Raw genomic sequence first — 288,358 nt, forward strand, 5'->3', positions numbered from 1 at the left:
AGGCACAGAGAGGTTAATTTTTATTTACTTATTTTTTTATTTTTTTGAGACGGAGTCTCGCTCTGTCGCCCAGGCTGGAGTGCAGTGGCACAATCTCGGCTCACTGTAAGCTCCGCCTCCTGGGTTCACGCCATTCTCCTGCCTCAGCCTCCCGAGTAGCTGGGACTACAGGCGCCCGCCACCACGCCCGGCTAACTTTTGTATTTTTAGTAGAGACAGGGTTTCACCATGTTAGCCAGGATGGTCTCGATCTCCTGACCTCATGATCCTCCTGCCTCGACCTCCCAAAGTGCTGGGATTACAAGTGTGAGCCACCGTGCCCGGCCCAAGGTTAAGTAATTTACCTAAAGTTATACAACCAGTAAGTAGAAACACTAGGCTTCAACGCCTATGATCTCTCCACTACATAGCATTGCCTCTCAATCACTATTCTCTTCAATGATGATAGCACAGTATAATAACAGACAAGTGCGAGTCTAGAGGAGTTCAGGGTATGATTGCTTCTTTCCTAAAACTTCAACTCAGTACCCTAGGAGACTTCTTTGGAAAATTAAATTCTGAATTCATTGATAGAAATTCATTTTACATTAGATCTTTTGGGAAAACCTGTTTTATAAATTTAGGATTGCCACAAGGCAGGTAGGTAGAAAGTCGATACGGAATTTGAAAGTACAGCTGCATAATACCAAGACAACTCTGAAGTCGAAGGAAAATGCTATTTAGTCTTACATTCCTGTTTTAAACATGTATTTATACTTAAGAATGAACATATCCTTTATTCTAGTCTTACAATTTCATTAAAGTTGAACTGATGTAGGCTTTGTAAATCTCAAAAAAGTTTGCCTGAAATGATATGTATAAATGATCTCTGATATTTCTACCTGTTGGGACTTTGAATATAGTCAGTAAATTAGCTAAAAATGGGAACAAGTCTTTTGATGGAAAAAAGGAAATAAAAGAACTTGCAATGAAAGAATATGTTGACTGGACTACATAAAAAAAAATTTCTTTCTCGGAAACTGCTCTCTTTCTTTGTAATTTTACTAACTGCTGGGTCATACCAATAAGGTCAATCAGAAAAAGAGATTTCAAATTCTTTTAAGACGTAAAGAAGAAGAACTCACCCATCAAATACAAATATACTATTTTATTCTAAGGGAATATTTCTGTGGTTTCTGCAAGGGGAAAACCTAAAAGTGGTTAAAAACTGAAAAAGAACAAAAAGGATGATTTAGATGTTTTTGTTTGATGTTTTTTTCTCCCCTGGAAAAAAAAATGTAATTTTACACAATTTTCATAAAATTAAAAAAGCAATAATCAGACGCACATATCAACAGCTACACTTATGAGGAATGACCAATAATTAATATTTTCTCTTATGAATAAATTTAGGGTTCTGGGCAACTCTGTGGACTAACATGCAAATGAAATCCTGATACAGTCATTTATCTGGGTATTGGGTGTTCTCAGTAAAAGATACAGATTTTTTTTTCTGGTATTTCATAACAATTTATCTACTATGCTAACAATATTTGCTTTTTCATACAACTACAGAAGGGGAAAATGTTAGTGTTTATACAAACCATAAAATTCGTATAGTGGGGACTATTACACTTGCTATTTCTGGATAGTTTATTGGCAGACTTATCAGACAATCCAATTATTTGTCCTCCATATCGAACAAGGTATGGAGTAAGAAGTTTTCCAGTCAGAAATGACAAACACAGATGGAATTAATCATACAGAATCGGGGTGGATTTACTTCTTTCATACAGTTCTTGGTAACAAAAATGAGATTTGTTACAGGCAGAGGGACAGAACCACCAAGTACACAATGTCAGAAGGCCTACTTTTTTCATTTTAGTTTTACTTAAATGCCTTTTATTTGTTAAAAAAGAAATACAACTGCCACCCCCACCTAAAAAAATGAGATACCCTGAAAAGTCTTTCAAGATTAAAATTTCTAAGAGGCTTTTTGACATCTCTCAGTTTTATCATAGCGTCAAATTAACCTTAGCTAAAGAAGTTCTGCAATTGGCAAACGTCATAAAAGCTTTGATTCCAAATTTTGTGGGGAAGAAACTGAGAATGGAGATGAGGGAGATGGACTGATAGGCCACACACACCTATGACTTGCAATCCTCATAGAACTACTGAAACAGCTAGAGTTTGGAATAATGCTCTAAGACCTGCTTATGGATATGCAAGACAATGTCTTTGTATCCTCACCCCAGAATCCCTATTTTCAAGTTTCAAGGGCAACAAGGTCATCTTCCAAATGCTTTATATAGGAACCTAACTAGGACCTTTTCTATCATAATTCAGATAGCTAAGTAATACTGTATCTTTGTGGAATCACTCACAGGTTTGCCAGAGTAAGAAAAGAGACTATCCTTTTTGAAATGACAAGGGCCTCCAGAAACTGGTGCAAAAGACAAAATAAGAGGAACTGTTTGGGAAATAGGAAGGTAAAACAACGGGAGAAAAGCTGCCATTGGGGAAAAAAAATGAAAATAAAAGGAGAACCCCCATTTCTCTGTACCACAGCTCAGGCTGTGAGACAGCAGCAATAAGGGCCCACACCCAGAGAAGGGGCATTTTAGTGGGTTTCTACAAACATTTCAAGACACTTGGGGTCTGATAGGCTCCACAGATTTTCTGTGTGCATAATTAGTTTGTGGAATATCATCCCCTTTACCTTAGTTTACCCACATCCAGACCCACCGCTGAGAAGGCTTGATCCAGAAAATGAAAGGGACACATTACTGTTAACAGCAGTGAAGGTCATTTTCCCTGATGTGAGGGGCCCAAGGCAAAAGCTTCTGTCCTTCACATGATTGGCTTGGCAGTGAAAATCAAAATCAATCAAGACCACTTCACTATCTTTTTTAAAAAGTTGAGTATTTTTATTGGGTCTTCAAATCTGGGTCCCACAGTCCTCATTTGATGTCACTCTTAACTCTGTACTGATCTCTCCTCTGACTTTTACGGAGGGCTTGCCAAAGTAGCCTATTGCAGCCAAAGTTTCACTCCAAAGCTACCTCTCTAAGGTCTAAGGTTACTATGGTAAAGTTTTATACAACAGTTTTCCTTAAAAATATTCCATGATTTGTTACTCCCAAACAAAATAAGATTATGCACCACTCGGAGAAATTAGTCATTCTGAAGATGTCTAAGAACTATATCACTGCCAAAGAACATTTCTCGGTTCATATTCTTTCCTTCAATTTTCATTTGCACATCCACACTGTGGGGTTCACAAGTCATCTGTTTTCCATGATCTTATGGTCAAGTCAAGAGGACTTAGACTTATACATCATTTTCCAACAGCTGGATGCATTCACAGTTTGGTGCATACCAATATGTATGAAAATAAGAACCTTACTTCCGTTTTAATCTGATAATTCAACATCAGAGTCTTCAGATTTGGCTTTGGCAAGTTCTTCATGTACCTCCCTCACCATGAGAATACGTGTTAACATGGTGTCCAGGGTTCCAGGGTCTATCGGGAATGTGGAGTACCACATGGGGCTATTCGGGACACAGGAGCGCTCAGGCTGAAGGTAAAACACATCATTCCTTTGCTTCACACTTTCAGAACTATCCACAGGGGGGAAAAAAAAAAAGAGAAAAAAGAAAATTAGAAATCAGAGAGTATAGGAAATATGTACTATTCTTAAGTAAACTGAGGTTTTTGCCATTAAAAGTAAGGGCAAAAACTGCAATTATTTTTGCACCAACCTAATATGGCTGTCAACCTTTCTCCACTGTGACTCACAATGGGGAAAGCAATGTACCCACAGAGATAAATAGTTTACAGGGATATTTCCTCCCAGGAATCAACTGAAATCACAATGGATCGGAAGTGAGTATAAAGTTAATATAAGACAAAGTGTAAATCATAAACTTTAGTACTTCAAACATTATTAAGAGCAACAAAAAAGTCAACTCACATGTGACACTATGGCCAAGCACCACATATTGGAAGTGCCCAATATCCTGGAATGAACTCCAAGGGCACTCGATACACATTATCAAAGGGCAAATGCAGCTATTACATTTCTTTCAGGAAAAAAACGTGTTACAACTCTAAAATCATAAAGTTCCTCTAAGAAAAGGACTACTTAGAAAATTTCAATTCCTTAAAAATTGTTTTTCTATTATAGCTTTAGCAAAACAAAATTTCTTTTCTATACAAATAACAGAATAACTACAGATTAGATATCACATAAAGGTTGTACAACAGTTGTAAAGATCAAACAATAGCAGTGATTCTTGCTTTTGAAGACATTTTCATAAAATAATTATAAAGACAAGGTAATTTGTTTTGTGGTTCAAAATCCACATAGATACGACAATGGGGAAAAAATTCATGGTAAATCCTTGTCTAAAGCCACGGGCAAGCTACTTTTCTGATGTTCAAGCATCTGAAATCCAAAATATGTTAACTGCCTTCTGAGTGCACTACATTCAGTTCAGAGAAAGATTACCATTTTGACAGGTAAAACTCATAAAGTCGGACTGGGCATCTTAGTGGATTGTCAGTATTCTCTGCCATCTCCACCCCCACTGGAACCTCATCATCTTCATTTCGTTTCCTCTTGCCAACAGTCAGTTTATCTTGAGACAGGAAATAATAATCAAAGGATTATATTAGAAAAGTCTATTCTTTGAGTCTCAAGACGCCAATGAGCTTTGCTTCGCAGCCAGAACTTTGTCATTTCCTCCCTTTCACTCACTCACACTCATTCAACAAATACTGAGTGCCTATGAAGGTGCCAGACATTATTTTAAGTGCTGGATTCTATGGCATTAAACAAAGTCCCTATCCCATGAATTTTATGCTCCCCTGCTCACCAAAGTGGGGGCACCATGACAAAAAGTACGGCACTGGCACTGGAAAACGTCTCTATTCTGAGCCTGACTTTATTAATAAACTTCATTAGGCACAGGGTTCCTGAGACATATCAAGATAAAGCAGAAAGAAGGGTTCCACATGTTTTTCTCCTACAGTAGAGATCAAGACAGAAGTTGCCATCTCTTTTTTTTTTTTTTGAGACGGAACTTTGCTCTTCTTGCCCAGGACGGAGTGCAATGGCGCAATCTCCGCTCACTGCAGCCTCCACCCAGGTTCAAGGATTCTCCTGCCTCAGCCTCCCAAGTAGCTGGGATTACAGGCGCCTGCCACCATGCCTAGCTAATTTTTTTGTATTTTTAGTAGAGACAGGTTTTCACCATGTTGGCCAGTCTGGTCTCAAACTCCTGACCTCAGGTGATCAGCCCACCTCGGCCTCCCAAAGTGCTGGGATTACAGGCATGAACCACCGTGCCCGGTCGCCATCTCTCTTTTAAGAGACAGGGTCTCACTCTGTTGCCCAGCCTGGAGCATGATGGTATGATCACAGCAGCCTTGAATCTCCACAGCCTTGAACTCCTGGGTTCAAGTGATCCTCTCGCCACAGTCTTTGGAGTAGCTGGGACTACAGGTACAAGCCACCGAACTCAGCAGAAGCTGTCATCTCTATGAGAATATTTCTACTGTGGGGCACTAGTACTGGGCATCTGCTCAAGTTTATTTGTTCGAATATTGTGAGAAATGGCATCTTTGTTGGGAAGAGAAATTATCAGCAGAGTTACTATTTGGTAAGAAAAGAACAAACCATTTTTCCCCAACAGTATTTTGCAGAGGCCAAGCATTATATAAGGAAGTCAGGGTGAAGATATGAAAAGTGGGCTATTTCTTTCCCACTTTTTCCATTCACTCCTCAAGAGAACACTAGATGGACCTAAGGAAAAAAGGTTTTCTTTTTTTTTTTTTTTTTTTTTTGGGAGACAGGGTCTCACTCTGTTGCCCAGGCTAGAGTGCAGTGACTCCATCACAGCTCACTACAGCCTCAAACTCCTGGGGTCAAGCAATCCTCCCGCATGAGCCTCCCAAAATATTGGGATTACAAGCATGAGCCATTGCACTCAGCCTATATCTGCTCTTAACAACTGGTATAGGACTTTCCCCAGCTTCCTGCATTATTACTTTAACAAAACTCACCCATTTTCCATTTAGCAGCTAGCTAAATAGAAAGACTTTGCTAGTTACTCACTTAGAAAGCAAGCTGAATTCATTACTAATCATATCAAGCACCCAATCAGCAAACAGGGAAACATTATCCATCTGCCTTTCCCTCCCCCAGTTAATACCAACTGAGGCCAGGCATGGTGGCTCACGCCTGTAATCCCAGCACTTTGAGAGGCCGAGGCGGGTGGATCACCTGAGGTCAGGAGTTCGAGACCAGCTTGCCCAATATGGTGAAACCCCGTCTCTATTAAAAATACAAAAATTAGCCAGGCGTGGTAGCACATGCCTGTAGTCCCAGCTACTCGGGAGGCTGAGGCAGAAGAATTGCTTGAACCTGGGAGGCGAAGTCTGCAGTGAGCTGAGATCACACCACTGCACTCCAGCCTGGGTGACAGAGTGAGACTTCATCTCAAAATAAATAAATAAAAAAAAATCAATTGAGAGCACAAAGTGGGTTACATATATATAAAACTAAGCAAGCAGGACATAGACATTAGGTGAAAAAGATAATCTTAGTAAATGAACAATTCAGAAAAAAGTTTATACAAAGTTGAACATCACAAATACAGATTTTAGTTTCAGTGATTTAAATTCTCACATTCAAAAAATGTATTTCACTCTTAGAAACTGATTTTGGGAAGTTCAGGACTTATGATTCTGTTCAAAAATAATAAATTTAATTTCTAATCCTATAATACCAAGATTAAGTTTTTGAACATTAAAAACAAACTTATTTAATAGGCTGTTTTTGAAATGCAAGACAATAAACCTTCTAATAAAATTGTCACTGCTATTATTCTATTGTGTACAAAAGCAGTATATTGTAGGTCAGCTTTTAAGTTCCTTCAGAATTTCACAATGTTAACTAAAAAGAGGGGCTCTGGTCAAAAAAAGATTTAGAAACAATGGACTAAAAGTTCTGCAGGTTTCGTTTAACTAGTGATTGACTCATCTGGTGCTAGTAAATCAGTGATTCTCAACCCTGTTTGTATTTTTTAGTTTCCTGAGAAGTTTTAAAATGCAGGCTATTTGAGCTCTTCCCAATTAAATCAAAATTTCTAATTTAAAAGCCAATGAAAGTATATTGAAGCACGTGATTCCTCTCACTTTGAGGCCAGCCTTTGACCACTCTCTGACAACAGAGAAAAATACTCGAATGTTAAAGGTACACTCTTCCACGTCTAGCATTTATAATTACCTTTCTGCAGTAACTCTCTATTTTAGTACTACTACTAAGACTTCAAAGAGAAATCTGACAAACAGTATCCCATACCTGGTTCTGACTCCTGCTTCTGTAAAGGTGGGAAGAACCTCAGATATGTCATCTTGGTACTGTACTTCAGAGTCCTGGTCCGTCTCATCACGTGGGCAAAGGAAAGCTTCAAGTGCTCAGTAACATTCTTTAGTTGGAAGTATTTGGTATTGAAGAAAAGGAGGGTGTTTAAAAGGACGATTGGTGAGTAAGCGCCCAGCTGTTTGCACTCCCACAAATGCTCTTCCTCAATGCGAGAGAACATGTAACCTAGACAGAAGAAGGGGTACAAGAAACAGTACTGAGCTCCTGCTAAAGTAGACTAAGTAATCTCTCAAATTCTAGGACAGGGAGATATAAAGAGAAAAACTGACTATTCCTCTTTCCCCTCTTCCTTATGCAGAAAACCAGAAAACGCACCACAAAGAAAAAGGCAGATGATTCCACTCAAGTAGACACCGTTCGTGGAGTCTCCTGAAACCGTTTTAATCTATTGATATTTTAGATTAGGGGTTAAGCTGTCTTTATGAAGGGCCAGAAAGTAAATATTTTGGGATGTGTAGGCCATATAGGCTCTGAACAACGCTGTTGCTGTAGAAACTAAGGAGCTGTAGAGAACACATAAACAGGCAGAGCTATATGCCAGTAAAATTTATTTATAGTCATATAATTTTCTTTTCTTTTCTTTTCTTTTTTTTTTTTGAGACAGGGTCTTACTCTGTCGCCCAGGCTGGAGTGCAGTGGCACGATCAGGGCTCACTGCAGCCTCAAACTCCTGGGCTCAGGTGCTTCTCCCACCTCATCCTCCTGAGTAGCTGGGACTACAGGCACCACCGCCATGCCCAGCTAATTTTTTGTGTTTTTTGTAGAGACAGAGTTTCACCTTGTTGCCCAGGCTGATCTTGAACCCCTGGGCTCAAGTGATCCTCCTGCCTCAGCCTTCCAAAGTCACACCTGGGACTACAGGTGTGAGCCACCACACCCAGCCATGAATTTAATATAATTTTCACATGATGAAATAGGAATTCTTAAAAAAATTTCCCCAACTATTTAAAAATGTAAAAACAATTTTTAGCTCACAGACTGCAAAACAGGGAACAGGCCAGATTTGGCCCATGGACCATAGTTTGCAAACTCCTGTTGGAGATCATTAAGCTTACTGTTAAAGGTGCTCTGCAGCCCAACAGAAAGGTGCATATATTACTAAGCATAACATTGAACCTCTTCATTCACCTCAGCCTGAGACCTGGAGTGAATTATGGACTTGTCTGATGACATCTGGTCAAAGATAATTCAAGGACGAGGACTTAACTCTCTTAACAACAGTTCAGTATACATACAAACTACCAAAAAAGGTCCACTGTTAGCAGATATGATATGTGAAAGCTACACCAATGCTACCAGATCAAAAATGGTTTCTAAAAAGGTAAATGTAACTTCAAATTAGTTTATATTTTCTGCAATCAGTATCTATACATGTGCTATATGACTTGTACAGTTTTCCTAAAACAATCAACAATAAACCAAAGACCGTCTCCTCAGAAGTCCAAATATGGTATAAATCTGGACAGAAATAAAAATGAACAATTTTTTTAAAGATAACCAAAAAACTTAAGCAATTTAAGAAAGCACATCATGAAAACAATAAAAAAAAAAATCACCCTACCATTAGGAAGTATTGTAGGTTCCCATATTTTCAAGAGTTTGGTAAGTTCAATCATAAATCTGGAATAGGGCTCAGTAAAAATGTTATCTATTCTACCATTTTCAAACAGGTACTACAAGAAAAAAAAGAAAATATACATGTTGATAAAAAGAAAACATGACTTCTTAAAAAATTATTGTAAGAAATACAGTTTACCCTTAATTTTTGCCCTTACAATTTTATAAACCATGTTCAACCTCTCAGTACTTTAGAGATAGTTGTTAAAACACTAGAATTCAAGCTAAAGCTCCTTTTCGTGTTAACACATTATCTTCAGCACTGACCTTGCAAGGTAAAGTTTTTGTACTTCGTTTTCAAACACGGATGGTACAGAAGAAGTATTATGAAGAACCCTTTACTTAGTTCCTAAAACTGACATACTAAAACTTGGTTCCAATGCACACATTCCAAATCATGTTTTTCCTGATTCATAATGTGTATCTGCAGATGTGCTCTTTTGTTTTTTACCCTAGATACAAGATCATTTCTTGCAATCACACAGTTAGCTAATGTCAGTTGACCTGAGGAAACCCAAATTTAAAAACTATTTATTTGGAGCCTTCTAACTACAGCTCTCAACTCTGCCCCACAACCTAGCCCTCAAAAAAGTTCAAGTCTAATTATAGGACATTGAACTATGTTAATTATAACCATTAACAACCATATCATAGGCTAGAACAAAAAGAATACCTACAGTTTAAAAATGTATTGAGCCAGGAATGGTAATCCCAGTGCTTTGGGAGGCCAAGGTGAGAGGATCACTTGAGGTCAATAGTGCAAGACTAACCTGGGCAACACAGTGAGACCCATCTCTACAAAAAATTTAAAAACAAATAGCCAGGGGTGGTGGTGCATGCCTGTAGTTCTAACTGCTTGGGAGTCTGAGGCAGGAGGGTTGTTTGAACCTGGAAGTTTGAGACTGCAGCGAGCTATGATCATATCACTGCACTTCAGCCTGGGTAACAGAGCAAGACCCTGTCTCTTTTAAAAAGTACTGACGGCGCAGGTCAGATAAAATCAATTGAGACAGGGACACACCATGAGTAGTAACGGAATCCAAGGCAGCATGTAATTACGTGATAAAAGTATTTTGGTGTTTTTAAGGTTTAGTATTTTTAATTTATATTTCTGTGGCTATCTTGGTTTCTTGCATTTCTATGTATGATTTGGAGAAAATTATTTCCGTTTAAATTCATTCTGGCTAACAAAAATTACCACTTCAATAGGCATTTTTATGAGGCCTCCTCAAATGCAATTTATGAACTTATTGGCAGATTACAGTTTGTTGTTCAACAGTATTCTTCTTTTTCTTCTTTTAATATAGTCACTTTCAAGCTTAAAAATATATCTTCGTTATTGAAAAAGTTCAAAATAAAGAAAAAGTAGACTATTCAAACTCATTCAAACTCATCACACAAAGTCAACTACTATTCATATGCAAAAATATTTCCAATCTTTAAGAAATTCCATTATGCAGAAGTGAGTTTTGTACAGTTACAGAAATATATCAGTACTTATAACGCAACATACATGTTTAAAAAAAGTCTCTTCCCCCTTAACCAGGAACAAGACAAGAATGCCTATCCTTGCCATTCTTCGTCAACACTGTATCGCGAATCCTAGCAGAGCAGCCAGGCAAGAAAAATAAAGATAACGCATTCAAATAGGAAAGGAAGAAGTAAAATTATCTCTAGTTGCAGGTGACAGAATCCTATATATAGAAAATCCTAGAGAATACACAGAAAAATGAATTATTAGAGCTAATAAGTGAATCCAGCCAAGTTGCAGCATATAAGCAATACACAAAAATCAGTTGTATTTCAAGCTAGCAATGAACAATCCAAACAGGAAATTAAGAAAGTCCCGCCGGGTGCGGTGGCTCATGCCTGTAATCCCAGCACTTTGGGAGGCTAAGGCGGGCGGATCACGAGGTCAGGAGATCGAGACCATGGTGAAACCCTGTCTCTACTAAAAATACAAAAAAAAAAAAAAAAAAATTAGCTGGACGCGGTGGCGGGCGCCTGTAGTCCCAGCTACTTCGGAGGCTGAGGCAGGAGAATGGCGTGAACCCAGGAGGCGGAGCTTGCAGTGAGCCGAGATTGTGCCACTGCACTCCAGCCTGGGCGACAGAGTGAGACTCCGTCTCAAAAAAACAAACAAACAAAAAAAAGTCCCATGTTTACCAAAGCATCAAAAAGAATAAAATACTTGAGAAGAAATGTAACCAAAATGTTGTAAGACTTACACACTTAAAACCACAAAAAACTGCTGAAAGCAAAAATTAAAGAACAACTAAATAAACGGAAAGACATCCTGTAGTCACAGATCAGAAGATTTAATGATGTTAAAATGGCAATATTCTCCAAATCAATTTATAGATTCACTGCAATCATACCAAAATCCAATGACCTTTTTCTGCAGAAATGGAAAAACCCATTCTAAAATTGACATAGAATTTCAAAGGACCTTGAAGAGCCAAAAGAATTTTGAGGAACCACACTTCCTGATTTCAAAACTTACTACAAAGCTATAGTGTAAGTTGCAAAACTGTGTACTGCCCTAAAAATAGCCATCTATAGAAAAATGGATTAGGGCCGGGCGCAGTGGCTCACGCCTGTAATCCCAGCACTTTGGGAGGCCGAGGCAGGCGGATCACAAGGTCATGAGATCGAGACCATCCTGGCTAACACAGTGTAACCCTATCTCTACTAAAAATACAAAAAAAATTAGCCGGGCATAGTGGCGGGCGCCTGTAGTCCCAGCTACTCGGGAGGCTGAGGCAGGAGAACGGTGTGAACCCGGGAGGCGGAGCTTGCAGTGAGCCAAGATCAAGACTCCATCTCAAAAAAAAAAAAAAAAAGAAAAAAGAAAAATGGATTAGAACTGAGAGTCCAAATTAAACCCATCTATATTTGGTCAAAAGATTTTCTACAACGGTATCAAGCCCATACAATGGGTAAAGAACAGTCTCTTCAACAAATGGTGCTGAGAGAACTGGATAACCACATACAAAAGAATGAAGGTAGACCTAGCTCATACCAGATACAAAAATTAACTCAAAATAAATGAACGACCTAAATATAAGAGCTAAAATCATAAAACTCTCTGAAGAAAAGAGGATTAAATCTTCATGCCCTTGAATGTGGCAGTAGATTCCTAGATGTAACACCAGGAGCACAGGCAATAAAAAGAAAAGAGACAGGAAAAGAAAAGGAAGAACAAAAAAGAAACTGAACTTCATTAAAATAAAAAAAATTTGGCCGGGCACAGTGGCTCATGCCAGTAAAGCCAGCACATTGGGAGGCCGAGGTGGGCGGATCACGAGGTCAGGAGATCCAAACCGTCCTGGCTAATATGGTGAAACCCCGTCTCTACTGGAAAAAAAAAAAAAAAAAATGAGCCAGGTGTGGTGGCAGGCGCCTGTAGTCCCAGCTACTCGGGAGGCTGAGGCAGGAAAATGGCGTGAACCTGGGATGCGGAGCTTGCAGTGAGCCCAGATGGCGTCACTGCACTCCAGCCTGGGCGACAGAGCGAGACTCCATCTCAAAATAAATAAATTAATTAATAAACAGATAAATAAATAAATAAATATATATTTGTCATTCAAAGTACACTACATCAAGAGAGTCAAAAGAAAATCCAGAGAATGGGAGAAGATATTTGCAAATCACATATCTGATAAAAGTTTAATATCTAGAATATATATAGTTTCTACAACACAATGACAAAAAGACAATTCAATTAAAAATTAGGCAAAGGACTTGATATAGTTTAGATACTTGTGCCTTCCAAACCTCATGTGGAGATTTGATCCTTAATGTTGGCAGTGGGGCCCTGATCTCTCATGACTGGCTTGATGCTATTCTCCTAGTAATGAAGTTCTCCCTCTACTAGTTACTGAGAGATCTGATTGTTAAAAAGAGCCTGGCACCTCGTCCTCACTCTCTTGCCATGAGACGCCTGCTCCCCCTTCACCTTCTGCCATGATCATATGATGCCATGATTGGAAGCTGCCTGAAGCGCTCACCAGAAGCAGATGCTGGAGCCATGTTTCTTGTACTGCAGAACCATAAGCCATGATTCTGCATGAGAATTTTTTTTTTTTTTTTTATGAGACAGAGTCTTGTTCTGTCACCCAGGCTGAAGTGCAGCGGTGCGATCTTGGCTCACTGCAACCTCTGCCTCCTGGGTTCAAGCGATTCTCCTGCCTTAGCCTTCCGAGTAGCTGGGACTACAGGCATGTGCCACCACGCCCAGCTAATTTTTGTATTCTTAGTAGAGACAGGGTTTCACCATGTTGGCCAGGCTGGTCTCGAACTCCTGACCTCATGATCTGCCTGCCTCGGCCTCCCAAAGTGCTGGGATTACAGGTGTGAGCCACCGCACCCGGCCAAGAATTTCTTTATAAATTACCCAGCCTCAGGTACTCCCCTATGGCAATACAGACTAAGACAGGACTTAAATAGACATTTCTCCAAAGAAGGTATACACATGGTCAAAAAGTACACGAAAAGATTCCCAATGTCATTAGGAAAATGCAAATTAAAAACACAATGAGATATCATTTCATACCCACCAGGATGGTTGCTTAAAAAAAAAAAAGACAGAAATTAACAAATGTTAGCAAGAATGTGGAGATACTGGAATCTTCATACACTGCTGCTGGAAATGTAAAATGGTGCTGCCACTTTGGAAAACAGTTCAGTAGTTCCTCAACAACTCAGTCATAGTTACAAGACTCAGCAATTCCACTCCTAAGCATATATGGCAAAAGAATTGAAAATAGGTGTTCAAACAAAAACCTATACGTGAATGTTCACAGCAGCGTATTCACAATCACCAAAAGGTGGAACCTCAAATGTCCATCAGTGGATGAATGGATAAACAACATGTGGTATATCCATATGATAGAATATTATTCAGCCATAAAAATGAATGCTATATTGATTCAGGCTAAAACATGGATAAACCTTGAAAACATAATGCTAAGGGAAAGAAACCAGACACAAAAGGCCACATAGTGTGTGAATCCACTGATACAAAATATCCAGAATAGGCAAGTCCAGAGAGACAGAAAGCAGATTTATAGTTGCCAGGGATGGGTGGAGGGAGTAATGGGGAGTGACTACTAAATGGGTTTGAGGTTTCCCTTTGGAGTCATAAAGTTACAGAATAGACAGTGGTGATGACTGCACATTAAGAATGTACTTATTAGTCCTACTGAATTGCAAACTTTAAAATGGTAAATTTTATGTTATGCATATTTTCCCATAACAATCACACTATATATATAATTCTGCAAGTTACTTTTTTTTTGTTTTTGCTCAGACAGGTTCTCACTCTGCCACCTAGGCTGGAGCTCCAATGGCTTACTGCAGCCTTAAACTCCTGGGCTCAGGTGATCCTCCTGCCTCCGTCTCCTGAGTAGCTGGGAGTGGAGGCATACACCACCATACCTGGCTAATTTTTTATTTTTTGTAGAGACAGTGTCTCCCTATGTTGTCCAGGCTGGTCTTGCATCACTGGCCTCAAGTGATACTCCCATCTCAGCCTCCCAAAGTGCTAGGAATACAGGCGTGAGCCACCACACCTGGCCCTGCAGGTTACTTTTTAAAATATATGCCTCTAAGAATTTCCTAGGTCAATAAATACAGAAGCAAGCCATTCCTTTGTAAATATTTTACAGTATTCCACAGTATGGACATATTATAGTTGACTGATCCACAAAGCTTGATTAACACTTGAGCGGTTTCCAATTCGTTGTTGTTAAAAACAATGTTCCAGTGAAAATACCAGTATATATCTGGGTGTGTACATGTGCATGTAATTTCTGTGGGGACATATTCTAGTCAATGGATTTGCTAGGTTGAAGAATCCATATGTTTAACTTGATACCTGTTGAATTCCAAGGCACAAGTATAAGATACTGTCTGGATCATATTTTTCACCATTTGGTCTCCGCACCTCTTGGATAAACTGGCATAAGCCCAAACTCAACTCAGCAAAAGTGCAGGACAGAATGTCTTCCTTCAGCTTGATAGAGCGGACTGTGGAAAGGTAGAAAACATCTGAAACATTAACTTTTAACAAACATAGTAGCATTGATTAACTGAATAAACACTGAACACTACTGTGCTCCAGGCACTGCGGTGCAGACTAGTGGGTATATGGATTAAAGACAGATTCTGATCTCAAGTCTACTTCAGTTAGGGAAATAAAGACCAGTGCATATGGTGCAATACGTGCTATGATAGAGGCTTTCTTTAAATGGCATTCTGTGAAAGCAAATGAGGGCTATCCAACAGGGAAGAGTCAGGTTAGATTCTGGGAAACGTGATACTGGAGCTAGACCTTAAAAGGTGAGGAAGAGTTAAACAGGTAGATAGGTAAAGAATTCCAATCTGAGGATACACAAAAAGGCTTCCCAAAGTAGAGTCCACAAAATACTAGTCTTATGTGAGAGCTGGAGAACACTGGGTTTCTAAGATTTGATATTCAGAAAACACAAGATACTATATTTGTCTCTGAAGAATTCACAGTGCTTAATGGTACATTAAAGGCTCTGAGCATATTTGCAAAAAAGAAAGCTATTCAACTTTCTTTTTCTTTTCTTTCTTTCTTTTTTTTTTTTTTTTTGAGATGGAATTTCGCTTTTATTGCCCAGGCTGGAGTGCAATGGCACAATCTCGGCTCACTGCAGCCTCCACCGGGTTCAAGCGATTCTCCTATCTCAGCCTCCTGAGTAGCTGGGAGTCAGCCGTGCACCACCATGCCCAGCTAATTTTGTATTTTTAGTAGAGACAGGGTTTCTCCATGTTGGTCAGGCTGGTCTCGAACTCCCAACCTCTGGTGATCCGCCCGCCTCGGCCTCCCAAAGTGCTGGGATTACAAGTATAAGCCACTACACCCGACCAGCTGTTTAACTTTCTTTAGCTGATATTTATTTGAATACAGAACACCTCAAATAATGAATAACACCCTCTTGCCTTGGAAATGCTAGAATACAGTATTCCCTTTGCTAGGTCACAGGTTGCAAAGGTTCAGGGGACTTGGGTGTATAGGACAAGGCAATAAGGGCAGGTGGGGGCAGATCATGATCAGCCTCATTTCTCATATTAAGATTTTGCAGACAATGAGCTGAATTAATTTTGAGCAGGGGAGTTATCCAATTTGATTTGTAGAGGTCCTACTACAACATGTTGATCCACATTGTGGGGCCAAGATTAAAACACCCTTTCTAGTCATTGCTCTTCTGCACTGAGATAAGATTACATACACATGGGCTCCTGTGAGTTGGTTTTAGTTAAAGCAAGCCGTATCTCATGAGAGCACAGACCATGTTTGACTTTTTCACCCTAGTACCTAGCTTCATACCTGGTATATAAGAGATATTCAGTAAGTATTTTCTCAATGAAAGAGTGGTAGAAATGGGTTGCCATCCCTGTAACAGCTGCATTTAGGCTTAGTAGTCTAAAGCAGTATTACCTCTCCATTTGCACTATTACCCTTCCCCGGCTTTTTTTTGTTTTATTTTTATTTTTTTAGAGACGGGGTCTCGCTCTGATGCTCAGGCTGGAGTGCAGTGGTGCAATCATAGCTCACTGCAGCCTCAGAACTCTTGGGCTTAGGAGATCCTCCTGATTCAGCCTTCTACAGTGCTGGGATTACAAGTATGAGCCACTGCACCCAGCAGGTTGCTCTTTTAACTTAAAACATGCTACTAGGCAGTTAATGGCCTAGTAAATCTCCACAACAGGAGTGTATTTACATAGCTTTGAAGCAGACAGATTACACTTGATCTATAGGAACTCAATGAGTTAGTCACTGCCCACAGCATCAACTAAGTGCTCCAATAAGGACAGTTACATGTGCCCCAAAACCAACAGGGTAGACTGGAGTGAAGCCAAGAGTGCATACAATCACCTAGGTTTAAGACAGAAAGAAGATATAGTTGGAAAGTGGAATAAAATCAAGTTACATGGATATACTCATCCATTCTGCCCCATCTCATTCCATAAAGATTGTGTAAGTATTTTACATAAAACACAAATTAAAAGCAAAAGATAAAGTGAAACAAAAATTTAGAATAGGGTGTCAAAAGTAGTGAAAAATGAAAACTCATGTGGGCCTTAAAATTATACACTGTTGCTTTATTTGAAATGTTCATGTAATACCAAATTTCCTGGCAGCTGAAGTGAAACCCACAAACATTGTCAGTTACATAGATCTCACTGTAAGGAAAAATTCCTACATTAGAAGCAAGGCTTTTCCAGGTATTTTTCTTTAAAAAAAAAAAAAAAATACTGGGCTCCACATGGATTACTATACAGACGCAGGGCTCAAGAAGACGTATTTTGAGGCACTTGCACAGTGTCAAAAATAAAACAAAATTCTGTATATTTGCATAATAAACTCAAGAGCAGAAGACATAACCTTACCCTTATAACAACCTCCTTAAAACGGGATAAGATTAATTTCTCTTTCTAACCTTAATGCTCTAAATTTTAAATAATTTTAAATATTCAATTTACAATTTTAAATCCGCAATAATAATATAAATAATTCATACCAACTGGAGAGAAACAAATTTTACCTCTACAGCCTGGCTCTGAGGATTCTTGAGAGAGTGCATGGTCTTGAGTACTTCCTAAGGGGTCAGAACGTGGGCTAGATGAGGCCTGTTCAACCCCTGACAAGGAGAGAAACATAAAAGAAAAGTTTAAATAAAATAAAAGTGCGGAAAAAATTAAGTAAAGCCCAAACCAAAGTTTTATGGGGTTTTTGACCTAAAATGTATCCCTTTTCAGTAGATTATCTGTATATTTCCCCCTACCTAAATCAAGATACAATTCATGCTGTGCACTTACCTCCACATTTTAGATCCCCCTGCTCTTCCTTGGCATTTTTCCACTGAACCCAGTTCTTCCAAGCATTTACCCCATACATGTATTTCAGTGTCATCCCGGACACTGAGCAGCCTTGAAAGGCTCCTTGAATAAGACTCCTGGGCTCCACAGCCACTATAGACTTCTTCCGTCCCTGTAAGAATTCCAAAATTTAACAGAACATAAAATTTAGTTTTGGATTTTTAAGAGTCAGGGTTCTCAAAGCTGGAAAGGGTATACATTTGTAGAATAAAGAATTTAGTTTTATATCCTAAAGATTCAGAGTTCTTAGAGCGAGAAAGGGCTTTAGAGATTATTTAATCCAATCCATATGAGGAAGGAAGAAAGAAAAAGTTTAAATGCAGAAGAGCACACTGTAATAATCACTAACATTTGGGTATTTACTATGTTCCAGATATAGACTCACCTGATGAGGTATGAATAACTATTATTACCACTCAGGTCTATTTAATGAAACATGTAAACAGATCATATTCTGTGCTATAAAACAAGCCTCAACAAATTATCTAACTACAATGAAATTAAAATAGAAACCAATGATGCATAGATGTCCAAAAAAATCCTCCAAAATCATAAATTAAACAGCTCTATGGGTCAAAGAAGAAAGGACACATGCAATCACAAAACATTTTGAACTTAAAGGAAAATGAAAATAAAATTTACCAAAATTTCTGTGATGGAACTAAAGCAGTACTTAAAGGGACATTTGTAGTATTAAAATGTTTCAATAAGAAAATTTTTAAAAAGTCTATAATCTATAACCTAAGCTTCTATATTAAGAAACTAGAAAAGGAAGGCCAAGTGCAATGGCCCATACCTGTAATGCCAGCACTCTGGGAGGCCTAAGTGGGCAGACTGAGCCCAGGAGTTCGAGATAAGCCTGGGCAACATGGCAAGACCCCGTCTCTACAAAAAATTAAAAAATTAGCCAGGCATGGTGGCATACATCTGTAGTCCCAGCTACTTGGGAGACTGAGGTTTAAGGATCACCTGAGCCCAGGAGGTTGAGGTTGCAGTGAGCCATGATTACGCCACTGCACTCCAGCCTGGGTGACTGAGTGGAGACCCTGTCTAAAAACAAACAAGCAAAAAACCAGAAAAGGAAATCCAAATTAAAACCCAGGCTGGGTGCAGTGGCTCACGCCTGTAATCCCAACACTTTGGGAGGCTGAGGCAGGTGGATCACTTGTGACTCTCATGCCAATAAATTAAACAACTTAGATGAAATGGACAAACTTCTTGAAAGATTAATTAAGCTTACTCTAGAAGAAACAGATAACCTAAACAGCCATAGAAACAGCATTTATAGCTTAAAACCCTCCCACAAAAACTCTATTCCCAGATGGATTAAATTCCATCATAGTTAAATTCTATCATAGTTAAAGAAATTATACAAATTCTATCATAGTTAAAGAAATTATACAAATAGAAGAAAAAGAAATATTAACTAATTTTATAATGTCACCATTACCCTGATACCAAAACCAGTCACAAAGTACAGATAAATATGTCTTGAACAGGGACACTCAAAACCTTCATAGGACCGGCCATGGCAGCTCACGCCTGTAATCCCAGCACTTTGGGAGGGCGAGGTGGGTGGATCACTTGAGGCCAGGAGTTCAAGACCAGCCTGGCCAACATGGTGACACCCCATCTCTACTAAAAATACAAAAATTAGCCAAGCATGGTGGTGGGCACCTGTAATCCCAGCTACTTGGGAGGCTGAGGCAGGAGAACTGCTTGAACCTGGGAGGTGGAGGTTACAGTGAGCCGAGATCGCGCCATTGCACTCGAGCCTGGGCAACAGAGTGAGACTGTCTCAAAACAGAACAACAACAAAAAACCTTCGCAGAATATTAGCAAAACAAATCCAGCAACACAAAAAAATAATAAATACAGAAAAAAGTAGGGTTTATCCCAGGAATGGAAGGTTAATCATTTGAAAAAATTAATGTATTTCACCATTTTAACAGACTTAAAAAAAGGAAAACCAGATAATCACCTCAAAAGATGCAAGAAATCCACCTGAGGAAGTTCAATACCCAATCATGATTTAAAAAACTTTCAGCAAATTAAAAGGAGAAGGGGAACTTCTTCAACCTGATAGAAACCACCTATGAGAAACCTACAGGTAACATCATACTTACTGTTGCAAGACTTTTTTCACCGTAAGGTTAGGAATAAGGCAAAAAGGTCTGCTCTCACTACTAATATTCAACATTGTACTGAAGATACTAGCTAGTTCAATAAAACAAGAAAAAGAAGGAAAGAAAATGCATTCAGATTACAAAGGAAAAAGTAAAACTGTCTTTATTCACAGATAATATGATTGTCTAGGTAGAAAATCCTAAGGATTTTAGTTGAGCAAAGTCACAGGACACAAAGTAAATACATGAAAATTACCTATATATTTTTTATTTCTAAGATAAATATCATAGAAGAAAAAATTATCTATATTTCTATATACTAGTAAGGAACACAAAAAATGAAATTGTTTTTCTTTTTTTTTGAGACAGGGTCTCGCTCTGTCGCCCAGACTAGAGTGCAGTGGCATGATCAGGGCTTACTGCAGCCTCGACGCCCCCTAGGCTCAAGCAATTCTCCCAGCTCAGCCCTCCAAGTAGCTGGGACCACCAGCATGCGTCACCATGACCAGCTAATTTTTAAAATTTTTAGTAGAGATGGGGTCTCACTACATTGCCCAGGCTGGTCTCAAACTCCTGGGCTCAAGCAATCCTTCTGCCTTAGCCTCCCAAAGTACTAGGATTATAGGTGTGAGTCATTGTGCTCAGTGAAAAATGAAATTTAAAAATAATACAATTTACAACAGCATCAAAATATCTTAAATACTTATGAATTAAACTTAACAGAATATAATGAGGCTTGTAATGCAGACTATTCCATGTTTCCAAATTAGAAGACTCAACATTCCTAAAATGTCAATTCTCTCTCTCTGGATTCAGGACAGCCCCAACTGAAATTCTAGCAGCCTTATTATTATTTTTTTTTTTTAAAGAAATTGACAAGTTGATTCCAAAATGTATACAGACGTGCAAATGACAAGTTTAAGAAGAACAAAGCTGGAAGATTTACACTCTTAATTTCCAGGCTCACTGTAAAATCACAGTAATCAGGACAGTTGGTACTGGTATAAAAATAGACATATAAGTCAATAGAACAGAATAGAGAGTTTCAGAAACAGACCGATAGATACATATATGACTGACTTTTAACAGAGTTGCCAGTGTAATTCAATGGGGAATGAATAGTCTTTTTCAAGGGCAGTGCTGGAACAACTGGATGTCCATATGCAAAAAATGAACCTTGACCCTTGCCTCAACTCATATATAAAAATTACCTCAAAATAGATCACAAACATAAAAGTTAAAACTATAAAACTTCTAGAAGAAAATGTAAGAGAATGTCTTAGTTACTATGAGTTAGGCAAAAATTTTTAGATGAGGTATTAAAAAGCACAATCCATAAAATAATAAATTGATAAAAGGGACTTCCTCAAAATCAAAATCTGCTATTCATCATTAAGAAAATAAAAAGGAAGTAACAAAATAGGACCAAACGTTGATTTGATAAAGAAATTATGTCCACAGTAAAGAATACTTACAACTCAGCAAGATGACAACCAACCCAATAAAAAAATGAAAAAAATGTGCGAAAACTGTGAATAAACACTTTACCAAAGAAGACACATGAATGGCAAATACGTATATGAAAAGATGCTCAACATCATTAATCACTAGGGAAAAACAAATTAAAACCATAATGAGGTACCACTACACATTGACTAGAATGGCTAAAATTAAAAATCAACAATACCAAGTGTTAGCAAAGTCATGGAGCAGATGGAACTCTCATACATTGCTGGTGGGACTGCAAAATGGTACATCTCCTTTGGAAAACAGTCTGGCAGCTTTCTTACAAAGTTAAAAATACACATAAGCATGAAACCTAGCAATCTCATTCCTAGATCTTTTTCCTCAAGAGAAATGAAAACATATGTTCACACAAAGATTGATACTAAGATGTTCATAACATTTTGAGTAAGTTTTATTCAAAATAGCCTCAATCTGGAAACAACCCAAATTTTTATCACCTGTTAAACAGCTGAACAAATTGTAGTTTGTCCATGTAATGAAATACTACTCAGAAATAAAAAGGAATCAACTACTGGGACATGAAATAACATGGATGAATCTCAAAAACATTATGCCAAGTAAAAGAACTTAAACACAGAAGACTACATATTATAGGATTCCATTCATGTGAAATTTCAGAAAAGGCAAAGCAGTGGCATTCTGCATCAATCTGTACAGTAGATCAGTGGTTGTCAGCAGCCAGAGGGGCTGACTGCAAAAGGTCATAGTGGAACTTCTTGCTAAGTGGAATTGTTCATGATTGTGGTGGTAATTACATAACATATACATTAGTTGAAGGCCATCAAAATGTACACTCAGAACTTAAAAATGTTTTAATATAATTATACAATAGGGCTAATTTTAAAAATAAAGCTATTATTCTTTCAACTTTGTATAGGAAAGCCCTGTCAATGTGAAAAACAGCCATGTGAACTTCACTATTTTACTATACTATAAAAATAGGGAACTGGCCGGGCGCAGTGGCTCACGCCTGTAATCCCAGCACTTTGGGAGGCCGAGGCGGGTGGACCACGAGGTCAGGAGATCGAGACCATCCTGGCTAACATGGTGAAACCCTGTCTCTACTAAAAAATACCAAAAAAAATTAGCCGAGCGTGGTGGCGGGCACCTGTAGTCCCAGCTACTTGGGAGGCTGAGGCAGGAGAATGGCGTGAACCCAGGAGGTGGAGCTTGCAGTGAGCCGAGATCACGCCACTGCACTCCAGCCTGGGCGACAGAGCGAAACTCCATCTCAAAAAATAAAAAATAAAAAATAGTGAACTACTCAGTATTTTTTATTTTTATTTATTATTACTTTTTTTTTTTTTTTGAGACAGTCTTGCTCTGTTACCCAGGCTGGAGTGTAGTGGCCTGATCTCAGCTCACTGCAAGCTCCACCTCCTGGGTTCAGGCCACTCTCCTGCCTCAGCCTCCCGAGTAGCTGGGACTACAGGCGCCCACCACCACACCTGGCTAATTTTGTTATATTTTTAGTAGAGACGGGGTTTCACCATGTTAGCCAGGATGGTCTCGATCTCCTGACCTTGTGATCCGCCTGCCTCGGCCTCCCAAAGTACTCAGTATTATAACATGTAAAAAGAGCTAAATTTAGAGGCTGTTCAAAAAGATAAAAGCATAAAAAATAACTATAAAAAGTTTTTTAAAGTAAACAAAGCAATATAAAAGAAAACCCTTAACTATAGAAACAAAAAAAGTTCCTACTGAAAGAAATGTAAATAAAATATATGGTTCTTGAATTCAAAAAACAAAAGTTGCAAAATAACATGTGGAACTACCTGACTCTGGCTGTTACAGAGTTTTGAAAGCAGCAGGAACTAAATAATGCTTGTAGAATGAAGGAAAGAAAAGTCTAGAAAAGTTAAGCTGCAGCTTACTCTTCGTCTGGGTTGGGGGAAGCCATCTCTGTGTCGTCGTCTTGTTCGGGAACGTGCCTGGATTCCCTGTCCTTTATTAAGTGGGTCAAAGGATTCTATAATAATCAGCAGAAAGGACAACATGAGGTAAATAACTCACAAATTTAAATAAAGACTTAGACTAGGAAAGAAATATCAGGTAATCATCACTATATTCATTAGTTTGTTTGTGATAAAATAAGGATTCCACTTATAGACTTAAACCAAGGATATAGTGCATAAATGAAAACTTCATTAACAATCAGGAAAACCTCTTATATAGCTACTACGGGAAAGGTTAAAAAAATTTTAACCAAATTAACCACTTATAAGAACAATATGGTACGAATTAACACCTACAAAGCCAGGGTCTATTTGTGCTCTAGATTATGACCTCTAACACATTACACTGTTATTATCAATAACAATTGGCACTGCTTAATAGTGTCAATTCAGAGTTGTACCGATCTTTTAAAATAAAAAGCTTTCAGTGGACAGGTTGCTGTACACAAACCTGATGGAAAATCTGCTTCCAGGTCCTGTTCAGTTTCCCCTTTTGAGAACTGCTTCAATTCTGAATCAGCCTCTTGCACAGCATTTGACTTTAAAGCATAGTGATTCAGCTCTTCCTCCCAGCTATGTGGAGTAGATACTGCCTCTGATTCAAGATCACCACTGTATGTACTTCCTTGGTCTGAAATATATAGATAACAATTAAGCCCTCAAAATAAAATAGCCTCATCTTGACATGCTCGGAAAACTTCCTGAACCCCTAAATACCAAAAAATGAGATACGGTTGATGGACAATTACCTAGGTACACTCAAGAATGAGGTAACTTGTTCATCAGTCTCAAAGAACTGGATTCATATTTTTGGTAGGCACTTGAAAGCATTATCTCAATTAATTTTTAAAACAAACATTTGAGTGGCTTTTATTATTCTCACTACAAATTAGTACACTTCATATACATCTGATACCCCTTACAAATAGTTAAAATTACAAATATGAAATCCAAGGGTACTAATATTTTATAGGTTTCTATCACTAACAGAGGGTAGTATTTCTAAAAATCAAAACATATTTTCAACTACAAACCTTTTTCAAATATCTTGGTGTCTAGAAAGAGTTCCTGTTCAGAAGTTTGGGACTCTAAAGAAAAAGAAAAGCACATAAATAATTTATGTTTAGACAACAAATTATATCTCAAATGAAATGACTGCACTATATACATCAATCATACTACAAAGTTCTAAGTAAATAGATTTCATATGCAGAAAGAATGATTCATTAACAAAATTAGACATTAGGGAAAAATGCAGTTACACAGATTACCACTGTTAATGGGGATTCTGGTTAGTATCATGTGCTTTAGAGTCAGATGTATCTGGATTCAAGTTCTGGTTCCGCCACTTCTGGACTGCATAACCAAGGCAAGTCTAACATCCTACTTTCCAGATCAGACATTTGAGATACATAGTACCCCCTCCCCACCCCATAAGGCTGTCATGAAGATTGAATCAGGCAAGGCACACAATGCACTGAGCATAATGCCTAGAGTATGGCAAGCACACAAAACGTTAACTATTGTTTTTATCATGATTCCACACTAGTAGTATGAGATCTATCTATCAGTTATTTTGAGCCAAATGGTTTTCCATCCTAAGGTTCTATTTACCCTCTACCAGCATGCTGGTTATTATATAACAGGAATTCTTATGTGGGGACCATGGCTTTGATTACAGAGATGGAATTGGAAAATGATCATGAAATCTTGATTTCTAAGTTATTTTTCTGGAATCATAACTAAAAACTATTGAATACCAATACTTGGTTTTCCTTCATACAAACAATAAGAGCTTTCAGAAGCACTAAAAAGTGTAATCAACCCCACAGGCTTGGTATTCACAGACAATAAAGGTTTTAGAAACACCCTGTCTTATACTTAAAATTACTTGAGTCACCTGAAAATGTGTAAAATGTGTTTTTTCTTTCTTTACTTTTAAAGATTATACCAACCTCCCTGAGATAGAGTCTTCTCCTTCTCTTCATCTTCTGCAATCATTTCTGCCATCTCAAGGAGATCAGCTTCAAATGGATGTGTGGGAAGCTTTTCTTTAATGTCTTCAATACTCTCTGTGACTTTATCTTCACTATCCATTGAAGATGGAATAAGCATAGGGACAGGCATCTGAAAGACCAAGGATAGACTGAAGGCTTTCTTCGGCAACAGGTTTGTAGCCAAAAGTATGATTTGTGAGATGATTTAGGTATTAAAATAGTAAACAAATTTAAGGTATATTCATTGCTGATGATTAAAATAGTCTTGCTAGTTTGTTTTTATAAGACTAGAGCCATTTAAATAAAATTTCAATAAGTGCTTTGGACACTCAACCAATTATGTCTCTGAATCCTCTAAAAGAATAATTCTATAATACACTTGCATTTTGTTTTTGTTGTTTTTGCTTGTATTTCTCACAATTTTCTCATAACTGTTTCCTTTAAGGACTCAGTACCTGGGAAAAATAAATTTGTAATTAAAAAATACATTTTTCTTTAATCAGAAATGAGAATTATATAAATCACAGTACTCTTTTCACCCTTGCTAGAATCCAGGATTTCAACATACACCATTTCTGATCTTTTTCTATTTGAGTGGTCTTATTGTGCATGTAACTTTTTTAAAAAGCTACATCATAACCTTTTCTGAGAAGGAAGGGTACAAATAAAAGCAGTCATTTATATAATCCATGTTAAGTAATAATGGGAATATGATAACAGCCAATCAGAAGCAGGTATATTTTACCAACAAATGAAAACTTTCTTCACAGAACTATACAATTTTAATTGAGGAAAATGCATGCTATATTAGCTTTAATCTCTAAATGATTACTCACTGGAACTGGAATTCCAAATGGGACTGGAGCATATTGAGTATAAAGATGAAGAGGTACGGGAACAAACACTGGTACGGGAACTGGCACCACAATAATCTGGGGCTGACTTGGAGTGTCTTCTAACAATAACAACAACAAAATCACAAAAAGCAAAGAGGGTTAGAAATGCTTTCATAAGATTTCAAAATAAAAAAGCTTATGGAGGTTTATAGTTCAAAATAAGAGTAACCTACGACACTACAGGACTTCTTACAAAAGAGAAATAACTAAAGTAGCCAAAAAAAAAAATCTTGAGTATAGCACTGACAAAAAGTGGGTAACAAATATCAGTGATGTGAGGAGAAAATGAATGCAGGATATAATTTAGATGGATAAATCGAAAGGATTGAAACAGGGAACCTAGAAGACAGGCATGGAAAACCGCTTGCTAAAGAGGAGGCTGAATAGGGAGGGGCCATTTCCATCATGCTATAATGCACATTTCAAAATCATTTGTAGCTACTGAAGATTTTCTTAACACAAAGTAGTGATGAAAATGACATCAAAAAAGATTAATTTGGCAACAATTTCAGCACTGAATAAAAAATATATCAACTGTTAAAATAGGAGGCAATTATAATATGTAGAGCTAAGATGATGGGAGACTACTCTAGGTTATGATACCTACAAAAAAGAATAAATATATATAGCAGATGTTCTAAGTATTAAAAGGATGAAACAGAACTTGGAAAAAAACTTGGAGAAAGTAGCAAGATGGATGATTTATTCCATTATTTAACCAGACGGTCCCCAACTTAACAATGGTTCAATACAGGATTTTTCAACTTTATGATGGTGCAAAAACAAGTATATACCATACTTCTGAATAGCACTCAATGAATTACATGGTATTCAAAACTTTATTATAAAATAAACTTTGTGTTAGATGACTTTGCCCAACTGTAGGCTAATGTAAATGTTCTGGGCATGTTTAAAATAGCCTAGGCCCAGTTATGATGATGTTCTGGAGGTTGGGCATATTAAATGCATTTCTGACTCATGATTTTTTTAACATATGATGGATACAACATTATAAGTCAAGGAGCATACAGAGTCCTTTCTATGTGTCAGAGAATATGCTAGATAAGTGTAAAATCATTAATCTAGGAGAAAGGTAATACTAGGGACAGAAAGAGAAGAGCTAACAATTTGACTAGAGTTAGAAGTGGGAAAATAATATGGCATAAATTTTTTTTTTTTAACAGATGGGGGTCCCACCCACCATGTTGCCCAGGCTGGTCTTGAACTCCTGGGCTCAAGTGATCCTCCCGCCTCAGCTGTCCAAAGTGCTGGGAGTATAGGCATGAGGCACCACACTTGGCCAATAAACTTTACATAATACAGCGGACATTAAAAAATTGTTACTTGATTTAGAAACATCTGATAACCAAACTACATAATACTAAATAAACTGCTATTGATTAAAAAAAAAAAAAAAAAAGAACTAAATCATTTAGAGCCTTGCTATTTTGGTGTGGTCCCTGGACCAGAAGCACTGACTTTACCTGGGAGTTTATAAGAAACGCAAAATCTCAGGCCTCACTGAATAAGAATCTACTTAGTAAAATTCCTGGATAATTCATGTGCATATTAATCTTTGAGAAGCAATGGATGACAGGATAGCCTTGCAGCTCTAGAAATCAAGAATTTCCTTCTAGTTTAAAAATTCTGGGACTTTTAAAATTTTTTTAGTAGAGATGGTCTCGCTATGTTGCCCGTGCTGGTCTTGAACTCTTGGGCTCAAGTGATCCTCCCGCCTCAGCCTCCCAAACTGCTGGGATTACAGGTGTGAGCCACCGCAATCGGCCAAAATTCTAGGACTTTTGGATGGCAGCATGAGGAGCTACAAAGATCTATTCCTTAGTGAAACAAGCAAAGAAAGTGAAAACTATTTAAAAACAGCCATTTAAATTCTTGGGAAATTGTCCTAAAGGCATATACCAAATGAAGAAACATTTATTCAAGACAATCTGTTCAAATTTGGTAAGAACAGTGAAAGTCTGTGACATTTCAGCCATCACAGGCTTTATCCCCCCAGCTCAATTCAGCTCAGCTTGACAGAAACTCCACTATGGGTAGCTGTGGCCAATAAAAATGGGCTTCCCTCCACTCAGCTCCCAATCAAGTGTTACCGTATCTCATCAAGAAAGGGAGGCCACAAGCATTTCTCATCCGCTCCAACTGAAAGCTGAAGAGGCTAAATTCCTGGTGAGTACGGGCAAGAGGTCAGGGGCTTCCCTTCACCCAGTTTCCATCCACTGGATGGAGGCTCTACCCTAGGAAAAGCAGGCCAAGAACACTGGGATCCTGATCACCCTCACCCCAGCTCACTTGTAGGGCAGAAGTTCCATGCCAGGAGAGGCAAGCCAAGAAGGCCAGAGACTACCACCCTGCCCAGCATCCATACAGGTGGCTCAGAGATTCTGCCTAGGGGGAGAGGCAGTTCACACAAAAAAAAAAAAAAAAAAAGAAAGCTCTGAAGCTCTCCTCAAAGGAACTGACTTCATTTGAAACAGTGTGGAGTAGCCAAGAGACTGTGGAGTAGTTCAAACCTAAGGTCACACTGGAAAACAATAGCACCTCCTAGAAGCCTGTCCATGTAATTCCAAACTTTATGCTTATTCTATAATATTACATTGTCATTAATAAGAGAATTAAATGACTTGCTCACAGTATGGTATCACTGATTAACTTCCTTCTCTTTGACCCAACTTGTTAAGCCTCAGATGCGGAAAATACCTAACTCACGGGGATGCTGTGAGAACTAAATTGGGCAATGTATACAAACAACCAAACACATCACCTAGGAAATAGCAGGTACTCAATGTAAGTAGATCCTACATTTCTTTCCCTTAAAAAATTAAGAAAGAAAGAAAGACCAAGGAACATACCTGTCTGGCATTCTTTGTTTTGGGTATGTGGTTTGCAAGAGGTGGCTTTAGTCTGTGTGATGGGTTTGCATAATAAAGCTTTGTTCTTCAAAAGCCTTGGAGGTTGGGAAGGTGGCAGTTTCAGGGCATCTGTTTGAGTACTTGCCTAGTAAAAAAACAAATTAGAAACCAAAAACATTTTTTAAAATCTCATCGTAATTATAAGAAATATTATAATATTAAAAGAAATGTCATATTGGAATTACATGGAGGACATAGCAAGTAAATATTCAACCAAATGTATAAGAAATACAATACTCCTAAAATATTAATAGTAATCAAGGAATGTTTTAATAACTATATATTACTCTGCATGTCTCTAATCACAATTTCTATTTACCAAGAAAAATGCTATTTCTATTGTAACACACTGCTGATCAATAACAATGCTGGCTAAGTTTAAAACGAGAATTCTTACTTCCTGATTAAGACACAGAGGACTTGAAAGATTCAAGATAACTAGGAATAACAGAATCACTTATGATCATTTAAGTAACTTGAATAAAGACAACGTGAAAGTTATCCCAGAAACCTGGAGAAACACCTTAGAAATGCCACTGTTCCAGTCAGAAGTTTTTCTCATTATTTATTTTCTTCTTTTAAGAGACAAAGCAGAAAATATTAATGGGTTAAAAAAAGAATTTTTTTTTTTACAGTATAATCTGTAATGGGTCAGAGGGAGGATAAGCTACATTTTATAAATATTTTATTTACAATCTGAGTACATCACAAAACATCCAAAAGTCTTTCAGGCCTAAATCCTGTACAATTTACTTCAATTTTGTGTAATTAAAGAAAAACTTTCAGTAACTACATAGCCAGCATTCAAAGATATTAAAGTACATAAAAGACCTATTTAAATAGCCAGAAAATCCTATTCCTGAACAAAGATTAAATGAGCTAATGAAATCTATTTCATATAATAAATAAAGGAGGGCAAATTAGCTCACACATATTTATACTGTACGAAAATGAAAAATAAATACAGTGACAATACCAATAAAAGTAATAAAACTTACATCACCGATGATTTTCGCTGTTACTGTTGGAACTGCACCTTGATATAAATTAAAACATAAATTTAGGATCTTTACAATTATTTTAACATTAGCATTAAAAGCTGATTATCAGTACATAAACACAAACCCTCATACTAAGAACATGTGTTTTTTTAATTCAACGGAAGAAACTAGCAATTCTAAAGTATGAGATATGAAACTTGTGCAGCGAGCCACTATTCCTAATATGAATGTGTCAAATGTATGAAAATAATCCCTGATGAAAGGAAGTTAGAGGACCACTGCATTCAACCTAAATAGGCTAGATAAATGCTTTCCAATCAAGCCATACCTTGTAAGACACTGTTAGAATTCACTGTAGGCTGAGCAGCAGGGGCACTTGCCAATGATACTACATTGGCTATAACTGGAGTCGAATCTTTTCTCAGAGATGGGGGTCCTGCTGAAGCAGCTTGAACCATGGAAATATTTGCTGATTAAAATAAACAAAAATAAGGAAACCTCACGTGATTTATATGTACTTACACAGAAACCATTTCAAGGAAGTTAAACAATGTTTTCAGGTTTGAGTAATTTCTGTTGGAGCAAAAAGTCACTTTAGGATTAACTGGGTTTTGGTTTTCTTTTTTTTTTTTTTTTTTTTTTTGAGACAGAGTCTCACTCTGCTGCCCAGGCTGGAGTGCAGTGGCACAATCTCAGCTCACAGCGACCTCCACCTCCCGGGTTCAACCGATTCCCCTGCCTCAGCCTCCCAAGTAGCTGGGACTACAGGTGCGCAGCACCACACCCTGCTAATTTTTTGTATTTTAGTAGAGACGGGGTTCCACCATGTTGGCCAGGATGGTCTCAAACTCCTGACCTCGTGATCCGCCTGCCTCAGCCTCCCAAAGTGCTGGGATTACAGGCATGAGCCACCATACCCTGGTTTTCTACTTTTTAATTAGTAAAACTTGAAAGTTTTCTATTAACTTTATCTTTACATAAAGAGGCAACAAATAGTCTAACTTAAAAACCAACTTGAAAACCAACAATGCAAATCCTCAAACACACAATACCAATGAAGATCACAGGTTAGATTTAATGGACAATTCAGCCTAATGTTTTTCTTAAATCTTGCCTTTATATAGAAATAATTTTTTTTTAAGTTTTGGAGTAGGCTCTTGTAGATTTTGCTTTTATTTGTAAGGAGACTATACTTAAATTCTTTTAGCTTTCAGGATGATACTAGTGTTGTTTGTTTTTAAATAATAAATTTTCTGAGATAAAGTGGCCTAACTCTGCACATAGTGTGTAGTCCTGATAAGATAAGTAAGTCCTGACAAGGTAAGTAAGCAACAAAGAGGAAGGGGCACCAGGTGGGGGAGAACAATGAGTAATTACTCTGAGAGATGACCTCCTACAGGTAGCCCCAGGAGCACGGCTACATTCTGCAAGCAGCCCCCTCCAGCAGGACCACGTAAAACTTCCCTCAAGCCGCTGCGTCTTTGCAGACTTCCCCTTCTCTGCTGTGCTGCTCACTGCAACCTTGCAACATATTTTCACACTTTCTCCAATAAATCTGCCTTTACCTATGACTGTCTTGGTAAATTCCTTTACAGCCCGTGACACTGGCCCCAACTAGTCACGCCCACAACATATAGTTTTATTTTATTTTAATTTTTTAGAGGCAGGGTCTCACTATATCATCCAGCTGGGATTGCTGTGCTGTGGTCACCGCTCACTCCACCCCTGAACTCCTGGCCTGAAGCCGTCCTCCCACCTCAGCATTCCAAAGGCGGTGGGATTACAGGCATGAACCATCACATCTGGCCTGCACATGGTATATTTAAAAGGCCATGTGATTTCGACTTTATGTCTTTTGTTATAAGTAGTCTCAAAGGATTTTTTAAGGAAGCCAATTATACTCAATTACATACCATTAACTGTTATCCTTTCCCATAAATTTAAGTTCTTACAGAGTTTGATTCAATATTCTCAAAGAAATCTATTTAATCAAAAACTCATTTTCACTCAGCTTTAATCTAAGGTGTCAGGCCTCTGAGCCCAAGCTAAGCCATCATATCCCCTCTGACCTGCAGGTACACATCCAGATGGCCGGTTCCTGCCTTAACTGATGACATTCCAACACAAAAGAGGTGAAAATGGCCTGTTCCTGCCTTAACTGATGACATTACCTTGTGAAATTCCTTTTCCTGGCTCATCCTGGCTCAAAAAGCTCCCCCACTGAGCACTTTGTGACCCCCACTCCTGCTCGCCAGAGAACAACCCCCCTTTTTCCTTTACCTACCCAAATCTTATAAAACAGCCCCAACCCATCTCCCTTCACTGACTCTTTTCAGACTCAGCCCGCCTGCACCCAGGTGAAATAAACAGCCTTGTTGCTCACACAAAGCTTGTTTGGTGGTCTCTTCACACGGACGACAGTGAAATAAGGTGTTCAACAAAAAAAAAACTAAATGTTAATGATACAGAATACAAGGAAACTGAGGTTTCATGAAATTAATGACAACTGTTTACACAGTTCCTGATCTGTAAAAGAACAGTAGTTCCTAGTATTGACCAAAGACTCCATTCAGTACCTAAGGTTAATTTTACCTGCATTATTTTGTGAAGGCGGGTCACATACACTTTGCTGATTACAGAACATCAAGATACAAAGCAGGTTACAGAAATGTTTCATTTCCCCTCGCCATTTCAAGGACTCACTGAGTTTACCCTGTCGCTTACAAGCATCACATTTGGCCATCTAAAAAGAAGAAGGTAGTCAAGGAGTAAGAAACAAATTATCTGCGGTCTGACAAAATAAAAATAAGACACACATAACAAGTGACGAAATTAACTTAGAATTTAGATCACAAAATTAAAGTTTGTCTTTATCAATGATTATACACACACACACACACACACACACACACACATATATATATATATATTTTTTTTTTGAGACAGAGCCTTGCTCTATCGCCCAGGCTGGAGTGCAGTGGCGCGATCTCAGCTCACTGCAAGCTCCACCTCCTGGGTTCATGCAATTCTCCTGCCTCAGCCTCCCGAGTAGCTGGGACTACAGGCGCCCGCCACCACACCCGGCTAATTTTTTTGTATTTTTAGTAGAGACGGGGTTTCACCATGTTAGCCAGGATGGTCTCGATCTCCTGACCTCATGATCCACCCGCCTCGGCCTCCCAAAGTGCTGGGATTACAGGCGTGAGCCACAGCGCCCAGCTGATTTTATACTAATTTTTTTTTAAAAACACATGTAACATACAGACTTCACTCTATAGCAATTAAAAAACAAAGTGAAATAAAAATAAGGCCTATCTTCCTCAGACTTCAAAAGACAAATTCACTTTATTTAAATAATAAGTGAATAAAATTATAAGTTTAAATATTTTAATGTCTTAAGACTGATATGTCTCCTACAGGAAATTAAAAACAAAAGAAAACTTCAATAACATTAAAGTCTTTCTAAATCTTGCTAGAAGGCATAAAACATTTAATACTTAAAAGTTTTAAATAATTAAATTGTCCCTTATGTGACATGAAATTTTAAAAGGGAATAATTTATGCCCTAGAATGAAAAACCCAGGAATGCGAATTCTATTTACCTGATAGAACAAAACTGTATATTTGGACATGCATTCTTCACAACAGAACTCTTCCACTTTCCCTCCTAAATTATTCTGTACCAATTTGGGAGATGTCTGTAAACAATAACTGCACATTTTACAGTGATTTCCCCAGCGTTTTGCCAAGTCATGTTTATAAAGCAATTTGCAACCTAAAAATCAGGAAAGATAAAATTAACATTAGGTAGAAGTATTAGTTTTCTGCAACTTTAAATGGCCTAGGACAGGCCCGGTGCAGTGGCTCACACCTGTAATCCCAACACTTTGGGAGGCTGGCAGGAGGAGTGCTTGAGCCCAGGAGTTTGAGACCAGCCTGGGCAACATGGCAAGACCCCATGTCATATAAAAACAAAAACAAAAAAAAAAAGAAAAATAAGTGGTCTAGGACAAAGTTTTCACACTTGGGTCCTGACCAGTTCATAGAGTATCTTGATTTTTTAGAGTATCTATACTAGTTTTTGTTTTGCTTTGTTTTTGTTTTTGTTTTAAATGATATAAGACAGGATAGGACAGAAGAGAAAATATTAAACTGCATCAATTTTATTTCATGAAACTTTTGGGGCTGGGCGTAGTGGCTCACACCTGTAATCCCAGCACTCTGGGAGGCCAAAGTGGGTGGATCACCTGAGGTCAGGAGTTGGAGACCAGCCTGGCCAACATGGTGAAGCCCTGTCTCTACTAAAAATACAAAAATTAGCCAGGTGTGGTGGCGGGTGTCTGTAGTCCCAGCTACTCGGGAGGTTGAGGCAGGAGAATCGCTTGAACCCAGGAGGCAGAGGTTGCAGTGAGCCAAGATCGCTCCATGGCATTCCAGCCTGGGTGACAGAGCAAGACTCTGTCTCAAAAAACAAAAACAAAAAAAACTTTTATTTAGGTATGTGAAAATATACTGGGTCACAGTGTAAATGTATTTCTTCTTTTGTGCTATCAAAAGGTTTGAAAGCCCTTGCTCTAGAAGGCTAATTAATACAGCTTTAGAGTAAAATAAAACATTATAAACATATAGAATAGTTATCTAAGGAAAACAATCCTCCACATATTAATTTGCATATTCAAGCCATTTATATTCGGAAATATAATGGCTGTTTAAGACAATAAAAGTATAAACTTAGAATGTTACCATAATTTAAGGCATCCCATTTAGAAATAAGTACACGAACTAGAAGCTCTTTGAGGTCCCGATCAACCTAATAATGGGGAACCTAAGGATGTTAAATGTTTTTCACATCATCTTCTTCTGCATTATACTTTGCAAATCTTTCACTTCATTTTAACAGCTACATAATATAAGAAAACTAGATCAAAAACGAATGAACTAAGTGTAAATGAATCGAAAAGGCATTTACGTTATACATAAACAATAAAACAGATTAACTTAGACAGTGAAAGCTTAAATCATCATCAACTGCTTTAAAACAACCAACATGCTCAGTAGGTAAGATAATCTTCTGTCTTTACCTTCACTACAGAATGACTTGTCAGCACCTGAGAACCGAACAGTCTCCTTTACAATTTTCTCAATTTTACAATATTCACACATTGCCATTACATTATTTATTTTCTTATATTCATCAGAACAATTCTTGCCACAGAACTGAAACATTTTGCCCTGCAAAGAAATAATCATTAAGTACTAATTAAACATTTGGTTTGTCTTATGGAACTCCTTATCTCCCTTACTTTCAAAACAAATGGTATGATTTTGAGAGATGCAAAGTTAAAAATAATTTTACAAATAGACCCACGTATACTCAAAATCTTATCATGAACATGCTATACTTTACCTTATAGTCAAGAAGTTCTGGTTTTGTGGCAAAAAGACGGTTACAGTGTTGACATTTGAGTTTCACAACACTTCGTGCAAACCCAACATGCTGGGACTGGGCAGCGAGACGCTGGAGACCAGCTGCAGCAGAGCTACTGATGGAGGTGGGAGAAACAGCAGATGTGCTACCTCCTCCGGCTGACACTGTGGAACCTGTGGGGATGCTTACAATGACTTGGCCCTGAGACAAGGGCACTACTGAAGAATTCATTCCAGTTGGTTTGTTGAATAAATTCTGGAAAAACAAAACAACAAAAAGTATCAATTTAATCTTTGTTAAAACAAAGAAGTATTGTGTGCCTACATATGCCAAGCACAGTTCTAGGCATGTAAGGTACATCTGTTAACAGGCAATGTTCCTGCCTCTGAGCAGCTTATAACAGAATGGGGGGAGTCTCACTTATGATGAAAAAATAAAATAACTTAACTAATAATCTTCCTCAAAAATAATATCCTCCCAATAGATAATATGGGTGATAAAAGTACCATTCAATTTTATAGAAGGCAGTTAAATTAAATTCCAAATACAGAATGAACTACAAATCCAAGTTTAAGAGGAATGATATAGAAACTTACACAACCCAGGCCCTAGCAAACACCTAATAAATGTGCATTACTATAGTAGGTGATAGGTTTGAATTTGTGTCCCTGCCCAAATCTCATGTCCAGTCGTAATCCCCAATGTTGGGGGAGGAGCCTGGCAGGAAGTGACTGGATCATGGGGGTGGATTTCTCCCCTGCTGTTCTGGTGATAGTGAGTTCTCACTATCTGGTTGTTTAAAAGTGTAGCACCTCCCGCTTCTCTCTCCTCCTCTTGAGCCCATCATGTAAGACGTGCCGGCTTCCCCTTCGCCTTCCCCCATAATTGAAAGTTTCCTGAGGCCTCTCCAGCCATGCTACCTGTATAGCCTGTGGAACTGTGAGCCAATAAAACCTCTTTCTTTATAAATTACCCAGTCTAGGGTATTTCTTTAGAGGAGTGCAAGAACAGACTCATACAGTAGGTGACTCACTGACTGAAGAAGAGGAAGGTTCCTGAAGCCATACCTGGAAAGCTACCACACAGCTGTAGCTGCAGAAGTTGCGTATACTTCCATCTGACATGGCTAGGTGATACTGAGGAATTGCTGAGGTTTTACAACTGTTACACTGAACTTGTACACCTTAGCAAACCAAAATAAAAACCAATGAGTAATATGTACAAATGTACACAAAAGTATGAGAAACTAAATAATATTATACAATATAAGAAAATTCAAGAGCCAGGGTAAGTTGTAGGAACTGAAACTAAATCATGTTACATATAGACAAAAACTAACATAATACTGAAAATGTTTCTTTCCAATTTAAATTGGTCAAAGTCTACCCTGAAACTACCAGATAAATGAAACTTCAAAGAAATTAGGTGGGGAAAAAGAAAATATATTAAAGAAGCCATATGAAATTCTTTTGGTAAGGGGGAAATGCATAAATAGGTATGCAAGTAAATAAATAAGCAATCAAGGTAACAGGTGATATTTTACAACAAATATCTGAAATATGTTAAATGTGCCTTTAAAATCAACCAAAAAAAAACCATTAAAAACAAAGCAATAACCATTATTTTTCAACCATTACATTTCATAGTTTATGAAACCAATATTACCTGCAGAAGTAACCATTTTAACTCTGTAAGCAGATAAGCAATTAACAGAACAGAAAAGCTCTGTCTTCCCCAAGCTATTGGTATTTTCAATCATTTCTGCTGAGGATCTCAATGATTTGCAAAGCGCACACGGTGTAATTTTGGCTGATTTCTATTAAGAGAATAAAACAACATTCATTTTTAACAAATTCCTAGTAAAAGCATAATTCTTCGAAACGTTTATACTCAACACTTTTGAAATATTTGAAATCAGTGATTTTCAAACTTTTATGATTGTAATCCTCAATAGGAAGTTTCATGGTACACATGTACTTCTGAGATTTTGCATTTGTGTATGATGCATGTATGTAATAAAACTAAAAAGTTTTATAGAGGAATAAATATCATGATAACATGTAATGCACTTTGATATTTTCCAATCTATTCTATTTCATTGAAAAAGTAATGCGGCCAGGCGTAGTGGCTCACCCCTGTAATCCCAGCACATCGGGAGGCCGAGGTGGGTGGATCACCTGAGGTCAGGAGTTCAAGACCAGCAAGGTCAACATGGTGAAACCCTGCCTCTACAAAAATACAAAAAAAATTAGCCAGGCATAGTGGCAGGCGCCTGTAGTCCCAGCTATTCGGGAGGCTGAGGCAGGAGAATGGCGTGAACCAGGAGGCAGAGCTTGCAGCGAGCTGAGATCGTGCCACTGCACTCCAGCCTGGCGACAGAATGAGAAGATTCCACCTCAAAAAAAAAAAAAAAAAAGAAAAAGAAAAAGAAAAAAATAATAATGCTGGTTATAACCTAGTAATTAATTTCAGGGTCTATTAATAGGTCATAACCATAGTTTTAAAAACATTAAATAACAGCAAGTTCATGCTTTTATACTATATCATCCTATAAATTGAAATAACCCCCTCCAAAGGTGCTTATAAATATGAATTTAAGGAAATTAGTAAACTTATTAGGCAACTTATTGGCAAATATTCTACCACTAATAATAAAAAAAATACTCCATAAGCGTAAAGTAAGAGCAAACCTGGGATATCATCACAGGTGTCCAAATACAAACAACCAGAGTCCGTTATCTTAAGTCTTCACCCAATTAGGGATTCAGCAGCAAATAATGCTAAGTATTATTAACATGTCACACATTCAGGATAATTTATAAAGTATGTCCAGCACCAATTAGGAGATTTTAAGAGCAATCTTCCTTCTTAAAGAATCAATTTGTAAAACTTGATATTAAAATAAATACACAGTAAAGTGAATATATGCCTGAATTTTGGAATGTCTTCTAAATCTCTAACCCCATTTCCCTCTCCTCCCTAATGAGGACTGTAAAAGCAAACCTCATTTGTAAGACCCAGATCAAGAGTTACCTCTGTGAAGCTTCTGCTGATAGTCTCATCTTTCCCTATCAAGCAGAGCTCACTATGCTACCTCTGTGGCCCACTGTACCCATAATACTTCCATCATAGCATCTCTATTTACTCATTTATACGTCTTGTCTTTCTCAGGAGACAGGCAGCCCCTCAAAACAGAAATTAATGTTTGTTGAATGAATTATATATAAGGAAGAAAGGAAGGTAGCAGAAATGACCATCTACAATGCCTCAGTTACATACTAGGCATTCTTTCATTCTTACTTTCTATAATCCTAAAAACATCCCAGTGACATAGGTGGTATCATAGTTATTTACAGACAGAAAAACTGGGACTCAGGGAGCTTAACCGCTTTCCCCAAGGTAAAATTGTATTTGAACATAAGGTCTAGAATTAAATCTAGATCTGCCTTACTTCTAAATTCCAGTTCTTTCTCTACCACAGCAGATATAATACATGAAAAATTTAATAGGTTTTGACTAAATTAAAAGTAAAGAATAAATTTAAAATTAAGATGTTTCATCCTATTTCTCCCTCTCTTGTGGACTATCACTCATCTTTCAATGGACTGAATCCAGGTAACTTTTAGTACCTGATACAGTATCAGGAAAAGAACAGTCTTTTGGAAAATGACAAAACAATGAAGATGTGGGGATTTTTTTTTCCTTTGAGAACAAAAATAAGGAATGAATAGTAAAACTTAGCCATTATAGTGTGTTTTCACATTAACAGGAAATAAATTGAAACATGCTTAAATTCCAAAATTACTACAAAGTTTTAAGAACAATTAACAAGAAAGTTCCTAATCAACACTATTAAATTCACCAATTTTGATAAACTGTACAAAAACTTACTATTCTAAGGAAAAGAATGATTAGCAAATGCACTTACATAAAAGACATTATAAAATTAAAAATATTAAAAGTACTTACCCCATAAATATATACACCTACTATGGACCCACAAAAATTAAAAATTAGAACTATATATATATACATAGCATTTACTATTCCTTTAGGTTTATCAATTTTAAAACTAATATTTGATCAAAATTCACTAATAAAATACAATCTAATACACACAAAACTACATAAAAGACATTTGTTATAGAGTTCATCCAGTTCATCCCGTGCACACCTCATCAATTCACAAATACATAATCCACATCTATTTCTTCCTATTTCATAAAGATAAGAAAAATCCTTTACTGTAACAATTAATGATATAATTTTGATTATCTGGTTTGCAATTTTAATTCTGTGAATCAGATTTCAACACTACATATGCAACTTGAACCTTTCCTTGTCAAATAAGAAGTATATATGCAAATCTCACATGCTGGAAAGATTAGAAGGCTATACACCAAAATGACAGGATTTGTTATCTGTGAGAGATACACTGCATTTCTTCGTGTTTTTTTTTAACTTTCAAAATATTGTTAAAGAATACAAATCACTTTTGAAATAAAAAAGCCATACTGGCCGGGCGTGGTGGCTCGCACCTGTAATCCCAGCACAGGGATTGGGAGGCGGAGGCGGGTGGATCACTTGAGGTCAGGAGTTTGATACCAGCCTGGCCAGTATAGTGAAATCCCATCTCTACTAAAAATACAAAAAAATTAGCCAGGCCTGGTGGTGGGCGCCTGTAATCCTAGCTACTTGGGAGGCTGAGGCAGGAGAATCGCTTGAACCAGGGAGGTGGAGGTTGCAGTGAGCCGGGATCACACTCCAGCCTGGGAGACAGTGCAAGGCTCCATCTCAAAAAAAAAAAAAAGCCACACTCTAAAAACATGTATTTCAAATGCATAAACGTGTATAAACAAATGCATGAACAAAACTGCTACTTATAGAACTCTGTATGAATATTTAATGCACATTTATTCAACAAATACTATTTATGTATAAAGAATACCAGTTAAACAAATAGTAAACTCTCTCTATATGTATATATACATACATACATATTTACATATACATACATATATACATATATACGTATATATACGTGTGTGTGTGTGTGTGTATGTGTGTATATATACATTTTTGTTTTTTTTTTTTTTGAGACGGAGTTTCACTCTTGTTGCCCAGGCTGCAGTGCAATGGCACGATCTTGGCTCACTGCAACCTCCACCTCCCGAGTTCAAGCAATTCTCCTGCCTCAGCCTCCCGAGTAGCTGGGATTACAGGGATGTGCCACCACACCTGGCTAATTTTTATATTTTTAGTAGAGATGGGGTTTCTCCATGTTGGTCAGGCTGGTCTCGAATTCCCAACCTCAGGTGATCTGCCCGCCTCAGCCTCCCAAAGTGCTGGGATTACAGGTGTGAGCCATGGCACTTGGCCAGTAAACCCAATATTGCAAAACAACATTTTCATAAATAATTCTGACTAAAAATACAGATTACCTGAACTGAACAAAGACATCAAGATTAAATATGGTCATGTACCTGCTTGTATGCCGTGATACACGATGAACTACAAAACTTCTTAGACTGTCCCTCTATCTGAAGCATGTGGCATTGTCCCGACCCACTGTAACAGTAACCCCCACAGTTCTCACAACAGTTCATGGTGAGGTTGTTAGCAGAACGAAACTTAGAGAAGCAGGCATCACTGCAAAGTTTATGGACCACATTCTGGTAATTAACTTCATGTCGAATCTAGAAATTAAATAACAGCAACACAAAAACAAGGAGCAGAGAGCATCAAAAGCTGTTCTTTAAGCACAAACATATTAGACTCCTGACCCAATAAAGGAAAATGGTAACTTACAACAGCATTCTTCTGACACATGCTGCATTTGGTTGAAATACTATTTGTATTTATGGTAACAATAGGTTTTTTTTTCAGTTCATATGTTGACAAACATGACTGACTGCAAAAATCTTTACTAGTGGTGGTGTTTTCAAACTGGGCACTGATCACATCCTTTGGATTTAAAATGTCTCTAAAAATAAGAAAAAAATAACATAAGCCATGGTATAATTCATTTCTTTTTCCTTTCTGTGAGCTAAAATAACTAAATAAAACAGAGGCAATTATACTGTAGGGAAATAACACTGGAATTTAAGTTTAAAAACTTTAATTTTCTGGGAGACACTTAAAAATTGCTTTGATCCTTAAATTCTTTTCTATGAAGTGGAATTAACAGCACCTACTTCATAGAACTGTTATGAGAATTAGTATGTTTCAAAGACTAAAAGGAAAACATCAAATGATTAGCATTCATTATCTCTACAGGAGGGATTATACGAGATTTTTCTTTTCTTTTCTAGAATTATCTGTATTTTCAAAATATTCTTTAAAAAATACTGTATTACATTTAACATTGTCAAAAATTAGTATCTTTTAAAAGTAAACATACATTTTACACTACACAGTGCATATTCTAGCACAGTTATATAAAATATAACATTACCATATCTAAATAATTTAATTTCTAAGCACTAGTAACAAAGGCATTGAAGATTAAAACCCTAATGATTAAGGCTCCTTACCACTCCAACCCTAATCCCACCAAACCACTCACTCTATAGTAGTTTACCAGATAGTTCAAGTGGAAACCATATTAAAAACCAATTTTTCGGCCAGGCACAGTGGCTCATGCCTGTAATCCCAACGCTTTGGGAGGCTGAGGCCGGTGGATCACAAGGTCAGGAGATCGAGAGCATCCTGGCTAACACGGTGAAACCCCGTCTCTCTAAAAATACAAAAAATTAGCCAGGCGTGGCGGTATGCGCCTGTAGTCCCAGCTACTCAGGAGGTTGAGGCAGGAGGATGGCATGAACCCGGGAAGCGGAGCTTGCAGTAAGCCAAGATTGTGCCACTGCACTCCAGCATGGGCGACAGAGCGAGACTATGTCTCAAAAAAATAAATAAATAAATAAATAAATAAAATAATAAAAACCAATTTTTCAAACTGGTGAAATTTTCTAATCAATGTCTCTCTCCCATGAGTATACATCCATATAATAGTTAATAAACTGCTTTATACTCATGTTTGTATCTTAAAGAGATTACACTAGTAGGATACTTTTAAAGAAAAGATTATAGGCATACCTTGTTTTATTGTGCTTCACAGATACTGCACTTTTTAACAAATAGAAGGCTTGTAGCAACCCTGCCTCACACAAGTCTATCAGTGCCATTTCTTAACAGCATTTGCCCACGTCATGTCTCTGTATTATATTTTGGTAGTTCTCCCAATATTTCAAACGTTTTTGCTATTATAATATCTGATTAGTGAACACTGATGTTACTATTGTAATTGTTTTGGGGAGTAACCACAAACCACGTCAATGTAAGATAGCAAACTTAATTGAAAATTGTGTGTGTTCTGACTGCTCCATTGACCAGCCACTTCTGTATCTCTCCCACTCCTCAGGCTTTCCTATTCCCTGAGGCATAATAATATCGAAAGCAGGCCAATGAATAACCTCACAATGGCCTCTAAGTGCTCAACAAAAGTAAGAGTCCCACGTTTCTCACTATAAATCAAAAGCTAGAAATGATTACTCTTAGTGAGGAAGGCATGTGGAAAGCTAGGCCTCTTGCGCCAAACATTTAACCACATAGTAAATGCAAAGGAAAAGTTCTTGAAAGACTAAGAGGGCTACTCCAGTGAAGACATGAATGATAAGAAAGTGCAACAGTTGGCCGAGCGTGGCGGCTCACGCCTGTAATACCAGCACTTTGGAAGGCCGAGGCGGGCGGATCAACTGGGGTCAGGAGTTGGAGACGAGTCTAGTCAACATGGTGAAACCACGACTCTACTAAAAAATGCAAAACTTAGGCAGGGAGCAGTGGCTCATGCTTGTAATCCCAGCACTTTGGGAGGCCGAGGTGGGTGGGTCACAAGGTCAAGAGATCCAGACCATTCTGGCCAACATGGTGAAATCCCATCTCTATTAAAAATACAAAAATTAGCTGGGAGTGGTGGCGCGTGACTGTAGTCCGAGCTACTTGGGAGGCTGAGGCAGGAGAATTGCTTGAACCCGGGAGGCAGAGGCTGCAGTGACCTGAGATTACGCCACTGCACTCAAGCCTGGGTGATAGAGAGACACTCCGTCTCAAAACAACAACAGAAAAGAAAGCGCAAGTCTTACTGCTGATGTGGAGAGAAGTTACAGTGGTCTAGATAGAAGATCAAACCAGCCACAGCATTCCCTTAAGCCAAAGCCTAATCCAGAGCAAGGCCCTAATTCTCTTGAATTCTAGGAAGACTCAGGTAAAGAAGCTGCAGAAGTTTAGAGCTAGCAGAGGTTAGCTCATACGGTTTAACGAAAGAAGCTATCTCTGGAACATCAAAGTACAAGGTGAAGCAGCAAGTGCTGATGGAGAAGCAGTAGCAAGTTATCACGAACATCTAGCTAAGACAATTTATGATGGTGGCTACACTAAATAAAATTCTCAATGTAGAAGAAACAGTCTTCTATTGAAAAACGATGCCATCTAGGACTTTCACAGCCAGAGAGAAGTCAATGCCTGGCTTCAAAGCTTCAAAGGACAGGCTGACTGTCTTGTTAGGGGCTAACATAGCTGGTGACTTCAAGTAGAAGCCACCAGCTTCTACTTTTAACTTTCAAAAATCCCAGGACACTTAAAAGATTCCTTTCAAAATATTACTGCTCATTGACATCTAGTCACTGAAGAGTTCTGATGGAGATGTACAAGAGGTTAATGTTACTTTCATACCTGCTTACCCAATATCTATTCTGCAGCCTGTGGATCAAGGAGTAATTTCAACTTTTGCAACTCATTATTTAAGAAATACATTTCCTAAGGCTACAGCTGCCATAGATAGTGATTCCTATAACGGATCCGGCCAAAGGAAATTAAAAAGCTTCTGGAAAGGATTCACCATTCCAGAACATTCATGATTAATGAGAGGAAATCCAAATATCATCAATAGGAGCTTGGAAGTAGGTAACTTCAATCCTCACAGATGACTCTGAGGAGTTTGAGACTTCTGTGGAGGAAATAACTACAAATGTGGGAGAAATAGTAAGAGAACTAGAAGTGGAGCCTGAAGATGCGACTGAATTGCTGCAATCTCATGATAAAACTTGAACAGATAAGGAGTTGCTTCCAATGGATGAGCAAGGAAACTAATTTCTTGTCATGGAATTTACTCCTGGTGCAGATGCTGTGAACTTTGGTGAAATGACACCAAAGGATTTAAAGTATTACATAAACTTAGTTGATAAAGCAATGGTGGAGTCTGAGAGTACTGATTCCAATTTGGAAAGTTCTTCTCTGGGTAAAATGCTATCAAATATTATTGCATGCCACAAAGAAATATTTTGTGAAAGTAAGAGTCAACTGATGTGACAAACTTCATTGTTATCTTAAGAAATTGCCACAGCCACCAAAACCTTCAGCAATCATCACCCTGAATCAGCAGCCATCAACATTGAAACAAGACTGTCTATTAGTAATAAGATTATGACTCACTGAAGGCTCACATGATTGTTAGCATTTGTTAGCAATGCAGTATTTTTAATTTAAAAATGTACATTGGTTTTTAAAGATTTAATGCTATTGCACACAGACTACAGTATAAACACAACTTCAATATGAACTGGGAAGCCAAAAAATTAATATCACTCACTTTATTGAGATAATTGCTTTATTGAGCTATTTGCTTTATTGAGGTGGTCTGGAACCAAATCCTGAATATCTCTGAAGTATGGCTATACAAATCTCTCTGCTTCAGTAAAATAGTAGATATAATGGGAAATCATCATTAGGAGCACCTAATATTTTACTATAATACATAACTCCATACCTTGCCATCTTCCATACTTAGCATCTCTAGACTGCTTTGCTTTTTGCACTTCCTGTTATTTTCAAAATTAGGTTTTAATGTATTTCATAGAGGGATATTTAGTGAGAAGGATATTTAGTGAGAAGTTACATTGAGCCAGACATTAACGAAACCCTGAGTCAAAATATGGTCCACATATGGGCCAGGCGCAGTGGCTCACACCTCTAATCCCAGCACTTTGGGAGGCTGAGGCGGGCAGATCACTTGAGGTCAGGAGTTTGAGACCAGCCTGGCCAACATGGCAAAACCCCGTCTCTACTATAAATACAAAAATTAGCCGGGCATGGTGGCATGCACCTGTAGTCCCAGCTACTCGGGAGGCTGAGGCAAGAGAATCGCTTGAACCTAGGAGGCGGAAGTTGCAGTGAGCCCAGATCGCACCACTGTACTTCAGCCTGGGCAACAGGGCAAGACTCCATCTCAAAAAAGAGACGTATGTACTTAAGGAGCTCAGAGTTATTGTGACAAATAGACAAATATTTTATAAAATACTGTAACAGAAGCATTCTTAAAATACTATAGGCCGGGTGTGATGGCTCACGCCTGTAATCCCAGCACTTTGGGAGGCCGAGGTGGGCAGATCACCTGAGGTCAAGAGATCAAGACCATCCTGGCCAATACGGTGAAACCCCATCTCTACTAAAAATACAAAAAAACTAGCTGGGCATGGTGGCGTGTGCCTGTAGTCCCAGCTACTCGAGAGGCTGAGGCAGGAGAATCACTTCAACCTGGGAGGCAGAGGTTGCAGTGAGCCAAGATCACGCCACTGCATTCCAGCCTGGCAACAAAGTGAGACTCAGTCTCAAAAAAAAAAAAAAAAGTATAAATAATTTTTGGAGAAGACACGAATAACGTGCCATAAAAATATAAATGAAGAAACAATTATTTCAGACTACATGTAACATGAAAGGCAACCCAAAGGGTGATATTTTAGCTGGACCTTAAATAGGAGTTTTCCAGAAAGTTAAGGAGATAAGAATTGGGAGCAGCATGGATCAAGGAAATGGAAGTATAAAATTAGGTATTTTTTCACTGCTCTCACTATGCTTAGAGTCCAATTAGATTACATCTTATTGTGGTAGTGGATTATATCTTATGACAGAATGAGAAGAAACAATCTCATTCAAGTTAGTGAAAATTCAGAAATGGTACAGACAATCTGGGTGTTACTTCTTTGAATATCATTATAACAAGAATCTGATCTAACAGTATTAACAAAATTATCCTCCAAATTACCTCTTTTCTGCAAAATATGAGATTTTTTTTTTTTCAAAGATAGTGTCCTGCTGTGTCACCTAGGCTGAAGAGCAGGAGTGTGATCATAGCTCACTGCAGCCTCAAACTCCTGGACTCAAGAAATCCTCTCACCTCATCCTCCCAAGCAGCTGGGATTACAGGCATTTGGCACCACAGTTGGTTAATTTTTTAACTTTTTGTAGAGATGAGGTTTCACTGTGTTGCCCAGGCTGGTCTCGAAATCCTGGGCTCATGCAATCCTCCAATGTTGGCTTCCTAAAGTGCTGGGATTACAGGCATGAGCCACTGCTCCCAGCCAAGACAGATTTTTTAAAACAAATTATTAGGTCCCTATCATTACGGAAACCTAAAAATTAAATGGCAACCAAAATTTTTTCAGAGTTTAAGTTAAATTCAACAGGCTAAGAGATATGATTACCAAAAATTAAGAAAAATAAAATTTATTCTGAATAGCTAATGAGCTTCTTCTAACCTAAGTGCTGCTGTTATATTTCTACTGGTATACAACAGTAGCAGTAGTTATCAGAGAGGAAATTTTTTCCATCTCTGCCTGTTCAAATCAAATTGAAACCCTTCTTATAGGGAATGATTTCTAAATGAAACCTGTTTGACTACATAGACTATGTAGAGAAACAATGCATACGCCAAAATTAACCAGCTAGGTGACACAAGCAAATCTTTTACCTTCTTTGAATTTAGCTTCCTTATATTTTTGGTACATCCAACTCATCAATTTTACAATCAGATAAATCAGACTATACCAAACTGTTGTAATCACCGTGTAAATAAGAGGGGATAAAAAGGAAGGAAAGGTAGTGTTGAACAGGAGATTAAAGAGTAGTTCAGAAAGTAAAATGGAATATAAGGAAAAACAAGGTTGACAATGGTTGAAGACTGAAGCAAAAAGTAAGTATTATGTAAAATGAGAAGTAGGAGAAAAGTAAGAAAGAAAATGAAGAAGAAAAGGCTAAGGAGATAAGTAAGGAGTACCTGAAAGAACAAAAAGGGGTGAATGAATAAAAAAAGGAATAAAAAAAGGGTAAAAGACTAAGTGAATAAAAAGGTAGAACTATAAAGAGTCAAGGGATAACAGGTTGAAGAAATGGAAAATTTGGATAATGGATAAACCAAACATGAGAAGAGAACATAATCTTAAAGAGCAATTGAATTACATAAGATCAAGACATAGATAAAATGACACATAGGTAGAAATGACCTGTCTCTAATAAAGCTTAGGCAAACACCAGAGACTGGAGGTCAAAGAAACATGATAAATCTAGATGAAAAGAGTAACATGTATGGACAATAGTAATAATTTTTTAAAACGAGAAAGAGGGCATATTTTAAAACTTACGTGTTTTCCATAGCCATTTTGAAAATAACTGATAAATCTTTAAAAAAAAAAAAATCTATGACTAACTTTTTTTTTTTTTTGAGACGGAGATGTGGCTGACTTTTTTTAGGAGCTGGGGGGGACTAGGTCTCACTATGTTGCCCAGGCTGAGTCTCAGACTCCTGAGCTCAAGCAATCCTCCCACCTCAGCCTCCTGAGTAGGTGGGACTACAAGTGCATGCCACCATGCCCAGCCTATAGCTATGATTATAAAAGGATAAATATCACTGAAATTTTAAAGACTGTTGATCCCTAGAGTAAGAATTAAATAAAGAAACATGAATTTATTATATGAAATGATTTCATGGCAAAATAAACAGAAAAAAAACTATAAAAATTAAAATCTTCAAACTGATTTAAGTCTTACAATCCCATGATGAGTGCCGGGCACGGTGGCTCATGCCTGTAATCCCAGCACTTTGGGAGGCCAAGGCGGGTGGGTCATCTGAGGTCGGGAGTTTGAGACCAGCCTGACCAACATGGAGAAACCCCATCTCTACTAAAAATACAAAAAAATTAGCTGGGCATAGTGGTGCATGCCTGTAATCCCAGCTACTCGGGAGGCTGAGGCAAGAGAATCACTTGAACCCCGGAGGTAGAGGTTGCAGTGAGCCAAGATCGTGCCATTGCACTCCAGCCTGGGCAACAAGAGCAAAACTCTTGTCTCAAAAAAAAAAAAAAAAAAGAATCCCATGATGAACATACTGGAATACAGAAATTAGAGACAGGATATATACCTAAGTACTCATTTTTAAAAGTACATTCTACAATTCAAGCAGTATAAAGTCTCTTTTTACTAAATAATTTTACTACATAAGTTATAACTATAAAGTAGTAAGTATAGCTTTTTTAGAAGTTAGGATCATTGGGCTGGGCGCGGTGGCTCACACCTGTAATCCTAGCACTTTGGGAGACTGAGGCAGGTGGATCACAAGGTCAGGAGATCGAGACCAACCTGGCTAACACAGTGAAACTCTGCCTCTACTAAACATATAAAAAAATTAGCCGTGCAGGGCCGGACGCGGTGGCTCACGCCTGTAATCCCAGCACTTTGGGAGGCTGAGGCGGGTGGATCAGGAGGTCAGGAGTTTGAGACCAGCCTGACCAACATGGTGAAACCCCATCTCTACTGAAAATACAAAAAAAAAAAAAAAATTAGCTGTGCATGGTGGCGGATGCCTGTAGTCCCAGCTACTCAGGAGGCTGAGGCAGGAGAATGGCGTTAACCTGGGAGGCAGAGCTTGCAGTGAGCCGAGACTGCGCCACTGCACTCCAGCCTGGGCGACAGAGCGGCGAGACTCAGTCTCAAAAAAAAAAAAGAAAAAAAAAAGTTAAGATCATTAATTCTCCCATTCAACAAATATTTATTAAGCATTTACTGTGCTGGGTATATTGAAGTAGATACACAAAGTTCCTACCCTTGTGGGGGGTGTGGGTGTGTGTGTGTATATATATATATATATATATATATATATGCATATATATATTTATTTATACTGACATAAATTATATGTATTTACTATGTGTACAACATAATTTTCTTTCTTTTTTTTTTGAGATAGAGTCTCACTCTGTCATCCAGGCTGGAGGGCATTGGTGCAATCTTGGCTCACTGCAACCTCTACCTCCCAGGGTCAAGTGATTCTTGTGCCTCAGCCATCTGAGTAGCTGGGATTATGGGCATGTGCCACCAAGCCCAGCTAATTTTTGTATTTTTACCAGAGATGGAGGTTTCACCATGTTGGCCAGGCTGGTCTTGAACTCCTGGCCTCTAGTGATCCACCTGCCTTAGCCTCCCAAAGTGCTGGGATTACAGGCGCAAGCCACCACGCCCAGCCACAACATCATATTTTAAAGAACAGGCTGAGTATCCCTAATCCAGAAATCCAAAATGCTCCCAGTATCTGAAACTTTTTGAGCGCCAACATGATGTTTAAAGGAAATGCTCATTGGAGCATTAAATTTCAGATTTTCAGATTAGAAATGCTCAATCAGTTAGTAGATATAATGCAAATATCCCAAAACCTTTTTAAAAATCCAAAATCTGAAACACCTCTGGTCCCAAGCATTTAAGGTAAGAGACACTCAACCTGTGTGTGTCTGTGTGTCTGTGTGTGTATACACATACACACTGTGCGATGCCTAAATCTAGCTAATATATGCTTTCCTTGGTTACCATTTTTGTGGTGAGAACATTTTATATCTATTCTCACCATTTTTCAAGAATACAATGTATCATTAACTACAGTCACCATATTGTACAATAGATCTTCAATTCTTTCTAACTAAAAAATTTTGTATCCTTTAACCAACATTCCCTGACACCTTTCCCAACTACTTCCTCATGGTTTATGTTCTAATGAAATAAATTTTTAAAGAAATAAGCCAAAATCTATCACTCAAAATAGCCCTGGTATAATTATTATTCTAACAATGACAACATAACTCAAAGATATATTTTTTAAATTCCCTTTTATAAATTCCTTCACAAAAGGCATTGAAAGTCACAAAAGCACCAATCTTATATAATCAAATTTCATTTTTGAACAAAAATTGATATAAAATATCTTAATCTGCACTTTAATCAATATACATGGTTCTAAATGGCTTTTAGCCACATGTGAACAGTAAATAAGCACTCAGGAGATAAAAATTTGATAGCACAGAAGCTATTCAAAAGAATGTGTAATTAGCTTAAAAGATAGTCCCAAAACAAAAAGTTGCAGAAGTTTCTATTCTTCTTTTAAATAGCGGCAATTTTACAATAAAAATAGAAATTCCAAAGAAAACTGAAGTCTAATCTACATTTGTATATATAAGTTACAGTATATATTTAAGCTGCCTCAAATATAACCAAAATTTACCCTGTCGGTCATTTCAAAAAAATGAAGCATAAACGATGTGCATATCAGTAACTTCCAGAAAAACTTCTAACCATATTTAAATTTCTTTTAAACATCTCTCATCTAACTGAACTAGGAGGAGGAGTATCTTTTTCTCCTCTCCGGGCAAACAAAGTGCAGCATCTGTGTGAGGAACTATAAACATTATCGCCTAAAGTAATAAATGAATCATGGTTTGAGTAGCCTGATTATAGAGTGTTTCAGAACAAGAGCATTATTCCTCTTTTTCTGACTTAAACTGTTTCTAACAATCATAAAATTAGTCAAAGTTATTGTGTATTCCTCAAATATATCAGGATGACCTTATTACAGTCATAAGATCATACCCCTTTTTTGTTATTAAACATTCCAATGGACACAATGTGGTAGTTCAGAGACATTGAGAAAATAAAAATATAGGCCAGGCGCGGTAGCTCACACCCGTAATCCCAGCACTTTGGGAGGCTGAGGCAGGTAGATCACGAGGTCAGGAGATCGAGACCATGCTGGCTAACACAGAGAAAGCCCGTCTCTACTAAAAAATAGAAAAAATTAGCTGGGCATGGTGGCGGGCACCTGTAGTCCCAGCTACTCAGGAGGCTGAGGCAGGAGAATGGCATGAACCCGGGAGGCGGAGCTTGCAGTGAGCCGAGATCACACCAATGCACTCCAGCCTGGGCAACAGAGCAAGACTCCGTCTCAAAATAAATAAATAAATAAATGTGTATACACACACACACACACACACACAGGAAGCCATTTAAGGTTAAGAAGAAAAGTATTAAAGAAATTCAAATTACATAACAGGAAATATAACTTAAAATATTTGTTGGATTTAAATATCTATTGCCTATAGTTATAAAATACTGCTGTAATACAATATCCCTAAATGTACACTTTTTGTTATATCAGGCACTTCAACTAACAAGGATGGGAGAGCTGGTTTCAAAAACAATACATAAAAGTAACATTATTGAAAGCTAAAAAACAAGCTGAGCACCTAGCACCTGGAAGACTGAAAAGCAACAACTGAAAGCAGACAGAAAATAATGTGGTATTTCTCAAAAAAAAAAAAAAAGGAATAAATGTAGAATATCAAATGTAATACATGAGCTAAGAACAAAGTATGTTAAGAGAAAGGAAAGAAACAAAAAAGATAATTTAGAATTCTGCTATACTTTGAGCAACTTGAACAAGTTTTCTTGGTGAGAGGAGGCGGTGGGCGGGCAGGTGGAACTGTATATCCAGTGAGGCACAGTGTGGAGCAGAATAGCTGAGTAGACCCTTTCCTCTGATAAGCAGTTTGCCCCTTCTGGAGGATTTTTTTACAACCAGAACAGGAAACTCGAACAGCTGTGGCTGGAACTGAAGGAAGCATTTTATTCATGCCAGATGACGCCAGTGAGGGCTGAAAGCCAGTAGTCAACTGTGGAGCTTAAAAAAAAAAAAAATTGAAAGAAAAAAATGTTTTACTTTTTACCATGAATTTTAAGTAGACATTCTTTCTTTCTCTTCTAGAACTAGTCTTGAAACCCAACAGTAATTATGCAATATACAATTTAAAGGCATCCTAAGTGGGTAGAGAGAGCTGCCTGGTTTATTAATACAAGCAGAATTTCTTCTCATTCATATTGGTCAGAACATACACAATCCATTTATTCAGGTCTGTTTCTTACCAAGAGGGCTGCCACTGACTGAAAACACAGCACTAATTTTCAGTTCCCCCTCTTGAGTTTTTTGCTGTTGGCCATGACTATACTCCTTTAAAGAAGAAAAAAATAAATAAATACATAGAGAAAAGAATAAATACCTAAAGACATCCAGACATTCAAGACATTTTACTACCACTATATAGAGGTGGAAAATGTTTAAAACATTAATAAGAAATAATAAAGTACAAAACAGCAAGCAAACTATAATTAAATATAGGTAAAATACGTATATGCTAGGAGTGTAAGACAGAAAAAAATGAAAGTATCTACTTAGTCTGTGACACTAAGTATTTATTATTTTTGAAAAATCTTTAATTTTATTTTTATTAAAGTATTATAAGTTACTGTTTATTATAAAAGTAATACACAATCACTATAGAAAATTTAGATAAATAAAAATAAGAAAAAAATCATATTTTAATCACCCCAAAACAATCACTGTTATTCTTTGGGTATATTTCTTTCCAGTCTTTTCCCCTCCTCAATGCAGAGGTTTTATTTCTTAATAAGTTGTAATTATATTAAATATACCATTCTTATAAACTGATTTTTTGCTCATTTGAATCATTTGAACGTTTGTATATTAGTATATATTACTCCAAAATTACTTCTAATGGCTAAATATACCAGTGTTTCTAAAACTGAAATCCAAGAATCCCTGAGGTCTACATAGTCTGAAAATTCTAAAAGAACGCTGTTTAAATTTTGTTTTTATTTCAATGATTTTTATGTGCATGTACACGTATTTTAAGTCATGAGTAACCACCATATAACTGAGTTCTACTACAACCTTTCAGTGCTGTTTGCTTTTTACAATTATACAATTGCATTCTAAAATCATAATAGATTTAACTTTTATTTTAATATATTGTTTATCATATTGAAACATGCAAAAACTCTGCAAGATCACTTATTCTTGGAATTCTGGAGTATCTCAGATATATCTCCTTTTTTGTGATGGGGAGGTGTCGGCACATTACTCAAGTTTGAAAATACAAATATGTATTATTTAAGAAACATAACACATTACACAGAGATGTGACTGGGATGAGGTGAGTGAGGCACATGCCTCAGGTACAAAATTAAGGGGGCACCAAAAACCTCAGTAATGAAGATAATATTTTAACACAGTATTTTTAAAAATCAAATTTATGCAAGGTCCATGAAGAGCAAAATATCAAATTTTTAAATAAATGCCAAATCAGTATTACTGATTTTTTCCTTCTGCCTCTGGCTCCAATGGCCCCACATGGCACCAAGATTTTATAACCACAACACAATGTTGGTTCATTTAATGTTTCCGCATATTCAGCACAATCAGTAATGCCACGATGAATATCTCTGTGAATATTCATACTCCCATATTTAGGATTATCTCCTAAGAAAAGAATTCCTGAAGTGGAACTACTAGGTAAAAAGGTACATAGTAAAGGTTCTTGATACATAATGACAGGTTGTTTTCCTCCCCAAAAAATGTTCTTAATTATATTTACTCCAGTAATTTATGAAAAAAACACCATTTAAAAGTATTTTCCCACTTTGTTTCAATTTGCAGCTATTTTTAATGTTCATTTACAAAAAGTGCATTATAATGGAACAGTATTAACTCTCAGTAGCATTTGTTATCAACATTTCCTCAATATGTACGTTAAGTTAAAATTTTATATATTTGTTTCCATTTTTGTGCCAAAAAAATCTGACAGTCTTTACCTTTGTGATTTCTTCTATCTCTTACAAAGTTTTATTTCCACATTAAAAGAATAAGAAAATAGTTTCATTTTTATAATAATACATTCATTTACTCCAGGGATCAGCAAACTTTATCTGTAAGGGACCAGATAGCAAATATTTTTGACTTTGCAGGCCATATGGTCTCTGTCCCAACTACTCAACTCTGCTCTGGTGGAGCAAAAGCACCCACATAATATGTAAATGAATGAATGTGGCAATGTTCAAATAAAACTTTATTTATGAAAGCAGTGGGTGGAAAAACAAAAAAAATGGGCGGGGCGGGGGGGGGCTGGATTTGGCCCACCACTGATAATTTGCCAACCCCTGCCTTAGTCCATTTGGAATTTACTCATTTTGATGTATAATGAACATTTTTCTTTTTTGAGACAGAGTTTCACTCTGTCACCCAGGCTAGCTCAACCTCGGCTCACTGCAACCTCTGCCTCCTGCGTTCAAGTGATTCTCCTGCCTCAGCCTCCCCAGTAGCTGAGATTACAGGTGCCTGCCACCACACCCGGCTAATTTTTGTATTTTTAGTAGAGACGGGGTTTCAACATGTTGGCCAGGCTGGTCTTGAACTCCTGACCTCAAGTATCTACCTGCCTCAACCTCCCAAAGTGCTGGGATTACAGGCATAAGCCACCATGCCCACCTCTTTTTCTTTCTCTAAATAGTGAATTCCTTTCATTTGCCATTGATAAATATATCTAATTCTTAAAAAATAATGTCTGTTTTTGGGCTATCTCTTCTATATCATTTTCAGTCTGACTAATCTTATGATATCATGCTATCCTAACGAAATTAACTGTAGGATACTTATGGCCAGACGTGGTGGCTCACACCTGTAATCCAATCACTTTGGGAGGCCGAGGTGGGCGGATCACCTGAGGTTAGGAGTCTGAGACCAGCCTGGCCAACATGGTGAAACCCTGTCTCTACTAAAATTACAGAAATTAGTGGGGCGTGGTGGTGCACGCCTGTAATCCCAGCTACTCAGGAGGCTGAGGCAGGAGAATCACTTGAACCCAGGGCGGTGGGAGGGCAGAGGTTGCAGCGAGCCAATATTGCACCATTGCACTCCAGCCTGGGCAACAAGAGTGAAACTCTGTCTTTAAAAAAAAAAAAAAAAAAAGAAATTAATTGTATGATGTTCAACCATTTAACAGCATTTGCCACATTCAACCTCTCCATCCATTTTTTAGAATATACGTGTAATAAGTGTGTGTATGTGCATGCCTATTATTCTTCTACAAAACTTCATAACCTAACCATTGATATTTTCATCAGAATTGCATCAAATCTAAATCTCAACTTTTTTTTTTTTTTTTGAGATGGAGTTTCACTCTTATCCCATAAGCTGGGGCACGATGGTGCGATCTTGGCTCACTGCAACCTCCATCCACCTCCCAGGCTCGAGTGATCCTCCTGTCTCAGTCTCCCGAGTAGCTGTGATTACAGGCATGCACCACCACGCCCGGCTAATTTCTGTAATTTTTGTATTTTTTAGTAGAGACAGGGTTTCACCATGTTGGCCAGGCTGGTCTTGAACTCCTGACCTCAAGTGATTCGCCCCCCCTTGGCCTCCCAAAGTGTTAGGATTACAGGCGTGAGCCACCGCACCTGGCCTTAAATCTTAATTTAAAAATAACTGACATCTTCATATTTCTTATATTTAAAAAGATGGTCTCTTCATTATTTCAAGTTGTATTTGATATAAGTACTTTTTAGTTGCTGCTGGGAATAGTGTATCTTTTTCATTATATCATCTAACTGGGAAGTTTATTTATAGAAGTATTGGTATAATTCAACTAGGTACTCCACTAAATTTTCATGAATTCTATTAATTCTTTCATAAATATTCTTAATAGCAAGTGATAATTTTATTTCCCTTTTTCCATTATTTTTTCTTCTAATTTCTTTAACATGGATTGAAGTAAAAATCCAACAAGAGTTAAATAATAACGATGACATCCGCAACTTGTATTCTTTTAGTAATATTAACAGAAGATTTCCATCATTTTACTTCAACTTCAATAACTGTTACTGATCTGAAGTAGTAGTTCCTTACTATGATCAAGAAAAAATCTATTCTAAGAAATGTCTGAATTACATGAGATGTCTTTTGGCATCTAATAAAGTGACTATTACAGATACCCTTATTTGACCTGCTGATGAAATATATGTATTAAAAGATTTTCTAACATCGACTAATCATGACATTCCTTCATTATATAGTGTATTAAAGAAAATTTCCTTAAATATTTTTATTTTAATCTCAGAAAACTCCAGAAACAACCAATACTCATTGGCATACATTAACGGTCTCCAGTCAGCTCTCTTAGTCTCTGTGATGGCTATTGCAAACTTCTGCTGGATTCCTTTAGCCTTGAGTACATATTATTTATGTAATATAGTAAAATAGTATACATCTTAAGTACTGTTTGTATGGTCCACAATGCCTTCAAGGCACAATCATGTTTGGTTTATGTTTGTATCCTCCCATGATCACTAATTTTACAAGTATTTGATAAACAAATCAATGAGTAGCCAAATACTAATAAATATTTTCTGAGAAGTAAATATCTAATTGGTAACCCAAAAGCTTTCAGAAGCAGAAAAACACATGCCAAAACACAAAAAAATTCCTTTACCAATACCTTTAGCTTCTTAGTTTACTACAAATGAAGATCAATATTAATATCCCATGAAAGTATTTTAGAAATGAATAACACAGTTTCTATTGCCAAATTAACTCAATATGGCTAAAACAGCCCCAACATTTGAATTACTACATTTTCTTTCCAAAACTGTGTGAATCACTATTATGACGACAATTAGTTCATTTGCTTTCCCATTTTAATTGAGTTCTTTCAATGAGAGACTACACATTAGCTCGTCCTCTATTATTATGAACAAGAAGAAAAAGAAATCATGACTTTAATGTAGTATTTACTGAATGTACAGTTTTTAGACCCTATGGAAAAGGCAAAAGAGGAAAATGAGGTCTCTGGCTCTCTTTAAAGTATCTATTTTGAAACCTTCCCTAGGTATTTTTTAAATTAAACAACTTTTATTTACAGAAAGATTGGTAGACTAAAAAAAAAAAAAAAAAAAAAAAGACTTTGATTATGACCCCAGATTGGCTCCTTCCTGGCCATGAGGGCTTGAGTAACTAAATCTCTATATCTCTCAGCTCTCTCACCTATAAATGTTAACATCCTCTACTCTGGCCATCTTATACAGGGTTGTTAGGCGAATTAAGCAACACAGTACGTGTAAAAGCATCTGTAACTGTAAAAATACTACAGAAAACATTATAGAAACATGCAATAGAATTAGAATGAAGAAATGAAACTGTGAGACCCAATGACATTATGCCAGTAATAGAGGCAGGAGGACAGACAATGACTGGCAAATCCAGAATATCATAACTGAAGAAATAACCAAGAGCAAATGGGTAGAGGAAGTTAAATACATACATACACATTTCAGCACCTTGTTTATATAGTAAAGTAAAGAAATAAGGACCAAGATGAATTGTGTAAAAAAGAGAATTAGGAAGTGAGCTAAAAGCAAAACTACCTAAATTAAGCACAAAGAAAAGCCAAAGGAAGTTTTGAAAAGGTGCCATAGACTAAAGCTATGATTTTATTGAACCATGAAAGAAGTTACTGGTAACTGATGGTCGAAAGTAAACACTGACCACAACTGTAAAATCTATCAGTATTTTATGAGAGGCTAATAGTACTTTTTTGAGACTAATAACATAATACACTAGAGTTCTCTTTTCCAGTCCATGGGAAATGAATAAAAGTAATAAATTATGCAATATTGAAAGGCAATACTCTTCTAAAAGAAGGAGGGAAGGTGGAGATGGGTGTGGAAAAGACAAGAAAAAGAAAAGAAGGAAAGAATCACATATCTAGTTTATAACATGAGAGCTGCTCTGGGGGATTTCTAGAAGAATTATCAAAGGTCTGATCCTATAGGACTGGTATTGCTGACAACAAAAAGGACTCCTCAGGGAAAACCTAGCTCTATCCACTCACATACTACAAGTCCCTTATTGTGGGGTCAGGGTAAAGAATGCTTTTGGATCTTATGCCCAGGAACTACTCACATTACTGCTTAATTCTCAAGTCCAATCAATCAGGGAGTAAGCCTTTGGGGAAGTTCTTCCCATAATCATGATGAAACTTCATATTCATATTCAGTATTTGATAACACATTTTATAATTCTGAATAAGTATATAAAAATTTAAGTGTTTCTATCTGTTCCATCCTATTTATATTCTCCAGCCACTGGAACCTCTGATTGTTCTGAAAACAACAATACTAATAACCTTCTCAGTGTTCTCTACCCCTATTGTATTTGGTTTATGCTCTAAGTGCCTTTTTGTCCCAAGGAAGTGTCACATGGTTCAAATACAAAAGAAAGAGATGATTTTGGTACCCTGCCAGCATGCCCACATTGGGGCAGGAGAAGAGATACAAGATCTGCCCTTCATATAGACATGGCTGTAGTCTTCTGAAGCATGTACTGCCACATGAACTTTCCCCAGGTGTTGGGACATCTATTTATCCCTAATTCAGATATCTAAGATCCCCATTACCTGCTTCTATAAACATGCTTTTATTTACCTTCTATTTAAATAGAATAGAAAAATCTATTTATATTCCTTCTACTTTCTTCTTTGTAGCAAGTATACTCATATCCATCCAACTCCTATAGCTTTATCACTACCCTAACACATCCAACTTCCACTGAACGTCATGGAATTCATGCTAACTGGGCATCAATTTGACTCAATGACTCACATGAATCACCAACCTCTGCAATCTCCTATTCTTCCATCTGCTTACTCTAATACAATGGTTCTCAATAGATCATTTTTTGTTAAAATTGGCAAGGGAGGAGGCTGCTACTGGCATGTAGTAGGTAGAGGCCACAAATGCTTACTAAATGTCCTGCAATGCACAGGACATTTCTTCACAACAAAGAATTATCTGGTCCAAAATGTCAATGCTGTGGAGTTTGAGAAATCCTGTCCAAAAACATCTAAATGAAAAATGCACTTGACCAGGCACGGTGGCTCATGTCTGTAAACCCAACACTTTGGAAGGCCATAGCAGGAGGATCGCTTGAGCACAGAAGTTAGAGACAAGCTTGTGCAAGTTACTTTACCAAAAAAAAAGTCTCACTCTGTCATCCAAGCCGGAGGGCAGCGGCGCAATCTCAGCTCACTGCAACCTCCACCTCCTGGTTCAAGTGATTCTCCTTCCTCAGCCTCCGAAGTAGCTGGAATTACAGGCACCCGCCACCATGCCTGGCTAATTTTTTGTATTTTTAGTAGAGATGGGATTTCACCAGGTTGGCCAGGGTGGTCTGGAACTCCTGACCTCAAGTGATCTGCTGGCTTCAGCCTGCAAAGTGCTGGGATGACAGGCGTGAGCCATCACGTCTGGCCCCTCTACAAATATTTTTTTTAATTCGCCAGTGTGGTGGTACACGCCTGTGGTCCCAGCTACTCAAGAGGCTGAGCTGGGAGGTTCACTTGAGCCTGGGAGGTTGAGGCTGCAGTGAGCAGTGATTGCACCACTGCATTCCAGCCTGGGCAAGAGAGCAAGACCTTGTCTCAAAAAAAAAAAAGAGAAAAAACAAAAAGAAAAGAAAAAGAAAGCACTTCCACAGAAGTCTGACAGTCTCAAACCTTCTAATATAAACAGAAAGATAGGAAAATATAAGCTTCCCCCAGATTAAATGTCATTTCAGAAAAAGAGCCAATTCATTCATACCATCTTTACAAAACACAGATACCCTCAAATAATTGCTGCTATTGCATATTTGTCCCTTGGACCCCTTCTTGCACTTCAAAATGATTGCAGCATCTGATATAACTTTTTTCTTCTATTCCAACAACAGCAACATCATTAAGTGCATGGATAGCTTAGCTGACTTCAGGACCTCACAGTTTTAAGATCTCTATGATTTTATCTCCAGAGCAACCCTGAAATAGCAGAGCTCTACCTTCACTCTTATTACTCACAGATCTCAAACTTGGAATCATGTATCATTCATCAAAGCCTCCTTTACCTTCTATCCACTAATCCAATGAACTGGTTCTTCAATCAATTAACCCTTCCAAAGATGATCTGTCCATTAACCCCTCCTGAAAAATATTTAAATCCATATATAGCCTGTACTTCATTAGCATTAACTGCAAAAGGCTTACTATCCTACATAAACTTGCTTGCACCACAAACTTATAAACTACCATAAATCTTCAACCATATCTGCTGTATAGTTCTCAAAGCCTTGCGCTAAAATGCATTGCAAAAATCACAGTGGTATTAAGAAACAAAGATGATTAAAAGCCTTAATTACTACTCAGGAAAAGTTTCATATAGCTCGTTAATGCCTTATATGGTAATTCAAATCGCCTCAACCTTCTTTAAGAGTTTCCTTTCACCCTGTCAACAAACTATTTCACTTCTTAAGCACTTCCTCTCTCAAATGAATAATTCAATGTGTGGAACAAAAAGAAGGGGGGAAAAAAGGTGAAATGTTTACTTGAGCATTGTCAGGTTCATCTTTTATTTTGTCTAGTAGTCCCTGCTGTGGTGCCATTGCTTTGTCATACTCATCATCCAAAGGTTCTTCTTTAATTCTAATATTTGATGCAAAGGAATTCCCCAGTTCCGAACCAATGGATTCTTTATTGGCAAATGGGTAGCTGGAATCCTAAAACACAATATAAAGGATTAATAAATATTCAGATTTTAAAATGATTCCTCTTCAGGTTTAACACCCAAAGAAAAGCTCATTGGAAATGAAGAACTCTATGGACATTCATTAGCTTTTGGATCTTATGCCTACGCCTAAAAGTAATTGTGTTATATGTCCAAATACCAAATACAAATAAAGACCCTAAGATTTGAGGCTTTTTAGAATGTCTCCGATGATGACCTTAAACAAATATTAAGCAAATTAAAAAAAAAATCAGTGCTCTACCTAATACATTGTTAGAATTTAGAAAGTGACATAAAGAAAACTTTGACACTTGTCACAGTTACAGCAATCTACATACACACTGAAAACTTACCCTAAAGTTTGTTTCTGGGGTTTGTGGTAAATGGGTATGTAATGTTTCTTCAACTTGATTAGCTATTGAAAGGAAAAAACAAACAAACAAACACATGTATATGAATAACAAATCTTACAAAGAGTGACCTAAAAAGCTATCATTTGATAATCACCTCTCTTTTCCAACAAAGATGCTCGTTAGAGTGAACTGGGTCCCAAAAACACCCAAAAGGTATTTTCACTCAAAGTTCTGCACAATCTGGCCCCACCTAGCTTTTAGCCTTACCCTACATTTTTTCCTTGCTCAAACCTAAAAAAAAAAAAAAAAAAAAAATTATTTTTGCTCTGAAAATTGCTTGCCTTTGTTCTCCCCCATTTCTACTTATTCTATTCCAAGTCCCCTCTGTCTATCCTAATCTTTATACAGTTTTCCAGACTCAGCTCAGTTAAAAATTCACCTCTCCTCTATAAAACCTTCCCTGTTCACTAAGTTAAAAATCATCTCTCTTCTAAGAATCCCTAAAACACAGTTTCAGTTATTTGAAAGACATCTTTTTGAACTGCCTTATGACAAACTCTTCTACCACTGTCTTTAACTGTAAATTAAATCTTACGCTATTCAGCTGGACACTGGCACTTCTACGGCCTGACTTGTCTTGTCCATTCTACTACTAGACATTATGTTCCTTGAGAAACATGACTCTCATACCCCAAGAAGGGATATTGGAAATATATACTGAATTATAGAGAAAAATATAGTATATCCTTGCACAGACTTGTACATACTCAAAAGCTGTCTTTTTAACAATACTGGTTTGTTCTTTCTACCATACATTTCCTAGCATTGTTAGAAGAAATACAAGGACTGGTATAGAATACTTGCTTTCCTTCACAGCTATTGAACATTTATTGAAGAATTACTATTTTACTACACCAGGTTAGGCCCCAAGAATACAAAGATGAGTAAGATACAATCTGGCCCTCAACTCCTACACTAGTAGGTAAGGTAAAACAAATATAGAACTATAATACTGTGTGATAAGTACTATAAATAATGAGGCATGAAAATGCTGTGGAAATACAGATAAGGAAACCATTCTTGATGTAGAGCAGTTAGAATGATGACAGAGTAGAAGAGGTTTATGAGTTAGGCATTGTTGGATAAGAAGTACTTTCACAAGCAAATATACAGAGAGAAAATGACATGCAGGCAAATGGAATAGCAGGAGGAAAGGAAGGCATAGAAGGAAATATGTGATATATTCAAGAATGTTAACTAAAGCTAAAGTATAGGGTACACTGGGCAAAGAGGCTCAGGAGGAACCTCAAGAAACTTCTAAAACATAAATTAGAAATGTTTGGGTTTTTTTATTAAAAAAAACTCCCTTTCAGATAGAGGTGAGAGTTAATAAACAAAAAATTAAATTAAAATTAAAAAAATAAAATAACTCCCTAATTTGGACTAAGTGGTGAGACAGCAGTTTGAATTAGTGCTTACAGCACAAAGAAGTTAAATCCAACTTCAGGTTCCAATGTTCAACCAAAGAAAATGAACAGGTGATTCAAGTATCTTGCCTTTCTCATCAAAACATTGCAACCAGGGGAGGGAGAAATGAGGTTTAGAGCTATTTTCAACCATTTATACCATTACCAAAAGTTACTGGGAGAAATTCAGTCACTCTGCAAAGAACAAGGACAAAAGAAAAATGACAAGCTTACAATGAATTTAACCGTTCATACTTCACTTAACATCAAAAGTAATAAAAGCTATATATTATGATCGGTAATTTTTAATTGTGTTTTATGGTTCTAAGTCCAACAATTATTACCTGCTTTATCAAAAAAACTGCTTTTCAACCTTGAATCCAAATCTTTATGGGGTTTATCCAACCGTTTTTCACGTTCATAAGTTAGGTCTCTATTTTTCTCCTTTCCAGAAAATGTCTCTTTGCTGTTTTCTCTTACTAGACTAAAATCTTTCCGTATTGATTTAAAGACAGAAACCTGATCAAATTGTTTAGGAAAGTCTTTTTTTAACTTATTTTGAATTTGTATTTCATTCTCATTGTCTGATTCATGCTGTGTGACTCTTCTCTCTACTTCCAAGCTATCATCAGTATGAATTGAAGAAACAAGATTGTCCTTTGAACTAAAATCCTGTTCATCCTCATTGTCACTACCAACGACTGGAATTCCTGCAAGATCCCCAGAGTTCAAAAAATAATCATCTTCATCCAGCAATGAATTTTCAGATCCTGTTTGATTCGGCATTCCATAAGACATGCTGTCAAGGGTAGGAGTTAAGTTGTGGTCTATATCTTCAGACATTTCTGTATCCATGATACCACCACCTTAAAAAGTAAAATACTGTTTAGACAAATGATAGTGCTAAAGATGACCACAATGATAAGGTCAGTCTGGTATTTAACCAAATAAATATTTTTTCAAACAAAATACAGATATTACCATAGTATTCATTTAACACTTTGATATAGGTGTGACAGATACAACTATTCCTATCTGACAGTTAAGGAAACAAGGAGCCAAAACTTGAGAAACTACTTTAGGTTAGAAAAGAAAGCTACGTGATATAGAGAAAAGAGCACCAACTTCAGAATCAGACATATCTGTGTTGAAATCAAAGCATGATCCTGAAAATCTATGTAATCCTAAAAAGTAAACTCTCAGAGTCTATCTATACAACAGCATAATACTCACCTTGGAGATAAATTTGTGGTGAGGATTAGTGATAGTATGTACAAAAGACCTACTAACACAATGACTGACAAATAGAAGGGAATATAAAATGGTAATTATAATTATTATGGCGATTATTCAGGGAAAACTGAGATTAGCACTCAGGTCTTTGGTCTGAGTCCCATTTTCTCTGCACTAACACTAATAAACACTGACGGCAGTTAATACTTACACATAAAAATAAATTTTATCCAACCTAGAATAAAAGACTATTTACTGTTTAAAACTACTAATATATACTAATCTCTCCCATTCCAAAACAAAACAAAGCAATGCCCTCATTCATGCCCTAACCCTACAATGCCCTCATTCATCTTCCCTTCACAAACTTGTAGGAAAAAAATTCTACCTAGTTTGCTTCTACTTCATCTCTATCATTAACCCTTTGAGCTTAATACAATCAGCTCCCAACTTTCCACTGGAACTTTTCTCATTAACATCATCAATGATCTCCTAATGGTCAAAGCAAATTGACTTTTTTCAATTCCTAAATGGCATATCCCTCATGGATAAAATTCCTTTGGATTCTTTGGTACTCTTATTTCTTACTTTCCTTAATTGCCTTATAATTTATTTTATACTCCTCTTCTTCTGTTCACATGGCTTCAATGTTAGTTTTTCTGCAAGATTCCCGTTCTCTTTACTTTTACACTCAGACTGAGCTATTTTGTTCACCTCCATAACACTTACCTTTGCTACTGACTTCCTAAGCACTTAAGCTTAGACCTTTCTTATAAGATTTCGGATGTCTATATTCAACTAGCTCCTACATGTTCTCCAACTTAGCATCTCTAAAATCAAAACTCATCATGTTCCCTCCCATTCCAAGCATATGCTTCTTATATTTCCCTCAGATGGTTAACAGATTCACCAAACCAGCAGTTGCTCAAGATTTCCCCCTGGACAAATTCTGTCAACTTTATTACTTATCTCTCTCAAATCCATCTTTTCCACTCAGCACCTAGTTCTAATACTCCACGTCTCCTCCTGGATTCTACAATACCTTCAAAGGTATACTAATTCAGTCCACATGGATACTCAGGAAGCAACCATACCCTTATAAACTCTATGCCCAAACCACATTTAATTGATACATCAGCAAACAAACTGGAACTGATAAAAATAGAGTGAGGTGAAGACTAAAAATATTAGTGGCACTGGCATCCTTGCTCTTATTTGTTCCTGAAGCCCAGTTACATCCTTCATGTGGCTGGTTCTTCAACCCTTCTCTGGATTATGGAATCCAATAAATTCCTTTTGTTAAGTTGATTTGAGTTGGATTATCTGTAATCAGGTCCCAACTGATACAGAACCCAAAGGAAAGCTTTCCTGGGCCAGGCACAGTGGCTCACACCTATAATCTTAGCACTTTGGGAGGCTGAGGCCAGAGGATTGTTTGAGGCCAGGAGTTCAAGACCAGCCTGGGCAACATAGCAAGAGCCCATCTCTACAAAAAAAAATTTTGTTTTAATCAGCCAGGTGTAGTGGTACACACATGCAGTCCTAGCTACTCAGGAGGCTGAGGAAGGAGGATCACTTGAACTCAAGAGTTTGAGGCTGCAGCAAGCTATAATTGTGCTACTGCACTCCAGCCTGGGTGATGTGACAGGGCAACCCCGTTTCTTTCTTTTTTTTTTTTCTGAGCTTTGCTCAAGTTGCTCTCTTCCATAATGACACCAGAATTACCTTTCCAAAATGTAAATCATTTCACATTACATCCTCCCTTGAGATTCTTCAATAGCTCCCCACTGCTTGAAGTATTCATTCATTCAGTACATATTTATTAGGAAACCACTCTGTGGTAGGTATTGCACTAGGTTCTAGGGATAAAATGATGAAAGAGATAGCTATGACTCTTCCTCCTCACAGAGCTAGAAAAAATAAACAGAAAATTAGAAACAGTATGAGGGTAAATAATGATTTGAGTCCATAATGTCAAAGGGAAGGAGAGAAAAGCTTGTTTCTATCATAAGAACATTTGCTAATAAACGTAGAGGCAATAATATAATTGGAAAAATTGTCTATACTTTCTAAAATAATCAATTGAGACAACAGATAGTAAAACAGATGCTAAAATCTTAGGAGATGTATGCTGAAGAACTTACAGGTGAGCCATCTCAACGTTTCATCATTAGTAGCTGACCACATAGCATGTGCTCTGTAATTTTTCATAAATGAAAAATTAGGCGTTTTATGTAGTCAGAACAATGAGTTCTATAGTGCATGAGAAGTCAATACTAAGAAGTAATATTGTAAGCAACTTTCCATATCACTACATTTACTTATTTATTTAGTTAGTTGGTTCATTTTTTGAGACAGGATCTGGCTCTGTCACCCAGGCTGGCGTGCAGTGGCATGATCTCAGCTTATTACAACCTCCGCCTCCAGGACTCAAGCAATCCTCCTACCTCAGCCTCTCAAGTGGCTGAGATTACAGGCGCATGCCGCCACATCTGGCTAATCTTTGTATTTTTTGTAGAGACCCAGTTTGGTCTTGAACTCCTGAGCTCAAGCAATCCGCCCACCTCAGCCTGCCAAACTGCTGGGATTACAGGCATGAGCCACTGCACCCAGCCCCTTATCATTACATTTAAATCCAGGATATAGTATTTGAAGAAAAGGGTAGTCATATGGAAAAATGAGATCCCTAACTCACATCAAAAAATTTTACAGATGTATCTAAGTTTTAGGCATAAAGAAATAAAACAGTAATATTAAATAAACTATGGAAGAATTATTTTAGTAATATTAAAGAAACTATGGAAGAATTATTTTTGAGTCGCAGAGACAAGCCTTTCTAATAATGACCAAAAAAATCCAGAATAAAAGATCAATTATAAATAAAAATATAACAGATCAAATGTGACTTTAAAAATGGCTAGAGATGAGAAAACACAAACCAAATCAAAAAGATAAAAAGATAAACTGATTTAAAAGGTTTTATTTCATATCACAAAGGGTAATTTCCTTAAAAGATAAAGATAGGACCTATAGTTCAGTAAAGATACAGACAAATAACCAAATACACATATAAAAGCAAAGGGCTCAAACAAATATTTCAGAGAGAGCAAAATACTAAGGTTCAACAAGAGAAATGCAAACTAATAAAACGAGATATCACATTCACACAGCAGGTTGGTAATGACAAAAAGTTTTGATAAAAGTCTTGCAGATGGCTGGGTGCGGTGGCTCACGCCTGTAATCCCAGCACTTTGGGAGGCCAAGGTGGGTGGATCACGAGGTCAGGAGATTGAGACCATCCTGGCTAACACGGTGAAACCCTGTCTCTACTTAAAAAAAAAAAAAAAAAAGAAGCCAGGCGTGGTGACGGGCACCTGTAGTCCCAGCTACTCGGGAGGCTGACGCAGGAGAACAGCACGAACCTGGAAGGTGGAGCTTGCAGTGAGCTGAGATTGCGCCACTGCACTCCAGCCTGGGCGACAGTTAGACTCTGTCTCAAAAATAAAAAATAAATAAAAATAAAAAATAAAGTCTTGCAGCTATATTATAGGCCAAAATTGGGAAACTATGGCCCAAGACTAAAATATATACAAAGAAAAGTTTTTGAAAGAGACCATATGTAGGCTGCAAAGTCCAAAATATTTACCATCTGGCCCTTAACAGAAAAACGTTTGCCAACCCCTGCAGTCAAATACTGCTGGTAGGAATGCAAACTGGTATAAAACTAATAAAGAGCAATTAGGCAATGTTTTTGATACTTTGAATACACAGAACTCTTGACTCAACAATTCAACTTTTTTTTTTTTTTTTTTTAAAGACAAAGTTTCACTCTGTCGCCCAGGCTGGAATGCAGTGGTGCCATCCTGGCTCACTGCAACCTCTGCCTCCCAGGTTCAAGCGATTCTCCTGCCTCAGCCTCCTGAGTAGCTGGGATTACAGGCACCTGCCACCACACCCGGCTAATTTTTGTATTTTTAGTAGAGACAAGGTTTCACCATGTTGGCCAGGCTGGTCTCAAAACTCCTGACCTCAGGTGATCCACCCGCCTTGGCCTCCCAAAGTGCTGGGATTACAGGCGTTTGACACCACGCCCAGCCCAACAATTCAACTTTTACAAATTCATCCTGCAGATATAATCTCACAAGAGAGTGATGAAAAAGAACATTTATAGCAGAAAAAGACTGAAAACAGCATATGTGTTCATCAGTGAGGCTAACTTAATTATAATACATACCTCTAATGGAATATTATATAGCTGTTAAAGAGAATGAGGCAGCTTTATGAATTCCCAAGATCTGTTAAGTGAAAAAAATTTTTTAAATCTTTGAAATGCACTGGAGATTTACAGTTTTCTCAGAGATGCCAATTTCTTTTTTTTTCTTTCTTTCTTTTTTTGAGACAGAATCTTGCTGTCACCCAGACTGGAGTGCAGTGGCATGACCATGGCTCATTGCAGTCTCAGCCTCCTGGGCTCAGGTGATCCTCCCATCTCAGCCTCCCAAATAGCTGAGACCACAGATGTATGTCACCACATCCAGCTAATTTTTTTTAAATTTTTTGTGGAGATGGGAGTTTCACCACATTGCCCAGGCTGGTCTCAAACTCCTGGGCTCAAGCACTCTTCCTGTCTTGGCCTCCCAAAGTTCTGGGACTGCATGAGCCACTGCACCTGGCCTCAGAGATGTCAATTTCTAACAAAGCAACTGATGTGAATTAGCAATTTTGGTACTTACACAATAAATCTGTAGGCTGCATAAAATCTTATGCAATTAAAATGTAAGTACTAGTTACATTACTTAACTGAATCAGAATTCTTCTCATCCTTGTGATCCATATAACCAAATAAAAGAAAGTTTCTGTTTCTCAGAGCTTATAACAAGAGAACAAAACAGAACACTACGATCTCAGCAGCTGAAACACCTGAAAGCACAAATTTCTCATGGAAGATTTCTGGCTTTTAGACACTGTGAGTATGTTTGGCGTATGTGAGGAAAAGCAAGGATGGTATGGCTGGAATTGCATGTATGAGAGGAAGAGTGATTAAAAAATGAGAAAAGAGAAATAAACAGAATGGATCTATTAGGAAATTGCAAGCAACAGGAAAAAACTGCAATGTATGTAAGTGTAAAAGGAAGTCGTTAGAAGACTCTACAGACAAATTAACATAATTTATGTTTTACAAGGATCATACATTCTACATATAGCTTCTGTGTACTATGAAGTGTTCAATGTTATACGGAGCAGAAGAAGAATGGAAGCAGGAAGACCACTTAGGACCACTTAGGAAGCTACAATAACCCAAGGAAAAACTGGTAGTTAAACCCAAGGTAATAATAATGGTGGATGTGAAGAACAGTAGTCAGGTGTGGATATATTTTGAAGGTAGAGGCATTGCCTGATACGTATATGAGATGCTGGGTATGAAAGGAGTCAAGAATAACACAACAGGGTGTCATTTCTTGAGATAGGAACACTAAGGGAGGACCACACTGAAAGAGGGAGAATGAATAATCTGGTTTTGGGATGGTAGATTTTGAAATCCTTCTTAAATCTTCAAATGGAAATATCAAGAAGACAGTTGGATATATTAGCCTGTAGTTAAGAGAAGACTGGCCAAGAAATGAGACATAAATTTGGGACTCATCAATGAAGAGATGGTACTTAAAATTCATGAAACTAGGTAAGATCACCTAGTGAGTTTATTTACTACAGATGGAAGACAGCTGAGAGTCCTGACATACTTCAGTATTTAGAAATCTGGTCAAAATGAAGGAGTCAGAAAAAGACACTAAGAAGGAACAGCTAATAGAGTAGGAGAAAAATGAGGAGACTGGTGTCATAGAAGCTAAAGAAGAAAATAGGAGGGAGTGCCTTAACCATAATGAATGCTGCTGAGATGACTGATAAAATGAAGACTGAGAACTTAACTTCTAACTTCACAACAGCTACATCAGTGGGAAAATGAGTGTACAAGTCAGAGTGGAGTGATCCCAATAGAGATTGAGAGGAGATAACTTGAGAATCCTAGTATAAAATAATTCTTCAGAGGAACTGAAGGAACAGAGATAACTATTCAGAGGCCCTTAATAGAGGTTTTTGTTTTTTGGACTTCGGCTGTGTGTGTGTGTGTGTGTGTGTGTGTGTGTGTGTGTGTGTGTGTGTGTGTGCGCGCGCGCGCGCGCATGCGCTAATTTTTAAATTATTAGTAGAGACAAGGTCTTGCTCTGTTGCCCAGTCTGGTCTTGAACTCCTGGACTCAAGCGATCCTCCCACCTCAGCCTCCCAAAATGCTGGAATTATAGGTGCAAGTCACTGTACCCAGCCTATTTACTTGTGGTTTTTTATAAGATTTTTTTTTAAGATTGAGAATATTACAGCTTTGTAGTATGCTTACAAGAAAGCTCTAATAAAGAGCAGTGAGTTCAGGAGGAAAATCTTTGTGTAATAGAGACTGTGATCAGTAAAATGCAAATAGACTTAGATTTTGCACAAGGAGAATAAAGTTATTTTAAGTAATTTAAGAACAATATTTGTTTTATAATGAAAGCAAATTTCATACTTCGAGGTAAAGTCAACCGCCATTCTTTGTCCCTCTTAGTCACTGCTTTAGCAGTATACTGATAATTCTATGCTATATCCAAGAATCATTTCAAGGTATAACCACCAACTAAGGAATTCAACTATCATATAAATAAATATTGTGAAATATTCTAACATATTCCTCCTGCACATTTTTGTTTTTTGTTTTTTTGGTTTTTGTTTTTTGTTGTTGTTGTTGCTATCCATCAGTTTATTGTCTTTATCTGAAAAATCCTCATAGAAAATTGTTTGGTTTAGCTCTCAGCAGCCTGCTCCTGAGCTCTGAGGGAGTTTGCCTTCTTTTGAGTTACCCGATCTTTCTTCTGAGCAAGGGATATTTTGGGATGGTTCCACCTCTTCTTTTTTGTTTCTTGGGCTTCTTTTCATAGACTGGATTCTCTCGTATAGCAGCATGAGCTTTCTTATACATCTCCTCCATCATGTCTGGAGTTACGCTGTTCTTTATGTATTGAGAGAACTGTTTCTTGTAAGCATCTTCATCTTCTTTCATTAAATAGTGCATGTAATCTGCAACTTTCTGGCCCATGATGTGCTTCCGGTGTACTTCTGCATTAAATTCCTTGCTTTCAGAATCATAACCAGGGAATCGTTTGGTACTGTGAGGGACAGACAAGCCTCCATCCACAGCGCCCTTCAGGGTACCCAAAACTTTATTGCCAGTGGTAGTTCTGGCAAGGTCTGCTTCCAAATAGCAGGTAAAGGCACGTGGCTGACCATGATTGCCTTCCACATTGTATTCACCACCAGTCACCTCCACTTGGCATTCACAGATCTTGTCCATGCCAAACCTATTGAGAAGGCTGCAGGCCAGCAGCAGGCCAGTACAATGCGCTGCAGCATAATTTGTCAGGCCAACCTTCAAACCATATTTTGGCAGTTCATATGCATATGCTGCGCAGACTATCATATCCCCCTCTATAAGGGCATAAGCAATCTGACAAATGATATCTCTGTTTGTTACACGAATTATCATCCTGTATTTGTGTGTTTTGTATTTATTTTTATCCTGTATCACCAAGCGTTTCCAAGCATAGTAATCAGTTTTACCCTCTCGTCATCTTCTAAATTTCACTTGGTATCTCTTAAAGCAGGCCTTATTCTTAACAACTTTAACAAACCCCATCCTGCAGAAGAGAGATCTTTGCAGCTGGACAGAGACCTACAGGCCCAGCAGTGCTGGGAGTGGGAAGGGCACATTTTTGTTTTTAATCAAAGCATAATTTTCAGAAATAAACTAGTATTAATAGTAATTTCGGCCAGGTGTGGTGGCTCACGCCTGTAATCTCAGCATCTTGGGAGGGTGGGGTGGGCGGATTACCTGAGGTCAGGAGTTCGAGACCAGCCTAGCCAACATGGCAAAACCCCACTTACTAAAAATAGAAAAATTAGCTGGGCGTGGTGGCACATGCCTTTAATCCCAGCTACTAGGGAGGCTGAGGTAGGAGAATCACTTGAACCTGGGAGGTAGAGGTTGCAGTGAGCCGAGATTGTGCCATTGCACTCCAGCCTGGGCAACAGAGCAAGACTCCGTCTCAAAAAAAAAAAAGTAATTTCAACTTTAGAAATCATGGTTCTCTAACAATTCCCTGAGATTGCTACTTTTTTTTTTTTTTTTTTTCAAGATGGAGTCAGGAAGATCACTTGAGCCCAGGAGTTTCAGATCAGCTTGGGCAACACAGCAAGACCTCGTCTCTACAAATAAAATTAAAAAACAAGCCAGGCATGGTGGCACACACCTGTAGTCCCAGCTACTCAAGAGGCTGAGGCAGGAGGATCACTTGAGCCTAGGAGTTGAAGGCTGCAGTGAGTTATGACTGTGCCACTGAACCCAGCCTGGGTGACAGAGAGAGACTCTGTCTTTAAAATATATATATATATATATATATAAAAAATGAAAAACAAACAAAAATTAAATTATATAAATTAAAAAATGAAAAACAAAAACAAGGTGATTGTGATTTGTTTTAAATAAAAGCTTAAGTTAGCACTTTGTTTTGTCACAGAAACTTTTTTTTTTTTTTTTAAAGACAGAGTCTGGCTCTGTCTCCCAGGCTGGAGTGCAGTGGTATGATCTCAGCTCACTGCAACTTCCACTGCCCGGGTTCAAGCAATTCTCCTGCCTCAGCCTCCCAAGCAGCTGGGATTACAGGTGCCCACCACCACGCCTGGCTGGTTTTTTTGTATTTTTAGTAGAGACGAGGTTTCACCATGTTGGCCAGGCTGGTTTCAAACTCCTGACCTTAAGTGACCCACCTGCCTCAGCCTCCCAAAGTGCTAGGATTACAGGCATGAGCCACCGCGCTCGGCCGCTGTCACATAAACATTTCTCTGACTATTACTGCTATTCAATAAAATATAATTTCCTAAATAATAAAAACCCCTTTATAAGATCACAATGTAATTCAACAGTCAAAGCCAAAAATCATTAAAAATGAAACACAATTGCCTTAAACATTTATTTTTACTTGAGACATACAAAAGCACATTTACCAATCATTTAATATCAGCCAAGATTTTGATAATGGCTATACTAATATGTCTTTCTTAACTAAACCACAGGCCGGACACCATAGCTCACGCCTGTAATCCCAGCACTTAGGGAGGCTGAAGCAGGCAGATCACTTGAGGTCAGGAGTTCGAGATGAGCCTGGCCAACAGGGCAAAACCCCATCTCTACTAAAAATACAAAAATTTGCCAGGTGCATGCCTGTAATCCCAGCCACTCAGGAAGCTGAGGCATGAGAATCGCTTGAACCCAGGAGGTGGAGGTTGCAGTGAGCTAAGATCACATCACTGAACTCCAGCCCAGGTGACAGAGGGAGACTCCATCTCAAAAAAAAATGAAATAAAAATAAATAAATCACAACCATATAGGCCATCTTCATGATTGCAATCTGAGTTTCTTTAAAATGGAGGGAGAAAGTAAAGACACTTGCACATCCATGTTTTTACTGACTTGCTTAGTTTTTCTAAAGCACTCAAATTTTCACAGAAACAAGTTTACTTTTCAAAGTAACATTTCACTAGTGTAAAAAAATGTACATGTTAACTCATATAATTACAATGGCAAGTATTAATAAAGTTTGGGAACAAACACAATAAATCTTGGTAAGCATGCTGAACTGTGTGGCTGTGTGGCTCCTCAACAGCCACTCTAGTTTTCTCCTTTAGTGACAGACTGTGATTCTTATCAGAGCACATTTACAATAGAAAAATGGTTAATTCTTATGTATGATCCTAAACTGAAAAAGAATCATAGTTATCAATATGGCAATAGCCAAAAGAAAACTCTGCATGAGAACGAGATAATAACTACAATGTAATAATTTAGTCTTCTTTCAAGTTGCAGGGATGGGCACATTAAGGAACCAGTATTTTTTTAATGGGCTAGAACAGAAAGCGAAGTGTATCATATAGAATGACAATAAGTAATGCTACAAGAAATGTTTGTGTACACACAGAAATACACATGTATATGTCTCAATGTAAAATATATTTCTAACAGTGTTTCAAAATTTTTTTTAAAGTTTGAAACCAGTGGAATATTTAGATCAATCTGATTTTATAGCTTACCAAAAGGTGATAAATATTTACACTTGATACATTTCTGATAGAAATGAGTTTGATTTTTACCAATTTTAATAGTTAACTTACGCACTAAGGCTTTAAAAATTATGACTTTGAAGTACAGTATAAACCATTTTATAAAACAAATCATTGTTTTTCAATATGAGAACAAGTACAACAGACTTTACTTTTTAGAATGATCCCTGTTATTTCTAGTGTTCTGGCAACAATGATCAAGAAGATTAGAGGTAAACTGATAAAACATTCAGCAATTACCTAAAAACTGTCAAAAGTCTATTAAAACTGAAGCACATCACTGTAATAAACTATCATCTCACTGAGTAAAATTTTCATATCTTATTACATGTCAGTATTTCAAAGAGCATATTACTTTTTTAAGCAGAATAACATAATAAGCAAAATAATAAATACAAAAGTCATTTTTGCCAATAATTGCAGAAGCACAATACCACAGAGATATGGGGAGACGGTACCAATGACCCAACTATACCCCAATCTTTAGGCCCATAAGCATTCCTACTATTCTTCCTTCTAATTCCAAAATTTCTGTAACATAGTTCTGTTACTTATAAAACAAAAATCTGTATTTTCATCTTCTCTCTTCACTTGTCACAGCAGATTTAGCTGATATCCCTTTCCATTCAGATAAACAAGAATCTGTTCAAGCCCCAAACCTAATTTTTAACGCTACCCCTTATAATCCAGGGAAAAAAAAGAAAGCAATGTTAAAATAATCCTTTATTAAGGGCTTTATAACTGTAGAGACAGAGTAACTTGTACTTTTTTTCCCTCAATGGCATCAGTAAATTTATAACAACTTCATTTTTTTACTCTCATAAGTTCATTAACAGAATAAACCACTTCTACTAGAGCTCATACTATCTGCAAAAATGGTCAATGGAGATTTTTTTGAAAATAAAAATAGAAGGCTGGGTGCAGTGGCTCACGCCTGTAATCTCAGCACTTTGGGAGGCCGAGGCCGGTGGATCACCTGAGGTCAGGAGTTCGAGACCAGCTTGGCCAACATGGTGAAACCCTGTCTCTACTAAAAATACAAGTAATTAGCCAGGTGTGGTGGCGTGCGCCTGTAATCCCAGCTACTCGGGAGGCTGAGGCAGGAGAACTGCCTGAACCCGGGAGGTAGAGGTTGCAGTGAGCCAAGACAGTGCCATTGCACTCCAGCCTGGGTGACAAGAGCCAAAACTCCATCTCAAAATAAATACATATATATAGAAGAAGTCCTACTTAAACAATTTTATCCAGGGCCTATTTCTGGATGGCTCTAAGCTAAGAATGATTTTACATTTTTAAAAGGTTGTAAAAAGAAGAATAGGGAGAATGCAAAAAGTCGTATTTGTTGACCACAGCCAAGAAAGCTTAAATATTTACTGTTTGGCCCTCTAGGAAAAAGGTTTGCTAACACTACATCTATAGAAATGTTGCTATGTGTAGTTCACACAGTACAACTGGCATTATGGTAGAGAAATAATATTGAGTTAAATAGGCTTAGAAAGCTACTTAGGGAAATTATCTATAGAACTATTTCTTTCTCTTTTTTTTTCCTTTTTTTTTTTTTTTGAGATGGAGTCTCGCTTTGTGACCCAGGCTGGAGTACAGTGGCATGATCTTGGCTCACTACAACCTCCGCCTCCTAGGTTCAAGTGATTCTCCTGCCTCAGCTCCCTCAGTAGCTGGGATTACAGGCGTACGCCATCACTCCCAGCTAATTTTTGTGTTTGTAGTACAGGCAGGGTTTCACCATATTGGCCAAGCTGGTCTCGAACTCCTGACCTCAGGTGATCTACCCGCCTCAGCCTCCCAAAGTGCTGGGATTACAGGTGTGAGCCACAACATCTCACCTCTATAGAACTATTTCTGAGTTAAGTTCAAAATCATACAGAAATTGTAAGTTAGGCACTAGTTAAAATATTGATCATAAAACATTCCACTTCCAGCCACCATGGTGCAGTACTGGTTCCAAAATAACCCTCCTGCATAGCAGCCTCATCCACAATAGCTAAAAGGTAGAAGAAACCCAAGTGTCCAACTATAGATAAACAGATAAAATGTGGTATATACATACAATGGAATAGTATTCAGCCTTAAAAAGAAAGCAATTCTGACACATACTACAAAATGGATGAACTTTGCAGACATTATGCTAAGTAAAATCAGTCCAAATAAAGATAAACACTGCATGATTCCACTCACATAACATACAGAATAACTGAATTCATAAAGACAAAGTAGAAGGGTGACTGCCACAGGCTGAAAGAAGAGAGAAATTTCGAGTTGGGAAATTGGGTGTACAGTTTCAGTTTCGCAAAATTAAAAGCATTCTACAGACTGATTGCACAACAATGTAAACAGTTAATGCTACTGAACTGTACACTTAAAAATGGTGAAGATGGTAAATTTCATTTTATGTATATTTTACTACAATTAAAGTTTTTAAAGATATTTTTAAAGAAGTAATATGGGAGGCTGGGTACAGTGGCTCACGGTTGTAATCCCAGCACTTTGGGAGGCCAAGGCAGGCGGACTGATTGAGCCTAGGAATTCAAGGCCAGCCTGGGCAGCATGGTGAAACCCCATCTCTACAAAACATAGAAAAATTAGCCGGTGAAGTGGCATGCACCAGTAATCCTCAGGAAGCTGAGGCCGGAGAATTGCTTGAGCCCGGGAGACGGAGATGGCAGTGAGTCGAGATCGCACCATTGCCCTCTAGAGCCTGGGCAACAGGAGTAAAACCCTGTCTTTAAAAAAAAAAGTAATACGGGGAGTGGTGGAGGATACACATTACCAATATCAGGAATGAAATAAGGGACTACAGATTTTATAGAAATTAAAAATAAACTAAGAAAATATTATAAACAACTGGAGGTCCATACAGTTTAAAATATTATTAACTTGATGGCAATACATAAGAATGATTAACAACTTTACAAAAATAAATGGCAGTTTAGCTTTGTGATATGCAATACAGTAGCCACTTGACACTTGTGACTATTTAAACTTAATTCTAATTAAATTACACTTGATCTTAGCCAAGAGGCCCAGAAGCAATAAATTTAGTCAAACTAAAACTTCAGTTCTGCACCCATCACATTTCAAGTGCTCAACAGTCACAGATGCCAGTGGCTACCATACTTTAACTGTGTACAAGAACATTTCCATGATGATGCAGATTCTGACTGTGCAGATAGAGAAATGGCTCAAAAGGTGAAAATTACCAAAACTGACATGGAAGAAATAGAAAATCTGAATAGCCCCAGGCCCAGATGTCTCCACTAGTGAATTGAGTAAATAAAACACTTAAGAAATAATAACCCATCTTATATGAACTCTTTAAGCAAATATGAGAAAGGAACATTTCCTAATTTTATATGGCCAATATTGCCCTGGGACCAAAACCAGGAAAACACATTACATGAAAAATACATGCCAGTATCTTTCACAAACATAGCTGCTTAAAATATTAGCATAAATACTTAAAATATTGGCAAATTGAATATAGAAACATATAAAACAAATAATATATCATAAGTAAGATTTATCCCATAAATACAAAGTGAGTTTAATATTTTAAAATTCATCTTCATATTAACACATTAAAGGAAAAAATAACATGGTCATCTAAGTAGAGAAAAAGCAACTGACAAAATTTAATACTCATTCATGAAAATATCTTTCAGTAAACTGAAAAGAGAAAAGAAGGTCTTTGATCTGAGAGAGGGCATCTATAAAAAAAAAATCAACATCTCATGACCTACTTAACAGTTTAAGACTGAATACTTTCCCCCTAAGTTGAAAAAAACAGTTAAAAATCTCTCCTCTCACCACTTCTACTCAATACTGTAATAAAGATCCTAGCGGCTGGGCGCAGGGGCTTACACCTGTAATCCCAGCACTTAGGGAGGTCGAGGCAGGTGGATCACTTGAGGCCAGGAGTTCAAGATCAGCCTGGCCAACATGGAGAAACCCCATCTCTACTAAAAATATAAAAATCAGTCAGGCATGGTGGCACACACCTGTAATTCCAGCTACTCAGGAGGCTGAGGCACGAGAATCGCTTGAACCCAGGAGGTAGAGGTTGCAAGTGAGCCCAGATAGCGCCACTGCACTCCAGCCTGGGCAACAGAGCAAGAATGTCTCAAAAAAAAAAGGAAAAAAGAAATATTCCACGCTTATGAAAAGACTATATATACTTAAGGTGTTAATTTTCCCCCAAATTAATCTAGAGATTTAATGTAACTCCAAAGTCTCTGTGGATTATTCTAGAAATTTACACATTGACTCTAAAATGTATGTGTAACTACAAGAGACATGAAAAGCCAAAACAATTTTTCTTTTTTTTTTTTGAGACAGAGTCTCGCTCTGTCGCCCAGGCTGGAGTGCAGTGGCGTGATCTCAGCTCACTGCAACCTCCGCCTCCCGGGTGCAAGCAATTGTCTGCCTCAGCCTCCCAAGTAGCTGGGATTACAGGTGCCCGTCACCGTGCAAAGCTAATTTTTGTATTTTTAGTAGAGACGGGGTTTCACCATGCTGGCCAGGCTGGTCTTGAACTCCTGACTTTGTGATCCACCCGCCTTGGCCTCCCAAAATGCTGGGATTACAGGCGTGAGCCACCGCGCCTGGCCATGCCAAAACAATTAAAAAAAAAAAAAAAACAGAACTGGATGACTTATACTAATATTTAAAGTCTGAAATTATTTCAAAGTGAAAAGTTCAAGTTCAAATGCTTTTAAAATATAATAAATTTTATTATCTAGAAGTTATAACTCAACAAAATACATTTAATTTTTTAAAAACTTCATTTATAATTGCCTAATTTGAAATATCTATGGATATAACAAAATAGGTGCAAGATCTACACTTGGAAAACAACAAAACATTGTTAAGTAAAATTAAAGAAGACCTAAATAAACTAAAAGACACATCATGCTCATGAACTGAAAGATTTATTACTATTTAGATGTCAATTCTCCCTAAACTGATCTACAGACCCAAGACAACCCCAATAGCAACTCCAGTAAGCTTTTTGGTAGAAACTGACAATCTGCTTCTAAAATGTATATGGAAATGTAGAAGATCTACGGTAGCAAAACAACTTTGAAAAATAATGACTTAGAACATCTGATTATTTATTTATTTACTTATTTATATATTTATTTTTGAGACGGAGTCTCACTCTGTCACCCAGCCTGGAGTGCAGTGGCGCAATCTCGATTCACTGCAACCTCCGCCTCCTGGGTTCAAGTGATTCTCCGGCCTCAGTCTCCCAGGTAGTTGGGACTACAGGTGCGTGCCACCACACCCGGCTAATTTTTTTGTATTTTTAGTAGAGACGGGGTTTCACTGTATTAGCCAGGATGGTCTTGATCTCCCGACCTTGTGATCTGCCCGCCTCGGCTTCCCAAAGTGCTGGGATTACAGGCATGTGCCACCACGCTCGGCCTATTTATTTTTTTTGAAACGGAGTTTTGCTCTTGTTGCCCAGGCTGGAGTGCAATGGCCCGGTCTCGACTCACTGCAACCTCCGCCTCCTGGGTTCAAGCTATTCTCCTGTCTCAGCCTCCCAAATAGCTGGGATTTCAGGTGTCTGCCACCACGCCTGGCTAATTTTTGTATTTTTAGTAGAGATGGGGTTTCACCATGTTGGCCAGGCTGGTCTCAAACTCCTGACCTCAGGCAATCCGCCCGCCTTGGCCTCCCAAAGTGCTGGGATTACAGGTGTCAGCCACTGTGCCCAGCCAAACTTCTGATTTAATATAAAGCTAAATTAACCAAGACAGTGTGATATTGGCCTAAGGATAAACATACGGATTTGTGGAATAGAAAAGTCCAAAAATAGACTCAAAAACATTGGTCAAATGACTTCCCACAAAAGTGCCAAGGTAAATCAATCCAAAAAAAAAAATCTTCAATAAATGTTACTGATACAACTGGACATCCATATACAAAAAGATTTATTTTACACTACATACAGAAACTTGAAATGGATCATCAACTTAAGCATAAAAGCTAAGCCTAAACTATAAGGTTTCTAGAAAAAAAGCAAGTACAAATTTTCATGATCTTATGATGGATTTCTTAGAACACAGCATAGACCATAAAAATATAATAAAATTGGGCTTCATCAATATTAAAAATTTGTGCTTTTCAAAGGACACCAACAATACGACAAAAGGCAATCCAAAGAACAGATGAATGCATAGATGGATGGATGGATGGATATGGAGAGAGAAATACAGATGTAGACTGATGGAGACAGACACAGAGATAGCCCCATCTGTTTCTATCAGTCTATCTATTGAGACTTGTATCCAAACTAGTATACATAAAGAATCCTGGGCCAGGCTCAGGATTCTCATGCCTGTAGTCCCAGTGATTTGGGAGGCTGAGGCAGGCAGGTCGCTTGAGGCCTGGAGTTTGCTACCAGCCTGGGCAGCATGGTGAAACCCCATCTCTACGAAAGAGTACAAAAAGAAAAAAAAAGTAGCTGGGCATGGTGGCATGTGCCTATGGTCCCAGCTACTTAGGAGGCTGAGGTGGGAGGATCACCTGAGCCCAGAAAATTGAGGTTGCAGTGAGCCATGATCACACCACTGCACTCCATCCTGGGCAACTGACTGAGACCCTGTCTCAACAAAAACAACAACAACAAAAAGGATCCTTACAACTTCATAAAAAGAAGACAAACAAATTTTAAGATGGACAAAAATTCAAACACACACTTCACAAAACAACATTTAGGAAAGGCCAATAAGTACTCTGAAAAATGCTCAACACCATTGCTTACCAGGGAAATGCATTGAGATGCTACTTTCCATCCCCTACAAAACGCTTACAGTTCAAAAGACAGGGACGACTTAAATGAAATGGAGGCCAAGAGCAGTGTAATCCCAGAACTTTGGGAGGCCAAGGCAGGAGGATTGCTTGAACCCAGGAGTTCGAGACCAGCCTAGGCAACAGAGAAAGACCTTCTCTCTACAAAAAATAAAAATAAAAAAAATTGCCAGGAATGGTGGCACATGCCTGTGGTCCCAGCTACAGGGGAGGGTGAGGTGGGAGGCTCACTTAAGCATGAGAGGTGGGGGCTGCGGTGAGCTGAGGTCGCACCACTGCACTCCTGAAACAGAGCGAGACCCTGTCTAAAAATAACAACAACAAAAATGAAATGAACAAATGCCTTGAAAAATACAACCTACCAAAAACAGACACAAGATGAAACATAAAATTCTTTAAATGCTGTATCTATTAAAGAAAGTGAATTCAGAATTTTAAACCATCACACCAAGAAATATCTAGGTCCAGATGATTTCAGTGATTAATTGTATAAAAATTTAATGAAGCTATAACTCCAATCTTAACACAAACTCTGTCAGGAAAATATTAGCAAACTGAATCTAGCAATATATAAATACGAATATTATTCAGCCATTCCTCAAGGTAGAATGGGAATATATATTTTTTAATGTAATAAAGCCTAAGCCTATTTGACAGAAACCAACTACAATCAGCCCCCAATGACAAAATACTACAAATTAACTACTTTACTTAGAATCAAGAATTAGTCAAAAGTCACTACTACTTTAATATTTAATGAAGTCCTATAAATTTTAGCAAAACACCAAAATTATATAATGTGAAGAAGCTGGAAAAAAGGAATAAAATAGTTTTAGATGATATGGCTTTATGAATGCATAACTACAGACTCAAATTTATTTTAAAAGCCTACTAGATTTAACAAGGGAATTAAGTAACACCCTGACTATTCTTGCAATAAGAATCTAGAAATGAAAAAAGTTTTTCAATATAAAAAATAAAAATTTTTACATTTGTCAAAGTACTAAAGAACAACTCATACAAGAAAAAGCACAATAAATATTACTTGAAAATAAAATGTTAGTGAATGGCATAAAATAAGATCTGTAGGCTAAGATTTGGGCTTATTGTTCTTATTGTATGTAAGAACAAATACATAATAAAAATATTGATTCTGCCCAAAAGTAATATATGTACATGTATGCATTTTCAATTAGAAGTCCAACAAAATATTTTTGGAAAGTATATAAAATCATGTTAAAATTTAGTGGCTTAATGGAAAGCAAAAATTACAAAAAATAAAACTGAGACAGTGGCTTGACCCAGCAGATAAATGTCTATACCACAAAGCCAATAAATACACAGTAATTTAAAAATACTCCTTCAAATAAATATACAAATAATAAAAATCAATATGGCATCAATATAAAAATAAATATATTAATAGAATGTAATAGAAATTCCAAAAATAGATCCCAATATACATAGAACTTTAAATATACCTCAGTGGTGCTAATTCAGTTCAGTGATAAAAAGATTATGGTGGCACAATAGGCTACTCATCTAAGGAATAAAAGTGGACCCCAACCTTGCCCTACATCCAATTAAATAAAACTTAAATGCTAAAATATAAAATAAAGAGCTTGCATGATAATCCCTTATAGCAGGGGTACCCAAACTCCAGGCCACAGACCAGTACCAGTCCATGGCCTGTTAGGAACTGGGCCTCACAGCAGGAGGTCAGCATCCCACAAGCAAGCAAAGCTTCATCTGTATTTACAGCCACTCCCCATCGCTTGAATTACCGCCTGAGCTGTGCCTCCTGTCAGATCAGCAGCAGCATTAAATTCTCATAGGAGAGCAGCATTAAATTCTCATAGGAGCGCAAACCCTATTGTGAACTATGCATGTGAGGGATCTAGGTTGCCTGCCCATTATGAGAATCTAATGTCTGATGATCTGTCACTTATCTCCCATCACTCCCAGATAGGACCATCTAGTTGCAGGAAAACAAGACCAGGGTTCCCACTGATTCTACAGTATAATGTGCTGTATAATTATTTTCGTTATATATCACAATCTAATAATAATAGAAATAAAGTGCACAATAAATGTAATGTGCTTGAATCATCCCAAAACCATCCTGCCTCTCCCCCTGACGCCTGGGTCCATGGAAAAGCTATCTTCCACAAAACTGGTCCCTGGTGCCAAAACAGGTTGGGGACTGCTACTTTACAGAGTAAATTATAAAACTGTATTCAAAGACATTGAAGATTTAAACAAATACAAAGACATACCAAGTTCATGGATAGAAAGACACAATGCCACTTCTCTCTCAGTTGATCTACACATTCATGATAATTCAATAAAATTCCCAAAAAATTTTTGTTATTTGATTTTGTTCTGTCAGAAACTTCCCAAGATATTTCTAATGTAAACAGGGGCAAGAATAGGCAAAACATTCCTGAAGAAAAATTTTCAGGGACGTGTCCCATCAGATTATTAAGAATTATTACACAGCTCATTCATTAGAACACCTTGGTACTGTCACAGGAATAAACAAACAAACAGTCCAAGAAAACATTAACTGAGAATGTGGGGAAATGCCTACAGATGTAGTTATAGAGTAACTTTGCAGCTTACTGGAGAAAGGAGGTAGTATTTGATAGATGCTGGTGAGTAAGGTAATTTATTAGCCTTATAATAGTAAATAAAATTAGTTCCCTACTCCACACCATATAAAAAATTAGTGTAGGGTAATTCAAAAGCTACATGTGAAAGGCAAAATCAATAAAGATTTTAGGAAATAATATACAGTCATCCCTCCATATCCATGGGGCACTAGTTCTAAGACACCCCTCCCAACCATGCTCAAAACCCACAGATGCTCAAGTCTCTTATATAAAATGGAATAGTATTTGCACATAATCTATACACATCCTCCCATATACTTTAATTCATCTCTAGGTTACTTATAGAACTTAGTATTATGGGCTCATGCCTGTAATCCCAGCACTTTGGGAGGCCGAGGCAGGTGGATCACCTGAGGTCAGGAGTTTTGAGACCATCCTGGCCAGTGTGGTGAAACCCCATCTCTACTGAAAATACAAAAATCAACTGGGTGTTGTGGCAGGTGCCTATAATCCCAGCTACTCAGGAGGCTGAGGCAGGAGAACTGCTTGAACCCAGGAGGCGGAGGTAGCAGTGAGCAAAGATCGCACCACTGCACTCCAGCTTGGGTGACAAGAGTGAAACGCCATCTTAAAAAAAAAAAGAATATAATGTTAATGCTATGTAAATAGTTGTTATATTGTATTGTTTAGGGAATAATGACAAGAAAAAGAAGCCTTTATATGTTCAGAACAAATGCAATCATCAATATTTTTTTCCAAATATTTTTGATCCATGATTGGTTGAATCTGCAGATGCAGAACCCATGGATACAGAGGGCAAACTGTAATTGCTCTTCCTGATCTCAGCCCAGGAAATTTTTCCTAAATAAAATGGGGGTTAAAATATAAACCATAAAGGAAAAGACTGATAAATTTATTATCGTTCAACTACATTAAAATCAATTAACTTCTGCATATGCAAAGATTTTATGAAGACATAAGAGATGAATGAGAAGTTTATTCGCACCATCTATAACTGGTAAGTTTATTGTTCAGAACATTTAGAGAATGCCTACAATTCAATAAGAAAAAAACTAATAGCAAGTGGGTAATAGATTTAATGTAACAGGCATTTCACAAAAAAAATTAAAAATACCCAATAAACGTGAAAAAATGTTCAACTAATCATTAACAAGGAAATGCAAATTAAAGACAAAATGAAGTTCATGTTATATCCCCCTTACTGACAAAGATTAAAAGTCTAATAAATCCAGTGTTGGCCAGATGTGAGGTGACCACAACTTTAATTAACCAGTAACAGAAATGTAAATGGATAAAACTAGTCTTTCCTTGGTATTACTGGGGCTTTGGTTCCAGGACATTCCCCTACCCCACAGATACCAAAACCTGAGCATATTCAAGGCCTACAGCTGGCATGAGACTGCTGATATGAAAAAAAGTCAGCCCTCTGTATAAGCAGGTTTCACATCCCTCACATACTGCATTTTCTATCCATGCTTGGTTGCAGGATCCACTGATACAGAGGGCCAACTGTATTTACTAAATAAAATCCAAAATCCATGCATAAGTGGACCCGTACAGTTCAAGCCCATGTTGTTCAAGGATCAACTGCACAAAAGAAACTAAGTTTTGCGTTTCTAGCAAAGTTGAGAATGTACACCCGCCTAGGCCTGAGCAATCACCTCCTCAAATATACCCTACAGCAGGGGTAGGTAAACTATGCCTGCATGTCAAATCCAAGAGACCTACCTTCTGTTTCTGTACAGCCCAAGAGCTAAGAATGATTTTCACATGTTTTAATAGTTTAAAAAACAATCAAAAGAACATTCCCTGACACATGAAAAATTACATTAAATTCAAATTTCAGAGTCCCTAAAGTTTTGTCAGAAACACAATAATCCATTTATGTACTATCTATATTGTTTTTATTTTATTTTATTTTTGAGATGGAGTCTCGCTCTGTCACCCAGGCTGGAGTGCAGTTGTGCAATCCTGGCTCACTGCAACCTCCACCTCCTGGGTTCAAAGGATTCTCCTGCCTCAGCCTCCCAAGTAGCTGGGATTGCAGGTGCCTGCCACCACGCCCAGCTGATTTCTGTATTTTTAGTAGAGATGGGGTTTCGCCACGTTAGCCAGGCTGGTCTCCTGACCTCAGGTGATCCACCCGCCTCAGCCTCCCAAAGTGCTGGGATTACAGGTGTGAGCCACCACACCCGGCCTTATCTGTATTGTTTTTATGCTACAAAGGCAGAGCTGAACTGCTGCAACAGAGACAGTATGACCTACAAAGTCTAAAATGTTTACTATCTGGCCCTTTAGAGAAAAAGTTTGCCGATCTCTGCCCTAGAGACCTACCATAAGAAACACATCTTATACTGAATTGCATACATATTAATTTCTTATATGTTATCAAGAAACAATGCAAGAATAATCATAAAGGATAAATTTGCAATAGAAAAACTAGAAACATCAAGAAATCTATAGACAACACGATGGATTTACTATATACATATATATATGAGTTGGAGTCTTGCTCTGTTGCTCAGGCTAGAATGCAGTGGTGCAATCTTGGCTCACTGTAACCTCCATCTCCCAGGTTCAAGCGATTCCCCTGCCTCAGTTTCCCAAGTAGCTGGGACTACAGGTGTGCAACATCACATCCAGCTAATTTTGTATTTTTTTTAGGGGAGATGGAGTTTCACCATGTTGGCCAGGCTGGTCTCGAACTCCTGACCTCAAGTGATCTGCCCATCTCAGCTTCCCGAAGTGCTGGGATTACAGGTGTGAGCCACCGTGCCCGGCCCAGAAAGAGGTTTAATTGACTCATAGTTCAGCATGGCTGGGGAGGCCTCAGTAAACTTACAATTATGACAGAAGGGGAAGCTGGCATGTCTTACATGGTAGCAGGCAAGAGCACGAAGAGCACATGAAAACTACCATTTATAAAACCATAATACCTCATGAGAATTCACTCGCTGTCACAAGAACAACATGGGGGGAACTGCCCCTATAATCCAATCACTTCCCTTTTGTAGAGACATGAGGACTACAGGTCACTCCCTTGAATGTGGGGATTACAATTCGAGATGAGATTTGGGTGGGAACACAGAGCCAAACCATATCATGTATTATATAAACAACTGAATATGATTCAGCCTTAAAAATGAAGGTAATTGGCTGCGCGTGGTGGCTCATGCCTGTAATCCTGGCATTTTGGAAGGCTGGGGTGGGCAGATCACCTGAGGTCAGGAGTTTGAGACCAGCCTGACCAATGTGGTACAGTCCTGTCTCTACTAAAAATACAAAATTATACCAAAAATACAAAATTAGCCAGGGATGGTGGCACACGCCTGTAATCCTAGATACTCGGGAGGCTGAGGCAGGAGAATCGCTTGAACCTGGGAGGTGGAGGTTGCAGTGAGCCAAGATCCCACCACTGCACTGGAGCCTGGGCAACAAGAGTGAAACTCTGTATCAAAAAAAAAAAAAGGTAATTGTGACTCATGTTACAACATGTGTCAGAATGTTCAACATGGTACCACAAGGTTCAACATGATGAACCTTGAGGATACACTAAAGTATCATTTTTACCTTAAAAATGAATGCAATTCTAACACATGCTACAACATGTATCAGAATGTTCAACATGGTACAAGAAGGTTCAACATGGTTCCACAAGGTACAACATGATGAACCTTGAGGATATGCTAACGTACACACAGTTACTACCATAGTCAAACTCTTAGAAGATAAAACTTCTAAGGTTGCCAGGGGATGAAGAGGGGGTGATGAGGACTTATTGATCAATGGGTACAGAGTTTCAGTTTTGCAGGATGAAAAAGTTCCAGAGATCTGTTGCACAACAATGTGAATATACTTAACACTACTGAACTGCACACTTAAAAATGGCTTAGGTGGTAAATTTTATGGTTTTTTTTTTTGTTTTCTTTTTTGAGACGGAATCTCACTCTCTCGCCCAGGCTCACTGCAAGCTCCGCCTCCCAGGTTCACGCCATTCTCCTGCCTCAGCCTCCCGAGTAGCTGGGACTACAGGTGCCTGCCATCACGTCCGGCTAATTTTTTATATTTTTAGTAGAGACAAAGTTTCACCGTGTTAGCCAGGATGGTCTCGATCTCCTGACCTCGTGATCCGCCCACCTTGACCTCCCAAAGTGCTGGGATTACTGCACCCCGCCCAGAATTTTATGTTTTTTCCACAATTTAAAATAGTTATATATTTATATAATGAATTATCATGCATTGGTGACAAACAAACAAACAAGAACCGCATACAACAATGCAGTAAAATCTCAGAAATACACAATGAGGGCCAGGCATGGTGGCTCACACCCGTGATCCCAGCATTTGCGAGGCAGAGGCGGACGGATCAAGAGTCCTGGTCAGGAGTTTGAGATCAGCCTTGCCAGCATGGTGAAACCTCGTCTCTACTAAAAATATAAAAATTAGCTAAGTATGGTGGTGGGTGCCTATAGTCCCAGCTACTCGGGATGCTGAGGCAGGAGAATCACTTGAACCCGGGAAGTAGAGATCGCAGTGAGCCGAGATCGCGTCACTGCACTCCAGCCTGGGTGACACAGCGAGACTCTGTCTGGGAAAAAAAAAAAAATGCAATAGGGAATAAAAGCAAGTGGTAACACACAGCATGATTCAAAAACAATACAAAGCTCAAAACCAAGCAAAACTACAAATATTCAATAATTGTGGTAAAGGAAAAGCAAGAAAATAAACACAAAATTCAGGATGATGGCTACCTTTTTGGAGAGGTGGCTACTTGTATGAGACTGGGAAATTGGCATCAAGAGCACGAAAATATACATTTTAAAAAGCTAAGTGGTTAAGAGTTTTCATAAAATATATCTTACATTGTAAGTGTATTTTGTGTTTAATAATTTATAAAAAGTTTTCGAAGTATTCCGAGAAATAACCAAGGAGTGAGAAAAACTTTCTTAAACAAGACTGAAAACCCAGATGTCATAAACGATACCAAAATGTTTAAGTGTCAAAAACATTTATTTAGCTCAAGATGACACAAAAAGGGAGTCAAATGAGGGAAATCAGAACTCCTGCCCCCATCAAAAGAACTTTACATTATGCATTCTCAAAGTTAAAAATCCTGAATGAATACAGTGATTGTCTATTATGTATATCTGAATCTTCTTTCAGATGTATGCTTTACTGTGCTTACTGTGACTCACCATAACAGCTATTATTAAAATATAAAACAAGCTTACAACTTGCTATGAAGAAAAAGTAAACTTTTTTTAAAGGGCGAAAGATATTCATTCTTCAACAAATATTTATTACTAGACAATACAGAGAAAGCCAGTCTAAATGTTAAACTTATTAAAAGCTGCTCAAATTCTACAGGAGTTGAGAACATGCAAATTAAAGTTAAGGCTGTGATATTTTACATCCATCAGACTGGGAAATATTAAGAAGAGCTATAATATATACTAATGGATGGGGGAAGGTGTTCTTACTACACTGCTGGTGGAAATGCGAGGTATTAAAGTGCTTTTTTATTTTTTAGAAAGAAGGTCTCTTTCTGTCACCCAGGCTGGCGTGCAGTGGCATAATCATAGTTCACTGTAGCCTTGAACTCCCGGGCTCAAGCAATTTTCCCACCTCAGCCTCTCAAGTAGCTGGGACTACAGGCATGCGCCCCCAGGCCCAACTAATTTTTTCTGTATTTTCTGTAGAGATAGAGTTTCGCCATGTTGCCCAGGCTGGTCTCGAACTCCTGGGTTCAAGCGATCCGCCCACCTCAGTCTCCCGAAGTGGTGGGATTACAGCATGCTTTTTTTTTTTTTAAATCACAGAATCCTTACTCTTTGGAATCTAACCACATATATAAAATGACCAACTTACAAAAACATACATTAAAGGACTTTTAATGTATCATTGTTCATTGTGGCAGGAAAAAACCTTAAACGACATAAATGCCTAAAAACAAAGCAGAAGGTGACTTATTGTGCATTAAAATCACAGAATAGAGAGCTATTCCAGTTGAGGTGAAGGGGTTTTATGAAGTACTCAAGACAGAGAGAAGTGAGGAGGAGAAAAGTGTGTATATGATCCCATTTTTGTTAAATAAGAAAAACTCAAAATCCTGACATACATATATTTGTGTATGTTTATGTATATAATGATGTTATGAGCACTGAAAAACATGGAAGGCTACCTACAAAGCTGTTGACACAAGTTATGAGAGGGGATAGGAACAATGATATGGGAAGGTGAGGCCAAGCCAACAGAAAAGCCAAAATGTTACTCTTAAAAAATCATATATGGGCCAGGCGCAGTAGCTGACACTTGTAATCCCAGACCTTTGGGAGGCCAAGATAGGCAGATCAACTTGAGACCAGGAGCTTGAGACCAGCTTGGCCAACATGGTGAAACCCCGTCTCTATTAAAAATACAAAAAATTAGCCAGGCGTGGTGGCGCACCTGTAGTCCCAGCTACCTGGGAGGCTGAGGAACAGGAATTGCTTGAGCCCAGGAGGCGGAAGCTACAGTGAGCTTAGATCGCACCACTGCACTCCAACCTGGGCAACAGAGCAAGACTCTGTCTCAAAAAAAAAAAAAAAAATCATGTATGATCAGATTCATGCAATTTACATATATGTATTACTGGAAATAGTTAATGCCATGAAGATCCGAACACAGACCTATAGGATAAAATTTTTAAAGCTATTTTATGGCTTAGAATATTTTTTAACAGGGTATTTTATATGCTGTGACAGCAGATTTTATTTTACAAAAATGGCTGCAACAGTATCTTCCATCCATGTGCTTTTCTATAACGTGACCTTCACCCTCCCTCCTCCTATTAAGATGTGGGGTCTATAGCTTCTGAATCCGGGCAAGCTTGTGAACTGCCTGGTGGAAGGGATGCCAAATAACTTTTGAAGCTAGGTCAGAAAAGATGATGCACCAGCATGGGCAACATAGCCAAGACCCATTTCTACAAAAAAAATATACAAATCAGGCGAGTGCAGAGGTGCAGGCCTATAGTTCTAGCTACCTGGGAGGTTGAGGCAGGAGGATCACTTGAGCCCAGGAGTTCGAGGTCAGAGTGAATTATGATAGTCACTACACTACAGCCTGGGTAACAGGATGAGAGCCTGTCTGGAGAAAAATAATAATAATAATATAACTTATGCCTTATTCGCTGAATTATTATTTTGCTTGGATCCCTGAGCCACCATAAAAGTGAGAAGACCTTAAGGCTGCCACACTATGAGGAAGGCAAGGTAACAGACTACGTACAGGTGCTCAAGTCAGCAGTCACAGTCTTTGAGTCCTGTTAGGCAAGGCACCAAACATGAGTGAACAAACTTTCAGATTATTCCAACATCAAGCCATTCAGTCAACTTCAGCCTCCAAATCTTCTCAGTCAAGACCAAAGACATTGTGAGAAAAAAAAAAAAAAACATCCCCAGTATACCCTTTCTGAACACCTGAGCCATTGAATCCTTGAGCTTAATAAAAGTGTTTTACACCATTAATTATGGGGTGATTTGTTAAGTAGCACATACCAGCAATCAGAATGCAAATTCAGAATATATCTTACATAATTTAGAAGGCTCTGGAAAACTACATTAACTGACTTAAAAAGTGACACTAGTGATTAACAATGTCAAATTTCTAGAGTCTGCATAAAATTCACAAAACAACTATAAGAAAACCAGTATTTTCTAAATCAATACTATTTAACATAAGGAGATTTTAAATATGTATATAATTTAATAAATGATTAATAGACATCTATTTCACCCACATGGCTATTAGTAAATGTATTCTAGATAACAAAACTCTATTTTTTTCTCTTATCTTTTCACTGGGAAATGGGTCAGAACCCTGTATTTGGAATCATCTTATATTCAAACATTTACAACATACTTTTACCACCCTCTTATCCTACTGATCAACCTAAACTAAAATTCACATAGAACTTATATCTCCTTTTTAGTGTCAGAGTTTCCTTGATACCACAATTTTATTTATTTATTTATTTTTGAGATGGAGTCTTTTTCTGTTTCTCAGGATGCCAGAGTATGGTGGCACGATCTTGGCTCACTGCAACCTCCGCTTCCAGGGTTCAAGTGATTCTCCTGCCTCAGCCTCCTAAATAGCTGGGATTACAGGTGCCCGCCACCACATCCAGTGAATTTTTTGTATTTTTAGTAGCAACAGGGTTTCACCATGTTGGCTAGGATGGTCTCGAACTCCTGACCTCAAGCGATCCACCCACCTCGGCCTCCCAAAGTGCTGGGATTACAGGCGTGAGCCACTGCGCCTGACTGACACCACAATTTTACTGATAACAATGCTGAAACTGCTGTAAGTTATTGGCAAAAACATAAACCTTTTACCAATACAGAGATAAAACAAAAATCAGTTTAGTTCAGTTTATTCATTTGAAAATTGTATACTAATCACTGATCAGTTTGTTTAATTCAAGAAGAACCTATACCTTTATTTAAGGAGAACTAAAAAATTATTGAGAACTGTGAGGTGTTTTTCAATTAACACCATCTCAATTCTCTACCCATGTTTATATCCCTAAAGAAGACTTTTAGGCTTTGATTTCAACATTTTCATAAAGAAAGTATTCCTTTACAATGTTTGAAGGATCCAAATAATACTTAGCAAAAGACCATGTAAACAAAAATTTTTAAGTAGTTTTTTTTTAAAAAAAGACTCAAATTATCAGTTTTATTTTTTGTTTGTTCCATTTAGAAAAATTTTAATTATATCAGTTCTTTTAAAAATTGAACTGCATTGATAAGGCAGATACATTATAATTCAGACACAAACTGATGCTGATGCTCCACAAGCAGCCACAAAAACTTCAGTCATGGTTAATATACCTAAAACTGTTTCTGAATTACTTTATAAATTACTCCACTATTTCATCGAATAATAATTATTCTTCAAAACCTGTGATACAAGTGAACTAGGGTGAGGTACAGAAACAGGTAATGAAAGATTTGAAAGCAGGGTCTTAGTAGCTAGGTAAATCATTCAAATCCTGATTCCATCACTTAAAAGTGAAATGATGTCTCTAAGCCTTAGTTTGCTCCTTAGTGAAACAGAAACAGTTGTAGTACCTTTGAAAAAAGGTTGTTGCAGCAGACACTATGTACACAATAACAATTCTCTCCCTTTTCCTTACTAAGAGAGCCTCAATTTTATTCTTGACAACAATGGGCTCAGGTAAAGGATTACTATTCCCAGCTTTCTTTGAAGGTAGGATGGCGAATGAGATATAAACCTAAGTACACAGGTAGAGTTTCCAGGAAAGTTCTTCAAGAAGCTGATTCTGTTCAGAAGTGTGCCTTTTGCTCTCCTTCCTCCCTACTCCAGGCTCAAGATACAGCAGCCATCCTAGAACACCACGCTACCTTGAAAATGGAAGTCACACACTAGGGATAAAATCCAGATAGCTGGAAGAGCTTTCTTAATAACCACAGAGTCATATTATCATCTGGGCTTCTTTTATATGAGAAATAAACTCCTTTTCTTTCCTCATTCCTTCCTTATCGTTCCTCCCTCCCTCCCTTCTTCCCTTCCTTCCTTTTATATTTTGAGACAGGGTCTTTCTCTGCAGCTCAGGCTGGAGTGCAATGGCACCATCAGCTCACCGTAACCTCAAATTCTTGGACTCAATCAATCCTCCTGACTCAATCTCCCAAGCAGCTGGGACTACAGGCATGCACCACCACATTCAACTATTTTATGTATTTTTTGCAGAGACAGGGTCTTGCTATGTGCCCAGGCTGGTTTTGAACTCCTGGGTTCATGCAATCCTCTTGCTTCAGCCTCCCAAAGTACTGGAATTACAGGTGTGAGCCACCATGCCCGGCCAAGAAATAAAGTTCTATTGTGTTTCTATTATATATAGTTAAACCTAATATCCTAATTAATATAATTATTATTGGGATTTTTAAAGGGTAGGGCATGGTGACTCATGCTGGTAATCCTAGCAGTTTGGGAGGCAGTGGGAGAAGGACTGCTTGAACCCAGGAGTTTGAAGCCAGTCTCAGCAACATAGCAAGACCCTGCCTCAGTTAAACCAGAAAAAGGGAGAATTTTTAAAAGATAATACATGCAAACTTTTTCACAAGTAAACTAGTACACTGAAAGTAGTCAAAATAATAAGAATAATTTTTAGAATCCAAATAACTGTACTTCATGAACAAATCGGCAATGCTCTTACTTTTCCCCTAAAACTGTCAAGTCTGTTATGTTCAATAAACTTATTCTATCAATAAGAAAAGTAACCATTGCTGAGTGACCAGTTGGTTATCTTAGAGCCATTTAATGAATAAAAATCCTTGACTTAAGGAAGCAACTATCTGAATATATTAAATAAAAACAATCTCCCTATTTTATTTCAACTTCTTTAAAACTTCACATAAACTAGTAATGGTTGAGGGAACATGAATTAAGATCATCTACAGAATCAGTCATTTCCTCTAACACACCATGTATCTTTAAAAATCCACATCACAAATTCTCCTGACACAGGAGAACAAACTTGAAGAACCGTACCTTCTCTTCTCACTTGCATAAAATGTTGAAGTCTTCTTTTAAATCCCTTTCACTGAAGATATTGTACTTTGGAAAGTCAATTCAGATTTTTCATGTTTAAACTAGATTTCTCAATGTCTTCACAAACGGGGTTAGCCTCTGCTAATTTATGTGTGCCAATAATTAGTAAATACTATATTTTGCTGACAGTGATAGGATTATACCACAGTAGGGCAGAATTTGATCTACAAAACAAATATTTGAGGTCCCATATCCCGGTGGTCTTGGGCAATGAGTAGATGGTAGATCTAGCAGGGTAGGTCTGGTAGGTCTAGTGCTACACCAGACATTTTGAGACACTTCCCTGAGATACAGTTAATCTTTTTTTCTAGACATGAATCCCAAGACAAAATGGGAGGGCTAGGATGATCATCTTTGGTATCGGAGCTTTCCAGAATATCATCTGTGTAGCTGTCTGCCCTTATCTCTCCTGGATAGGGGTCTATGTTCCTGAATTCCCCTCACAGAGAGAGGCCAGTATTCCTTCCAAACTAGTCACTTCTCTGCCTCCAGGGCTTTCAACATCCTTTTAATTTAAACTACCAGAAAAGGGGAGATAAAGGGTAACCTTTATTGCACCATTTGCAACTAACATTTGGTATAAAACTTTCTGGTTGGCTGGGTGTGGTGGCTCACTCCTGTAATCCCAGCACTTTGGGAGGCCAAGGCAGGAGGATTGTTTGAGGCCAGGTGTTTAAGACCTGATTGGAAAACATAATAAGACCTAATCTCTACCAAAAAATAAAAAATTAAAAAATTAGCCAGGCATGGTGATCACATCTATAGTCCCAGCTACTCAGATGCTGAGATGGGAGGATCACTTGACCCCAGGAGTTCAAGGTTGTAGTGAGCTATGATCATGCCACTGCATTCCAGCCTAGGCAACTGCAAGACCCTGTCTCTAAAATAAAAACTAAAATACAGAATAAAACATTCTGCTTGTAAATCTAGAGCCTAATAATGTTTAAGGAAGGAGAGCAGAGAAACACCATGTACCAGAAACATAAACCCCAAATGTTGGGTGTAGAACTCCAAGTACAGTAGCCCGGCTACAGGTTTAATACAGATTCCTATTGCCTCTTTAAGAATGTTTTTACTGCAACAACTTTAACAATCCATCAGATTAAAACCTTCATTAGAAAGGTATATGATTCATTTCTAATACCAATATACACACTTGAGCAAAGGCATATCATCCAAAATAGGTATTCGAACATTATTTGGCAAAAGTGAGTAGTGACAGAGGCATGCCTTCCAAGAGGTATGTTTTACTGTCTGGCCTGGTTTCCCTGACCACAGATAATTGGTTCAAAGATGAACATGAGATTCAAGCTGGCCCAATCATAATCTTTCTCCAAACAACTTGAAATTTAGAATGGATATACAGAAAGACTAAAAATCGTGGGAATATAACTGCTTTCTGGCAGCACTTGTAGAGAACAGACATGATCTCCTTTTGCTGAGTACCCTGCAGGAAATTCATTTTATCTTATATTTTATGAAATATCCTAGTATATATCTAAAATGATTCTTCTGGATAAGCTAGCTAAATTCTATTTTTGATTGCCTAAAACAAAAAAGACACACAATAACTAAATCCACTGAAGATCAGGAGATATAGTTACCTCTCAATATCAAATAACATAAAGTCAGATGGTAGTCTAAAAATATTATCATTCTAAAATATTAAACTAATTACAAAGAGAAAGAAAGTACAGATCCTACTGGTAGAAGTAAATTTTTTTTTTAAAAGTACATTCCCTTAATTCAAGAACTCTAGTTGACAAAATTTATCTTTCATAAAAAAGCACAAAAATATCCTTTGATAATTAATCAATTCTATTCTTGGAATTTATTCTACAGAATGCTTCAACAAGTATACAAAGATGTGTATGGGAATACATATTCAATGTTCTTAATAATAATGCAAAATTGAAAATAAATTACACATGTATAAAAGAAGCTAGTTAAATTATAGTACAGCAGGTCCTCTAATAACATTTCATTCAATGTTATTTTGCTGTAGCACTGAAGAGAGAAACAAAGGCCAGGCGCTGTGGCTCACGCCTGTAATCCCAGGACTTTGGGAGGCCAAGGCAGGTGGATCACTTGAGGTCAGGAGTTTGAGAACAGCCTGGCCAACATGGTAAAACCCCATCTCTACCAAAAATATAAAAAATTAGCTAGGAGTGGTGACGTGTGCCTGTAGTCCCAGTGACTCAGGAGGCTGACACAGGAGAATCACTTGAACCTGTGAGGCAGAGGTTGCAGTGAGCCTAGATCATGCCACTTCACTCAAGCCTGGGTGACAAAGCAAGGCTCCATCTCAAAAAAAGAGAGAAAAAAAATGACTCCAAGCCAGGGCTATTATTTATGTGGAGTTTGTATATTCTCTCCATGTCTGCCTGAGTTTTCTCCAGATGTTCTAGACTCCTCCCACATCCCAAAGATGTGCACATTAGGTTAATTAGCGTGTCTAAATTGTCCCAGTCTGAGTGAGCATGGGTGTGTGTGTGTGAAGCACGCTGTGATGGGATGGCATCCTGTCCAGGACTGGTTCCTGCCTTGTGCCCTGAGGCTGCCAGGATAGGCTTCGGCCACCCATGACCCTGAATTGGAATAAGGGGATTGGAAAATGAACGAATGAATACAAATTATTGTAATAAAATTCATAAAATATATAATCAGCACAGAAAAGTACATAAATGATGCACTCAGTGAGCCCATCATGTTTATTATTGTTTGTTTCTGAACTGCATGGTGGTAGGAGGTGCTCTTGACAATGTTTGCTTTGCAAACATTTATTCCTTAAGTTAACCAACCACCACTACAAGCACCATCACTCGCTGATTCACCAAAAACTGGGTAAATAATTATCTTACTTGTTTTTATTAATCTTTCTTGTATGCATGTATAGCTCACATTTATTTCAATGTTTAATATTAGAAGTGTTTCAGATCTTTATTTAGAAGTTTGATGGTGTTTTTGTGACTAAAAATATGCCACAGGAACTTAACTCTTACTTCTATCAATTTAAACTTATAGTAAAATTGGTTTCATTATATGTCATTTCACCTAAAGTCACAATTTCCAAGAACATATCAACAACATTTAGTGAGAACTTATTATACAGCCATACAATAAAATACTGAGTAGCCATTAAAAAGGGTGCAACAGATCTATATCCATTGACACAGAAAGATGTCTACGCAGTTGAATGAAAAAAAGCAAGAACGGTATCTATGATTCCTACACACATATATAAATCTCCATACACCATGTATAGATATATACACTCATAGAAAAAAGTCTGGAAAGATATATATGTTAAACTTTTAAAACTGGTTATCTTTGGAGAATGGTAATGACAAAGGCTTTTACTTTCTATTTTATTCATTTCTGTATTGTAAAATTGAATGTATTACTTTTATAATCATAAAAAACAAATTATTTCTAAAAATACGATAACACAAAAAGAATTTTAAAAGAAAATAAAAGACCTTAAACCAAGTAGAAACCCTTAATAGTGGTAAGTATAATCTTCCATATAGATATGAAGTATGGCTATATTTTAATATGATAACTACGAGAATAAAATATTTATTGAAAAAAAGAATAAGATTCTTACAATTCAGATTAACCTGCTAAAAGAACAGTATGTGATGAGATCTAGACTAAATCAGATTGAACCATCACATAAATCAGCCGTAACTAAACACTGTAATAGTTAAATACCACATCTAGATTAACATTCATTTTCTATCTAAAGACATGATTGTTTTTTCTCAAATGGTACTTACAGTTCTCTACAATTTCATCAAAAACTGCACCACTTTTTTGTTCAAACTGGAAAAGCAAAAAAGGAAAGAGAAAAGTAACATTACCATCATATCTTCTATCATACATTCGTTTGGTATCCCTCCGTATTCCCCAAGGAGCTGTAATTTTCAACCCAAATGACAAGTGCACAATATAAACAAAAACATTGCCAAATAGAGTAAAATAAAATTTAGGATGAACCAAAGTAGTTCTCAGACCAAAGCCCCAAACCAAAAACTAAGAGATAAATCACATCCTCTCACTATAAACAACTACTTATTTTTTAATCATTCATGTCACAAAAGAGATGATCATATATATTTTAATAACAGTAAACACAGCTAACACTTCATAAGAACTTACTAACACCAAGAACTGACTATGTAAAACTTCCCATCAAAACTGAATAGAAAAATTAACAGCTTTTGCTCTTAAGCTAAAGCCAGAAACATGCTGCTCTTAAATTGAAAGTGAGGCCTGTTATAGGGATGGTTCCTACTGAGTACGTTAGTGCCTAAGACAGAAGTAGAGCCATGTCAGAGGTAATTTCAGATCTTTAAACACACAGGGAAAAGAAAGCAAAGCACCGGTAACTCCACCAAAGAACTAAAGAAAATGGCACACTTCACTCTGAGTCTCTGAAGGCCTCCTTACTTTGGAGGTTCCTGCTTCCCTGCCTGTTACTCATCAATGAGACAAGAACACAAGAAATGCTGCTTCTTGATAAACCTTGCCTACTGTAAGAAGCCAGAATCAGCCACCCCATTCAAGGGAGAGACTTTTAAGGAAAAAAGAACTACCTAGCTACCTACATAACTGTAGAGGAAACACAACAGCTAGCTATAGTAATCAGTAGTATCTGATATTCATAAATATGAAGAGAAAATAAAAGATCCCAGGTTTCCAAAAGAAACCTATGTGGAAGAGAAAGTTCAAGGTAAACAAACAGAACCACTACTCCAGAAGGAAACAAGTAACTTATAAAAAAGCAACTTCTTGGCTGGGCCCAGTGGCTCACACCTGTAATCCCAGCACTTTGGGAGGCTGAGGTGGGCGGATCACAAGGTCAGGAGATCGAGACCATCCTGGCCAACATGGTGAAACCTCATCTCTAGACAAAAAGTTGGAAAAGATAATTTATGTGACATGGAGGATTGAAGCACTAAGTCTAACAGCAATATCAAAGGTACCCCCAAAGAAGAAAATAATGGTGAAAGGGATAACAGAAAAAAATTTCCCTGAACTGAAGATATAAATACCATATCTGAGATTGAATGGGCCCACTAAATACCAAAGAAATAACAAAAAAAAAGGATACATCCTGGTAAAATATATCAGAATTCCAAAGAAAACAAAAGGAGCAATTTTTTTAAATGATAGTGCAGGTAATTTATAAACACATTTAACTTGAAATTCAACTATGTAAACATTGGAAAGTAAAGGAAAGCAAACAAATAGTGAAGGTCACTCCACCTACCATTCCAGTCAATGAGCTAGGCTCTAGAATGAAAGGGAAATGGGAAATGAAAAATGTCACTCTGGGCCAGGTGTGGTGACTCACGCCTGTAATCCCAGCACTTTGGGAGGCCGAGACGGGTGGATCATGAGGTCAGGAAATCGAGACCATCCTGGCTAATTATGGTGAAACCCCGTCTCTACTAAAAATACAAAAAAATTAGCCGGACATGGTGGTGGGCGCCTGTAGTCCCAGCTACTCAGGAGGCTGAGGCAGGAGAATGAGGAGAATGGCGTGAACCTGGGAGACGGAGCTTGCAGTGAGCCAAGATCGTGCCACTGCACTCCAGCCTGGGCAACAGAGCGAGACTCCGTCTCAAAACAAACAAACAAACAAACAAAAAAAACAAAGAAAAATGTCACTCTGTAAGCCAAAGAATCAAAGCATCTGCCTACACTGAGAGGAATCCCATTGTTTAATAACAGTTTGTTTTTGAACAATACTGTCCCAAGGCCCGATGCTATTATTCCTTCTCATCTTATACAATATTTCTCATGATTCTCTATCCCCCTAGAGCTACTGCTCATTCTTCTCTTCCCCTTGACAGCAGAACTCTTCAAAGGAGTCGTCTAGCCAGGTGCAGTGGCTCACACCTGTAATCCCAGCACTCTGGGAGGCCGAGGTGGGCGGATCACCTGAGGTCAGGAGTTCAAGACCAGCCTGGCCAACATGGCAAAAACCCATCTCTACTGAAAATACAAAAATTAGCTGGGCGTGGTGGCGGGCACCTGTAATCCCAGCTACTTGGGAGGCTGTGAGGCAGGAGAATCACTTGAACTCAGGAGGTGGAGGTTGCAGTGAGCCGAGATTGTCCCACTGCACTCCAGCCTAGGGGACAAAGCATGATTCCGTCTCAAAAACAAAAACAAAAACAAAACAAAAAAGCCAGGCGTGGTGACTCATGCCTGTAATCCTAGCACTTTGGGAGGCCGAGGCAGGTGGATCGCAAGGTCAGGAGTTCAAGACCAGCCTGGCCAACATGGTGAAACCCCATCTCTACTAAAGATACAAAAAAATTAGCCGGGCATGGTGGCACACACCTGTAATCCCAGCTACTTGGGAGGCTGAGGCAGGAGAATCGCTTGAACCTGGGAGGCGGAGGTTACAGTGAGCCGAGATCACGCCATTGCACTCCAGCCTGGGCAACAGGGCAAGACTACATCTAAAAACCAAAACCAAAACAAAAACAAAGTTGTCTATACATGCTGCCTACGACACCTGTCTCTTGAACCCACTTCAGTAAGGCTTCTGCCTGCACTATTTCTACTGAAACTTTTCTCGTCAAGGTCATAAGCGACCTCCACACTGCTAAACCCAATGATCTATTCTCACTCCTAAAGGAAAAAAGAGAACTAGAAGATGACAACCATTTAAGGTGAAAAAATTTGGATCACAATCACTACTTCACATCAACATTAATCCCAGATAAGTTAAAAATAAACTGAAAAAAAAAAAGCCCTAGAAGATAGAAAAGTCTTTTAACCAGAAAAAGAAATCTTCATGAAAAAGATTTTAAAGTTTGACTATATTTCTAAAAAATTGTTTGGAAAAGCTTAAAGGTAATATGAATGAAAAAGTTGTAGTAGTAGTATAATAATGGTTAATATTCTATGTATAAAGCAATCTTGAACTCAATTAAAGAGTACTATCCCAATAGAAAGTGATCAAAGAACATAAATAAGCACTAAACATTCAATCTTACCCAAAATCAAAATTGAGATACCATTTTCTCTCAGACTGGTAAAGATACAAAATGAAGAGAGACATAGAAATGTCCCTGTTTTTAAAAAACCCAATAGTATATCTTGGAAAATTATACAGAGATCTACTTCATTCTTTCCAGTGGCTGCATAGTCTCTTATTATATTACACTGATGAACATTTTAAGGTTGCCTCCTGCTTTTTTTTTTTTTTTAAATGTAATATTGCAGTTGTCATCTGTATACATACTATATGGCTTAGGTATGTGAGTATATCTGTAGGATCAATTTCTAGAAGTGGGATCACTAGGTTAAAAAAGATCACTAGGTTAAAAAAATTAAATATTTAATTTTTTTTAATTTAATTCCTTCCAACTAAGCTTCATGAGTTGCTGGGATTACAGGAACACACCACCATGCCCAGTTTATGACACTTTTTTTCCAAGTACTTTATATGATTTAATCCAATTTAATCTCCCAAAAATCTCATAAGGTAGGTACTGTTAACACCTCTATTTTATAGGTGAAGAAATGGAGGTACTGAGAGGTTAAGGGGAAGGACACACACACACAAACACACACACACACACACACACACACACACAGCTCTGAAAGTCTCCCAAGAAAAATGTCCAAACTTCTGTGGATATATAAGACTCTCCAAAATCTAGCCCTAATTTCCTCTACAGCTTTATCTTTTCCTGCCTTCACATTCCCATTACATCCCCATCCTGTAAGCAAATGCTCCAGCCATTATAAATAACCTATAGCTGCTCACCCAACCTTTCAGGTAGTTTCAAGCATCTGGGCCATTGTGCACAGTGCTTAAGCTTTTCCAGTCTTAATTCAATAGTAAACATATACTCAGCTTCAAGCTAAAGCTGCAACTCCTCTATGGTACGATAATCTCACACACAACCCACACACACCCAACTTCCCGAACAAAGTAGAATTCACAGCTCTTTCCTAGTGATACTACGACCAATGTGACTATGTAACAACTATAATAACTTTACTCCCAAGTTGGGAATGCTATAAAGAATCAAGTACCCATACAGGTTTCTGAAGCTGTATGAGGTCATATCCCATTCTTTTTGTAGACCAACCTGCTGACAGATAACAGGGGTTATACAAACCTTGAGTTTTAATCCAACTTTGGAGACTAAACACAAAATCAATAAAAAGGAGCGCTTTATATAAAGACCTTTAGAATAATGTTAAAAATTAAAAACAAAAAACAATCTAGTTAGTTTCTTTCAATAGAACCTAAATGAAATCAAGATTATATAAAGGATTAGAAATCCTACACTTCTCAAAGCCAGGGCAGGCAAAAGTGCACCCTGAAGAAAAAAACAAACAAAAGATTATTTTTCTCCTATAACGGTCTCGCAACACAGAACATTTCAGTGACCAGATATGTGGGACTTTTTCATCACACACCAAATATCTAGCAGACACCAACTGTGTGTCCTATAATTCACTTCAATTCTGACACTATCTACCTGGAATTAAGAGTAAGGTCCCACAGTTTGAAGGCTCAGTCCAACAAGGCTGCCTCCCACTTCAGATACCAATCACAAGCCCCAGGCTGTGACCTGACCTTGTAACTGGCCAGCTATATAACTTGGGGTGTGCACAACCCCCACCTCAGGTTCAATTAATTTGCTAAAGCAGCTCATGTATCTCAGGGGAACACATTTACTGGTTTATTATAAAGGATACTACAAAGGATACAGGTGAACAACCTGATGAAAGAGATGCATAGGATGATACATGCTGGGGAGAGGCATGGAGTTCCCGCATCTTCTCTGGGCATGCCACCTTTCCAGCACCTCTGTGTGGTTCAGCAATCCGGAAGTTTTCTGAACCTTGCCTTTGGGGTTTTTATGGAGGCTTCATTATGCAGCCATGATTGAGTAAATCATTGGCACTGCTGCTCAACTCGATGTTTAGCCCTCTAGTCATGTCTTGGTATTTTTGGTGACCAGCCCCATGCTGAAGCTATGGAAAGGCCTGGCCCTAAGCCCAAGTCACTCATTAGTACACAATCCACACTTATCACTTCAGAGATTCCAACAGTTTTACGAGCTGTGTGCCAGAAACCTGGGGCAGAAACCAAATATGTATTTCCTATTATATCACAGTATCACACTAGCCCAAAGAGATTTTTATTTGTTCTGTATTTAGTAGCCTAGCACCTACAACACTGCCTAAAATATAACAAAAACTCAGTCTTTGCTAAATAAAAGAATCATTTCTATTAGTTAATAAGCAGTTTGAAACTTGTTTATTTAAAAAACTTAACCATAGAGTGTACTTTAAATTTTCCAAAACTCCCAAAGTTTCCACCGAAGTTTCAAATAATCTGTATACTTTCAACAGACCACTCCAAATCAAATGTCCAATCCTATTCCTATTCCTTCAACCGCCACAATGAGTAATGTTAGTCTTTCCCTGTTGCTACTCTGATTTGGATGTCCCTTAGTTTTTCAAATGTATTAATCCTGATGATTTTTACAATCATTTTTTTCAAGTTTCTCAATGTGAGAAATTTGTTTTGGAAAAATTTTTTTGAGACGGGTCTTGCTCTGTTGCCCAGGCTGGAATGCAGTAACATGATCATGGCTCACTGCAGCCTCAAACTCCTGAGCTCAAGGGATCCTCCCACCTCAACTCCCAAGTAGCTGGAACTAGAGGTGTGCACAACCACGCCCAGCTAATTTTTTAAAATTTTCTGTAGAGACTGGGTATTGCTATATTGCCCAGGCTGGTCTTGAACTCCTGGCCTCGTGATCTTCTCACCTCAGCCTCCCAAAGTGCTGGGAATGCAAGCATGAGCCACCACACCCAGCGATATTATATTTTTTATACAGGCAGCTACCACGCAGAAATATAAAAACGACTATGCAAGCTGAAACCATGCAAAGCAATCTTAATGATCAAAGAGAAAAATTAAAATTGTTCCATGATCTTTTTTTGTCAAAACACTTGAAACGTTAAAAACTCTGTCAGTTTGGCCAGGCACGGTGGCTCACACCTGTAATCCCAGCATTTTGGGAGGCCGAGGCGGGCTGATCACCTGAGGTCGGGAGTTCGAGACCAGCCTGACCAACATGGAGAAACCCCGTCTCTACTAAAAATACAAAATTAGCTGGCCATGGTGGCCCATGCCTGTAATTCCAGCTACTCAGGAGGCAGGAGAATCACTTGAACCCGGGAGGCGGAGGTTGTGGTGAGCCAACATCATGCCACTGCACTCCACCCTGGGCAACAAGAGCGAAACTCCGTCTCAAAAACAAAAACAAAAACACTGTGTCAGTTTAAATGTGTAGGGAAATGAAAAAATATTGTATAACTAATATTTGCTTACTACGTTATAATTTAAAATGTGAGAATCAAAGGGTTTTATTTATTTGTAAAAAATCTACCAGGAGTATGGCTGGGCACAGTGGTACATGCCTGTAATCCCAGCACTTTGGTATGCCAAGGCAGGTGGATGACTTGAGGTCAGGAGTTCAAGACCGGCCAGGCCAAGATGGTAAAACCCTGTCTCTACTAAAAATACAAAAATTAGCCAGGTGTGGTGGCACATGCCTGTAATCCCAGCTATTTGGGAGGCTGAGGCAGAAGAATCACTTGAACCTGGGAGACGGAGGTTGCAGTGAGCCGAGATTATGCCACTGTACTCCAGCCTGGGTGACAGAGCGAGACTTCGCCTCAAATTAAAAAACAAAAAAACAAAAAACCCTACCAGGAGTAGACAGTGCCTGCCTTTGTCTTTTCCTATGTAACTTGTGATACAGAATAAGCAACTTTTCCATGCCTTAACAAATTGTCAGCCGGGCACAGTGGCTCACCCCTATAATCCCAGCATTTTGGGAGGCCAAGGTGGGTGGATCACCTGAGGTCAAGAGTTCAAGACTAGCCTGGCCAACATGGTGAAACCCTGTCTCTACTAAAAATACAAAAATTAGCCAGGCATGGTGGCACGTGCCTGTAGTCACAGCTACTCGGGAGGCTGAGGCAGGAGAATCACTTGAACCCGGGAGGCAGAGGTTGCAGTGAGCCAAGGTAGCGCAACCGTACTCCAGCCTGGGCGATAGAGTGAGACTCCGTCTCAAATAAAAAAAAAAAAAAAAAATTGCCATAATCCCTTCTAAATTTGAATTGGCTTCCAAAATTATACCCTTTGCTCTTTCAATCTTTTGAGTATCTCAACGAGTTGTGTTACTGTGAAATTTGTGCCAGTATTACTTCCACTACGACATTCGTCTTTTTGTTACAACATTTTCCTCATTTATGTCTTAAGTTTGTCTTCACTGAATTCTTCAGGTGACATATCTACACACTCCCCTTTATGGCCACTTGGAGATCCTATGTCTTTCATTGCATAGGTTAATGATGGGCTGCATTCCAAAAAAGACCTATCCCATCAACATGTTAAATAGCTGATGATCACAATTACCTGCCTTAAGTAATCTCTGAAATCTGGGCACAAATTTCACAGCAGCATCCCTATCTGTTCTAGCATCTTTACCAGAAAACTTATCAACAATCCATGACCATTCTGAAATGATCAAACCAGCCTTTACTGGCAACAAGAAGTCCTTCGGTTGGCTTGTAATTAGTTTTCTTTCAGTGCAACAACTAACTTCAATGATTCAGCCTGAATGCTAGCCAAATTGACTAGGGTCTGTTCTTAATACAATTTATTTAAATTACGTGATAAAGCTATCTATCTATCTATCTATCTATCTATCTATTTATTTATTTATTTTTTGAGACAGAGTTTCGCTCTTGTTGCCCAGGCTGGAGGGCAATGGCGCAATCTCAGCTTACTGCAGCCTCCACCTCCCGGGTTCAAGGGATTCTCTTGGCTCGGCCTCCTGAGTAGTTGGGATTACAGGTTCCGCCTTCACACCTGGCTAATTTTTTGTGTTTTTAGCAGAGACAGGGTTTCACCATGTTGGTCAAGCTGGTCTCGAACTCCAGACCTCAGGCGATCCACCTGCCTCGGGCCTCCCAAAGTGCTGGGATTACAGGCGTGAGCCACCACGCCTGGCTGAAGCACTGTAACTTTTTTTTTTTTTTTTGAGATGAAGTCTCGCTCTTGTCCCCCAGGCTGGAGTGCAATGGCATGATCTCGGCTCACTGCAACCTCCACCTCCCAGGTTCAAGTGATTCTCCTGCCTCAGCCTCCCAAGTAGCTGGGATTACAGGCGCCTGCCACCATGCCCGGCTAATTTTTGTATTTTCAGTAGAGACAGGGTTTCACCATGTTGGCCAGGCTGGTCACAAACTCCTGACCTCAGGTGATCCGCCCGCCTCAGCCTCCCAAAGTGCTGGGATTACAGGCGTGAGCCACCGATTGAATTTTTTCAATATAGTTCATACTGTAACTACATGCAGGCCTAGCTCTTGTCCTATCTTCACTTGCCTGTCACCGTTTTTGAATCATCTAATCACATCTAATTTTTCAGTTCCTGTGTTATCACTTTTGATTCCTTTTCTGAACTTTCATCTTTTTTTGCAAATTCTCTCCTCTTGAGTATCCATTTTCATAAAATGTCACATAGGTTTATAATTGGGAGACAAGGATGCAACACAACTACACACTTTGCTGTCTGTGTATAAACTAAATAATAGATGCAGAGTGAAAAACTCCAACACAGACTCTGAAAGAAGTGATGTGATTAGTCACTGTTCGTGACAGACATCTGCTAATTACATAGTGATTTGTTAACACAAGAGCTAGCACTGAAGTTTATACTTTATGCAATTGCTCACAGTTAACACACTATGGTAAATGAAATATGAACTGTGTTGTTAGAGAACTGGCATTTAAACCTTGGCAACTGAAATTCAAGCATATCAGAACAAAATAAAAGTGAGGACTAACTTACTATTACACATTTGCTACCAAATACACAGTAGGTCTTGAGAAAGACCACTAATTTCAATACTGTAATATTCTAGTCACTGTTCTGCTACTAACAAACAAAGCTTAAGGGAGAAACTTCACCCCTCTGGGACTCGATTTCTTCAACCCATATAATGAATATATAATAAAGTTGGGCTACATAATCCTAAAAAACTCTTTCCAAACGTTCAAATTTAATGCTCACAATTCACTCTCAAGCTAGGCGTAAACTAAAAACTCGAATTAGTATTATATAATGGACACTGAATACTTGTTAAGAAAACTATAAAAAGTAGGTCTAATTCTCTCTACATAAAGTATTTCTTTTTAATTAAATGACTTTTAAAAAATAATAATAATAATTTTTTCTTTTCCCCCAGACAGGGACTCACTCTGTCACCCAGGCCAGGGTGCAGTGGCATGATCTTTGCTCACCACAGCCTTGAACTCCTGGGCACCAGCAATCCTTCCGTCTCAGCCTCCTGAGTAGTTGGAATTACAGGTACATCCAGTGAATTTTTTTCTTTATTTTTTTGTAGAGACAGGGTCTCACTGTTGCCAATTCTGGTCCCAAACCCCCAGGCTAAAGCGATCCTCCCAACTCAGCCTCCCAAAGTGCTAGGGTTACAGGGGTGAGCCTGACTTTTTAAGACATTAACAATTCTTCCTTTAAAAAAGAAGCAAATACATCTTCTTTTTGCATTTTTATTCATTTCAAAATTTATGTAAAGTTACTTAAACAAAATGATTAGTTCCCAGAAATTACACTGACATAAACTAAAAACAGGCTTGGTTTCTCCATCAAAAAAAGACTGGCTAACTGTCAACTTGCTGTAGGTACACTTATTGTCTGTAATACACATTTCATGTGCTGGTAGTAATTTTTTTTAGTAGAACTTTTTTTAAAGGTTATATAAAATAAAAACCAAAGTTCTACGTAGAAGCAATGGAGTTAAGTTGCATTTTACAACTCAAATTGTATAAAATAAAGCAACTGAATTACTTTCAAGTTCAGAAAAAAACTTAACAAGCCAGCTACTAAAAATGTTCTATTGAAGTTTTGCAAAACGTATCTTTTGAGTGTTAAATTTACATTATATATTTTAATGAAAAAACTTCTGTTTGAATAGCTACAATAACCTGATAAACATAAAATAGTCAAAATGTATCACTGAATATAGAGAATAGAGCCCATTACTGAGAAAATAGCTTTAAAAAAAAAGGCCATCACCTTAAAATTACTTTTGGTTTTTTTGTTTTTGTTTTTTTGTTTTTTTGAGATGGAGTCTTGCTCTTGTCACCCATGGAGTACAATGGCGTGATCTCGGCTCACTGCAACCTCTGCCTCCTGGGTTAAAGCAATTCTCCTGCCTCAGCCTCCCAAGTAGCTGGGATTACAGATGCGCACCACCACATCTGTAATCTATTTTTTTTTGAGGGAAAAGAAAAATAAACTATAGTTTTTGTCATTAAGTTTACTAGTCCAAAATAATGTATAGAATTGGTTACCAAGTTGGAAGAATCAGGAATATTTATGATAAAATCATGGCATTCCTCAAAGAAACTATTTTCAGTGCTTCCTAAAGTCTATAGCAAACATGATGTAAATCATAAAACTTATAACTAAAACAACAAATAAAAGTTTTCTCAATCATTTAAGGTAAAAATAAAAACCTTGGACTGCTTCTCTTCAATCAGTGATACCTAAAGTTAAACAGAGGTGTGAGTTTTCAGGAACTAAGAGTATGTGAATGACCTCTAGTCAGCAAATGGTTGCTAGGCTCTATTTTAAATTTAGGCCCAGTTAGCCACTTGGGATCCAACTTGAAAGACTAGCCCTTTCAGGCTCACATTTTTTCACATAGATCATATTATATACACCTTTAAAATATAATATACATTTTTAACATAAATTTTTAAAATAAAAATTCCAATAATAAAGGCTTCATTTTAGCCAATACACACAACCTTTACAATCTCCCAACCTCTAAGACTGTCACTGCAAATAAAAGTGACAGAGGCCAGGTGAGGTGGCTCACACCTGTAATCTCAGCACTTTGGGAGGCCGAGCTGGGTGGATCACCTGAGCTCAGGAGTTCGAGACCAACCTGGGCAACCTGGTGAAAACCCACCTTTACTAAAATACAAAAAATTAGCCGGGTGTGGGGGCGCCCGCCTGCAGTCCCAGCTACTCGGGAGGCTGAGGCACAAGAATCATTTGAGCCCAGGAGGTGGAGGTTGCAGTGGGCTGAGATCGTGCTACTACACTCCAGCTTGGGCTACAGAGTGAGACTCTGTCTCAAAAAAAAAAAAAAAAAAAAAGAAAAAGAAAAAGTGACAGATAAAAGTTTACCTTTAAAATACTTAAGATAGGCTGGGTGCAATGGCTCACGCCTGTAATCCCAACACTTTAGGAGGCCAAGGCAGGGAGATCACTTGAGGTCAGGAGTTTGAGACCTGCCTGGCCAACATGGTGAAACCCTGTATCTAATAATAATAAAAATGTTAGCCGGGGCCGGTCACAGTGGCTCATGCCTGTAATCCCAGCACTTTGGGAGGCTGAGGCGGGTGGATCACCTGAGGTCAGGAGTTCCAGACCAGTCTGGGCAACATGGTGATACCCTGCCTCTACTAAAAACACAAAAATTAGCCAGCTGTGGTGGCACTCGCCTCTAGTTCCAGCTACTCGGGAGGCTGGGGCAGGAGAATCACTTGAACTCGGGAGGCAGACGTTACAGTGAGCTAAGATCGTGCCACTGCACTCCAATCCGGGTGACAGAGCGAGACTCCGTCTCCAAAAACAATAATAATAATAAAAGAAATTAGCCAGGTATGGTGGCAAACACCTGTAATCCCAGCTACTTGGAAAGCTGAGGCACAAGAATCACTTGAACCCGGGAGGCGGAGGTTGCAGTCAGCCAAGATTGTGCCACTGCATTCCAGCCTGGGCAACAGAGTGAGACTCTGTCTCAAAAAAGGAAGGAAGGGAGGGAGGGTGGGAAAGAAGGGAAAGAAAGAAAGAAAAGAAAGAAGGGAAAGAAGAGAAAGAAAGAAGGAAAGAAAAAGAAAAGAAAGAAAAAAAGACATTTGCTTGCCACATAATTTAAACAATAAAAAAAGTACTTTAAAATCCCACTGCAGGGAAATGGTTAATTTATTAAGACAGATTATACACGAAATTCTACGCAGACTTTAAAAAGAATAAGGTAGAGGGTTCTGGAGACGGATGGTGTTAATAGTAGCACAACAATGCGAATGTACTTAATGCCACTGATACACCTAAAAATGGTTAAATGGAAGATTTTATGTTATGTATATTTTATCAAAATAAAGATATAAAAAGGTATATTATTTATGGCATCAGAGTTCCAGAAGCAGAGGAGAAAGACTGCAGAGCAGAAAAAAATATCTGAAGAAATAATGGCTGGAAACTTCCCAAATTTGATGAAAGACAGATAGATATCTGCAGATTCAAGAAGCTAAGCAAACGTCAAACAGGAAAACCCAAAGATATATACACCAAGACACTCATAATCAAACTGCCAAAACCTAAACAACAACAACAACAACAAAAATCTTTGAACAGTCAGAAACAAACAACACATTACTTATAACTACAGACTTTCCATCAGAAACCATGGATGCCAAAAGAAAGAAAAACAGGCAGGGTATGGTGGCTCATGACTGTAATGCCAGCACTTTGGGAGGCCAAGATGGGAGGATCGCTTGAGCCCAAAGTTTGAGGCTGCAGTGAGCTAGGATCACCACTGCACTCCAGCCTGGGTGACAGAGCGAGACCTCGTCTCAAAAAAAAAAGGAAAAAGAAAAAGAAAGGCTCTTCATACAAAAGTGAAATATCAGAAGAAAATGTAGAAAATTGAGAATGAAGAGCAACAGAAATAATAAATATCTGAATAAATATAACTATTTCTATATATAGACTATTGCTTTATTTTTCACTTATTTAACCTATGTTTAACAGTGGAGCGTAAAAAATATTATACGGTTTTCAATATATACATATATGGAAACTACAACATAAAAGGGAGAGTAAAACAGCCCTCCAAATTCATTGTCTAGATCTCACTTGAAGTGACTTTTTTTTTGAGACACAGTCTCCCTCTGTCACCCAGACTGTACCCTAGTACAGTGGTACGCTCATGGCTCAGTGCTGGGATTACAGAATGAGCCACCACGCCAGGTCTGAAATGATAAAATACTGATTCTATGAAGCCAGTCCCAAAACATTATATACTACAGTAGTTCATTTATGACTTTTTTTTTTTTTTTTGAGACAGAGTTTTGCTCTTGTTGCCGAGGCTGAAGTGCAATGGCATGATATCGGCTCACTGAAACCTCCGCCTCCTGAGTTCAAGCGATTCTCATGCCTCAGCCTCTTGAGTAGCTGGGATTACAGGTGCATGCCACCATGCCTAGCTAATTTTTTTGTGTTTTTAGTAGAGACGGGGTTTCACCACGTTGTCCAGGCTGGTTTCAAACTCCTGACCTCAGGTGATCTGCCTGCCTCAGTCTCCCAAAGTGCTGGGATTACAGGCGTGAGCCACAATGCCTGGCCTTCTCACTTACGACATTCTCAAAAACACAAAACTATAGCAACAGATAACACTACAGTGGCAGCCAGTGGCTAAAGGTGAATAGAGGCTATGACTATAAAAGAAAGCACCCCAAAAATGGGGTGATAGAAGCGTATCCTGTTTGCGGTGGTGTTTATAAGAATCTATGTGTGTGTTTAAAATTCAATCAACTATGCACCAAATGTCAAAAAAGGAATTTTATAGATTTTCATACTCGTGTGAATTAGAAAAAGAAAAAAGAGGCCGAACGCGGTGGCTCACACCTGTAATCCTAGCACTTTGGGAGGCCGAGGCAGACAGATCACCTGAGGTCAGGAGCTCGAGACCAACCTGGCCAACATGGTAAAACCTTGTCTCTACTAAAAATACAAAATTAGCTGCGCGTGATGGTGCATGCCTGTAATCCCAGCTACTCGGGAGGCTGAAGCAGGAGAATCACTTGAATCTGGGAGGTAGAGGTTGCAGTGAGCTGAGATTGTGACACTGTACTCCAGCCTGGGCAATAAGAGCAAAACTCCATCTCAAAAAAAAAAAAGAAAGAAAAGAAAAAAGGAATTTTAGCATACATTCATTTAAAAAATAAAATACATATGTATGCAACATAAATTTATGTATAATTGTAAATAAATAGTGAGTAGTAAAATTACAAGAGATTTTTATCTTTTCTGTATACCTTTTTATTTTTATTTACTTATTTTCACTTGTATCAAAAATTACTATCAAACTCCATTCACTGGATCAGAGACCCTTGTAATATTAGTGAAAAACTTGCCCCTCATGTAGCACACTACCTACACTTGTGAGCTTATACCTTTTAAAATCTTTCAAATCATCTACAACAATGCTGCCTTTATAATAAAAGTAAGACATTCAAAGATAACCACAAAATGGTTGGACAAGGTGGTTCACGCCTGTAATCCCAACACTTTGGGAGGCCGAGGCAGGTAGATCACTTGAAGTCAGGAATTCGAGACCAGCCTGGCCAACATGGTGAAACCCCATCTCTACTAAAAAAAATAAACAAACATTAGCCAGGCATGGTGGTGGGTGCCTTAATCTCAGCTACTGGGGAGGCCTGAGGCAGGAGAATCGCTTGAACCTGGGAGGCGGAGGTAGCAGTGAGCCGAGATCGCGCCATTGCACTCTAGACCTTGGGCGACAAGAGTGAAACTCCATCTCAAAAAAAAAAAAACACAACACAAAAAAACCCCACAAAATACTTAAGTTTCTTTAAGAAGATGTCCCTTAAATATAGTTCTGTCATAGAATTATTTGAAAAATAAATAAATCAGAATACTCTAAAGTAGTTTTTTTTGTGGTTTTTTTTTTTAAGACAGAGTCTTACTCTGTCGGCCAGGCTGGACTACAATGGTGCGATCATAGCTCACTGTAGCCTCAAGCTCCTGGGCTCAAGCAATCACCATAAAGTATTTTGAGATTGCAAATATAAAGTGTAATTACAAAGGCAGACAACTGCCTTCCCCAACCTATCCCTAAAAATTTACTAACAAAACAATTACAAGGTTTTTAAAGAGAGAGATGAGACAGGATAACCTAGTTTCTTATGTGTAATCTCCCCTTTCAGAATATATAATCATTATACACATATAAATGATCAGTACAAAGCCAAATATTAGACCAAATTATTCTGACTAAATTCTTTATTGCTCAATTACCTAAAACTATTTTATCCTTTCCTTACAAGTCTAAGGAACAAATCTAAGGCAATGCCCAGCACAATTTAAAGGACAAATATGTGGTTGTTGAATACATAATGCAAACATAAAGCTATTCTTAAAATTTAAGAAAAACATTTCGGTCTATGTCAAAGAAATAAGCTAAATTTACAAAAATGCATTCAAAGAATAAAGTTTATTTAAATAACTCATTTTCATAAAGATCCCCAAACTTGTACCATGTATAACCAAAATTATAAAATTAATATTATAAAATGTCAACAATTAAGTCATCTTGTTTCATTTCTCAGATTCAATGAGGTTGGCATCCATATTTAGTCCGGAAGGCATCTGTGCTATAGAACCTCTCTCAAACCCATCCACCATTTCTCCCCAAATTCACATACCATTCTAACATGTCTTCCATTTTCTGTCATTCACACCACTTTTCCTCCTTCAAACAAGGCTGTCTGCTCTAATCGTTCAACTTGCTATGTCAATTATTTGGTATTATTGTTTTGCATGAATCTTCCAAAAGCAAAAAATTTCCTTTTATCATCCACTTTCTTTTGTTTTCTGAGACAGGGTCTCACTCTGTCACCCAGGCTGGAGTGCAGTGGCATGATCTCGGCTCACTGCAACCCCCACCCCCCAGGTTCAAGCAAACCTCCACCTCAGCCTCCTGAGTAGCTGGGACTACAGGCATGCGCCACCATGCCCAGCTAATTTTTGTATTTTTGGTAGAGACAGGGTTTCGCCATGTTGCCCAGGATGGTCTCGAACTGCTGAGCTCAAGTGATTTCATCCCTCTTGGCCTCCGAAAGAGCTGGGATTACAGGCATGAACCACCACACCCATCTTATCATCCACTCTTAACTACGAAAACTCACTTTGATTCTAGTACTTCAAGCGGAACACTAAAGTAGACTAGTTCAGGCGACTAGGGTTCTAGACCAGCTCAACCACCAAATTATGAGAGATTGGCCCTAAAAGTCTGAAATTTCTCAATGAATGAACTCCTATTTCTCAAGCACCTAGCACGGGATAGACAGTTTGTATATACCATTGTATTTCATTTGTGTGGGACACAGTAGGTGTACTCTGTACATATTATTAAGTGAATAAACTACCTTAAAATTAAGTACTATGGTCAGGTGCAGTGGCTCATGCCTGTAATCCCAGCACTTTGGGAGGCTGAGGCAGGTGGATCACTTGAGGTCAGGAGTACAAGACCAGCCTGGCCAACATGGCAAAACCCCATTTCTACTAAAAATACAAAAATTAGCCAGGTGTGATGACACATGCCTGTAATCCCAGCTACACAGGAGGCTGAGGCAGGATAATTGCTTGAACCCAGGAGGTGGAGGTTGCAGTGAGCTGAGATTGAGCCACTGCACTCCAGCCTGGGTGATATCGAGATTCCATCTCAAAAAAATTAAAAAATTAGCCGGGTGTGGTGGCAGGCGCCTGTAATCCCAGCTACTTGGGAGGCTGAGGCAGATGAATCACTTGAACCCGGGAGGTGGAGGTTGCAGTGAGCCGAGATTGCACCATTGCACTCCAGCCTGGGGGACAGAAGCAAGACTTCGTCTCAAAAAATAGTAATAGCCAGGTACGGTGGCTCACGCCTGTAATCCCAGCACTTTGGGAGGCCGAGACAGGCGGATCACGAGGTCAGGAGATCGAGACCGTCCTGGCGAACACGGTGAAACCCTGTCTCTACTAAAAACATAAAAAATTAGCCGGGCGTGGTGGCGGGCACCTGTAGTCCCAGCTACTTGGGAGGCTGAGGCAGGAGAATGGCGTGAACCCGGGAGGCAGAGCTTGCAGTGAGCCGAGATCGTGCCACTGCACTCCAGCCTGGGCGACAGAGCAAGACTCTGTCTCAAAAAAAAAAAATAATAAATAATAATAATAATAATAATAATAATTTAAAAATTTTTTTAAACGAAATTTTTTTTAAAGTACTGCATGTGTTTGCAGATACACAGAAAAACATCATTTACCTTCTAAGGGCATTGTTTGTCCAAGGGTACCCATGTGATGTCACAGCCAGACACTGTACCAAGGTACAGGGGTTTTTGCACTGCATTCATACCCTGAAAGCTTTCTAAACTGCACAGCACTAAAACCTAAACCTACCAAGTTTTCACTACCAATGCAGTGTTTTCTCCCCTTACTCTAATGTGGACTTTTATGTTCAAATTCAGTTAGTCTCTCTATCATGCCTACTAAATGATACTACTAAGAATTCAAAAGATGAAAGTAATTTTAAAGATAATTTAGTATTAACAGAGATCTCTCATTTTAGAGATGAGGAAAAAGAAATCACCCAAGGACATTCAGAAAGTTAACATGCCCAGTTCAGTCAGTTAGCCAACGGTAATTTATTGCATATTTGTCTACTACAAATCAGGCACAAACAGTGCTGGTCTGCATTAAAACTATGTTAAAACAGATCTGAAAATGAAGCATTTCTGTACTTTTCACAGTTTATCAGGAAATGTAGATATTACACAAACAATTACATAGTTAGATGAATGGTATCATGGGGAAGAAGAAAATGCTATGAAATGTATTTAGCAGTGACTTAACCTAGTCTACAAATTTAAAAGGCATCCATTAGATTAGAAGGATGAAAAAGCATTTGCTATAGGAAAAGGTAAGAAAGTTTTAGTGGAGGAGGTCCACAACAGAAGAAATGGAGTATAGGTGTAAAAGAAACAAGACATAAAACTAAATATATAATCACAACCATATATGCCCAACCTTGAATGATTTTGAACTTTATCATATGGTTACTGGAAAGCCACTGAAAAATTTTAAGTAGAGCCATAATGTGATTAAAGAATTTAAAAGATCACTCTGGAACATCTTATTGTGTTAAAAAGTAAGTAAAGACCAAAAAACTAATGGATATTTTTAAAAAATAAAATGAAACAAAACAAAAAGAAGGTAGGTTAGAGGGGCTCCCACAGGCTGAATATGGGATAATTTGAGTATCAAAATGAATACTGGTAACAATGGATCATGACACACTGATTAAAGAATTCATGAGACCTTACTGATACTTAAAAATAAACAAGCATTCATAGAAGGAAAATATAACACAAGGCCCTAAAATATGGTGGAGAAAAAGGAAGGGAGAGAGATAAATGAAATATACTATTCTACAGGTTCTATAAATGATATAATTTTTAAAGATAATAACTTAAAAGATGCATGCTGTAATCTTTACAATAACCTCTAAATACAAAGGAATACATCTAAATACTCAAAATAGAACAGTGAAAAAATGCAATCTACCTACAATAAGGCAAGAATAAAGAACAAATGGCATCAATAAGACACAAATAAGAAGACAGAAGACTTAAATCCAACTATGTAATTACTACATTAAGTCTAAAAGGAATAAACACAACAATTACAAACTGTCGGACTGCAGAAAAAGGCAAAACCCACATATAGACACAGACTGAAAGTCAAAGGGTGGGGAGGGTAACACATGTCAATCCAAACACTAAGCATAAAAAAAACCTGATATTAAATATAACCACATTAATCTCAGATATAGGAGGCCTAAAGAGAAAGTATGCACCCAGCACAATGGCTCACACCTGTAATCCCAACACTTTGGGAGGCAAAGGAAGGAGGATCACTTGAGGCCTGGAGTTGGAGACCAGCCTGGGCAACAAAGCAAGAAAAATCCCATCTCCACAAAAAATAAGAAAACTCAGCTAGGCACAGTGGTGTGTACCTGTAGTTCCAGCTACTTGGGAGGCTGAGATGGGAGGACTGCTGGAGCCCAGGAGTTCGAGGCGGCAGTAAGTTATGATTATGCCACTGCACTCCAGCCTGGGTGATGAGCAAGACACTGTCTCTAAAAAAAAAGAAGAGAAAACATGACAAGAATAGAGTCACTCAGCCAAGCATGGTGGCCCAAGTCTGTAATCCCAACACTTTGGGAGGCTGAGAGATCACTTGAGAAAAAAAATCTTAAAAAAAACAGAAAGAAAAAAGAATAGAGTCACTAAATATGATCATCAACAAGATGATCACACACTCTATATGTGAAGCAACTAACAATACAACTTCAAAATACATGAAGCAAAAAACAGAACTAAAGGGATAAGTAAAATCTCCAACTGTGGCTGCAGATTTATAGTTCTGTCAGTTAGAACAAGACAAAAAAACAAGTAAGACACAGAAGATTTTTACAGCCCTACCAACCAACTTGACCCAAGTGATATTTATAGAAACACTACACCTAATAACTTGGTATGCACTTTTTAAAGTTTACTTGTGGGCTGGGCGCAGTCACTCACGCCTGTAATCCCAGCACTTTGGGAGGCCAAGGCGGATGGATCACGAGGTCAGGAAATCGAGACCATCCTGGCCAACATGGTGAAACCCCGTCTCTACTAAAAATACAAAAATTAGCTGGTCGTAGTAGCGCATGCCTGTAATACCAGCTACTTAGGAGGCTGAGGCAGGAGAATCGCTTGAACCAGGCAGTCAAAAGTTGCAGTGAGCCGAGATCGCGCCACAGCACTCCAGCCTGGGGACAGAGCAAGACTCTGTCTAAAAAATAATAAAAAATAAATAAAGTTTACTTGTGGGGGCACCAAGATACACTATATGCTGGACCATAAAAAAAGAGCATTGATAGAAATCAAATAATTGAGGCTGGGAGTGGTGGCTCACACGTGTAATCCTATCACTTTGGAAGGCCAAGGTGGGAAGATTGCTTGAGGCCAGAAGCTGGAGACCAGCCTGGGAAACATGGTGAAACCCCATATCTAAAAAAAAAAATACAAAAAAAAAATTAGCCAGGCATTGTGGCACACGCTATAGTCACAGCTACTCTTAAGAGGCTGAGGTGGGAGGATGATTTGAGCCCAGGAGGCAGAGGTTGCAGTAAGCTAAGATCGAGCCATTGCACCCCAGCCTGGACGACAGAGCCAGATCCCGTCTCAAAGAAAAAAAAAAAAAAAGAAAAAAAATCAAATAACTGAAATAATAGAAAATACATTCTCTGACCTCAGTGGTATTAAATTTGAAATCACTATAAAACAAGATAATTACAATATCAAAAATTAGAAATTAAGCATACTTCTAAAGAAACTATGGCCGGGCGCGGTGGCTCACGCCTGTACTCCCAGCACTTTGGGAGACCAAGGTGGGCAGATCACTAGGTCAGGAGTTCGAGACCAGCCTGGCCAACATAGTGAAACCCCATCTCTACTAAAAATACAAAAAATTAGCCGAGTGTGCTGGTATGCACCGGTAATCCCAGCTACTCAGGAAGCTGTGGCAGGAGAATCGCATGAACGTGGGAGGCGCAGGTTGCAGTGAGCTAAGATCATGGCATTGCACTCCAGCCCAGGTGACAGCGCGAAACTCCGTTTCAAAAAAAAAAAAGAAACTGTATGGTAATGTAAGTAGAAAAATAAATCAGAGAAAACTCAGTAAATATTTTGAACTGAATGATATATAAACACAACTTACTAAGAGTTTGGGGATGCACTTAAAGCAGGGCTTAGAAATGTCTATAGCTTTAAACCATAAGCTATCGATATAACTTAAAGAAGGATGCCAAATCAAGAAGCTAGGAAAAGAAAGCAAAGTAAACCCTAAATAAGTGGAAAGAAGGAAATAATAAAGATAAAAGCAAACATCAATCAAATAATGATAAAAGCAAAAATAAATTAAATAGAAAATAAAGAACAGCATAAAAATCAGTGAAACCAAAAATGAGTTCTATCAAAAGATCAATATAGGCTGGGCGCCGTGGCTCATGCATGTATCACTTGAGGTCAGGAGTTTGAGACCAGCCTGGCCAACATGGCAAAGCCCTGTCTCTACTAAAAATCCAAACATTAGATCGGTGTGATGGTGCGTGCCTATAGTTGCAGCCACTTGGGAGGGTGAGGCAGGAGAATCGCTTGAACCCAGACGGCGGAGGTTGCAGTGAGCCGATATTGTGCCACTGTACTCCAGCCTGGGTGACTCCGTCTCAAAAAAAAAAAAACAAAAAAAACAAAAAACACAAATTGCCAATATCAGGAATGAAAGAGGGATCACCACTACAAATCTACAGACATTACAAGGAAAATAAAGAAATACTATAAGCAATTTTTTCTCTTTTTTTTTTTTTTTTTGAGACAAGGTATCCCTCTGTCACCAGGCTGGAGTGCAATGGTACCATGACAGCTCATTGCAGCCTCGACCTCCCAAGTTCAACTGATCCTCCCACCTCAGCCTCCAGAGTAGCTGGCACTACAGGCAATCACCACACCTAACTAATTTTTGGATTTTTTGCAAAGACAAGGTTTTTTTGTTTTTTGTTTTTGCCAGGTTTCCCAGGTTGGACTCGAACTCCTAGACTCAAGTGATCCTCCCACCTCAACCTCTGGTGGAGCTAGGAATATAGGTGTGGTCACTATGCCCTGGATAATTTTTTTTTTTTTTTGGAGACAGTGTTTCCATGTATTGCTCAGGCTGGTCTCAAACTCCTGGCCTCAAGCAATCCTCCCACCTCCAGCCTCCAGAGTAGCTGAGATTACAGGCATGAGTCACCACATCAGGCTCTCTTTTTAAAAACAGCTCTTTAAAATGCAAAAGCCAGACTGGGTGCAGTAGCTCACACCTATAATCCCAGCACTTTAGGAGGTCAAGGCTGGAGGATCACATAAGCCCAGAAGTTTGAGACCAACTTAGCAACATAGTAAGATCCCATCTCTACAAAAAATAGTCAAATTAGGCTGGGCACTGAGGCTCACAACTGTAATCCCAGCATTTTGGAAGGCCGAGGAGGGCGGATCATGAGGTCAGGAGATCGAGACCATCCTGGCTAACATGGTGAAACCCTGTCTCTACTAAAAATACAAAAAATTAGCAGGGCATTGTGGCAGGCACCCGTAGTTCCAGCTACTCGGGAGGCTGAGGCAGGAGAATGGCATGAAACCGGGAGGCGGAGCTTGCAGTGAGCTGAGATCGCACCACTGCACTCCAGCCTGCGCAACAGAGCGAGACTCCATCTCAAAAAAAAAAAAAAAAAAAAAAGTCAAATTAGCCAGTCCGCTGGCACAGGCCTGCAGTCCCAGCTTCTCCAGAGGCTGAGGCAGGAGGATCTATTGAGCCCAGGGGTCAAGGCAGCAGTGAGCTGTGATGGTGCCACTGCACCCCAGCCTGAGTAACATAGCAAGGCCCTGTATCAAAAAAAAAAAAAAAAAAGCAAGAGCCGTTTTTAGCTTGTGGATAATACAAAAATAGGCTACCGACTAGAATTTGGCCTGTGAGCTACAGCTTGCTGACCCTTGTTCTAGAGACTGCGCTCAGACAACAAAAATGAATGGAACAGGATTTCAACTTTTCGGCTATTATGAAGTAACAGAGAGTGGATTTACCTTCCTGCCTTAAACAACTAAAAGGTCAGACAAAATTATGAAGTAAGTTTTCATAATTTGGCATTGGAGAACAAGCAGAATAGAACAGTAAGCTCTGAGAGAAGAGAAACAAACGAGGTGAGTCCTATCATTGCCCCAGCTTACCGTCTGGAGAGTTTCCAGGCCACATAGCATACAGAGTGAACCTAAATGGAGCCTGGCAATCTCCCGAAGTTGAGGAAACAGGGTTCAGAGTTAGCAGACATCAAAGAGGCCAGAATACTAAAAAGGAGAGAGATACACTGAGGAAGCCAGAATACTAAAAAGGAGAGAGATACACTGAGAAGTCCAGAGATCTGCAGAGTACTCTCCTCTAGTCTTCAGCTAAGTATCAAGCTGCACAAGTAAGAGAAGAAACCATGGAGGCCAGTGAAACAGTCACCAGAAAAAAGCGGGCAGAACAATTCCTAGAGTTTATACAGGGCCTGAAATGGTTCATGTTCCATCAACCAGAAGGAAAAGACAAGACTTTTTTTTTTTTTTGAGACACCCTCTCACTCTGTCACCCAGGCTGGAGTGCAGTGGCATGACCTTGGCTCACTGCAGCCTCCACCTCCTAGGTTCAAGCGATCCTCCTGCCTCAGTCTCCTGACTAGCTGGGACTACAGGCACCTGCCACCATGCCAGACTAATTTTGTACTTTTAGTAGAGACGAGGTTTCACCATGTTGGCCAGGCTGGTCTTGAACTCCTGACCTTAAGTGATCCGCCCGCCTTGGCCTCCCAAAGTGCTGGGATTACAGGTGTGAGCCACCGCACTCAGCCCAGAAGGAAAAGACCTTCTAACACATGGGGTATCACATGGGGCATCAAATATTCAATAGTATAATAAAAAGTCAGCAGTAGGATAAAATTAGCTTTTGCCAAGAAGCTATTCTGGTGCCACCACGTAACAAAGATTAAAAGTAAGCCTCAAAAAGATTTGTTTATCTTATTATTTTTTTAAGGCAGGGATACAGGGTACCAAAAATATCTGTTTCTAGTAACTTTACTGTATCCCAGAACAAAGCTTGAGAATAGTTAAGGGAATTTTTTTTTTAAGTCCTGCACCCAACTAGGTAGAGGCCACAATGTCTAGCATTCAATCAAAAGCTATCAAGCATGCAAAGAAGCAAGAACAGCCAATTTATAATGAGAAAGGTTAATCAACAGAAACAGATCCAGAAATTATACAAATGATAAAACTAGTAGACCATTAAAAGAACTATTATAAATATATTCCATGTATTCAAGAAGGTAAAGGTGAAAGCATGAATATACTAAGGAGACACACAGATATATATAAAAAGTACCCAAACTGAACTTAGAGATGAAAAACCCAATGTCTAAGATGAAAATTACACAGAATGGAACTAACAGAAAATTATACACTGCAGAAGACTGGTGAATTAGAACATACAGCAAAAGAAACAGTCCAAAATAAAAAGAGAAAAAAGGCTAAAGAAAATTAGTGAGCTATGGAACAACATCTAGTGATATAATATACATATAACTGGAGTCAATAAATATGCTAGGGAGAAGACAAAAAGATTTTGAAAATATAATGGCCAAAACTTCCCAATTTTATGAAAACTGTATACTCACAGAATCAGAATGCTCAATGAACCCTGTGCAGAAGTTTGAAATAAACCATACCAAGGCATAATCAAATTCCTGATAAAAAGTGATAGAGAATTCTTAAATGCAGCTAGGGGGAAAATGGTATTACATCCAAAGGAACAAAAATAATAACAGTAGACTCATAAAAGCAATGCTGAGGCAGGAAAATAGAATCTGGAGGCAGGGAACCTAAGGCCAATTCACACTGACTTCCCAGAGCTAAATCAAAAGGAAAACCCCAAATCTCCACACCTAAGTAACAGAAGGGCTGGAGGCTACTCCCTTTGCAAACCCCACTCTTTTTCTATGTGGCAGATGGAAAATTGAAAGAATCTCTGTTGCCGGGCATAGTGGCTCATGCCTGTAATCCCAGCACTTTGGGAGGCCAAGGTGGGTGGATCACGAGGTCAGGAGATCAAGACCATCCTGGCGAACACTGTGAAAACCCGTCTCTACTAAAAATACAAAAAAAAATAGCCAGGCGTGGTGGCAGGCGCCTGTAGTCCCAGCTACTCTGTAGGCTGAGGCAGGAGAATGGCATGAACCCAGGGCACGGAGCTTGCAGTGAGCCGAGATGGCACCATTGCACTCCAGCCTGGGCAACAGAGCAAGACTCTGTCTCATAAAAAAAAAAGAAAAGAAAAGAAAAGAAAGAAAGAAAGAAAGAATCTCTGTTGGTTGCTTTCTGCAACCAATCAGATGTTTGCATAAGAGTGTAACTTTGTAACTTCACTTTAGCCTTTGATTGGTTGCTTTCTGCAACTTACCAGGCAACTATTCAGACTGATTCCTGGCTAAGTCTTTGTTGGCACAGAAGTATAACTTTGTAACTTCACTTTAGCCTTTGATTGGTTGCTTTCCACAACCAGAGGTTTGCACAGGGTACAACTTTTGTAACTTAACTTCAGCCTCTCATTGGGGGCCACATTTACAAAGGGTGTACACCAAGTAACCAATGAGAAACCTCTAAAGAGGATTTAAACCCCAGAAAATTCTGTAATGGCACCCTTGAGCCCCTATGCTCCAACCGGCTCCCACACTGTGAAGTTTACTTTCATTGTCAATAATCTCTGCTTTTTTTTTGCTTCATTCTTTTCCCGCTTTGTTTGTGTTTTGTCCAATTCTTTGTTCAAGACGCCAAGAACCTGAACACCTTCCATTGGTAACAATGCAATCCAGAAGGTATAGGAGCAACATCTTTAAAGTACTGAAAGTAAAGGAAAATGTCAATCTAGAATTCAAAATCCTGCAAAAATATCTCTCAAAACTACACCAGGTGTGGTGGTGCATACCTGTAATCCCAGCTACTCAAGAGACTGGGGCAGGAGGATCACCTGAGCTCAAGAATTTGAGTTCAGCCTGGGCCACATGGCAAGACTCTGTTTCTTAAAAACAAACAAACAAACAAACAAAAAACTTTCAAAACTGAAGGCAAAATAAATACCTGTTCAGAAACAGAGAATTCATCACTACCAGACCAGTACTACAAGAGGTATTAAAGGGAAGTCCTTCAGCAGAAGGAAAATGACACCATATGAAAATAAGCGTCTACCCTAAGTAAAGAGTATGGCAATGTAACTATGTGGGTTCTCACCAGTTATAAATGGATTGCCTCTCAACTCCAAACCCACTCTTCTCTGCCCTGCTTTACATAATGGAGATGGACCCTGCAAAACTTTCTCCTTTGCCAGCTGGCACAATGTTAACCTTTGTCAGTAGATGGCACTGGAGGAATACTCTAGAAGGAAGGGGCTTCTCTCCCTGTTAACACTGTTCTCTAGCCGGCTTGCTCCAGTGGAGGTGTTGTGCAGGACTCCAAATGGCCCTCCCAGAGACCAACTCCCCAGCAAGTCTCAGTGACACAGGCACACACGCATGAGTAGTTTCCTGACAAGTTTTGTCAGCACTCCAGAGAGCACCTACCCTGCAAGTTTCAGCAGCACCCCTATGGGAGACAGACTTCCCAGAGAATTTTGCCAGTGTCCCAGCTATCTTCTTAGCCAGATTCAGCAAGGGGCTTCCTAGTGACTTTTTTTTGAGACACAGTATCCTCTGTTGCCCAGGCTGGAGTGCAGTGGTACAAACACAGTGAGTGCACTGCAGCCTTGATCTCCTGGGCTCAAGCAATCCTTCCACCTCAGCCTCTCAAGTAGCTGGGACCATAGGTTCACACCAGTATGTCCAGCTAATATTTTTATTTTTCGTAGAGATGAGGGACTCACCATCCTACTGACTTTTATTGGCACCCCAGGGGGGCATTTTTTAATTGCCAGCAAAAGCCTGCCCCACCTCAGATGTTTCCAGCATCCAGTGGGCCACATCTTCTCCAACAAGATCTGAATCTCAGCCTTGAAGCTGGTGGGCTGGCCATCATCCAGATTTATTCCATCCTTGTTAACTTTGCCTCAGACCTAGAGGTAGTGGCCGCTCCCTCTACTGTTATTCTGTATCTTTAGCATTCTCTTTAAGCCTTAGAGTTAATTCCCCATTAATGGTAAATAATTCTTTATGTTAAACTTTCCATATTCAAATTACTGTGTGGTTTCTGTCCTCTGATACAGGACTGGTAGTGGCAGTGGTCATAGGAGACAGGCACACAAAAATGGGATTCAGAATTGGTTTTCGTTGTGTCCTTAGGCTTGAGTATAGGGCTCAAGCAGGAACTAGTTTGGTAATAATCCCACATATGCAGGGGCATCACAGTTAACCAGGCTATCACCTGTGGTTGGTGATGATGAAATGCCAACTAAAGCAAGTACCTTGGGAACCCAAATGGCTGTTGCACTTAACTAGTAAAGCAGTAATGATGGCTACAAAGTCTGTTATGTGAGATGAATTCTCTAAGTGCTGTTCTGCATTTCTGATGAAAATAACAAGTTCAGGTCCATTAAGTCAGCTTAAGTCACAGTCAGAGAAAGAGAGACCTTTCAAGATAACCTTAAAAATATATATACAATTTTTTTTTTTTTTTTTTTTTGTGACAAGCACCCAGGCTGGAGTGCAGTGGCGTGACCTCGGCTCACTGCAACCTCAGCTCACAGCAACCTCTGCCTCCCAGGCTCAAACCATCCTCCCATCTCACCCTCAGGTGTAAGCCAAAATGCCTGGCTCATTTTTGTATTAATAATCTTAATTCTTATATAACCACAGGTTGATATTGCTGAAAATCAAATGCAAAATTTAATTGTGCAAACTGAATTACAAAATTAGTTGAATTCAGTCTCGCCAAGTTTATTGTGTGAGAGTAAGAGCAGACAGAACGAGACTCCGTCTCCAAAAAAAAAAAAAAAAAGAAAGAAAGAAAGAAAAAGTAAGAGCAGGCTGGGCGCGGTGCCTCACGCTTGTAATCCCAGCACTTTGGAAGGCCAGGGCAAGTGGGTCACCTGAGGTCAGGAGTTCAAGACCAGCCTGACCAACATGGTGAAACTCCGTCTCTACTAAAAATGCAAACGTTAGCAGGGTGTGGTGGCACATGCCTGTAATCCTAGCTACTCAGGAGGCTGAGGCAGGAGAATCGCCTAAACCCGGGAGATGGAGGTTGCAGTGAGCCAAGATGGCGTCACTGCACTCCAGCCTGGGCAATAAGAGCGAAAATCCCATCTCAAAAAAAAAAAAAAAAAAAAAAGAGACAGAAAGAAAGAAAAAGAAAAGGTAAGAACAATTACTGGGAAATAATGGGACCCTGAAACTTCAAATGGGAATATCTGGTTGGATCAGAATAAAACTGACAATTTCAAACTTCCACCTGCCCTCTGTATCTAAAAAGAATAGCCTTCTTTCGCTGGAAAATCATGTGATATCCTCATGTGCAACAGATGCCCTACAGGAGGACGTTCATTCTCCTCAAAACCAACCACAGCTAACCCCGTCATCACTACAGGCATAACTAGGGTCAAATCTCAGCATGTTGTAGGGGGACAGGTACACACAATGGAAACAGTTTTACAGGCCAAAAAGTTCCAAGATTTTGCTAATATATAAAAGCAGAAATCTGAGGGACATGTGAAAACAGAGTCTCAAGATATTACACTAAGGTGGCTAGAATTTACTGATACGAGGTGCACGTAATACAGATTCTGAATTGAATATGTTAGCTTGTGTAGATGGAGGTATCTCTAGTGGCTTCTCTGGTTGTTGACTGAAACTTAGATTCAACAATAGCCTACATTTAATAAGAGTGAGACAGTAGATTTCCCTGGCATTATCTGGAAGAGGGAATACTGAAGTGGACTCATCCTCTGCAACCTGCACACCTACCACCCAACTACATTTCCTGAGAAGGCCCAGGGGTCATTCTGTTAGTAAGGGGAACACTCATATCTTTGAAAAGTCCTGTGGCTGTTCTCCTTTGTAGGTCAGGGATAACCGCAGAAAATGCCACACTGAGATGGGCTCCTTGACTTCACCAAGGATAATGGGATACCAAAGTAGCAGAGGCCAAATGGCACTATTTAACCCCAAAGATAAGGACAGCAGGGACATACCGGTAATCAGAATGTTTTGGCCAGCAGGGATCTTTGGCAGTGGCTAATTGATCACGATGTTCCTAGGAATGAAATAGATGGGCAGTTTAATCTACATAACAGAAAAATGGCTAAATCTGGTGGCCAAAACCCAACTTGACTTATCACAGTGCAAGTCATGGGCATTTTCCCAGTTTCCAAAGTTTAGTCAATTCATAGGCCCAGCCAGACTCTTGACTGAGGACAGACTGGGTCCTCTTGAGGAAGGACTCTGCATCATTACTGCAAGTATATACCATAAATCTTCCTCCAAGTCTTCCCCAAAGGAATTTATGTACCCATTTAGCAGAGCTGTGGTTCTTAACCAGAGCAATTTTGCTCCCCAAATCTAGAAAATCTGACAATGTCTGGAGGCAGTTTTGGTTGTCAGAACTTGGGGGTGCTGTTGAAATCTAGTAGATAGAAACGAGGGATGCTGAAACGTCCTACAATGTACAGAACAGCCCCCACAACAAATTATCTGACCTTAAAAGGCCCTACATTATCTATAACCTGTTATTCCCCTGATCTCATCTCCTGTTATTCACCACCTTGCTCACTCATGTTCAGCTACTGCATCTATGCTGCCTCTTTGATGTTCACAAAACATATACAACACTCTCCTGCCTCATAATCTTTGCCCTTGCGTTCCTTCTACCTGGAATGTTCCTCCTATCAGATACCCATATGACTTCTCATTTCTTTCAGATCTTTGCTTAACTGCCACTGTTCAGAATTGCAATACCCTCTCCACCGAAGTACACTGTATCTCTATTGTCTGCTTTATCTTCCTCTATAGAAATGTTTTATTTAAAATGTTGTACATTAATTATTTGTTTAGCAGTTATTCCCACCCCATCCCTGGAATGTAAACTCCATAGAGCAGAGATTTTCTCCATTTTATTCATTACTGTATCCTCCGTACCTACAATGGTTCCTCATGCATAATAGGCACTCAAACACTTGTTGAATGAAAGCATGAATGGTGACTGGAATAGAAATTAGGGATGTGAAGCACAGTGGAATCTAAAATGACTCAAGTGGTTATCTATTGTTTTTATCTGTTCAATACCTTGTTCTGAAAAGTCAGTTCTCTGATATTTCAAAGACATTTACCTTTTTCAAAATGTGACAATGTTTTCAATGTAGTCAAATCTCATTCTTTTGAATTAATTTTTTTTGTTTACGCTTGGAAAGCGTACCATCCCAAGATATTTACCTACATTTTCTTTCAGTACTTTAATAGTTTCATTTTCTTATATTCATATATTGAATTCAAATAGGATATGTATTGGCATTTGGAATAAGAAAAAGATCTAACTTTTTCCCCAAAATGGCCAATAGACCATCCAAACATGAATGATCTATATACTCTACTGTTATATAGACATGAATCTGTTTATTTGTAACAATTCAGCATTCCCATACCGGTATCATATTTAAGACCCTACTATAGAACAAGGTTCTATATTCCCCTACTGGCCCCTGCCTTCATAATTCTTCTAATTCAAGATTGTCTTGCCTTTCACATATTATTCTGCCCTATCTATCATCAAATAGAATAATTTTTTAAACCCTTACTGGGATACTTAATGGAATAATATTAATTTTAATTAATTTTATGGAACACATACTTTTATAATATTGAGTTTTTCCATCCAGGAACATGATATACCACTCTATTTTTTTCCAAGTCCCAGAGTTTTCACACATTCTATGAAAAGATCATATAAAGAAGCAAGAAAGTTATTAAGATATGCCATAGTCAATTTCAAGAGAAAAGACTGAATGAAAGAATAATTTGAACAAACATTTTTATTCCTTTTTTTTTTTTTTTGAGACAGTGTCTCACTCTGTCACCCAGGCTGGAGTGCAGTGGCGCAATCTTGGTTCACTGCAACCTCTGCCTCCTGGGTTCAAGCGATTCTTCTGCCTCAGCCTCCCAAGTAGCTGGGACTGCAGGCGCGTGCCACCACGCCCAGCTAATTTTTTGTGTTTTTAGTAGAGACGGGGTTTCACTGTATTAGCCAGGATGGTCTCGATCTCCTGACCTCATGCTCCCAAAGTGCTGGGATTACAGGTGTGAGCCACCGTGCCTGGCCTGATTCTTAAATAATTCAAGTGTTCCACAGAATGGAAGGCTAAAAAAGAGTATGTTTATTCCCACTTCCTAGCATCGACCTCCGGGGCTCCCATGACACTACCCTTGACTTCTACTCTTTCTCCTTGGCTTCGAGAAATTACCACCTAGTATATGCTAGGTATTTCATGTGCGCTAAACCTATCGAAACCTACTGAAACAGAATTAGACACTATCTGTATTTCCATTTAATCCATTTAAAAAAAAAACCCCACAGCCGGGCGCAGGGGCTCACGCCTGTAATCTTAGAACTTTGGGAGGCCGAGGCAGGTGGATCACCTGAGGTCAGTTCAACATCAGCCTGACCAACATGGCGAAACCCCTCATCTCTACTAACAATACAAATATTAGCCAGGTGTGGTGGCGCATTGCCTGTAATCTCAGCTACTCAGGAGGCAGAGGCAGTAGAATCGCTTGAACCCGGGAGGCACAGGTTGCAGTGAGCCAAGATCCTGCCACTACACTCCAGCCTCGGTGACAGAGTGAGACTCCGTCTCAAAAACAAAAACAAAAACCATGTTAATGGCATGGTATGGTGGTTCACACCTGTAGTCCTAGCACTTCGGGAGGCTGAGGCAGCAGGATCATTTGAGCCCAGGACTTTGAGACCAGCCTAAGTAACATAGGAAGACCCTGTCTGTACAAAAAATAGAAAAAAAAAATTAGCCAAGCATGGTGGCAGGTACCTATAGTCCCAGCTACTCAGGAGGCTGAGGTGGGAGGGTTGCTTGAGCCTAGGGGTTAGAGGCTGTAGAAAGTCATGATCATGCCACCATACTCCAGCCTGGGTGACAGAGCAGGAACCTGTCTCAAAAAAAAAAAAAAAAAAAATGTTAATGGTATCACAGACACAATTCTATTATGGTAGCAGTACCTACTCTACAATACTTCACCTTCTCCCTCATGTTCTACTTCAGAAGGTCTAGAATAGATAGGGCCTGGGCATTTTCATACTGTAAAGGCGGGAAGGCGGTGGGGAAATGGGGGAACTCCCCTGGGGGTTCTGAAGCACATTATTAATTAAAAACAACTAAATCGCAGGGCGCGGTGGCTCACGCCTGTAATCCCAGCACTTTGGGAGGCCGAGGCGAGTGGATCACCTGATGTTAGGAGTTAGAGGTCAGCCTGGCTAACGTGGTGAAACCCCGTCCCTACTAAAAATACAAAAAAATTAGCCAGGCATGGTGGCAGGTGCCTGTTATCCCAGCTATTCAGGAGGGTGAGGCAGGAGAATTGCTTGAATCCAGGAGGCCGAGGTTGTAGCGGCCTGAGATCATGCCATTGCACTCCAGGCTGGGCAACAGAGTGAGACTCTGTCTCAAAAAAAACAACTAAACCGCTGCACGACGTGGCATATGCCCATAGCCCCAGCTACTCAGGAGGCTGAGGCAGGAGGATCACTTGAGCCCAGGAGTTCTGGGCTATAGTGTGCTAGCTATACCAATTGGGTGTCTGCACAATGGTAGACATCAATACGGTAACCTCCCAAGTGCAGGAGACCACCAGGTTACCTAAGGAGGAGTGAACTGGCTCAGGTCAGAAACGGAGCAGTTCAAAACTCCCAAGCTGATCAGTAGTGGGGTCGCGCCTGTGAATAGCTACTGCGTTCCAGCCCGGGCAACATACCAACACCCTGTGTCTAAAACTAAAACAAAAACACAAGACTAAACCAAGATATGCTTTCTCTTAGGTCTTCTGATGCTATCTATCTGCTGATTTCTAGAAAATTAAATTTGTGTGTCTGAATGTCTGTGTGTATATTCACTTGTCTCAATCTCTATCTTGGGCTTCAGTTCCCAACTAACTTTAGAATAGTCTTTACTTGCAAGGCTCAAATAAAAACACTATGGTATCAAAGCGGGAATGTAGTGCAAAAAGGGCCTGCTAAATAGTAACAATCATGGCCGGGCACGGTGGCTCACGCCTGTAATCCCAGCACTTTGGGAGGCCAAGTGGATCACCTGAGGTCAGGAGTTCAAGACCAGCCTGGCCAACACATGGTGAAACCCTGTATCTACTAAAAATACAAAAACTAGACAGGCGCGGTGGCAGGCACCTGTAATCCCAGTTACTTGGCAGGCTGAGGCAGGAGAATCGCTTGAACTCAGGAGGCATAGGTTGCAGTGAGCTGAGATCGCACCATTGCACTCCAGCAGGGGTGACAAGAGTGAAACTCTGTCTCAAAAAAAAAAAAGTAACAATCACTACCACTACTATTATTGCTAATAACTGTAGCTATGTCTGGAGACAAAAGGGAAAAGAAAGAAAAAGCTGGTTCTTGAAGGAAGAGCAGGTAGAAAGACATCTGGAGACAGAAAAAAATAAAATGCTAAAAGGCACAGAAGTTAGATATGACACAAAAAGCATAATCCATAAAAGAAAAAAATTGATAAAGTAGACTTAATCAAAATAAAAAATTTCTGCTCTTTGAAAAACACTTAAGAAAATGAAGCTGATGTGGGAGGGTCACTTCAGGCCAGAAATATGAGACCAGCCTAGGCAACAAAGCAAGACCCGGCACCCTATTTCTGCAAAAAAAAAGAAAGTGAAAACAAGCCACAAACTGGGGGGCATATTTTCAAAACATTAATAAAGGATGTGTATCCAAAATATATAAAGAACTCTCAAAACACAATATAAGAAGACATACAGCATTTATATGATCCAGTAATCCTACTCCTTGTACCCAAGAAAAATGAAAACATGTTTATATAAAAACCCATAAACAAGAAATTCAGGCTGAATTTTTCTGTTAAAAAGAAAACATTACTGAAGACATTACTCAGTGAAGAATCACACCTGAAATTACCTTTAGAATCAGGACTAGAAAATGTTGTTTCTTGGCAGATGCAGTATGTTCTCTCCATTTAATAATGGAACATACTTAACTAATCATATTTTCTGATCAATCACATCAGAATTATCTGTATTTTCCTTTGTCATGGCCCTTATTTCTTTTACTCATACATCTTTTTGTAAACTGCCTCAAATTCATTGTGGAAAGAGTTAAATTTGAAAAACTATATGCATGAAGAAATTAGGCCCAATATAATAAGCCTCTTCCTTTTATTAAGTCTTTCTGGGAATGAAATATCTTGCTTTAAATTTTCTTTCTAATAGCAAATCGTTAAAGGTAGTGTCTTCTTGTTAAAAATACAGTATATATTTGGCCAGGTGTGGTGGCTGCAATCCCAGCACTTTGGGAGGCAGAGGCAGGTGGATCACTTGAGCCCAGGAGTTCGAGACCAGCCTGGACAACAGGGAGAAATCCCATCTCTACTAAAAACAGAAAAATTTGAGAGGCATGGTAGTGCATGCCTGTAGTCCCAACTACTCGGACACTGAGGTGGGATGATCACCTGAGCTCAGGATGCAGAGGATGATCACCTAAGCCCAGGATACAATGAGCTGAGATTGTACCAGACCACTGCATCCAGCCTGGGCCACAGAGAGAGACCCTGACTCAAAAAAAAAAGTATACATATATATTTTTTGTTTGTTTGTTTGTCTGTTTTGGTTTGGTTTTTTTGAGACGGAGTCTCGATCTGTCACCCAGGCTGGAGTGCAGTGGCGCGGTCTCGGCTCACTGCACGCTCCGCCTCCCAGGTTCACGCCATTCTCCTGCCTCAGCCTCCCGAGTAGCTGGGACTATAGGCACCCGCCACCACGCCCGGCTAATTTTTTTGTATTTTTAGCAGAGACGGGGTTTCACCGTGTTAGCCAGGATGGTCTCAATCTCCTGACCTCGTGATCCGCCTGCCTCGGCCTCCCAAAGTGCTGGGATTACAGGCGTGAACCACAGCACCCGTCCAAAAAAAAAAGTATGTTTTAAAAAAACCTATAGGCAAATGTTTATAGTGATTTTATTCATAATCACCAAAAACTAGAAACGACATAAATATCTTTCAACTGATGAATAACCAAACTCAGTATATCCATACAGTGAACTATTAGCAAGACACATGCAACATGGATAAATCTCAAACACATAATGCTAAGTAAAAAAAGCCAAACTCAAAGGCTACACACTGTAAAGTATGATTGACATGATCTTCTGAAAAGGGAAAACTATAGAATAGAAAACAGATTGAGTGGCTGCTAGAGGCAGAGGAAGGGGAAATGTTGGCTATAAAGGGGCATAAAAGAATCTAGGGGGTGATGAAAATGTACTGCATCTTGATTATAGTGCTAATTTTACCACTATATGCGTATGTCAAACCTTACAGAACTGTACAATGAAAGGATGAATTTTACTCTATATAAATTTTACTGCAATAAACCTTATTTCAAAAATATTTATCACATGCCTGAACCAGTAATTTAATTTCTAGAGAACTAGAGCTACAGACAGAAACTACATATAATGCTATTTGGTTTAGCTTCTTTTTTAAAAATAACAGCTTTACTGAGATATAATTCAAATGCCACATAACTCATCAATTTAAATTGCACAATTCAATTGTGCTTAGTATATTCAGAGCAGTACAATCATTACCACAATCAATTCTAGAATATTTTCATCCACCCAGGCATGGTGGCTCATTCCTATAATCCCAACACACTTTGGAAGGCCGAGGCAGGAAGACTGTTTGAGGCCAGGAGTTCAAGACCAGCCTGGGCAACATAGCAAGACCCCAATCTCTACAAAAAATGAAAAATGAGCCAGGCATGGTGGCATGCGCCTGTAGTCCTAGCTACTGGAGAGGCAGGAGGATCCCTTGAGCTCAGGAGTTCAAAGCTGCAGTGAGCTATGATTGCACCACTGCACCCCAGCCTGGGTGACAGAGCCAGATCCTGTCTCTAAAAAAATAAAAACTAAGTAAGTAAATAAAATCAGGAAACAGAACTGTACATGTGATGTTAACCATGTAAAAACACATACCTGCAAAGAAATATCCTAGAAAGAAATATGCTAAGCATAAGTACAATTAGTAGTTATGGCTGAATAAAATATGATTTTTAAAAAGACAAGAAAACTGGAAAGTCAGTCCAGGAGAGATGGCTCACGCCTGTAATCCCAGCATTTTGGGAGGCCAAGGCGGGTGGATCACTTGAGGTCAGGAGTTCAAGGCCAGCCTGGCCAACATGGAGAAACCCTGTCTCTACTAAAAATACAAAAATTAGCTGGGCGTGGTAGCGCACATCCGTAATCTCAGCTACTTCAGAGGCTGAGGTGGGAGAATCACTTGAGCCCGGAAGCCAGGGGCTGCAGTGAGTTGAGATCGCACCACCGCACTCCAGCCTAGGTGACAGAGTGAGACTCCATCTGAAAGAAAAGAAAAGAAAAGAAAAAAAAGAAAAGAAAAGAAGGAAAACTGGCAAGTCAATCACTATGATATATTGTCATAATTTATATAAGTGAATGGTATGAAAAGCAGCTATTATACATAGAATACAACAATCTAAAAAGGTCTTTAGGATATATGGTAAAAGTATCTGGACCAGTGGTATTCAACCAGGGGCAATTTTGTTCCCCAGAAGACACTGGCAATGTCTGGAGATATTTTTAGTTACCACAACTAGTGGGGCAGTGCTACTGACATCTTAGTTGATAGTGGGTTAAGTATGCAGCTGAATATCCCACAATGCACAAGACAATACCCCACAACAAAAAATTACCTGGTCCATAATGCCAACAGTGCCAACGTTGAGAACCCCTGATTCAGACTACACTGTAGGTGTTAAGTAATCACCAATTTTTAAATCAGTGGAGTGATCTAAAGTAAGGAAATAATAGCTTCCTCCTTCATCCCGACCACTGTGTATTCTTTCCCCAGTTTTCCTATCTCAATTAATGGTGCCACCAACTATCTAGCACTAACCCTGCTACCTAGGGGTTAGTGGTCTTCTTTATTTCACTACATTTATCAACAAGTCCTATTGACTGTACCTCCAAAATATATCCCAACCAATTCTCATCATCTACACCCTACTCCAATGATTACTTTCATACCTGAATTATACCAATAGCTTCCTAACTGACCCTCTGTTTCCCATCTTGCTCCCTGAAGTTCATCTCATACACAGGAGCCAAAAGAATCTTTTTAAGAGATCATACTCTTTAGATCATACAAAAAAACCAACATGCTCAGAGAATTATCTATTCTTCCTACCGCAATCACTATCATATTATCTTATGCTGTCCTGTTTTCTTCACTACCTAAAATTATTTTCTCTATTTCTTTTTTATTTTCTATCTTACCCCCACCACTAGCACAAAGCTTAACTTCCTTATTATTCTTTGTCCAGCACTTGGAACCACGTCTGACACATGTCCTAAATATTTGTTCAATGAATGAATCTCTCCTATACTAATGGTCTATTTGTTCTACTGGAGACAGAGTAACAATAAATCTGAGCAGGAAGGAGACTGAATCTCCTAAAGTGAACTGATATTCCCAATGTTAGTCAGCCAGGACACAAATTATAGGTCATGAAATAAGGTCTTTGGAAGAAAGGGAAAAAATAAGTTAATTCCCCCAGATTTCAACCTGCTTCTGAGTTTCAAAGAAAAGATGCCCTCTGCTCACCATGAGACAACTGAAAGCTCAGCAAGTAGATGCTGCCTATTTCTCCTAGATCAGCCACACATAATACATACATAAATACATACATATTTGTTCTGCAATTCCCTATTATACTAAGCTTTTAATAAAGTCTGTTTTGAAATAATCACAGCCTGGTCTCAGCTGTGCTGGGTGGAATTAGGCAAAGATTCTGTCGCCACAGAGGCTGGGGGCACGAGCAGGGCCTCTACCAAAGCTAGCGTGACAGTAGCAAAGACATTCAGAAAGAAACTCTCCCACAAAGAAAAAGTAAATTTCTGATAGGAGTCAGAGCTGTAAGGCAAGCTGCCTTTCGCCACAGGAAAAAACTCTGACCAATAACCACCTTAGAGAACTGGAATAATAAGGGAGCCAACTTGTTACCTCAGAGATAAACATGTTTTCATTTTAGAAGACAAATCTGTCTCCAATGTGAAAAAATGAATGGGGTAGAGGAAACAGTAAAGAAGGGAGTGCGAAAAGAAGAGTTGTAAAAGCAAGGAAACTCAAAAGACAAAACATGCAAAATGAGTACCAGAACTAAGGTGGTGGCAGTAGAAAATCAAAAATGTTTTTAAAATCATACCTGATGTAGTATTAACAAGACTTAGCAATTAAAACTAAACAGTAAGGGAAAGGGAAGAAACAAAAGATGACTCATAGATTTCTAACTTGGGTGACTAGAAGCCAGTAACTAATAGAGATAATATGTGAAGAATAACAGACTGGGGCTGCAGAGGGCTATGATCTTGCCACTGCATTCCATCCAGGGCAACATAGCAAGACTGTCTCTAAAATAAAAATAAAAATAGGCCGGGAGTGGTGGCTCACGTCTGTAATCCTAGCATTTTGGGAGGCCAAGGCTGGCAGATCGCGAGGTCAGGAGTTTGAGACCAGCCTGACCAACATGGTGAAACCCCGTCTCTACTAAAAATACAAAAATTAGCCAGGCGTGGTGGCGCATGCCTGTAATCCCAGCTACATGGGAGGCTAAGGCAGGAGAATCGCTTGAACCCAGGAGATGGAGGTTGCAGTGAGCCGAGATTGCGTCACTGCATTCCAGCCTGGGTGACAGAGTGAGACTCCGTCCCCCAAAAAATAAAATAAAATAAAAATAAAAATAAAATAAATAAATAGGAAAAATAACAAGTTGAGAAGGGGAGGGCACTAGGTGTGTGAGCAAGTAATTGGCAGGGAAGAAGGAAGGAGTTCAGTTGTAGACATAGTGAATTTGCAGTATTTGTGTGACAGCAAAAACACAAGATTTTTAGTTTTAAAGACAAAAACAGAAGCGAAAAAGTAAAATGGAAATCACATAATGTACTTAATGGGTAGATCCTAAAACTACTACTATAAGCCAGTGGCTGATGCCTGTAATCCCAGCACTTTGGGAGGCCAAGGAAGGAGGATCACTTGAGGCCAGGAGTTCAAGGCCAGCCTGGGTAATATAGCAAGACCTCATCTCTTAAAAAATATTAAGTAAAAAAAAAAAAAAAAATTAAGTAAAACCACTACTGTAGAAGAGATTGCCCAAGAAAATACAAGCTGAGGGAATAACACTTATTGAGCATGCAAAAAGAGCAATTCAAGAGGACAACTATGAGAATGCCATCTCATAAAACAAGGAAAAAGTCAAGGAAGGAAGGGCAACAGAAATAAGAAAGGTCAAATAAAGATCTAAGAAAAGTCAAATAAAATAATCTCTGAAAAGCATCCATTAGATTTGGTGATTATTAGATCATTTCAGTGTTCCTAAAGAGAAGAATTTCAGTGCCAAAACAGAAAGATAAGCTAGGGCCAGGCAGGGTGGTTCATACCTATAATCTTTGGGAGGCAGAGGTGGAGGACTGCTTGAGTCCAGGAGTTCAAGACCAGCCTGGACAACATATGGAGACCCTGTCTCTACAAAAAAAAAAAAAAAAAAAAATTATTTAAATAGCCAGGCACAAGAGTATTGTCTGTGGTCCTAGCTGCTCAGGTGGGTGAGGTGGGAGGATCGCTTGAGCCCAGGAGGTCAAGCCTTCAGTGAGCCGTGATCATGCCACTGCATTCCAACCTGGGCAACAGAGTTAAGATCCTGTCTCTTAAAAAAAAAAAAAAAATAGGCAGACAGAGGCAGGCAGGCTCAGGAGTGAATGGGAAATAAGCAACTTATACCATCTCATAAAGATTCTAACTTCAAAAAGTTTGTCTGAGTTCAGGCTGTGGTCTCCAGATACCACCTTCCACTGAAAGGTACTGAGGCTTCTTGCAAAACAAGTTAATTCCAGGTCTGAAGTAGCGTATGTATAGATGAGCCTGGTTCTATTTTTTTGGCGGACGGGGAGGAATCTTTCAAGGACTATTGGAGTTAAGTCAAAGGGATACAGGTGTTTCAGTATTTTTTTTTTCTTCTTGACTCTAATGTAAATGAAATTGTTTTCTTAAAATTTCCTTTGGGATTGTTCATTTAGAGTGTATATAAATACAACTGATTTTTGTGTGTTGATGCCATATCCTGCAACTTTGCTGAATTTCTTACTAACTTGCACAGTTTTGTTTTTGGCGTAACTTTAAGGGTATTCTACATATAAGATCATGTCATCTTTAAATAGAGATAGTTTTACTTCTTCCTTTCCAATTTGAATGCTTTTCATTTCCTTTTTCTTGCTTAACTTCTGGCTAGAACTTCTAATACTACACCGAATAGACATGGTGAAAGAAGGCATCCTCATCTTGTTCCTGATCTGAGGATAAAATCTCTCAGTCTTTCACCACTGAATATGATGTAAGCAATGATTTTTCATGGGTAGCCTTTATCATGTTGAGGAAATTCCCCTCTTTTCCTAGTTTATTAAAGTGCTTTTACAAAGGAAAGGATGTTAGCTTTTCTTTAATACTTTCTCTGCATCAACTGAGATGATTTAGTCATTCCTCAGTATCTGTGGGGGACTGGACCCTGGACCCCCCAAAGATACCAAAATCCTTGAATGCTCAAGTCCCTTATATATAGTATTTGCATATAACCTACACACATCCTCCTATACAATTTAAATCATCTCTAGATTACTTATAACACCTAATACAATGCAAATACTATGCAAACAGTTGTTATACTCTATTTTTAAATGTTGTATTTTTTTTCCTCTGGTCCTTGATTAAGGAATAAATTTGTATTACCTTTTATTTTTTTTCCAAATATTTTTAGATGTGGAACTCATAGATACAAAGGACAGACTGTAGTGAGTTCTTTTTTTTCTTCATTCTACTAATGTGGTAGATTATACTGATTGATACTTGAGAAAAATTTAACCAAGGAAGCACAAGACTTGTACACTAAAAGACCTGTACAAAACATTGCTGAAAGAAATAAAAGAAGACCAAAATAAATGGAAAGACATCCCATGTTCACAGACTGGAAGACTTAACATTGTTAAGATGACAGTAACTACCCTTGATTCACAAATTCAATCTTGATCCCTGTCAAAATCCTAATAACTCTTTTTTCAGAAATAGGAAAAAACCACCCTCAATTTCACGTGAAATTTCAACACACCCCAAATAGCCAAAACAATCTTGAAAAAAAAACTTGAGGACTCCTACTTCCTAATTTCAAACCTACTACAAAGCTACAGTAATCAAAACAGTGTAGTACTGACACAAGAACAGGCATATAGACAAATAGAACAGAACTGAAAGTCTAGAAATAAACTCTTGCATTTGTCGTTGTTATGGTCTGAATGTTTGTATCCCTCCTCCCCAGATTCATATGTGGAAGCCTTAACCCCCCATGTAATAATACTTGGAGAGGGGGACTTTAAAAGGTAATCAGCTAGATGAGGTAGTGAGAGTGGAGCTCTCATGATGTGATTAATGCCCTTCTAAGAAGAAACACCAGAAAGCTTACTCTCTCTCTCACCTCACAAACACTAAGAAATCACATGAGCACAGAGCAAGGTAGTGGCTATCTACAAGCCAAGAGAAAAGGCCTGAAAATAAAACCTACCTGTGGGCACTTTGATCTTGGACTTCCCAGCCTCCTGAAATGTAAGAAATAAATTTGTTGTTTAAGCCACCCAGACTATGATACTGTGTTACGACAGCCCAAACTGACTGATACGATGGTCAACTGACTTTCAACAAGGTTTCCAGGACCACTCAATGGGGAAAGAACAGGCTCTTCAACAAAAGGTGCTATGAAACCTGGATATTCATACACAAAAGATTGAAACTGGACACTTACTTTGTACCATAAACAAAAATTAACTCAAGATGGATTAAAGACCTAAATTAAAGACCTAAACACTAAACCTCTTAGAAGAAAACATAGGGAAAAATCTACATGAACTTAGATCTAGCAATAGCATCTTAAATATGATACCAAAAGCATAAGCTACAAAAGAAAAACACAAATTGGATTTCATTAAAATTTAAAACTTTTGTGCATCAAGGCCACTATCGTGAGGGTGAAAAGACAATCTACAGAATGGGAAAAAAATATTTGTAAATTATTTATGTGTAAGAGTTTAATATTTAGAATATAAAAACAATTCCTAAAACTCAACAACAAAAAAGACAAGCAACCCAATTAAAAAAATGCACAAAGGACTTAAATAACATTTCTCCAGAGAACATATACAAAAGGCCAATAAACACATGAAAAAATGTTCAGCATCATTAGTCACTGGAAAAATTCAAATCCAAGCCACAATAAGATACCACTTCAAGGCCGGGTGCAGTGCCTCACACCTGTAATCCCAGCACTTTGGGAGGCCGAGGCGGGTGGCTCACGAGGTCAGGAGATCAAGACTATCCTGGCTAACATGGTGAAACCTGTCTCTACTAAAAATACAAAAAAATTGGCCGGGTGTGGTGGTGGGTGCCTGTAGTCCCAGGTATTCAGGAGGCTGAGGCAGGAGAATGGCGTAAACCCAGGAGGTGGAGCTTGCAGTGAGCTGAGATTGCGCCACTGCACTCCAGCCTGGGCGACTGAGCAAGACTCCGTCTCAAAAAAAAAAAAAAAAAAAAAAAAAAAGATACCACTTCACACCCACTAGGACAGTTATTAACCAAAAATGAAAGACTTTGAAAGGCCGAGGTAGGTAGATCGCTTGAGGTCAGGAGTTCAAGACTAGTCTGGCCAACACAGTGAAACCCCATCTCTACTAAAAGTACAAAAAAAGAAAAAAAATTAGCCAGGCATGATGGCACACACCTGTAATCCCAGCTACTTGGGAGGCTGAGGCAGAAGAATCACCTGAACCCAGAAGGTGAAGGGTGGAGGTTACAGTGAGGTGAGATGGCACCACTGCACTCCGGCCTGGGCAACAGAGTAACACTCTGTCTCGAAAAAACACACACACACACACAGAAAACAACAAGTATTGGTGAGGATGCAGAAAAGCTGGAATCCTCATGCATTGCTGGTGCAAATGGAAAATGCTATAGCCCCTGTGCAAAAGGTTCCTCAAAAAGATAAACATAGGCTGGGCATGGTGGCTCACACCTGTAATCCCAGCACTTTGAGATGCCAAGGCAGGTGCATCGCTTGAGCTCAGGAGTTCAAGACCAGCCTTGGTAACATGGCCAAACCCCGTCTCTATAAGAAAAACTAAAATTAGCTGGGCATAGTGTTGCACATCTGTAGTCCCAGCTACTTGTGGGGCTGAGGTGGGAGGACAGCTTAAACCAGGGAGGTAGAGGCTGCAGTGACCCATGATCACACCACTGCACTCCAGCCTGGACAACAAAGTGAGACCCTGTCTCAAAAAATGAATAAATAAATAAATAAATAAGGATAAACAGAATTCCTATATAACCCAGCAAATCCATTCCTAGGTACATACCTGTACTAGTCTGTTTAGTCTTGCTGTAACAGAATACCTGAGGTTGAGTAACTTATAAAGAAAAGAGGTTTATGTAGCTCACAATTCTGGTGGCTGGGAAGTCCAAAAGCATAGCACTGGTGTCTGCTTAGCTTTTGGTGAGGGTTATGTGCTGCACCACAGCATGGAAAAGCAAAAAGGCAAGGGGGCAAAGAGACATACAAAAGGTGGAACCTTGCTTGTAACAACTCATTAGGGCAGTGTCCCCACTATCCAAACACCTCCCACTAGGGCCCACCTCCTAATACTGCCATATTGGGCATCAAATTTCAACATGAATTTTAAAAGACATTCATTAAAACCATCACAATACCAGAAGGAAGTGAAAGCAAGGACTCAAACAAATACTTATATACCAATGTTTATAGCAACATTACTCACAATAGCCAAAAGGTGTCTATTGATGGATGAATGGATAAATAAAATGTATATGCACACAATGGAATATTTTGCAGCCATAAAAAGGAATGAGAGGTTCTGATACATACTATAACTGGATGAACCTTGAAAATATGCTAAGTGAAATAAGTCAGACACCAAAGGATAAATATTGTATGAGTCCACTTACATGAAATATCTAGAATAGGCAACTTCATAGACACAGAAAGTAATTTAAAGTTTACCAGAGGCTGGGGCGAGGGACCATGCAGGGTTACTGCATAACATGTAGAGTTTCTACTGTGGGTGAAATGAATAATGGTAATGATTGTACAATATTGTTTATGTACTTAATGCCACTGAATTATACACTTAAAGTTGTTAAAATGGTAAATGTTATATTATATATATATATTTATTATATGATTTGCTTTTTGAGAAGTTATAATTGCACAAAATTAAGGGGGTACACAGTGGTGTTTTGATACACACGTATGTATACAGTGTGGAATGACTGAATCAAGCAAATTAGCATATCCATCACCTTAAATACTTATTTACACCACCTGACTACAACTTTCTACTCTTGGACTAATATCTTCCTGTCCCTCCCTTCCATCCCCCATGCTCTGGTAACTATAATTCTACTCTCTGCTTCTATGAATTCTATTGTTTTAGATTCCACATTAAGTGACAAGATGCAGTTTCTGTCTTCCTGTGCCTGGCTTACTGCACTTTGTTATGTACATTTTAACACATTTTTTTTAAACTTAGGGTAATTTTTTTTTTTTTTTTTTGAGATGGAGTCTCGCTCTGTCACCCAGGCTGGAGTGCAGTGGCACAATCTTGGCTCACTGCAACCTCCGCCTCCTGGGTTCAAGCGATTCTCCTGCCTCAGCCTCCCGAGTAGCTGGGATTACAGGCATGTGCCACCACGCCTGGCTAATTTTTTGTATTTTTAGTAGAGACAGGGTTTCACTGTGTTAGCCAGGATGGTCTCGATCTCCTGACCTCGTGTTCCGCCCGCACTGGCCTCTCAATGTGCTGGGATTACATGCGTGAGCCATCGCACCCGACTGGTGATTTTTTAAATATAAAAAAATCAATTTTAAAAAAGGATCGAGGTGCCGACCTTGAAGACCATGTTGTGGGTTAAATTGTGGTCCCCAAGAGAGATGTCCACGCAGATCCTCAGAATATGACTTCATGTGGAATAAAGTTCTTTGCTGGTGTAGTTAATGTAAGGGTCTTGAAATGAGATCATCCTGAATTAGAGTGGGCCCTAAATCCAATGAAGAGTGTCCTTAGAAGAGACAGAAATGAAGACAAGAGAGACAAAGAGATAATGCCATGTAAAGACAGAGGCAAAAACTGGAGTAATCTACCACAAATCAAGGAACACATGAGACCACCAGAGGCTCAAAGAGAGGAGGAAGAATTCTTCCCTAAAGGCTTCAGAGAAAGCATGGCATTGCCAACATCCTGATTTCAAACTTTTAGCCTCCAGAACTGTGAGATGATAAATTTCTTTAATTTTAAACCACCAAGTTTGTGGTAATTTCTTATGGCAAACCTAGGAAACTAATTCAGATTTTAGTACATGGAAGTGGAGTGCTGCTTTAATATCTAAAAATGTGAAGGTGGGCCAGGCATGACGGCTTATGCCTGTAGTCCCAACACTTTGGGAGGCCAAGGTGTGAGGACTGCTTGAGCTCATGAGTTCGAGATCAGCCTGTGCAACATGGTAAAACACCATCTCTATTAAAAAACTTTTAAACAAAGAAAGAAGAGAGAGAGAGGGAGAGAGAGAGAGAGAGAAAGAAAGAGAGAAAGAAAGAGAAAGAAAGGGAAAGGAAGAGAAAGGAAGGGACGGAAGGAAGGGAAGGGAAGGGAAGGGGGGAAAGGAGGAAGGGAGGAAGGAAGAAAGAGAGAAAGAGAGAGAGACAAAGAAAGAAAAGAAAGTAACAAAAAGAAAGAAAGAGAAAAAGAGAGAGAAAAGAAAAAAATGTAAAGGTGGCTTTGAAATTGGGTAATGGGCTGAAAGAGTTTTGAGATGCATGATTTTAAAAAAGTACAGACTGCCTTAAAGACATGGTGGTAGAAATACTGATGTCAAAGGCAATTCTGGTTAGGGTTTAGAAGGATGTGATGAGCAACTAAGAGAAAGCTTCTGTAGTCTTAGAGAATACATACACAGAATTGTGAACATTTTGGTTCATATCAATATTTTGGTTAAGGATGCTTCTGTTGCTGTCTCAGAAGTAAATAAAGAATATGTGACCGGGAACTGGAAGAAAGGTGAGCTATGTTATAAAGTGGCTGAACTATGTTCTACTGTGGGATAGAAAGGAGAATCTGGAAGCCATGAACTTGAATATTTAGCCTAGGAGATTCCCAAGCAAAGTGCTGAAGGTACAGCTTGGTTCCTCCTTGGTATTTATAGTAAAATACAAGAAGAAAGAGATAAATTGAAGAAGGAACTTTAAGCAAAAGGAAACAACGATTAACTGGGAGGTTCTCAGATTATTCAGAATACAAAGGATGCAGAAATTAGGAAATTCACTGTTAGAAAAGTGTGTTCTAGAGAGCAGGCCACGTGGCTGGACAACCATATGCTGAAGGTAATAGCAGTGTGACTCATGGATCCAATCAATCATCTCAACAGAAACGAGGAATGGAGATGGGGTTATCAGTACGGAGCTGTGAAGAATCCTCTCGTCTAATGATATGGACCCCCTTGATATGTAAGGAGACTGACAAGGTTTTAAAGAATAACATACCAACAAAAATGCTGTCAGCCTGTACTGAAAGGAACAGAGATGGGACAGAATTTTTTAAAGTGTCTTACTTCTGGGATTTTATAGGCAAGAAATGGGCTAATACAGTTACTCAACTACAAACATGTGCAACCCTTCAGGGAAAAGTAAAAATGACTGAAGGCAAGCAGCATAGTGGGGGTTTGGGGGAGGGGAGAAACAGGCCCACACCAGCTGCAGACAGAGCCTCCATGGGCCCAGAGGGCAGAGGATCAAGCCACAGAGGATTATTCTCAGGCCCTGAAACCTAGAGAAATTTGTCCTGCTGAGTTTTGAACTTGCTTGAAACCGGTGATCCTTTATTCTTTCCATTTTCTTCCTTTTGAATGGGAATGTCTATCTTAACAGCTGTCTCATCCTCTCATCACTGTATTTTGGAAGCAGATAAGTTGTTTTCCAGTTTCACAGGTCCACAGATGGAGAATTTTATCCCAAATGAATCATGCCGAGTCCATACTCTTACCTAATTTAGATGATTTAAAACAATGAGATTTCAAACTTTTTGAGGTTATAATATTTGGAGATTTTGGACTTAAGAGTTCATGCTGTAGCTGGGCACGGTGGCTCATGCCTGTAATCCCAGCACTTTGGGAGGCCGAGGCGGGCAGATCACGAGGTCAGGAGATGGAGCCCATCCTAACATAGTGAAACCCCGTCTCCACTAAAAATACAAAAAATTAGCCAGGCATGGCGGCACGCTCCTGTAGTCCCAGCTACTTGGGAGACTGAGGCAGGAAAATGGCTTGAACCCAGGAGGCAGAGGTTGCAGTGAGCCAAGATTCTGCCACTACACTCCAGCCTGGGCGAGAGACTGAAACTCCGTCTAAAAAAAAAAAACAGAGTTCATGCTGTAATAGGTCGAGACTTTTGAGGATGTTGGGATGAGGTGAATTTATTTTGCATATGGGATGTAAATGAAGTTTTAGGGGTCAAAAAAAGAACTGTAGTGTATTAAACTGTGGCTCCCAAAAGTTATGTCCATCCAGAACCACAGTATGTGAGCAGACTAGATCTTTGGAGAGGTAATTATGGTAAGGATCTTGAGCTGAGAACATCCAGGAATAAGGTAGACCCTAAGAGACAGAAAAGAAGATGCAGAAAGAAGACCAAGGGAAGATGAAGGCAAAGACAGGAGTTTTGCCGCCACAAGTCAAGGAATACCAACCAAGCCACAAGAAGATAGAAGAGACAAGCAAAGATTCTTCCCTAGAGCCTTGATTTTGGACTTCTAGCCTCCAAAACTGTGAGATAATTTCTGATGTTTTAAGCTACCAAGTATGTAGCAGTTTTTTGGCAGCCTTAGGAAACTAATTTAAGAGACCACCAATCATCAAAGATACAACAAATTGAACACCAAAAATAATGACTATGATAAATTAGAATGTATCACATATGGTAAAACTCGTGAGTTCCTAATGATACTCCCTCCCAAACCTCACCTTTGGGAGTTGTGAGGGCGGGCATCAATTCATTTTTCTGAAAATTACTGATAAAGGGGAAAAAAAAAAGCATTTATCCTGCTTTTTCTTTACAAACCGTATTACAAGGTAACCAAATAATTGATGAGGGAATTCTTTATGAAAGAATTCCAGTTAATAAATACAAAAGAAATGACCAAAAAAAAATCACTCTTCTAATGAAATAATGGATATAGGCAAGAATTATCATTAAGTGAAAAGTTAAAAATAAATTACATTTGGATCCCACTGACAGAACCTAAACCAAATGATCCATTTAGTATCACTAAAAGTAGAACCACCACTTATGTTACCTCCTAGAACGATCCAACAAGAATTCACAGCCCCATCTAATGGAATGACTATAAATCCTAATTTGTCTAGAACAATTCCAGTTTAAACTATTCCTTCTGTGTAATCATTATAGCACCCCCTTTCATTCTCAAAATTGTCTGATTGCAAATAAATTATATAACCACTCTTTATAAATATTTCTTGCCAAAGAAACTGAACCTAAACTCATCAAGCTCTACCAACTAGGGCTCTCAATCTTGGCTACAGACTGAAATCACTTGGTAAATTTTTTAAAATATTGATGATGACATTTTACCTCATGGGCTCTGATTAATTTATCGGAGATGTGGCCTAGGGATCAGGATAACTAAAAGCTCTCCAGATAATTCTAAAGTTTTAGCCAAAGTTCAGAACCACTGCTCTGTATTTAACTACTAATTTGTGGGAAATATGAGGGGTAAAGGAACATGTTAAATACCATAACAAGGATTCAATCAGCCAAATCCAAAATGTGGAAAATTATCCTGGAACAATAACCTATTTTTTCCAACAAATAAATAGCATGGGAAAGGAGCACAGGGGGTATGAGTTAAGAAAGGGGATTACTGGCTGGGTGCAGTGGCTCATGCCTATAATCCCAGCACTTTGGGAGGCGGAGGTGGGTGGATCACTTGAAATCAGGAGCTTGAGACCAGCTTGGCCAACATGGCAAAACCCTGTCGCTACTAAAAACACAAAATAAGCCAAGGCTGGTGGTGCATGCCTATAATCCCAGCTACTCGGGAGGCTGAAGCAGGAAAATCGCTTGAACCCAGGAAACGGACGATGCAGTGAGCCAAGATCACGCCACTGCACTCCAGCCTGGGCAACAAGGGCAAAACTCCATTTCAAAAAGAAAAAAAAAGGTGGGGGGAGGTGATTAAGGTTAAGAAAAACTTAAGAAACATATAAACTAAATGAAATGTGTAACTCTTAGTTGGATGATTTAAACAAATCAAGTGTAAAAAGACACTTAAAGAATAAGAGAAGTCTGAACACAGACTGGATTAAGGAACTCTTTTGTTAGGTGTAACAGTATTGTGGTTGTGCTTGTTAAAAATTCTTATCTGTTAGAAATACACACGGAAGTATTTGTAGATTAAATGATGTGATGTGTGTTATTTCTTTGAAATTATTTCAACTATGGAAAAAAAGGAAGGAAGGAGGAAGGAAAGGAAAGGAGGGAAGAAAGAAGGGAGGGAGGGAGGGAAGGAGGGAGGGAGGGAGGGACAGAAATGAGTAGTTAGATGAGACAGGAATGGTAGATTAATTTTTGGCTTATAAAAGTATAATATGCATGTCAGTATTAAAATACATCTGTAAGACATATTGGGAAGTGTAAAGAAAGAAAAACACATATGATTCTTGATATGTGCTGGGTTCTCAAAGAACTGACAGTGCTGGGTTCTATATGCTGGATAGACCAAAACAAAACAAAAAAAAGGACTATCTTTGGTCAAAGGCAGCTAATTAAAGCTTCTAGGAGGCCAGAAAGATGATATGAATGAAATTAAAATAACAATATAAATATTTCCTAAGTACAAGAAAGTGGGTATAGGTATGAGAAGGTTGGATAAGAACTATTACTACCCAAAATTGCTAAATTCCAGAGATTATACCATAAACTGACTTTGAAAAACCCATGCTCCTGCTAATGGCTAAGCCACATAAAAGTGTCATTTTTTTTTTAAGTCAAATGGTCAAGTATTAGCAATTTTGTTGGGTTGAATACAGTACATTTATACAATACTTGCCTTTCTCCTTTGCTAAAGTAAGTACATACAGTTAGCTCATAGTAAAATAATCAGAATTTTTAAGGGAAATATCACTTTTCTTTAAATAGTGGCTGTTCTCCTAATACAGAATTCAAAAATACCTCTTAAGTATCCATAGAAACTGCAATTTTATATTTATCTACTTACATATTCTTTAGTAAGAAAACCTTTCTGGCAAGGCGCGGTGGCTCACGCCTGTAATCCCAGCACTTTGGGAGGCTGAGGTGGGCAGATCATGAGGTCAGGAGTTCAAGACCAGCCCGGCCAACATGGTGAAACCCTGTCTAAAAATTAGCTGGGCATTGTGGTGCATGCCTGTAATCCTAGCTACTCGGGGGACTGAGGCAGGAGAATTGCTTGAACCCAGGAGGTGGAGGTTGTAGTGAGCTGAGATCGCGCCACTGTACTCCAGCCTAGGCGACAGAGCAAGACTCTGTCTCAAAAAAAAAAAAAAAAAAAAAAAAAGAAAAGAGAAAAGAAAATCTTTCCATTGTCAAAAAAAGTACAAACATAATCTTTAAAGTAAATCACAGCTTCAAAATATTTAGTGTATATTTTCTAAAAAATAAATGTGAGCTGTGAATACATATTTTAAGATGATCTCAAACAAAAATGTATTTCTTAGGGAACAAGTTAACTTAATGATTCCTGAGAAGTAACTTACATCAACTTTGTTTGAATGTAATTCAAATTATTCTAACATCCATATATTACAGATAAAGAATTATGTTCTTTATTTTACAAATGAGAATATAAACACTAACCATAATATTTCTGGATAAACAAAAGTTCTAACCTATATGATCGAACAGGACCAGTTCAAGTATTAATTGATCCTGATTTAGCCATCATATCTCCAGCAAATCTCTCTGTGCCTTAATTTCCTAATTTATAAAATGGGACAATAATTGTGGTTGAAAAATACATCACATGTAAAATACTTAGAAAAATGACTGGCACTTAAGGGTTTATAAATACCAAGTATTATCATTATTTATAGATGTCTCTGCTTATTACAAGATGGGAAGAACCAGCGTGTGAAAACAACTCAGAATCATTCTCAGTATTAGAATGGCCTCTCCTTTTTTTTTTTTTTTTTTTTAAAAAACACAGTGTCTCTCTTGCTCTGTCACCCAGGCTAAAGTGCAGTGGCACGATCATAGTTCAATGCAATCTCGAAATCCTAGGCTCAAGCAATCCTCCAAGCAATCCTCCCACCTCAGCCTCGTGAGTAGACGAGGCTACTAAACCTCGGGTAATTTTTTTAATTTATTGTAGAGATGGGGTCTTGCTATGTTGCCCAGGATGGTCTCAAACTCCTGGCCTCATGCCATCCTCCTGCCTCGGCCTCCCAAAGTGCTAGGATTACAAGCATGAACCACTGTACCCAGCCACAAGTATTATTATTTACAGATGCCTCTGTGTGTTACAAGATGGGAAGCAGTGTGAAAACAATGCAGAATCACTGTATTTGAATGGCCTCTTCAAATGGTCTCTAAACAGAGTCAATACTTTCTTAAAGTAAATTATTCACATTGCATACATATAAATCGCAAATATTGTAATGATATGTACCGCCATGTTTTTAAGTAATACATTTAGCAAAAAGACAGAAAAGAGAAAAAGTTAATTAAGGAATTAAGAGGGATCAATCTTTTGCAATTATTTTATTATAAAATATTAAAATAACAGAAATTCAAAAGAAAACTTCTCCATATCCCATCACATCATGAAGTCAATGCTTTCATTTGTTCATATTTTCTACTGTCTATATGTGTGTTCAATTTTCACAGATTTATATATTAATAGATAACATTTTATAGTCTACATTTTCACTTAGCATTATACCATGAATACTTTTTCCACTTTGTGAAATTTGCACCCTTATACTCTCTTTCGTTTCTCCTCCCTACCCACTGAAGGTAATCAATGGTAATATCTTGAACTGTGTCCTCCACAATTTTCTCTAAGTTCATACATATACAAGCATATACAGACACAAATGCGGGGAGGCAAGAAAGGTCGTTTTGTTTTGTTTTTCACAAAAAATGGAAGCATACTATTTATACATATGCTTTCTCTCTTTTTTAAGCATACCAGATATATACATCTCAAATTTAATACACACAGAATTTTAAGTATGAAAATGAATACAATTTACTAGACCGGGTAATATTTACATTTACAAAAGTTATTATTTTGTATGTAAACTTTGAAAAGACAAGGATTTTACAACAAAATATGGCCGCCCAATTTAGTTAGATCTCATACTTCATAACATACTGGTTATTATAATAGCCATGCATAAGTAATTCAATCGTTTATAATAAGCCTACCTAATGAGTCTTAAAAGCTATTTGAGAAAACAAAAATTTTATCATCTAAAAAAATTAAATAATATGCCAACTTTAAAGTGTGTGTGTGAGTATGTATTTGTGTGGGTGTGATGCTTGCTGTAACGCCTTCATGTATAGGCACTAGGATATGAACTTAATTCTCTCTATACTAGAGATGATAGATGAATATAGCGCTGATCCACCCACATACTCAGCTCCCCCGTGTTCACAAATTGAGAGACTAGCATTCCAGCATATTCTGAATACAAGTGTTCCAACTGCCCACAAATATAAAAACAAGACATCAGGCAGGCCTACCTAGAATTTAAGGTTGTTAACCCAATGGTCTTAAAATGCAGTCACCGGCTGGGTGTGGTGGCTCACACCTGTAATCCTAGCACTTTGGGAGGCCGAGGCGGGTGGATCACGAGGTCAGGAGATCGAGACCATCCTGGCTAACATGGTGAAACCCCGTCTCTACTAAAAATACAGAAACAAAAAATTAGCCGGGCATGGTGGTGGGAGCCTGTAGTCCCAGCTACTCGGGAGGCTGAGGCGAAGGAATGGCGTGAACCCGGGAGGCGGAGCTTGCAGTGAGCTGAGATAGCGCCACTGCACTCCAGCCTGGGCGACAGAGCAAGACTCCATCTCAAAAACAACAACAAAAAATGCAGTCACCTGCCCATCTAACCATAATCCAGAACAATCAGAAGATCCCTAAATCTGGATCCATAGGAGAGAACTCTGGGGAGTAAAGGACGCTATGAAAGATTTACAGAGCCCCTCAAAATTACAAAGCAGAGAACTTGGTACTCAACCCATAGAGCCTCTGCTGTACTAGGTAAGCTATTCTTACAAAAATAAGTCAGCAAGTCTTTTGAGTTCCTATTGTGTAGAGGTCACAAGATGTCCAGACGCAAAAAGCAATGAAATAGATACTATGTTAAAGGAGTTCACAATTTATCAAGAGAGCCAGCATATATTATCCTAAATGACCCTAAGTAACAAAGCACAATGCCTAGCATGTAGCTTATGAAATAGCACAGGTGCTTAGCAACTTTTTTGTGACATGATTACAAAGGTCAAAAGCAGTAAGCATCATTAAGTACAATACCATGTCATCAATGCAATTTCAGATTGAATAGCCTAAAGTTACTATCTAAGTCTATGTGGATAGTTTGTTTCAACTCCCTCAAGGCAGTCAATTTCCAAAGACATGGTACTGCATAGTCCCCATTAATCGGCTTGGAGTATACATATGGAATCCACATGTAATTTGGCACACACCAAAAAAAAGTGGAAAAAAGTACTTATACCATTTAAGACAATCATACCGAATATTCTAATGAAATATCAAAAACAAAATGAATTATGGATCAAAAAATATTATTTATGTATTATTTTTACTTTTTCTAGAGAGGGGGTTTCCCTCTGTCACCCAGGCTGGAGAGCAGTGGCAATATCATAGCTCACTGCAACCTCCAACTCCTGGGCTCAAGCAATGCTCCCACCTCAACCTCTGAATAGCGAGGACTAGAAGCATGTGCCACCACACCATTAATTCCAAAAATTAATGAATGTAATTTTCCTCTGTGATGAAACTGGCAAAATAATGGGGGAAACCTATACAAGTGCTGCGTATGTTATAGGTTGTTAAAAATAAAATTAACTTTTGGGCCAGGCCCGGTAGCTCACACCTGTAATCCCAGCACTTTGGGAAGCCAAGGTGTGCTGATCACCAGAGGTCAGGAGTTCGAGATCAGCCTGGCCAACATGGCAAAATCCCATCTTTACTAAAAATACAAAAATTAGCCAGGCATGGTGGTGCTTGCCTGTAATCCCAGCTACTTGGGAGGCTGAAGCAGGAGAATTAATTGAACCCGGGAGGCGGAGGTTGCAATGAGCCGAGATTGCACCACCGCACTTTAGCCTGGGCAACAGAGCAAGACTCTGTCTCAAAAATAATAATAATAATAAAGTTTTTACTGCTACCAGTATGGTTTTTTTTTCCAGCATTCCTTTAGCAGAAGATTCACAAGACCAGTAACATCTTTTAAGTGTACGACAAGAGGTAGAATATATTTAAAATCTAGTTGAATTTGTTGTCAACGCACATCGATGTTTTCTAGAATATCCTAGAACATCCTAGTACAGAAGGTGAATGACAACATTCACAGCAACTGGATGCAGAAATCTCCCTGAATTAACGTTACATATCTTAAGTAATTTACCCTGTATATTTTCATTGGTGGACTATATGCCATATGCCTTCATCCAAGCACAGTTAAGGATCTAGTTCAAAACTGAACACAACTTGAAAATTTTAAAATTTCAAAACACATGCATTCCATACACAACATTTATACTTACAAAACTATTTGGACATACCATCATACAGCTTAACTTGCTCTATGACTAATTATTGCATTAGGTGAATCCAACATTTCGTAAACTTATCAATGGTAAAAATTTATTGTTCAAAACACTACGATGAAATGCATTAAAATAACATGACTGATGAACAGAAAGAGGGATAGAGGGGTAAATATATGATAAAACAAGTGGAATGCAATTTTTTTTTTGGAGGGGGTTTTGAGACAGTGTCTCCCTCTGTCACCTAGGCTAGAGTGCAGTAGCACGATCTCGGCTCACTGCTACCACCGCCTCCCTGCTACCACTGCCTCCCAGGTTCAAGCGATTCCCCTGCCTCAGCCTCCCGAATAGCTGGGATTACAGGCACCCGCCACCACGCCGGGTTAATTTTTTGTATTTTTAGTAGAGACGGGGTTTCACCATGTTGGCCAGGCTGGTCTCGAACTCCTGGCCTCAAGTGATCCTGCCGCCTCGGCCTCCCAAAGTGCTGGGATTACAGGCGTGAGCCGCTGTGCATGTCCGGAATGCAATGTTAACAGTAGGATCTAGGCGGTTGGGTGTATGACTGATCCCCGTAAGTTTTATAATATTGCCGGATAGTTCAAAATATTTTCCTAATAAATTGTTGGAAAAAATAATACTTGACACTTCTTTGGTCATTTACAATTTAAGCTTTTAAGGAGAGAAACACAGATTAAAGAAACTCCTCTGTGGCATCCCACACAGGCACTATAGTTGGGACAAACCTGGATTCAAATCCTACCTCAACCTTGCAACTAGCTGTGTGATCTAAGTAAATTACTTAAGCCCTCAACACCTAAATTTCCTCATCTGCAAATAGGTTCTAGGAGGAGTTACTATGAAGTTAAATTCTTCACATAAAGGTCTTAGCTCAGTGCCAGGCACACAGTAAGCACTCAAAACATCAGCTGTAGCATCATTACGAGATTACTAATTTTACGCTAAGCTGAAAGGGCATTCTTCATAAAGTAGTAATTTTTTGCCCTTTTGCTAATTGATCGTTTCTGAAACCATTCCCAAAAGGAAGACTCCTAAAAGGAAACTTACTTCTTATCATGCTAAGCGGGGAGGAAGTAAAAGAAAAGTGAGGGATATTGCTCAATCGATAGTACAGTATTGTTCGCCATCTGAAAAAAACCACTCAGAATTAAATAAGGAAAGTTTCCAGACAAACTTTAAAAGGTATTCAAACAACTCCTATGTAGAATTGGCTTCACCTCTGCAGGTTGATTGGGTACATCCCTGTTATGAGAAAACTTGTCGTATTCTTCCAAGTCCCTAATTGCGAGTAAGAGGCTAGGCTAGAACATGACATTCATAGTAGCCAAAATCTTTCTCCTAAATCAGGACATGCCAACGATCCCACTTCTTCACAGGTAAGACCACCACCCCGACTTTGGTCTAGATAACGGCTATGGGGGGAGGGGAAAGGAGGCAGGAAAATGAATTCGCGATGGTGTTACTGAAGAACCCTCCGGTTATTTCTCCTGAGACCCCTCCACGACTTATTCCCGCCACCACCACCCCCACCTGACCTCTCCCCAGTTAAACTTCCAGACTCTGATGTACTAAAGATGCACTAAAGATGCACTTAAGAATCTGACACCTCCCCTCCCTGGGCCTAGATATCCCACCCCAGTGCTGGGGAAGGTCGGGGGGGAGGAAGGCAAACAACGGCCCCCTCCCCTCCCCCCCACCCAGCACCAAATCTTTGTCCCACCTGCCAAGGGACCGCTCGCCAGCGCGCTCCGGACCCAAGGCTGCCTCAGACCTGCCCGCAACCTTGTCCTAACTGGGCCTCGGCGACCCCTCCACGAACCTGAGTATGGCCCATTCCCGGCCCCGGGCCGCGCCCCGCCCCCCGCCGCCCGAGTTCTGCCTCACCTCACCTACCCTCTTTCGGGGGCCGGACTCCACCTCTCTCTCCGCCATGTTGGGCCCCGCTCGGTACCGCTGCGGCTCCCCGCGCGGTGGCGGCGGTACCTCTCGGCCCCCCGGCCCCCGCCCACACTGCAGGCACGGCCGCCTCGCGGCAGCTTCCCCGGACCCGGCCGGGCCTTGCGCCGAGAGTGGGGAGGGGGCGGATGCCGCGCGCCGGGCCGCAGCTTCTGAGATCCCACGGGTCCGCGCGTGGGCGGGAGGGCCTGCCCGGGGACGGGGTGGGGGCCGGGACTCGGGGGGTTAATGGCCTCCAAGGGGCCCCGTGAGTAGGATTATTTTCTCTCAGAGAAATTCCTCCGCCTGCGGTTTCTTAAAGGGATCACCAAATCAGCCCCTTGCGCGCGCCCCTGATGCGCAGGCGCACCCTAAGTCCCTCCTTCCTTTCCCACCAAGCCCCCGGTCCTGAGCGTGCGCGGTAAGTGGCCATGGGTAGGCCAAATCCTGCAAGTCTCTTTGCTGCCAGCAGCTGCTCCCACCACTCAACTATGGCCGCTCCCTTAAAGGGACCATGACGCAGGTATGAAGGAGAAATGAAAGAAATTACTGGAAAGACAATCTGGAGAATTGGGTGCAATGTCAGTGAAGGGTTCCACATCACCATCTTACACCTGACTACAGTGGTACCATTAAAGAGGGAAAGTCATGGTAAGCTGAAGTTCTCAGTGGACCTCTGAACATGAAGAATCCCAAACCAATGAGGGAACAAGACAGTCATCTCAAGGAAAACCAACTTTCCTCCCTTTCGACTGCCTGTTCTGAAGCACAAGGCATAGAATATCAAGAGCCAACTCCTATAACCTCACCTTAAAATCAAAGCTTTTGGTGATTTTGAAGATTGAACCAACAACTGGAAATAATTTCTTCAATAGTAATTTATCCTTAGAACATCAAAATGGAGAAGGATCTTAGGGAACCATTTACTCCAGTGCTCCCAATGATAAAATTGCAGCCTGATCATGGGAAGGAATTTGTCCCAATGTAACTAATGGCTGGTGTGGAGTTGGAATCAAGATTACAGTCTCAGTCCTCCAGGCTGTCTTCAGGCGAGAGATAAATTTGGTTTAATTTGATATCCCTAGAAGATTAAAAATTGAAGTTTCATGGTATTTGGAGAATATCATAATTCTCTTGTGAAGATGTAATGATTTGCAGATGATGGGTGTCCTCATTCACCTCTATTGAAGGAGCTTGACAATCTGCCTTAAAGGATAAGCATCTTATTTCTAAGCAGGAAACCAGGAAGTAGATTTGGGTCTATCTTGTTCCAAAACTGGGTCCTAAGCTGAAAATCGCTGAAAAAAATGAGGGCTTCATTCATTCCTCTTCTGTTCATTCTAGTTCCCACAAGCTTTGGGTGGAGAAAAAATTAAGTTTATAATGATAGTTCAGGGACAGTGGGGAGACATATAGTAAGAAATACAAAGAAGATGCCTCCTGAAGGTCATTTCCCATGACAAGACATATTCAAGTGGGAATGATAGCTCCTGAAGTCACAGGATAATGAGATGTAACTTCTGTTTTCTGTTTTATTTAGCACTTGGTAGCTATTCTGAAACAGATGTTTTCTAATCTGTAATATTTTGCTGAAAACTGTTGGTGAAATTGCTGGAAGTTTCCATACTGGCCTTGCTTATGCCTTTAGCACTGTCTTTAATTTCACTCCTCGGTAGAAGAGAAGAAAGAAGGACAAAGAAATATGTTCATTTCAGCCAGAATTTTAAAAACATGTTCCCTTTAGTTCCATGTCCAGGACAAGAAAGAAAAGAGGAGCCAAGAAAAGATAATTCCAGGGAATGTGGCTACATAAAACTTGTAGTGGTTTCCACCTGTTTTATTGGCAGTGGAATACTCCCTTCTAATAAAATCTGGTGGTTTAAAATGTGGAGCTGCTAAGTTGGGAGTGTAAGTGGGGAACCCACTAGTCTATTCACCCAGCTTCACCCTTGCACTCTCTCTCCTTTCATGCCCCCTCCCATCATTACAGAAATGTTGAGTTTCTCAGATCACAGTTTAAACTTATTAGTTTAGTCTAACTCCACATTTTCAAGATGGAGCCTCTGAGGCTTAGAGAAGATATGATTTGCTTGAGATCACACACAGGATTAGTAACAGTATCAAGACTGAAACAGACATCTTGATCCTCAGGGCTCTGTCCTACACAGACTGTTTGTGGAGGTATTAGCAATGTGTTAGGTCTCGAATAATAGGTGGGATTTGTGCATTTCAGATAATATACAAGCATAACATGAATGTTCAGGGCAGTCATCCATATGGAGGAATAAGACAAGAGAAAACCATTTAGTGAGCACTGAAAAGTTAATCATAATTTTATAGAAGGATTCACAGAGCTTAAGTGACTAGTCCAAGATCATTCAGCACAGAGGCCAAGTCAGAATTCAAAGCCTTGTTCTTTCTGACTTATTTGAAATATCGTAAAGTAGACATTGTAAATTGGTGGCCTTGTGACCAAATCTGTCCCACAGAAATGCATTTGATTTGTTTTGTGTATAGCTATATGATCTTGGTCAAGGTAATTGTCCTGTGCCTCACTTTCCTTATCTGTAAAATGGGACACCAAGAGGATTAAATTAGTTAACATCTCTAAATCTCCTAGAACACTGTTGGTTCCTAATACCATATGAGTATCATTATTATTATTATTATTATTATTTTTGAGACAGAGTCTCACTCTGTCATTGAGCTAGAGTGCAGTGGCGCGATCTGGGCTCACTGCAAGCTCCGCCTCCCGGGTTCACACCATTCTTCTGCCTCAGCCTCCCGAGTAGCTGGAACTACAGGCACCCGCCACCATGCCTGGCTAATTTTTTGTATTTTTTTTTTAGTAGAGACGGGGTTTCGCTGTGTTAGCCAGGAGGGTCTTGATCCCCTGACCTTGTGATCCGCCTGCCTCGGCCTCCCAAAGTGCTGGGATTACAGGCGTGAGCCACCGCGCCCGGCCATTATCTTTTTTTTTTAAAAAAAGTTGAATCATATATCAACATTTTAAATGGGATATTTCACCTACAAGTTCAGTGCTCTGACTTGTCTCAAAAAAAAAAAACAAAACTAGACTATAATGGGGCTAGTATCTTGCAAATATCAAACAGATTTCTTTTAACTTTCTTAAGTCATCTTCTGTCATAGACTCTTGCTTGAAATGTAGCCTTGAGACTTATTTTCCCAATCAGGAGAGAACAGAATGGAGAGAAAAAGAATTTGCTAAATTTTCTTAGTTCCATTTAATCTATGAAGCTCAGCACATAATATTTCATAGAGTTTTTACATACTCCACAGGAAATGCCTTCCACCCAAATATCCTTCCATCCAGGACAGCTAAGCCATGAGGCTGCGTATAGGGAAATAAAAGAAAAGTCTGACTCTTTTAATAAAAGGGTAGAGAGAAGAAGAACAAAGAGACAAGTAAGAGAGGCATCATTGAGAGACATGTGCTCCTGTCTTCCCATTCCAGCTCTTCAAGGCAGAGAGGATTCTTACTCTGCTCCTGTTTAAGATTCCAAGTAGAGATGACTTGCAGACTATGCCCATACCAACAAGCAGACAGCCACATATGAGCAAAAGTCATGCCCTGATGTAGTTGGGAAAAAAGAGCAGGTCTGCATTTAGCTCCTCAGAGTGTCTCTCAGCCAGAGATGAATCCAGGTTTTACAGATCTTGAAGCTTACGTGATGGGGGTAGAGGGAGAGTTTTTTTGTTTGTTTGTTTTGTTTTGTTTTTAAGAAAAAGAACACAGAATTACATACACAAAATTAGGTACAGGGTTTTGGGCGGAGCTCTGCAAGTGAGTGGTCCTTAGCTCCTGCGAGAGAAGATATCCAGAAGTTCCCACATACCCTGTAGAAGAATAAGGAAAGTAGCCAAGAATGCTGGCTGGCAAGTATAGGAGGAAGTAGCTCTGTAAATTACACTGGGCCAGGAACAAAAAGTAGTAACAGCCAGACCTCAGGAAGAGCTGTGTGGTTTGCCTTCAGGCTCTGAGCAAACTTAGCGAGGCCAGGCTACAAAACATTCCACTCTCTTAACAACAGGCTGTAGAGCATCCTGAGAGGTCAGGGACTCCGAATAGATTCAAGGTCTCAGGCTTCCCCAAAGTCATAATGCCTCATAGATGCAGACGTTATTTTAGATACTCACTCAGAGGGAGAGGGCAGCCACAGGAAAGATACAGTGTTTCTTTCCAAAAGAAATTATTAACTAACAGAATTCTAACCATTAGATTCAAATATGTTTTAAACTACATTGGACATTTAGGTAGATCCATTCAGAAAATGTTAGGAAGAAAGTAAAACAAGTGGGATGAAAAATAACTGTAGTGGGGCTTTAGATATGTTAGTCAGTGAATATTTTCCGAGGAGGTGACTTTGTTTTTCTTTTTCTTTTCTTTTGGATACAGGGTTTTGGCTGGGCACGGTGGGTCATGCCTGTAATCCCAGCACTTTGGGAGCCAAGGCAGGTGGATCACTTGAAGTCAGGAGTTCCAGACCAGCCTGGCCAACGTGGTGAAACCCTGTCTCTACTAAAAATACAAAATTTAGCTGGGCATGGTGGCACATGCCTGTAATCCCAGCTACTCGGGAGGCTGAGGCAGGAGAATTGCTTGAACCCAGGAGACAGAGGTTGTAGTGAGCCAAGATCGTGCCACTGCACTCCAGTCTGGGCGACAAAGTGAGACTCTGTATCAAAAAAAAAAAAAAAAGAGGCAGGATCTTGCTCTGTCATCCAGGCTGGAGTGCAGTGTCACCTTCATAGCTCACTGGAGCCTCAAACTCCTGGGCTCAAGTGATTCTTCTACCTCGGCCTCCCAAAGTGCTGAGATTACAGCTGTGAGCCATCGCACCTGGCTAGGAGGTGACATTTGAACTGAAACGTAAATCATGAACTCATGACTGAGAGCCATCTGTGCAAATGTCTGGGTCAGAGCATTCCAGTCAAAGGGAGCAGGAAGTGTAAAACCCCTTGGCAGGAACAAACTTGAAGTGTTCAAGAAAAGCAAGGTGCCGATGTTACTAGAACCAAGTGAGATGGGGCAGAAGATGAAGTCAGAGAAGCAGACAAAGACAAATTATGAAGATCCTTGGAGGCCATGGTAAGGATTTGTAATTTTCTGTGTATGATGTAAAGCCATTGAAGTCTTTGGAAAAAAAAAATGATGTGAACCCACTGGATACCATGTGCATTGCAGAATGAGCCATAAAGGAGCAAGGGTGGATGTAAGTTACGAGGCTTTGTGGCAGTCCAGGTAAGAGAACAATGACTTAGCCTAGGGCATTGGCATTGGAGATAGTAAAAATTAGATTCAGGATATATGTATTTTGAAGGTGTAGCCCACAGAATTGCTGCTAATGAATTGGGCGCTGGGAGTGAAAGAAAAAGTGATTTAGGGATGATTCTTAGCTTTTTAGCCTGAATAGATAGGTTAATGCTGTTGCCCATTATTTGAAATGGAGAAGAAGAGAGCAGATGTGAGAAAGTGGGCAGAGAAGGAAGGAAGATGTCTTGGACATGATAAATTTGAGATGCCTCTAGACATCCAAGTGGAAATGTTGAATAGCAGTTAGATATTCAAATCTGAAGCTTAGGAGAGATAACAGGGCTAGCGATAGAAATATGAGAGTCATTGGTATAAGCCATAGACTTGATAGAGTTACCAAGAGCACGTATATTGAAATGAATCCGGAGGCACCCCAACATTTACAGCTCAGGAGGAGGAAGAGAATCAGCCAAGTAGCAGGAAAGTCAGGAGAATTTGTGGTCTCAGTAACCAAATAAAGAGTGTTTTGGGAGAGGCTCAATTACTAATTTTTCAGATGTCACTGAGAGGACAAGTAAGATGAGGCCCAAGAATTGATGATACGATTGAAAGATCTTTAGTGATCTGGACTAGAATTATTTCAGTGGATTTGTTTAAACATAAGCACGATTGGAGTGGCTGGAAGAGAGAACAAGAGATGAAGACATAGAAACAGTGAATGTGAACAATTCTTTCAAGAAGTTTCACTTTGAAAAAGATTAGAGAAATAGAGTGCTATTGGAGAGGAATGTGGCCCAAGAAATCTTTTTTTAAAAGATGGGAATCACTAATGCACATTAAAAATAGTAAACCATGACCAAATACATTGGAAAGGTCAAATAAATGACATGGGCCAGGCGCAGTGGCTCATGCCTGTAATCCCAGCACTTTGGGAGGCTGAGGAGGGTGGATCATCTGAGGTCAGGAGTTCGAGACCAGCCTGGCCAACATGGTGAAACCCTGTCTCTACTAAAAATACAAAAATTAGCTGGGCATGGTGGCAGGCATCTGTAATCCCAGCTACTTGAACTCGGGAGGCTGAGGCAGGAGAATCGCTTGAACCTGGGAGACAGTGAACTGAGATTGCACCATTGCACCCCAGCCTGGGCGACAAGAGCGAAACTCCATCTCAAAAATAAATAAATAAATAAATAAATAAAATAAAATAAAGGACATGGCCTCCAAAACCTCTCCCTCCAAGCTGAGACAAACCATGGACATGAGGGTGAGACAGTAGAGAAGAGCCAGGAAGTAGATAACCAGGCAGGTCAAAAAGAAATCACGCATCCTGGGGTAAATCCAACTCTAGAAGTCAGTTCTCCATCTGGTATTTAGTCCCTGGGACATGCATTCTTTAGAATTATCATAATTATTGTTTTTTTCTGCAAATGAAGCTAAATATCAGTTCATTGATTGATTATTTATTTATTTATATTAGAGACAGGGTCTTGTTCTGTTGCCCAGGCTGGAGTATGGTGGTGTGATCATGGCTCACTATAACCTCAAACTCTTGGGCTAAAGGGATCCTCCCACCTCAGCATCCTAAGTAGCTAGGGCTACAGGCCTGTGCCACCACTCCAGGTTAATTTTTAAAATATTTTTTAGAGATGGGGTCTCTCTATGTTGTCCAAGCTGGTCTTGAACTCCTGGCCTCAAGCAGTCCTCCCACCTTTACCTCCCAAAGTGCTGGGCATGAGCCACTGCGCCCAGCCAGTAAATTCAGTGTACTTCTTCTATAAACCTTGTTCTTCAAGTTCTACTGGATGAGATACAATTCAGTACTAACCAGGATATATTAAAGATGAGCACATTGAAGCTGGGCGTGGCAGCATGTGCTTGTATCCCAGCTTCTTGGGAGGCTGTAGTGAACTATGATTGTTCCTGTGGATAGCCAGTGCACTCCAGTCTCCTGGGCAAATAGTGAGATCCTGTCCAAAAAACAGAACGAGAAGGAGAAAAAGGAGGAAGAAGGAGAAGAGGAAGAAGAGGAGGAAGGAGGAAGAAGGAGGAGGAGAAGGAGAAGGAAGAGAGAAGGAGGAGGAGGAGGAAGAGAGAAAGAAAGAAAAGAAAAGAAGGAAAAAGAAAGAGAAAGAGAAAAGATGAAAGATGAGCACAGTTAATGCTGGTGAGTTAGATATTTTGCATGGCAGAAAGAAAAGGTAAAGAACGTAGCCTGGCAAGTAACAGTATTGTAACCCAGCTGAATAATCATGAGTGGTTTTCAGCTCCTAAAATAATGACAATAATAACAGCAACATTGCTTTCAGTAATGCAGAAATTATTTTCAAAAGTAAAGTTTTAAAAAGTTTTATATTAAAAATCATTCCCGCCAGCTGGGTGCAGTGGCTCATGCCTGTAATCCCAGCACTTTGGGAGGCCGAGGCAGGCGGATCGCCTGAGGCCAGGCTTTGGAGACCAGCCTGACCATATGATAAAACCCCATCTCTACTAAAAATACAAAAACTAACCTGGCATGGTGGCATGCGCCTGTGGTCACAGTTACTCGGGAGGCTGAGACAGGAGAATCGCTTGATCCTGGGAGGCGGAGGTGAGCCGAGATCACACCATTGCACTCCAGCCTGGGCAACAAGAGCAAAACTCCATCTCAAAAAAAAAGAAAAAAAAAATTCACCCCCCCACAAAGAAAGAAAAACAGAATATGCACTTTTAAAATTTTATTTATTTACTTTTTTTAGAGAGAGACCAAGTCTTGCTCTCTTGCCCGGCTGGAGTACAGTGGCACAATCTCGGTTCACTGCAACCTCCACCTCCCGGGTTCAAGCGGTTCCCCTGCCTCAGCTTCCCAAGGAGCTGGGACTACAGGTGCACACCACCACGCCCAGCACATTTTGTATTTTTTTAAGCAGAGATGGGATTTCACTATATGTTGGCTAGGCTGGTATTGAACTCCTGACCTCAGGTGATCCACCAGCCTCGGCCTCCCAAAGTGCTGGGATTACAGGTGTGAGCCACTGTGAGGGGCCCAGAATATGCACTTTAAAATTCTGGAAAGATACAAAAAAAACAGTAGTTACATATTTGTAACTTCTGCTACATAGGTAGTAGTACCTACATATGTCATAGTAGTAGTTACATATGTAACGTACTACTACAGAAGTAGTAGTTACATATGTAACTTCTACTACAGAAGTAGTACGTTACATATGTAACTTCTACTACAGAAGTAGTACGTTACATATGTAACTTCTACTACAGAAGTAGTACGTTACATATGTAACTTCTACTACAGAAGTAGTACGTTACATATGTAACTTCTACTACAGAAGTAGTACGTTACATATGTAACTTCTACTACAGAAGTAGTACGTTACATATGTAACTTCTACTACAGAAGTAGTACGTTACATATGTAACTTCTACTACAGAAGTAGTAAGTTACTTCTACTACATATGTAGTAGTTACAAATGTAACTACTACAATTTGTAACTTCCAGGATAAAGGAAGATTGAGGGAATAACCTTCCTTCTATACGTTTTTAGTTTTTGAATTATGCAAATATATTACTTATTTTTCAAATCAAATAACTTTTAAACTAGTTCCCTCAGAATTCTGATTAAAATAGTAAAGAGCTGAAATAAATGAAAAAATAATGTTATCATCAATAAAATATCCAGCATACATTAAACAACAGGATTGGAACAAGTGTTACTTATCATGCTTTCTGTATGAACAGCAATTTATTGCTTACAAGGTATTTTCACACACATTTTCATCTTGCCTGTTAGAGAACATTTTATCCACATTATTTTACAGGATTGGACACAGACTCTCATAGGTTAAGTGACCATAGGTTGTCACCAAGGCCACATAGCTAATAAGAGGAGGAACCTGATAGATGTTTAGGCTGTCTGACTCCAAGTTTAGACAATTTCAGGACAAAGGTTACAAATGCAAATACTTACCCCAGAACCAAGGTTGCAAATGTAAATGCTTACAGGAGCTAGCATGCAGCATAAATGAGTAAAAAACCCCAAGTGGAATAGCAGAAAGCTCATGCCCTCTCTGGCGGGGCAGCCACTACTCATTCCAGGATATTCTTCCCAAGAGGGAATGCCAGCCCAGCCTTGTCAGATCTTCACATTGCTAACTCAGAAATTGGACTGTATTTGAAATTTCCCAATTTATTTTATTTATTTATTTTTTTTTCTTTTAAGGCAGAGTCTTGTTCTGTTGCCTGGGCTGGAGTGCAGTGATATGATCTTGGCTCACTGCAACCTCCACCTCCTGGGTTCAAGCGATTCTCCTGCCTCAGCCTCCCTAGTAGCTGGGATTATAGGCGCATGCCACCACGCCTGGCTAATTTTTTTTTATTTTTAGTAGATATGGGGTTTCACCGTGTTGGCCAGGCTGGTCTCGAACTCCTGAACTCAAGTGATCTGCCTGCCTCAGCCTCCCAAAGTGCTGGATTACAGGCTTGAGCCACCAGCTGGCCTAAGCTTACATTTCAGTCATGTTAAGAATATTCACTTTGTTGGGCATTCACTCTCCAGAACTTTTTTATCTTGCAAAACTGAACCTCAATACCCAATAAACAATAATTCTATTTTCCCTCCCCCCAGCCCCTGGCCATCAACATTCTTTGTTTCTATGAATTTGACTAGTCTAAATACCTCATATAAATAAATCATACAATATTTGTCCTTTTGTGACAGGTTTGTTTCACTTAGCATAAAGTCTTCAAGGTTCATCCAGTTGCAACATGTGTCAGAATTTCCTTCCTTTTTAAGGCTGAATGATATTACATTGCATGTATATACCACATTTGTTTATCCATTCATCCATCAATGGACACTTGAGTTGTCTGCCTATTGGTTATTGTGAATAATGCTGCTATGAACATGAGTGTGCAAACATCTCGTTGAGACCCTGCTTTCAATTATTTTGGATATGTACTCAGAACCCAATTTTTAAAAAATAGCTTTACTGAGCTATAACTTACATACCATACAAGTCACCCGTTTAACATGTATGATTCAGTGGGTATTTGTTTGTTTGTTTGTTTTTCGAGATGGAGTCTCTCTCTGTTGCCCAGGCTGGAATGCAGTGGTGCAGTCTCGGCTCACTGCAACCTCCACCTCCTGGGTTCAAGTGATTCTTCTGCCTCAGCCTCCTGAGTAGCTGGGATTATAGGCGCACACCACCACACCCAGCTAATTTGTATATTTTTAGTAGAGACAGGATTTCACTATGTTGGCCAGGCTGGCCTCGAACCCCTTCCTCAGGCGATCTGCCCGCCTCAGCCTCCCAAAGTGCTGGGATTACGGGTGTGAGCTACCACAGTCACCACAGTCACTTTTAGAATATTTTCATCACCTCAAAAAAATACACTTATAGCTATTGCTCTCCTGTCTCCATGGCCCCTGCTCCCCCTGCATTCCTAAGCAACCTCTAATCTACTTCCTGTCTCTATAGATTTCCCTATTCTAGACATTTCACACTAATGGACTCATACAATATGTGATTTTTCATGACTGACTTCTTTCACTTAGGATACTGTTTTCAAGGTTCAGCCATGTTGTAACATGTATCAGTACTTCATTTCCTTTTTCTTTTTTTTGGTGAGGGGGACCTAGTCTCACTCTGTCACCAGGCTGGAGTGCAGTGGTGCCATCTCAGCTCACTGCAACCCGCCTCCCGGGTTCAAGCGATTCTCCTGCCTCAGCCTCCCAAGTAGCTGGGACTACAGGCACGTGCCACCATGCCCAGCTAATTTTTGTATTTTTTAGTAGAGACAGAGTTTCACCATGTTGGCCAGAGTGGTCTTGATCTCCTGACCTCGTGATCTGCCCACCCTCGGCCTCCCAAAGTGCTGGGATTACAGGCGTGAGCCACCACACCTGACCTTCATTTCCTTTTATGGCTGAGTAATATTCCATTGTATGGATATAGCATGGAATTTCTCAGTTTTTGAGTGCTGTCAATTAAGTAAAATAGTTTTAAACTTTCCATATAAGCCAACAATAAATATCTGCAATGCCCCCAATTTGCAACCTTTACATAAACTTCAAATTAATATCTCCTAACAGCGTTGTACAAAATAAAAAAACAGCAATAAGGGAAGGTATGCAGGCAAACATTGGAAGAAAAAAATATTTAAAACCAATAGCAGCACAGGTCAAGCCAGGTCAACACAATCGGTTCCCTTTGTGGCCTCACAGGAACAGCAGTGGTAGCCTAGAGACACAGCAAGCTCCAGCTCCTAGGATGAAAATGGGAAGTAACATGGAAAAGAGTGTTAATTTTCTCCCAGACACAGTGGTCTGTCCTATTCAGTTTCGATCACTCTATCTTGGGCATCTTCATGTATGAACAAACCTAAAGTGACCACTTCCTAGAGTGAGGCCAACGGCGTCATTTTATAGTTTGTGAAAACCTTAAAGCAGATTTAACAAGTTTGCAGCTGGACAATATATCTACAAAAAATATAAAAATTAGCTGGTGTGGGGGCACACGCCTGTAGTACCAGCTACTTGGAGGCTGAGGCAGAAGAATCAATTGATCCTGGAAGGTTGAGGCTGCAGTGAGCTGTCATCATGCCACTGTACTCTGGCCTGGGAGACAGAGACTCTGTCTCAAATAATAATAATTAAATAAATAAATAATAAAGAATTTGTGGGTATGCTGGTTTTCATGGTAAGTTCATGTCTCTTGGAAACACTCAATTGGTCCAAGGAGCTAAGTCCTTTTTTCTTTTTCTGCTACCTCTCACCAGGTGCCCACAGGCAAACCTTATAGAAGGGGAATGTGAGGGTTAATTTTATGTGTCAACCTGTCTGGGCCACAGTGCTCGGATATTTGGTCAAACATTATTCTGAATGTTTCTGTGAGAGTATTTTTTGGATGAGCTTAATTAACATTTAAGTAAGTGGACTTCGGGCTGGGGGTGGTGGCTCACACCTTTAATCCCAGCACTTTGAGAAGCTGAGGTGGGTGGATCACCTGAGGCCAGAAGTTCAAGACCAGCCTGGCCAACATGGTGAAACCCCATCTCTACTAAAAATACAAAAATTAGCCAGGTGTAATGGCACACACCTGTATGTAATACCAGCTACTTGGGAGGCTGAGGCATGAGAATCGCTTGAAGCAGGGAGACAGAGGTTGCAGTGAGCCAAGATCACACAACTGCACTCTAGCTTGGGCAATAGAGTGAGACTCTGTCTCAATCAATCAATCAATGGACTTTGAATAAATTAGATTGCTCTCCATAATGTTTGTGGGCTGGCCTCATCCGATCAGTTGAAGGCCTTAATAGAACAAAGACTGACTGCCTCATCACCCCCCATCCCTGAGCAAGAAGGAATTCTCCCAGCAGATGGCCTTTGGTCTTAAATTGCAACATTGGCTCTTCCCTGGGTCTCCATCCTGCCAACCCACTCTGAAGATTTTGGACTTGCCAACCTCCATAATAGTATGAGCCAATTCCTTAAAATAAATCTCTCTATATGTTTGCACATTCTCTTGGTTCTGTTTCTCTGAAGAACCCTGACTAACACATATAATGAGCACCCAGCAATTACTTTTCCAAAGAAAGGAAGGGGCACTAACATTTTTGAGCACCTACTGTGTGCCAAGCATTTTATTTTTTTCTAATTACTGATAACTTATACATTTTATTATTACAAAGGGTATCACATGTTTCTCAAAGAAAATATACAACACAACAAATAAAAGAGGAAGAAAATTAAAAGACAATGTATTTCCATTGCTCAAAGTAGATGACTTCTTGTGGAAGCCAAAGCAATTCCATCTTGGATGCTAATCCTTCATGTTGACTTCTGATTAACCCTTGTTCCTAGAAGGCCTCTAAGATTTCCAATTTATCTATAGTTTCTTGGGTAACAGCACGTACTTACCATAAATCCTACCCCTTAGGTCAAAGCAATCTTGATTGTATCATACTTCAGTTGTCCTACATGTCCTTCCTGAATCACATATACCCCTTCCTTATGATATAAACGTATTACCTGATGGTCTACCCGTAGTAGTATTAATCATTTTATTCCCCACTATACTATTTCCAACTTCTAATCATCTAATCAGTAATCTAATCAGTAACCGATTGATTTCCATTCAACAATGATTAGTTCAACTTACATTAAAACAAGTAATAATTACCCATACCATGAGCCCTAGGTCTGAGGGGTAATGGTGAGGATCCACCATCTTGTCTTGTCAGTGCCTGAGACACAGACGTGGCTTCTATTCCTAAGTATCTATGAAATGTTTCTTTCCAGGCTGGGTGCAGTGCCTCACACCTATAATCCCAGCACTTGAGCAGCCAAAGAGGGAGGATTGCTTGAGCCCAGGAATTTGAGGCTACAGTGAGCTATGATTGCACCACTGCACTCCAGCCTGGGCAACAGAGTGAGACCCTATTTCTTTTGAAAAAGAAATAAATAAATAAATGTTTCTGTCTAAAAAAAACTGGATTTGTCAGCCTCTTTCTTTGGCCTCTTAGCTTCCTTGGACCTTGGGGGTAGGTTTGCATAGGCCTGCCCACTGCAAAACACTGCTGGTAAATTTTTTGTGCTTTTTATAAATTTCATATTTAATCTCTCCCTTTTCTCCACTTAATGCCGCAAAACATATTGCCTGATGATAAAGATTAATGTACAGCATTTTTGATAGCATTACATATTCCATTGTGTGGCTAAACTATATACATATATATTTTTTTGTTTTGTTTTGTTTTGTTTTTTGAGATGGAGTCTCTCTCTCTCACCCAGGCTGGAGTGCAATGGCACCGTCTTGGCTCACTGCAACCTCCACCTCCCAGGTTCAAGCGATTCTCCTGCCTCAGCCTCCTGAGTAGCTGGGACTACAGGCACCCGCCATCACACCGGGCTAATTTTTGTGTTTTTAGTAGAGACGGGGTTTCACTATGTTGCCCAGGCTGGTCTCAAACTCCTGACCTCGTGATCCACCTTCCTCGGCCTCCCAAAGCTCTGGGATTACAGGCATGAGCCACCATGTCTGGCATATATATATATATATATATATATATATATATATATATATATATATTTAACCAGACTCTTTTTGTGGGACATTTAGGTGGTTTCCAGTTTCTTGCTGTGATAACGTTACAATAAATGTACTTGTACCCAATATAAGCAACGTTACAGTAAATTTCCTTGTACACAGACTTTTGCAAATTTCTTAAATATTTCCTTAGGATAAATTTCTAGAAGTAGAATTGCTGAGTCAAAGATTGTAGCTTTTGATACATGTTGCCAGATTGCCTTCCAAAAAGATACCAATTTACACTTTCATTAGCAGTGTCTGCTTACTGCAGGCTTCCATTGCTGGGTACTGTAGTTTTAAAATATAATTAAAATATAATTTACACACAGAATAGGGCACAAATCACAAGTGTATGGCTTAATGGAATTTTTTTTTTTTTTTGAGACAGAGTCTCGCTCTGTCGCCCAGGCTGGAGTGCATGAAGAAACAGAAAATCTGAAGTGCAGTGGCGCGATCTCTGCTCACTGCAACCTCTGCCTCCCGGGTTCAAGCGATTCTCCTGCCTCAGCCTCCCGAGTAGCTGGGACTACAGGCACCCGCCACCATGCCCGGCTAATTTTTGTATTTTTAGTAGAGATGGGGTTTTACCATATTGGCCAGGCTGGTCTCAAACTCCTGACCTTGCTATCCACCCACCTCGGCCTCCCAAAGTGCTGGGATTACAGGTGTGAGCCACAGCAGCCAGATGCTTAATGGATTTTTTTTAAACTGTGGTGAAATATACATAACATAAAACTTACCATTCAACTATTTTTTTTTTTGAGATGCAGTCTCGCTGTCGCCCAGGTTGGAGTGCAGTGGCGAGATCTCGGCTCACTGCAGGTTCCGCCCCCCGCGGGTTAACACCATTCTCCTGCCTCAGCCTCCCGAATAGCTGGGACTACAGGCGCCCGCCTCCTCGCCCGGCTAATTTTTTGTATTTTTAGCAGAGACGGGGTTTCACCGTGTTAGCCAGGATGGTCTCCATCTCCTGACCTCGTGATCCACCCGCCTCGGCCTCCCAAAGTGCTAGGATTACAGGCGTGAGCCACCGCGCCCGGCCGTTCAACTATTTTTAAGTATACAGTTCAGTGGCATTAAGTACATTCATATTGTTGTGCAACCGTCACCACCCATCTTCATAACTCTCTTCATCTTGCAAAACAGAAATTCTCTACCCAGTAAACAATAATTCCCCATTGGTCAATTAATTTTTAAAACACGAAACCCGTCCCCAGGTTAATAAATAAAATATTAGCAACATCCCAGAAGCCGCCTTCCAGTAACTATACGCACCCACAAGAGGGTGACTTCTTTTGGAGTCTCGCTCTGTCGCCCAGGCTGGAGTGCAATGGCGCTATCTCAGCTCGTTGCAACCTCTGCCTCCTGGGCTCAAGCGATTCTCCTGCCTCAGCCTCCCCAGTAGCTGGGATTACAGGCACGTGCCACCACTCCTGGCTAATTTTTGTATTTTAAGTAGAGATGGGGTTTCACCATGTTGGCCAGGCTGGTCTTGAACTCCTGACCTAGGTAATCTGCCCACCTTGGCCTCAAAACATGCTGGGATTACAGGCATGAGCCACCGTGCCCAGTCCTTAGAGGGTAACTTCTAACTGGGGCTTTTTCTAACTATGACAATTTGATAGAATAATAGTATCTTACTGTTCTGTTCATTTCTTTATTTTAGTTGAAGCTATGAACCTGGTAAATAAATAAATAATTTTTAAAATAAAGTTTAAAAAACTATTTTAATAGGAACAACTCCTTAAACTATGACCATGACCATTTGCATTCTTTGTTAGGAATTGTAGCTCATTATCTTATTTAATCTTCACACTAACCTAATGAGAGAATCAAAAAACCAAGAGTTACTTCTTCAAAAACATCAATGAAAGTGACAAACCTTTAGCTAAATTGACTAAGAAAAAAAAGGACAAGACTCAAATAACTAAAATCAATAATAAAAGCAGGGCACTACTAGCAATTTTGCAAAAGTAAAAAGAATTATGAGAGAATTATGAACAATTGTATGCCAAAAACTTGCATAACCTAGAGGAAATGGACAAATTCCCAGAAATATACAACCTACCAAGAATGAATCATGAAGAAATAGAAAATCTGAACAGCCATATAACTAGTTAAAAAAAAAAAAAAAGAATCAATAATCAAAAACCTCCCAACAAAGGAAATCCCAGGACTAGTTAGATGCCTTCCCTGGTGAATTCCACCAAACATTTTTTTTTTTCTGTTTATCACTACTTACTTGCTTTTGATTAATTCCATCAAGTGTTTACAGAAGAATTAACACCAGTCCTGCTCAAACTCTTCTAAAAAATTGGAGAGAAGGGTATACTTCCTAACTCATTCTATGAGCCAGTGTTACTCTGTTACCAAAACTAGACAGAGGTACAAGAAAACCACAGCTATATATCCCTTATGAATATTGATGCCAACATCTCAACAAAATAATGGCAAGCCAAATTCAGCAGCATATTAAAAGGATTATACATCATGACTATATTAGTCAGAGTTCTCCAGATATATATGAGGAAGAGAGAAAATGGATTTATTAGGGGAATTGATTCATGTGATTATGAAAGCTTAGAAGTCCACAACAGGCTGTCTGCAAGCTGGAGACCCTGGGATGCCAGAGTGTGGTTCAGTCCAAGTTCTAAAGCCCCAAAATCAGGGAAGCCAGTGGTATTATTCTTATCCAAGGCCAAAGACCTGAGAACGCAGGGGGCCATTAGTGTAAGTTCTGGAATCCCAAGGCTGGACAGCCTGGAGTTCTGATATCCAAGGGCAGGAGAAGGAGAGTGTCCCAGCTCCAGAAAGTATATTTCTCGGCCGGGCGCGGTGGCTCACGCCTGTAATCCCAGCACTTTGGGAGGCCGAGGCGGGCGGATCACGAGGTCAGGAGATGGAGACCATCCTGGCTAACATGGTGAAACTCCGTCTCTACTAAAAATACAAAAAAATTAGCCGGGCGTGGTGGCGGGCGCCTATAGTCCCAGCTACTCGGGAGGCTGAGGCGGGAGAATGGCTTGAACCCGAGAGGCGGAGCTTGCAGTGAGCCGAGATCGCGCCACTGCACTTCAGTCTGGGCGACAGAGAGAGACTCCATCTCAAAAAATAAATAAATAAATAAATAAAAGTAAAAAAATAAAAAATAAAAAAGACAGTATATTTCTCTTCTTTTTTGTTGTATCTAGATCCCCAGCTGATTAGATGGTACCTGTCTACATTGAGATTGCTTCTTTCCCACTCAGTCCACTGACTTACATGACAATCTCATTTGGAAACACCCTTACAGACACACCTAGAAATAATCTTTTACCAGCTCGCTTGCTTGCTTGCTTGCTTTTCTTTCTCTTTCTTCTCTTTCTTTCTTTTCCTTTTTTCTTCCTTTTCCTTCCTTCCTTCCTTCCTTTTTCTTTCTTTCTTTTTGAGACAGGGTCTCCCTATGTTCCTCAGACTAGAGTCCAGTAGTTATTCATAGGCACAATCATAGCATACTATAGCCTTAAACTCTTGAACTCAAGCAATCCTCCTGCCTCAGCCTCCCAATTAGCTAGAATCACAGGTGCATGCCACAATGCCTTTTTGCCAAAAGTTGATACCTAAAATAAACCATTATAATGAGCAAGTGGGATTTATTCCTGGAATGCAAGAATAGCTCAACATATGAAAATAAATCAGGCCAGGTATAGTGGCTCACGCCTGTAATACCAACACTTTGGGAGGCTGAGGTGGAAGGATTGCTTGAGCCCAGAAGTATGAGGCTGCAGTGAGCCATGACTGTGCCACTGCAATCCAGCCTGGGAGACAGAGCGAGACCCTGTTTCAAAGAAACAAAACAAAACAGAACAAAACAAAAAAAAAGAAAAGAAAATCAATCAACGTAGTATACCACATCAACAGAATGAAGGAGGAAAAAAAAGCATAATTATTTCAATGACACACACAAAAAAAGAAAATCAAGAATCATTTTATAATTTTTTTTTTTTGAGACAGGGTCTCACTCTGTCACCCAGGCTGGAGTACAGTGCAGTGACATGATCTTGCCTTACTGCAACCTCTGCCTCCCAGGCTAAAACAATCTCCCACATCAGCCTCCCAAGAGGCTGGGATTACAGGCATGTGCCACCATGCTGGCTAATTTTTGTATTTTTTGTAGAGGTGGGGTTTCACCATGTTGCCCAGGCTGGTCTTAAACTCTTGAGCTTAAGTGATCCACTCACCTTGGCCTCCCAAAGTGCTGGGATTACAAGCATGAGCCAATGAGCCTGGCCCATTTTATAAAATTTAACACTTTTTTTGTGATAAAAACACTCAACAAGCCAGGAATAGAAGGAAATTACCTCAATACAATAAAGGGCATATATGAAAACCCACAGCCAACATAATACTCACTGGTGAAAGACTAAAATCTTTTCCTCTAAAATCAGGAACAAAACAAAGATGCCTGCTTTTACCACTTACATGTAGCAATGGAAGTCCTAGCTAGAGCAATTGAGCAAGAAAAATAAATAAAAGACTTCCAAATTGAAAACAAAGAAGTAAAATTAGCTTTGTTTGCAGATGACATGATCTCAGATATACAGAACCCTAAAGATTCCACAAAAAAATTGTTAAAACTCATAAGTGAATTCAGCAAAGTCGAAGGATGCAAAATCAACACATAAAAATCAGTTTTGTTACTATACACTAAAAATGAATAATCCAAAAAATAAATTAAGAAAACAATTTCACTTAAAATAGTATCAAACTCCTGACCTTCTGATCTGCCCACCTGGCCAATGTGGTGAAACCCCATCTCTACTAAAAATACAAAAATTAGCCGGGTGTGGTGGCAGGTGCCTGTAGACCCAGCTATTCAGGAGGCTGAGGCAGAAGAATAGCTTGAACCTGGGAGGCGGAGGTTGCAGTGAGCCAAGATTGTGCCACTGCACTCCAGCCTGTGTGACAGAGACAGACTCTGTCTCAAATAAATAAATAAATAAATAAATAAATAAATAAATAAAAATAAAGTAGCATCAAAAATAATAAAATACTTAAATATAAACTTAACCAAGGAGGCAGGAGACTTGCACATTGAAAATTACAAAAGGTTGCTGAAAGAAATTAAAGAAAACACAAACAACATCCTGTACTCATGGATTGAAAGATTTAATTTTGTTAAGATGACAATACTACCCAAAGTCATATACAAATTCAGTGCACTCCCTATCAAAACCCCAATGACTGTTTTATAGAAATAAAAAAATTATCCTAAAATTCATATGGAATTTCAAGAGACCCTGAATAGCCAAAACGATCTTTAAAAGAAGAACAAAACTGCAGAATTGGAGTTTTCATACTTTCTGATTTCAAAACTTGTTACAAGCCATTGTAATCAAAAGAGTGTGGTATTGGCATAAAGACAGACAGGCAGACCAACGAAATGGAATATAGAGGTCAGGCATAAACCCTTACATATATGGTTAAATGATTTTCAACAAGAGCGTCAAGATCATTCAATATGGGAAAGGACAGTCTTTTCAACAAATGCTATTGGAAAATCTGGATATCCACAGGGCAAAAGAATGAAGCTGGGCTGGGCACAGTGGCTCACACCTGTAATTCCAGCACTTCGGAGGCACTTTGGGAGGCTGAGGCGTGCGGATCACGAGGTCAAGAGATGGAGACCATCCTGGCCAACATGGTGAAACCCTGTATCTACTAAAAATACAAAAATTAGCTGGGTGTGGTGGTGCGCGCCCGTAGTCCCAGCTAGGCAGGAGAATTGCTTGAACCCAGGAGGCAGAGGTTGCAGTGAGCCCAGATGGCGCCCCTGTACTCCAGCCTGGGCGACAGAGAGAGAGACTCCGTCTCAAAAAAAAAAAAAAGAATGAAGCTGGATCCTTATCTTACACTATACAGAAACATTAACTCACAATGAATGAAAGACCTAAACATAAGAGCTAAAACAATAAAACTCTTTATATATATATATATTTTTTTTCTTCCTTTCTTTTTTTTTTTTATTTGAAAGAGTCTCGCTCTGTCGCCCAGACTGGAGTGCAGTGGCGCGATCTCGGCTCACTGCAAGCTCCGCCTCCCGGGTTCACGCCATTCTCTTGCCTCAGCCTCCTGAGTAGCTGGAACTACAGGCGCCCGCCACCACGCCCGGCTAATTTTTTTGTATTTTTAGTAGAGACGGGGTTTCACCGTGTTAGCCAGGATGGTCTTGATCTGACCTTGTGATCCGCCCTCCTCGGTCTCCCAAAGTACTGAGATTACAGGCGTGAGCCACCGCACCCGGCCACGATAAAACTCTTAAAAGAAAAAATAAGGGCAACAGCTTCAAAACATTGGTTTGCCAATGATTTCGTAGATATGGCACCAAAGCACAGACAACAAAATCAAAAATAGTTAAGTTGAACTTCATCATAATTAAGTCTTTTGACCAGGCATGGTGGCCTGATGCCTGTAACCCCAGCACTTTCAGAAGCCAAGGTGGGAGGATCACTTGAGGCCATGAGTTTAAGACCAGCCTGGGCAACATAGTGAGATGGACCCCCAACCCATCTCTACAAAAAAAAAAAAAAAAAAAAAAAAAAATTAAATAGGCAGGCATGGTGGTTCACACTATAATCCCAGCACTTCGGGAGGTCAAGGAAGGTATTTCACTTGAGCTCAGGAGTTTGAGACCAGCCTTTGCAACATGGTGGAACCTCATCTCTACAAAAAATACGAAAATTAGCTGGGTGTGATGACATGTGCCTGTAGTCCCAGCTACCGGGGAGGCTGAGGTAGGAGGATTGCTTGAGCTCAGGAGTCAGAGATTGTGGTGAGCAGAGATTGCATCACTGCGCCCCAGCCTGGGCGACAGAGCAAGGCCCTGTCTCTGAAAAACATAATTAATTAATTACAACTTTTGTGCATCAAAGAATGTTATTAACAGAAAAAAAAGGCAGCCCACAGGATAGGAGAAAATATTTGTAAATTGTATATTTTGGTAAATAATTACTATCCAAAATATATAAAGAATATATTAAAATATAGTAACAACTTTCTTTGTTGTTGTTCAACTACAAAAAATGAACAATTAAAAAATGAGCAAATGGGGCCGGGCACGGTGGCTCACGCCTGTAATCCCAGCGCTTTGGGAGGCCAAGACAGGTGGATCATGAGGTCAGGAGTTCAAGACCAGCCCGGCCAAGATGGTGAAACCCCGTCTCTACTAAAAATATGAAAAAATTAGCCGACCCTAGTGGCAGGTGCCTGTAATCCCAATTACTTGGGAGGCTGAGGCAGGAGAATAGCTTGAACTCGGGGGGTGGAGGTTGCAGTAAGCTGAGATCGTGCCACTGCACTCCAGCCTGGGTAACAGAGTGAGACTCCATCTCAAAAAAAAAAAAAAAAAGAGCAAATGAGGCCCAGCACAGTGACTCACATCTATAATCCCAACATTTTGGGAGGCCAAGGCAGGTAGATCACTTGAGGTCAGGAGTTCAAGACCAGCCTGGCAAATATGGTGAAACTTCATCTCTACTAAAAATACAAAAATTAGCCGGGCATCGTGGCACGTGCTTGTAATCCCAGCTACTCTACTCGGGAGGCTGAGGCAGGAGAATTGCTGGAACCCAGGAGGCAGAGGTTGTAGTGAGCAGAGATCGAGCCACAGCACTCCAGCCTTGGTAACAGAGACTCTGCCTCAAAAAAGTAAAAAATTTAAAAATTAAAAATGAGCAAATGGGTCTGGTGAGGTGGCTCATGCCTGTAATCCCAGCACTTTGAAAGGCCAAGGCGGGAGGATCACCTGAGGTCAGGAGTTCAAGACCAGCCTGGTCAACATGATGAAACCCCATCTCCACTAAAAATACAAATATTAGCCAGGCATGGTGGCACACGCCTGTAATCCCAGCTACTCGGGAGCCTGAGACAGGAGAATCGCCTGAACCCGGGAGGTGGAGGTTGCATTGAGCCAAGATCACACCACTGCACTCCAGCCTGGGCAACCAGAGGGAGACTCTGTATCAAAAAAAAAAAAAAAAAAAAAAAAAAGCAAATGACTTAAACAGACATTTATCCCAAGATATACAATTAGCGAATAAACATAGGAAAAGATGCTCATCATCTTTTTTCCTCCTAATTAGTAGGGAAATGTAAATCAAACCACTATGAGATACCACTTTACAGCCATTAAGATGGCAATTATCACACACACAAACACAGAGAGAGAGAGAGAGAGAAAATAAGTGTTAGCAAGGATGTGAAGAAATTGGAATCCTCGAGCATTGTTGGTGGGAATGTAAAATGGTACAGCCACTACGGAAAATGGTATGGACAGTCATAAAAAAATTATACACAGAATTACTGTATAATGCAGTATATCCACTTCTGGGTATACATCCAAAAGAAATGAAAGCAGGGACCTGAACAGATATGTGTACACCCATGTCCACAGCAGCATTATTCACAATAGCCAAAAGGTGAAAGCAATCCAAGTGTCTACCAGTGGACGAATAGACAAAATGTGATATATACATACAGCGGAATATTTAGCCTTAAAAATAAAAAGGAAATTTTGGGTTGGGCGCAGTGGGTCATGCCTGTAATCCCAGCACTTTGGGAGGCAGAGGTGGGTGGATCACGACGTGGTCAGGAGTTTGAGACCAGCTGGCCAAAATGGTGAAACCCCGTCTCTACTAAAAATAAAAAAATTAGCTGCGCATGGTGTCATGTGCCTGTAATCCCAGCTACTCGGGAGGCTGAAGCAGGAGAATTGCTTCAACTGGGACCCAGGAGGCAGAGGTTGCAGTGAGCCGAGATCATGCCATTGCACTCCAGCCTGGGCAACAACAGTGAAACTCTGTCTAAAAAAAAAAAAGAAAAAGAAAAAGAAAAGGAAATTTTAACACATTACAACATGAATGAACCTTGAAGATAGTAAGTTAAGTGAAATAAGCCAGTCACAAAATGACAAATATTTTAGAATTCCATTTATATGAGGTTCCTAGTTTAGTTAATTTCATAGAGACAGGAAGTAGAATGGTGGTTGCCAGGGGCTAGGGATGAGGATTTAATATTTAATGGGTACAAAGTTTCAGTTGGAAAGAGGAAAAAGTTCTGGAAATGGATGGTGATGCTGGTTGCACAACAATGTAAATGTACTTAATGCTACAGAACTGTATACTTAAATATGGTTATAAGGGAAAATTTTATGTTTTTGTTTTTTTTTTTTTTTTTGAGACAGAGTCTCACTCTCGCCCAGGCCGGAGTGCAATGGTGCGATCTCAGCTTACTGCAATCTCCACTTCCCAGGTTCAAGCGATTCTCCTGTCTCATCCTCACGAGTAGCTGAGATTACAGGCACATGCAGCCACACCTGGCTAATTTCTTGTATTTTAGTAGATACGGGGTTTCACCCTATTGCCCAGGCTGGTCTTGAACTCCTGAGCTCAGGCAATCCACCCACCTTGGCCTCCCAAAGTGCTGGGATTACAGGTGTGAGCCACCGCACCTGGCCTAAATTTTGTTAAATATATTTTGTCACAGTAAAAAAAAGACCCAGTGAGGTAAATAACTTTCCCATTTTATAGATGAAAAATTTAAGGCCTGTGTACATGACTTTACACGGCTAGTAACTAGAAATATCAAAATCTAAGGCTTTTAACACGAGTGTTTTAACACCAATGTTCTTTGTTCTTTGTACTGTATTAGAGTTTTTTTAAAGTATAATTTAGATACAGTGGAATGCATAGATCTAAAGAGTACAATTTAAAGATTTTTGATAAATCAATATACCAGTGTCACCACCAACTCAATTAAGATAAAAGATATTTCCATGAACCAAGAGAGCATCCTCATATCCTCTTCCACTCGATCTCCATCCCCTATTGACAAACATCCTGATTTCTATCACCATAGATGAGTTTTACCCATTCTTCAACTTCATACAAAAAGAATCATTCAGGATGTACTATTTTCTGTCTGACTCCTTTGGCTCAGCAAAATGTGTTTGATATTCATCCACATTGTTGCTTGGATTAGTAATTCATTTTTTGATTGGTGAATAATATACTATTTTGTGACTCTCCCACAATTTGTTTATTCTTTATCGAATTGATGGATATTTAGGTTGTTTCCAGTTGTTGGCTATTATGAATAAAGTGACTATGAACATTTTTGCAGAAGTCTTTGTAGGAATACATTTTCATTTCTCTTCTCTTGTGACTTGGTTCAGCCAATGGGACAGTAGCAAACTTGATGCAAGCAGTTTTGAAAAATTACCCAAGTGTTTTTTCTTCCTCTTTTTAAACCTTGCCACTATCATGAGAACAAACACAGACTAGCCTGCTGGAAGATGAGAGATCATGTGGAATGGAGCCAAGTCAACCCAGCTGAGGCCATCCTAGACTAGCCAGCTGCCAGTCAACCCTGTAGCTGCTTGCAGATTCATTACAAAGTCCAGGTGAGATTAGCTTAGCCCAGTTCAGATCAACAGAATTACCCAGGTAACCCATGAAGTCATGACAAATAACAAATGGTGGATCCTTTAAGTCATTGGGTTTTGGGATGGTTTGTTATACAGCATTATCGTGGCAATAGATAATTTATACACACACACACACATATATATATAAATTTTTTTTCTTTTTTTTTTGAGACAGAGTCTCTGTCACCCAGGCTGGAGTGCAGTGGTGCCATCTCGGCTCACTGCAATCTCCGCCTCCTGGGTTCAAGTGATTCTCCTGCCTCAGTCTCCTGAGTACCTGGGATTACGGGTGTGTGACACGATGTCCAGCTAATTTTTGTATTTTTAGTATTGATGGGGTTTCACCATGTTGGCCAGGCTGGTCTTGAACTCCTGACCACAAGTGATCTGCCCACCTCGGTCTCCCAAAGTGCTAGGATTACAGGCGTGAGCCACTGTGCCTGGCCACATGTATCATTTTTCTATGCATGCATAACAAATTACCTGAAATCAAGATATCAGCCAGGCCTGTGATCTCATCTTAGGTTTGGGTCCTCTTCCAAGTTCACTGGTTATTGATAGAATTTAATTTGTTGCAGTTGTAGGACTGAGCACCTCAGCACTTACCAGCCACACATCATTCCTTGCCACGTGGCCCTCTCTACAGGGTGGCAGTTTGTTTTATTTTATTTTATTTTTGAGATGGTGTCTCTCTTTTGCCCAGGCTGGAGTGCAGCAGTACAATCTCGGCTCACTGCAACCTCTGCCCCCTTGGGTCAAGCAATTCTCCTGCCTCAGCCTCCCTAGAGAGTGGCAGTTTGTTTCCTCAAGGCCAAGAGTGAGCATCTCTGGCACTTCAAATTTTTCTGACTTCTGTCTGACTCTGACCTCTAGACTCCTCTTTTAAAGAATCAGCTGATTAGGTCACGCCTACCCAGGATAATCTTCCTTTTGAATAAGTTAAGCCAACTGGTTAGGGGCCTTATTATACCTCCAAAATCTCCCCACTTTTTCCATAAGAGGTAAACTAATCACAAAAAGATATCCCATAATAATCACAGGTCCCACCCATATTTATGGGGAGGAGACTTTACAGGATGTGTACACCAAAAAATGGAAATCTTGGGGGCCATCTTAGAATTCTGCCTACCTCAATGTCCCAAACCAAAATACATAATCAATTTTTAAAGAGAAAGAAATACATTTATTGTGCCAGGACAGTGGCTCATGCCTGTAATCCCAGCACTTTAGGAGGTAGAAGTTAGAGGATCGCTTGAGCCCAGGAGTTGGAGACCAGTCTGGGCAATATAGCAGGACCCTGTCTCTAGAAAAAAAATAAAAATTAGCCAGATATGGTGGCACACACCTAAGGTGCTAGCTACTTGGGAGGCTGAAGTGAGAGGATCACTTGAACCCAGGAGTTCAAGGCTGCAGTGAGCTCTGATGGCACCACTACCCTCCAGCCTGGGTGACAGAGCAAGACTCTGTCTCTAAAAAAGAAAGAGAGAGGAAAGAAATATATTTGTTGAGCACTGAAGATAAATTTATATAATATACAGTGTGCCATATAAGATATCATGTTAACCTTCAAATAAGCAGCTATTTGAAGGTTAGTATCATCTGTGCATAACATGTAATTCAATTAGCTCTATTAAACTGACCATAGGAAGACTTGATTATGGAAAGTAGGGGGTGAAGAAATGTGAAGGGAGTTATTCTGTGGAAGGTACATCCTTTTGTGCGGGGGGTCCATTTTCACTAACTTTTTTTTTTTTTTTTTTTTTTTTTATTCAGAGTCTCGCTCTGTCACCCAGGCTGGAGTGCAGTGGTGCAATCTTGGCTCACTGCAAGCTCTGCCTCCTGGTTTCAGGCCATTCTCCTGCCTCAGTCTCCCGAGTAGCTGGGACTACAGGTGCCCGCCAACACGCCCGGCTAATTTTTTGTATTTTTTAGTAGAGATGGAGTTTCACCGTGTTAGCCAGGATGGTCTCGATCTCCTGACCTTGTGATCCGCCCGCCTCGGCCTCCCAATGTGCTGGGATTACAGGCGTGAGCCACCACGCCCGGCCCATTTTCACTAATTTTAAAATCTTTTAAGGGCTCATGGTTGTCTTGCCCTTAAACTGCACTTAAAAATAAATTTATTACACAGAAAAACTCCTCAAGAGCAAAATAAAGTCTAAATACAAAAGTGTCTTAAGAAATGGAAATGACATGCATGTAAAATTGACTGAAGAGTCATAGAAGATAGTATCTCCTCATTTCTCTCACTTGGCATATATAAGCAAAACAAAACATTTTGTGTTTATCCAAACATAAAGCACAATTTAAACTTGTTCATATGATATTCTCTGACTAAAATCTGCAGCACCAAGTAGTGAATGTATCTTTGCCTGTACTGAAATATCACTTCTGGCTGGGCACAGAGGCTGATGCCAATAATCTCAGCATTTTGGGAGGTAGACATGGGAGGATTCCTTGAAGCCAGTCTGGGCAACAAACCAAGACCCCTGACGCTACAAAAAAAAGAAAAAAGAAAAAGAAATATTACTTCTTATAGCATATATTTAGTGCATTTTTAAGTGAAAAAGTAATAACACTAGGGGGAAAATCAATTACTGACTGAAAGGTGAAATAATTTTTCAAGAGCCATTACGGCAAAAAGTCATAAACTGAATGGTCATTATGTGAGTTAAGTCTATATGCCATGGCCAGGCGCGATGGCCCACACCTGTAATCACAGCACTTTGGGAGGCTGAGGCGGGCAGATCAGGAGGTCAAGAGATCAAGACCATCCTGGCCAACATGTTGAAATCCCGTCTCTACTAAAAATACAAAAATTAGCTGGGCATGGTGGCACATGCCTGTAGTCCCAGCTACTCAGGAGGCTGGGAGGCTGAGGTAGGAGAATCGCTTGAACCTGGGAGGCAGAGGTTGCAGTGAGCCGAGATCATGCCACTCATGCCACTGCACTCCAGCCTGGCGACAGAGCAAGACTCCATTTAAAAAAAAAAAAGTCTATATTCCTCTCTCATTAATTACAGATCCGAAGTTTTTTTAATTTTTTTTATTTTTATTTATTTATTTATTTTTGAGACAGAGTCTCCTTCTGTTGCCCAGACTGGAGTGCAGTGGTGCGATCTCGGTTCACTGCAACCTCTGCCTCCCAGGTTAAGCGATTCTCATGCCTTAGTCTCCCAAGTAGCTGGGATTACAGGCATGCGTCACTATGCCCGCTAATTTTTTTGTATTTTTAGTAGAGGCAAGGTTTTGCCACGTTGGCCAGGCTGGTCTTGAACTCCCGCCCCCAAGTGATCCACGAGTCAGCCTCTCAAATTTTTGGGATTACAGGTGTGAGCCACTGTGCCCGGCCCAGATCCAAAGTTCTTAATGTAAATTTACTGATCTGACATGTCCCATGTCCAATCAATACAACCATTTAGTGGCTGTTTACTAAGCAATCGTGTATCTGCCCAAGCTTTAGATACATGATTTAATTCAAACCTTATTACTAAATACTGAGGATGAAATTGAGATTTAGAAAGGCGAAGTAACTTGCTAAGGTCATAAAGCTGGAAATGAACAGAGTTGGGAATTGAACCCAAGTCTGTTCCACTCCAAATCCTGTTTCCACAGCCTCCACTTCTGCCAGTCTAAAATCAGTTTGGAGGCCAAGGCAGGTGGATCACTTGAGGTTAGGAGTTCGAGACCAGCCTGGCCAACATGGTGAAACCCCATCTCTACTAAATTCAAAAATTAGACAGGTGTCATGGTGCATGCATGTAATCCCAGCTACTCGGGAGGCTGAGGCGGGAGAATTGCTTGAACCCAGGAGGCAGATGTTGCAGTGAGCTGAAATTGCAGCACTGCACTCCAGCCTGGGTAACAGAGGGAGACTCCGTCTTGATGAAAAACAACAGCAACAAAAAGATCAGCTTCCATTAAAGTCCAGCCTCTGCCACTTACATAGCTGTTCAACCTTGTACAAGTTTCTTAACATCTATGAGGCTATTTTGTCATCTGTAAAATGGGGATAGTAATTCCTACCTCATAAGACTGTTTTGTTTGCTTGTTTGTTCGTTCGTTTATTTCTTTTTGTATGAATTAAAGAGACAGGCTGCTTACGGTGGCTCACACCTGTAATCCCAGCACTTTGGGATTATAATACAAATATATGCACATAGCAGGAGGATTACTTGAGCCCAGAAGCTGGAGACCAGCCTGGGCAACATGACAAGACCCTGTCTCTAAAAAAAAAAAAAAAATTAGCTGGATTTGGTGGCACTTGCCTGCAGTCCCAGCTACTTGGGAGGCTGAAGCAGGAGGATCACCTGAGCCCAGGAGGTAGAGGCTGCAGTGAGCTGTGATTATCCCACTGCACTCCACTCTGGGCAACAGAGCGAGACCCTGTCTCAAAAATAAGTAAATGAAAAGAGACTATGTTTGTGAAAATATGTTTAGCAGCATTTCCTAAATTATAGATGCAGCCTCCATAAATGGTAGGAGAATTTGGGTCTGAAACTCCTAATCTCTTTTCCCCCTCCCACCACCACAAATAAACCTGCTTCTGTCTTTGTTTTTCTTTCATGGTTATGGCATCTTAAGCCACTCTATCTGGAAAATTAAATCATGATTAAGTTCTCTTTTTCTTTTCTTTGAACCCTGTCACCACCCACACCTTCAAAATCAAATTCATTATCAAGACCAAGTAATTCTGCCTTGCATGTCTTTCATACCTGTTTCCAGCAGTTTTTTCACTGCATCTGCCAACGCTAAGAGCCTCATCAACGGTCATTGGAACTATTTGTGTCTTAATTATTTAAGTTAAAACATTTAATAATAATACATACACGTGATGTGAAAATTTTAAGGATACAAAAGGTTATACAGTGAAAGGTAAGTCTCCCATTACTGTCTCCCAGGAATCTAGTTCTCCTCTCCACAGGCAGCCACCGTTAAGAGTTGCTTGTATATCTTACCAGAAGCTACACATCTAACACACACACACACACACACACACACACTTACATACAATTTTCCCTTTTTTTTTTTAAGACGGAGTCTCGCTCTGTCGCCCAGGCTGGAGTGTAGTGGCTCGATCTCTGCTCACCGCAAGCTCCGCCTCCCAGGTTCACGCCATCCTCCCGAATAGCTGGGACTACAGGCGCCCGCCACCACGCCCAGCTAATTTTTTGTTGTTGTTGTTGTATTTTTAGTAGAGACGGTGTTTCACCGTGTTAGCCAGGATGGTCTCGATCTCCTGACCTCGTGATCCGCCCGCTTCGGGCTCCCAAAGTGCTGGGATTACAGGCGTCAGCCACCGCGCCCGGCCCACACACACAATTTTTCATAGATGATAACATATAATGCATATTGTTTTCAACCTTGTTTTTTTCACCAACAATATATATGTATATTTTTGGAGACAAGGTCTTGTTCTGTTGCCCAAGCTAGAATGTAGTGGTGCGATCACAGCGCACTGAAGCCTCGACCTCCCAGGCTCAAGCAATCCTTCCACCTCAGCCTTCCAAGTAGCTAGGACCACAGGCATGCACCACCACACCCGGCTTTTTTTTTTTTTTTAGAGAATCTGGGTCTCACTATGTTACCCAGGCTAGTCTGAAACTGCAGGACCCTAGCTATCCTCCTACCTTAGCTTCACAAAGTACTGGGATTACAATCATAAGCCACATGCCTGGCCCCAGTAACAATATCTTCTGAAGATAATTCTATATTAGTACCCATAAAACTGATTCATTCTTTTCAGGGGCTTCCTATTATACCACTTATGCATTATCATTATTTATTTAAACATCCTCTATGGACCTTTAGAATGCCTCCATTTTTTGCAACCGACATTCATATATATATATAATGTAATTCTGAACAATTTGTATTATAAATTTCTAAAAATGGAATTTCTGATTCAACATACATGTACATTTTAACTACTATAGATACTAATGTTTTGTAAAGGTATATACCTATACCAGCTATGCATGAAAGTGACTGTTTCTATGCACCTTCACTGACAAAATTTATTACCAGACTTCTTGAGTATTGCCAATCATCAATTAGGTGAAAAATGGTTCTTCTTGTAGTTTTGAGTATTCTTAAAGTTTCTACCAAGTTGAAACCTTTTGCCTCTACTTTACATTGAAATTGTAGAATGTTCGTTAGAATTATTTCAATGGCTTCCTCACTGGTCTCTCTGCCTCCACTTTTGTTTGTTTGTTTGTTTGTTTACCTTTCAGCCTTTCTGTATACCACCTTTAGAATTATTTTTTTCAAAAAACCAAACGGTTCTCAGTATGTGGCACCTGGTCTCTAAATCACTGGTTTTCAAGCTGTTTTGTATCAGGACTCCTTAGTACTCTTAAAAACTTTGGAGCTGGCTGGGCACGGTGGCTCTTGCCTGTAATCCCAGCACTTTGGGAAGCCAAGGTGAGTGGATCACCTGAGGTCAGGAGTTTGAGACCAGCCTGGCCAACATGGTGAAACCCGTCTGTACTAAAAATACAAAAATTAGCCGGACGTGGTGGCAGGTGCCTGTAATCCCAGCAATTTGGGAGGCTGAGGCAGGAGAATCACTTGAACCCAGGGGGCAGAGGTTGCAGTGAGCAGAGATTGTACCACTTCACTCCAGCCTGGGCAAAAGAGTGAAACTCCACCTAAAAAACAAACAAACAAACAAACAAACAAACAAACAATCAAGCAAACAAAAAAAACCATAGAGCTTTACAATCAAACAAGAGAAAGAAATAAGAAATAAAGGACATACAAATTGGAAAGGAAGAAGTTAAATTATCCTTGTTTGCAGATGTTATGATCTTATATTTGGAAGATCCCAAACACTACACCAAAAAAACTGTTAGAACTGATAAACAAATTCAGTAAAGTTTCAGGATACAAAATCAACATACAAAAAATCAGTAGCATTTCTTTTCTTTTGCTTTTTTTTTTTTTTGAGATGGAGTCTTGCTCTGTCGTCCAGGCTGGAGTGCAATGGCCTGGTCTCGGCTCACTGCAACCTCTGCCTCCTGGAAAGAGAATCACTTGAACCCCGGAGGTGGAGGTTGCAGTGAGCAGAGATCCCGCCAGTGTACTCCAGCCTGGGCGACAGAGCAAGACTCTGTCTCAAAATAAATGTATAAATAAATAAACAACTGGACTCATGGAGATAGAGAATAGAATGATGCTTACTAGAGGCTGGAAAGGGTAATCGTGGGGTGAGGATGGGGAGGGAGATGACTAATGAGTACAAAGAAATAGAAAGAATGAATAAGATCCAGTATTCAATAGCACAATAGAGCGACTAGTCAATAATAATTTAATTGTACATTTAAAAATAACTTAAAGAATATAACTGTAGGCCAGGCGCAGTGGCTCACACCTGTAACCCCAGCACTTTGGGAGGCTGAGGCGGGCAGGTCACCTGAGGTCGGGAGCTCAAGACCAGCCTGACCAACATGGAGAAACCCCATCTCTACTAAAAATACAAAAAAAAAAATTAGCGGGGTGTGTTGGCGCATGCCTGTAATCCCAGCTACTCGGGAGGCTCAGGCAGGAGAATCGCTTGAACCAGGGAGGCAGATGTTGCAGTGAGTTGAGATTGTGCCATTGCACTCCAGCCCAGGCAACAAGAGCAAAACTCCGTCTCAAAAAAAAAATCTATCTATCTATCTACATATACATATAATTGTATTGTTTGTAAAACAAAGGATAAAGGCTGAGATTAATGGATACCTCATTTACCTTGATGTGATTATTACACATTGTATGTCTGTATCAAAATATCTCCCATATACCCCATAAATATATACACCTACTATGTACCCACAAAAATTAAAAATTAAAAAACAAAAAACTGTAGCACTTTTGTTTATGCATATTTACCATATTTGAAATTAAAACTGAGAAAGTTTAAAAATGTTTATTACTTCAGTTAAAATTATAGCAATAAACCCATTGTATGTTTATATAACTAACATACTACATGAAAAATAATTATATTTTCTAAAATAACAATTAGTGAAAAAAATGGCATGTTTTACTTTTTTTGTTGTTTTTTTTTTGAGATGGAGTCTGACTCTGTCACCAGGTCGGAGTGCAGTGGCTGATTCTCCTGCCTCAGGTTCAAGCAGTTCTCCTGCCTCAGCCTCCTGAGTAGCTGGGATTACAGGCGGCCACCACCAAGCCCAGCTAATTTTTGTATTTTCAATAGAGATGAGGTTTTGCCATGTTGGCCAGGCTGGTCTCAAACTCCTGACCTCAGGTGATCTGCCTGCCTCGGCCTCCCAAAGCGCTGGGATTACTGGCGTGAGCCACCGTGCCCAGCCATGTTTTGTGAAGTTCTTTCATGTCTCGCTTAATAGAAAAGAGCTGGATTCTCATATCTTCTGCTTTCAGTCTATTGAGATATGCTGTTTTGGTTGAAGCATATGAAGAAAATCTGGTCTCATGCAGATATGTTATTGGAAAAGGGAAGAGTATTTTAAAAGTCTTTTTAAAAATAATTGTGAATATTTTTCTTTGGTATTATACCATAATCAACAAATTGTAGTTTCCTTCTGTTTTTTTTAATAGGATCTCACTCTGTCACCCAGGCTGGAGTGCAGTGGCATGATCTCGGCTCTCTGCAACTTCCACCTCCTGGATTCAAGCTATTCTTTTGCCTCAGCCTCCTGAGTAACTGGAATTACAGGTGCGTGCCACCATGCCTGGCTAATTTTTTATATTTTTAGTAGAGACAGGGTTTCAGGTTTCATCATGTTGGTCAGGCTAGTCTTTTTATTTTATTTTATTTTTTGAGACAGAGTTTCACTCTTGTTGCCTAGGCTGGAGTGCAATGGTGTGATCTCAGCTCACTGCAACATCCGCTTGCCAGGATCAAGTGATTCTCCTATCTCAGCCTCCCGTGTAGCTGGGATTCCAGTCATCCACCACCATGCCTGGCTAAGTTTTTGTATTTTTAGCACAGACAGGGTTTCACCATGTTGGTCAGGTTGGTCTCGAACCCCTGACCTCAGGTGATCCACCCGCCTCAGCCTCCCAAAGTGCTGGGATTACAGGCATGAGCTATTGTGCCCAGCCAGCCAGGCTGGTCTTGAACTCCTGACCTCAAGTGATCCACCTGCCTCGGCCTCCTAAAGTGTTGGGATTAGAGGAGTGAGCCACCGTGCCTGGCCAACAAATTGTAGTTTCTTAAAGGGTAGTTTTAATGTGGAATCTGAAACCACACCAATGAATTTTTGGTATTCTGTTACATCAAAATCCCTCAGTCTGTCTTGTAACGAGTGACTGTTCTACCCATGAATAATTTTGTAACACCATGCATTTGGAAAATATTGATTCACGAAGTTAAGCCAATCTTTCAAATAAAAGATTTCATTCATTAATATCATTATAAACATTAAAAAATCCCATTCATAATATCACAACCAATCTTATAATAAAAACCTTCAGTATTGCAAAGTTGTCAAGCTCAAGATGGCAAATACAACTTTTCCAAAATTCTCATTTTATGTGAAAGCTTGGATTTATTATTGGCAGTGAATACTATCAGTTGTTTTCCATGAATTAATGGTCTCACTTCACTCACTTTTGAGAAAAATGCCAAATACCCGTCTGTATAACCATAGTTTATCTGTCAGTCATTCTTCCAAGCAAAAATGGCATTTTATGAAAAAAAGGGCCCAGCAAGGTGGCTCATGCTTGTAATCCCAGAACTTTGGGAGGCCAAGGCCAGTGGATCACCCGAGGTTAGGAGTTTGAGACCAGCCTGGCCAACATGGTGAAACCCCGTCTCTACTAAAAATACAAAAATTAGCTGGGCATGGTAGTGGGAGCCTGTAATCCCAGCTACTTGGGAGGCTGAGGCTGGAGACTCTCCTGAACCCCAGAGGCAGAGGTTACAGTGACCGGAGATCGCGTCATTGCACTCCAGCCTGGGTGACAAGAGTGAAACTCCGTCTCAAAAAAAAAAAAAAGAAAAGAAAAGAAAAAAAAAGGAGCTATTCTGTTCCTAGAACTAGATCCAATCCCACAAATGCTTTTCCTTAAAGTAGTTATTATGCCTGGATGTACAGCAGAAGTGCTTTATTAAGAAGACATGTCTTGGCCAGGCGTGGTGGCTCACGCCTATAATCCCAGCACTTTGGGAAGCCAAGGCAGGTGAATCACCTGAGGTCAGGAGTTTGAGACAGGCCTGGCCAACATGGTGAAACCCCGTTTCTACTGAAAATACAAAAATTAGTTGAGCGTGGTGGTGCATGCCTGTAGTCCCAGCTACTCAGGAGGCTGAGGCAGGAGAATTGCTTGAATCTGGGAGGCGGAGGTTGCAGTCAACCAGGATTGAGCCACTGCACTCCAGCCTGGGTGACAGAGTGAAACTCAGTCTCAAAAAAAAAAAAAAAAAAAAAAAAAGACATGCCTTGAGGGTTGTGATTTGATAAAATTAAAATTAATAATTTTTACTACTTCACCAAGAACATTTGTTTTACTGTGTCAGTAAAGGTGTCGGTAAAGAGTGTAATGAGGGCCGGGCGCAGTGGCACACGCCTGTAATCCCAGCACTTTGGGAGGCCAAGGCGGGCAGATCACAAGGTCAGGAGATCGAGAGCATCCTGGCTAACAGGGTGAAACCTCGTCTCTACTAAAATACAAAAATTAGCCAGGGGTGGTGGCGGGCGCCTGTAGTCCCAGCTACTCGGGCGGCTGAGGCAGGAGAATGGTGTGAACCCAGGAGGCGGAGCTTGTAGTGAGCCGAGATCACGTGCCACTGCACTGCAGCCTAGGCGACAGAGCGAGACTCCATCTCAAAAAAAAAAAGAGTGCAATGAGTACAAGGTCAGCCTGATGCCACTGTGTTAAGGTCCAGCAGATAAACCTGCCATTGATTTGCAGCATCAATGCAAATGTCAGCCCAGTTAAAAAGGCTAATAACAGAATAGAAAATGGTGTACCTGCTATGGAAAACAGTATGGTGGTTCCTCCAAAAATTAAAAACGAAAATACTGTATGATCCAGCAATCCCACTACTGAGTATATACTCAAAGAAATTGAAAGCAGGATCTTAAAGAGATATACGCATACCCATGTTCATAGCAGCATTATTTACAATAGCCAAGAAGTGGAAGCAATCCAAATGTTCATCACAGATAAATGGGTAAACAAAATGTGGTGTATATATATGCAATGGAATATTACTCAGACTTTAAAAAGAAGGAATTTTTTTTCTTTCTTTCTTTCTTTTTTTTTTTTAAACAGAGTCTCGCTCTGTCACCCAGGATAGAGTGCAGTGGTGCCATCTTGGCTGATAGCAACCTCTGCTTCCCAGGTTCCAGTGATTCTCCTGCTTCAGCCTCCCAAGTAGCTGAGACTACAGGCACCTGCCACCACGTCCTGCTAATTTTTGTGTTTTTAGTAGAGACAGGGTTTCGCCATGTTGGCCAGGCTGGCCTCGAACTCCTGGCCTCAGGTTATCCACCCGCCTCGGCCTCCCAAAGTGCTGGGATTACAGGCATGAGCCACTGTGTCTGGCCTAAAAAGGAAATTCTGACACATGCTACAACATGGATGAATCTTGAGGACATTATGCTAAGTGAAATAAGCCAGTTACAAAAAGACAGCTTCTATATGATTCCAATTATATGAGATTTTTAAAAAAAGTTTATCAATCTCAAATAAACTATATATCTGTATATGCTGTATATCCAAGCATAATAAAAAACGTCTGTAATCCTAGCACTTTAAGAAGCCTCGGCGGGTGGATTGCTTGAGGTCAGGAGTTCGAGACCAGCCTGACCCACATGGTGAAACCCCATCTCTACTAAAAATACAAAAACTTGCCAGTTGTGGTGGCAGGCACCTGTAATCTCAGCTACTTGGGAGGCAGAGGCAGAAGAATCACTTGAACTTGGGAGGCAGAGGTTGCAGTGAGCCAAGATCACATCACTGTACTCCAGTCTGGGCAACAATGTAAGAGTCTCTCTCAAAACAAAACAAAACAAAACAAAACACAAATGTAGCAAGGAAGCCCCAAACCAGAATAGGTTCAGAAAGGCTCCCTTTAAAAGATGTCCAAAGTAGTTAAATACCCAGAAAGATAAAGTAGGACTGTGGCTGCCAGAGGCTTGCAGACGGGGAAAATGAAGAGTTGTTTAATGGGTATAGATTTTCAGTTTTGGAAGATGAAAAAAGTTCTAGAGATCTGTTACGCAATAATGTGAATATACTTGACACTACTGAATTATACATTTAAAAATGTACAAAGGTAGGCTGGATGCAGTGGTGCATATATCATTATAGACATTTAAAAGTCTTATTCATTAATATCACAATCAACCTTATTAATATAATAAAAACATTCAGTATCACAAAGCTGTCAACCTCATGATGGCAAATACAACTTTTCCAAACTTCTAATTTTATGTGAAAGCTTGGATTTATTATTGGCAACAAATACTGTCTGTAGTCCCAGCTACGCGGGAGGCTGAGGCAGGAAGATCACTTGAGGCCAGAAGTTTGGAGCTGTAGTGCACTATGATCATGCCTGTGATTAGCCACTGTACCCTAGCTTAGTAAACATAGCAAGACCCCATCTCTAAAAAAATAAATAAATAAAATTTAAAATTTTTCAATGTACAAAGATGGTACATTTTGTTATTTTTATCACAATTTTTAAAGGCAAATAATGTAGTATAACTATTATCATCATTACTGTAAGAATAGTTTTGACCTCATGAACCCTCTGAAAATGTCTCAAGGATTCTCCAGAATCCGGAATCCTTGAGAATCATTGCTCTAAACCAGGCATTGACATAATATTTTTGCCCTCATTTCTGCTTATATATTTCCTGCATTCAGAAACAAGTCCACACTCCACAACATGGCCTTCAAGACCATTCATGATCTGGCGGTATTACCCCTTTTTGTTCTGCCTTCTCTGTGTTCTAACCACAATGACATTTGTTGTACTCCGCACACAAAATACACTTTCACACTTCTATGATTTTGCTCAAGCCACATTCTGGGAACCCCTTTTCATTCCGTTAAAATCCTGCTTGTTGGGCCAGGCGCAGTGGCTCACACCTATAATTTCAGCACTTTGGGAGGCCGAGACAGGCGGATCACCTGAGGTCAGGAGTTCAAGATCAGCCCGGCCAACATGGTGAAACCCCGTCTCTACTAAAAATACAAAAATTAGCGAGGCGTGATGGTGGGCGCCTGAATCGCTTGATCTCAGGAGGCGAAGGTTGCAGTGAGCTGAGATGGCGCCACTGCACACCAGCCTGGGTGACAGAACAAAACTCTGTCTCAAAAAACAAAACAAAAAAAATCCTACTTGTCCTTTAGGATTCAGCACAAACACCTGTCCCTCACCAAGTCAGGATAAAATTTCCCTTTCTGTAGGCTCTCTGGGCATTTTATTTGTCCCTTTACCTTTCTACTTATTTTCTTTGTTCTCTATTTAGTCATTTGTGTGTCTGTCTTTTCACTAGATTGTAAAAATTCCCAGGGTGATTTTTACAGGAAACAGGTAACCTGTTTCCCTTGCTGCATACTTAGCACAGTGCCTCCTTGGGTGAGCTGGGCAAGTTAGCTGTTCTCCTAACTTCTGTTTCCTCATCTGTAAAGTAGGAACAACGACACCCATCTTGTAAGTTCCTGGGAAGATTCAGTAAGATCATATCTGTTGATGTCTAGCCTAGTTCCAGGCACATTGTAGGACTGAGGTGGGAGAATAGGGTCTGGAGACAGGAAGCCTAAGGCCAACCCATGGTTGCCTTCTTGGAAGTGGATTAAGAGGAAAACCCCACCTTTCCACAACAAAGTAATGAGGGACCAAAGGTCCCCTACTTTCTGAACCTCTCCTCCCCTACATCCTGAACAGGAATGTCTGTAATTGGTCTATTCTGAAACCTTCATTTGCATATATATCACAGGCAGGATGCCTCTGATTGGTCCTGGGCAGAAGTCTTCATTTGTGTAGGATATAACCCATACAAATCAGAGGTCTCTAAAGGGTACTTAGGGGTGTTACCATGCTCTTTTAATTCAATAAAAATCCCAAGGAACATTACAATCAGGGCTCTTGCTCCAGTGGTCTCCAACTCTGTGGAGTGTACTTGCACTTCAATAAATCTGTGCTTTCATTGCTTCATTCTTTTGCTGCTTTGTTTGTGCATTTTGTTCCATTCTTTGTTCAATGTGCCAAGAACCTGGACAACTGGCAGTCAAGACTTTCTATCCAGTAGGAGGACCACAATAAATGGGAAAGCCTTCCCTTCCCTTAGTACGTATTTAGTGAACAGATTTGAATAGGGAAGCATTATAAAATACAACAAGGGGATTTAGACAAATCTCAGAATGGTTATTAATAAACAATACTAGTATTATGATGTCCTAACAGTTGTTGCTACCAATACCTGGAGAAAATTTGTTACAAGGGAAATCTAGTCTTTTCTCCATAGGCTTCTGACTTTATCATCCAGGTTTGATCTCATGAGCCTTTTCATACTCCCCCAGGGAACCCTACCACTCAAAAGTTAGTAGAATAGGCCGGGCACAATGGCTCACACCTGTAATCCCAGGACTTTGGGAGGCTGAGGTGGCAGATCACGAGGTCAGGAGTTTGAGACCAGCCTGGCCAACATGGTGAAACCCCATCTCTACTAAAAATACAAAAATTGGCCAGGTGTGGTGGCAGGTGACTTTAGTCCCAGCTACTTGGGAGACTGAGGCAGGAGAATCGCTTAAGCCCGGGAGGTGGAGATTGCAGTGAGCCAAGATCGTGCCACTGAACTCCAGCCCAGGGAACAGAGTGAGATTCCAACTCAAAAAAAAAAAAAAAAAAAAAAAGTTAGAATGATCTTTTAGGCTGTAAGTGCAAGTCAGACAAAATCTATGAGATATTCAAAATTAAGTGAGGTATCAAATATTCAAAGGAATTGTTTCACTCTGGTAATATGTAAGAATGCAAGATTCTAAGATTCCTCTAAGTTCCAGTCTTTAAAACTCAAAACATTTTAAATGGAAGATACTAATATATTATAGGACCTCATCAAATTAAATGGTTTTAAGAATTTGAAAAAAAAGACATGTACACATCTGAAGAACCAAAGAAATGCAAAATCAATTAATTAACATGACAAGAATGTGAGAAAAAGATAAATTAGGAAATGGGTATATTTGATGTGGGCTGTGGTATCATTGTGTTATAACTCCACTTGATGTTACTGATTCATCAACATAATTTTTTTTTTTTTTGAGACAGAGTCTCGCTCTGTCACCCAGGCTGGAGTGCAGTGGCTCAATCCTGGCTCACTGAAACCTCTGCCTCCCAGGTTCACTCCATTCTGCTGCCTCAGCCTCCCAAGTAGGTGGGACCACAGGCACCCGCCACCACACCCGGCTAATTTTTTAATTTTAGTAGAGACAGGGTTTCACCATGTTAGCCAGGATGGTCCTGATCTCCTGACCTCGTGATCTACCCACTTCAACCTCCCAAGGTGCTAGGACTACAGGCATGAGCCATGATACAATAATTTTAAAGAGTTTTCAGTATGTCTTTGGTCATTCGTAATCTCAATCAATGTTTCCTTTTCTAGTCTACATCTTGAAACTCTGGAAAGTTTTATAATGTAATATAGAAAAGTTTAAGGGAATCAAGCCATATTATTAATATTTCTGTGTCAAGAAATTTGTAAACAATTGACATTTTATATACTTTTTTTAAGATAAATTGTTTCCAGATTGAAAGAGCCTACCAATGGGCCCAGCATATGAATTTTAAAAGCCTGGAATCACAGTGAGACCCCATCTCTACAGCCTAAGGCATGTCATCTAAAAATTTCAAACTGCAAGATATTAAAAAAAAAAATCCCTCAAAGTCTCCAGAGAAAAAACAGATGACATTCTGAAAGCAGAATGTAACATTGAAAGCTGAAAGACAATCGAACAAACCTTTTCAAACACTGAGGGGGAAAAACAGGCTGATCAATCTAATTTTCTTCAACTAGCCATAATATTAAGTGTGAGAATAGAATTAAGACATTTTCTTTCTTTTTCTTTTCTTTTCTTTTCTTTTTTTTTTTAGTCAAGGTCTCACTCTGATGCCCAGGCTGGAGTGCAGTGGAGTGCAGTGCAGTGGATCTTGACTCATCACAACCTCCACCTCCTGGGCTCAAGTGATCCTCCCACCTCAACCTCCTCAGTAGCTGGGACTACAGGTATGCACCACTATAACTGGCAATTTATTTATTTATGTATTTATTTATTATTATTATTTTTTTGGTAGAGACACGGTTTTGCCATTTTGCCCAGGCTGGTCTTGAACTCCTGAGCTCATGTTCCACCTGCTTTGGCTTCCCAAAGTGCTGGGATTACAGGTGTGAGCCCCTGCACCTGGCCAAAACATTTCCATTTTATAAAGATTCGGTAGATTTACCTTAGAAACTCTCTTCAATAGAGAAGCAACTGGGAGATGTGCTGCAGTAAAATAAGGGAATAATCCTACAAAGAGAATGAAATAAGATCAAGGAAGCGGAAGACACAACACAAGAAAATGGTGAAAAGAAGTCCAGTGGTAACATCTTGTTGCAGACCTAGACATCTAGCTCTTACTGCAGAATGTAGTAGTAGCGGGCTATGGAACAGCAATGTCGGTGGGGGGCAGGGAAATGGAATTGATTTGATCAGTTGAAAAATAGTATTGATAGGCCATACAGTGTATCGTGGAACACATAAGGAAAGCTGATCGTATGAATAAGGGAAACTAAGCAAATTTAAAAGTGAAGCAATACCTGTAGGAAAATACAACAGGACAAAAACTAAATTGCATAGAATACTCATTGGCATAGAAGTAAATAATGCTTATGAAACCATAATAATGCAAATATTGATTACTGATTCAATGAACAATTGTGATACTGGGAGAATGAAAAGAGGAAGAGGGAGTGGTGGGTATTAGGAGCTAAATTATCACTTACCTTAAGAAGTCAATGAATAATGTCTGAAGTTTAGAAATCATGGCTGGGAAGCGATGGCTCATGCCTACAATGTTAGCACTTTGGGAGGCCAAGGCTGGAGGATCTCATGAGGTCAGGAGTTCAAGACCAGCCTGGGCAAAATAGTGAGATCCATTCCCCCCTCCACTCCCCAATCTCTACACAAAAATTTAAAAATTAGCTGGGCATGATGGTGTGTACCTATAGTTCCAGCTACTCAGGAGGCTGAAGAGGGAGAATTGCTTGAGCCCAAGAGGTTGAGGCTGCAGTGAGCCAGGATTACACCATGGTATTCCATCCAGCATGGATGACAGAATAAGGTCCTGTTTCTAAAAAGAAGAACAGGCTGGGACTTTGGGAGGCCAAGGCAGGCAGATCACCTGAGGTCAGGAGTTCGAGAACAGCCTGGCCAACATGGTGAAATCCCATCTCTACTACAAATACAAAATTAGCCAGGCGTGGTGGGGCATGCCTGTAATTCCAGGTACTTGGGAGGCTGAGGCAGGAAAATCACTTGAACCCAGGAGGTGGAGATAGTAGTGAGCTGAGATTGCGCCACTTCACTCCAGCCTGGCCAACAAGAGCGAAACTCCATCTCATAAATAAATAAATAAATAAATAAATAAATAAAGGCCAGGCGCAGTGGCTCACACCTGTAATCCCTGCACTTTGGGAGGCCAAGGCAGGTGGATCACCTGAGGTCAAGAGTTTGAGACCAGCCTGGCCAACATGGTGAAACCCCGTCTCTATTAAAAATACAAAACATAATTAGCTTGGTATGGTGGCAGGTGCCTGTGATCCCAGCTACTCAGGAGACTGAGGCAGGAAAATCACTTGAACCTGGGAGGTGGAGGTTGCCCTGAGCTGAGATTGTGCCACCGCACTCCAGCCTGGGCAACAGAGTGAGACTCCATCTCAAAAAAAAAATAATAATTTAAAATAAATAAAAATAAAAGAAGAAGAGGAATAAAAAATAGTGTATCAGTATATGATTAAGAGATATGAAAGTAGATTTCAGAAAAAATATATAGGTAATATAGTTGACATCCTGGGAAGTGAAGCTAGTGGGCAGGGACTGGTAGGAAAAGGGTCACTGGGTTTCTTGATAATTCTACTTATATTAATTTATATATTAGTTTTATGTAATATTTAAAATTGTTTATATTTATATTTATATTTATTTATTTATTTTGAGACTGAGTCTTGCTCTATCTCCCAGGCTGGACAGTGTAGTGGTGCAATCTTGGCTCACTTCAACCTCTGCCTCCTGGGATCAAGCGATTCTCCTACCTCAGCCTCCCAAGTAGCTGGGATTACAGGTGCCCGCCACCATGTCCAGCTAATTTTCATATTTTTAGTAAAGATGGAGTGTTACCATGTAGACCAGGCTGGTCTCAAACTCCTGACCTCAAGTGATCTGCCTGCCTCAGCCTCCCACAGTGCTGGGATTACAGGTGTGAGCCACTGTGCTGGGCCAATATATTTATATTTTATTTTATTATTTATTTATTTATTTGAGACAGAGTCTCGCTCTGTCACCAGGCTGGAGTGCAGTGGCATGATCTTGGCTCACTGCAACCTCTGCCTCCTGAGTTCAAATAATTCTCCTGCCTCAGCCTCCCGAGTAGCTGGGACTGCGGGCATGCGCCACCACGCCCAGCTAATTTTTGCATTTTTAGTAGAGATAGGGTTTCACCACATTGGCTGGGATGGTCTCAATCTCTTGACCTCGTGATCTGCCTGCCTCGGCCTCCCAAAGTGCTGGGATTACAGGCATGTGCCACCACGCCTGGACTATATTTTAAAAATTGAAAATGATGCTACAATAAACATCAATGTATGTACATCATCATGCTCATTCTGATTATGTCCTTACAATAAATTCCAAGAAATGGAATTTCCGGGTCAGGACACATACATATGTTAAAGGCTTTTGACACAAGTTACAGAAATAACTCTCCAGCAGAAAAATAACTCCTCTCAGCAGAGAAGTAGCCTGGCCTGTCATCTCCCAACCAGATTGTCAATAGCTCCAAAGCTAAATTAACAGATTATTCTCCTTGGCTTTCTGACTCATTCCTCTGCCTTTTATTAGAAACCAGAATTTTGAACTGGGAAGGTTTTCTGGTCAAACAAGAAGCCTGGGTGAGAAATACTATTTTGGCTACGCTACTGCCTGTCTATATGGTTTTGAACACCTCTCTTCCTTTCTCTGGCCTCAGTTTTATCATGTCTAAAGTGAGGTGCGTGGACCAGATTATTACTTCTCAACGTTTTTACTACCCCTCTCTTGAACACCGTGTTTTTATCTATTAAACAAAATGCATTTACTAAGAAATTATTTATTCTCCTTCCTGGTATGTATTACTCATATAAGATGACAGTTGACCAGGCGCAGTGGCTCACGCCTGTCATCCCAGCCCTTTGGGAGGCCAAGGCAGGTGGATCTCTTGAGGCCAGTAGTTCAAGACCAGCCTGGCCAAAATGGTGAAATCCTGTCTCTACTAAAAACATAAAAATTAGCCAAGTGTGGTGGCAGGCGCCTATAATTCCAGCTACTTAGGAGGATGAGGCAGGAGAATCACTTGAGCCCAGGAGGCGAGGTTGCAGTGAGCCGGGGTCGTGCCACTGCACTCCGGCCTGGGCAACAGAGGGAGACTCTGTCTCAAAAAAAAAAAAAAAAGATAACAGTCTATGAGAACTTCTGGATAGCAGGGGAGAGACACCCCTTGCAACCTAACTGAATTAATAAATTTAAGCCAAAAGAATATTATTTTCCAGCTTGCACAGCCTGACTGTAGCAAATAATGTAAACTATGTTAGCTCCCTTTGCTGCTTGTAGATTCCCCAGGGTGAATGGGGTGAGATAACTGTCTCAGATTCAGTAATCAATTTTCTCTACCTATGCCCCACCATCATCAGAGTTTATTCTGTCAAGACTGCTGCCCAGGCCAGGTGCTATGGCTCACACCTGTAATCCCAGCACTTTGGGAGGCCGAGGCGGGAGGATTGCTGGAGCCCAGGAGGTCGAGACCAGCCTAGGCTGTAGCCAGACTCCATCGCTACATTTAAAAAGAATTTTTTTTTAATTAAAAAGAAAAGAGACTGCTGTCTAGATAAATCAGTTAAACAACTGGCCTTGTACATATTTATGGAAGCTAGCCTACAGCAAAGGCCAGTGAAGCAAAGATTAGCACCAAGGCTGGGCATGATGACTCTAGCCTGTAATCCCAGCTACTCAAGGAAGTGGGTGGAGGAGGGTTTTGAGGCAAGAGGATGGCTTGAGCTTGGTAGGTCGAGGCTACAGTGAGCTGAGATGGTGCTACTGCACTCCAGCCTGGACTGTCGTAAAAAAAAAAAAAAAAAAAAAATTAGCACCAAGCCCTGTAAGGAGAGAAGGAGGGAAGGAGGATTTATTTTGAAGTTAATGGAGCTTAAATTTCAGGGCCCCTCACTTGCAGGGCCTCCTCTGAGAGATGGGTGTTGCTAGGAGTTGTAGTCTGCTCTAGATAAGGAGAGGAAGCGGTTTGCAATCAAGAAGAATTTCTGCATAAGCATTTCCGAAAAATTGCCTGGAATATCTCAGAAAAGAGGGATCTGAATCTCTGTCTTCAATAATTTGTGTTGATGTCTTTTCTCATTCCAAACAAATATTCACATGCATACTTAATACTGTAGTCATAATTTTGTATTCTTTTTCTTGGAAAGGGCCTGAGGAATTGCAAAAGCTCAGGCCCTACAAAACCTGGATCCACTCCAAATATAGAAATGCATCTCCTCCCAGCAAGATAAAAGCTAAAGATCTGGCTTATTCACTGGTAGCAGAAGAGAAACAGTTTTACTGCCTCTCCATCTTTGACCAGCGTATGTGGACAAATATCCTCCAGGCCAGGCCTGTAACGTGAGAGCACATGTGTAACCAACAATTCCAGTGTAGTCCCAGATTATTGCAGCTACCTCTCTGGGGACACTGATAGTCCATGCGAATGACCAGCTATTCAGATAATTTCTCAAAACTAATCTCTTCTTAACCATTGCTTTCAAATCTTCTTCCAACAGTCTTTTGCCCTCCCTTGTAATACATTTCGAAAGCAATGTGTTTGCTTTCCTATGCCTGGCACATTTGAAAGCATGCAATAAATAATTGTTAAATGAATAATTTAGGAGAATGAATCCTAGCCTTTCTGGTTCCCAGCCTCTGACAAGAGTGTGAATAAGCTGTAAAATTACAAAAATATGGGCAGTCGTAGGAAGTAGGATGACAGCTTTTCTTTTCTGTTTATTCACTAAAGCAGCGATTTGCAAGCTTAGTGTGTTTTAGAAAGTCATATTTAAAGTCCAGATTCACAGGCCCTGCCCCCAGAGGTCAGATTCGGTAGTCTAGGAAGGGATTCAGGAAGCCACATTTTTGTTAATGAACACTGGTGATTCTGATTGTAGGCCACTTTTTGAGAAACACTGAAAAAAATGACTGGGTCTGTCTGGGTACAGAATTTACTGATCTCACCAAAAGCAGTGGCTCACACCTGTAATCCCAGCACTTTGGGAAGCTAAAGCGAGCAACTTGCCTGAGCTCAGGAATTTGAGACCAGCCTGAGCAACTTGGCAAAACCCTGTCTCTACAAAGAAATACAAAACTTAGCTGGGCATGGTGGTACACGCCTGTAGTCCCAACTATTTGGGGGGCTGAGGCAGGAGAATCACTAGAGCCCAGGAGGTGGAGGCTGCCATGAGCCAAGATCTTTCCACTGCACTCCAGCCTGGGTGACAGAGCGAGACCCCATCTGAAAAAAAAAAAAAAAAAAAGAATTTACTGATCTCTTGCAATCATTCTGTCTGGGGGTGGTTCTAGAAGTTTGGTCCCTTGAGATTGTAGCAATCCTTAATTTTTTTTATGTACATAAATGTTAACAGCTGCTATAGTGGAAACAATACAGGTTTGAGAAATCAGACAGATCTGGGTTCAAATTGTTTAATCTCTCTGAGCCTCAATTAATGTGCAAAATAGGCATAATAATGCCACCATAATTATTGTGAGAATTAAATACACTGACATGTGAAAGTCTTGTGTACAATGCTAGTGCATACAGGCCTTCCATACAAAGCTGTTCAGTAAAAGCTCATTTTTTACCTCATTCTTTTGCCTGAATGATATGAAAGATGAAGGAATTTCCCCCAAGAACCATGGAATTCTCCCATTTAGACATTCACTTCCTAGGCTTCAGTCTTTAATTCTTGTTAAAATGTATATGGCTCTGAAATTAGTAACCAGACATCCCATTGTTATTTATATCTTAGTTAAATGCAGTTGCTGAGTTGTTTTGGGAAAGCAAAGGCAAGAAGAAGGCTTGGGGGGTGAGCAGCCTATGGTGGGAAAAGAGAGAGGGAAGAGGTTGAGGGAGAGGAGAAGGATGTAGGGGAAAAACTGTAGGCACTCTTTTCAAATGTTTATAGTCTCATGTGGGGCCAGGAAGCCTGCTGTGAACAATGATTTTCAGCCTATGCTCCTAGTGGCCATGTGAGGAAACACAAGGGGTCTGTTGGTGGGGAGGACGTTTTAGTGAAGAGGTGCTGAAAATGTTAGCAATTTTTGTGGCCAGGTGTGGTGGCTCACGCCTGTAATCCCAGCATTTTGGGAGGCCATGGTGAGCGGATCACTTGAGGTCAGGAGTTTGAGACCAGCCTGGCCAACATGGTGAAACCTGATCTCTACTAAAAATACAAAAAATTAGCAGGGCGTGGTGGCACATGCCTGTAATCCCAGATACTATGGGGGCTCAGGCAAGAGAATTGCTTGAACCCAGGAGGTGGAGGTTACAGTGATCCTGGATCCTGCCACTGCACTGCAACCCAGGGGGCAGAGTGAGACTCCATCTCAAAAAACAAACCATTTTTTTGTAAGGGAAGGTATTTCTCTGGAAAAATATCTTGGTAAAATCCTCTTGGAGTGAAGGCGAAACCTTAAGGGCATGACTGTGGCTAAACTACTTTGAGTTGAAGAGTTTAGTTTTTCTCCTGAGTGGAAGGGTAATGGAGAGTGGGGTTGGAAAAAGAAAGGTGGAAATGGCATGAAGGTGGTGACTCTGTGGAGTGAAAATTATTGGTGTAAAATCCTTAGCAGTGGGCAGCCAGATGACATTAGAAAGGAATGTCTGGCAGGGCGTGGTGGCTCACGCTTGTAATCCCAACACTTTGGGAGGGCGAGGTGGGTGGATCACCTGAGGTCAGGAGTTTGAGACCAGCCTGGCCAACATGGTGAAGCCTCGTCTCTACTAAAAATACAAAAATTAGCCGGGCGTGGTAGTGGCCACCTGTAATCCCAGCTACTCTGGAGGCCGAGGCAGGAGAATTGCTTGAACCCAGGAAGTGGAGGTTGCAGTGAGCTGAGATTGCACCACTGCACTCCAGCCTGGGCAACAAGAGTGAAATTCTGTCTCAAAAAAAAAAAAAGAAAAAAAGAAAAGAAAAGAAAGAAAGGAATGTCTGGTGTTCACATTGACATTTTTGATAGTAATATGGAGGTAATAGTTAATAGCCACTAGAGTGTGAGATTTCTGGGTTTTCCATGTCCATCTTTCATGGCTGGATAATTGCAATCCAGCTTTGGCAGAGATTGTTGACTGGCTCCCCCAAAGGCAGCCTCCTCTTCCTTGATAGTTATAGAAATTGTTATTATTATTATTATTTTGAGATGGAGTCTTGCAGTGTTGCCCAGGCTGGAGTGCAGTGGCACGATCTCTGCTCACTGCAAGCTCCGCCTCCTGGGTTCACGCCATTCTCGCCTCAGTCTCCCCAGTAGCTGGCACTGCAGGCGCCCGCCAACGCGCCCAGCTAATTTTTTGTACTTTTTTGGTAGAGACGGGGTTTCACCGTGTTAGCCAGGATGGTCTCGATCTCCTGACCTCGTGATCTGCCCACCTCGGCCTCCCAAAGTGCTGGGATTACAGGCGTGAGCCACCGCGCCTGGCCGATAGCTATAGAAATTTTAGCTGTGCATAGAGCTGCCTAGTAAAAGACCACATTTTTCGGTCTTCCTTGTAACTAGACGTGGCCATGTGACTAGGTTCTGGCCAATGGAATATGAGCAGGATGAGTGAAATGTCCAACTTCCAGGTGTGTCTTTAGAAGCAAAGAGTATGTCCTCCCTTTCGCAGTGGATGTGCGTGTGATGGCAGGTGCTAGAGTACCTATACCTATGCAACCACGGAAACTTCCATAATAGCTAGGGAAGCTACTTGCTGAGGAACACAGAACTATAGGATAGAAGAAACCTGGACCTCTTACTAATCGTGTGAAGCAGATTGCCCAACCAGGCCCCAACTGCTTTGTCTAGACCTTTTGTTTTTTTCTTTTTTTGTTGTTATTTTATGTATTTATTTATTTATTTTATTATTATTATTTTTTTTTTTTTGAGACAGTGTCTCGCTCTGTCGCCCAGGTTGGAGTGCAGCGGCGCGATCTCGGCTCACTGCAAGCTCCGCCTTCTGGGTTCACGCCATTCTCCTGCCTCAGCCTCCTGAGTAGCTGGGACTACAGGTGCCCTCCACTACGCCCGGCTAATTTTTTGTATTTTTAGTAGAGACGGGGTTTCACCGTGTTAGCCAGGATGGTCTTGATCTCCTGACCTCGTGATCCATCCGCCTCGGCCTCCCAAAGTGCTGGGATTACAGGCGTGAGCCACCGTGCCTGGCTGTTGTTATTTTAGAGACAGGGTCTTGCTCTGTCCCCAGACTGGAGTGCAATGGTGCAATCACAAGTTACGGTAATCTTGAACACCTGGGCTCAAGAGATCCTCCCACTGCAGCCACCCAAATAGCTGGAATTACAGGCACATGCCACCACGCCCCATTAATTTTTTAAAATTTTTAAATTTTTTGTAGACATGGGGGGTCCCACTATGTTGCCCAGGGTGGTTTTGAACTCCTGGCCTCAGGTGATCCTCCTGCCTCAGCCTCCCTAAACACTTGAATTACAGGTGTGAGCCAATGGAACTGGCCTGTCTAGACTCTTTTTAGAGAAAGAACTTCTATCATGTTTGAAATTTGGTTTTGTTTCTTTTTGTTATTGCAGTCAAACTTCCAACCTAAGCTAATATATAAGAAAATGCACTGGATTTGTTCTTGAGCAGAACTTTAAAAAGCACACATTTATTTCTTCATTATAAAAATAACCTGGCCGGGCGTGGTGGCTCATGCCTATAATCCTAGGGCTTTGGGAAGCAAAGGTGGGTGGATCACCTAAGGTCAGGAGTCCTAGACCAGCCTGGCCAATGTGGCAAAACCCCATCCCTACCACAAATACAAAAATTAGCCGGGTGTGGTGGTGGGCGCCTATAATCCCAGCTATTCCAGAGGCTGAGGCAGAAGAATGTCTTGAACCCAGGGGGAGGAGGTTGCAGTGAGCCGAGATCACGCCACTTCACTCTAGCCTGGGTGAAAGAGCGAGACTCCGGAAAAAATAAATAAATAAATAAATAAGTAAACAAACAAACAAACAAACCTACCAACAATACTCTTGATATGATGTGATGAGCATGGTACCTGATTTCTGTGGTCTTCTTCCCCAAAACCCATAACTCCAGTCTGATCATGAGAAAAACATCAGATAAGTCCAAATTGAGGTTTATCCTACAAAATACCTGGCCAGTGCTCCTCAAAACTATGAAAGTCATCAAAAAGAAGGAAGCCCAAGAAACTCACAACCAACGGGAGCTTAAGGAGACAGGACAACTAAATGTAATGTGGTGTCCTCTGAGGGATTCTGGAACAGTAGAAGGACATTAGATAAAAACCAAAGAAATCTGAATAAAGTGTGGACTTTTATTTATTTAATAATAAAATTCAATAATTTTATTGATTTTTATTACGTCAAAAATGATTCAGGCCCAGCACTTTGGGAGACCAAGGCAGGTGGATCTCTTGAGGTCAGGAGTTCGAGACCAGCCTGGCCAACATGGTGAACCCCATCTCTACTAAAAATACAAAAAATTAGCTAGGCATGGTGGCAAGTGCCTGTAATCCCAGGTTCTCAGGAGGCTGAGGTAGGAGAATCGCTTGAACCTGGGAGGCAGAGGTTGCAGTGAGCCAAGATCACGCCATTGCACTCCAGCCTGGGCGACAGAGTGAGACTCCATCTCAAAAAAAAAATAATAATAATGATTCAATAATAATTTAATATTGGCTCATCAATTATGACAAAAGATGTTAACAGTAGGGAAAATTGGGTATGAGGTATAAGGGAACTCTGTTCTATGTTTGCAACTTCTCTTTAATCTAAATTTCTTCTAAAATAAAAAATTTATTGAAAAAATAGGCTGGGTGTGGTGCCTCACGCCTGTAATCTCATCACTTTGGGAGGCTGAGGCAGGCAGATTGCTTGAGGCCAGGAGTTGGAGACCAGCCTGGCCAACATAGCAAAACCCTGTCTCTACTAAAAATACAAAAATTGGCTGGGTGCAATGGGTCACGCCTATAATCCCAGCACTTTGGGAGGCCGAGGCGGGCGGATCACCTAAGGTCACAAGTTCGAGATCAGCCTGGCCAACTTGGTGAAAACGTGTCTCCATTAAAAATACAAAAATTGGCCTGGCATAGTGGTGGGCGCCTGTAATCCCAGCTACTTGGGGAGGCTGAGGCAGGAGAATCACTTGAACCCAGGAAGTGGAGGTTGTAGTGACCTGAGATCATGACGCTGCACTCCAGCCTAGGTGACAAGAGCGAGACTCCATCTTACAAAAAAAAAAAAAAATTAGCTGGGCATGGTGGCGCATACCTGTAATCCCAGCTTCTTGGGAGGCTGAGATACGAGAACTGCTTGAACCCGGGGGGGTGGAGGTAGTAGTAACCCAAGATCACACCACTGCACTCCAGTGTGAGTGACAGAGCAAGAGAAAAGGAGAAGAAAAGAGAAGAGAAGAGAAAAGAGAAAGAGGCGGGGCGCGGTGGCTCATGTCTGTAATCCCAGCACTTTGGGAGGCCGAGGCGGGTGGATCACTTGAGGACAGGAGTTCAAGCCTGGCCTGGCCAACATGGCGAAACCCCATCTCTACTAAACATACAAAATTAGCCGGGCGTGGTGGCGCGTGCCTGTAATCCTAGCTTCTCAGGAGGCTGAGGCAGGAGAATCGCTTGAACCAGGGAGTCGGAGGTTGCAGTGAGCTGAGATCATGCCACAGCACTCAAGCCTGGTGACAGAGTGAGACTCCATTTCAAAAAAGAAAGAAAGAGAGAGAGAGAAGGAAGGGAGAAAGAAAGAAAGAAAGAAAGAAAGAAAGAAAGAAAGAAAGAAAGAAAGAAAGAAAGAAAGAAAGAAAATATTACACTTTGAATTTTTTGTTTGTTTTTTGTTTTGTTTTGTTTTGTTTTGTTTTGAGACAGAGTCTTGCTCTGTCACCCAGGCTGGAGCGCAGTGGTGCGATCTCGGCTCACTGCAAGCTCCGCCTCCTGGGTTCACGCCATTCTCCTGCCTCAGCCTCCGGAGTAGCTGGGACTACAGGCGCCCGCCACCACGCCCAGCTAACCTTTTGTATTTTTAGTAGAGACGGTATTTCACCGTGTTAGCCAGGATGGTCTCGATCTCCTGACCTCATGATCCACCCGCCTCGGCCACCCAAAGTGCTGGGATTACAGGCATGAGCCACCGCGCCTGGCCACACTTTGAAAATTTTAGAATACAAATTGAAATGAAAAAAAAAATCACCCCAAACACCATAATTCAGCAATTTGCTATATCTGCGTGTGTGCTTTGAATGAAAACTACCATACTGTATATACAATTTCTGTCTTATATTACTTAAAATTTATCCTTAAGCATTTTTACACACATTCATTTCCTAGCTTTTCAAGAGGACCTTAAATCAATGACATATAATAGCAATTAATACAGTTGGTTTCCAAAAGGAACAGAGCCCCCTAGAGAAATGACCGATTCCAGAGTTGGGACAGAATGAGCCTGTGGATATTGTGTGCCAGACAGTAAATAGTGCTCAAAGAATGACGGCATAAGTCAAGAGGACACATGAGTCAGCTCGAACAGGCTCCACTGGCCAAATCTGGGACAACTTGAGAATCAACATCAATAGAAAGTGTAATGAAAAATAACACATTGAATAAAATAAGAAAGCAATTGTACCAGTTTACTCTTCCCTACACTCTTGCCAATACTAGATATTAGCAATAGTTTACTTTTTGCTAATCTAAAGGGTAAAAAGTAGTATCTTACTATTGTTATGGTTTTAGGAATTGCTATTTATTAAGCAGGAAAATTTATTGACCATATGTGTTTCTTCTTCAGTGAATTTTTGACTCCTATTACTTGCCAAATATTTCAACTGGGTTATTTGTAATTTTCTTATTAATATGTGAAAATTCATACACATTATGAAGACTACCTTTTTGTTTGCCATGTGTTTCTTTCAGGGGCAACTATAATGTAATGGTCAAGAGTATGAACCCTGGAACCAGACTGGATGAGTTCAAAACTGGGCTCCACCACTTAATAGCTATATGATCTCTAGCAAAAGATTTAATCTTTTTTTTTTTTTTGGAGCCGAAGTTTCACTCTCCTCACCCAAGCTGGAATGCAATGGTGCAATCTCGGCTCACTGCAACCTCTGCCTCCCAGGTTCAAGTGATTCTCCTATCTCAGCCTCCCAAGTAGCTGGGATTACACGCACCCACCACCATGCCTGGATAATTTTCATATTTTTAGTAGAGACGGGGGTTTCACCATGTTGGCCAGGCTGGTCTTGAACTCCTGACCCTGTGATCCACCCGCCTCGGCCTCCCAAAGTGCTGGGATTACAGGCATGAGCCACCACACCTGGCCAAAGTATTTAATCTTGTTGTGCCTCCATTTCCTATCTATAAAAGGCAGATAATCATAATGCTTGCATCATAAGATCACTAGGATGCTTAAATGAGTTAAGACATGTAAATTGCTTAGAACAGAAATTGGCATGTATAAAGTGATAAATAATTGCTGGTTATTATGTTATTACTCTTCAGATAGAATGTCTAAAAAAAATTTTTTTTTGATTTGAAACAGAGTTTCGCTCTTGTTGCCCAGGCTGGAGAGCAATGACGCCATCTTGGCCTACTGCAACCTCTGCCTCCTGGTTCAAGTGATTCTCGTGCCTCAGCCTTCCAAGTAGCTGAGATTACAGGCGCCTGCCACCATGTCCAGCTAATTTTTGTATTTTTAGTAGAGACGGGGTTTCACCATGTTGGCCAGGCTGGTCTGAACTCTTGACCTCAGGTGATCCACCTGCCTCGGCCTCCCAAAGTGCTGGGATTACAGGTGTAAGCCATCGTGCCTGGCCCTACATTTTTTATGTAGTCAGATCTAGTGATCTTTTTCTTCATGGCTTCTTGATCTTCTTTTTTGTTAAGGAAGGTTTTATGAACCCCAAGAATAGAAAAATAAATGTTTCCTAATATCTCCTTCTAGCATTTGCATAGTTTGTTTTCTATGTTAGTATCTATAACAATATGCCAGGCATTCTGTTGGTTGCAGGGGATAGAAAGATGAGCAGGACAGAGGGGCCTGTTCTTGCCCCTCCTGGAGCTTACATTGTAGTGGGGTAACAGACAAAAAAACAAGAAACCTGGCTCAGTGGCTCACACTTGTAATCCCAGTACTTTGAGAGGCCAGGGTGGGCAGTTTATCTGAGGTCAGGAGTTCGAGACCAGCCTGGCCAACATGGTGAAAACCCATCTCTACCAAAAATACAAAAGTTAGCCGGGCGTGGTGGTAGGCACCTGTAATCCTAGCTACTTAGGAGGCTGAGGCAGGAGAATCCCTTGAATCCAGGAGGTGGAGGTTGCAGCGAGCCGAGATTGTGCCACTGCACTCCAGCCTGGGTGACAGAGTGAGACTCTATCTCAAAAAACAAAAACAAAAGCAAACAAACAAACAAACAAAAAAACACAAGAAAACAATCAGTAAAATGATAAATTCAGTAAGTGCCATGAAACAAAAACATTATAAACTTCTCTATATATTTATAATCTGTTACCTCCTCCCAAGAAAAGTCTCTCCCCAATCTAATGTAGGGAAAACAAATACAAAAGAAAAAAGGGAGAAGGCAATAAAGCTGTCCCAGCCACTTTTGGTACAGTTGTATTCCTTTTCCTCCATTTTCTGTGGCCTGGGTATTATCTCCATGGTTCTGTGGCATTGTAGAGCTTTCCTGTAACCTTTTGACTGTGTCCTTGCCATTGTGCCCTTAACATACCTCTTAGGACTTAAAGGCTTTGGTGTGGAGCAAGAAGTGACAGCTGGCCTCTGCAAGAAGGATGAAGGCTGAAGAAAGGCCTGGACTGGCTCAAAGGGGATATCGGTGACTTCCAGAGTAACAACTACCGTAACGTGTTTGAGACAAGGGCAAAATTTCAAGGCATTTGAGCTCGTCTTTAGTTGTGCTTGTGGACACTGCCAACCCTTCTAACCTCTGAATCAGTCCTTGTTCTCCTTCTTGAGGCCTGCTCTTCCTTCATTCAACTCTGCAGACATTCTCATTTCCACGAGTTGAAATATTTTCAAATCTAGAAATTGAGCCACTACTGTTTCACCAAAAAAGTTCTGACCACATGGGTTCATTTAGCCTCTTTCACTGATGAGAGGTACTTTACCCTTGTAAGATTAAGCATTCAGGTGACCAGATCGGAGAGTGGGATAAGGTTGCAATAGGGTTTAAATAGACTGGGAATGGCCAGGCACGGTGGCTCATGCCTGTAATCCCAGCAATTTGGGAGGCCAAGGCAGGTGGATCACCTCAGGTCAGGAGTTTGAGACCAGCCTGGCCAACATGGCAAAACCCTATCTCTACTAAAATTACAAAAATTGGCTAGGCGTGGTGGCACACACCTGTAATCCCAGCTACTTGGGAGGCTAAGGCAGGAGAATTGCTTGAACCCTGGGGGCGGAGGTGGCAGTGAGCTGAGATCATGCCACTTCACTCCAGCCTGGGCAACGGAGCGAAACTCAGTCTCAATAAATAAAATAGACCGGGAATGATGGCTTCTCAGAATGTACTGGGGTGGGCGACAGAGTGAAACTCTGTCTCAATAAATAAAATAGACTGGGAATGATGGCTTCTCAGAATGATCTGGGATGTAAGTTCCAGTTGCCATCTATTTACTGCTGTTCAAATCTACATTCCAGTAAAACAATAGCATGCATTTTTCCAGTATGTTTTATGTGCTATCTGCTGTTCTATGTGCTTTAAACAGTCATTTAATCTTCCTGATGATAAAGGTAAATATTATCAGTATTCTTGCATTTCATATTGAAGAAACTGAAGCCCTGAGAGGTTAAGAGATTTAACAAAGCCAGGCTGGGTATGGTGGCTCAGGCCTGCAATCCCAGCACTTTGGGAGGCTGAGCGGGGAGGATTGCTTGAGGTGGGAGGATTGCTTGAGGCCAGGAGTTTGAGACCAGCCATAACAAGGCCTCATCTCTACAAAACATTTTGAAATTAGCCGGGTGTGGTGATGCATACCTGTAGTCCTAACTACTTGGAAAGCTGAGTAAGGATGATCCCTTGAACCCAGGAGTTTGAGACTACAGTGAGCTATAATCGCACCACTGCACTCCAGCCTGGGTGACAGAGTGAAAGACCTTGTCTCTAAAAAACACAAAAGAAACACACACACACACACACACACACACACACACACAGAGAGAGAGAGAGAGAGAGAGAGAGAACAACAACAAAAAGGGAGACTTAACAAAACATTTACAACTAGTTAGTAAGCGGCAGACCCAGGATTCAACACCTAGACAATCTAGAGTCTACGCACCACTTTTTTTTTTTTTTTTTGAGACAGCATTTCACTCTGTTGCCATGCTGGAATGCAGTGATGATGTGATCATAGCTCACTGCAGCCTTGACCTCCTGGGCTCAAGTGATCCTCCCAACTCAGCCTCTCAAGAGTAGCTAGGACTACATGTGTGCACCACCATGCTCGGCTAATCTTTAAAATTTTTGTAGAGACAGGATCTTGCTATGTTTCCCAGGCTGATCTTGAACTCTTGGGCTCAAGCAATCCCCCAGCCTCAGCCTCCCAAAGCACTGGGATTACAGACATGTGCCATCTTGCCTGGCCTTAGAGTCTCTGTCCTTCTTAATAGCTACACTATATTGCCTCTCAAGAGTAAATTTGTTTCTATTGCCTGAAATGTTTTTTGTTATTTATTTATTTTTTCTTTCATGACCAAGAAACTGGTTTCAGACATCTGGAGGTAGGCAATTCCTTGAGAATGCTGAGAGCATGAGAAAATAGCATAGGGGAATTTTCTTACAGAGTTGGATAAGAGATCCCAAGAAAAGAGGTGGGAGGTGCTAAAGTTTTAGAAATAAGGGTTTTGAGCTTTTTTCAGAATCAAGGATTTCAGACTTGTGAGGCTGAGGTAATTTTCTGAAAAAAACTTGTTAACTCGGGGGAGACAGAGGGAGTAAAAGAGGCCATTCTCCCCGGAGTAGGCAACAGTGGGAAGGCATTTGGAAAGAAGGCAGTGGCCGGTGGTGGACGGGTGCTGAAATGATGGCCCAAAGGGGTTGCTGCGGGATTTAATCCAGTGTTATGAATATGCTGTTCATAGTTTTGGCCATTAACTCCAGATAATGGAGGCCAGCTGCAGAGAAGAGAGGACGCAGGCTGTTTAACTTTGTGCAGTGGATTACCGGGCTGCTGCAGAAGCATCAGATCCTCACTCCCAGGAGGGCTCTGAAGAGGCAGCAGGCACGTGGCTCGCGGTCTAAATTCAGCACGCAGTACAAAGGCAGTGGGGGAGGGCTGCAAGGTGGGCGATGCCGGACTGCGGAGGAGGTACTGGCAACCAAAGAATCTGGCTTACATCGGCGTTCGTAGGAAAATCTCTCCACTTACCCTTCTGGTTTCTTTCTCCTTCTCATCATCTTTCACTCTCTGCCTCAGATGTGTGTCTGTTTAAAAGACAGTCTCCTCTGTCAGACTCAGTCCTTGCTGTCAGCCATCCGCCAGGCCTGGTGAATCCTGAGTCCTGTTTCCAGGCTTGGTCTTGTTGGGGTGGCTCATAAGAAGCTCCGGGGGGAGGAGGAGGATGCACTTAGCAGGGTCTATTGGTGTCCACATAGAGGACTGGGAAAAAATGCAGCTGCCTGGGGTGGGGGATTGGCCCCAGGCCTCCCTGATGACTCCCTCCCTGGGCCCTCCCTCCTGTGAGTGGCATTCCTTGAATGAACTCCAAGGAGAATGTATTTACATCCGTGAGGTCAGACTATCAGAGAGGGCTTCATTAAGCACAGGAATAAAACACACGACTTTTCCTTCAACTAATGCACCATTGCTTAGCCAAAGACATCAGAGTACTTTACATTGACCTCATGTATTCTGACTCCATGAGAATTTTACAAGTGAAGGAAACTCAGGCTCCAGATTTGTGTTTCCATCTCTTTTGCTTATTAGAAAGGAACACATTTACTGAGCACCTAAAATTGGCCAGGTCCTGGGGATACATGTTTTCTTATTCTATCCTTGTTAATCCTCACAACAATGCCACAAGGGAGTCATGATTGCCCCCGTTTTTAGGTGACGAAACTCTGAGAGAAGCAACTTACTACAGTTACACAGCTATATTGATGAGGCTGGGATTCAAATCCAGGCCTATAAAGATTCTAAAATGCAGCCAGGTGTGGTGGGTCACACCTGTCATCCCAGCACTTTGGGAGGCTGAGGCTGGTGGATCGCTTGAGCTCAGGAGTTTGAGATCAGCCTAGGCAACATGGTGAAACCCTGTCTCTACAAAAAATACAAAACTTAGCTGGACATGGTGGCATGCACCTGTAGTCCCAGCTACTCAGGAGGCTGAGATTGCAGCAAGCCAAGATTGCACCATTGCACTCCAGCCTGGGCCACAGAGTGAGACTCCATCTCAAAAAAAAAAAAAAAAAAAAAAGTCGCCAGACAAGAAAATAAAAAAGACTCTAAAATGCACACTTTTTTCAACATACTTCACTTTATTTAACAGTCATGAAACATTCATCAAGCACCTAAGATATGAATTCACAGATGAAAAACATGATCCCGGGCTGAGCATGGTGGCTCATGCCTGTAATCCCAGCACTTTGGGAGGCTGAGATGGGTGGATCTCTTGAGGTCAGTAGTTCGAGACCAGCCTGACCAACATGGTGAAACCTCATCTCTACTAAAAATACAAAAATTAGCCAGGTGCAGTAGCAGGCATCTGTAATCCCAGCTACTCGGGAGGCTGAAGCAGGAAATCGCTTGAACCCGAGAGGCAGAGGTTGCAGTGAGCCAAGATGGTGCCACTGCACTCCAGCCTGGGCAACAGAGTGAGACTCCATCTCAAAAAAAAAAAAAAAAAAAAGATAAACGTGATCTCTGCCTTCAAAGAACTCACAACCATGTGGAGGAAACACACAAGTAAGCAGACAATTGAAACAGAATGTAGAGTGGTAAGTATAGTGACAAACAAAGAACAGGAGATTTAGGAGCCCAAAGGAGAAATGATGGACTCTGCCCAAGGAAGTCCCAGGAAGGCGGCCTTTAATCAATCCATGCCCACTGCATTCCTGGTCACATGAGCATGGAGGTGCTGAAGAAAAAATAGCTGACATTTCTTGGCGGGCATTTTACTAAATATGCATTATTTCACTTAATCCTCACAACCTTGATCCTGAATAGGGCAATGAAGGATGGCAAAGGGATTTATAGGCATGCCCCCTGTGTTAGTAAGGTGCTCATGGAGCCCAAGGTAGGTTATTCAATAATAATGAGAGCCTTGAAGAGTGGCAGTAAGCCTGGAGCTAAGGCCTCAGTCTGGGCCTGTCTGGGGGGAAGCAGGTGAGACGAGGCTCTTTTACTGCATTTACTGCAGTGCCAGTGTCCAACCTGGCTTCCACCACAGTGTCTTATCCCCTTTGTGGTCTGAAGAATATTGAAAGCTAATCCTGCTTGCCCCAAACACTCCCCTGCAGTGCACAGAATGCCTGCCAAAAACCAACCAGACTAGGTGATTTTGCCTGCTTGGCCCTGACCTTCCAGATTGTTTCCTTGTCTTCTCAGGAAATATCACTCATGCCATGCTTCCATTGTGTTCTTCTCTGCTTAAGCAGGTGAGATTATATCTGTCTATCTATCTATATAACATGTATTATTATATATTATATATTATACATATATACATATATATTATACATATATAATACATATATTTTTATATATAATGTGTATTTTTATGTTTTATATATATAGTCTCCCCTGCTTAAGCAGAGAAGAACCCAACGGAAGCATGGCATAAGTGATATATATATGTATTGTGTGTGTGTATATATATATATATATTTTTTTTTTTTTTTTTGAGATGGAGTCTTGCTCTGTCACCCAGGCAGGAGTGCAGTGGCATGATCTCAGCTCATTGCAACCTCCGCCTCCTGGGTTCAAGCGATTCTCCCACCTCAGCCTCCTGAGTAGCTGGGATTACAGGCACTCACCATCATGCCCGGCTAATTTGTGTATTTTTATAGAGACGGGGTTTCACCATGTTGGCCAGGATGGTCTTGAACTCCTGACATCAGGTGATCCACCTGCCTCGGGCTCCCAAAGTGCTGGGATTACAGGCGCCTGCCACCATGCCCAGCTAATTACAAGTTTATTTTATTTTATTTTATCTTATTTATTTATTTGGCACAGAGTCTCACTCTGTTGCCCAGGCTGGAGTGCAGTGGCATGATCTTGGCTCACTGCAACCTCTGCCTCCCGGGTTCAAGCAATTCTCCTGCCTCAGCCTTCCGAATAGCTGGGACTACAGGCGTGAGGCACCACACCCGGCCAAAAGTTTATTTTATTTTCTTATTTTATTTTATTTTCTTATTTTATTTTATTTACAGGCATGAGCCACCACACCCAACCAAAATAATTTATTTTAGATTAGTATATAGTTAAAGGCAACATTATACAGTTGTATTTATAAAGCTTTTTTCTTTTCTTTGCCAGACGTGGTGGTTCATGCCTGTTATCCTAGCACTTTGGGAGGCCGAGGTGGTCAGATTGCCCGAGCTCAGGAGCTCGAGACCAGCCTGGGCAACATGGTGAAACCCTGTATCTACTAAAATGCAAAAAAAAAAAAAAAAAAAAAAAAATTAGCCAAATGTGGTGGTGTGTGCCTGTAGTCCCAGCTACTCAGGAGGCTGAGGCAGGAGAATTGCTTGAACCCAGGAGGCAGAGATTGCAGTGAGCTGAGATGGGGCCACTGCACTCCAGCTTGGCAACAGAGCGAGACTCCGTCTCAAAAAAACAAAAACAAAAACAAAAATACTTCTTTTTTTATTAGTTTTTTTTTTTTTGAGACAGAGTCTTGCTCTGTTGCCCAAGCTGGAGTGCAGTGGCGTGATCTTGGCTCACTGCAAGCTCCGCCTCCCTGGTTCATGCCATTCTCCTGCTTCAGCCTCCCAAGTAGCTGGAACTACAGGTGCCCGCCACCACACCTGGCTAATTTTTTGTGTGTTTTTAGTAGAGACGGGGTTTCACCATGTTAGCCAGGATGGTCTCGATCTCCTGACCTCATGATCCGCCCACCTTGGCTTCCCAAAGTGCTGGTATTACAGGCATGAGCCACGGCACCTGGCCTTTTTTTTTTTTTTGAACTAGAGTTTTGCTTTATCACCCAGGCTGGAGTGCAGTGGTGCCATCTCAGCTCACTGCAACTTCCACCTCCCGGGATCAAGCAGTTCTTTTGCCTCAGCCTCCCAAGTCGCTGGGATTACAGGCATGCAACACCGCGCCTGGCTAACTCTTGTATTTTTAGTAGAGACGGGGTTTCACCATGTTGGCCAGAATGGTCTTGAACTCCTGACCTCAGTTAATCTGCCCACCTCAGCCTTCCAAAGTGCTAGGATTACAGACGCAAGCCACTGTGCCTGGCCTGTATTTATAAATCTTTAATAACACTCATAAACTGTAATTTTTTACACTTGCCCATTTAATTAGTGATACGTTTAATTTCAATAAATCATGTAGCAAAAACATCTATATATATATATTTGTGTGTACGTATATATATATGTGTGTGTGTGTGTGTGTGTATTTTGAGACAGGGTCTCACTGTGTTACCCAGGCTGGAGTGCAGTGGTGTGATCTTGGCTCACTGCAGCCTCGACCTCTTGGGGTCACGTTGATATGGACCAGAGGCAGGGAAATACTGGGTAGAAGAGGGTGGTTCCCCGCAAAAGCCCCACCCACAAGCCTGGGGCTGCAGCCCTAAATAAGAGCTTTACATCTCTCTTTTCCCACCCAAACGTTGCTTTTTCCAAAACCACCCTGGCTTGCCATGCCCACCATCCTGTATGCATAAAAACCCCAAACTCCACTGGCAAAGGAGCAGAGTAGCATGGCAGAGAAGGAGAGAAGAGAAGAAGCATCTGAATGTTGAAGAGACAGCTGGACTATCAGAAAGGAGGTCAGCTGGGGATGGCCGAACTCCAGGGGAAGATTATTTTCCCACTCCACACCCTTTCTAGCTCCCTGTCCCACTGACAGCCACCTCTATCACTCAATGAAACCTCCACATTCACCATCCTTCAAGTCCATGTGGCCAGATTCTTCTTGGGCACCAGAAAAGGACCTGGGTACCAAGAAGGAAAGGTGTAAAAGGCTGTCACCCTGACTCTCCACTGAGCTGGTTAACACTTAGCTGTCTGCAGACAGAAACTGCTAAAAGAGCATTAATTGTAGCATACCCTTAGATGCTACCATGGAGATGGAGCCCAAAAGCTCTCGTCGGAGCCCCAGCACCCACTTGCCTGCATGCTCCCCCTCCCACAAAGGGTTTCAGGATGGCAGCCGAGTAAGTGAGCCACACTCCTGTTGCAAGTCCTGTGAAGTGGCCCAGCGGGCTCTCCTGTCTTAAAGCAAGCCTCCCACCTCAGCCTCCCCAGTAGCTGGGACTACAGGCACATGCCATGACTCTCGGTTACAGTTTGTATTTTTTGTAGAGATAGGGGTTTCGCCATGTTGCCCAGGTTGGTCTTGAACTGGCTTCAAGCGATCCACCTGCTTCAGCCTCCCAAAGTGCTAGGATTACAGGCATGAGCCACCACACATGACCTACAAAAAATATTATTTTTCCATCAATCCATTTAAAAGTGGTATGTGGCCCAAGCATGGTGGCTCACGCCTGTAATCCTAGCACTTTGGGAGACCAAGGCGGGTGGATCACCTGAGGTCAGGAATTTGAGCCCAGCCTGGCCAACATGGTGAAACGCTGTCTCTACTAAAAGTACAAAAAATCAGCAGGGCATGGTGGCACACACCTGTAGTTCCAGCTACTCAGGAGACTGAGGCAGGAGAATCGCTTGAACCTGGCAGGCAGAGGTTGTAATGAGCCATGATCTGTCACCCAGGCTGGAGTACAGTGGCACGATCTCAGCTCACTGCAATCTCTGCCTCCTGGGTTCAAGAGATTTTCCTGCCTCAGCCTCCTGAATAGTTGGGATTACAGGCCTGTGCCACATACCCAGCTAATTTTTGTATTTTTAGTAGAGATGGGGTTTCGCCATGTTGAACAGGCTGGTCTGCAACTCCTGACCTCAGGTGATCCGCCCACCTCAGCCTCCCAAAGTGCTGGTATTACAGGCATGAGCCACTGCGCCCAGCCTCATATGTTGAAATTTAAACAGATCAAGAAATGAGCCCAGAGTGAAATAAATAAATAAATAAATAAATAAATAAAAATAAGTTTTTATTAATTTATTTTTTTGAGATAGAGTCTTGCTCTGTTCCCCAGGCTGGAGTGCAGTGGCTGGATCTCAGCTCACTGTAACCTCTGCCTCCCAGGTTCAAACAATTCTCCTGCCTCAGCCTCCCAAGTAGCTGTGATTACAGGCGTGCACCACCACACCTGGCTGTTTTTTTAAATTTTTAGTAGAGACGAGGTTTCACCATGTTGGCCAGGCTGGTCTTGGACTCCTGACCTCAAGTGATCCACCTCCGAAAATGCTGGGATTACAGGCATGAGCCACCACGCCTGGCCAATAAAAAGAAATTTAAACAGATATAACTATACATCAAAAAGATAATTCATAATTGGGTATTTGGGATTCTTCCATTTTATTTGTTAATGAATTCTTGCATTTTATTTTTTTAATCAATTACTGTATTTACAATGTATTTATAATTAGTGGACTTAAGAGAACATATTTTGTTTGTAAGAGATAGACACATTTTGGGGCTACTATTTGTATGCACTTTCCAAATAACATTTGTGAGCATAGGTAATCTTTATCCCCCCATAAATGAATAAGAAGTCCAACTGGATATAGTTATCCCTATGGACAGGATAACTTGCTGTTTAAAAGTCTGGATATGGACTATGCAGGTGTAAATCTTGGTTCTATCACTTCATAACTATGTGACTCTCGGTGACTTAATCCCTTATCTTAAAAAAAGGGGGTGAAATAAGAAAAATAAATAATTATGGGGTTGTGAAAATTAAATGAGTTAATGCACGTAAAGCCCACACACGTAAAATCCATTTTAGAAAATCTAGAAATTGCAGAAAAATAGGAAACCAGAAATCATCCAACCTTAGTAACTTAATGGACAGTGGCTAATCCCAATGGTGCTTTTGTACAAATTAGAAAAACTGGCCCTTCCTCAAGATACTTGACTGCTATCAGCCAGAAAGCTGTCTTAGTTGGGGGGGGGGGGGCACTATTTATTAATTATGCTGGGATATCAAACATAAACTAAGATTGTCTTAAGCAAAAGAAGACCTTGCCTCTGGATGACAGTGTAGGATGTTTTTGATTTAATGCTATTAGTAATCATGTGGAGATGAACAAATTTATACATAAAATTTTTTCTGTATTTAGAATTTAGGCTAGATTCCAGCACCTGGCAGGCACACAGAGGGTATTTGTTAAATAAATGAATGAATGAAAGCGGGGAGGATGTAGAGAGGGAGGGAGAGGGGGAGGGAAAAGGAGAGAGAGAGGGAGAAAATGAATTTGCCAAATTATTTTCCAAAAGAATTATATCAGTAGTGGTTGTTTAAATTTGTGTTAACTTAGATGAAAAATAGTCTCTCATTTTTATTTCTAGTTCTGTAGTTATCATCAGAGGATGAATATTTTCCACGTGTTAGTTCATTTATTTTGGCTATTAATTGGGATCTTGATTATTTTTCTTATAAAATTGTACACATCCTTTACATAGGAAAGATAGTAACCACTTATTATAATTTTTTCTTGCAATTATTTTTTCAATTTAACTTTTAATTTTTATTATCGTCTTAGTTTTTAACCTGGTGGTTTCTAATCTTCATGCAGGGAAATTTACTAATATTTTGTTTTGTGATTTATTCTATCAGAGTAAATCTTAAAAATTGCCCTTCCTGACAAAGATCTGATATTCACTTCTATTTTCTTCTCATTCTTTCTGGGTTTGTTTTAAAAATACACATATTTCTTTTATCCATCTAGAATCAGTTTGATTATATATATATATATATATACATATATAGCAAATTAAATACTCTAATACCATTTGTTGAATATTTCTTTCCTTTCTCATTAATTTCTGAAGTACACTTATGGTAAAAATTTATACCTACCTCTGAGCTATCTTCCTCCATTTGATGATTCTTTAAATCCATTTTTTTTTAACCTTTAAAATCAGTTCAAGTGGTAAACTTAGGGGCAGTTGAAAATAAATGCCTTCAAGACTAAAGTAACTGTGTGGAAAAAACCTGGAAAGACATTTAGTTCAGCGTGGGGGTGACAGGTGATGAATATGGGGTCGCTCATCATGACTAAGGAAGACCTCTCCCCATCCCCCAACACAATAAAGAAATAAATTAGATGGAGAAATAATGAAATAAATAAAGGTACTACAAACAGAGCAGGTTTTCCCTAAATAAAGGAAGGCAGTAACAGAGGAAGACACTGCAGTTAATCCAATGTTTCTCTCATTAAGAGAGGCAATCTAGATACTGATTAGATCTACTGGAAAATTTACCCAGGTATTGAAATCAACCCTTCCAAAAGGTTCTTTGCTTGGAGGCTCAATAACAATGGAGTAATGGAGTGTATGCCGCTATTTGCTTTCCAAGGAGATGGAGGAAGTGGCACAGCCACTGAGACACCTAGTGGTGAGGGTTTTACTGCACGGTTAGAGTTTGCCAGTTGGGCTCATCTAAGAGCCACTTCCTTGTGGGAGGCAGTGTGCATTTGAGGAGCTTAGATGTCCTTCTTTTAGCTCTCCTTTTCTGCCCCCAGAAAAATAATTTGAGCTCTCTATTGTGTGCATGAAGCCTCAGAGACAAGCGCTGATAGATTTGAAAACTGAATAGCCTCTTCAAAGTTGGAAGAGAGAACTACGAAGCTAAATTAACACCTGCTGACCAACATGGTTTCTCAAGCCCTGGGGGACAGCTGAAGATGTAAATTTAGTCAATTGAATTAATATTCATTAGAGAGAAGCAGCATGTTTCATCAAGCATATTATTTCCATCCCCTACCCTTCTAGGCCTTATAAATACTCAAACAAGAGGATAATTATAATTTTCATTTTATTGTAATTATAGTGTTTGAACTGTAAGTTCACCCACATTCAGAGTATTACAAGGTAAAGATTGTTCTACATATTATTCAGGCATGGTAATTTACCACAGATGTGAACTACAGAGTTGTGTTTAATATCTGAAATTTGTCATTTATGTTGAGGACATTCTTTAATGGTTCAGAAAAGGAAAGATTAATGGGCTCATTCACTTATTCATTTGTTCAAATATAGAGTATCACAGCACTAGGCCCTGAGGATTTGGTGCTTAAAAGAGAATCTCAGTCATTGTCCTCATGATCTTACAGGCTAAAGTGTACAATTTTGCAAGTCTCTATAATAAAGTGGGATGAATACTATAGGAGTGAAAGTACAGGATGCTAATGAAATGCAGCAACTTGGTCCTTGGGGTCACAGAAGGCCTCCAGAGAAGGGCAAGTGTAAGTCAAGTCCTGAAAGATGGATAAGAGCTAACCATAAAGGAGGGAGACGGTGACCAGGAAGATACTATTTCAGGTGAGAACGTGAGAAGTTAAAAGAACTAAAGGCAGTCAGTGTGACTACAGCAAAGAATTCAGGAGTCAGGGATGAGGCTGGGGAGGAATGTGATGGCCAGGGAATGGAGGGACATCATAGGAGTTAAAGAGGTTGTTTTTTCTTCTAAGGGCAATAGGAAGACAATAAGGAGTTTAAAAGAGGGGAACTGAAGCATCAGATTTGCCTTTAAAAATGATAATTTGCTTGCTGCCTGGAAAATAGGAAGGAGGAAGGCAATTGGGATGACCAGTCAGAAAGCTTTTGCAGAAGTCTAGGTGAGAAATCATGTTACATTGTTAGTTTCCAGTGTGTATCCTGGATGTAACAAAACAACGTTAGCTTGGCTGGGCATAGTGACCTGTGCCTGTAGACTCAGGAGGCTGAGGTGGGAGGATCACTTGAGCACAGAAGTTTGAGACCAGCCTGGGCAACATAATGAGACTCCACCTCTCAAGAAATAAAAAAGAGAGAGAAAGAATAATGTTACCTTGGATTACAGTAATGGTGGTTTTTTAATCTGAAAGATGAGAAAATAATACTATAAATCTCAGACTTGTAGTAAGAATTCAATATTAAGGCCGAGTACAGTGGCTCACGGCTATAATCCCAGCACTTTGGGAGGCCAAGGCGGGTGGATCACCTGATGTCAGGAGTTCGAGACCAGCCTGGCCAACATGATGAAACCCCGTCTCTACTAAAAATACAAAAATTAGGTGGGCCTGGTGGTAGGTACCTGTAGTCCCAGGTACTTGGGAGGCTGAGGCAGGAGAATTGCTTGAACCCAGGAGGCGGAGGTTGCGGTGAGCCAAGATCGCAATACTGCACTCCAGCCTGGGCGACAGAGCAAGACTCCATCTCAACAAAACAAAACAATACCAAAAATGAAAACACAATTCAATATTAAGTATTTACTACATTGTATGGCATAAACTAAATGATCAGTTGATTTTGGCTATTTTGATACTGGCTATTATTTGAAGTAGATATTACTCACAGTATTAAATAATTACTCTTTTGGTACACATACCAAACTTTTAACTTTTATTTAGAGACAGAATCTTGCTCTGTCACCCAGGATAGAGTTTAGTGGCACCATCACAACTCACTGCAACCTCCAACTCCTGGGTCCTGGCTTCAAGAGATCCCTCCACTTCAGTCTCCCAAGTAGCTAGGACTACAGGCACCTGCCACCACGCCCAGATAACTTTTCTTCTTATTACTTTTTTAGATATGGGGTCTTGCTATGTTGCCCAGGCTGGTCTCAAACTCCTGGCCTGAAGCGGTCCTCCTGTCTCAGCCTTTTGAATAGCTGGGATTACAGGCTCAAACCAGTGCACCTGGCTTTACTGAGCACTTAGAAAGTACTAAACACTTCACACGATCCTCACAATGTCCCCAAAAAGCAAGTGTGTCAGAAAAGTGAAAGATCTTGGGACAATACCCTGCTCAGATGGAAACAGCCTGTTCTTCACCATTATGCTTTTATTTATTCATTCACTCAACAAATGTTTATTTCTGTGCTAGTGTCTGTTTTAGGTGCCAGTGATACAGCCTTAAAGAACTCAGAGTTTCAGTCCAACAGAGGAGACAGATAATGGACAAATGAAGAAATAGGCTGCATGCGGTGGCTCATGCCTGTAATTCCAGCTCTTTGGGAGGCTGAGGCTGGCAGGTCACTTAAGGTCAGGAGTTTGAGATCAGCCTGGCCAACATGGTGAAACCCCATTTCCACTAAAAATACAAAAATTAGCTGGGTGTGTGAGCCAAGATCGTGGCACTGCACTCCAGCCTGGGTGACACAGTGAGAATCTGTCTCAAAAAAAAAAAAAAAAAAAAAAGAAAAAGAAAAAAGAAAGGGAAAAAAGAAATAAACAAGAAAACACAAGTTGTGAAGACAGCTATAACGTATATTACATACAGGATGTTGTAACAGAGAGGAGGAGCCTACTTTGGATGTGATCATGAGCACAGAAGACTTCTTTGAGGTGATTTTCAAGCTCAGATAGAAGGATGAAGAGATCATTCCATAAAGCAGCGAAGGAAAAAAAAAAAAGATTAAGAAGAGATATCTGTGCAAAGAGCCGGGGCGGGGCGAGTGGGGAGAACACTGCAGGCTGAGTAAAGAGCAAGTGCAAATGTCCTGAGGCAAAACATACAGGTAAAGTAACTTGATAAATCTTAAGAATAGCTAGCGCCGGTGGCTCACGCCTGTAATCCCAGCACTTTGGGAGGCCGAGGCAGGCGGATCACAAGGTCAGGAGATCAAGACCATCCTGGCTAACGCGGTGAAACCCCGTTTCTACTAAAAATACAAAAAATTAGCCGGGCGTGCTGGTGGGTACCTGTAGTCCCAGCTACTCGTGAGGCTGAGGCAGGAGAATGGCGTGAACCCGGGAGGCGGATCTTGCAGTGAACCGAGGTCGTGCCACTGCACTCCAGCCTGGGCAACAGAGTGAGACTCCATCTCAGAAAAAAAAAAACACAAAAGAATAGCTAGGGCTTAGTGCAAATAGAGTAGGGAACTAGGGAGATAAGACTGGGAAGGCAGGCAGGGGTCAGACCAAGTCAGGACGTGTAGACCTTGCTAAGGTATTTGGATTTTATTCTAACAACAATGGGAAGCCATTGAGGGCCTTTAAATAGGGGAAACAAATGACATCATTTGATTTTTTTTTTTTGAGTGAGCTGAGATCGCTCTATTGCACTCCAGCCTAGGTGACAGAGTGAGACTCCATCTCAAAAAGAAAAAATAAATAGATAAATAAACAAATAACACTCTAGCTGCCATGTGAAGAATGGATCAGAAGACCGAAATATTAGTGGTTGCAGGACTTTACGTGAGACATAGAGATGGAGAAGATTAGGATGTAGTGGTAGAGGGGGAGGATTCAAGATATACTTTGGAGGTAGAACCAATCTTTGGATTTTCATAAAGAGGACCAATTCTAGGTTTTTGTTTTGAACAACCAGGTGGTACTATTTACTATGCTGGGAGAGTTTGAGGGAAGGAATAGGTTCAGTTGATAAAATCAACAGCTCCAAGTTGGACATATTAAATCTGATATATTGGTCAGACGTAGTGGCTCATGCCTGTATTCCCAACACTTTGGGAGGGTGAGGTGGGAGGATCACTTGAGGTCAGGAGTTCGAGACCAGGAGCTCAATTACAGGCTCAAACCAGTGCACCTGGCTTTACTGAGCACTTAGAAAGTACTAAACATTTCACACAATCCTTACAATGTCCCCAAAAAGCAAGTGTGTCAGAAAAGTGAAAGATCTTGGAACAATACCCTGCTCAGATGGAAACAGCCTGTTCTTCACCATTATGCTTTTATTTATTCATTCACTCAACAAATGTTTATTATCTCTGTGCTAGTGTCTGTTTTAGGTGCCAGTGATACAGCCTTAAAGAACTCAGAGTTTCAGTCCAACAGAGGAGACAGACAATAGACAAGTGAAGAAACAGGCTGCGTGCTGTGGCTCATGCCTGTAATTCCAGCACTTTGGGAGGCTGTTCGAGGTCAGGAGTTTGAGACCAGCCTAGCCGACACGGCAAAAACCCGTCTCCATTAAAAAAAAAAAAAAAAATTAGCGTGGTGCCACGTGCCTGTAGTCCCAGCTACTCGGGAGGCTGAGGCAGGAGAATCACTTGAACCCATGAGGTGGAGGTTTCAGTGAGCGGAGATCACGCCACTGCATTCCAGCCTGGGCGACAGGGCGAGACTCCGTCTCAAAAAGATAAATAAATAAATCTGATACATCAACTAAGTAGTCTCCAGGCGGCTATGTCTAATAAACAGCTGGATATCTCAGAACTGGGTCCTTTTTTTTTTTTTTTTTTTGAGACGGAATCTCGCTCTGTCGCCCAGGCTGGAGTGCAGTGGCGCGATCTCGGCTCTGCAAGCTCCGCCTCCCAGGTTCACGTCATTCTTCTGCCTCAGCCTCCCAAGTAGCTGGGACTACAAGCGCCCGCCATCACGTCCGGCTAAGTTTTTGTATTTTTAGTAGAGACACGGTTTCACCGTGTTAGCCAGGATGGTCTCGATCTCCTGACCTCGTGATCCGCCCGCCTCGGCCTCCCAAAGTATTGGGATTACAGGCGTGAGCCACTGCGCCCGGCGAGAACTGAGTCCTAAAATATTTCAATGTTTGGAGGTCCTACAAGGAGGAAATGGGATGATCAGTGAGGCAGGAAGAGAAAAATCCTGAGTGTGGTGTCACAGAATGCCAGTGAAGAAAAAGTGCTTCAAAAAAGACAGATTACTATATATGTGGAATGTTGCTAACAGGTAAAAAAAGATGACTATAGATAAGTGTTTACTGGATTTGGCAACATGGAAATCATTGGTATCCTCCCCAACAGTTTAGGAGGAGTAGAGTGGACAGACTGGGGTGGATTGAAGAGGAAAGAGAAGTGAGGAAATGGAGACTGTGAGTGTAGACAACTTGTTTTAAAAGTGTTGTTACAAACATGGCCAGGTGCGGTGGCTCACACCCATAATCCTAGCACTTCAGGAGGCTTAGGCGGGTGGATCACTTGAGGCCAGGAGTTTGAGACCAGCCAGGCCAACATAGCAAAACCCTGTCTCTGTTAAAAATACAAAAAAAAAAAATTAGCTGGGTATGGTGGCACATGCCTGTAATCCCAGCTACTCAGGAGGCTGAAGTAGGAGAATCGCTTGAACCCAAAAGGCAGAAGTTGCAGTGAGCCAAGATCGGCCACCGCACTCCAGCCTGGGGTATAGAGCAAGACTCCGTCTCAAAAAAAAAAAAAAAAAAAAAAAAAAAAAAAAAAAAAGCCAGGCGTGGTGGCTTATGCCTGTAATCCCAGCACTTTGGGAGGCTGAGGTAGGTGGATCATGAGGTCAGGAGTTTGAGACCAGCCTGGCCATACGATGAAACCCTATTTCTACTAAAAATACAAAAATTAGCCAGGCATGGTGGCACGTGCCTGTGGTCCCATCTATTCAGGAGGCTGAGGCAGGAGAATCACTTGAACCCAGGAGGCGGAGGTTGCAGTGAGGCAAGCTGATGCCACTGCACTCCAGCCAGGATTTTTTGAGACGGAGTGAGACTCCGTCTCAAAAAAAAAAAAAAAAAAAAAAAGTTTTGTTACAAAAAGGAGCAAAGATGAGATAGGATAAAAGAAATGGGATGGTGATGATTCAATAGAAGTAATTGATAAAGAAAAATTCTGGTGAAGGCTTGTGGAGATGGGATCCATAGCACAAGAAGAGGATTTGCTTTTTTTTTTTTTTTTAAATAGTGCCAGTCAAGTGGGAATGGAGAAGGAACAAATAAATCTGTAACTGGTTGTGATCAATTAGTTGTAAACACCGCCGCACTCAGACCAGCCATGGGTTTGCCCTTTGATAAGGGCAAAGACACATTTTTTGTGGTATCAGGGACAAAGATTAAAAAAGACAAGGCAAATTTAAGTAGGCTCATGGCTTTTCCAGTTGGGTTGGAAAGTTCCTCTCCGATGACTGTTATATTCTCAAAGAAATATGAGGAGAGGGGCAGGGCATGGTGGCTCACATCCGTAATCCTAGCACTTTGGGAGGCTGAGGCGGGTGGATCATCTGAGGTCAGGATTTCAAGACCAGCCTGGCCAATATGGTGAAACCCCCGCCTCTATTAAAAATAAAAAAATTAGCTGGGCATGATGGCACGTGCCTGTAGTCCCAGCTACTCGGGAGGCTGAGGCAGCAGAATAGCTTGAACCTGGGAGGCGGAGGTTGCAGTGAGCCGAGATCGCACCGCTGCACTGCAGCCTGGGTGACAGAGCGAGACTCCATCTCAAAAAAAAAAAAAAAAAAAAAAAATAATGAAAGGAATCATGAGGTTACTGTGTTATGTGAGACAGAAAGAAAAGGGATGATCAGTAAGAGGCATGCTTGAACTAAAGATTTCAGAGATAGTGCAGTTACTGGTAATAACAATCAGGAGTGAGTGTGATGAGGGGAGGATGGGAGACTGGATGGTGATACAGGGTAGAAGAAAATACTAATGGAGGAGGTAAGGAACTGAGCATTAGGGTGTTGGGTGGGTCATCTGCCTGGATCTTTTTTTGGTTTTTATGAGACGGAGTCTCACTCTGTGCCCAGGCTGGAGTGCAATGGTGTGATCTCGGCTCACTGCAATCTCTGCCTCCTGGGTTCAAGCGATTCTCCTGCCTCGGCCTCCCGAGTAGCTGGGATTACAGGTGCATGCCACCACGCCCTGCTAATTTTTGTATCTTTACTAGAGAGGGGTGTTTGTCATGTTGGACAGGCTGGTCTCGAACTCCTGACCTCAAGTGACCCTCCCGCCTCAGCCTTGGGTCCCAAAGTGTTGGGATTACAGCCGTGAGCCACCGCACCCGGTCCCGCCTGGATCTTGAATGAAGAGAGTTAGACGCAGAAAAGAAGATAATAAGCTATGAGCTAATGTTGAGGGAGGAATGATTCCGCAAAAGGTCTGTGGACCTCAAAGAAACTGGAGATTGTGAAATACAGGCTGGGCGTGGTTGCTCACTCCCATAATCCCAGCACTTTCGGAGGCCTAGGTGGGTGGATCACTTGAGGTCAGGAGTTTGAAACCAGCCTGGCCAACATGGCAAAACCCTGTCTCTACTAAAAATACAAAAATTGGCTGGGTGTGGTGGCTTGCGCCTGTGGTCCCAACTACTTGTAAGGCTGAGGCAGGAGAATCACTTGAACCTGGGAGGCAGAGGTTGCAGTGAGCTGAGATAGTGCCACTGCTCTCCAGCCTGGGCAACAGAGCGAGACTCTGTGTCAAAAAAAATAAGACTCTGTGTCAAAGAAAATAAGAGAAAAATAATTGATGCATCTGACTGGTTAATACCCTATAGACATTGTAACATTGTAATTTTTTTTTTTTTTTTTTTTTTTTTGAGACAGTCTGGCACTTGTCGCCCAGGCTGGAGTGCAATAGCGCGATCTCGGCTCACTGCAACCTCCGCCTCCTGGGCTCAAGCAATTCTCCTGCCTCAGCCTCCCAGGTGGCTGGGATTATAGGTGTGCACTATTAAGCTCAGCAAATTTTTTTTTTTTTTTTTGAGACTGAGTCTTGCTCTGTCGCCCAGGCTGCAGTGCAGTGGCGCAATCTCGGCTCACTGCAACCTCTGCCTCCCGGGTTCAAGCAATTCTCCTGCCTCAGCCTCCCGAGTAGCTGGGACTACAGGCGTGCACCACCACGCCCAGTTAATTTTTGTATTTTTAGTAGAGACGGGGTTTCACCATATTGGCCAGGCTGGTATCGGATTCCTGACCTCGTGATCCACCCACCTCGGCTCCCAAAGTAAGTGCTGGGATTACAGGCGTCAGCCACCGCACCCAGCCAAATTTTTGTATTTTTTAGTAAAGACGGGGTTTCGCCATGTTGGCCAGGCTGGTCTAGAACTCCTGACCTCAGGTGATCTGCCCGACTCGGTGTCCCAAAGTGCTAGGATTACAGGCGTGAGCCACAGTGCCCAGCCTAACATTGTAATTTTTAAAAAGTACCTTAGTCTGTTCGTAAAGTGTTGAGTGGAATATTTACATTCCTCCTGTGATTGGTGTTTGTAAACGTGTATATATATACACATACACACAAGGGCTCTTTTTGAACAAAGCGCGCACCCACAGAAGCCTATTGAAAAGTTTATGCTGCTACAATAAATCTGTATTCCTATGAGGTTCCATAATGAAATCAGTTAAGACTGCGTGTGTTTGAAATCGGTAAGATTTTACTTCTCTACTTTCATTGAGTTGGCACGAGGTAGGGTAGACAGCAGGCACTCAATTTCTGATTTTGAATCGGAAAACATCTGTTTTTCTGGGCAAGGATATCAGTAGATTGCTCCTAGGGACAATCAAGAAAGAAGAGAGACCTCCAACGCTTCTCTGCAGGAGCGGATAGAGCCCTGGTTATTTGCTCGCAAGTGAAAATTGCCCTGGCATACCCATTCAAATTTCTCCTAGCAAATCATAGTGGCCTACAGCCAACGCCTTCTTCGCTCACTGGCCAACTGGAAACTTCAGTCCCTCCATGCCTCCCGCCTCTCACCCAGGGGCCAATAGGAAAGATCAGAGGTTCGCAACTTAGTGTCATCAGGCATAGTAATTGCAATTGGCTATTGGAGCTGTCGATCGTGGAGTAGGCGGGGCCGTGCCAGCTGGCCTATATAAGACGAGGACAAAGGCGGCGCGCCGCCTGTGTCATCCGCCATTTTGTGAGAAGCAAGGTGGCCTCCACGTTTCCTGAGCGTCTTCTTCGCTTTTGCCTCGACCGCCCCTTGACCACAGACATGTCTCGGGATCGGTTCCGGAGTCGTGGCGGTGGCGGTGGCGGCTTCCACAGGCGTGGAGGAGGCGGCGGCCGCGGCGGCCTCCACGACTTCCGTTCTCCGCCGCCCGGCATGGGCCTCAATCAGAATCGCGGCCCCATGGGTCCTGGCCCAGGCCAGAGCGGCCCTAAGCCTCCGATCCCGCCACCGCCTCCACACCAACAGCAGCAACAGCCACCACCGCAGCAGCCACCGCCGCAGCAGCCGCCACCGCATCAGCCGCCGCCGCATCCACAGCCGCATCAGCAGCAGCAGCCGCCGCCACCGCCGCAGGACTCTTCCAAGCCCGTCGTTGCTCAGGGACCCGGCCCCGCTCCCGGAGTAGGCAGCGCACCGCCAGCCTCCAGCTCGGCCCCGCCCGCCACTCCACCAACCTCGGGGGCCCCGCCAGGGTCTGGGCCAGGTCCGACTCCGACCCCGCCGCCTGCAGTCACCTCGGCCCCTCCCGGGGCGCCGCCACCCACCCCGCCAAGCAGCGGGGTCTCTACCACACCTCCTCAGGTCGGAGGCCCGCCGCCTCCGCCCGCGGCAGTCCCGGGCCCGGGTTCAGGGCCTAAGCAGGGCCCAGGTCCGGGTGGTCCCAAAGGCGGCAAAATGCCTGGCGGGCCGAAGCCAGGTGGCGGCCCGGGCCTAAGCACTCCTGGCGGCCACCCCAAGCCGCCTCATCGAGGCGGCGGGGAGCCCCGCGGGGGCCGCCAGCACCACCCGCCCTACCACCAGCAGCATCACCAGGGGCCTCCGCCCGGCGGGCCCGGCGGCCGCAGCGAGGAGAAGATCTCGGACTCGGAGGTGAGTGTTTATGGGAGCGACGCGTCGGCTCCCCTAAGATGGCGGCGGCCCCCTCCTCGCCCCCGCCCCCGCGCTGGGCTTCCATTTTGTCGGCTGCCGGAAGGGGCGCTTGCGCGCGCCGCCGCGGGGGCGGGGCGGCCTGCGGGGCCGTCGGTCGGCGTGGGATTGGCCGCTGCCGCGCCTTGCTCTCCCGGCGGGCGGAAGGCTAGGGGAGGTTTCCTTTCGGAAGGAAGCGCGGGGTCGCGGTGGTCGGCCCTGCAGAAGGTAGCCTGTCCCTGGGACTGGCGTAATGCAGAGCATGCGGCGTAGGTTTGGAGAGAACCGGGAAGTTCCATAAAAGCGCAGGCGCAGATCGTGTAGGTTACAGTGGCATTTGGACTTATTTTCCTATTTTAATTTTCATACTATTTAGATTTTTTTAAGGACACTCAACATATGTGGCTGACAGTTGCTGATGGACGTCTACTCTTCGGGGAAGTGTGTCTATTCTCGAACATTCTGGATGATGGGGCTCCTTTTTCAATGTTAAGATAGTGCTCATGTTAGAAATCTCACATAGTAAAACCTTGATTGTGACCAAACGGAACAGAAAGGCAACTGATAGGTTTCAGATAAGCAAATACTGTCTTGGGGATTTTCACTTGCAGAGGTCTCTGGTGTTTGAAAACTTCTTTCCTTTTTCATTAGGGGTTTAAAGCCAATTTGTCTCTCTTGAGGAGGCCTGGAGAGAAAACTTACACACAGCGATGTCGGTTGTTTGTTGGGAATCTACCTGCTGATATCACGGAGGATGAATTCAAAAGACTATTTGCTAAATATGGAGAACCAGGAGAAGTTTTTATCAACAAAGGCAAAGGATTCGGATTTATTAAGCTTGTGAGTGTAATTGTTTGATTTTACGTAGAATTAAAAAGGGTGGGAGATTTTTTTGTCACTACAAACGCTGAAGGCTTGGTTTTTAAACTGGGGAGGATAAATTGATCTTTTAGATTTTTCACCATTCTTACAGGAAAAATGTTTGCGGTATAATGCATAATTGTTGCTACCTAAGAGAAAAGAGGGGTGGGGTGGGTAAACTAAGTGGTGTTAGTGGGTGCTGCCTAAAGGTAATGCTCGAACTGAGCTGAAGGAAGAAAGGGAGTAGGAAGTAGGCTTATGACAATTTTAAGAGTAGACAACCAATTTTGAGGTCATTAACATGAGTGTCTCTGATACACAGGAATCTAGAGCTTTGGCTGAAATTGCCAAAGCCGAACTCGATGATACACCCATGAGAGGTAGACAGCTTCGAGTTCGCTTTGCTACACATGCTGCTGCCCTTTCTGTTCGTAATCTTTCACCTTATGTTTCCAATGAACTGTTGGAAGAAGCCTTTAGCCAATTTGGTCCTATTGAAAGGGCTGTTGTAATAGTGGATGATCGTGGAAGATCTACAGGGAAAGGCATTGTTGAATTTGCTTCTAAGCCAGCAGCAAGAAAGGCATTTGAACGATGCAGTGAAGGTGTTTTCTTACTGACGACGTAAGTTGTTTTGTTTATTCTAATAATTTCTATCAACTTATATGAGATGGTGGCAATAAAACTGGAACAAAGCTAAGATGGAACCATTTTTGTTATTAGAACTCCTCGTCCAGTCATTGTGGAACCACTTGAACAACTAGATGATGAAGATGGTCTTCCTGAAAAACTTGCCCAGAAGAATCCAATGTATCAAAAGTAAGATTGATTAAACTTTTTTGGCAGTTTTTAATTCAAGTGTAAAGGTTAAATTTATTTTAGTGATTTTCCAATTTTGCTTAAAATATGCAAAATTATTTGATGTGGATATGCTTATTAGTAAAAAATCTCAGGCTGAGGAAGATTTGAAGCTGTTATTCAGATAGCTGTTTGTTTCTAAGGTGGATACATTCACATGCAGTCCTGTTTTGTCCCTGCAATAATGGCATAAAGTCACGTGTGTGACTGAGTCTCACTCTGTTGCCCAGGCCAGAGTGCAGTGGCATGACCTCAGCTCTCTGCAACCTCTGCCTCCCAGGTTCAAGCGATTCTCCTGCCTCAGCCTCCCAGGTAGCTGGGATTACAGGCATGTGCCACCATGCCTGGCTCGTTTTCTATTTTTAGTAGAGATGGTCTTTCACCATGTTGACTAGGCTGGTCTCGAACTCCTGACCTCAGGTGAGTCGCCCACCTCGGCCTCTCAAAAGTGCTGGGATACAGGCATGACGCACTGTGCCTGGCTGAAGTACATTTTTTTTTTTTTTTGAGCTGGAGTTTCGCTGTTGTTTCCCAGGCTGGAGTGCAGTGGTGTGATCTCAGCTCACTGCAATCTTTGCCTCCCGGGTTCAAGTGATTCTCCTGCCTCAGGGCTCCAGAATAGCTGGGATTACAGGTGCCTGCCACCATGCCCAGCTAATTTTTTGTATCTTTAGTGGAGATGGGGTTTCATCATGTTGGCCAGATGGGTCTTAAACTCATGACCTCAGGTGATCCACCTGCCTTGGCCTCCCAAAGTGCAGGGATTACAGGGGTGAGCCACCGCGCGTGGCCTACAGTACATTTTTATGGGTGGAAAAAATAAGCCTCGGTAAGGAATTTGGCTAGAGGAAAACAATTAGAAAACGAGGAAGGTAGGATTTATCTCCAGTGCCTGTATTCTTTTACTGAGTGTTCTGAGTATTTTTGCTGTGAAGATATTTTTAGATGAATCAGGATAATTTTTGCCTTTTGTACTCTTTACAAGAAATAGAACAGGAAAAAGACCAGTACTAGGGCAAGTATTTTCTGGTATGCGTTCACAAATCGGTTCATGTTAAAATTTTGTGTATTGTTAGGGAGAGAGAAACCCCTCCTCGTTTTGCCCAGCATGGCACCTTTGAGTACGAATATTCTCAGCGATGGAAGTCTTTGGATGAAATGGAAAAACAGCAAAGGGAACAAGTTGAAAAAAACATGAAAGATGCAAAAGACAAATTGGAAAGTGAAATGGAAGATGCCTATCATGAACATCAGGCAAATCTTTTGCGCCAAGGTAAAAAGATCTGTGCGTGAACATCACTGCTAAGGTCAATTGTTTTTCACCTTATTAGAACCTTGTTAATGTGAATCCAAATATTTTCCAATGTTCAGATCTGATGAGACGACAGGAAGAATTAAGACGCATGGAAGAACTTCACAATCAAGAAATGCAGAAACGTAAAGAAATGCAATTGAGGTAAAATTGTGTTTAAGGTTTAAGCCTTCATTTTTTTTTTTCTTTGAAACGTATCATTCTGTTGCCCGGGCTGGAGTGCAGTGGTGCAGTCTCAGCTCACCACAACCTCCGCTTCCTGGGTTCAAGCGATTCTCTTGCCTCAGCCTCCCAATTAGCGGGGATTACAGGCATGCGCCATGACACCTGGCTAATTCTTCCTGTGTTTGTAGTAGATAACGGGGTTTTGCCATGTTGGCCAGGCTGGCCTTGAACTCCTGGGCTCAAGTGATCCACCTGTCTCTGCCTCCCAAAGTGCTAGGATTACAGGCATGAGCCACCACGCTTGGCCATTTTTTTTCTTCCTTTTTTGAGATGGGCCCAGGCTGAAGTGCAGTGGCATGATCATAGCTCACTGCAGCCTCAAACTCCTCAGCTCAAGCAATCCTCCTGAGTAGCTGGGACTAGAGGCACAGGCCACCACCCCCAGCTAATTTTTAAATTTATTTTGTATTTGTGGAGATGGAGTCTTCCTATATTGCCTAGGCTGGTGTCAAACTCCTGGCCTCCTAAAGTACTGAGATTACAGGCATGAACTACCAACCCTGGCCTTAATCCTTGACTTCTGCACTAACATTTATATTCTGACATTTAGGGAAAAGATGTACTTAGTTTTTCAGGTCAGTCAGGCAAAATACAAAGGTTAAATATTATGTCAGTGTTGGTTTAACACTTAAAATTGAATACAGTGTAAGATTATCCTTAATAAAGCCTATATTATTTGCCAGAATGTCTTTAGTACTATGCCCCTAGGCTCACTCTAAGCCCTTGTTTTAGCGCTAACCTAGTTCTTAGGTCAACTGCTAGGTTTCTTCACATTGAATTCTAAAAGATGTGGATAACACTTCATTGAATTCTAAAAGATGTGGATAACACTTCAGTTATGTACCTGATGGGTATTTCTAGGCAAGAGGAGGAACGACGTAGAAGAGAGGAAGAGATGATGATTCGTCAACGTGAGATGGAAGAACAAATGAGGCGCCAAAGAGAGGAAAGTTACAGCCGAATGGGCTACATGGATCCAGTAAGTCAGCCTTTACTGCCTTCCAATTGGAGTTGTCTATAGAACTTGCAGGTACCTAGAAGGAATTACAGGAAATTTTAATATCAAATTACAGTTATTTTCTGCTTTTTTTCTAACCAAGTATATTATGTTTGATTTCCTTGTATGGGTCAGAGGATTTAATTGAATAGGAAGTTTTTTTGTGATTTGTTTCTTGGTTTTTTTGTTTTGTTTTGTTTTTTTGTTTGGTTGGTTTTTTTTTTGGAGAGAGTTTTGCTCTTGTCACCCAGGCTGGAGTGCAGTGGCTTGATCTTGGCTCACTGCAGCATCTGCCTTCTGGGTTCAAGTGAGTCTCCTGCCTCAGCCTCTTGAGTAGGTGGGATTACAAGTGCCTGCCACCACGCTCGGCTAATTTTTGTATTTTTAGTAGAAATGGCGTTTCGCCTTGTTGGCCAGGCTGGTCTTGAACTCCTGACCTCAGGTGATCTGCCTGCCTCGGCCTTCCAAAGTGCTGGGATTACAGGCGTGAGCCACTGCTCCCGGCCTTGAATAGGAAGTTTTGTAGGTCTTTGGATAATTGAGTCTAACTTAGTTTTCAGAGTATTGATTTCAAAAATAATTCACATGATGAACTTTTGAACTTTACCATGTTTTTTATTTAACTCTTGAAAATTTCTCAGTTCTTAAGAATGCTTGCTGTGGGTATAGTGCAGGTATATTGAAAGGAATTTTTTTCTTGCAGAGGGAAAGAGACATGCGAATGGGTGGCGGAGGAGCAATGAACATGGGAGGTAAGTGTGAAATTTAAATTAATGATATAAGTAGAGAGTGGTGTTCCTGGTGGAGTTGTAACCACTATTTTTGTTTTCTAGATCCCTATGGTTCAGGAGGCCAGAAATTTCCACCTCTAGGTGGTGGTGGTGGCATAGGTTATGAAGCTAATCCTGGCGTTCCACCAGCAACCATGAGTGGTTCCATGATGGGAAGTGACATGGTAATGTATCCTGTGGGACGTAGTACCAAGGAAATTCTCATTTTCACGACTTAGGTGTGTTTGTTTTGTTTTGTTTTGTTTTTTTAAGTAGGTGACTGGACCTCTTTTAGTTTCCCCTACCAATTTCATACATAAATATGTAATATTGAGGAATACTTTGGCAACATAGAAAAACTCGGTGTGTGGTAACCTAAACAGATAACGGTTGCCAACAAGGAGTCAATGCTGTTAGTAGTATGTGGAATTACCTTTGGCAATAAGTAGATTTAGGTGCTTTTGAACTCTAGTGCATGGCAAATCCAAATTCTAGATGCTAGATAATGTATCTGATTATTCTACATCCAAGTGAGAATAATCAAATGGCAAACTGTCATTCTTTAAGCTGGTATTTGCCATAAGTAGGAATCAGACTTGTAGTTTGAAGCTTTAGGCACGTTTTAGTGATGTGTAGGACTTTGACCTATATTTGGTGTGGCTTCTATCCTATGAAAAGGGAATTGAGTGTTTTGACTCGTCGTTTCCCACCTGTTGGGCCTGTCTGTAGGTATACCTTCTAAAATCAACTGACATCTCCATTTTGCTACAGAGTAGCAAAAATCAACAATTTTTAAGCATACTAATGGTGTGCATTTGATCTGAACCTTCTTGATGCTATCATGTTTCAGCTGTGAATATAGCCTGTCAGATGCTTAGAACAATCAGTTGAACTGGTATGAGTGGCTGCATTAGGGCTTTACAAATCGTTAGGACTGAATTTTGGTGGGTTTAGAGAGTGCATTTTTATAGCTGAGTTGAATGTGATGAGTTCACTACAGGCTTTTGGCAAAGGAGGGGAGCTGCAGTGAGTAGCTCATAAGATTCATTTTATAAATAGAAACATAAGGATTTAGTATAAGGCCTCACCTGTTTGTAATCTACCTAAGACTTGGGAATAAAAGTTAGAATTATAAATGGCTGGTTGGGTAAAATGTAATACTATGGGCTTTCTTTAGATTTTTCAGAGTATGTGGGTAACATTTTGGTTTATATTCTTCCTAAAGACAGATTGTTAGGTAATGTGTAAAATCTAATTTGACCTTAATGTTCTCACAATTAAAGGTTTATATTCTAGATAACAGGTAGCTGATAGCTCCTGGGTTCTCAGCTGGTGTAATTAACATAATTATGAAAGCCCCAAATTTTTCTTTTTTTTAAGTTCTTAGAGGTAGAACACAGAACAATGAGCCAAAAACCCTGTAATTTATAAGATTTTGAAAAACAAAGGATAAAGGTTTAGTCATTTTGAGTAGCTCAATAGTATTTTGTTTAAAAAAATGTTGAAATTGTGTATAGGAACAGTTAAACCCTGATGCCCTTTTAGTTTTTTATTTGGAGTAATACTCTTAGTAACTGGTCTATTATAAATGGAATGAGAAAAAGTGTAGGCTGCTGTGTTTGCATACCTGAGGGGTCTGCTATTTAGGCACGTATGTTTCTATGAAAACTTCTATCTCCAGAATTACCTAAAACTAGATGGGAATAGTGAAGTCACTCACTGCTTTATTGCAGTTACTTTAGCTTGGTGTTTCACTGTTTGGGAAGTATCTAAAACATGGAATTACAGCAAAGTGTCTGCACTTTTCAAAGACCTAAGGGAAAAGATGGACTGATGAAGGTGGGTGGGGTTTGTTCATTTAGTTTGCAACAATATAGAATAGTACTGAGAACGTAATTGTCTCTGGTTATATAGTGATGGCTCGGAAGGTAGTGTGCCTGTGAGAATTTGGCAACATAAGTTTTTTTGATCAAGTTACTGTGCCGGTTAAGTGACTAAATCTATAGTCTTTTATGCTTTTTCTTTTTGTAGTCTGGTAGCATTTTATTAAAACTTTCAACCTTTTAAGATTTCTGCAACTTAGCAGATGTGTCTTAAGATCTTGAAAAGCACAAGGTTTCTTAAGCAGCACATGCCACTAACTGGTGAGTAGGTCTTTGTCACTTCATTGAGTGAATTGAATCTCTGGTTGGGCTTGTTAGGCTTACTTGGAAATTAAATTTCCTGTTCAGACGTTGAAAGTGAGAGTTTGCAAGTTTTTCAGTGGGTTAATCTGATGTGAAATTTCTTAGAACTCATTTTGGAATGGATTTTCACATCTGCACTAATTCTTAAATTTTTTAGCACTACAGGGAAGATCTGTTCTTTGAAACAGGTGTATGAGAATGGCTCAAGTGGGAACATACCACAAGGCATGTATTACCGTAAACTAATTTTCAAATTACCCTTTTTTCCTTTCTATGTTCCCGGTACCTGTGGATCGACTCATTGGTGATTGTATCGACGAACGTTGACTACGGAACCTTCTAAAATATTTACTTAACACACATGGACATCAACTACTTATAATGAACTGTTAATTACTGTTCCAATAGCGTACTGAGCGCTTTGGGCAGGGAGGTGCGGGGCCTGTGGGTGGACAGGGTCCTAGAGGAATGGGGCCTGGAACTCCAGCAGGATATGGTAGAGGGAGAGAAGAGTACGAAGGCCCAAACAAAAAACCCCGATTTTAGATGTGATATTTAGGCTTTCATTCCAGTTTGTTTTGTTTTTTGTTTAGATACCAATCTTTTAAATTCTTGCATTTTAGTAAGAAAGCTATCTTTTTATGGATGTTAGCAGTTTATTGACCTAATATTTGTAAATGGTCTGTTTGGGCAGGTAAAATTATGTAATGCAGTGTTTGGAACAGGAGAATTTTTTTTTTCCTTTTTATTTCTTTATTTTTTCTTTTTTACTGTATAATGTCCCTCAAGTTATGGCAGTGTACCTTGTGCCACTGAATTTCCAAAGTGTACCAATTTTTTTTTTTTTACTGTGCTTCAAATAAATAGAAAAATAGTTATAATATTGATCTTCAACTTTGCCATTCATGCTTCTATGCACATTAGGCTAGGTATTCCACATTGAAAGCATGAGAGTGTCTAGGCCTTTGAATGGCATATGCCATTTCTGGGAAATGTATCTGGAGGCTAAGTATTGCTTTCTACAAATAATTGCCCCCTTTGTTTTAAAAAGAAGAAATGCATATTGAAGTAGTTTGATGATTTGTTTGGCATATAGGAAGCACGCTGGTGCTAAGTATTTTTTAAATGGTTATGTAAGCAAAGCTGAACTGTAAATCTTCAGGAATATGTATTAAGATTGTGGAATGGGTGTAAGACAATTGGTAGGGGGTGAAAGTGGGTTTGATTAAATGGATCTTTTATGGCCCTATGATCTATCCTTTACTTGAAAGCTTTTGAAAAGTGGAAAGATCATTTTGTTGCATTTCCCCATTTCTTGTTTTTAAAAGACCAACAAATCTCAAGCCCTATAAATGGCTTGTATTGAACTTTTACATTTGAATTAAAGATGTTAAACATGAAGTCTTTTCATGTATTCAACTGATTTATAAAGATGGGGTGTAGTCTAAAAAACAAAACTTGAAAGTAAGAAGGTTTAGTAACTGGGCCGGGCGCGGTGGCTCACGCCTGTAATCCCAGCACTTTGGGAGGCTGAGGTGGGCAAATCATGAGATCAGGAGTTCAAGACCAGCCTGGCCAACATGGTGAAACCCCGTCTCTACTAAAAATACAAAAAATTAGCTGGGCGTGGTGGCAGGTGCCTGTAATCCCAGCTACTCGGGAGGCTGAGCCAGGAGAATTGCTTGAACCTGGAGGTGGAGGTTGCGGTGAGCTGAGACTGCCACTGCACTCCAGCCTGGACAACAGAGCGAGACTCTGTTTCAAAAAAAAAAAAAAAGGTTTAGTACTGAAGTAGGTTTAGTTATATATACATTTGTACTCTGTAACTTTTACATCTCCTTGTGCTACTTCTGTTGGGCAAAATCTATAGGACTATAAAAATCTATTGGTTCTCTTCTAAGAGCTAGTGGTGATTGTTAACAAATAGGGTTGCAGATAATCATTCTTATTGTAAATTTAACTTGTTTTCACATAGTTTCCTTTTCATGTAGCACTAAATCTGGAGAAAGTTGCTCATGCTACACAGTACAAATATCCCTTCCTCCCACCATAAAGGCTTGGAATGTTTCCATGGTGTTGTCAGTTAATTGTCAACTTCATTGAACCCCCTTCCATTAGAACAAGAGACTTTGACTATTAAAGTAGATTGTTTATTGTTGCCTGTTAGTATAATGGGAGCCTGATTTCCCAGTGTAAATATGTTAGAGGAACAGCTTCCTAACAGTAGGTAAAGTAATTGAATGGTTTGGCTTTGTTCTGAGTTATGTTCCATTCAAATCTGTACATTATAGAATTCTTACTATGGAATGTGTCTTCCTCCTTTTCACCTCTGTTCTTGGTGCTAATTGGCAAAAGAAAAATTCTAAGTCAAACCTTTATTAACATGCTGAAGTTTAGTATTGTGCCTGTGTACAAAAGGAGACCTATTGTTGGAACAATCTGAGCACTTTCTGCATAGGAAACAGGATAATGCTGAAAGTAAATAATAGTGTATAAAAGCATCTCACCAAATTCTGGTTGTATGACTGACAGGTACGTGGTGTGCTAAGGGAGAGAATCTCATTAGAAAGTAATGCTCATTATATCATTCACCAGCACACTCGGAAATATGAGTAGTTTTACCATGATTATATCAGTGAGGAAGTTTTGTCCCCAAACAGGTTATTAATTGGTGATACATAAGAGATTTTCTGTACGGAAACAAGGGTCTTGATTAGAAAGGAATCCATTACAGTTTGGTTGAATTATATAGTAGGGACTCTACTAAAGACAAGAAAATAAGGGGTGTTCATGGGACACCCAAAGAGGGTGAACTTTGAATGTGTGTGGGTGGGGGCTGGTCGGGAAATGGGAAAATCTGCCTATAAAATTAATGTTTCAGTTTATTTTTCAGATTACATGCCTTTCTTTATAAGGGATGCTGGCACAGACCCCCTAAAATAAGCTTTTGGTAGTACTGTACCTTTGAAGAGTGGTGAAGGATGCTAATGGATAATCTCCTGAAAGTTGTGGCTTTTGATACCCTTACTGTGGACTGTAGAGTTGCTAAACGTTGTTTAGCAAATAATGTTGCTTAGTTTCAAATGACATTTGACTTTCATCACTGAAACAGCAATGTACTCAGGGTTGTAAGCTTACTCAAATAGACTTTCAATAAGTCTTCAATGTATATATGATAGTTTTTAGCCTAATGTGAATTTAAATAATCTTAATAGTTTCCTGAAAGTCGATCTGAAACTTGGGGTGGGAAAGGGGAGGTAGCAATTTTGAAGTATTTTAGCCATTTTTTTCATTTAAAGAAACCACTTGTCCCCATTTCCTCTTCTCCACTTTCTCATAATTTTGTTTTAAGAGGAACACTGGTTGTTTTTTATACTTCTCCTAATCTTTAAAAACTGCATATTGTTAAGACCCCAGTGTATTTAATAGGTATTTTATAAGCATAGCCCATTGGCTCATGTTAGTGAAACCATAATCCTCTTTGCTTAGAACATTAATTAAACTCATAAGAAGTACTACAAACCCCACCACTCTTTATAGATGTATTGTACCACTAATATAAACAGCTAAAAAATGGGGAAATTGTAATGTTACGCCTGTGCAATTTTTAAGTGGCATATTATGGCAGATTAAAATTTAGATACTTGGCTTTTCTTGGGCAAGCCACTAAGTTGTGGCGGAATGTTTTGTGGTGTTCTTGGACTGCAATTATGCACTATTAAAGTAGTGGCCTGCTACATAACTGCATTTAGCCAGCATTTCTGCAGTGCGTAACTGTGAGGAACGTAGTACCGCAAATGGCAATGGACATTAGGACCCGGATGTAGTATTCCTGCTTGCTCCAAGATTCTCATTGCCGACTGCATACAGGTAGGTAACAAGCAATATAATCTAACTTGGTGACTTGTATGTACTTTTATTCCGTGGGCATTCTGGCATCACATTTCTGACAATGAAATTACAGTGCAGCACCTAACACTTGTATGGTAAAGCTAGCTTACATCAAAACTGTGTGGGTGTGGGGTTAGAGCTGTAATTTGTCAGGCAGAATTCAGTGCTGTTGCAGTTCTCAGATAAAAAGTGCAAACTTGATTCTTTGGTATATCTGACTCAGTTGTGTGGTTTCCTTTAGTTGCATTGTAACTGAAGATAACATGGAACACATCAGTGGTGTGGGGGAGAGGGAACTAAACTATACTTGGGAACTAGGGTGCTTTTAGCACCTTGAAATGGACCGTATAGCATGTGATAATTAGTCTTTATTGTAGCAAACTGACCTGCCCATAGATCGGCAATATCAGTAATTTCATTATGCAATCTTGGTAATTCTACAAGTTGAGTTGAACTAAAAGTACAGGTTTTTTTGTAATGCGATTTAAAATTTTTAAAAACATGGGCTTCATGAAAACACCATTGTTACTAACTTGGGCTTAGATGGGAATCTAATGTGAATAGTTCAAGTTATGGGACTTGTCTAAATATGTCTATACTCTAAACCTGGGGGAAGGTGGTGTGGAACATTGACTTGACTACAGTCGAATACATGTTGGGAATCATTCCCAATCATAAGACATCGTCGTTTCTGTAGGATGACTGCATATGTTCAGAGTAGCTTTTTGAATTTGGTTCCCTTAGCTTTAGGGATGTGATGTTATAGTCCAAAATGTTTACAAGAAAACCTAAGTCTTCAAAAGCACAACTTTTGTTGCTTAGGACTTTGCATCAACTGTTGTTCCAGACCTCACTTCAACTTTTTGGTCTCTGAACTGGTTTTAGCTAGCATGCATGAGAGACAGTTTTCATGTATAATGTTTCTGCTCTGTAACTGGAAAGTGGTTTACTTTGCATAAATGCTGATGAAAACTTCATGACTATGAGACTTTTCTTCTGTGTATCAAGAAAAAGCTTGCTCGTTGGCAAGCAATTCACAAGGTGGGGACAGACTTGTACTTGAACATGTAGTCCATTCAAGCAAACAACTTTGGACTCTACTGATAGATGAAAGAGCAAATGATGACTAGTTTAGCCTCTGCATATCAGCAATATAATGCAGATCAAGTATAATGCTCAGTATTAGTGACATGAGTATCACTAAATTACATAGAACCCTGATGGGGTTTCCTGTGTCGTAATCCATTAAATCGGTGGCCAGTGCTTGCTGCCGTGGTTTAGTGATTGGGTGTTAGAAATAAAAACTCAGGTCTATTTCTTACCAGTCAGTAACAATTTTTAGAGAATGTACTTGGTATATAATATATGGACTTCAGGAACTTTTATTGGGGTGGGGGGTTAATTTTGCCTTACCCTGTTCACTTTCAGATGACTAGGCTTTTGCACTTTAGAATGAGAAACTTGTGACGTTAGTGTGTTCTTACTAGCTTTAATTTGTATGTAGCAATGAATTGTGAATCTTAGTGCAGTGGGTTTTTTTAAAAAACTCAAAGCTGGGAATTAAGTGGTTTCAGTAATAATGCTATACCGAGGTGCTTGCATTGTATTTCATAATTTTGTTACAAACCAAAATTATTTTTAATGAGAACAGTCTTGGGTTCAGAGGTGTGATGCCAGAATGTATTTTCGTACTGTTAGGCCCTTGGAACAGATACCGGTGCTTTCTGAAAGATGAAAGAAATGCAATGGGTGCTCTTCATGCAAGGTTGCAAACCTACCAAGAATGCATAATAGTCTCACTTCTCCCCAATAAAGAGATGCGTGTGACTAGTTTTGGACTTTTAACCTTAATGGGGGTTGCATGTCTCCTATTGTTAATCATTGTCAGCTGCAGTGACATGATCCACAGTCCTGCATTTACTGCCTTTCACTTAATGATTTTGGACAGGTTTTAGAGAGCCAGGATGTTGGTCTGGGCCTTTATTTGGTTTTGGCTTTAGCTGATAATGTTTTAGTGATGTCAGCTAGTGCAGTTCTCAAATGGCTGCCTATTAGGAAAAGAATTCAGAGGATTTGACTGCTCCTAATCATCTGTCATTGCTGCTAGATAATGATTGGCAATTTTTAAGACTCAACTGGAAATCTCAACAGTTGCTGGTAAACCATTAACCATAAAAACGTTGCTTTTGAACACCAGTGCTGAAAAAAATTTTTTTTTTTTTTTTTTGAGAGCGAAAAGGGCTTGGACGTAAGATAGGACAATGTGGAGAATGGGGGGAAGAATGCAAAACGATATAGTATCCCTTATGGATGGTACATGTGCAACAGGGAACTCTTACTTCATATACCCTTTGCAGTAATCATTCAGGGAGGAAGAAAAACCTGGAACTTGAATGAAGGCTGATCTTTGTTTTGTGCACTGTGGCCCTGCCAGGCATATAGTGAAGGTGAATGTCTTCTCCCTCAGAAAAAAATTGGTTCCTTGCTGTCCCAGTAAGGCATAGCTTTTCCAGCCCTAACTTTAAAACTCAGTGAGGACTTAGATGGGAAAGAATGAGGTAAATACAGAGGATTGCAGGACAACAACTACAGCGTTGTGTACTGTGGGAAGGGGAGTTGGGCACTCTTGGAGGACTCCTGCTGAAGGTGGTCAGCCCACCTGACAATGGAAGACATACTTGAATGGGGAGCAGGGTATGTGCTTTCATATGAAAAAAGAGCTGATGTTAAAACTCATTTGGTGAGGTCAACGTTGTCACATACCTTCACATAAGGGATAGTATATTTTGGATTGCAGTCAAACTTGTGCTCAGACTGGTGAAACTGAGAGTTAGGCTTTTACATTTTAAAGAAAATACAGTTTTCATTCTAATTCAGGTGTCTACTTATTTTATGTAAGAATAATTTTAGATCTCCCCCCCACCATGAAGTTTCTTCCTATTTTTTTATGCTGTAACTTACCCCAATCTTTATCTCTGGATTTTTACTCTTTAAATTTTGAAGTTGACTAGCATTTTCAAACCTTTATTTTATACCCTTGTCTTTTATATTAACTTTTTCTTATTATTCTTTAGGTAAGAATGATTGATGTTGGCTGATATTGGAGTGCTTGTTCACATGAAGTAAGTTTCCTTTAGAAATCTTAACCCCTACAGGCTTTTGAGTTTGATTTAAATAATTTCATTTAGATATGTGGGGTGAAACTTCGATATTTGGGATGTTTACCGTTTCTAAGATAATATCCCTTTATTTTTGTTTGGAAATTAGGGATGTATGTGAGAAAGCAAGTGAGACACATTATAAATGTCAAACAATAGAATTTTAAAAAAGTGGATGGTTATATAACAGTCATAGAAGAACAGAAAAGAAAGCTTGACTTAATAAGGGGAAAGGCCATATTCTCAATATTCAATTTTAGACTCCATCTAAAACTCCATGATTCTTTTTTTATTTAAGAAAATGTAGGAGAAGGTCAGGCATGGTGGCTTTACACCTATATTCCTAGCACTTTGGGAGGCAGAAGTGGGAGGATTGCTTGAGCCCAGCCTGGGCAAAATAGTGAGACCATGTCTCTACAGAAAAAAATATAGCCAGGTGTTGTGGTGTGTGCCTGTGGTCCCAGCTCCCTTGGAGGCTGAGGTGGGAGGGATCGCTTGATCCTGGGAGGTTGAGGCTGCAGTGAGCAAGTTACATTTTTTGTTACAGGTGGATAGATACTTCTCAAGACATCACACAGCGTGAGTCAATCAAGGAGGGAAGCCACAAGCAGACTGACAACGTTTCTAGGTAAGTTAAATGATTCTTAGTCTGTTAAACTGTCTTCAGAAAGGCCCTTGGGTGGTACAAAAATAGCAATACTAATGTGGGAACCATTAATTTTTTATTTTTTGAGATGGAGTTTCGCTCCTTTTGCCCAGGCTGTAGTGCAGTGGCGTGATTTTGGCTCACTGCAACCTCCACCTCCTGGGTTCAAGCGATTCTCCTGCCTCAGCCTTCCAAGTAGCTGGGATTACAGGCATGTTCTGCCACGCCCGGCTCATTTTGTATTTTTAGTAGAGACAGGGTTTGACCATGTTGGTCAGGCTGGTCTCAAACTTCTGACCTCAGGTGATCTGTCCACCTTGGCCTCCCAAAGTGCTGGGATTACAGGCTTGAGCCACTCCGCCCTGCCTGTTAATTACAATTAATGCCATGTTCTTTCATTAAAAGATTTTTTTTTTTTTTTTGAGACGGAGTCTCGCTCTGTCGCCCAGGCTGGAGCAGTGGTGCGCAGTCTTGGCTCACCGCAAGCTCCACCTCCTGGGTTCACGCCATTCTCCTGCCTCAGCCTTCCAAGTAGCTGGGATTGCAGGCGCCCGCCACACACGCCCGGCTAATTTTTTTTTGTATTTTTTAGTAGAGACGGGGTTTCACCATGTTAGCCAGGGTGGTCTTGATCTCCTGACCCTGTGATCCGCCCTCCTTGGCCTCCCAAAGTGCTGGGATTGCAGGCGTGAGCCACCGCGCCAGGCCGATTAATAAGATTTCTTTGGTATTAGTTCACTTGACAGTTATATAATGTTATGTTTGAGAATTTGGTAACTCTGATTCTTGTATCCTTTGGAGTAATCATACCCTTTAATTAGCAGGATCAGGTGAGCTGTGTCCAGAAAACCAACAAGAAGGAGTGGAAGGAGGAATGAACGTTTCATTCTCGTTAATAAAGGCATTATCCTAATTATCCTTTGGTTTTGTTTTTGCTTTTTTAGTACTCTTTTATTTTCTAGAATTTACCTGACTTCAACATATTCAAAGTGACAAAAAAAAAAAAAAAAGATGGTCTGTATTACAGACACAGAACCAGATTAAGTATAATTCAGGATCCTATTGTGACTTGGCGGTGCTGCTTTCAGTCTCAGTTACTGATCAATTTTTATGGTCCATTTTAGATATTTGCCTTCACTGTAATTTTTATTTCTAAAATTAGCATGTTACTTAGCAATTACTACCTACATCTTGATTGGATTTCAGACATAGCATTTTGTATTTCCAACTTCTGTATGTACGAATTATAAGATGATGGTTATGAGATAGTCACATCGCTTCACAAGCAAGTATAGTCAACAATATAATAATATCCCCTTATCTGCAACCATGGTTAACCACAATCTCAGAGTTATTAATTTTTAAACTGTGTGCTTTTCTGAGAGGCATCCTGTCCTTCCCACCTTGGGCAGGATACTGGTGGGAATGTTGGATACTGCATATCCATTCTGTATATGCTATTTGCCATCCAAAAAGGCCATGTAGGCTAGGCTAGGCTTTGGTACCATTTGTGATTTTGGGCATCAACTGCGGGTGGGGGGGGGGCGGGTCTCGGAATGTTATCTCCTCAGACAAGGGAGGACTCTACTGTGTTTTTGATTGGTCTGAGTAATAACGAAGGGCTGTCAATTTCTCAAAGTCAAAATTTGATAATGGAGTGTGATCTGGGTAATTTTTGAGAATATCTAAATGTAAGGAAAAATCTGGAACTGACTTTAAAAGCTCCTAGTAAAAATTGTACACAAATTATCTGTCCCCTTCACTCTTGGAGCCCTTATACTAAAACTTGCCAAGCTGTTAGACTCGCACACTATTTATTATTATTACTATTTTTTGAGACTGAGTCTCTTGCCCAGACTGGAGCGTGGTGGCACCATCTCAAAACGTTGAATGCAACCTAGGTTTCACCACGTTGGCCAGGCTGGTTTCAAACTCCTGACCTCAGGTGAACCGCCCACCTCGGCCTTTCCAAAAGTGCTGGGATTACAGGTGTGAGCCACCACGCCCGGCGTCACACAAACATTCCAGTTTTACAGTATGTTTTGCCAAAGCAAGCGCTCACTAAAGCATTGGTTCAGGACGAGATCTGAGGCTCATGCTTAAAGGTAATTTGTGTTGCTGTGTTTGCCTGTGGACTTTAATTTGGGGCCTCATTACTAATATTGCAGGATTTCAGAAAGTTAATTATTTTGCTTCAATTGAGCAGAAAAAAATTCAGGTTTGCTTGAGATTATTTGAAATAGCCACAAAGAAAGGGTTAAGGTACATCATCTACTCATCCCGTGAAATTTTTTTTCTTTTTTTATTTGAGGTGGAGTCTCGCTCTGTCGCCCAGGCTAGAGTGCAGTGGTGCATTCTCGGCTCACTGCAAGCTCTGCCTCCCGGGTTCATGGCATTCTCCTGCCTCAGCCTCCCAAGTAGCTGGGACTATAGGCGCCTGCCAGCACACCCGGCTAATTTTTTTGTATTTTTAGTAGAGACTAAAAATGTTAGCCAGGATGGTGTTGATCTCTTGACATTGTGATCCACCCGCCTCGCCCTCCCAAAGTGCTGGGATTACAGATGTGAGCCACCGCACCGGCCAATATGAAATTTGTTTTGAGAAGTTGTGTACAGTTACTCCCAGGAATGAGACCAAGATCTGGTCAATTTTTTTCATACTGTGTTTTTTAAATAATCAGGTCAGCTTACACCCAAATCAAGAATCTTCTTGCAGTCATTGTTTTGGCTCAATTCTGTTAATAACTTGGTTTTCCCTCTTGTGGATCTGAAGCCTTGTGGATCTCAAGGCAAAAACAATATAAAGTGTATTATAGTGGTTAGGGGTATGTGAGGTCATACTACCAGAATTAATACATTATTTCTGCAATTTGCCTGGCTGCATTATCTTGTAAGTTTGTAAGTTTGTTTAGTTGTAGTTTGCTCATCTGCAAAACACCTTTTTCATAGGGTCATTGAGATAGAAAATGATGCAAAAACATTTAGCAGTGCTTAAGATGCAAAAGGAGCACATGGTATTTTCAAGTCTCTACCAGTGATAAGGTTCACAGGCAAAAAGGATATTTCCCTTAGTATACCATGTAATCATAAGAGCCTGATTAGCAGTTTTTGATAGCAGGGAGAAAATTTAACTTGCAGATCATGTAGTCCATAGGGAACAATTAGAAAGAGCCTAGTACTGAAAGGAATGGAAGTCCCAAGGAGAGGCCATCTGTTGCAAGTGTACTTAACCTCAAATGATAAGTAGAATTAAGTACAAGAATTGCTGCATAGCAGGGTTGTTGATTAGTTGGTATGTTAAGTACTTGACACAATACCTGACTCAGGTGTTCTAAAACAATAAGGGTGGAGAAGCCTAGAACTTAAACATGGCAAAGTCCACATTTTAACAAAATAGTGGGCACATAATGTTTTGTATCTAAAACAGGTTTAGTTCTAAACAGACTTGAAGAAACATAGCACTATTGAAATAACTAAAGGATTCAGAGGTAAAGAAATTGTGGAAAGAAGACACATAATTGGGGAAATACTCCATAATAACATTGTTAAATTAACATGGTAATACTTCACTAACTAGGCTGCAGATTCAGCATAATCCTAGCCAATTTCTTGAAATTGATAAACTGATTGTAAAATTCACATAGAATATTGTAAGAGACCCAGAATAGCCAAAACAATCTTGGAAACAAATCTTGAACAAAGTCGAATTCACACTTCTGATTTCAAAACTTAGTACAAAGCAATGTTAATCAAGGCTGTTGTACTAGCACAAGCATAGACGTAGAGTAATAGAATTGAGTCCAGAAATAAACGCTCATGCATATGGCCAGCTGATTTTCAACAAGGGTACCAAAATCATCCGATAGAGAAATAATGGTCTTTTCAACAAGTGGTGCTGGGAAACTAGGTAGCCACATGTAAAAAAAGTTAGACCACACCTCACACCATATACAAAAATTAAAAAATGGATTGAAGCCCTAAATATGAGAACAAAAACTAAATATTTGCAAATCATGCAGCTGATAAGGGATTTGTATGTAGAATATGTAAAGAATTCTTAGGACTGGCTGGGCATGGTGGCTCATACCTATAATCCCAGCTGAGGCAGGAGGATCACTTGAGGCCAGGAATTCAAGACCATCCTGCACAGCATGGCAAGACCCTGACTCTACAAAAAATTTAAGGTGGGTGTGGTGGCACCTGCCTGTATTCCCAGCTATTCAGGAGGCTGAGGTGGGAGGATCACTTGAGCCCAGAAGGCTGAGGCTGCAGTGAGCTGTAATGGCACCACTGCACTCCAGCCTGGGTGACAGAGCAAGACCCTGTCTCAAAAAAATGAAAAAAATAAGAATATTTAATAAACACACAAGACATAGGCACTGATGCCTGTAATCCCAGCACTTTTGAGAGGCCAAGGCAGGCAGATCACTTGAGGCCAGGAGTTCAAGACCAGCCTGGCTAACATAGTGAAACCCTGACTCTACTAAAAATACAAAAACTTAGCCAGGTGTGGTGGCTGGTACCTGTAATCCCAGCTACTCAGGAGGCTGAGACAGGAGAATCAGTTGAACCCAGGAGGTGGAGGTTGTAGTGCACTCCAGCCTGGGCGACAGAGCAAGACTCCATCTCGAAAAAAGCAAGGTGAATAGATATTTCTCAAGGAAAATTAGTAAGTGGCTAATAAGCTCCTGAAAAGATGCTAGACATTATTAGTCATTAGGGAAATCCAATCAAAACCCTTTACACTCATTAGGCTAGAATCAAGGCCAGGCTTGGTGGCTCACGCTTGTAAAACCAGCACTTTGGGAGGCCAAGGCGGGTGGGTCACTTGAGGTCAGGAGTTTGAGACCAGCCTGGCCAACATGGCGAAACTCCGTCTCTACTGAAAGTACAAAATTAGCCAGGTGTGGTGGCGCATGCCTGTACTCTCAGCTACTTGGGAGGCTGGGGCAGGAGAATCATTTGAACCTGGGAGGTGGAGTTTGCAGTGAGCCGAGATCGCGCCACTGCACTCCAGCCTGGGTGGCAGAGTGAGACTCCGTCTTGGGCGGGGGAGGCGGGGGGCAGAAATGGGAACCCTCATACATCACTGGTGGAAATGTAAACTGGTGCAGCCATGTTGGAAAACAGTCCCGCAATTCGGCAAATAAACATAGAGTCACCAAGTGACCCAGCAATTCCAATGCCCAAGAGAAACGAAAACATTTGCTCAATAACTTGTATGCAGATGTTTATACCAGCATTAATAATAGCCAAAAGGGCCAGGTTTGGTGGCTCACATCGGTAATCCTAGTACTTTGGGAGGCCAAGGCGGGAGAGTTGCTTGAGCCCCAGAGTTTGGGAGTAGCTAGCCTGGGCAGCATGGTGAAACCCCATCTCTACAAAAAATACAAAAATTAGCCAGGCATGGTGGCACTGTGCCAGAACACCTGAGCCCAGGAAGTCGAGGCTGTGGTGAGCTGTGATTGTGCCACCTCATTCCAGCCTAGGTGGCAGAGTGAGACCCTGTCTCAATAACTAAAAGGTAGAAACAACGCAAATGTCCATCAACTGATGAATGGATAAGCAAAATGTAGTATATCTGTACAAAAGAATATTATTAATCCATAACAAGGAATGAAGTACTGATAACATGCCACAACATGAGTAAAGATTGAAAACATGCTAAGTGAAAGAAGCCAGTCACAAAAGACCACATATTGTATTCACATGAAATGGCCAGAACATGGAAATCTACAGAGACAAAGTAGATTAGAGGAAGTGGCCGAGAGAGTGATGGGGAATAATAGGTGCATCATAGCTGAATGATGCAGGGTTTCTTTTTGAGGTAATGAAAATATTCTAGGCCAGGCACAGTGGCTCACGCCTGTAATCCCAACACTTTGGGAAACTGAGGTGGGTGGATCACCTGAGGTCAGGAGTTCAAGACCAGCCTGGCCAACGTGGTGAAACCCCATCTCTACTAAAAATACAAAAATTAGCCGGGTGCATGCCTATAATCCCAGCTACTAGGAGGCTGAAGCATGAGAATCACTTGAACCCAGGAGGTTGAGGTTGTAGTGAGCCAAGATGGAGCCACTACACTCCAGCCTGGGCAAGAGAGTGAGACTCCATCTCAAAAAAATAAAATAAAATATTCTAAAATTGAGTGGTGATGGATGCACATATCTGTGAATACACTGAAAACCATTGAATTGTATAAATGGATCAACTGTTAGATGTGTGAATTATATTTAAATAAAGCTTTATTGAAAAAAGACTTTTGGAGTGGTGTAAGAAGAGGCCTTGGCTGGGCGTGGTGGCTCATGCCTGTAATCCCAACACTTTGGGAGGCTGAGGTGCGCAGATCACCTGAGGTCAGGAGTTCGAGACCAGCCTGGCCAACATGGTAAAACCCCATCTCTACTAAAAATACAAAAAAATTAGCAGGTGTGGTGGCACACGCCTGTAATTTCAGCTGCTTACGAGGCTGAGGCAGGAGAATCACTTGAACCTGGGAGGTGGAGGTTACAGTGAGCCAAGATCGTGCCACTGCCCTCCAGTCTGGGCAACAGAGTGAGACTCCATCTTAAAAAAAAAAAAGAGGTCTTGTAGGCACGGGTGAGATCATAAAAAGCCTTGTAGGCCATGCTAAGTATTTTGAACTTTATCTGAAGAGCAGTGGGAATCCTTGAACAAGAGGCACTGAGAGCACCTGGATTATTAAAATCACTTCCTCACTGGTTTTACCCCCTACTGTGCTGTAGTCTGTTTCTTAGCACTACCTCTAGTTCAGTTATCTATTGCTTCCTAACACGCTACCCCTAAACTCAATGGCTTTAGACAACAACTCATTATGGTTTTCAGGGTTGGCTGGGCTTGGCCAGGCAGCTCCAGGTCAGAGGGAGGCCAGGTCTGAAGTCTTCTGAAGGCTATTGGTGTCCAAGTCCAAGATGGCTACTTCTCTTACATGTCTGACAACTCTGCTGAGATGATTGGAACACTTACATCCTTTCTTTTTCCTTTAAGTGATTAGATGTGTCTCAATTCCTAAAGGAAAAGGGACTGGTGATTGTTTTTCGGAACAGTGAGGAAGGTGCCTTCGGACAGTGTTCTACCCTGAGGCTGTGGCATGGAGAGGGAAAAGACACATGAATGACAGATTCTGTGGTAGTGATCACAATGGATTGGAAAGCCGACTTGCATCAAGAGAAAAGAGGAGCAAAGGAAGCCAGTCTGTGTCTGAGAAAAGGGCTTTGGACTGAGCAGTAAAAAAATATTTGTGTGATGACTTCTCCCTTGGCAAGACCTAAAGAAGAAGAAGAATTGCATCTGAGAATTTATCAATATTTTATCTTATGTCTTAGGTACTCTCCATTTACCTATTGGTTTGGAACCAGGAGTTTCTTTTCATCAAATATTAAGACAAAATAAAAACCTTTGGCTGGTGAATTTAACAAAACGGTGGTAGTACCACAAGGACTACTGGAAAAAACTAAAGATGATCCTGACGATATACACCCAGTTTATTTTGTTTTCTTATTTTCTGTTTCAAACTTTTTTTTTATTTTTTGAGACAGGGGTCTCACTCTGTTGCCCAGGCTGCAGTGCAGTGGCACAATCACAGCTCACTGCAGCCTCGACTTCCCCAGCTCAAGTGATCTTCCTGCCTTAGTCCCCCAAGTAGCTGGACCCACAGGCATGCACCACCATGCCTGGCTAATTTTTTTATTTTGTAGAGATGGGCCTCACTATGCTGCCCAGGCTGGTCTCGAACTCCTGGGCTCAAGTTATCCTCCTGCCTCAGCCTCCCAAAGTGTTGGGATTACAGGTGGGAGCCACCACACCTGGCCCTTTTACTTTTTATTTTTATTTTTTTGAGACCGAATCTTGCTCTGTTGCCCAGGCTGGAGTGCAGTGGTACGATCTCGGCTCACTGCAACCTCTGCCTCCCAGGTTCAAGTGATTCTCCTGCCTCAGCCTCCGGAGTAGCTGGGACTACAGGCGTGTGTCACCATGCCCGGCTAATTTTTGTAATTTTAGTAGAGACAGGGTTTCACCATATTGGTCAGGCTGGTCTCAAACTCCTGACCTCAGGTGATCCACCTGCCTTGGCCTCCCAAAGTGCTGGAAGTACAGGTGTGAGCCACCACAGGCGGCCTCCTTTTATATTTCTTAAAAGTCTTTAACTTCAGCATTTTTTGTATCTACCAGCACAGTTTGAATTCAGTGTCTCAGTTTATATAACCCCAATGGACTTTACCAGTATCCCTTATCCCAGTCTTCCTGCCTTTTCTCTCTCTGTTGACAAATAAAAATTATATATATTTATAGCATACAACATGATGTTTTGAAATATGTATACATTGTGGAATGGCAAATTGAGCTAATTAGCATATGCATCACCTCACATACTTATCATTTATTTGTATGAGAACAATTAACATTCATCCTCTTAGCAATCTGCAAGTATGCAATACATTGTTATCAACTGTAGTCACCATGGTGTACAATAGTAGAACTCTTGAATGTATTCCTCTTAACTGAAATTTTGTTGTCTCCCCAATCTTCCTTCTCACCCTCCATCCCCTGGTAACCACCATTATACTCTCTGCTTCTATGAGTTTGACTTTTTTAGATTCCACATATGAATGAGATCATGAGACATTTGTATTTCTGTGCCTAGCTTATTTCGCCCAGGTAATGTCCTCCAAGTTCATCTGTGTTATCAAAGATGACAGAATTTCCTTCTTTTAAAGGCTGAATAATACTCCACTGTGTATGTATCTTACATTTTCTTTATCTGTTCATCCATCAATGGACACTTGGATTGATTCCATAGCTGCCTTCACTCCTGCACCTTTTGCTCATGACATAGTTTCCTTCCTAAAACACTCACCTGATCATTTCTCTTCGGCTTGGAATCACTTTCTCTTGTACAACAAAGTTCAAACTCCTTATCAGGTCACACAAATCTGGTTCTTTCTTTAGTTCATCTTGCATTATGCCATTAAAACTATGCTCTATGTAAACCAAACTCTCTCTTTTTTTTGAGACAGAGTCTCGCTCTGTCACCCGGGCTGGAGTGCCGTGGTGCGATCTCGGCTCACTGTAACCTCCGCCTCCCAGGTTCAAGAGATTCTTTTGCATCAGCCTCCTGAGTAGCTTGGACTATAGGCATGGGCCACCACATCTAGCTAATTTTTGTATTTTTAGTAAAACGGGGTGTCACCATATTGGCCAGCCTGGTTTCAAACTCCTGACCTGGTGTTCCGCCCACCTCAGCCTCCCAAAGTGCTGGGATTATAGGCGTGAGCCACCGCGCCCGGCCCAAACTCTCTATTTCCCTGAGTGTATCTTGGGTTTTCTTCCTCTTTGCCTCTGTACATATTGCTCCAGCTTCACCCTTCATTTGTCAGACTGGCAAAAGCCAACTTTTATATATATATTATTTTCTAGGGTACTTTTGTTATAGCAAATGCCAACTTTTTTCTTTTTTTAAATTGTAAATTGACAACTTGTATAGACTTATGAATTCTGTGAAGAGGGTGTTGTGTAGGGAAAACATTTATGGGGTACAAAATGCTGTTACAATTTATGAATGCAATGTGAAATAATTAAATCAAGCTAGTTAACATATCCGTCACCTCAAATACTAAACATTTTTTTGTGGCAAGAACACTTGAAATTTACTTAGCAATTTTGAAATTTTCAACACTCTATTATTAACTATATTCACCAGGCTGTGCAATAGAACGCATAAAAAGAGAAAACATTCTCTCTGTTTGAAATTGTATACCCTTTGGGCCAGGCACGGTGGCTCATGCCTGTAATCCCAGCACTTTGGGAAGCTGAGGTGGGTGGATCACTTGAGGTCACAAGTTCAAGACCAGCCTGGCCAACATGGTGAAATCCCATCTCTGCTAAAAGTACAAACACACAAAAAAATTAGCTGGGTGTGGTGATGCATGCCTGTATAATGCCTGTAGTCCCAGCTACTAGGGAGGCTGAGGCAGGAGAATCACTTGAACCTGTGAGGTGGAGATTGCAGTGAGCCAAGATCGTGCCACTGCACTCCAGCCTGGATGACAGAGCAAGACTCTCTCTCAAAAAGAAAGAAAGAAACAAACAAAAAACCCAAGAAATTGTATACCCTTTGACCATCACCTCCCCATTTCCCCCATCCTCCAGCTTCTGTCACTACTGTTCTACTCTCTGCTTCTATAAGTTCATTTTTTAAATTCCACATATAAATGAGAACATGTGGTATTTGTCTTTCTGGGCCTGACTTATTTCACTGAGCATAATGTTCTCCAATTCTATCAATGTCGTCACAAATGTCAGAATTTCTCTTTTTTTTCTTTTTCTTTTTTTTTGTTTGAGATACAGTCTCACTCTGTCACCCAGGCTGGAGTGCAGTGGCGTGATCTTCACCCTCTGAAACTTCTGCCTCCTGGGTTCAAGCGATTCTCCTGCCTTAGCCTCTGAATAGCTGGGATTACAGGCGTGCACCACCATGCCTGGCTAATTTTTGTACTTTTTTTTTTTTTTTTGAGATGGAGTCTCGCTGTGTCTCCCAGGCTGGAGTGCAGTGGTACGCGATCTCGGCTCACTGCAAGTTCTGCCTCCCGCGTTCATGCCATTCTCCTGCCTCAGCCTCCCAAGTAGCTGGGACTACAGGCGCCTGCCACCACATCCAGCTAATTTTTTTTGTATTTTTAGTAGACATGGGGTTTCACCGTGTTAGCCAGGATGGTCTCAATCTCCTGACCTTGTGATCCGCCTGCCTCGGCCACCCAAAGTGCTGGGATTACAGGCGTGAGCCACCGCGCCTGGCCTAATTTTTGTACTTTTAGTAAAGACGGGGTTTCACCATGTTGCCCAGGCTGGTCTCAAAGTCCTGACCTTAAGTGATCTGCCCACTTTGGCCTCCCAAAGCGTTGGAATTACAGGCACGAGCCACTGCACCCAGCCACAATTTCCTTTTTCTTTCTTGGAGACAGAGTCTTGCTCTGTCATCCAGGCTGGAGAGCAGTGGTGTGATCTTGGTTCACTGCAACCTCCACCTCACAGGTTCAAGCCATTCTCCTGTCTAAGCCTCCCGAGTAGCTGGGACTACAGGCGCACACCACCATGCCCAGCTAATTTTTTGTATTTTAGTAGAAACAGGGTTTCACTGTGTTGCCCAGGCTGGTCTCAAACTCCTGAGCTCAGGCAATCCACCCACCTTGGCCTCCCAAAGCACTAGGATTACAGGAGTAAGCCACCGTGCCTGGCCCAGAATTTTCTTTTTTTCTTTTTTTTTTTTTTTTTGAGATGGAGTCTCACTCTGTCACCCAGGCTGGAGTGCAGTGGTGCGATCTCAGCTCACTGCAACATCCACCTCCCAGGTTCACACCATTCTCCTGCCTCAGCTTCCCGAGTATCTGGAACTACAGGTGCCCACCACCACGCCTGGCTAATTTTTTGTATTTTTAGTAGAGACAGGGTTTTAACTGTGTTAGCCAGGATGGTCTTGATCTCCTGACCTCGTGATCCACCCACCTCGGCCTCCCAAAGTGCTGGGATTACAGGCATGAGCCACTGCACCCGGCCCAGAATTTCCCTTTTTTTAAAGGTTGAATAGTATTCCATTATGTATATGCACTATAATTTTTTTAATCCATTCATCTGTTGATGGGCAGAGCTTGAATCCATAACTTGGCTACTACAAATAGTGCTGCAATGAACACAGGAGTGCAGATATCCCTTTAACAAACCGATTTCAAGTCTTTTGCATTAACACCCAGAAGTGGGATTTCTGGATCATATGATAATTCTATTTTTAGTTTGGATTTTTTTTTTAAATCTCCAGACTGTGTTCCTTTTTTTTTTTTGAGATGGAATCTCGCTCTGTTGCCAGGCTGGAGTGCAATGGCGTGATCTCGGCTCACTGCAACCTCTGACTCCCTGGTTCAAGCAATTCTCCTGCCTCAGCCTCCCAAGTAGCTGGGATTACAGGCACACCCAACTAATTTTTGTATTTTTAGTAGAGATGGGGTTTCACCATGTTGGCTGGGATGGTCTCGATCTCCTGACCTCTTGATCTGCCCACTGCAGCCTCCAAAAGTGCTAGGATTACAGGCATGATCACTGTATGAGATGATATCTCATTGTGGCTTTAATTTGCATTTCTCTAATGATTAGTGATGCTGAGCATTTTTTTATTATCTGTTAGCCATTTGCATGTCTTCTTTTGAGAAATGTTTTTATCACTGGAATGCAAGGATGGTTCAACATATGCAAATCAATAAATGTGACATGCCACTTAAATAGAATGAAAGATAAATACCATGTAGTCATCTCATTAGATGCCAAAAAGTGGCAAATACCAACTTTTAAGATACTCACAGTTTTCTTTTTCTTTTCTTTTTTATTTGACAGAGTCTCGCTTTGTTGCCGAGGCTGGAGTGCAATGGCTTAATCTCAGTTCACTGCAACCTCTGCCTCTCAGGCTCAAGCCATCCTCCCACCTCAGTCCCCCAAGTAGCTGGGACCACAGGGGCACACCACCACACCCAGCTATTTTTTTTTTGTATTTTCAGTAGAGACAAGGGTCTCTCCGTGTTGCCTAGGCTGGTCTCAAACTCCTGCACTCCAGGGATCCACCCACCATGGCTTCCAGCAGTGCTGAGATTATAGGCTTGAGCCACCATGCCCGGCCTCTTTGTTTTTTGTTGTTCTTTTTTTTTTTTTTTTTTAATTTTAAAAATTTTAATTTTTCCATAAATTATTGGGGGTACAGGTGGTATTTAGTTACATGAGTAAGTTCTTTAGTGGTGATTTGTGAGATTTTGGTGCACCCATCACCCGAGCAGTATACACTGTAGCCTATTTGTAGTCTTTTATCCGTCACCAACCTCCCACCATCCCTTGCCCCCTCCCACTTGTTTTTTGTTTTTTTGATGTTCTTTCTAATTTTTACCTGCTTAAGGGGTGCACACACACACACACACACACACACAGATACACACAAATAGAAATGATTATTCGTTTTTAAATTTTAAGAGATGGGGCTAGATTCCAACTCCTGGGCTTAAGCAGTCCTCCCACCTCAGCCTCCCAAGTACAAGTAGCTAGGACAACAGAGCTTGGCCTCACTGCACCTGGCTGATTATTCTGTTTTGTGCTGTTCATTGTTAACCAGTCATTCTCTACTGGATTTATTTTTACTTTTTTTTTTTTTAAACCAGGTCGTGCTCTTGTCCCCCAGGCTGGAGTGCAATGGTGCGATCTCAGCTCACTGCAACCTCCACCTCCCAGATTCAAGCGATTCTCCTGCCTCGGCCCCCCAAGTAGCTGTGATTACAGGCTCCTGCCACCACACCTGGCTAATTTTTGTATTTTTAGTTGAGACAGGGTTTCACCATGTTGGTCAGGCTGGTCTTGAACTCCTGACCTCAGGTGATCCACCCACCTCAGCCTCCCAAAGAGCTGGGATTACAGGCGTGAGCCACCGTGCCTGGCCTTATTTTTATTTTTCTTTAAAAAATATATTTATATTTTAAAATCCATTTATTATAGTTATATTAATATTACTATATTATGTTTATAAAACTAAACACATATTGTATTCTTTTTTCTTTTTTGACTTAGAACTTTAACTTTTTTTTTTTTAATTTTTTTTTTCAAGAGGGAGTCTTGCTCTGTTGCCCAGGCTGGAGTGCAGTGGCATGATCTTGGCTCACTGCAACCTCTGCCTCCTGGGTTCAAGTGATTCTCCTGCCTCAGCCTCCCTAGTAGCTAGGATTAGAGGGGCATGCCACCACGGCCAGCTAATTTTTGTATTTTTAGTAGAGACGGGATTTTGCCATGTTGGCCACTCTGGTCTTGAAATCCTGACCTCAAATGATCCTCCCACCTCAGCCTCCCAAAGTGCTGGGATTATAGGTGTGAGCCACCGTGCCCGACCTTTTTTTTTTTTTTTTTCCTATTAGCTGATTTTTTCTACTGCTATGGTTCACATTTTCCTGCTCCTTGACATGTCTAATAATTTTTGACTACATGCTGGACATTGTGAATATCATGTTGTCGAATGTCTTACTTTTAAGAGTAATTAGTTTTGTTTTGGCAGGCAATTAGATTTGATAGAGCAAGTCTGGAGTGACCTTTTCTCTAGGCCTAATTCTAGTATTTCCACTGGATGCCTTAGGTGTGTAACAAGGTTCTTCTATTCAGAATAGTCAGAATGTGAATGTCTCCCCAGCCTTTGTAAGCTCTAGGAATTGTTCAACATAAAACTCTCTAGTTGTTGTTCCTTTTTCAATAGTTGTTTTTTCTCTGACCTTGTGGAGTCTTGTTCTATACATGCACAATTTAGTATTCTGCCAATAACTCCAAATAAATTTTATGCAGATTCTTTTTCTGTATAGCTCCCTTCTTTTTAGTATTTTGTTCCACGAGTTCCAGCTGCTTCAGCCTTATCAAACTCCAATCTCTGGCTGGGCTCAGTGGCTCATGCCTGTAATCCCAGCACTTTGGGAGGCCGAGGTGGGTGGATCACCTGAGGTCAGGAATTTGAAACCAGTCTGACCAACATGGTGAAACTCCGTCTCTACTAAATATACAAAAATTAGCCAAGTGTGCTGGCGCGTGCCTGTAATCCTAGTTACACAGGAGGCTGAGGCAGGAGAATCACTTGAACCTGGAAGGTGTAGGTTGCAGTGAGCTGAGATTGTGCTGCTACTGCAGTCCAGCCTGGGCAACTGGAGACTCTGTCTAAAAAAAAAACAAAACAAAAAAAAACTCTGAACTCTGTCTCCTCAATGCAGCAAGAACTCCACGCTCTTGTTTGGGTCCTCTTCTCTACACCATGGATCAGATAAAGCTTCCAGGCAGATAGCATGTGACAATCATGAGTTTCACTTTCACCCAGGCTGGAGTGCAGAGGTGCTTGCCTCATTTACTACCCTTTTTTCAAGAATCACAATCCTGTATAGCCTATTTTGCAATGTGTTATGGACTGAATTGTGTCCCCCAAAAATCCAATTGAAGTCTTAACCCCTAGTGTATCTCAGAATGTGACTATATTTGTAGATAGGGCCTTTCAAGAAATAATTAAGGTAAAATGAAGGCATACGGGTGAGGCCTTACTCCATTACGGCTAATATCTTTATGAGAAAAGGAAGAGTCACCATGGATGAGTGGACCACATGAGGACCAGGAAAGGACACAGCAAGTAGACTGCCCTCTGCAAGCCAAGGAGAAAGACCTCAGAAGAAATTAAACCTGCCAACACTGCCATCTTGATCTTCTACCCTCAAGAACTGTGAGAAAATACACTCCTGGCTTTTTTTTTTTTTTTTTCCTGAAATGGAGTCTCATTCTTTTGCCTAGGCTGGAGTGCAGTGGCACAATTTCAGCTCACTGCAACCTCTGCCTCCCAGGTTCAAGCGATTTCTCCTGCCTCAGACTCCTGAGTAGCTGGGATTACAGGCACCTGCCACCATGCCCGGCTAATTTTTGTATTTTTAGTAGAGACAGGGTTTCACCATGTTGGCCAGGCTGGTCTCGAACTCCTGACCTCAAGTGATCTGACTCCTCCTCGGCCTCCCAAAGTGCTGGGATTACAGGCGTGAGCCACTGCACCCGGCCTATTTCTGTTTTTGTTTTGTTTTGTTTTGTTTTGTTTTGAGACGGAGTCTCGCTCTGTTGCCCAGGCTGGAGTGCAGTGGCATGATCTCGGCTCACTGCAAGCTCCGCCTCCCAGGTTCATGCCATTCTCCTGCCTCAGCCTCCTGAGTAGGTGGGACTACAGGCACCCATCACCACGCCCGCCTAATATTTTGTATTTTTAGTAGAGACGGGGTTTTACCATGTTAGCCAGGATGGCCTCGATCTCCTGACCTTGTGATCCACCCGCCTCAGCCTCCCAAAGTGCTGGGATTACAGGTGTGAGCCACCGCGCCTGGCCCCTATTTCTGTTTTTTAAGCCACTAGTCTGGTATTTTGTTATGGCAGCTCTAGCAAACACATATACCATGTATGAACAGCAGTTGTTTTGTATACTTCATGCAGTTTTCTAGTTGTTTACAGCACTAAGGGAAATCTGGTACCAGTTTTCTGTCTGAGCTGGAAGCTGAATACAACAGATTTGTTTTAACAGAGACAGAACAAGTTGGAAAAAGTTATAAATAGTCACACGAATTTCCATTTTACACAGGAAAACGTAATGAACATTTTAAAAAACAGCTTAAATGAAGTAATTGATATACAATAAACTGCACATATTTGAAGTACAAACTTGATAAAGTTTGACATATGTATACACCAATAAGATCATTACCACTGTCAATCTAAATAATAAAGAGAAAGAGGCTCTCTAAAAGAAAAAGAGATTTATTCAGGAGTTACGCATTGCAATGGGAATATGTGTGCCACAGTAAACTATGTATATGTATTGAATAGGTAAAGAAAGACAAAGGTTTTGGCTGGATGCGGTGGCTCATGCCTGTAATCCCAGCACTTTGGGAGACTGAAGTGGGTGGATTACATGAGGCCAGGAGTTCGAGACTAGCCTGGTCAACATGGCGAAAACCTGTCTCTACTAAAAATACAAAAATTAGCCGGGGATGGTGGTGCATGTCTGTAATCCCAGCTACTGGGGAGACTGAGGCAGGAGAATCAAACCCAGGAGGCAGAGGTTGCAGTGAGCTGAGATCACACCACTGCACTCCAGCCTGGGTGACAGAGCAAGACTCTGTCTCAAAAAAAAAAAAAAAGAAAAGAAAAAGAAAAAAGACAGAGGAGAAAGGTTTTCAAAGGAAAAAATGAAGAGGATTACATCATTGTTTTGAAATGATATCCTTGGCTATAAAAATCCTTAACAAGGGTGTTGCCTGGCTGAGGTTGGACAGGCAGTTGCTTGGTAGATGTCTTTGCAGATGAATTTTTTGTGTAAGTTTGTGATGGCTTTTTTGCAAGGTTGTGTTTTTTCAAGGGTCTTTTGTGATAGCTTCCGTTATCAGACATACAAGCCTTCCCTGGCTCTATTTTTTTTTTTTTAAAACACTAGTGACTCCTAGTGTTAAATCTCAATTCTAACAACTTTCACATTACAATCAAGATAAAATGGCTGCCACCCCCAAAAGTTTCCTTGTGTCCCTTAGTAATCCTTGACTCCTGTACCTATACATCCCTCCTTTGCCTCTACCAATCTACAGGCAACCACTGATCTGCTTACTCACCACTGTAGGTTAGTTTCCATTTTCCAGAATTTTATATGAATAGAATCTTTGACATGTGTTTTGTGTGTGTGTATGTGTGTGTGTGTGTGTGTGTGTGATGGAGTCTCCCTCTGTTGCCCAGGCTGGAATGCAATGGCGCGATCTCAGCTCACTGCAACCTCTGCCTCCCGGGTTCAAGCAATTCTCTGCCTCAGCCTCCCGAGTAGCTGGGATTACAGACACCAGCCACCACGCCCAGCTAATTTTTGTATTTTTAATAGAGATGGGATTTCACCATCTTGGCCAGGCTGATCTTGAACTCCTGACCTCATGATCCACCCACCTTGGCCTCCCAAAGTGTTGGGATTACAAGCATGAGCCGCTGCACCCGGCCCCTTTTTTTTATTTGGCTTCTTTCACTCAGCATTATTTTGAGAGTCATACACATTGTTAGGTGTATCAATAGTTTGTTGGGTTCTTTTCTGAGACAAGTCTCACTCTATTACCCAGGCTGAGTGCAGTGGCATGATCACAGCTCACTGCAGCCTCGACCTCCCAGGCTCAGGTGATCCTCCCACCTCAGCCTCCCAAGTAGCTGGGACCGCAGGTGCTCACTACCATATCTGGCAAATTTTAAAAAAATTTTTGCAGGCCAGGTGTGGTGGTTCACCCCTGTAATCCCAGCCTGTGGGAGGCCGAGGCAGGGCCGATCACAAGGCCAGGAGTTTGAGACCATCCTGGCCAACATAGTGAAACTCTGTCTCTACTAAAAATACAAAAAAAAACAAAAAAATTAGCCAGGAATGGCGGTGCGCGCCTGTAGTCCCAGCTACTTGGGAGGCTGAGGCAGGCGAATTGCTTGAACCCAGGAGGCAGAGGTTGCAGTGAGCTGAAATCACATCACTGCACTCCAGCCTGGGCAATGAGTGTGTCTCAAAAAAAAAAAAATTTTTTTTTTTTTTTTTTTTTTTTTTTTTTTTTTAGCAGAGATGAGGTCTTCCTATGTTGCCCAGGCTGGTCTGGAACTCCTGAGCTCAAGCAATCTTCCTGCCTCAGCCTCCCAAAGTTCTAGGATTACAGGTGTGAACCACCATGCCTATCAGTAGTTTGTTTCTTTATTTCTTTTCTTTTTCTTTTCCTTGTTTTTTTTTTTTTTTTTTTTTTTTGAGATGGAGTCTCCCTCTGTCACCCAGGCTGGAGTGCAGTGGCACAATCTCAGCTCGCTGCAATCTCTGCCTCCCGGGTTCAAACGATTCTCCTGTCTCAGCCTCCCGAGTAGCTGGGATTACAGGAGCCCACCACCACACCCGGCTAATTTTTGTTTCTTTAGTAGGGACAGCATTTCACCATGTTGCCCAGGCTAGTCTCGCACTCTTGGCCTCAAGTGACCCACCCGCCTCAGTCTCCTAAAGAAATACCTAGTTTTTGTATCTACGCAATGCAATGTATTCTAATAATTTTCTTTCTTTCTTTTTTTTTTTTTGAGACCGAGTCTCACCCTGTCACCCAGGCTGGAGTGCAGTGGTGTGATCTGAGCTCACTGTAACCTCCGCCTCCTGGGTTCAAGTGATTCTTGTGCCTCGGCCTCCCAAGTAGCTGGGATTACAGGCGCCTGCCACCACACCAGGCTAATTTTTGGTATTTTTAGTAGAGATGGGCTTTCACCATGTTGTTCAGGCTGGTCTCAAACTCCTGACCTCAAGTGATCCACCTGTCTCAGTCTCCCAAAGTGCAGGGATTATAGGTGTGAGCCATCATGCCCGGCGCTATTTTTAAATTTTAAATTTGGCAATGTCCAAAATTTAAACACTGGTTATAATATTCAACATAATATTAAATTTCAATACTGAAAAGCTCTATAAAAGAAAGAAACTATACTTAATAGTCACGTTCTATCTAATGCTGTTTTTTCTCCTAGTGAGAATAAAGCTGTTTTAAAGCTCTGACCGTAGCTCTTGAAGTTTCTGGTTCTTATTGTTGATCTCTGCTCACTGCAACCACAACCTCCCGGGGCAAGCAATTCTCCTACGTCATCCTCCCAAGTAGCTCGGACTACAGAGGTGTGCACCGCCACCTCTGGCTAACTTCTGTTTTTTTAGTAGAGATGGGGTTTCACCATGTTGCCCGGGCTGGTCTTGAATTCCTGAGCTCAAGTGACCTGCCCTCCTGGGTCTCCCAAAGTGCTCATGCTCCCAAAGGCATGAGCCACCGCGCCTGGCCTTAATTGTAAAATTACCTTTCATTAGGCACACTGCTTATTACAGGACTGGACTTTTCAGCTCTTCCATACTGTGGATTACTGAGCAAATTTCATCTAGCAGGTCACCACCTTCTACCAAGAAAATTTGCCCAAGCTGCTCAGAGTGAAACAGAATTCCAAAGTCTGTGACCTATTTCTTCATTTCTGTGTATGTAGTTCTTAGAGCATTAGGTGTAATTTTCTACATTTCCATATTCCTGAATTAATGTCACTTTATAGAATAATATGTTACTTCTGCTTTCAAACTTCTTAGATTTCCTCATAAAGACCTTTTAATTGAGGAGTTTATAGATTCTAAAATTCTAGAAGCTTCAATTTTCTTCAAGGCTAAATAATGTGACTAGCTACTTGAAAGAACATCTGAAGGCCAGGTATGGTGGCTCACGCCTGTAATCCCAGCACTTTGGGAGGCTGAGGTGGACAGATCACAAGGTCAGGAGTTCGAGACCAGCCTGGCCAATATGGTGAAACCCCGTCTCTAGTCAGGAGATGGAGACCATCCTGGCTAACACGGTGAAACCCCGTCTCTACTAAAAATACAAAAAAAAAAAAAAAAAAATTAGCTGGGCATGGTGGCACATGCCTGTAATCCCAGCTACTTGGGAGGCTGAGGCCAGATAATAGCTTGAACCTGGGAGACGGAGGTTGCAGTGAGCTGAGATGGTGCCACTTCACTGCAGCCTGGGTGATGGAGGGAGATTCCGTCTCAAAAAAAAATATATAGTATAGAAGATTCTAGTATGCCTCATTCCTGTAGACAACTACTATTTAAATATCATTCATTATTTAACAAAGACCAGACCAGGTCGTTTTCAAAGCCTCAAGAAAAAGAAAGTTACCGTTTTTTTTTTTTTTGTTTTTTTTTTTTTGAGACAGAGTTTTGCTCGTCTCCCAGGCTAGAGTGCAGCTGCACGATCTCAGCTCACTGTAGCCTCTGCCTCCCGGGTTAAAGCGATTCTCGTGCTTCAACCTCCCAAGTAGCTGGGACTACAATCGTGCACCACCACACCTGGCAAATTAGTTTGTATTTTTAGTAGAGAGGGGATTTCACCCTGTTGGCAGGCTGGTCTTGAACTCCTGACCTCAGGTGATCCATCTGCCTCAGCCTCCCAAAGTGCTGGGATTACAGGCATGAGCCACTGCGCCTGGCCAGAAAGTTAATATTATAATACTATGTGGGAAGTTATTTCTATTTTATTATTTTATTATATTTATTTTAGAGATGGGGTCTCACTCTGTCGCCCAGGCTGGAGTGCAGTGGCATGACCATGGCTCATTGCAGCCTCAACCTCCCAGGCTCAGGTGATCCTCCCATCTCAGCCTCCCGGGTAGCTGGAACCACAGGTGTGTGCTACCATGCCTAGCTAATTTTTCATTTTGTTTTGTAGAGACAGGGTCTTGCCATGTTGGTCAGGCTGGTCTCTAACTCTTGGGCTCAAGCAATCCTCCCACCTTGGCTTCCCAAAGTGCCGGGATGACAGGCCTGAGCCACGGCACCCAGTTGCTGTTTCTTCTGAAAAAAAAAAAAAAAAAAGAACTTTACGTGTGCCAGGTGTGTAGATTGATTTTTCCAAAACCCCTGGCCATGATTACCTTAGAGACTTTTATTGCTGTCTCCTGTAGGTAAGGACAATTTGATGCGGTAATGTCTTAACTAGAGTCACACATTGAATTGGTGAAGAGGATCCATGAGCTCTGCTCATGCTGAGATGTTTGAAGATCTGGTGTAGTTTGGGTCTTTAGTATCCTATGGTAGACTCTAGAAATTCTAAGAATAGCATATGTATTCAGGGGTTAATAAATAGGAATTGTTTTTAAATGTTCTTGATCAGAACAAGAAAATAACAGTTTATTTCACCCCTCAATAAACCTATCCAATAATTTTTTTTTCTCTACTTGCTTGGTTGTATAAGGTTTCATATATTTAATATTGGCATTAAATATGGAGTATTTTAGTACAACTAGATATAAAAGTGGTTTCCCCCTACTTTTTTAAAGAAAATTAAATATGGTTTTGTTCTTAAATATGCTGGAAACATCTTACTTATAATAACATTTTATTTTGTTTCAGTCTCAAGAAATTGAACAGATAGGAGAAATTTTTAAAAAGATTTTTGATGTGTTTTTTTGGTTTGAGATGGAGTCTCGCTCTGTCACCCAGGCTGTAGTGCAGTGGTGAGATCTCGGCTCACTGCAACCTCCACCTCCCAGGTTCAAACAATTCTCCCTGCCTCAGCCTCCCGAGTAGCTGGGATTACAGGCGCCTGCCACCATGCCTGGGTAATTTTTGTATTTTTTAGTAGAGATGGAGTTTTGCCATGTTGACCAGGCTGGTCTTGAACTCTCGACATCAGGTGATCTTCCTGCCTCGGCCTCCCAAAGTGCTGGGATTACAGGCATGAGCTGCCAAGCCTGGCCGATGTGCTTCTTTCATAGTATTTAAGAATTACGATTAGTCTTAAAAGTACTTAGCTTGATTTCCTTATCCAGGAACCTACTTTTCTCTCAGACTAGCCACTTTGGTCAGTCTCCTTTTTCTGTTTTGTACCAGTAAAATTTTTGTACCCTTTGATTTGCTTTTGCCTTCAAAGCCTATGATTAATTCTGTAAGAATATCCTGAGTGATGAGGAAACTTTGCCCTTTGAGGTAAAGTTACCTGGAATCTTCTCTGATGAATAAAATACATAATTGAATTGTTACCACGTGACAAATACTGTGCTAGGCACTTGATATGCATTATCTAAATTTATCTCTGCGGCCGGGCGCGGTGGCTCACGCCTGTAATCCCAGCACTTTGGGAGGCCGAGGCAGGTGGATCACCTGAGGTCAGGAGTTTGAGACCAGCATGGCCAACATGGCGAAACCCCCTTTCTACTGAAAATACAAAAAGTAGCCGGTGTGATGGTGGGTGCCTGTAGTCTCAGCTACTCGGGAGGCTGAGGCACGAGAATCGCTTGAACCCAGGAGGCAGAGGTTGCAGCGAACCGAGATTGCGCCACTGCACTCCAACCTGGTGACAGAGCGAGACTCCATCTCAAAAAAAAAAAAAAAAAAAAAAAAAAAGTTGCTCAGGCTCAAAGTACAAAATGATGGAAATGAGATTTGAACCAGTGTGGAATGACTCCAGAACCCTTGCTTTTAATCACTTTTACAGTCTTGCTCCATCCACTTAAGAGGCTCACTTGAGTGCAGCTTTGATCTCTGTGTGGAAATTCTCATGTACTTATCATCATCCCACATCAAACAAAGGCTATGAGAGTATCTCTTTTCCTGCTTCGGGGGTACTGCTTGCCATTTGGGGGCACAGCTTGTAAGTGTGGGGGAATTAATATCCCTGGGGAATTCTCAGTGGGAATTGGTGGATAAATGCCCCAACCTCCCTGCTCTTCAGCAGGACGGTCCAAAGTACTGTCTACATGGTTCCTTAGAGAGTCCCTATAAGATCGACCCCCAGTTGTTCTTTGCATGGTGACCACTTCAGTAACACCCTTTATTGGATTTTTTCCCCTTTCTTATTTCAATCATATTCTCCACTCCTTCACTTCCACTTTCTGGGGTCACTTCCCAAATAAACAACCACAACCATGTCTTTATCTCAGGCTCTGCCTTTAGGGAAAAAATATCTAAGAAATCTATGAATTCTGCCTCTAAGAAATGAGACTTAAAAAGTAATTGAACATGAATATAAAAACAAGAATATGGAACAAGATGTTCTATATATAGATGTTCTTATATTGCTTGTCAGTTGTTCTTGAAATATTATATCTGAGCCTCTATAGAATTCCTAGTGTCTGTGAGTCACTAATTCTACCAACATTTATTGAGGGATATGTGATACACAATAAAATGCATATATTTAAACTGTATAATTTGATACTTTTTAGTTTTTTTATTTTTTTAGAGACAGGGTCTCACTTTATCACCCAAGTTGGAGTGCAGTGGTGCAAAGATAGCTCACTGCTGCCTTGACTTCCTAGGCCTGAGAGATCCTCCTGGCTCAGCCTCTTGAGTAGCTGGGACTATAGGCCTGTGCCACTACGCATGGCTGATTTTTTTTTTTTTGAGACAAAGTCTCACTTTGTTGCCCAAGCTGGAGTGCAGTGGTGTGATCTTGGTTCACCACAACCTCTGCCTCCCGGGTTCAAGCGATTCTCCTGCTTCAGCCTCCTGAGTAGCTGGGACTACAGGCACACACCACTATGCCTGGCTAATTTTTATATTTATTTAGTTAGTTAGTTCTTGAGACGGATTCTCGCTCTGTTGCCCAGGCTGGAGTGCAGTGGCACGATCTCGGCTCACGGCATGCTCCGCCTCCTGGGTTCACTCAATTCTTCTGCCTCAGCCTCCCGAGTAGCTGGGACTACAGGCGCACACCACCAGGCTTGGCTAATTTTTTTGTATTTTTAGTAGAGACAGGGTTTCACCATGTCAGCCAGGATGGTCTCGATCTCCTGACCTCGTGAGCCACCCGCCTTGGCCTCCCAAAGTGCTGGGATTACAGGCACCCAGCCCATGAGCCACGGCACCCAGCCCATGCCTGGATAATCTTTATAGTTTTAGTACAGATGGGGTCTCATCATGTTGACCAGGTTGGTCTCGAACTGCTGACCTCAAATGATCTGCCCACCTTGGCCTCCCAAAATGCTGGGATTACAGGCATGAGCCATCGCGCCCGGCTTATATGGCTGATTAAAAAAATTTTTTTTTTGTGGAGATGGGGGTCTCCCTATGTTGCCCAGGCTGGTCTCAAACTTCTGGCTTCAAGTGATTCTCCCACCTACAGCCTCCCAAATCACTGGGATTGCAGACATGAGGCACTGCACCTGGCCATCCGCAGAGTTTTTAACTCTTGGCCACATGGAGCCTCCAGGGATTTGTTAATTAAGTTTAAAGTGTCCCTACTACTACTGCCTTCAGCTGCAGGCTTCTCATCCTGGGCTTCTGCCCCCAGTAGGCTGTGTTTTTCTGTATCAGCTCATTTGTCTCTCCAGTTTGGGGGGGCAACAATTTGTCCTGTGACCTCAATTTTCTTATGGCTTTAAGAAGAGTTATTGCTTTTCAGTTTTTTCAGCTTTTTCTTGTGGTGAGGAAAGAAATGATGACTTTGTAGGGGAACCAGAGATCACCTCCAGCACCTCTTTAGCTATTATGTGGGCTCTTTGGCTGGATCTGGAAACCAAATTGATACCAGACAGATTAACAAGATAAAAGCATACAGATTGTATTGGTTTTACATGTGCATGGGGATCTTCACAAGACGGTGAAGTCTGAACAAGTGGTCAAAGCAAGATGCAAGATGCGTTTATACTTTTTTTTTTTAAGACAGAGTCTCACTCTGTTGCCCAGGCTGGAGGGCAGTGGACCGATCTCGGCTCACTGCAACCTCTGTCTCCCAGTTCATGCAATTCTCCTGCCTTAGCCTCCCAAGTAGCTGGGACTACAGGCGGCCATCACCACGCCTGGCTAATTTTTGTACTTTAAGTGGAGACGCGGTTTCACCATGTTGGCCAGGCTGGTCTCGAGCTCCTGACCTCAAGTGATCTTCCCGCCTCGGCCTCCCAAAGTGCTGGGATTACAGGCATGAGCCACCGTGCCTGGCTGTGTTTATACATTTTAGACAAAGGATGATGAATTTGAGAAGAAATGACAGGACAAAGCAAATCTGGCGAGGGGCAGTAAATTTCTAGGGGAGTCATTAGGCGATGTAGGGGAGGGTGTAAAACTAACAGAAGACAAGAGTTACTTGGTTAAGTATGTTTATTCAGGTCCATGGCAGCCCCCCCCCAGTGTGTCTCTGATAATGAGGGCTATTTTCTCACCCTGGTATGGGGAGGGTACTCCTCCTAGAGGAATCCTTATGGCTTGCTGCCTGCTGGAAGGCACAGGTTAGCTAGTTTTTCCCGAAACTACAATTTCGCCAACATTTTGTTTTGTTTTTGTTTTCAGACAGTCTCCCTCTGTCGCCCAGGCTGGAGTGTAGTGGTTTAATCTTGGCTCACTGCAACCTCCACCTCCCTGGGTTCAAGCAATTCTCGTGCCTCAGCCACCCAAGCAGCTGGGATTATAGGTGCCACCATGCCCAGCTAAATTTTGTACTTTTTGCAGAGTCAGGGTTTCACCATGTTGGCCAGGCTGGTCTCGAACCCCTGGCCTCAAGCCATCAGCCCACCTCTGCCTCCCAAAGTGTTGGGATTGCAGATGTGAGCCACCACTTCTGGCCTCACCAATGTTTTCAGCTAGAAATAATCAATATACCAATCCAGCATCTTTTGGGATGGCACGTCCTTCACTCCTTCAACATCAAGGTCTTTAAATTTGTACCAAATGTCCAGGTATCTGCAGAGGGCCTCCCTCAAATACTCAGCAGAGTGCTGATCAGTGCATGTGTGAGAGAAACTTCCTGAAGCTGAGATAAAACCATTAGAATGGATTGGAGAACAGTGCCTGGCACTCATACACGGCTGGGAATAGTGCCTGTTCTCACCAGCTAGACTAGAAAAACTCGTAATTCACCAGGCACTGGGAAAATACTCAGGTAGGGCTTGCTTCGTCTAATTAGCCCCAGCTTGAGCACTACTTCAGACCTGCTGGACAAATGACAAAAGTAGTAACAAAAATGATCAAACTGTTTCCACATAAGTTAACTGAATCCCAGAACAAAGAACAAGAAGTTGCATAAGAATAGAAAATATTGGGCCAGGCACGGTGGCTCACACCTGTAATCCCAGCGTTTTGGGAGGCCAAGGCAGGTGGACCACCTGAGGTCAGGAATTTGAGACCAGCCTGGCTAACATGGTGAAACCCTGTCTCTACTAAAAATACAAGATTAGCTGGGTGTGGTGATGCGCACTTGAAGTTCCAGCCATTCAGGAGGCTGAGCCAGGAGAATTGCTTGAACCCAGGAGGTGGAGTCTGTAGTGAGCCAATATCGCACCACTGCACTCCAGCCTGGGCAAGATGGAGCAAGACTCCATCTAAAAAAAAAATCAAGTAAGCAACAAGGTAAAATTCATTTCTACCATTCAATTAATGATTGTCAGACATGCAAAGTAAGAGGGAAACATGACCCATTTTGAAAAAAAAATAATCAAAACTAATCCTGAACTGACACAGATGTTAGAATTAGTAGACAAATCGTTCAAAAGAATTATTACCCAATGTTCATCAAAGCATAATCACAATAACCAAAGGGCAACAACCGAAGTGTCTATCAACTGATGAATGAATAAACAAAATGTGGTATATCCATATGATGGAATATTATTCAGCCATGAAAAGAAATTAAGTTTTGATATAGGATGAACTTTGAAAAAACTATATGAAATGAGATAAGCAGGCACAAAAGAACAAATATTGGAGGCCGGGCGCTTTGGCTCATGCCTGTAATCCCACCACTTTGGGAGGCCGAGGCGGGCAGATCACAAGGTCAGGAGATTGAGACCATCCTGGCCAACATGGTGAAACCCCGTCTCTACTAAAAATATGAAAAATTAGTTGGGTGTGGTGGCGGGCGCCTGTAGTCCCAGTTTCTCAGGAGGCTGAGGCAGGAAAATCATTTGAACCTGGGAGGCAGAGGTTGCAGTGAGCCAAGATTGTGCCAGTGTGCTCCAACCTGGGCGACAGAGTGAGACTGGGGGGAAAAAGAAAAGAACAAATATTGGTCTAGGAATGGTGGCTCACGCTTGTAACCTCTGCACTTTGGGAGGCCGAGATGGGCGGCCAAGGTGGGCGGATCACCTGAGGTCAGGAGTTTGAGACCAGCCTGGGCAACACGGTGAAACCCCGTCACTACTAAAAATACCAAAAAAAAAAAAAAAAAAAAAAAATATTAGCCAGGCATGGTGGTGGGTGCCTGTAATCCAAGCTACTTGGGAGGCTGAGGTGGAGAATCACTTGAACTCAGGAGGCAGAGGTTGCAGTGAGCTGAGATCACACCACTGCACTCCAGCCTGGGCAACAGTGAGACTCCTCTCAAAAAAAAAAAAAAAAAAAAAAAATATATATATATATATATATATATTGCCAGTATAGGCTGGGTGTGGTGGCTCACGCCTGTAATCCCAGCACTTTTGGAGGCTGAGGCAGGCAGATCACGAAGTCAGGAGTTTGACACCAGCCTGGCCAACATGGTGAAACCCGGTCTCTACTAAAAATACAAAAATTAGCAGGCATGGTGGTGCATGCCTGTAATCCCAGCTACTGGGGAAGCTGAGGCAGGAGAATCTCTTGAGCCTGGGAGGCAGAGGTTGCAGTGACAGAGCAGGACTCTGTCTCAAAAAAATATACATATTGTATGACTCCACTTACATGAGATCTCTCGGACAGACTAAGGGAGGAGACCACCCCTCATATTGTCTTATGCCCAATTTCTGTCTCCAAAGAAAGAAAAAGTAAAAACTAAAATGCAGAAATGAAATCCACAAGCAGACAGCCGGGTGCCACACCCTGGGCCTGGTAGTTAAAGATCAACCTCTGACCTAATCGGTTATGTTATCTATAGATTACAAAGATTGTATAGAGAAGCACTGTGAAAATCCCTATCCTGGCCGGGTGCGGTGGCTCGTGCCTGTAATCCCAGCACTTTGGGAGGCCAAGGCGGGTGGATCACAAGGTCAGGAGTTCGAGACCAGTCTGGCCACCATGGTGAAACCCTGTCTCTAATAAAAATATAAAAAGCATTAGTCACGCATGGTGGTGGGCGCCTGCAGTCCCAGCTACTCGGGAGGCTGAGGCAGGAAAATTGCTTGAACCCAGCAGGCAGAGGTTGCAGTGAGCTGAGATCACGCCACTGCACTCCAGCCTGGGTGACAGAGTGAGACTCCATCTCAAAAAAAAAAAAAAAGAAAAAAGAAAATCCCTATCTTCTTTTGTTCCGATCTAATTACCGGTGCATGCAGCCCCCAATCACGTACCCCCTGCTTGCTCAATCAATCACTACCCTCTCATGTGCACCCCCTTAGAGTTGTGAGCTCTTAAAAGGGATTGCTCACTAGGGGAGCTTGGCTCTTGAGACAGGAGTCTTGCCGATGCCCCCGGCCGAATAAACTCCTTCTTTTTTTTTTTTTTTTTTTTGAGACAGAGTCTCGCTCTGTCGCCCAGGCTGGGGTGCAGTGGCGCGATCTCGGCTCACTGCAAGCTCTGCCTCCTGGGTTCACGCCATTCTCCTGCCTCAGCCTCCTGAGTAGCTGGGACTACAGGCGCCTGCCACCACGCCCGGCTAATTTTTTTGTATTTTTAGTAGAGATGGGGTTTCACCCTGTTAGCCAGGATGGTCTCGATCTCCTGACCTCGTGATCCACCTGCCTCAGCCTCCCAAAGTGCTGGGATTACAGGCGTAAGCCACCGCACCCCACAACCCCTTCCTTCTTTAACTTGGTGTCTGAGGAGTTTTGTCTGGGCTCATCCTGCTACATTTCTTGGTTCCCTGACCCAGAAGCGAGGTGATTGGTGGATGGTCAAGGCAGCTCCTTAGGCAGCTTCTTAGGCAGCTTAAGCCTGCCCTGTGGAACATCCTTGCGGGGGACTCCGACCAGACCAGCCCAAGCGACGTGGATCCTGAGAGCGTTCCTGGGTAGGCATTTGCCCTGGTGGGACGCCTCGCCAGAGCAATGTGTGGCAGGTCCCCGTGGGGGATCAACGCAGTGGCTGAACACCAGGAAGGAATGGGCACTTGGAGTCTGGACATCTAAAACTTGGTAAGACTAGTCTTTGAAACTTGCCCACTCCATTTGAGTGGAAGTGTGGCCTGATCACCCACGGTGTGCGTGTACCGGCACTTTGGTTTTTGTTTCTGACTTGACTTGGATTGCTTGATACTTTGGTTTTGGTTTTGACCTGGCTTGGATTTCTGGATACTCTGATTTTGGTTTGGTGCAAACTGTAAAAGTGTGTGTGTGCTCTTTTTACCCGTTGTTTTGTGGTGTGCGTGTGGTGTGAGCGTGGTGTTTTGTCTCGAAGAAGATAGGTCAGGCACAAATAAGCCCACCCTATTAGAAACTATGTTGAAACATTTCAAAAAAGAATTTAAAGGAGACTATGGAGTACTATGACACTAGGAAAACTTAAAACTTTGTGTAAGATAGACTGGCTAGCATTAGAGGTAGGTTGGCCATTAGAAAGAAGCCTGGACAGGTCCCTTGTTTCAAAGGTATGGCACAAGGTAACCTGTAAGCCAGGGAACCCAGACCAGCTCCCGTACATAGACGCTTGGTTACAGCTGGTTTTAGACCCCCCACCCCCAACACACAGTGGTTGAGAGAACAGCAGCATAAGTGGCTGGCAGAGGCAAGGAAAGACCAGCAGAGAGAGAAAAAGGAAAGAGAGAGGACAAGAGGCAAAGAGAGAGAGGAAGAGACAGACAAAGAGGGAGTCAAGGAGAGAGAGAAAGAAAGAAAGGCAGAGAGAGAGAAAAAGAGAGGCAAAAAGAAAGTCAAAGAGAGACAAAGTCAAAGAGAGAGAGAGAGAGAGATAGAAGTAGTTTAAAAAAAAAGTGTACCTTATTCCTTTAAAAGCCAAGGTAAATTTAAAACCTATAATTGATAATTGAAGGTATTCTCCATAACACTATAACACTCCAATACCACTTTGTTATCAGTGTAAACAAGGGCATATCCCAAAAGCACTGAGGCCTTCCTATCAAAAATCCTTAACCTGGTAACCCACGGATGGCCCAGAAGCATTCAATCTGTAGCAGCAACTGCTTTGCTAACAACAACAAAAAATTAAAAAAAATAACCTTTAGAGGAAACCTCACTGTGAGCATACCTCACCAGTTCAGAAGTATCCTTGCCGAGCACGGTGGCTCACGCCTATAATCCCAGCACTTTGGGAGGCTGAGGCGGGTGGATCATGAGGTCAGGAGTTCGGGACCAGCCTGGCCAAGATGGTGAAACCCCATCGCTACTAAAAATACAAAAATTAGCCAGGCATGGTGGCGCACGCCTGTAGTCCCAGCTACTTGGGAGGCTGGGGCAGGAGAATCGTTGAACCCAGGAGGCAGAGGTTGCGGTGAGCCAAGATCATGCCATTGCACTCCAGCCTGGGCAACAAGAGCAAAACTTCATCTAAAAAAAAAAAAAAGAAGTATCCTAAGGAAAAAAAAAAAAGAAAGAAAGAAAAAAAGGGGGGGGGGGCGGAATTTATATAAAAAGAGTATTATATGGTAGATTCTTGTCCTGAAATAAGTTAACTGGTTGTTTAAAGAAAGAAATATTTGTAATAAGTCAGAAAGTTGAGGCATGTCGAAGAATTGTCTGTGAAAGTCATGAAAGAGAAAAATGTTATAAAAAAGAATTTATGCAAAAAATGTTGTATAATTTAAAAGTAACTAGGCCTCCTGAATGTAAAACTATTTAAAAAAAAAAACAGTTTATGTGCAAGGTGTATAAGAAAAGTAAAATATACCTTTGGTAAAAGGATTATAAGGAAGCATAAGAATGTACATTTTTACCTACATTAAAAAAAGAAAATTACTGTTTTGAAGGTTTAAACATGTTTTAAAATGTTAATTGTAAAGAAAACTCTGTGTGTAAACATATTAGCTAAAGTTAAAGAAGTATCATCCAGTTTTTCTGTGAACTGGACATTAAAGTAAAAGCATAACAGGTTTATCTTAAAGCACCAACCTGCTCTTTAGCAAAAATTATAAGGAAGGAGACCACTACTACTCCTGCTGCCCTCCTCTCCCCACCTTGCCTAGTTCACAAGACAGGAAGAGAGAAAAAGCAAAAAGCTGGAAAAAAACAAAAGTAAGATAAATAGCCAGACAACCTTGGAACCACCACCCGACCCTAGGAGTTAAAAAAAGTAATAATAACATCAACCCGTGACCTAAACTACTTGTGTTATCTGTAAATTCCAGACACTGTATGAAAAAAAGCATTGTAAAACTTTTTGTTCTGTTAGATGATGCATGTAGCCCCCACGCTTGCTTGATGTATCACGACCCTTTCACGTGGACCCCTTAAAGTTGTAAGCCTTTAAAAAGGCCAAGAATTTCTTTTTCGGGGAGCTCAGCTCTTAAGACGCAAGTCTGCTGATGCTCCCGGCCAAATAAAAACCTCTTCCTTCTTTAATCCAGTGTCTGAGGAGTTTTGTCTGCGGCTCGTCCTGTTACATTTCTTGGTTCCCTGACCAGGAAGCGAGGTGATTAAGGGATGGTCCAGGCAGCCCCTTAGTTAGCTTATGCCTGCCCTGTAGAGCATCCCTGCAGGGGACTCTGGCCAGCTTGAGCAACACGGATCCTAAGAGCGCTCCCGGGTAGGCATTTGCCCCTGTTGAACACCTCACCAGAGCAGCGCACAGCAGGCCCCCGCGGAGGATCAACGCAGTGGCTGAACACCGGGAAGGAACTGGCACTTTAAGTCTGGACATCTGAAACTTGGTAAGACTGGTCTTTGGAACTTGCCACTCCACTTGAGTGGAAGTGTGGCCTGATCACCCATGGCGTGCCTGTACCGGCACATTGGTTTTTGTTTTTGACTTGACTTGAATTGCTTGATACTTTGGTTTTAGTTTTGATTTTGACTTGACTTGAATTGCTTGATAAACAGACGTGCCTTTATTGGCACTTTGGTTTTGGTTCTGATTTTGACTTGGCTTAAATTGCTTGATGAACAGGTGTGCCTTTAACAACACTTTGGTTTTAGTTTTCATTTTGATTTAGTGTGAATTAGACGAGTGAGTGACCTTTTACCCTTTCCTTCTTGTAGTGTGAATGTTGTTTTGTCTCAAGAGAAAAATAGGTCAGACACAAAGTAAGCCTACTCCACTAAGAACTGTGTTAAAAAAAATTTTCAAAAAGAAAAATAAAAGGAAAGTCATCAAATCATCAAAACTTATTCCATTAAAATGCAGGTTACAGAACCTTAAGAAGGGTTTTGCAGGAGATTATAGAGTTAAGTTAACCCCTAGAGGCTAAGAACTCTGTGTAAATTAGAATTGCCCTCTTTTGGTGTTGGATGGCCCACCGAAGGAACTATAGACAGGGAACAATTGGCCATGTATTTAAGGTGGTGACAGGGGTTGGAGGACAGCCAGTATACCTAGATCAAATTACTTTATATTGACTCATGGTTAAATATAATATAGAAAAAATTGGCATAAATTTAGCCCTGTTTAACAGCTTATTGCAAAAAAAGCCAAAAGTAAAAGTAAGAGCAGCTTCGCCAGCAGACATGGAGTTAAAAAGGGAGTCCCAGAAACAGCAACAGAAGCCAGTTTTGCAGGAGCTGCCAGAGATAATAGAAATTCTTTCTCCATATGTCCCAGCCTATCCCCCTTTACCGAGGCCTACAGCCCCCTCAGAAATGAGATTCAGGAGCTAACATGCCCCAGGTCTCACCTCGAAGGGGAGGATCGGAGCCTCGAGAGGCCGAGGAAGGAAGTCAAGATAGTCAAGTGGGCCCTCTCAGATCTGGTCTTGCTCGAGCTATGCAAATGCCTCTCAGGGAGACGCGAGGACCTGTCTATTATAATGACCAGGCCCACATCTGGGGGGGCAACAGACTTTCATCTATCAGCCCTTTTCAACCATTGATCTACTAAACTGGAAATACCCTGAACCCTCCACCTTGCTCCTGGCAGCTAGAGCCCTGTCGAGCATAACTGTGTAGAGGTGTTGGACTCAAGTTTACTCTAGCAGACCTGACCTCCAGGACCAGCCTTGGGCATCAGTAAACTGGGAGCTATACGTGGACGGGAACAGCTTCATCAACCCACAAGGAGAGAGATGTGCAGAATATGCGGTGGTAACCCTGGACACTGTCGTTAAGCTGAGCTGATTGCTTTAATTCAGGCCTTAGAACTCAGTGAAGGTAAGACTGTAAACATTTACACTGACTCTCGGTATGCCTGTTTAACCCTCTAAGTGCATGAAAAATTATATTAAAAAAAGAGCCTGTTACTCTTGGAAAAAGGGGAAAAAAACCCAGAGAATGCAACTCAGCTTCAGCGTTTGCAGAGGTACTGAGAAGCACTTCTGCAGAGACTAAAAGTTGGTAGAAAAAAGCAAGTAATATAAGAAAGATTTCAGAAATTTTTCAAGGAGCTGACAAGAGCCTAAGTCAGTTTTATAAGAGACTCTATAAAGCATTCTGGCTTTACACCCCATTTAAACCTGAGGCTGCTGAAAATCAGTATATAGTGAATACTTCATTTGTAAAGCAAGCCCAGGGTAACATCAAGCAGAAGCTGCAGGCATGAATAACACCTAGTCTATAAAAGTGGCCACCAAGGTGTATGTTAACTGTGACCAAGGAATAAAACTAGGAAAGAGCAAAAGAAAAAAAAAAAGACTGAGAGTAAGTGTGAAAAAGAGAATCAGAAGGAAACAAGAGAGACAGACCGCAGTGCGCAGGGGCAGGGCCCGTGCTGTTGCCTGGCCCCACCAGCTGGCCGTAGGAGTAGGAGAACTCAGAAAGAAAAAAAAAAAAACAAAGACTTAAGAAAAAAAAGCCAATCTGTTAGCAACAGCTCTTATAAAAAGAAAAATTAGCAATGTGAGAGGATGTGGACGTGGATGTAGACGTGAAAGAAGTCAAGTTAGGCAAGGATTCAAGAGCCGGACAAGGCTAGAGAGAGATTAATGTGCGAGATGCAAAAAGAAAGGACACTAAAACGGTAAATGTTCAAAAGGCAATAAAGGAAATGGCCAAGGCCACAAGGCAAAGAGGGCCAAGGGCCGCCGCACCTTGGAGGAACAAAATATTGACCTGATCAGGCTGACAGGAACTAAAGAATGTAAAGACTAGGGCAGACTAGGCACCTTCTCATTAGGCTCCTAGGAGCCCATGGTCACAATAAAAGTTAAAAGCAGCAGATTCTGCTGTATCTGGATTCCAATTTCTCACTGAAGGTTAAGCACTAGATAGAGTTACAAAGTGGAGGGGGGAAGAACCCCTCCTCTAGGCAACTTAAACAGGAGAAAGAGCCATACCTTGTGAGAACTTGCTTGTAGACTTTACAGAACTGCCCCGTGCTGGAGGCTATCGGTACATGCTAGTGCTTGTTTGCACCTTTTCAGGGTACGTTAAAGTTTTCCCCACCAGGACAAAAAAAATTACAAGAAGTAACTAAAGTACTGTTAAAAGACATTATCCCCAGGTTTAGACTACTTCTAACTTTAAAGTCAGACAATAGGCCAGCATTTGTAGTTGAAATAGTACAAGATTTAACAAGGCTGTTAAAAATAAAATGGAAGTTAAACACAACCCATCAGCCACAAAGTTCAAGAAAAGGTGGAAAGCATGAACTGGACACTTGAGCAGCTACTGAAAAAAATATTGCCAGGAAATTCATGTAAGATAAAATCAGGTTTTTGCCTATGGTCCTCCTCCGAGTCAGGTGCACCCCCAAACAAACAAGGTATTTGCCCTATAAGATTTTGTTCAGTCGGCCACCCCCAAATCATAGGTCAAATTAAAGGGACCTCCAGAAACTACAGGAATTAACCTTAAAAAAGCAAATGCAGGCTTTAAAAATAGCCATACAAAGTGTTCATAATTAAATAAATAAAAATGCCTATAAGCCTGACACCCCTTTAAATCTAGTGACTCTGTTTAAAGTAAAAAAGTAAAATCAAATTTTTCTAGGACCCATATAGGATGGGCCCTATACTGTAACCTTGTCCACTCCCACTGCTGTTAAAGTTGCAGGTGTTGTGTCTTGGATCCATCACAGTCAGCTAACACTGGCAGCTCAGGACAAGTGGACCAGCCAGCAGGATGCAGATCACCCAACCTGGCTGATCCTGAGACGAGACTAAGCTGCTGCTGAGGACGACAGCCCTGCTCTGGTCACTCCAGAGGCTGACCAGTCTACGCACGGCCGAAGCTTGAGGACTCATCGAGCAAGTAAATGTAGTTAAAAATCTTAAGACTAATAGTTTTCCTGTAATACTAACTGTTTTCCTATTGTTCGGTCGCTGTATTCAACCTTTTTCCCAGGTAAGGACCTCTTTTTTCCTTGCTGGATACGAATATGCTGTACATTGTTTTGTTGTTGTTAACCCCCATAACCATGTTAGAAGAAACACCTATATAAGGTGTCCCCACTGTACACATACTACTTAGGAAACCCAGACCTGTCCAGCCCAGTAACAATTCCAAGTCTTTCAGTCATTCTTTAAACATATAAACCAGAAGTTACCAGAACCTCCTCCCTTAGCAAAAACAGAAAAATCCTATTTGCTCAGCTGGCTGAAAACATTGCTAGCTGCCTAGATGTTTCTTCATGTTATGTTTGTGAAAAGGCTAACATAAGAGACCAATGGCCTTGAGAAGCAAAAGAGTTAATGCCTCAAGATAACTTTAACTAACTCTTTCCCCAAACAGATGCCACAAGTTCAAGCATCTGGCTCTTAAAACTTCTATTATTAAAAAATACCGTGTTACTCGCTAGGAAAAAGCTTTTAAGACACAGTAAAAAAAACTAACCTGCTTAAGACATGACAAAGTTGGTACATGTGCATATACAGGTTTAACACAGGTCTGATCCTACGTGTTCATTTAGAACATAGTTTCCAGCTGTAAGAAAATTTAAAACCCTCATTGTAAGTGTATTACTAGTAATAGGAACTTGCTTGCTGCTCCCCTGTATATTATATTTGCTCCTTCAAATGATAAAAGGTTTTGTAGCTACCATGGTTCATCAGAAAACTTCAACACAAGTGTATTACATAAAACACTATCACTCTGTCTCACAAAAAGACTCAAAAAGTAAAAATAAAAGTGAGAACTCCCACTGATTAGTGAAAATTCTCAAAGGGGGAGATAAGGAAGGAGACCACTACTACTCCTGCTGCCCTCCTCTCCCCACCTTGCCTAGTTCGCAAGACAGGAGGAGAGAAAAACAAAAAGTTGGAAAAAAAAACAAAAGTAAGATAAACAGCCAGACAACCTTGGCACCACCACCCGGCCTTAGGAGTTAAAAAAAGTAATAATAACCTCAACCCCTGACCTAAACTACTTGTGTTGTCTGTAAATTCCAGACACTGTATGAAAAAAAGCATTGTAAAATTTTTGTTCTGTTAGCTGATGCATATAGCCCCCAGTCATGTTTCCCACGCTTGCTTGATGTACCACGACCCTTACACGTGGACCCCTTAAAGTTGTAAACCTTTAAAAAGGCCAAGAATTTCTTTTTCGGGGAGCTCGGCTCTTAAGACACGAGTCTGCCAATGCTCCCGGCTGAATAAAAACCTCTTCCTTCTTTAATCCAGTGTCTGAGGAGTTTTGTCTGCGGCTCGTCCTGCTACAATAAAAGGTTAAAAAGAGTCTATAAAATCTTACCTTATGGTCAAACATTAAAAATTAGATAAATATGTCTACAAGGTTTTATTAAAATTAAGTTTAACATTAATAACACACTAATATAAAAATAAAATTTAGCTTATCTGGTATAAAAATCATACGAGAAGCACTGTTAAGTGTAAAATGGTATTTGGCTTTCTTTGGTTTAAAAAGTAATAAAAATAGGTGCTAAAGGAAATTTCTCAGTAAAAAGGCACTAAGGAATATAAAGTCCACTGCCAAGGTCCCCACATTTAAAACAAAGGTCAATTTCTTTTTTTTTTTTTTTTTTTTTTTGAGACAGAGTTTCACTCTTGTTGCCCAGGCTGGAGTGCAATGGCGCAATCTCGGCTTACTGCAACCTCCGCCTCCCGGGTGCAAGCAATTCTCCTGCCTCAGCCTCCTGAGTAGCTGAGATTACAGACATGCACCACTATGCCCAGCTAACTTTGTATGTTTAGTAGAGACGGGGTTTCTCCATGTTGGTCAGGCTGGTCTCGAACTCCTGAACTCAGGTGATCTGCCCACCTCAGCCTCCCAAAGTGCTGGGATTACAGGCATTAGCCACTGCGCCCGGCCCCAAAAGGTCAATTTCTTAAAAATTATATACTTGGTTTATCTTCCACTTTCCTTTCTCTCAAAAACTAAAAGTCTTTTAGCACATGTACCACTCCTAGAATTTCCGGTAAACCAGCACCAGCCTGAAGATCACATTCTCATCAAAGGGTGGAAAGAAGAAAAACTCGAGCCAGCCTGGGAAGGACCCTACCTTGTGCTGCTAGCCACTGAGACTGCTGTTTGTACAGCCAAAAAAAAAAAAAAAAAAAAAAAAGAATGGACTCATCACACCCGAGTCAAGAAAACACCATCCCTTCCAGAGTCGTGGGCCATAGTCCCAGGGGAAAACCCTACCAAACTAAAGCTAAGAAAAATTTAACTCTTTTCATCTATTCTATTACTCTTTCTTCTTTCCTCATTCTATTGCTGACCATCTAGTTATTAACATAACCAAGTCAATTTCACCTCAAACTATTGCATTTAATGCTTGCCTTGTTATAACCTGTGAGGACTTGCCAAGTCAAAGACAGCTTTCTACTTCAGAAAGGTACTTCTATCTCTCCTGCCTCTCCTCAGACTGGGCATTAGTAAACTAGGACCATTTAATCCAGGGAGATTTCGATAAAGACCCCAGTGCCAACCAGGAGTCTTGCCCCCCAATGTAGAGCTTTCATGCCATAGTTGGTCCAATATTCTGTGGACCACTAAAGGGCAAGGATGGACTGCCCCAACCGGTTTTTGTAATTTCCTAAAACCATACATTCATTTTACTAGAGGATCATAGAAGTTAAAGACTTAAACTTTAGCAATTAAGACAGGATACCAAGATGAAAATGCCTGGTTAAAATAGATCCAATATTCCATCTGCATGTTAAACAAAAACAATTGTTTTGCTTGTGCACATGGCAGGCCAGAGGCCCAGATTGTCCCCTTTCCACTAAGGTGGTCCTCCAGTTGACCAGGTGTGGGCTACATGGTAGCTCTTTTCCAGGATTCTACAGCCTGGAGTAATAAGTCGTGCCAAGCTCTCTCTGCTATATACCAAAGTCCGGCACCCTGTGGGTCAGCCCCCGAGGACCATCCAGCCTCCATCTCCCAACACTAAGTTCACTTTGTGTCTCTCACGACAGGGAGGAAATTTAGCGTTCCTTGGAGACCTGAAGGGATGCAGTGAGCTTAAGAATTTTCAAGAACTTATCAATCAGTCAGCGCTTGTTCATCCCCGAGCGGATGTGTGGTGGTATTGTGGGGGACCTTTACTGGGCACTCTGCCAAATAACTGGAGTGGCACTTGTACTTTAGTCCAATTGGCTTTCCCTTTCACCCTGGCATTTCATCAACCAGAAGGAAAAAAATAAAGCATCGTAAAGCGAGAGAAGCCCCTTATGGGTCTTTCGACTCTCACATCTATTTAGATGCAATTGGAGTCCCATGAGGAATACCAGATCAATTTAAAGCTTGAAATCAAATAGCTGCAAGATTTGAGTCAATATTTTGGTAGGTGACAGTCAATAAAAATGTAGATTAGATAAACTACATCTATTACAACCAACAGCAACGAGATTTTCATGAGTTAAAAAAAAACTCACGTTGGCCCCAGCCCTGAGGCTACCTGACCTGACAAAACTCTTTACACTCTATGTGTCAGAAAAAGAAAAAATGGCAGAGTTTTAACTCAGACTGTGGGGCCCTGGCCAAGGCCAGTGGCCTATCTCTCAAAACAACCAGACAAGGTTTCCAAAGGCTGGCCCCCAGGTCTAAGGGCCCTAGCAGCAGTGACCCTGTTAGCACAAAGCACAAGAAGCAGATAAACTAACCATTAGGCAAAACCTGAATATAAATGTCCCCCATGCTGTGGTAAATTTAATGACTACCAAAGGACATCATTGGTTAACAAATGCTAGATTAACAAGTACCAAAGCTTGCTATGTGAAAATCCCCACATAATCATTGAAGTTTGCAACACCCTAAGCCCCACCACCTTGCTCCCGGTATCAGAGAGCCCAGGTGAACATAACTGTGTAGAGGTGTTGGACTCAGTTTATTCTAGCAGGCCCAACCTCTGAGACCATCCTTAAACATCAGTAGACTGTGAGTGGTACATGGACAGGAGCAGCTTCGCCAACCCCTGCAAAGTGACTCTGAAGAAGACGACAAGCCCTGCTCCAGTCACACCCGGACGCACGACCGAAGCATGAGAAAACTCATCGCGGGACTCATTTTCCTTAAAATTTGAACTTTTACAGTAAGGACTTCAACTGACCTTCCTCAGACTGAGGACTGTTCCCAGTGTATACATCAAGTCACTGAGGTAGGACAAAAGGTTGCTATGGTCCTATGATATTATGGTTATTATAAGTGTACTGGAACTCTGAAAAGAACTTGTTTGTATAATGTTATTCTATACAAGGCATGTAGCCCAGGAAATGACCAACCTGATGTATGTTATGACCCATCTGAGCCTCCCATGACCACAGTTTTAAAGATAAGATTAAAGACTGAGGACTGGTGGGGGCTCAAAAACGATATGAATAAAGTGTTAGGCAAAACAGAAGAAAAAGGGGTGCCCAAACAAATCACCTTAAAATTTGATGCCTGTGCTGTCATTAATAGTAATAAGTTAGGAATAAGGCGTGGTTCTCCTAATTAGAAAAGAGGCTATATGGCAGAAAATAAGTACATCTGTCATAAATTAGGACTGTGTGGAAATAAATGTAAATACTGGTTTTGTGTCATTTAGGCCACTTAGATTAAAAAAAAAAAATGAAAAGGATCCAGTCCACCTTCAGAAAGGAAAAAAAGGCCCTTCCTGTACTAAGGAACAATGTAACCGTCAGGCCTCTGAGCCCAAGCTAAGCCATCATATCCCTTGTGACCTGCACATACACATCCAGATGGCCGGTTCCTGCCTTAAATGATGACATCCCACCACAAAAGAAATGAAAATAGCCTGTTCCTACCTTAACTGATGACATTATCTTGTGAAATTCCTTCTCCTGGCTCATCCTGGCTCAAAAGCTCCCCTACTGAGCACCTTGTGACCCCCCCACTCCTGCCTGCCAGAGAACCCCCCTTTGACTGTAATTTTCCTTTACCTACCCATATCTTATAAAACAGCCCCACCCCTATCTCCCTCCACTGACTCTCTTTTCAGACTCAGCCTGCCTGCACCCAGGTGATTAAAAGCTTTATTGCTCACACAAATCCTGTTTGGTAGTCTCTTCACATGGACGCGCATGAAATTTGGTGCCGTGACTCGGATCAGGGGACCTCCCTTGGGAGAACAATCCCCTGTCCTCCTGCTCTTTGCTCCGTGAAAAAGATCCACCTAAGACATTGGGTCCTCAGACCCACCAGCCCAAGGAACATCTCACCAATTTTAAATCGGGTAAGTGGCCTCTTCTTACTCTCTTCTCCAACCTCCCTCACTATCCCTCAACCATTTTCTCCTTTCAATCTTGGTGTCAGCCTTCAATCTCTCCCTTCTCTTAATTTCAATTCCTTTCATTTTCTGGTACAGACAAAGGAGACACGTTTTATCTGTGGACCCAAAACTCCGACGCCGGTCACAGACTCGGGAAGGCAGCCTTCCCTTGGTGTTTAATCATTGCAGGGATGCCTCTCTGTTTATTCACCCGCATTTCAGAGGTGTCTGACCACGCGGGGACGCCTGCCTTGGTCCTTCACCCTTAGCAGCAAGTACCGCTTTTCTGGGGGGCAAGGACCCCCCAACTCCTCTCCATGCCTCTACCCCTTCTCCACTTTTCTGGGAGGCAAGAACCCCCCAACCCCTTATCTCTGCACACTGATCCCTTATTTCCATGCCCTGACCCCTTATCTCTGCACCCCAATCCCTTATTTCCATGCCCCAACCTCTTATCTCTTTGCCCCAACCCCTTATTTCCACACCCCAACCTCTTATCTCTGTGCTCCAACCCCTTATTTCCATGACCCAACCCCTTTCCCACTTTTCTAGAGGATAAGAACCCCCGAACCCCTGCCCTCTGTGTCTCTACTCTCTCTTTTCTCTCGGCTTGCCTCCTTCACTATGGGCAACCTTCCACCCTCCATTCCTCTCTCTTTTCCCTTCGCCTGTGTTCTCAAGAACTTAAAACCTCTTCAACTCACACCTGACCTAAAACCTAAATGCCTTATTTTCTTCTACAATGCCGCTTGACCCCAATACAAACTTGACAGTAGTTCCAAATAGCCAGAAAACAGCACTTTCGATTTTTCCATCCTACAAGATCTAGATAATTCTTATCATAAAATGGGCAAATGGTCTGAGGTGCCTGACATCCAGGCATTCTTTTACACATTGTTCCCTCCCTAGTCTCTGTTCCCAATGCGACTCATCCCAAATCCTCCTTCTTTCCCTCCCGCCTGTCCCCTCAGTCCCAACCCCAAGCATTGCTGAGTCTTTCTAATCTTCCTTTTCTACAGACCCATCTGACCTCTCCCCTCCTCGCCAGGCTGAGCCACGTCCCAATTCTTCCTCAGCCTCTGCTCCCCCACCCTATAATCCTTTTATCACCTCCCCTCCTCACACCTGGTCCAGCTTACAGTTTCGTTCCTCAACTAGCCTTCTCCCACCTGCCTAGCAATTTCTTCTTAAAAAGGTGGCTGGAGCTAAA

General features: G+C 40.6%; 2 protein-coding genes, 1 non-coding gene and 1 pseudogene across 16 annotated transcripts; 1 reads left to right on the forward strand and 3 right to left on the reverse strand.

Moving 5' to 3' along the window:
* Window positions 1–1,127: 1,127 nt before the first annotated feature.
* ZMYM4 (zinc finger MYM-type containing 4) lies at window positions 1,128–155,838 on the reverse strand. 10 transcript variants are annotated; one of them, XM_063608878.1, is made up of 32 exons: window positions 130,323–130,441; window positions 129,131–129,210; window positions 127,479–127,540; window positions 98,523–98,568; window positions 63,568–64,089; window positions 61,758–61,819; window positions 61,226–61,396; window positions 52,888–52,972; window positions 52,390–52,645; window positions 41,626–41,800; window positions 41,301–41,513; window positions 37,483–37,633; window positions 36,885–37,000; window positions 35,797–36,072; window positions 35,471–35,621; window positions 33,992–34,164; window positions 32,982–33,132; window positions 30,718–30,858; window positions 30,387–30,424; window positions 29,329–29,473; window positions 26,399–26,517; window positions 25,521–25,692; window positions 24,600–24,653; window positions 24,017–24,196; window positions 23,485–23,579; window positions 17,898–18,069; window positions 17,624–17,719; window positions 14,926–15,077; window positions 8,992–9,103; window positions 7,347–7,595; window positions 4,491–4,620; window positions 1,128–3,600 (listed from the first exon to the last, which is right to left on the reverse strand). In XM_063608878.1, the coding sequence occupies exons 5-32, from the start codon at window positions 64,076–64,078 to the stop codon at window positions 3,393–3,395; spliced, it is 4,554 nt and encodes a 1,517-aa protein (XP_063464948.1). In that variant the 5' UTR covers window positions 64,079–64,089; window positions 98,523–98,568; window positions 127,479–127,540; window positions 129,131–129,210; window positions 130,323–130,441; the 3' UTR covers window positions 1,128–3,392. The 10 variants fall into 10 exon arrangements, with proteins under 10 accessions (XP_063464948.1, XP_054951466.1, XP_034816945.1 ...); XM_055095491.2 differs by lacking the exons at window positions 127,479–127,540; window positions 129,131–129,210; window positions 130,323–130,441 and adding exons at window positions 140,167–140,200; window positions 155,428–155,837; XM_034961054.2 differs by lacking the exons at window positions 129,131–129,210; window positions 130,323–130,441 and adding an exon at window positions 155,428–155,566.
* LOC129393502 (large ribosomal subunit protein uL18-like) lies at window positions 66,481–72,194 on the reverse strand (annotated as a pseudogene).
* Window positions 112,972–113,123, reverse strand: LOC112438417 (small nucleolar RNA SNORA62/SNORA6 family). The gene has a single exon (XR_003026840.1). It is a non-coding gene; the product is annotated as a small nucleolar RNA SNORA62/SNORA6 family (small nucleolar RNA).
* Window positions 155,839–229,081: 73,243 nt separating the features above from the next.
* Window positions 229,082–247,350, forward strand: SFPQ (splicing factor proline and glutamine rich). Of its 5 annotated transcripts, XM_063608884.1 has the most exons (13): window positions 229,082–231,494; window positions 232,182–232,370; window positions 232,714–233,015; window positions 233,115–233,210; window positions 234,326–234,522; window positions 234,621–234,705; window positions 235,648–235,765; window positions 236,487–236,535; window positions 236,617–236,738; window positions 239,148–242,609; window positions 245,705–245,752; window positions 246,336–246,416; window positions 247,256–247,350. In XM_063608884.1, the coding sequence occupies exons 1-10, from the start codon at window positions 230,667–230,669 to the stop codon at window positions 239,283–239,285; spliced, it is 2,124 nt and encodes a 707-aa protein (XP_063464954.1). In that variant the 5' UTR covers window positions 229,082–230,666; the 3' UTR covers window positions 239,286–242,609; window positions 245,705–245,752; window positions 246,336–246,416; window positions 247,256–247,350. The 5 variants fall into 5 exon arrangements, with proteins under 5 accessions (XP_063464954.1, XP_063464953.1, XP_034816910.1 ...); XM_063608883.1 differs by having other exon boundaries at window positions 239,148–245,752; XM_034961019.3 differs by having other exon boundaries at window positions 239,148–245,752; window positions 247,259–247,350.
* The last annotated feature ends 41,008 nt before the right edge of the window (window positions 247,351–288,358 follow it).

The sequence above is a fragment of the Pan paniscus genome, chromosome 1, assembly GCF_029289425.2.
Source record: "Pan paniscus chromosome 1, NHGRI_mPanPan1-v2.0_pri, whole genome shotgun sequence".
In the NCBI taxonomy this organism is placed as follows: Eukaryota; Metazoa; Chordata; class Mammalia; order Primates; family Hominidae; genus Pan; species Pan paniscus.

Bases quoted from the DNA above. Each gene is read 5' to 3' on its own strand.
- ZMYM4 (XM_034961045.3), bottom strand. From the start codon at position 155,466: ATGGCGGAGAGAGAGGTGGAGTCCGGCCCCCGAAAGAGGGTAGGTGAG. The intron at 98,569-155,418 runs GTGAGGCAGAAC...TTGCTTTTCCAG, and splicing joins CCCGAAAGAGGGTAGGTGAG to TTTGAACAAAAAAGTGGTGC. The intron at 36,073-36,884 runs GTATGGCTTCAG...TTGTTTTTCCAG, and splicing joins GCTGTGTGGTAGCTTTCCAG to AATTTATTCAACAAACCAAC.
- SFPQ (XM_063608883.1), top strand. From the start codon at position 230,667: ATGTCTCGGGATCGGTTCCGGAGTCGTGGCGGTGGCGGTGGCGGCTTC. The intron at 233,016-233,114 runs GTAAGTTGTTTT...TTTTGTTATTAG, and splicing joins GGTGTTTTCTTACTGACGAC to AACTCCTCGTCCAGTCATTG. The intron at 236,739-239,147 runs GTAATGTATCCT...CTGTTCCAATAG, and splicing joins CCATGATGGGAAGTGACATG to CGTACTGAGCGCTTTGGGCA.